Raw genomic sequence first — 221,366 nt, forward strand, 5'->3', positions numbered from 1 at the left:
AAAAGTTATATGCTATGTAGAATTTGTTGCTGTTTTTATATGGTTCTATACACTATACAGTATAGACACTCTATAGTGATGGATCCTAACTCCATGCCTATGGCTTTGACACTTCTTCCCCTCTGCACACACATGCTGAGCAGCAGCTTGTCTTCTCCTGCCCCATCTCTCAGCTGATGATGCCACACACATGCAACACCTGGTGTCTTCGACTGCTACGTTTTAAATTCCAATCCACCATTTTGGCTCAGCAGGAGAGCTGACTTTGTCACAGGCTCAAAGCCAACCTTGGACCAGATGGGTCAGGTCCTGCAGCCTACATGTCCCAAAACCCTGTTAACATAAATAGTGGCGCTGAGTGACAGCACGAGTGTGGCAAGCCATGGCTCGAGCCTCGCATGGATGTGTATATGCCATTGCCACGGCAACCACGAGAGAGCTGTTCTGAATTGAACAAAGCGGCGAGCGAGGACACTCCATGTGTGAAAAGCATTGTGAGGGTCTTATTCAAAGTGAGTGTTATTTTTTGTTTGAGAGGCGGGGGCGGGCTAGACAACCTTTAAAGCTCAATTATACCAATAACTAGCCTGTCTTTCATGGTGAAGTAGAAGTGAAGCAGCAATGTGATCATTCTGAGCAACTGTTATTCTTTGGGAAAGTCCTATTGAAGAGGATTATCAATCAGCTAACCATTAAGCCTTTAAAGAAATGAAATAATCTGAGCCGGGGACTCATTTGATGCAATTAAGGACCGGCTTATTTTAGGATCTCGTTCACATCTCTTCTTTCTTTTCTCAAGCTCAGAGTACATTTTATTTCGCCATGTGATCTGTCCAATCCTTGTGGTCCCATGTTGTATCATGTTGACTGGAATGTGTCAGATGAGAGAACATAGTGTATGATCTACTGTAGCAGTGACCACCATGGTGGATTATAGCATGTGAGTAGGACAGAGCTTCTGGTTGAGGACTTGTCTTTCATCGTGCACACACAGTCAGCCCACAGTCACTGCTTTGTCTTCTTGGTTTTTTTTTAATCCTTGCAAGTCAGTGTAACTGCCTATGAAGCACCAGATGTTGCCTATTTTTGGTGCATTCCTTTAGTAAAATTCACTGTACAGATGCATCTATATATAATGCTTTAAAACTGACCACTATCATGACTTGACCATTTGTAATTCTCTCACCACCCTCACAATATTGGACACAAAACCAGTATCATAAGCTCCTCAGCTGAACTCCTGGGACAATTAAAGCTCTGTTTGACTTATTATCACACAGAAATGTTCCCAAAGCTGCTTTTAAGGGAATAAAAGCTGTGTTTTCTTGAGTGCTCCTTAAGCTCCTTGTGCAGCATTGAGAGTGTATTTAGGGATGCATAATAGCGAAAGCAGCCATCTGCCCAAATCACCTCCTTAAGGGCAAAAGACACGTTCTAGAAATCATTTTTTGAACATGATGCATAATTATATATTTAAGACACATATGGTTTGCTTTCTTGGCTTGCTAGATTGCTCTCACACGATTGGTCTGCTTCTCTGCATATGTTTATAGAGTTAATCTCAGTCATCCTCCCCCAATGCAGGCAGATTTTTTTTGGAGGGGGGGAATCAGATTTGTCATGCCAATCATTCACAGCCCTGATTCCTCCTATAGAGATGTCCTCCTGAACAGCCTTTTATTAAGTCCCTCATTATCTAGCTCTCCTCATTCATGCATATTCATCATGCATTATGTTGATCCCTCAGGGATCTGTTTTGAAATAGTGCCGTCTTTTGAGACCAGGTCTTTCATGGTAAATTGGCAAAAAATTATTGGTTTACCTTGTATGAAATGATGATGCCTCAAGCAGGCATCTTGCCTTCTCTGCCCTTGATATTTAACCCATCCGTCTCTTCTATGTGTGCATATTCATTTCCAACTAAGAGTGATAAGATGAAATGTCTGATCAGAGGAATCATATGTCTTCCAGACACCAGTTGATGCTTTTATCTATCAAATCTTTTTTGATGAATTTGCATTAATTTGTCAGTGCAGAGGGTGTAACATTTTAATCAGGCATTCAAACCAAATTATCATTTTCAATAAACGCTTCATGCATGATTCCAGATTTTTAAAATTCATATCTGCATTATGCGCTTGATTATTGGCTCTCAAGGGACTTGTAAAGATCTGCTCTTTGCTCAGTGGTAATCAGTAATTTGTCTGTGGGAGATTTTGGTGCGAGATTAAGGTCCTCTTTGGCATAATTTCACCTCCTACCATGAATTTCTAGCTGTAGCCTTTTTTGGCTGTAATAATATCGCAATAAAAATCTCTGGATCATGTATTTAACATGCAATTAAAGGATGCTAAGAAAAGTGGACTCCTGGAATGCGTTAAAATTAGGATGTCTTTTATAGAATGGCCATTTCCTTCAGGTCATGAAGCCACTGTTGTCGACTGTACTGTAATTTTACCTCAGGTTTTCAGAAATTAGATGGTATAATATTTTAGAAACATGAAAGTGGTAACATTCTTAATTTTCTTTCATGACATTATTCTTATTCTTCTTACCAGTTTTCCCCTTTCCCTCATTATTTTTTAAACTGTATTTTACTAATTATTCTCAATCCTTGACTCTTTGTCCCTGGCTTTTATTGTGTTTTCAATGGGATTACTGTCAAATAAAGACAGATTGATGTGTGTGGGAAGACGCCTGATTCAACCTGTGTAGATTAAAGCTGATACAAAACAATTCATTACAACAGATGGGTGTGTGTCCTGTTTGCCTCTTGGTGAGCAAAACACCTGTTTGAGCAATAATCTAATCAATTTAAGTGGAAGCCCCATCTGTATAATTGAATAAATGGAGAGTCCATATGGCCTTTATTTAATGGGACTTTCTAGCTGAGTGTATCCCTGAAGTTCAGATACCATATAAAATATTATCGTTTGTATTAGATCTCTCTCTCTCTCTCTCTCTCTCTCTCTCTTTGCAAATTTTGTACCTATTTTGCAAATAGCTGATGGTTTACATGAACTCGTGATTGGGCATTGTATTAGGCATTTTAGGCAATAAATAATCAGCAGAGTTTTGTGACTCAAGTGTATAATTGAAATTTTTCACTGAGCATTCATGAGTGCCGATACAATGCAATTTATAGGAACAAGCGAGATGAGAGGGACAGATCAGAATAACCTATGTCACAGAAAATGCTTATCCCCCCCCACACACACACAAACACACACACACACATATGCACACACACAAAGCAGTCAACATACACATTTATAAATTCACGTCTGCCTTTTTTTTATTTATTTTATGCGCAGCCCACACACATGCTACCAAATCAGTCTGTACATTCTCCCTCACTCAAAGATCAACCCTTGTTCCTTATTTCCTCAAGGATGAGGGGGATGGAGACAGAAGTGTAAATTGCACTCGCACCATCCCCCTCAAAGTGCCGCAGCAGTGGTAGGAAAAATCCTGCCTGGCAAGTCCGTCTGCTCGGGGCTACTCACCAGATAGGCAATTTACAGATAAGGCTGAGACGTGGCGTTTCACGGCACCCTGCAGAAAGCATCACAGCACCTGTATCCTGCTAACTCAATAGCCTGGGCTCATTTACAGCATGGGTGGGGACTGAAAGTGACGTTAATGACATAATGACCCCTGATACTGCTCCTGGGCTTACATGTTTTTCCTGGACATGATGTGTATTGAGCCAGAAGGACGGGATGCAGTGGTATGTGGGGATTTGTGGAAGTTATTTGGGGGAAGGAGGGCGTAATAGTCGAATCCCTCTTTGAAGATATTATATACACACGTTTACTTGTAGGGTCTTTGGATCCTCTTTGAATGCACATAGGTTTTGGAAGCATGCAGTCAAGGTAAAATAAGTGTGAAAGAGTTGACAAACATATCTACACACTATATACTACCTAAACTATTTAAGGCATTCTTTCATGGCCTTATTTTTAACTGTCTGTGGTTCATTCATTCATTCATTCATTCATTCATCTTTAGTAACTGCTTTATCCTGGTCAGGGTCACGGTGGATCCGGAGCCAATCTTGTTAACACTGGGCACAAGGTGGGAGAATTCACCCCAGATAGGATGCCAGTCCATCGCAGGGCACATTGCACACACTCTTTCACACACTCTTTCACATCTAGAGGCAATTTAGCATAAGCAACCCATCTCCTCCACATGGACAGTAACCCAAGCATATAATCAAACCGGGGACCCTGGAGCTGTGAGTCTAATTTCTACCTAACATTTAAAAAGATTAACTCAATTAATGTTGAGTTACATTCAAATATTAAATAAAAAATATAGCTTTCTAATGTAGGTGTACAAAGTGAGAGAAAATGCTTTCTGTTGGTTTTAAATGATAGTGGGGGGGGGGGGGGGGGGGTCAACTCGGTGAGTGAATTATAATGAATAATCCTGATTTCAAAATCAAGCAAAAAATATTATGCTTATCATTATAGCCATTATTGTGCAGCCTCAATAGCGACTGACTACAAGGTCACCTCACCCAGTCGGACACTGATTAAGTCTGGCATTAGTCACACACACACACACACACACACACACACACACACACACACACACACACAAACACACCACACTTCTAAATGTTTGCCCTCCAGAATAGGCAGTAGTCTCTCTCTAACACACACACACACACACTTTATTCATTAATCTATCATGAATGCACCCACACACATTCCCATTCCTCCCATTAAGATATTAAACTGGAATCTTCCTCTGAACTGTGTCTGTGCTTTTCTCCATACACAGCAGATAGCAGGACCTCTCTTTTATAAAGGTTCAGGCCTCATGTTGTGTAGTTCCCTCACATCGGGGGCAGAATAATAATGCCCTTCTCTAGACAAATTGTGTGACAATCCCTTTAAGTCTCCTTTAGCCTACTGTTCCTGATTGGTCTCGCTGTAAAGTGTAAGTGCAGCCAGACAGCAATGCCTGTCAGTAAAGGGTGCTGTAGCTGATCAGAGATGAGCTTCTTGTTTTTGTTTCATAAGGAGTGAGGTCTTACACTTGGCTTATAGAAGCTGATTCCTTTCATACGTTCTTGAGAATGCACTTGAGCCAGCCAGCTTAATGAAGGACCTGTTTACAGTGTGCAAATGTGTTTTCTGTCGTCTGAAGCTCGTTAGGAAAGAATAGAACAAAACGTTCTCTTTGGCAGATTATATAGTGTCACAAAATGTGGATAGTCTTAGATTGTTCAAACATCTATGCCTACTTTTTATTTGGTTGCTTTTCAAACATCACTGCAGTCAAGAGGATGTTTTGTAAATGATGTTTTTTCAGAGTTGGTGTTTTAAGGACTATGAAAATGGTGTAATATCCACCCGTCCAGAAGAGGGCGCTTTTTAGTAAATCTAAACAATAATGTTTGACATTTATACATGCAATTGACGTACATTTTATTACACTGTCAATTTTTTTTTCTTTCAGGGTACAAATGTTTGTCACTTGTGTGATAGCCTCAAAGGGAAAATTTTTTGAATCCTCACTTTGAGGACTTCAGAGAATTTGGTGCACCTTTAAAACGTATTCAAGACACAATTTAACTATCAAGATCTGTTGTTTGAAGGTACATTTACTATATTTGTACCTTAGAGAAGGACAAGTACATGTGCAATACACTTTTTTTCAGACAATGTAAAAGTATTTTAGTTTAGGGAACTAAGACTTATTTTCCCCCAGCAGTGTTGACCCATTGTTCTTTACTAAGTTGTCTACAAGTTGATTCTGCATCACCTCTGACCTTCTGTCTGCTGATGTGGTCGTGACCCAGGCCTTTGTTCTCATGCAGATTAAAGAGAGACAGATGGAAGCTGTGGCTTAAACAGCATACCTTAGGCTACAAGCTAGAATGTCAGATAGTACACCTCCTCTCACAACTACTGTAGGCTATGTGGTTTTGTAGTACTGTATGTCAAATAGAGCGTTTTGGCTGTAAGAAACCTCACCCCTTTCTCGTAATGGTTCTACACCAATCCAAGTTCCAGTCCAGTTTCTCGTGTTGGATTGAAATGAATAATACAGTGATGTGGGATTCTGATATCTTCTTGTAAATCTTATTCTAAATGTAAATTTTGACTACTAGGAAGAAATTATGATAATACAATGTGCCAATTATGGCTTAATTGTAAGTCGGTGTGAATACAAGCGCTTGCCAAACAAATGAATTTAGTAGATACTTTTAAAAAATGAAAGGAATAAGAATAAGAATAAGAAGGATTAGTATAAAATAGATTTTCTGCAAACTTTTTGTTAGACTTATGTTCTGTTTATTTTTCTTAACAACAACAATAATAATATTTTCTTCTTATAGTTATTATTATTATTATTATTATTATTATTATTACTATTAATAATATTGTTGTTATTGTTATTATTATTATTGTTATTATTAGTAGTACTATTATTGTTGTTGTTATTGTTATTATTGTTATTATTATTATTGTTATTATTATTGCTGTTATTGTTATTATTATTGTTATTATTACTCTTCTTCTTCTTCTTCTTCTTCTTCTTCTTATTATTATTATTACTGTTCTTATTGTTGTTATTATTATTGTTGTTGTTATTATTATGATCATTCTGATTAAATCCGCCGCTGTGTGGCGAGGCTGGTCACGTGGTGTGTTACCTGTAGGTGATTAGTCAGTGATGGGAGTGGGGTGGGGCGCTGAGTGCAGGGAGCGAGTAGGATTTGTTAGTGACTCGTCACTGGGATCTCGGGACAAATAAACGCTTCTAGTTTTTCTTCCTCCTCCTTTACGCTTCCAGCCTTCTTTTTTTACTCAGCTGTTTCTTTATATAATCTGACAGCGCGCTTCGGATGTGTTTTGTGGTATTTATTCGAGCCGGTGGATAGCGACCGAGAGGTGTATATGGGACCGTTTGAATTGGTGTGCACTTCCAGCTGAACGGACGGAAGACCTGACCGGACGCACAGAGAAAGAGGAGTGGGATCTTTCTTGATGTGGCAGCCATCGGGATTTCAGCATTTCTATTGCTGTAAACTTGGGAAAACTTTGACTTTCTTTCTTTCCTTTTGTTTGTTTTTTTTTTGTGAGAGGAAATGAAGGGTTTAGGTGCCTGTGAACGCAGACGCTGAAATACTTGAAACTGGTACCAGCACGCGGAAACGCCACCAGGACGGAGAGTAAAAACAAATAAAATAAAGCAAAATGATGTTGCTTATTTAATAATAAATAAATAAAAAATTGTATACACATTATTTTTTTATACATCAGAGACGCGCTTTTTTTTTGCAAGTTACCAACACTTGCACTCGGCGTTATTCTTCTCTATAGGCGAAATATTACGCGTCGGTCTCAGTACAGAGCCGGCACAATGAGCTGCAGCTGAGACTGGTCTTCTTCAGACTTTTCTCCTGAACTTTAGTGGCTCTGATCTGCGGAACATGAAGCCGGACACCTGTCTGCTCGCTGCACTTCTGACCATGTGTTTACCTCTGCTCTCCTGGACAGCAGCTCTCACCAGCCATGAAGGTCAGTGCATTTCACTTCTCCTATACACTCACCTGCTCACCTGTACAAGCTTTGCTTAAAAACAAAACAGTTGGTTAGGTGCAAACTGGCTACTGTGGTAAATTGACATGCGCTCAGAGCCACTGTCATTCCTAAACCCAACGAGCTAAATTAATCAAACAAGAATAGCTCTTTATTATTATTATTATTATTATTATTATTATTATTATTATTTCTGGATGTTGTTTTACATGGAATATAGTCACTGAGTTTGGTTTTTGTTTAGTATTGCTGAGTAGGATGACGCATAATGAGAGCCGCACGCGCGACAGGTGACTCGCTTCAGGTAGTTTATTTGTTTTTACGCCTCACAATTATTCTGAAAGAACAGGACACGTTGCCAGTGGTTTCGTTTTCCCTCGCTGTAGTTTATTGATGTTCTTTTCTTGTTCCAGGCGCTCGTCTGTAGGCAAAAGAGTTTATTCCTCCTTTACATGTCGCTAAGAGGTGTGTGTTGGAGCACCACGAGACTTGAATTTCCTCAAGAAGCTCGTATGGCTTGACTTGAGTCTGTTGCTAGCAGCAGCACACACATCTACGCTGTATGGCCAAAAGTTTGTGGACACCTGAACGTCACTCCCATATGTTGGTCTTCCTTCAAACTGTTCCCTCAAAAGTTGGATGCATATAATTGTGTAGAATATATGCTGTAGCATTAAGAAATCCCAGTCGCTGGAACTAAGCAGCCCGAACCTGTTCCAGCATGGCAGCATGAATTTCACTGTGCTGTAAAGTATATGTGACACACATACATTCTTCTTCCAGAAAGAGTATTAGCGAGGTCAGGCACTGATGTCTGGTGAGGAGGTCTGGGGTGAAGTCGGCGTTTCAGTTCATCTAACACAAAGGCATGGTTCTCCAAGGTTAGAGTGGAAGAACTCGAGTGTCCTGCACAGAGTCCTGACCTCAACCCCATTAAACACCTTTTGTCTTGGATGAACTGAAACGCCGACTTCACCCTAGACCTCTTTACCCGACATCAGTGACCTTGCTAATAAAAGAATAACGTATGTTTGCCACGTATACATTACAGCACAGTGAAATTCCTTTCTTCGCGTAACCCAGCTTGTTAGGAAGTTGGTGTCCGAGCACAGCGTCAGCCATGATACGGCACTCCTGGAGCAGGGAGGGTTAAGGACCTTGCTCAAGGGCCCAACAATGGCAGCTTGGCGGTGCTGGGGCTTGAATCCCCGACCTTCTGATCAGTAACCCTGAGCCTTAACCAGCCAGCCATCACTGCCTTGTGGCTGAATGAGCACAAATCCCCACAGCCATGCTCCAGAATCTAGTGGAAATCCTTCCCAGAAGAGTTGGGGTTATTATAAAAGTGAAAGGGGCAAAATGTATAATGGGATGTTCAGCAAGCACATATGGTTGTGATTGGTCAGGTGTCCATATACTTTTGGCAATAGTGTATATTTATATTTACATATTGTGTAAGTGATTTGTAGCAGTGATTTTCTTATAGAGTGCAAGAAAAATGACCTTCAAGCCAAACAAGTAAACAGATAATAGAAGGCTGTTTGATGGTTGGTTTTAACTCATTAAGCAAAATAACATGGCAAAGCATCAAATGTTAACAACTTGACACATGCTGCCTTTTTGCATTAATAGGACACTAACATTTATTCATGGAATTTTTTGACGAATGAGCTCTTGCACTGGTTCAGAAGTTTCTCCCAAGTAATAAAGAGGTCTATTAAAGTTAGTGTGATAATCCCCCTTTTGTGTGGGACCTCGTCCTGGTTCTGCCTCGCATTTCCCACATTTAATTCTCTCCTGCTTCCCACGTCACTTCTGTGGCACTGCTGAACATCTTCCATCTTTCTATTTTTCTGTTACAATAGTTTCCCAAATGCCATCAGGTTGAAATTTTGTAATTATATCTTTCCGAAGAGCACAGTGTGGGATGGAGATCGAGAAGTCTTTAATCATGCCCATATGGCCAGATTCACCATGTGACTGTTTCCATGTTCCGCTTAAACACCCTGTGGGAGAGGTTGTTGTCGCAGGAGAGGCTTCACCCATCAACAGCGCAGTATGCTCCACAGTACCTGTTAAGTTGCATCTAAAGCACTGACTACCAAAACCACAACTTCTTTCTTTTTGAGACTCCAAATTGATGCAATAAATTGCAGCTTAATTTACACATTATGTTGTAAGCTTTTCATCTTTGACTATCAGTGTGGTGGTTGTTCACGTGAAATGGATCACATGGAAAATTCCACCTTATGACACTAGCCCTATTTCTTAACCTCTTCCTGTTGTTGTATTGGATTTACTATTCACTTGACTAGCTGTGTTTCTAATACCCTTCTCATGACACTGATTAGGAGCTCCAACATCATACGTGACCTTCTGAGGTTTTACAAACAAGGCTAGGTTAAACGGAAAAAATATGACGAGAGTGTTATGGGAATTTTCCACCAAAAGTGCATTTTGATGCTCCCCGTGCTGATGGAATAAGCAGTGGCTTTTTCCACACTCGTTACTGACTTTTCCTCATCCTCACGCTGGATGTTGGTCTAGTGTTTCTCCATCTCCGTCAGGCACACATGGTTGAGTAACAGGAGCTGGTATTCATTCTGTTCTTATTGGGCTTGTGCTATTTATTTTTCTCCTCTTAGTGCCTGACATTTTATGTGTGTCATATGTCTGTTACTCAAGTAGACATGTAGAGCCATGAACCATTGGGATATATTTGTATTTATTTAACACATTTATGTGCAATTTCTTTATGATCCAAATATACAATGGCAGTTGTGTGCAGCACATGTGTGAAGGAGTGTGTTTTTTGCCTCACATTAAGGACGTGCTCTTTCTCAGACAATGAAAAAGATGAAGTGCCGCCTTAGCCTACTCAGGATCATGACCTCTGCATTCTCCTCCAACGTCACTCCTACACTATAGGCGATTAAGTCTGGCGTGTCAGCACAAAAGCCCCGCAAAAAGAAATTTTAATCAGCATCTTTTACAATGAGCCCCTAGATTTCATGTTTGGAATGAAATGCCATAGCGAACGTAAGCAGAGCCTAGCCTGTTGTGTAAAACAAAGCAGATTCTCTGTGTGGAGTTTGTCATGAGGGTCAGGGTTTATTCATACTCCAACATTCTGCTGACTTTCCTTCCTTCTGAAGGTGCATTCTCACACACAGCGATTTTTATTTATTTATTTATTTATTTATTTATTTATCGCGGGAAGTCGCCAGTCGCAGTACTATGAAGTCGCCAGTAGGTGTTCCTACTACTGGTTGCCATAGTAACATGGGTGGCGCAACTAACATTCCATTTTTGTCAACAAACCAATTTTCTTGCAGCTAAAATGAGACATTCTGAAGGGAGAGCGATCTTATATAAAATTCACCAGTGTATGTATGCATCATATCCTAAGAGATGAAGGAGAAGCAGTGTGTGCTCTTTGCCATTGTGGCCATCTGTCTGCGCCAAAAGCGCAATCGGCAATTAACTTGGCTTAGTTTATGGCCCTGGTGCTTTTAAAGCAAAATAATAATAATGAAAACCACTCGCTTTTTGTTGCAATTAAGCAAAATCCCGGTGCAGCTCCTATCTCAGTATCACTTCACCCAAGATAGGAGCTACACCGGGATTTTACTCAATTGCAACAAAAAGTGAGTGTGTTTTCGTTATTATTTTATATATATTTTGCTTTAAATCCGTTAAGATCCTAAACTAATTGGCGACTGTGCTAATCGGTGCTTCTGTTAGTGAGCATGAGTAGCTATGAATCACATGCGCACTACTGTCTTCACTCCCATTGGCAGTCGCTGCACCAAGTCGCTCCAAATTTGCATAATGTTAAACTTTCTTAACTTTCAAAGTCGCTGGAAACGCCCACATCTAGTCGCCAATGGTTGCTGTTGCTCATGTCGCCGGAAGTCGCCAGCTCTCGTTGAAAAATGAATGGTCTCTGGTTGCTTTGGCGCTGTGAGTCGGGGTGTGTGTGTGTGTGTGTGTGTGTGTCTTGAGAAGTGCTTCTTCCTGCTGAATAAATGAATAGCTTTCTTGCTTGGCAGAGTTTATAGGTAAGACATTCCCCTGAAAATATAATATATTTTTTTCTGGATGTTAACATCCCCCCCCCCCCCCACATACACAGAGCACACGCCTCTTAATTGGATTTTGGAAATTGATTTCATTATCTGTTCTCAAGGTTATATTTATATTTGCAGTACCCGCCCCCCCAAAAAAACTGTTCTGTAAGCCAATTAAAAGTGGAAATCTGAAAGCTGTAACCTCCACACTGAGGAGGTCAAGAGGAGGGTCTCTCATACTGTAACTGAGGTCAGAGGCCACTCTGTATTCTGATTGATTTTCTGCCATGTTTCCTTTTACCTTAGTGTTATTGAACCATACGGTTGTTACAGTACCTTTGAAACAGCAAACCATATAAGGCTTTAGAGTTCTTATCTAACGTCTTATTAGCTCGAAAGGTTACACAGATCCGGGGTCAGCCTTAGCCATGTGTTTGAAGGAGCAAAGTGTCTTTGGAAGTCATTGTTTGCTGTCTGTCTATCGGCCTGATAGTGCAGTGGTGGTGTGATTTGTATAATGACTGAATACAAGTGAGTAGTCACGCTCTGTAAGTTTCGACAGAGGTGAATTGAATGGACGTACTCACTCGTTGCTCTTTCTGCATGTCCGATTCCTCATCTTTCACCCACTTGTGACGTACATGCTGAGTGATAAGCACATTCTTGTAGGTTGTCCGTCAACTCGTGATCTCCACTTTGTGGGTTAACCTTTGTAGAGCAAACATTTTAGAAGTCCAAAAGCCACAGCATGCTTGCCTTGACCTTTATTATTTATATGGCTTATATATAAAATTATTTTATACATTATTTATATGGCGTCATAACACATAATTTGATGATCAGTCTGGCATCTAATGTGGCATAACTGTCACCTAGACTTGTGCGGAGGATGTGTAATGCAATATTGAGATATTCAGATAACCTCCACACACACACACACACACACACACACACACACACACACACACATTCATTTACATATTTGGCTCTTAAGGACTGCCAGCTGTCTTCTGAAACCGATGAAGCAAGACGCCCAGAAACAGTAGCATCCTGACAGGGCCTAATGCGTATATATCACTAATATTGTTGTAGGACGTTTTACACCAAAACTTTGACTAAAAGAAAAGGAACATGAAGTAGAAAAAGTACCTACTTTGACCTAATTCAGAGTTAAAACTCCTCTTAAAACCACAGAATTGTCAGCTTAAACCGTATAATTTACAAAGTCTCAATATTTACTTTGTCTAAGGTTTGCTTTTGCTAACTAAGAACCAGTGGAACACTGGGATAATTTTAGGAGAAACTATAATTTCAGAGATGTTTTAGTCAAAATTGACAATTACAGAATAGGGCATACAGAGAGACATGTATGGTAGACACTCCACATGAATGGATAAAACAAACCCACAAAAAAACGTGTAATAAGAATGCATTTATTTAGCATTTTTTGTAGTGAATCTCCAGTGAGTTGTCCAACACAGGAAAATCTTCAGGACAGACAGTTTTATGGTTTGTCAGTAACATGACAAGCTGCATAAGTGATAACAGGAGCTAACTAACTTTGTGGCTGTTCCATGAACCGTATAGGATCGCGCAGATTTTAATTTGTGATTTGTTGTGGCCAAAAATTAGCTTTTTTTCAAAATTTGTGATGCAGTTTATGGAGTGTTTTGTGTTTGGGCTTTTCCCCCCCCAGAAAACTACTTGAATTGGCGAGATTGCAATCTTTTGCAGTGATGTTTGTTGGTAAATGAGACCTTTTAGCTGTACTCATGTCCAACACACCCGAATCGAAGAGGGCTTTCGCTGAATACGTGTTGTGATGACATCACATTACACGTCTTGGGCCAAAATCTGCAAGCTCCTCCAAATATTGCGGCGTTTGCTTGATTTTTGCCTTACTTTCGGTCATCGCAAAATCCTGGAGGGACTGATGACTATAAATGGATCAAATGTACGACTTGGTGTTCAGTAATAAATAAATAATTCACATCGTTTGCGAAACGGCTGTGTATAAGAAGAATAAAACGCTGAAATGATCGGTTTCAGTGTGATGACAGTTATTTACGTCAAGCTGTGTCACACCTGTGACCCTTCATTGATTTTATTATTTTTTTTCCTTCCCCTTTTACTTTACTCCCTTTTGTGTTGTGTTCCTTAATTAATGTATTTAATAACAAAAGAAAACCGTTACAAAATGATATGTTAATGTCCATCTGGTACAATGAGTAACATGTTATATAGTTATAGAAGCACTGACATGTGGCGATATGTAAGACACTCTGAAAAATATCATATTGTAATATTAGTGTAATTTCCCAGCCCCAGTAGTTAAGGAGTGTCTAGAGCTGTGTGTGCTCTTGTATGTGCTCTATACTACACCTGGAGAGGAAATGACTGGCTTCTCAGCAGAATGCTATAAACACATATGTACTGAATGTGTTCCATCTGACCGGGTGTATAACTGTCCTACGCTGAATCGGTCCCACGCTGAACTGAGTGATGATGCACTCTGTCCTTTTGCACATTTGTCTGGCAGGCTGCGAGGTAGGTGAATGTATTCGTATCGCAGTAATAAATATGCGCACATGCTGGAAATGTGGTTAGGGTGTTTGGTATATGTATATATCACACGTGCTTTGAGCTTTGTGTGTCACAGGATGTGTGAAAAATCCTCATTGTCTGGAGCTTAGTCTTGTGGTTTTGACCCTAAATCTCTCTTGTGCACACACACGCTGCATGTGTGGAATGATGCAGTGGTTATATTTCACAACCATTACCACCTGCTCTAATTGGTTGATTAGAGATGAATATTCCATCAGCCCACCAGCAGAGATGAACGAGTAATGACACTGTGAGACAATGGATAAGACTTCTAGAGCTGTTGACGCCTGCACAGTACTTCCGGGAGGTTATTGATTTTAGGCCTGACATGGCATAATTTAAAAATATGGTTCCAAGAAATTGTATTGATCTGCCAGAGACTCTTTTTGGGAAGGGTTCAGGATGTAGTGGTTTGTTGCACCTTGTTAAATTAGTGTTATTTGCTTTACTGTAGGTTGGGTTTTTGGCATTTACATTCTCTCAGCCCCCACCCCCACCCCCCAACCTCCCACCTTCTCTTTCTCTCTCTTGCTGAGATTTGGTGGTCGACTCCAAGCGTGGTAGTGCCGGCAAGAAAACCCAGTTTGAGCATCGCGATCTTAATGGCAGGATGCAGCCTTGAGAGAACAAAGGAAAGCTGTGGAGTTCTTTCTCTGTGCGTACACACAGAGAGAGAGAGAGAGAGAGAGAGAGAGAGAGGGGGAGAGAGAGAGAGAGAGAGAGAGAGAGAGAGAGAGAGAGAGAGAGAGAGAGAGAGCGCTACCCTGTTTAAATCAGAAAAGCCCTGACTAATGGATTTGTGTGTTTGTGTGGTGTGTGTTACGGTGGCGGAACGCAGAGGGTGTAAAATCCATCCCTTGTTAGGTCTGTTTTCTTTCTTTCATCCCACGTTTATTGGCCTCTAATTGGAGGCTGGGTTTGTAATTAAAATAAGATGGCTTGTGAAATACTGGGGAAGGATTTAGTAGTCAACCATGGTGAAACCTGCCAATCGTCCCTGCTCCCCCCCCTTTTTTTTGTTGGAGACAAAGGTGGCTCCTGGTGCATCTAGTAGATGTTTGCTAAAGCAAACAAAAGCCATAGGGGACATGGTTAAATTGATATTGTACATCCACACGTATGTAGAGAAGGAAGGTCCTCCACTCCTCCACACACTCATATGTGGTATGAGACTAACAGCCACAACTTCTGTCTGTCTGTATGTATAATTATTTTCAGGGGACCGTGCAACAGATGCTATTCCCCCTCTCTGTCACATCAAGCTGAAATCTGTAGTTGGCATTACAGCGCATGGGGGTAAAAAAAAAAACAGGCAAATGTATTATTCTTGATGTGTGTGCCATTTATCCCTTGTAGATTTATTTATTTATTTATTTTGAGCTGGTTCCAAGTAGGCCACTGCACGAGTACAGTATGTCAGGAAGCATTTTGTAGCTTGTATCTCTCCCTGGGTTTCGTTAGTGTCTGTGTGGCTGCTGCTTAGTAAACATGGCCTTGGAAAAGCATTATTATTCGATCCCATTATAAAGATTGAAGTGTTTTGCTCTGGCAAAGAGAAGAGCAGTTCTGAGCCGAGCTTGATGGAGAACGAGAGGACGTGTAAGCATACACAGGCTTTGATCTAGTGTTATGACTTTCTATTAACTAAAAGCTTTGTGACAGAAAGATAGAAGCAACCAGGAGGCATAGACATGGACAGAGGAGATGGATGGTTGAAGCAGAGTGGCAGATCAGAGAGCCACCAGGATTGGCTTTAGTTAAGTGAGATTCTAGGTTCTCCATTAACAGAATTATAACCGGCCACTGGTGTTTTCTTAGCTTAAACCTGCACACTTTACTTTTATGCAGTGGATGAATGATTTGATATCCGCCACTTTATCTAATGACATGTTCAGGAGGGGCGATTGGCAGCAGCATCAACGGAATGTACCATAGCAAATGGAATGTACCAAATTGTAGAATAACTTCTAATGGGGGCATATCCCCATCATTTATTTGTTAAAAATCTTTTATATTATAGTGATTCATGCGTCATGAATGAGAATGGTCAGATTGGAATTCATGTAGCTATTCATTAGGGATGCACCGAATGTTCGACAACTGAAATTATTTGCCGAAAATAGCAAAAAAAAGCACTTTCGGTGTTCGGCCGAATAAGTGAAAAGGCCGAATAAATTTGACCGAACAATGACGTGTTTGATGACGCGACCAAATAGCCTAGCAACCAGAGTGAGACACGCGAATGTCACGACCTCCACTTCCGGCAGCGCGCTCGGAGAGGTGAGGGGGCGCGCGCATGCACGAGCTACGTGTACGAGTGGTCAGCGAGCGCATGCTCTTCGGATGTTGACAACAATGACATTGTTTACTGTGGACACGTGTGTTTGTTTTGTTTCTGTTCCAGAGTATTCCGTCACGTCGCGAGACATAAGGGAGTAGAATACAGAAGCAGGTAAAGATGTATTTATTTAAGGGAAGGCAGACAACTCCAAATCGTAATCCAAAAAACGTAGTCAAGACAGGCAAAGGGTCGGACGATCGGCAAACCGGCATAAACGGAGCAAAGCAGGAATTGAAGTCGCGGTCACAGAAAACAGAGTCAAAACATAAAACACGAAACATGAACTAGTACTATGGACTGGGAGTGGAAAAACCAGCGGGGACTAAATGAACTAATCTATAGTTTAAACTAACTAAATCTATCACGGTACATAACATTAACAACGTATCTAACTATACTATATTGAGCGGTGTATATATCCCCAATATAATCAGCCATGTAGAACCTAATAGAACCATTTTTTTGCACTCTTGTCAATGCACTTTTTGATGCACTTTTTTGCTGTAGGCTACAGAGTGTTCCATTCTTTCAGCAGTCAGTTATAGACCTAACATCGGCTATTCAAGGGGGGCTCAAAGATGACCATATAAAAATATTTTTATTTTACTCATTTATTTATTTAAAGTTATATTGTGTCTTGTTGGTAGCCTGTGCCTGCTGGAATGAAAAAAAAAATGTTCAGTGTTAAATAAATATTTTGAAATTGTCGTTTTTGTAATTGATTTTTTTCTTTGAAAAGCAAGACAAAATAGTAAAAAGCACAGTTTGACTATTTAATTTATGCAATGGTGAAAAAAATGGCAAAATAAATGGAAAAAACGCGAAAAAACGTGTTCGGTATTCGGCCTTCGGCCAAGTTTTTCATTATATTCGGCTTCGGCCAAGAATTTTCATTTTGGTGCATCCCTACTATTCATGTAGCACTTTTCAGATATGTATCCGATCAAAGACCACGTATGAAAGTATCTCAGGTTTGATTTGATTTGAAAAGAACAAATTCTTTTGTGTAACGCTACTCAAAAAAAAGAGTCAGATTTGTGTCACTTCAGCCAGGTCATAAGGACATCGTCAAAGTTGTGTTTATGACCAGAATGGAAATCTTGTTTGTGCTTTGCTTATTTTTTTTTTTTCTTTTTGTTTCTTTTTTTTTTTTTTTTTTGCACATCCTGATCAGTTTAAAAAAATTGTTTGGCAATTACATTAACTTCTTATAAAACCATTGGTTATTTGCCTTTGGGTGCATTTTAAAACATCATTAGAAGGAATTGAGCCATCACTACTGACTCATTGACATGATTCACCAATCAAATTTCATGTGGACACACATCATTGGCCAACTTTGATTAATACTTACCTTACTGGAAAACACCTGTTAATGTTGGTCATTCAGAGTCTGTTTAATTATTGATGGAGATGACGTCACCGAGTCAATCTAAGATCTTACAAAAAAAAAATCCCTAAGGTAAGATCTTTTGTCTTTATTTGTAGTTTAGCCTGGTTTTGTTTACCACACACAATTTGCTGAACACACAGAACTGGTTTTGTTGATGACCTAGAAAGATGTTTTATTATTATTTTTTTTGGTCCCCTTACTTAACATGACACATCCTTGTTGTGCCTCACATCCAAACCTACACACAGTCATCATGCCTCTCTAAGACAGGAAACCCATTTAATACTTCCTTTAGCTCAGGAAGCTGAGCTAAGTGTGAGTAGTAGTTTAATCTTGGTGTATTACTGAACATGCCTGACCTGCTCACACACTGCAGTAATGTTCAGTAATGTCTGCCTGTAAGAATATTGATCAAGGAAAAGCTCACGTACTACCTGTGTTGGGTGATAACACAAGTTTCAATTGTTGTGCAAAAGGTTGATTACTGATTGATTTGAATGACTATTTGGAAACCTACCATTTCCTCAAAAATTGATGTCAAGTTCTGTGGAAAAATGTGGTGGTGCTGTATCATTTCTCTCACAGGAAGTCACACCTCCTGTGTTTTTAAAAAGAAAAACCTTGAATTTGAAAGTGGCGGCTGCTACCCTGCTGTGTTTGGTCTAATCCTTTCCATGGAAAAGACGAGCACTTTTTTGTGTGGGATTCGGTTCAGTGTAGCAGATGAATTGAAAGCCTTTATTCTTGTTTCGATTCACCCACTGCCATGTAAACTGAATACATATACAACGGGTGCACGGTGTGATCTGTGCTGGTCTACTGCCTGCGTGTAAAAAGATCACGTCGGCTGTTGCTTTTCTGCACTGTAGACGTGTAAGATGCACGCCAAGTTCATTTTGGTAGCCGAGCAGCAGTTCTTAGGAAAATGATGGTAGAAATCAGTTTATTCAAATATCCGTTTTGCACGAGCAGACTACAGCGTCAGTTAATCAGTTGTGATTTGAAGAATGGTAGTTTTGAGGCAAAACAAATTGTGGAGCTGTAAGCAGCTGTTGCTTCACACTAGCAAACTGGATCCCACATGCCAAGATTAAGACCTGAGATTGTGGTGGCAGGGTTGTAGCCTGGGACAGAAGATAGGAAGTGTTGGAGTGTATAAACTCCTTGCAGAGGATAGTGGAGTTTTAAAGGAAATATTTGTGTTACCTACCTCTTAAATTCTCAGATGGTGAATACAAACCTACATTCAACACTCTCACAACTACATACTTGTCCTGTTAGTTTTACTGTAGTCACTGAATAAGTTGTAGTAGTTATTAACTAATATGCTTTCAGATGAATAACTGAAGATAATCTAGTTGTTTAAAAGTTTAAACTACTATAGTATTGTCCAATAGAAGGTTCAAGAACAGATTATGGAGCGGATTTGGATTAGGACTTCAATTAGTAACTTTCCTGACAACAACCATCAAGGAAAAAATATCAAAAGAGGATGGATATCCATAAATTCCGAGAACACCAGAATAACCCACATTTTATATTATTTAATTAAAATAAGTATGTTGTAGTTTCCAATTTTGCTATTGTGTTAGTCCAGTATGTTACAATGGACATAGGCTATTTCTTTGAGCTTTTATTCATTGTCATTTGTAGGTCTTAGCGAATCAGTGTAATTGTACAGTACGTACTGGGTATTAACGTCACTAGGGCACGTGACACTCCTTGCATTACGGTTTCAATAAAATGAACAGTCATTAAAATCATTTGGCAAACACTTGTCCAAAGTGACTCTTCAGGCAGGGTACAGTCCAAGAATACAGCAGAGCAGTTATTGGGTTAATTAGTTACAGAGCAGTTATTGGGTTAAAGTCCTGAGATTTGAAAATCACTAGCTCAGAGTCTTAAAGGTCTAGTCAGCGATCTTGGTGTTGAAAATCCAAGCAATAACAGCCCCTCCTTTATACGACCTCTTCAAATAAACTAGGACTCCTCCTTGTTCTGATTGATTGGATGTTGGTGGTCCACATCATTTTTTTTTTTTTTTTTTTGTCCTGTGCACAAAGTCTTGGATATTACAGAGACTGGAGTAGCCTGTAAACATATTTTTTGTTGGTTGCCAAAACCATAACTTTTTTAACTTTAACCCCCAGTTATTAACAAATAACCATTTCCTTAACACACAAACCTAGTGTTCAAGAAAGAACTGTTAAGTAAAGCATGGTTCTTAGGTTTTATGAGACTTGAAGTGTTAAGTCACTAAATACCAGATATGTTTACATAAAAATCGCCCCGCAGTTGCTGAATTTGAGTTGTTCTTAATCCTAAGCCTTTTCCATAGACAATGTTTTGTGTCTCTGTCACACTCCCTCGTTAGTCTTCTGAGATCTTACTGTAATGCATAAACAGCTTTGTATCCAGAGGTACCAGGCGACGGTGCCTAGTGACAGTCAGCTGAGAATTCTGATTAAAGTATAAAATGTACCTCTATAACTAACCACTGGTGAGTTTGTATCAAGGATTCCGGTGTGTTTGTACGTATGAGACTGACATTTGTTGTCAATAAGGTGGGACAAATCAAAACACCAGTTCTGTTTTATTGCTCTTTTATACCTCAGTCTCATGAGCTTCTGTGACTTTGTCAAGGACACCACTGGACTCCAATCATGTAGTAGTTTTATATAAGGTGTGTGTGTGTGTATGTATATGCATTAAGTAAAGCCATGTGCTGATCTGCCTTTCTCTGCTGTTCCGTACAACACACATGCAAAACGATCTACCCTCTGGGATTTTCCCTGAGAGGGAGGGAGGGGGAGGGGGGAGAGAGTGAGAGAGGAAGAAGGAGGAAGGGAGAGAGGTACTGAACTAATGCTCAAGTCAATTATTGACTAAGATAACCTTTACAGCGTGTTACAGGATGTTGGTCCTGGCTCTGGTGAAGGCTGGCTTGTTTTTCTCACTGTCTGAAATAGGAAATACATCTACACTGTTTTAGAAATGCAGTTTCTTCTACTTGGTGTGAAAGTAGTACAAATTGTGCACATTAGTGACCTTACACACATTACAGGGACAAAAACGTACGAGTGTGTGCAAGTGTGTCCATTTGACACACAGCCAGCCTTGCCATTGTTTAATGGTGGGAACTGCCTTATCATTGCTGGATATCATTAAGCACTAGAAAACAAACACCAGCAGGTGTGAAAATAACTTTTCAGGCAAATAAATTTTCAGTTTTCACTGTTTGCATCCAATTTCTCTCATGGCTGATTCGATCAGTAATTCATGTAAAAGTGTGTGTGTGTTTGAGTGAGCATTGTGCTACTTTAAGGGAAGAAAGAAACACCCATGCAAAATGCACAATGTGATGTTATTACTTTTAACTGCAAGTTGCACTATGAATACTATTAAAAGAGCTGTCATGCATGCACACACCCCAACAAACAGTGATGAAGTCAAAACAACACACACACACACACACACACACACACACACACAATGCCAGCTGAGCTCAATGTCATTAATCTTGTGTACAGAGGCACAGCCTGCATTAGTACTTGAAGAGGCACACACACTCACACATTGACCTTCTTTTCTCATTCTGTTTCCTTTCACCCTCTGTCCTTTTTTGATTCCCCCCGCCCCTTCCCCATCCCCCCAATGCTCCAGAGTGCAGTATGGATAAATCAATTAATACCTTGGAAAATAATGTAGAAAATGAATACAAAAGAAACAGAAATAAAATATTGATAGTCCACTTTAGACAACATTAATATGTGTAATGATGTATTATTAACATATGCATTTCAGATTGTGTTATATAAATATTGTAATTCAAATATTATACTTTTTTTTCCTTCTGAATGTACTTTTATAATCCTGGAGTAAATCGAGGTTACTCCATTATTTACCCAAAAGTAGTGTGACCTTCCCATGGATAAGCATGACTGGGTGTAAGAGTGGGCCATCAGACTGTGAGTTACTGCATGCTCTAATGGCCAAGAGGTAGGCTAAGATGATGGGATTAGTTTTATTTATTTTTTTTTTCAAGAAGGTTCAAGAACAGATTACGGAGCGGATTTGGATTAGGACTTAAATTAGTAACTTTCCTGACGACAACAACAGTCAAGGGGAAAAAAAAAATCAAGAGAGGGTGGATATCCATAAATTCCGAGAACACCAGAATAACCCACATTTGATATTCTTTAATTAAAATAAGTATGTTGTAGTTTCCAATTTTGTTATTGTGTTAGTCCAGTATGTTACAATGGACATGGAGGGACACTTCTACAGTTATTTATATAATTGAATACAAAAGAAAGAAAATGAGTCCGTATCAATGAACTCTATAATTTTTTATTAACTAACTTTTAACCTGTCAATATACCTCTCCAGTTGTCTGATTGAGGTCTTGTATTATCAAATTCAGTGAGAATCATGATCGTAATGGAAAGTGATTGCATTTTGTCCTTCCTGTGTGCACCAAGTGCAGGGGACATTTTTCCGATGTCCATTAACAGCCCTGCTGCCCCTGGGTACAGGGACCCGTCCAATGTATAGACAGCATGGAGGGTAAACCCAGTTTTCTGTCTTGCCTGTATAATTGGATCTAACTGGGCCTAAGTGCCCTAACCCCCTCCCTGCTGCTCAGTTAATGGACCAGTCTGGAGGGGCAGTGAGAATGAGTGGCTGAGGAGAAGGTCATTGTGTGTGTGGCAGTAAGTGAAGGCTTCCTTTAACCATTTAGTGGGCCATGAAATACTACCAGATTACTGTATCCTTGGATGTGTGTAACTATTATAATGTAATGCTCAGCTGTCTCTTTGTGTATCTGTGCACTTATAAAGCACTTCTGTGTGAATGTGCTGAGCTGGTGGGTTTATATCGGAGATTGTATTCTGAACAGAGCATGCTGGTCTGACTTTTAAGCTGCAGATTGTTCATCTGAATTTGCAGGTGTCATGTAAGTGTGTTTACAGAAAGTCACTTCCAGTTACGAGAAACTTATCTGCACTATGTCGATGTGTACTTTCCACATCAAATCAATAGTGTCCTATATAAATTACACATACATACAGTGAGGGAAATAACTATTGGATGCATCAACATTTTTTTTCAGTAAATATTTCCAATGAGGCTATTCACATGAAATTTTCACCAGACATCAGTATTACCTCAAGAAATCCGCAAATATAACAAATTCATAACATTACAGTGTATAAATAAAGTTGTATAATAAAGTGGAATGACACAGGAAAAAAGTACTGAACATGCTCACTGAAATTTATTGAAAACTTGGTAGAGAAGCCTTTGTATGTAATGACGGCTTCAAGACGCTTCCTTTATGAAGAAATTAATCGGCCGCAATAATTAGTTGTGATTTTGGCGCATTCTTCTAAACATATTGTTTTTAAATCTTGTTCACTTGGATTCAAGTCAGGTCAGGTGATCGTATCCAATACTTATTTCCCCCTCTGTATATGTGTACAATATATATATATATATATATATATATATATATATATATATATATATATATATATATATATATATATATATATATATATATATATATATATATATATATATGTGTAATATTATATATCTATCTATCTAGTGAATCTAGATATCGCACACATCTTAAGGTGTTAATATTTTTTCAAAATTATGTTCATTTACTTTTATTTTCTCTATGCTTCTTTTCTTTTTGCTCTCATTTTCTCTCTTGCTCATACAAAGGCTTATGGTTGGCCTGCATTGCTTTGGTTATATAACGTGTTCACAATTGCACAAACCCACACATGAATCTGCTGGTGCATGGTTCCATGGACACGAGGGTTAGTCCTTAAAAATCTAAAAATGAAGGGGGGGGACACAGAGGTAATCACTAGTCCACACATGTACACATAAGACAAACACTTTGCTTATTCGTATGTTTGATTTGTGTATTATAGAAATGGTTCGTCAAGTTTGTCATGCTTATGCAGAAAGCTCTCGCTGCTGTAGGAGATGCTTTGTGTTTTTTTTTTCGTCACCACTCTGGGTTAAAGGCACAGAAAGTATACAGGTGAATCACAGAGGGCAAAAAATTTAACCTGTTCAGCCTGTTGGATTACTCTGTGTGTATGGTTTCATTTTCATTAGTCTGGTCTACAGCCAAATATTCAAACCTGATCTAGTTATGAGTTTGACCTAGAATTCACTCTGAAAACCACCTTTTGTTCAGCCCACACTGCTAATGGCACAACGTGTAGAAAAAGAGGAACTTGAATGCTTCATTTTTATCAAGAAAATCTGTAACCTTGCTAGGGATGTACCTGAATATGAATACATTATTCTGAATGAACAGCTGATATGTAAACGGATACAAGTACAGTTATGAATAAGAGGCGCACTAGAGATGAGTATCGGGACTGGGACCCTATAGAATGCAACTAAAATTCAAAAACTTAAATTCAGTCAAGCAGCAAGTTTTTATTTTCATGCAGTCAGATATAAACATATGTGATCAGATTTACTGCAACGAAAGAGACACTACCTTCATTATTGTAACATGAGTCATTGTATAATGCATTTAGGGTGCCTTCGTTCATCCTTAGTAACTGCTCGGTGTAGGTCAACATGGTTTAAATTAGGCCAATAGTTTGGCAATATTTTGGGAAATGGAACCTGTTAAATGTGTTAGAAAATATCACAAGCAGGATTAAATAAACCCGCCAATGCACATTTCCTGAGTGATGTAGCTGAGGTTGAGGAACTGTCAAAGCCAGTATTCACAAACCATGCTGACAGTGCAGGGATTTCTACCTCTGGGGGGGAGGGGGGTTTCTTCAAGTGTTTTCTAATGTATCTGGGGCAAGAGTGATAGGGTTTATCTTTAATAAAAAAAATAAAATAAAAATAAGAGATGAATATTTAATGCACTAAACAGTACTGATAGAGCTACAGATAGTAGCATTGTGTTACGTCCCTCATCAATACATCCAGTATCAGTGGAACCTGGGCAGAGGGGAGAGTTGGGCCAACTATAATTATAGCAAACAGCATACTGTATTTTTAATGCAATCACTTTGCTCTGTAGCTACAGGCTGCAAAATTAAACCATCTTCGTAGATTAAAGTTCATAGCATATACAAAGTGGGAGTGTGTGGATTTGGCTGAATGTGAGACACTCATGGGGGGGGGGGGGGTGCTTCAGTAACACCTTTTGGAGTGTGTGTGTGTGTGTGTGTGTGTGTGTGTGTGTGTGTGTGTGTGTGTGTGTGTGTGTTCATTCATACTCGCACCTTTCCAAACAACCACTATAATCTCAGCGGTTGGTTTCCTCTTCACCCTCTTTCCTGCTCTCTCAGCCCGTAAGTTCCAATAACAGCGTAGCATGTTAGTCTGTGTTTAGGAAGTCCAGCCATTGTGTTTGAGCTGCATCCAGGAAGGAAGAAGCCCCGCCCACTCACTTCCCATCCAGCTTCCTGTTGCATTGATGATGCCACAGGGCTACAGCTATGTGGGAAACACTGTGTGACCCTTTGACCTGGTTTGCCAGTGAGTGAAGCAGAGAGGCCTAAGCGTGAGGATGGTAGCTGATGAGAGCACAAGTTTAGATCGATAATCAGTGCACATCGGGAAGTACAGTAACTGATATGACAACTTGTGCATGTTTTAGAGATCCTTTGGGATGTCATATGGTCATGCATGGAGGTTCCTATTAGCTAAATGGATTCCATTATTTTGAATGTGGAGTGGCTTCATAGTGAGTGTGCTTTTAGTATGAGGATGTGAAACGCTTTTGGTGCTATACTGTGAGCTAATGGCTGACTAACTTATGTTTGCTAAAAAGCTCTAATGAGTGGTTGTGCATTGGAAAGACCTGACTATAGGCCTGAGGTGGGCCAGAGGATTGTGTCTGTGTATTTTTTCCTATGGGAATGCTACTCAATCAGGCTTACTGAAGCACATTTGCTGAAAGTGGTTTTTGTTCAGTCTAGTCAGCGAGTGTGTGTGTGTGTTGGTGAGAGAGAGAGGCAGTAGCTTGTGTCATAGCCGATTGGTAACTGGATGGAAAATGTGTATGTGCGTGAACTATAAGAATGAATTTTACTGTAAAAAATATTCATAATATTCAAATTGGGAACACAGTCCACATCCAGCTGGGTTTTTTCCCCATACTGTACCATAGTTATACAATAAGGTAAAATATGGAATCTAAGTGATGTTGCATAAGTACAGGTGTAAAAAAAAAAAAAAAAATCTTAATTCAAAAAGTAAAAAAAAAAAGTAATTTAATTCAAAAAGTGGAATTTTCATATTTTCTAGATTCTTTACACACAAAGTGAAATATTTCAAGCCTTTTTTGTTTTAATCTTGATGATTACGGCTTACAGTTCATGGAAATCAAAAATCCAGTATCTCAAAATATTAGAATTAAGAATTTATAATACAGAAATGTCTGTGTTATATGACCTTCAGAAAAGTATGTTAATTTACTTGGTCAGGGCTTTAATCCTTTTGCACAAATTACTGCATCAATGCGGCGTGGCATGGAGGCAATCAGCCTGTGGCACTGTTGAGGTGTTCTGGAAGCCCAGGTTGCTTTGATAGCGGCTTTCAGCTTGTCTGTATTGTTGGGTCTGGTGTCTCTCATTTTCCTCTTGAAAATCAGGTCAGGCAAGTTGGCTGGCCAATCAAGCACAGTAATACCACGGTCAGCAAACCAGTTACTAGTAGTTTTGGTGCTGTGGGCAGGTGCCAGGTACTGCTGTAAAAGGAAATCAGCATCTCCATAAAGCTTGTCAGCAGATGGAAGCATGAAGTGCTCTAAAATCTCCTGGTAGACGCTGCATTGACTCTCGACTTGAGAAAACTCAGTGGAACAACACCGGCAGATGACATGGCACCCCAAACCATCACTGACTGTGGAAACTTCACACTGGACTTCCAGCAACGTGGATTCTGTGCTAAGGAAATCTTTGCAGGTGTTTTGAGTTAATTCGCTGATTAGAACTCTTCTCAGATCGACATTTCTGTATTATAAATTCTTTATTCTAATATTTTGAGATACTGGATTCTTGATTTCCATGAGCTGTAAGCCGTAATTATCAAGATTAAAACAAAAAAGGCTTGAAATATTTCACTTTGTGTAATGAATCTATAATATATGAAAGTTCCACTTTTTGAATTAAATTACCGAAAGAAATTAACTTTTCCACAATATTAAAATTTTTAGAGATGTACCTGTAAGTATTTTTTCCCCCTCTGGCTGAAATGCTGAGGACATTTTATTGGGTATGTAGTGCATTATAGTATAGGTTTGACAGTGCCATCTGTATAGTGAGCATGTATACTGAATTGGAAACCAACTTGGATTTGGATTAACTCTCTAATGGAGCAGTTAAAAAAAACAAAAAAGAGGCAGCATAAAAATTAGTTATGTGGATGATGATTCCATGTTGCCTAGAGCAGACTAGATACTGCTAATGTTCACTCTGTGGCTGAGATACACTGCTGTGAAATGAACTGTCATCCTCTGTTTGTTTTTATCTGAAATTCATGAGACATTCGAAAACACTACAAATACATGAGAAATTTTAAAATACTTTCAAATAAATAAGTGTGTGTGTGTGTGTGTGTGTGTGTGTGTAAGTCTGAAAGCCATCCTCTCACTAGTAAGACTTTGTGTGTGGGCGACAAGAGGGCTTATGGGTAGTGTAGTCCAGGGGGATGTAACAGGGCCGTAGGAAGCTCTCCATCTGTCTTGACCACACAAGTGTTAATCCTTTGCATTTTTACAAGAAATCTGAGGTTGTTAAAGTTTCCAGAATGTTCACATCATTCCACCCACAACACTCTTCCAGAGATATTTGGCTCAGGAACAGAAATACACTCACGGGTCATGTGACAAAGGGCATTAAGTTGAAGGAAAGCTGTATTGATCGATGGGAAGGATTCCAGAAAACACTATTATCTCTCTCCTTCTTAGAGATGCACTTCTCTCTCTCTCTCTCTCTCTCTCTCTCTCTCTCTCTCTCTCTCTCTCTCTCTCTCTCTCTCTCTGTGTGTGTATACACTCAGACTCTGAATAACAATTCCCTATAAATAAAAGGATAGATGTTCTCAGTCTTGCTACACTATTATTGTTAGTAAGGTTATATTTCTGTTTAACCTGTTATCACAGCTAATGCTTCCTTATTGCCACTGAGGCTTGTTATTGGTGCTACTGCTAATCTAGCTAATTCGCTGCTAGCATTCGTGTTTCTAAATTATACCAACACTGACAGTCTTTACCTGCAGTAGTACTGCTTGTGTAGTTTGTCTTGTCAGACAGCTATTCTCCAACATGTCTCCAAATTTCTCCAGGCGTGATAGACGTGATAGTGTAATTTCACACTGTGTAACCAAGCACGATGAGTCTTGGCCAGTGCGCTCTAAATCTTTGTACAAGAGCGTCCTGGTTAGTGCACGGCAGAGTGGCGTAGAACAAAAATGTCACACCGGAGTCTTTGTTTTCCTCCTGTACTTTTTCAACATTTTCAAAAGAGCCTTTGTGTTGGTTAACTATAGCTTTTTGTGTCATAGTACAATTAATTATGAATTTCTCCTATGAGCTATACACAATAAAGTTAGTGAGTCGTGAAGTCGCTCAGCCGGTGCTCTTCTCTAAAACCTTCGTCATCACTGTCATCACCATATAAGCGTGAACATGACTCTGCAGGAAGAGTGCGGCCATCTGGAAACAGCCCCCCCCCCCCCCCCCCCCCCGCTCTCTCCTTTCTCCTTGTGACCATTCAATAATTTTATCACAGTCCTTTGCAGCTTTATAACATTAGGCGTTTATTGGAAGTGATGTTAAATTGAATTTCTCTCAGCCTCAGAATTAATCCCTCACCCTAACCAGACATCCCAAACTGAGAAGCGTCATAGAATTATAACTCCTATTTAATAAACAATACCAAACATGTTTTCAGAGAACAGACAATGCAATCTTTGGGCTTGTTATAAATTAGTGTTGCGTGTAAGTACAGTATGAGTGGTTGTGTTTCTGTGCAAATGAATTCATTTCGATTGCAAATTTCAAACAAACTGTCTACCATAAACTCTCCGTTTACATACACGTTTCATGAAATACTAACCAAAGTTACCATAGCAACGTAACACATGATACCCCTGTCGGAGAACAATAAGTAGGCATGATGCATCTGTGTGTCTGAGAGCAAAACACCGTCCGAATGCCCAACAAGTGCCACAAGACAACATTTGTGTCCCACGTCATTCAACTTTGAAATGTTAGTATGAACTTTTTCATCACATGACCAGTTTGTGCACCTAATGTGCAAATAAACATGGTCAAATGTTGAATGACTGCTGTTCTCCTATGTAACCGAATAATAAGTAGATTGTCACTACAGTGCTGTGAAAAAGTATTTGCCCCATCCTGATTGATTCTGTTTTTGTGTATCTCATAATACTTATTTCAGAAATTAAAAGAAAATCCAAGATAAAACAAAGGCAACCTGAGTAAACACAAAATGCAGTTTTTAAATGATAATTTTATACGTTGAAGGAAAAAGTTACCCAATACCAGCTGGGTCTGTGTGAAAATGTATTTGCCCCTGTAGTTACTAATTCCACAAATCTATAAACTGCAGCAGAACTGCAGGTCTACAACATGAAACTGTGCCGAGCGTGTGTAGTGGTTGAAAATGCTATTGGTAGATTAAAAGGAAGATGGTGTTGCCTTATGAAAAGAAATGACCGTGAAGTGAAACTGGTGAAATCTATGGTGCTGACATGCTGTGCTCCTACATAACCTTTGTGATAATCATGGAGAGGCGTATGAGAATGAATGGGCTTCACCTTCAGCAGCAGAGCCTGTTGTGGCACTGGCACAGGCTGTAGAGGAGGGCAAGGATGTACGTGAGGGTCTGATGCGTTACTTGAGTAGCTAAATATTCATTTAGTCTGTCCTGTCATGTATTGATCATGACTAAACTTTTGCACAATCTTTCAAAGTACAAATGTCTCCCTTGCATTTTTATCAACCAGGCTTTTATCATTTTGGTATTTATCATTTAGATTGATCATTTGGTATGTTACATGCTCATGAAATATGAAATCATTAAGAAAGTACACATGTTTGACTAGTGAAGTTTTTATTTATTTATTTTTTTATTGAACACAATGTACATAAGACATTTAAATACAAAGATTGAAATGTTAAAATGTAAACACGGCAAACTTTTAAGCAGAATGTGCAAATGTATGTAGTGCAAAAAAGTGTGCAAAACAAAAATCTATTTACATAAAGCATGTAAAAGGCAGGGGTCTGGTCCAGGGGCAGAGAGTCACACCACTCATCGCCTGCACAAGCTTGCCCATGATGCTGAGGAAGGGTTGATTGAATGCAGCCGTTTCTGCATTCTCCTCAGTCCTCACGGCCGCTTACAGCTACCTTGCTTGCCGGGCATCATCAATGGCCATTTTCAAATGGCGCTCCCTCTGTGCCCGGTTCAGCTCCTGCAGTTGAATGTTGGCAGCCTGCATCTCTCTTAGGACGGAAAGATGCTCCTGTTGGTGCAGGTCCGTTTGGGAGGTGGTTAACCCTCTTTTTTTTCTTTTTTTTTTTTTTTTTTCTTTTTTCCTTCTTCAAGCAGTCGTCTATTAGCACGTATAGCATGACAAATAATTAACCGCACTGGAAGCATTTGAAAAATTAAAAATAAAAACACCCAAAACTATATATACGGTACCATAACTAAGACTAACTATGTTAATACGTGAAATTCTGGAGGGACGTCGGACGGCGTGGCACGGTGATGTAATGATGTGTGCCGTTAATCTAATTATGTTCTAAAACATGTAAAACGGATACATGAGAGGAGTATTCTAAAAGCGACTCATGTAAACACCTTAATCACATTATTATCTTACTCAGAGTAAGGTGAATAATTAGATTACTGCTGTCCATGTAAACATAGGCAATGAATCTGAAACAAAGTTTGTACAGTTTGCTTGTAATGCATGAGTTACTGCCACACAAAGGAAACTAGAAACAACAACCCAAGAACATTACTGACCATCAACAATAGCACAACCGCTAGGTGTTGGCTACTAGCTCATTGTGCTGCATAAAGCAGTTGTTGTCGGCATGGTGATTTTACACAAGTGTAACAGTTAAATAGGCCTGGTTGTCAGAAGCAAGCTTTCCAGTAGCTGGTCAACTAAATAAAGTGACTCTTTCAAGCGGAATATAGAGTTATCGTAACAAAACGTACCATCCTCCATTGTGTACTCCAACAACGTCCAGGGTGCCCTCCCTCCCATTGCTCGCCAGTCTATTGCCATATATAGCGTCCGTTTGGTCGAACCACTTCCGATTTCTTCTGCTTGAACCACTCCTGCTGTTCTACAGGTCCTTTATAAATCTGTAGTCACCTTTAAGGGTTTTATTTATTTATTTATTTATTTATTTATTTATTTATTTATTTATTTAAAATATAAAAAGCTTTCCCTACACTGTTGGTAGGTCCGGTTGTAGCCATGTGCAGCCAACAGCTGAAACACTTCTCGACAGACTTTTTCATTTCGCGTCGTCCAATCCAGCTCTCCCCGGATCCTCTACTCGGCTACCAATGAGAGGAACATCTGTATCTCGTTTATTGAGCACGGCGTGGTTTTTGTGCATAGCCATTTCTTTTTACAATGTTTTCAAAAGTTGTGTGAACAATTGATACTGCTATCATTGTTGCTAACTGTAAAACTAGCAGGCTTGATGTCCGCTCTCACAACTCCAATGATGCTGGTAGTGACGATTCTCTTTGACCAATCAGTGATCTGCAGTGTTTTGACGTCACATTTGGTATCGGCTCGGCTTGCCTGGAACCTCGGCCGAGGCGGTACTAAAAAGGTACCAGGTACTATCCACAGTGGAAAACCCCTATAATGCGAGCAGAGTTGAGTCGACCTGTACCGTACCGTGCAGTGGAAAAGCGCCATTAGCATCCAAGACTTACGTAAATCAAAGGAGCCGTGTTCATGTAAGCTTGGCATAATAAAAAGGCTTTGTAAAATTATTATTCCAATAACAATTCCATGCTGGCTGGAGTCACTAAACAATACAGCCTGCTTTTTACAGATGGAGATCTAATCAGCAGAAACCATAGTGAGGGTTTCATCAAAGGTTTGCGTTTCATTTTGAAAGTGACATGAATGACGTTTTGTAATTAATTTAGAAAGCGAGTTCCTTAAAGCTTTGATAAAGGCTTAAATAGCCACAGCACAGTCAAAACATTAAGTCCACTTCTCGTCTCTCTCTCAAAATTCCTCTGACAATTTATTTTTATGTGGTTGTGTAGTTAATTTTCCATCTGCCCTCAGTTACATTCATGGCTCTTAACACTATAATAAAAAAAAAAAAAAAAACTGTCACTGAACTGCATCTCTATTTTTATTCGTTTAATTATTTTTTAAGCCAGAACTTTGGACTGGAGAGGAGTCCGGAAAGGATTAGAGCCACGTCTCTTACTACTCTCCCACAGCTTTAAAACTAGACACACACCTTTCATGTTGTGATAGCTGTGTGTGTGTGTGTGTGTGTGTGTGTGTGGTGTAATTAACGTGTACTTGTACGTGGTGTGAACACGAAGAAAGAAAAAGAAAGTGAAAGAAAAAGAAAGATGAAGATGGCATGTGTTTTCTTTTTTATACATATGCGCACGTACGTGCACAAAAGCCTATATTGAGTGCATTATATGCATAAACAATGCCATTTTGAAACCTCACTGCATTTTCCTAATCATAAAGTTAATTTTAATATCACTATTGACATGTCTGAAAATTGAAGTTGAAAATTGAACACAGGCACACACAATGACGTGTACATACAGAGCATTAACACGTGATTTTGCATTTTGTCTTTCTTGTAGTGTGACACACCCACACCTTAACATACAATGACATGAATAAGGTACAGTAATGGCTATGAAAGGAGCAGTACTTGACAAAGATGAGGAGTGCATGGACAATTACAGACAGACAGACACACGCGTGCGTGCGCACACGTGTGCGCACACATGCTCACAATTCCATCTGCACCCAGCTATTTTTTAACCATTATAAATTTACCGGAACCATTTCTCTACACTCTCCTTCACTGTGCATTATGAATTATTTATGTATGCTCATTGGAGAGTGTGTGTGTGTGTGTGTGAAGAGAGATGTCCTGGGCCAGTATCCAGTTGGCAGAGCCAGAGTACATGGCTCAGTCTGACATCCTTGTTTAATATTAGGTCATCAGTCCTGAGGGGAAATCTGCTCCTTGTCTTTGTGTGAGCACTTTTGGGAACATTTTAAAGGTGTGTATGTGTGTGTTTGGCTTGAGGGTTTGCGAAGAATCCTATATGACACTCCTACCAATCAGGCATGTTTGAAGCTGGTTACCGAGGAAGCTCACAAATTTCAGTATTTTCACTTTCACCCTGTCACAGCCCTGACATTTTTGCCATCTCTTTCCAGTGCTCTAAGTGGCTGCTCATTCTTTGAGGCTGCGTCCTGGCCTCTGCTGTGCTGTCAGCTCCAGACTCCTCTCCATCTGGCTACATGGGGAGAGAGAGCGCATGAGAGAGAGCGAGAGAGAGAGAGAACCCAAACACCCAGACACAGCACTGTCTTAACTTTCCACTTCATTTAGATCTAAATATTTTAATAAAGGAGGGCTCACACTTTGGCTTTTCATCTGTATATATCCTGCTCCTCAGTCTGTTGTCTTTCATACATTTATTTTGTCACTGTTTTGGACAAAAGGATACACATGTCTCTTTATGATGAAGAGAAGTTCAGACACAACACTAACCTCGTTCAGTGACCGTGTGTCTGGGTATCGTCTAGTGAAAGAGTGTGAAAAGAGGCTTTGTTCGGGGGGGGAGAGGGGGCAAGAGGGGGCACGACATAACCAGCCATCGTCTGTTCTAATGCGAAGACGATAAACGTTCTCGATGGCTGTCTTAAGGGTCGAAACATGACAGGAAAGACACAATTGCAATGTTCAGTAGTGGAATTTTGACAGTCTGAATCTCTTATTAGTCACATGCTGATGCTATAATCTGTCCTAATAACAGTTTAACAAAAGAAAATGGGTAACTGTCACAGTCACTAGGTTACAAAGGGGCTTGCACGTGTGTTAGAGGCTTCAGTTCATAGTGCTAAATCTAACATCTGGCGACTGACTAGTCTGACCTGATTTTTGTGTGTGTGGAGTGCGAGCAGGGGTAAAGCCTGTAAGCTGATATTGTGTAAGAATTGGCTAGTGTCTTTACCGTCCTCCAGTTCGCATTATCTCTTGTTTTGTGTCCTGGTTTACTGTATGTCATGAATGACTGTTGGTGCGTTTTGAACCCAAGAATAAGAACGTAAGAAATGAGAACTAAACGAACTGAGATGGATGCATTAGAAAGTAGAAATATAGAAGTGTGTGTGTGTTGGACTTGTGCGGTATTGATGTTTTGTTTTTTTCCCCTGTATGTGATTTTACCAGTTTAAAAAAATCATAACAATTTAATCGTCCAGAACCAATAGCATTAAAAAAACAAACAAACAAGAGTTTCAACCATAGTTAGGTTTAAGAAGAGAATGGGAGGTCGGAATAATATTATCAGCTAAGCAGTCGGGAACTGCTTGCTGGCAGCGGCGATCGCAAAACTAAGCTGCATGATTACTTTTTGTGTGTGTGTGTGTGTGTGTGTGTGTGTGTGTGTGTGTGTGTGTGTTCCTGTAGTAATGCACAGGAAAAAAGTTTTTAAAGAGGTCATAACACAAAGTGGTTTTTAATGTTTTCCTTCTGTTTGGGAGTGTAGTGTATCTGTTTATACATGTATAAGCTCTGCAAAATCCCCAATCTCATTCCCCCACCCAAAGAGATTTATTCTATCTAACAGATAACACTGCTACAGACCTGCCCGAAACGCCTCGTTCAGTCCAGATTTACTTCCGTAATTTCTCTACGTCACGGAGTGCACCATCAGCATAATCCTGCCCAAAGGCAGCCACGAAGATGGGAGGCGAGGCTTCAGTATATTCAATTGAGGCTTCAGTGAATTTAGTCGCCATGTAACGGAGATGCTGTGTGTTTCGTGTGAAAGGAAAACTTCTTTGTTTGGCCTTCCGAAAATGGAGCAAATTAGGAATCAGTGGCTACTGTTTATTTATAACGCCGTTCCTTGTGCACAGCGAAGTTTGCTTGTGCACAGCGTATTTTACAGAGGACCGCTTCCTGAACATGGGTGAGTACAAGGTAGGCTACACACAAAGGCTAGTCCTGAAAAATGGGGCGATTCCCACTTTGCTCGGACAATCTTGTGGTTCTGAATCAGAACCTATAAGTGTTTGATTATTTTATGAAATATCTGCTATTGACTGTCCAAATTCAGAGTTTTGTGTTGTGGCTCAGTTGTAGTCCTCTGCTAACATGTTAGCTAAAGTTTGCTAAGTTGCCTCAGTGGTTAATGTTTGTATGTTGGTGGTCTGACAGAGATTATTGTATCTGCTGTAGTGATTGTATCTGGAAACGGTTTATATCAATCACAAATCACAAGAATCCTAGCTTACCAAAGATATACTGCATTAGTACCTATATACACAACAACTGCGTAAAGCATAGTTAGTTTTACAATTTACATCGTATCTGAAAAGTAAGAGTTACAAAATAAAAACTTACCACTGTGAAATGTTCTGCTCAAGTTGTGTTTGCAAAGTTGCTTCCACTTGATCTGCATTTTCTGAATCTGACTCGGGCTCGAACCGATACGGTAAAATCGACAACATGTTCCTTAGGAACTTAGAATTGCTTTAGAAGCCTTGGAGGCTGAAGCTAACCCAAGGGGTGTTACATTTCCAACACGCACTTGAGGTTTTTGGCCAATCACAATGCAGTGGTTCAGCTGGCCAATCGGAGCACTCTGGCCTTTTCAGAAGGAGGGGCTTTGGAGAAACCAGAACGTTTTAGGCACAGGAATAATGTACATTATTTGACAAATAATGCATTTTTTGAACATTAAAGCATGTTAACCTTTTCTATTACACCCAATAAACAACATAACATTTTAAAAATGTTTAAAGGTCATGCTATGACCCCTTTAAATAAAAACAAATTTTTTTTCAATATAATCCTTACAAATCGGTTGTCAAATGTCCACATGGCTGACATTTTCTTTGTTGGTGCAGGAGAGCAGAGAGAATTTTTTTTTTTTTTTTTAAAGAACTTCACCATTAACATTGTTTCAAGTTTTAGAATTGACATTGTGTTGTAGACCTTTTTACTGTTTTTCTGTGAAATGTATTTTACTTTTCAGCTGTTTTTGACCATTTCTAACATCATCCCTAATAAATATAGTTAACTATATAATTATCTGATGTTGGCAAAGTTGAACATGCCTTAATAGCTTTTCTGTCACATTGATGAACTCAAAACATTGATCAATTTACCATGACAAAGTGATTGCTCGAGTGGCGTAAAGGGTGGCGCTTCAGGATGATGTGAATTAATATAGGAGAGTTTAAAACACCTGTACGGATCATTCCAGATTCATAAATCAATTGGTTCATTTCCTGGTTTTCATTGAAGTGAAAAGACTGCTCTTTTGGTGTATTATTGAGAGATCACTCATACCAGTGTACATCAGTATTAAATTAAAGGTGCTCTTATGCAAAATGCATGAAGGTTGGCAGGTGTGGTAATGTGATATAATCAGAGTAAACGTGTACAGGATAATATTTTGTAAAGATGATTAAATCTCTATCAGGCATGCCTAATGTACTGTGTGTAGTAGATGTTGTAAGAGTGGATGAGAGGAATAAAGAGCGAGATTAGGATGTCTTACAGAACATTAAATGCTTCCTTGTGTGTGTGTGTGTGTGTGTGTGTGTGCGTGCGTGCACACGCACCCATTTGGACTTTGCTTCTACAAAGAGTCCTGTGTCTTCCTGCTCCTCTAGGATGTTTTCATTCTTGAAGCCTTGTGATAAAACACCTGCACTTCATGTGATATATTTTATAAGCAACCCATGATCATCAGCCTGGCTTTTGTATTGTTTTAGTAGGAAGTTGCCAAGTGTATAGGCAAAAGGTTAAATATTCCTTTAAATATAGCCTTGTGTAGAACACTTAATATCATTCTGCACAAATCAGTAACCAGTAAAATGGTTTCATAAAGAAATCTGCGCAAGGCAGCTGTCAGCTCAAATAGCACAGAGTTCTGTATTTTTTCAGCCTATTGTTTATTTTCATAGCTCTGTATAATACTCTCTTCTCTTTTTTTTTATTTCTCTCTCAGGGACAATGAGCTCATGCCTCAGGAGCTGCATTTATCTGCACTTTTACTGTCTTTCTCACAACTCCATCCGTAAACCCTGCTGACCTCCAGTTTTTCTCTCACACACTCTCTCTCTCTCTCTCTCTCTCTCTCTCTCTCTCTCACACTCACTCACTCACTCACTCACTCCACACACACACACACATAGTATCTCGCTGTCAAGCGCTCTCTCTCTCTCACTCACACACACACACACACACACACAGTATCTCGCTGTCGCGCTCTCTCTCTCTCTCGCGCGCACACAGTATCTCGCTGTCGCGCGCCCTCCCTCCCTCTCTCTCTTTCTCTCTCTCTCTCTCTCTCTCTCTCTCTCACTCTCGTGCTCTCGTGCTCTCAGATAACAGAAACGTCCCCCTTCAAAATGTTTGTGTGGTAAAAATATTTAACCATTTTATTATTTTTGTTTTTGTGTTTTGTTTTTCAATTATGAACATCTACAGAACATGACTGAAGCCTGACAGTTTCTTTCAGGTGTCTCTGTTGGCAGTCTGATGGTTCTGCCTTTTCAGCAGTGTCTTTAAAGGCTGTGACAGGCCACGCCGGTGTCAGAAAGCTAGCACTGCCTGATAATTGCCTTCTGTTGCCTCAAGTCTTCTGCGAACATTTGCACTCCAGCACACCAGACTACAGCTGACAGCCCTTCTTGCATTCTGCGCTTCTTAAATGGAAATAACTTGCCAGTAGTCCGTATTTGTGATTTTAAAAAAGAAAAAAATTAAATCTTATTACCCAGTATTGTGGAAAAACATCATGTGCTTCAAATTGTGTATTAATTGCAGTAAATTGGACATCACTGTAGCACCTTAATAGCCAACAGTCACAGGGGTGGACAAATAATACATTTATTATCTAGCCAACCGGACAGCCAAAAATTTATAGTGTGCTTGTCCAGTCACATGATTCAGTTGCACTAAACGACTATAAAGTGGTAGCAAATGTAATGTATTAATCTTTAGCATGTTAAGTGCATTAATACAGACTAAGCAGAAACATACAAGACGTGGTGTGCTCTCTTTGCATCACATGTAAAAGATGTTCTTCGTGTCTGGCTAGTGGTTTTATTTCCTCTCAGTATGTTTAACCATAAGGGGTGTACATGTTGTGCTAAACAGCTGTTTTGCGCCGGACGGTTATTTATTTATTTATTTATTTATTTATTTCGATCCGTTGTTATTGCCACAAAGCTGCACGTTTCCGATTCTGAAAAGATCATGCCATCCATACATTCTCACTAGTAAAGAAGTAACTATAGTTACAGAATCGAGCAACATTGCATTTTAACATGCATACCAAAAGCAAACTCTTGATGTGTGAAAGTCAATAAAATGACACTTGTTTGTCATTTTCTGGGAGTTGAATCTATTTGTCTGCCAGGCAACTATGCGTTTAAAAAGAAAAAATACAACTGGTACCCTGTACATGAAAGCTGCTGTACTTAAGTGCCCAGGTTAGTGATTTGTCCACCTTAAGTCAGTTTGATGTGTTTCAGCCCTACAAGCACACAGCCTGGAATGCTATAGTTAAAGAGAATTATCACCCGATGACGGTTGCTTTTTTTTTTTTTTTTTTTTTAAAAGAAGTAACACTAGTCATATTAGCAAAGTTGTTTTTTTATGTAACAAAATGGCAGAGCAGAGTGCTTTCAGACTATTTTTTTAAAAAAAAACTGACCATGAAGTGAACATTTTAGCAAAGCTAGCATGCATGCAACACACATGTCAAAATAGTAGCACTAATGATCTTGATACTGATAGGTGACTCTTACACTATTGCAGTAAGTAGTAGTATGATTTGGGATTTAATTTTTGTTTGAATGCAAACGCCTGGTATGAATTCAGCTTTTTACAGAACATGGAGAGCAGAGGTGAAATCAGAGGTGGTGTTTATTTGACCTTGGTTTCCATCAGCTCTTATGGCAGAGATGGTTTATGACCACTGTTTTTAAGATGACAGTTGGCTCTTTCCTGCAGCACAAGCAGCATTTGGAAAAGATGCGGTGCTGGATTCACGTGTCTGAGGATGAACGAGTTAACCTTCACCCTCACTGGTTGGTAGATGTCGTATGATAGGCGAGAGCTGACTGGTGGGTGGGATTTGGCAGGTGACCAAATTAGGGAAGAAGTAGGGGGGGGGGCAAACAAACAAACAAAAAAGAGCTGCATCTACCAGCTTCTATTTAATCGTACACTACTTCCTGTGATGACAAAGGGTGACCTTTTTGTCATGTTAATTTCTTTTTTGCATGAATTTCTTTAGTATTTATCCTTCTCATGCTCTCTTGCCACTAAACTAGCAAAATAGAGGCCAGATTGTAAAAACGGTGCAGCTTAATGTAGTAAAAAGGTGGTCACGGGGTAGTTATTTGTGTATTTGATAGACACCTGTGATGTAGAGAGATAAAGCAACATGCATTGTGGTGTCATGGACATCCAATCTTATATCCTGTGATGATATTAGTGTTGGTTTCATTTCCTGTCTATAACTCAAACCGCAGCATGACAATAATAGCATATCTATACAAATCTCAATGGGTTGCTTTGTTAGATAAGCAAGTAAGCAATCGGTATATACTAACTAAAGTCCTGTCTTTTTGACACTGTTAACGTTTTGTATTTTTGCACCATGGTGCAAAACATTCTGGAAATTTTGTGTATCTGAGGGGGGAAAAATGAATTTCAGATTTTTTTGAGAAACTGGTGCACAACTTTTAAATGTAACCTGTGTGAAAATAGTATGAAAGCTTCCAAATCTTACCCCATTGTCATTGTCTTTTTTTTTTTTTTTTTCACTCTTGAGTGACACTCTCTGCTCTTCTTCTCACCATGCTCCTAACCCACAACACTTCTCCCCTCCAAGCTGCTAACTGTGCCGAATGACTGCCACAAAAAGATTGGCTGAGCATTTTCAGACCTGCGCTTGCAGGGGCAATGCGACAAAAGTTTTCCTGACACATCTTCGCATTTTTACAGTCCGGAACGAATAGCTAATCCCCTACTGATCCCAGCTGGTATTCCATAGCTTTTTGTATGGAGGCTTGTGAATGACTTGATGAAGGACAGGGACGAATGTCCTGGGAGGAAAGGCTTCCTGCCAGCAGAGGACACGTTTGGGGATAATGGATCCTCTCAGAGCTGTAGGGAAAGGGGGGGAACAAGAGACAGTGAGATGAGAGGCAGTGTGGAGTGGAGTGTGGATATGGGTGTCTGAGAGAAGCAGAGAGGAACTAGAGAGGGTGAGAGGACCGAAGTGCTGAAAGGAATGACAATCAGTAAGACAGATGGAATGAACTGACAGAGATTCTTTTCAGTGGTTGATGCATGGGTTTCTTGGATAGTATTGAACAGATGATCCATGAAATCTCTGGAAAATCATACATAATGGTTATCTTACTAGTCTCTGAAACACCTTCCTTGGAGTCATGACCCCAGATTGGGTCACTTGAGATGTAGTGGTCACAGGAGTTTTATTTATTTATTTATTTTTACCAACCATTATTCTGGACTTGTGTGCAGATGTTTCTTGCTGAGTATTTAAAAAATAAATTTCAACCAAAATTTTACTAGAGTAGGTTTTTTATGTAATACAGAGTTCCTCATAAGTTCATTTGCATTTGGTCACAACCAGTTTACTCCAGATGTATATGGTGTAGCTGATGCATTTTTCATTCTGGAAATTTTTATTTTGTACAACATTAATGATGTACTCCTCGTCCACTTTGATGGGAACACGTGTACACCTGCTCATTCATGCAATGGGCCAATCAACAGGAAGCAGCGCAATGCAGCTTCAGTTAATGTGAACGTGCTTTTCTGCTCATGACATCTGTATAGACTGGTTGAGGTACTGTGGCCTTACTGCCAGTATTTAGTGTATAGCATATGGACTTAATCTCATTATGTATCCTACTGCATCAGCAGAAGCTCTGCTGTCGGTTACAGCTTATGTGGCAATATACAGTAGTAATGCTTGTTTATGATACTCAGATTATCAGTATAGATATTTGCATGTTATTTACTAAACCAGTGAAAGAAAGCACAGAAATGAAATGAGCTTTAAGGTCACCAAAAAATATTGTGTACAATGCAGCACCAACCCCAGCTAAACCAACAAACTAAACTTTTGGTGCCATTTGCAAGCACCTGTTTTGTTTATTTATGTGAAGCAGGATTCAGGGACTTTTTGTGTGCATCAAATCAGTTCATCTAGGTTGGATGTAACAGCTTGGATGCGTTCAAACGTCAAATGCCACTTGACTTGGGAAGCTGCAGTGCAAAGTTGCAGGCTCTTACACACACACACTGTATGAAGCACTGCATCAATAAACGTGTGCCCGTGTGTGAGCTTTGTGTTGCCCCCATATGCAAAAGCATGATGTGTAAGAAAATTGCACAAGCTCACTTGGTGTGGTTACATGAAACTTCATTATATAATACACTAAACTACTGCAGTTTTTAGTCATCCGACAATAAATAGCACACTTCTACCACTCCACGTATATTTGTTTTCAAATTTAGTCAATTTCTGATGGTTTACTAGAGAATGGATTCATGACGTTTATAGTACGGTTTTCAGTTTGGTTTATGCCAAAATGTGCTAAGACTTAAAGTCCGTCATGCAGTATTGTGCGGCATCCAACAATAACATCAAAGATAAATAAAACGCCAGTAAAATGATAGGCAGTGTTCACAGGTTAGGATCACAGTCTAAACTAAATGGTGTAGTGTTAAGTGTGTTGTGCAGCTGCGAAATATAGTGTAAACAGAGTGACGCTAGTGGGATTTGCTGAAAGGATAGTGCAAATAAGCGTTATAGTATTACATGTGCGTGAGTGTAGGGTTCAGAGAGTAGTTACTTTCACAGATCTTTTAAAACCATATTTTATATGTAAAAGTCTGCTCGTTTGCACAGCTCTAAAACACACCCAAAAGCTTGTGTTGAAGGTTCAGTATGTGATGATCCACAGACAAGCTGTGGATGCGGGAATCGGGTTTTTCGAGGATGGAAGGGAACATTTTGCACAACACCCGAGGCGTGAGATTAGTTATGGTTTGGGAGAGTTTTATGGTTTGGAACAAAATTTAAATATGTTTTAGTGATCACATGCATATGGACATAAGAACTGAAGCACACAGACACGTGTCTGTGTTTTTAGTGGTTGAAGTGTAACTCTGTTGTCTCTTATTGAAGAGACGAGCCATGAAATCTCTGGAAAATAGTGTATAGTGTTACACTCCTTCACACAAATGTTTTCTTCTGTTGTAAAAGTCTTATAGTATTAAGAAGAATGACACTGTGTCTGTATCTTACAGAGCAATTCATGCGCCTGTATGTGAGATTGTCTGTTACTGTCGGTCAAGAGGATACATGTTAATCTCTCCTTCTCTCACTGTCATTGTTTCTCTTGATTCTCACTCTTATTTATTTTTTTTTGTTATTTTTATCCTTGACTCTTCTACCAATTTAAATATACATGGTGAAATATGGTAGCACAAATGGATTAATTGGTGTGGTAGCTGTTCAGTCTTACAAACCTCTCTGAGTCTCTGGAAATCTGAGAACATAAACCACACACAGACACAGGCCACAAATGTGCTGCAGATGTGACCGCTTTTTATTTGGTAATATTGAAGAAAAAAAAGGAGAAATTTTAAAACATGTGTTTGTATGTGTGCGTGACTTTTGTTATGTCTGTCTGACTCATCTTCTAGGTTATTTATAATGTGCAACCTTAAACCCCAGCATAAGGTGTGTGTGTGTGTGTGTGTGTGTGTGTGTGTGTGTGTGTGTGTGTGTGTGTCAAACCTGATCTGGAATGTTCCACCCGATAAAGGATGCCTATGTTATTAGTCTAAACTTTACCTTGAGCTTAATCTTCCATTTGAACTTTTTTATTTATTTATATTTTTTTACTGCTTTTAAATTCCACAGCCAAAGAAGACAAAATCTGATTTTGACCAAAATGGTACCTTTTTATACTTATGTTTTTTTAATTTCAGCTTTACGAAATCATAAATATATTTCACCAAACAATGTGAAAATGGTTTTTATCTACTGTCTACTTAGCACATTAGGTAATAAGCCAGTTTAGCAAGCTCAATGTTACTGTAAATACATTCAGATGTCTAAAACATTACTAGTGAAATATAATATTCTTACATGGTAAAATGTCGTGCGTTGATCAAATTGTTGGACAGAAGCCTAATTAATTCACTTTGTAATCAGGTACCAACTCTCTATGCTATAAATTTACTTCTGGTTGAGATGCATACAAAATAAAAACATATCAGTGCAGGAAAGTCTGTAAATTTCACAACTAAATATAGTACAAAATGTCATTCACAATGTGAAAGATTTTTTCAGACAGCATACATATATGAGGAGAAATATTCATCTTAGTAAAGTTCCTGGGTTCCCAGTTCAATCCTGAGCTTGAGTTACTGTCTACACAGGGTTTCTCATCTTCTCCCGGTGTCCACATGGGTTTCTTCTGGTTTCCTCTCACCTCACAAAAACATGCCGGTCGGTCGGTTGGATAATCTATTGCCCTAAGATCTGAATGAGTGTGTACATGTGTATCTGTGACTCTGACCTGGATAAAGTGGTTACCACTTATGAATGAAGTTTGTAAAGCAACTTTCATGAAGTTTCACTTGACTAATCTTCTTTTTTTCTCTCTCTCTCTTTCCTTTGCTCTCCTCATGCATTCGCCTTTCTGGACTCTAGATAACATGGGTAAGTGAAGAATCAATATTTTCTTTATTTGGACACTTTCAATCATGTTAATATGAAAGTGCAGGAAAAGCCAGTGAGTCAGTAAGTGGTCCTAAAAGCTCAGCTTATCAATACTCACTAAATCCATAAGGCACTTTCATAAGAACCACAGATAAAAATGACCACAACAAAAAAATGGCCCAAATGGCAGCTTGTTAGGTCAGTCCTACATAGAATTGATCTCAGTTTCCTCTCTTACACACTCCACTAAGAGGAAGTACTTGTTAAACAGGTTTCCCAGTGTACTGTTTCTTGGTGAAGGTCATGTGTAGACACCAATAAGGATATGGACTTATAATTTACTGTATATAATCTGCATAATTGACATGCCTCATTGATTTTTTTTTTTTTTTTTTTTTTTTTTTTTTCCCTGTGCGTGAGTGTGTGTATCTTACTCACTCTTCCCCAATCCATTTCCTCCTTCCTGCACTGTCGGTAGAAGATTGCTTTTCTGAGAGTTTAATATATACTGTAGTACTCATAAGCTTGTAGTCGGTCAGCTATGAGTCAGTGTCCGTGTCAGTGTGCTTTTCCCATCCATCTCTGATGCCTGCTTTTGATAAACAGGGTTAGAGGACATCGTGTTGATCATTAATGTGAACTCGATTTGGAGATAATGTGCAGTGTGTGATCGGAGAGGCTGAATGTAACGTATAACTGTTGATGATATCCGTATGCCAACCAGACCATCTGACTGCCAGAAGGCATTGAACGTAAGGGAGAGGACAGAAGGAAAGAAAGGTGGGGGAAGGGACAATATGATTGGGATTTGATCCTGAAAATGAATAATTGCCACACGAGAAGGTCCATCTGCTGTCGTGTGTGGCAGTGTGTGTGTGTGGCAGTGTGTGTGTGTGGGTTGGGGGGTTGGGGGGGGGTTCTTACTGTTCTTATCAGTAACGTCACCGGCTCTGATGAAGTGAGTGGAACAGATGCAGGTAAATAATTTACACTGATGGACAGAATGACTAGACACCACTCAGACAAGGTGTGCATTGTACGTCGCCCTCCCTGAATGACCTCATAAGTTGAGAGAATGTTGCTAATGTCTTCCACTATATGTGGGTGTGGTGTCTTCTATATCATCAGGTCAAACAATTTACCTCGGTTTGAATGGAAACATGTCTGTATTCTTCTCTGGACAACTCCATTTAGCAGGAAATAGAATTTTTGTTATTGAAATGTGCTTTCAAAGCAGAAAGTATCGTGATGGGTTTATATGGTAATATATCAGTAACTAAAACCCCTGTCTGTTTTTGAGGAAGGAAATCCCACCCAAAATATCCAGTTTTTCAGAGTTATTGTGGTTATAAATTTATCACTTCTTGAATTGCTATTACATTCCACATTTAGTCATTCAAATTTTCCCAGCAATCTTGAAATGCAGGTTTTGGAAGCGTCTGATAAAATGTTGTTATATCATATTATGACACATGTATGATATGATATGAACACAATAGAAAGAGGAAGAATGTCAGTCAAATAAAGAGCACAATCCCCCCAGGCTTATTAAAACTGGCTACAGTTATGAAACTTACAGTTACAGTCAACTCCAGAATTACTGGCACTATTTATACATCGGAGACAGGTCAGGACTGCAGGCAGGCCATGTGAGCACCCGCACTCTCTGCTTACACAACAATGCACTTGTAATCTGGGCAGAATGTGGTTTGGCGTTGTCCTGCTCTGGATGGCAGCAAATGTGTACAAATCTTTCTGCATTAATGGTACCCTCGCAGATGTGCAAGTTACCCATGCCATGGGCACTGACAAACCCCCATACCATGACAGATGCTGGCTTTTGGACCTGACACTGATAACAGCTTGTATGGTCCTTTTCCTTTTTGCTGCGGAGAACACAATGGCCTTCTTCTCCAAAAACTATTTGAAATGTTGATTCGGCGGACCACAAAACACGATTCCACTGTGCTACTGTCCATCTCGGTTGAAACGGAGCCCAGAGAATTCAGAGGTGCTTCTGGACAGTGTTGATGTATGGTTTCTGCTTTGCAAAGTAAAGCCTTAACTTGCATCTGTGCATACAGCGGCGATTGGTGTTGACTGAAAGGGTTACCAAAGTATTCCCGAGCCCATGTCAGGATATCCATTACAGACTCATGACGGTTTTTAAGATGGTGATGTCTGAGGGATCAGAGATCACACACATTCAGAAGTGGTTTTTGGCCTTGCCCTTTACGTACTGAGATTTGACTGGATTCCTTGAATCTTTTAATAATTTTGTGCAGTGTAGAAGGTGAAATGCCCAAAATCCTTCCGATTTGCACATATGAATGTGATGGTTAGGTGGCCACAAACCTTTGGTCATATAGTGTATATTTAAAATGCAAAGAAAATGGTCATTCTTTTAAAAAAAAAAAAAAAAAAAAAAAAAATCATATTGCAGACATGTAAGATACCTTTATCATTCATCACCATGGGGAAAATCAAAGTGCTTTAAACACAAGAGAGGTGTGTTGTAGTGAAAAAATACCAATAGGAACAATCAGGCCTACAATTAAAATCTAAAAACTTGAATGTACACAATACATGGTCATACTGTTCACACTTACTATTCAATTATTGTGTTGTGCTAGAATTAAAATTATAAGGCAGTAATGTGATCACATGACCATGTGTCCAGTTTAAGAAAGAAGAAACCTGCTACAAAGTCACTTGACCAGCAGTAATTCATAACAGTAGAGATGTGATCGTTTTATGAGACTATTTTATCGCAATATTATAGCAGAAATATGTTTTATGCTTTAGCTAAACACAATAGTGTGGCCATCAAAGAGTTTGTGGGTTTACGCTTCCTGTTACTGATATTGTCGTCACATGTTACTTGTCAGTGCTAAAAACCTCAGGCCAGCTGTCAGGTGTTTTTTTTTGTTTGTTTTTTTTGGTTTTGTTTTTGTTTGGTTTTTTCCCCTTCCCAGCAAAAGCTTTGACACTTGCCCAGAGCTCATTTTCTTCACACTTGGGTGGTGTGTTTCAGTGGAAACAAGATGCAAGCCTCAAGATCTGAGAGCTAGAGTCCGGAGTCTTGTGTTTATGGCCCAAATATTGATACATAATCCTATAATTATAGATTTTGAGCTCTGGATCTTTTATTTAGTATTGCTGCATTTCAGTCACATTTGCTTTGACGGTCGTCTGTTACAAGCCTTACAGCATCACTTAAGATCTGTTGGTTGCCTGTTGCACCATTTACCCAAAGGAGAACATCAAAAACTACAAGGAGAGCTTTTGCACATTCTTTTTTTTCTTTCTTTCTTTCTTTTTTCTTTTTTTGTTGCTCACGCTTCCACGTCGTCTTCCAAAAAGCGAAAGACATTCTCTCAATCTCAAAGCTGTCAAGTTGCATAAGTCAGGCACGATCGTAGTGCACCATTTTCGGCACTTTCATCAAAACATTGTAGGACCTGTCATGTCTGATCTGCGGAGACGAGCTGTGACCGAAATCTTTGGACAGCCCGTCACAAAAGATCCCTTACTATAACCATTCGACCTACAAACTCTGAAGAATACTGAAATGGAAGATGACATACACATCCACCTTGAGTGTCTTACAAGACTACTCCGATGCGCCGTTGCCTTTTGTTTGTTTGTTTGTTTGTTTGTTTGTTTTTGTTTTGTTTCAGTAAATCAAAGTTTCCTATAAACCTGCAGTGCTTGGTTATAAGAACATAAATGATTACCATCTGTGTCAAAGAAGCATGCAAAAACATAGCCCATGTTTAACATAGCCGATGCCAGTTTACACAGATGAACTTAACAAACAAGCATGTCCATTCTTATCAAATTACTGTTGATTAAACCTTCTCTACAGAACAAATGACCTACATTCACACTCATTTATTAAGCCTGCTGTCATTAAACTGTTTTAATCAGGTGCCATGTGGAGATCATCAGGCCTGCTGGGGATCTGTTTTGAGCCTGGCACAATTTAAACAGGAAAGGAGCGATGGTTTGATTATGCAAGGTTGTTTACAGATATGTACTTTTTGTACAGCAGATCTAGTGTTGTCTGTGAGATTAAAGAGCAACAACTGGGTCAGTTTTTAAATCTTGCCAGGAAGATTCTGAAATTATGAGCCCTCTTTTCATTCCTCTTCTTGCCAATGACCTAGTTACCATTTATCCCTATAGGATACACCCAGAGGCATTATGGGTATTATGCAAACAAGTGTTGATGTATATTTATCTTTTAGGTGTGTTTTAGTGCATGTGTTATAAGCTTCATACCTTCTTATATAATCTCTGTTGTCATCATTAGGAAACTCGAGCACCATAAGTTTCAGTTAAAAATTTAGAACAGCCTGAATTGTATATACAGTAGCATTCCTGCCTCACAGCTTCAGGGTTTGATCCTCAGCTCGGATTACAGTCCGTGTAGAGTTTTGTGTGTTCTTCCAGTGTCCGTGTGGGTTTCCTCCAGGTTCGCCGGTACGTAGGTGGACTGGCTATGTTAAATTGTTCCTATTTGTGAATGAGTGTGTGAATGTGTGTGTGCATAATTTCCAGCAATAGACTGGTGTTCCATCCAAGGTGTATTCCTGCCTCATGCCAAATGTTCTGGGATTGGCTCCGGATCCACGCAGATAAATCACTGACTGAATTATGTAGGGTTTATTACTTCAAGTTCAATTACTTTAAGCTATTGAGGTGGTGAGATGGTTAAGAAAGTTTTGTGTTTGAGCAGATTTTCGGATTTCAGCTTGGAGAATATCTGCTTTCCCTGTGTACAATATGTAATTTAAAAAATAATTTTTTTACAGGCAATAATTCTGTATAAAGACAGTTTATATACAACATAAATCAATAATGAAGAACAACATTTGAAATTTGACCTAGTCTTAAATTACCCATCATTGCATATATTATTTGATCACTGGTCAACAGCTTGTGAATTTTGTCTGGAGTAAGCATACACGCTTGCAACGGTGGTACGAGTTGTCTTAGAAGGCTAGCATTTCCTGCTGAGATGGGACAGATGAAAGCTGTAGGCTGAGCTCCTTGCCGTAATCCTCTTGGACGCAGGAGAATTTAGGGCAAGTGTGATTACTGAAGGCCCTCACACTTATCACATCCACAAACACACAGCACATCCTAAAAACAGCAGAAAGGTCAAGATGAGGAAAAGGAAATCCAGGCACATTGGAAGGGGAGTAGAAGCGGCCCTGCCTTTCCCCCCCAAAAGACCCTCCTTAATTTGTCTGCTGCTACGTGCTCTCTCTCTCTCTCTCTCTCTCTCTCTCTCTCTCACTCTCACTCACTCACTCACTCACTCACTCACTCTGCCTTCACCCATGCCCTCTCCATTGCTCCCACTGAGTTGTAAGCCAGCTAATCCAGGCTCCCTGGAGGAGACGCTAACTGCCCTGACTAGCAGCAAATACAAAGGGGGCTCACACAGTGTCAGAATGCTGTGCTTTTGAAGTGTCCGGAGCTGAGCCGAGACTACAAGGGGCTAGCGCAGGTTTAAGAGTGATTGGTGTAGTTTTAAGTGGTTTATAGGTGTAGTGATTGAAGGAATGCTAATGTGGTGTTTGAAATGTCTCTCTCACAGATGGTGGCAGATAACAGCAGGGGTTTAGGGACGGGAACAAGAGCTCTGTGTGTGTGTATATGAGAGCGAGAAAGAGAGGGAGAGAGAGAATTGGTGGTTAGATGATTGACTGTTTGAATCATTTGTCTCTTACAATGGCAGTGTAAGCAGACTGTGTCCTGATCTGCTTCGGAAAGACTATATTTAAGTAGAGTTCAATATTCTTCCTGCTCAAATGAATATTACCCGCAAGCTTCAAGTCGACCGCTTTCCAGCAGTCCAAGTTGTGTCTAAAGGCGTTTTCACACATGCGCTTTTTTATGGAGCAAAGAGCATTTGTAGGGGGACATCTTGTTTGGTTGGGTATGAAAGATATTTTTGAATATGGGTGTGGTCCAGGGAACTGATCTGTGGTCCACTTGAAAACAGTGGACGGATGTTCTTGAATTTGAGTGTGGACCCTACCATATGTGAAAGCAATCAGCTCCCGGAGCTGGTCAGCGGATAACACGGTTGCTTCGGAATATATCTTCTATTTCAAACTATGGTAGGAAACCACCTTTTATGGGGTGGTGGTGGTGGGGGGCCTGGTGGCTTAGTGATTAGCACATTCGCCTCGCACCTCTGGGGTTGGGGGTTTAAATCCTGCCTCCGCCCTGCTTGCATGTTCTCCTCATGCTTCTTTTGGGTACTCTGGTTTCCTCCCCAAGTCCAAAGACATGTGCTGTGGCCTGATTGGCGTTTCTAAATTATCGGTAGTGAGTGAACGCATGTGTGATTGTGTCCTCTATATGTGTAAATGTAAATGGCATTAAACTGCAACTTGAACTACAGTGTAAATATGGAATTATGTTTGTATATAAGCACGCAACTTCAATTGAGGAAATATTTTTGACCAGTATGAAGCATTAAATAAAGGCGAATGAAATAATAGTACAATAATAAACAATTAATATCGGTAATAATAATGAGCTATTATATAAAAAAATTGCTTGCGTAGAACTGACATATACAATTCTGATCCATGATGTCGAAGTAATTGTTATGGCTGAAAGCGAACCTGCTAAGATGATGCTCTCTACCACAAAAGTCCAGACTAAGTGTGAAGTGAAGTGTCAGTGCAAACTCTCTGGAGCTGCACTGACAGACTGACATGCAGTCCTCCAAAACCAGCCGGCTTACAGGTGAATGATGATTGACTGAGGCAGGCAGATGCGTCCGGTTGTGTACCCAGAGCGTTGTGATGAGATGTTATGACACTTCTTCCGTGGGTTTTGTCAGAGGAAATTTTGCCTCAAATCCATCTCAAGAGCAGTGTAAAAAAATAATATTTTCTGGTATGTTCTTCTGTAAGCTGAGGATATTTCACCATGTGTTTTTTTTTGTTTGTTTGTTTTGTTTTGTTATTAAAGTGTAGTCGATTAAAAAGCTTCTACGTAATAGCTTGTGACAGAAACTGATGAATAATGCTTTCTTAAATATCACTTTAGCCCTATTTATGATGTTAGTTCCTTATTCATAAAAAAAATGTCCCCTCTATGATGATCTCACATCCAGACAGCTGTAAATTGATAGAGCAATCTAACCATTTATTTTTTTCCCTGCATTTCATGTCTGTGACTCATACAATAATATAATCAAATTATATTTTTATCAGGGATGTATTTACACCAAAATACAATCATGACGATGTGGCATGGGAATATAAAGTGCAATGATTTATACCAGCTGTAGCTGTCACTGTAGCTGTCACTATGCTTATGCAAGCATCCATGCACGACGCCCTAGTGCAATCACAAATCATCCCATCAATCCACCATCTCGTCTCTAAGCCAAGATTAAATTTCTTATGCTGTTAAGCCAAAAGTCTTGCCCTGAAAGAGATCCCAGTCAGGAGTGTGAAGACTTTAACGGGTAGGCTGTAGTAGATAGTTTAATAACGTAATCTTTTTATGAGGAAAAAGTTATTTGCTTCTTTGCATGTCAAAATCTTTGGGTGTTCAAAGGTCAAGTGAATGTCTCATAGCTCAAGTTAAAACTAAAGAAAATCAGGACTTAAGTCCAATTCCAGCTTTGGAGTACTACATTACTGTATCACCAACACACCTGAGGTAGACAGAGACATGAAGCTTGAGATGAGGGTTGGAGAACATGCTTTGTGTGTGCACGTGATGTTCGCTCTGTCATGCTGTACTGTATTGTGCTCCTTATGATTGATGACGTGTGTGTGTGTGTGTGTGTGTGTGTGTGTGTACCAGAGAAGCAGGCAGAAAAGCAAAGGAAGATTGCTTTTATGTCGTATATTTCTCTTAGTTTTGGATTTACTCTTTAGGTTTATGGACTACCTCTAGTCCTATTGTGTCTTGATTTCCCTTTAACACACACACACACACACACACACACACACACACACACACACAGAGGACACAGCAGGATGGGAGATTGTATATCAGTTCCTCAAGTCTGTTAAGAGTAGTAGAAGTAAGTGTGTGTGTGTGTGTGCGTGTGTGTGGTGGTGGGGGGGGGGGGTGTAATTCAAAAGAAGTAAAGGGCTAACCCCTGTAGGAAACACCCTCATCTGCACAACAGAGATACAGGACTCCCTAATGAGATTGATATTGTTGTCCAGTTTGTGTTGCAACTGCATTGTCTAGCTGAGGTACTTTTGTGTCATGTTAGCTAGCCAAAGCCACTATTTAACCACTGTGCCACTCTGCTGCACTTATAAAGCCATCAGATGTGCAGTCAAGTGTTTCTTCTCCTCAGGGGGGTGTGTGTGTACGCACAGATGCTATACATCAGGCCTACTCATCCGAAGGCTCGCAGGCCAAATGTGGAATTTTACATAATAAATAAATATATAAAATGCCAAACATTCAGCATATTTAACTTAGGGCTTCAAAACATGTAACAAGCAAGCACATTTGTTCCAAAAGTGATCAACCGAGCCATTTGTGATTGTCCGTTATCTAACGCACCTAATGGGGAGTGCCATATTCTGTCTTTTTGCGTTACTCGGTATGAAATGGATGTAATTGTTTGTCACAGAGTTATTGAAATCTCTGACTGTAACACACAACACAATTTTACTACTCAAATTCATTTAAAGGCTTACACTGTCATTTAATCTTGTGTATGAGCCATCTTGGAATCTTGACCAGCTAGCCAAACAGGCCCTGATATTTTCTTACTGCACCGTTTTCTAACAAAACACGCCAAAATGAGTGATTTGTTCACTGTAAATAATTACATCTTAGCAAGTGCAAATATCTTGAATATGTAAAAGGAACGTGTTTCCTTTTATAAGATTATAATTAACCAAATATGAGGTTATTAAACCTTTTTCTAGACATGTTTTGCTTTATTTCAACCTTTCTAGAAATAAATACTAAAAAAAGCAAAATTATCTGCGAGTAGAAAAAGACTATTTCAAGCTTGAAATGAGTACAAATGTCTAGAAATAGGATTTTAATATTTTTACATTTGATTTGTTGTAATCTTGTAATAGGACATACTAGATAAATGTGAGTATATTCAAGATGATTTCACCAACTATATCTTTTTTTTTTTTTTTTTTTTTTTTTTTTTTTTTTTTTTTTTTGCAGCGTTTACTGTCGTCTTCGAATTTCAGGCCTACTCTGGAATTCTTGAATAAGATTATTGGACTAGGTTTAACTAAGTATAATGTAATCTATGTTTCTACAGACGACTGAAAACGACAGTATGTTTCTGAAATGATTCAAAAGCAAAAAAAAAGAGAAAAGAACAAAGAGAGGGCAATAAAGATAACACCTCTTGCCCTCCTGCCCCATGTGCTGTTTGCTCGGCTATCAACCTCAGAGTCTTGTCCTTTCTTGCTCCTTGCTCCTTGACCCCAAGAGATATATTTACAAACCCAGGCAAACAGACAGGTTAATTTGTAGCACCCACCACACCCTGTGATCGTAGACTGACCGGCTGGCTCAGAGAGTGATGGGTTTCCGTGTAAGTAGCTTGCTGTTTTTATAGCCTCCCTACAAGCCCTGCTGTCAGTACAGGTTATCACCGAAACAAAGAAGCATAGAAGCATATATACAGGATTAGCTGACAAGTCTAATTGTAGACTATTTTGTTCTCTCTTTATGCTTGTGTTCGGGTGGGATTGGAGCGATAAAGGTAGAATTGCAAAGGAAAGTTAAACGGAGTTGCATGATAACTGCTAATAGGTAATAGATCATTTGAGACTAACATAATACATACACTGTGAACAAAAAGGCTATTAGCTTTGTTATAAATCTCGGGATACTGCTCCATAGTCACATTAATTAAACACAATTCTTTAACAGTTTTTTAAGCTTTGTTTTCGCTAATCATGCGTTATGAATGCGCTGCCAGAGCTTTCGTTTACAGCGATTTACTCTCATTGGTTAGTGAGATTTGGATGGACAGCTCCCTGACCTGGTAGCAGAGACTTCAGTGTTATGAATGCTGGAGAGCCTCCTGGATATGGTTTACTGTATAGTTATAGTGTGTTCTATTTTGTAGTGGAAATTACTTACTTACTTAGTCAGTATATTCGTTCATAATTCATGTTTGAGGTTTGGGTAGTCTCTCATGACTGTTTTTTTTTTGAGATGGGCTCTCCGGAGCAGTGGCATCATCATCAATGCCATCATCCTCCTCCTCCTCAGCAGGACACTCGAGCTGTCCATCCAAATCTCACTAGCCTGTGAGACTAAATCACTGTCAAGCTCACCCACACGAGAGGTTTGTGCCAGACTGGCGAGCATAAATAAAAACTCTGGCAGCGCATTCATAAACACGATTAGTGAAAAGGAAGTGGTTTATTTGAAGACCATATTAAATTTTTGCCACAGAGTTCACTGTTTTCCGTTTCAGAGTGTTTTTCTTCTTTCTCATTGTATATTTTTGTTAGTTTCTTGACAAGTTATGTTCAATACTTTTGGCACAAATTTAACTTTAAAGAAAATAAGCATGCAGATGTATCTTCAGTAAGTCTAGCATACATTTATTAAGTGGTTTTTTTGCCCATAAAGCCAAAAGAAACTGCATTTATTAGCAGTTTTAACATGTTTGTGACGCAGAGATGGCCAGTGTACTGAGATTGATCTGTTGAGTTAAGTGTATGAAGGGGAGCTCTTGATTTAATGCACCAGGGGCAATAAAAATGATCTCTATCTAACTAACTTAGCTAAGCTCACTAGTAGTATAACAGTCCATTATATTTATTGTATATTCATTGTGAAAGTTTAATTGTGCTCACACTTAAAATATTATTAACCGTGCAGCCCTGGTTCAACAGAACGAAGGATGGAAGAATCTGAACTGTGATTCAAACTTTTACTTTCTGTTGAGAGGAGAGTAATGCTGACAGTAAGATGGAAAAGGATGTGATGGCAGCAGACGGTGAAGGGAAGAGGTGGCACAGTGGCCATCACACCCACTACCCATCTCTTGACATTCCTGCCTTGGATGATTGGGTTCAGTTTCTCTCTCTCCATGTCTGTATCTCTCTCTCTTTCTCTCTCTCACACACAATGTGAGCAGAGATGCATTACTTCTTAACACTCACCTGTTGAGAGTTTTTATTTCTGATCAACAGAAAGGCCGTGTAAGTTAATGACCCGTTAATGGAGACTGATGGATGTAACGATGTCTAAAATGCCTATGTGATGGTGCATTCAAACGCGTTCCTCATTGGTGGTGTCAGATTTTTGAAGCTTAAAAATGAAAATGTCTGCACCTCCATTTTTCATTTCAGAACAGTTTAAATGCTTCAGAGGTGGACATGCTGTAACGGAGTTCAATCTAACACTTCTGAAACCTGTCGTTTTAGTATAGTCCAAGAACCCCTTTCATTCTGTTCCTGCTGGAGAGGAATATGAATCCTACCATGCATCCTCTACAGAAGCCTCTTGATACTTTTATCAAGGTATAGAGCATGTCTGAGTGCTGTGCCCACGTGAGACGTCACATTTTTCTCCTCTGTTCCTTTGCCAGACTTTGATCTTGTTTTTCTTCTCGAATACCCTTGTTACTTTTCGCCATTGTTTCTTCGCTCGTGCTTTTTTCTATTCAGCTTTAGTCAGCGGCATCCCTCGTTTCCATGGTAACCCCAAGCCTATTGTGTGGAATACATTAGGGATGCTGCATCCAGTTTCTTATATTCCAGGGGAAAAAAAGGATTGTATCCATTCATACAGGCCTCAAGAGTTAATGCATTATTTATCTTCTTGGGTTGTGAGTAAAATGACAGCCAGTAACTGATCACCTTTCCACTAAACAATTATCTATGTGTGCATGTGCATGTGTTGTCTTGTGATGCTGATTAAATCAGGAAGTTCAACTGAATTGTGAGCAAGTAGTAGCAGCAAGTGGTTCTCAATGACACATGGTGAGAGATGTTTAATATTGCAGAGACATGAGTCACTGTACCTAAATAACTATTTGTTATGTAGATTATTTGCAGTAATTGTGCTGATGAGGAAATTGCTTTGATGTGTTAGATTGCAGTGTTGAGTAACGCCTGGGCTGAACAGGAAATAGTCCTTATATTTTGATTTCAAATCCAGTCGAAGTCATTAGTTTTCTTCCAAGTGATTTGCACAGCAACAGAGTGACTCTTTGCATATTTATGGATGTCGGTCAGGATTTTCTCCAGTGTTGATGATGAACATGGTTGTGTCATTTCATTTAATTCTACTGTTAAATTATATCACATTCAGAGCATCTTTATAGACCTCAGTAGTGCCTAGAATTGAATTGCTGACACCGTGATATAAAAGACTATGCTGATTAACCCAGTAACAAGCCGTGTTAATTATTCCCATACACTCTGTGATTGACCGGTTTTGGGTTTGGGGTGCATTATTCATAAATGTTGTACTCTTCCTCTTTCTAATATCAGCTCCCACAGTCCCTGCACTGTTGGAGTCAATCAGAAAGCATTTATACAGCACACTCAACTTGCTGTGGGGCTTTATGCAGCAGCAGGCATGTGGGGGTAGGGTGCATTTTGTACAGGGAGAGGGAGGAAGATGGCATCCGTATGAGATTCTGACATGATGGGAAGGAAGAAAAAGCAGCATACTGAGAAGAAGTCAGGCAAAATCAGAGAGATGATGATTACTTATTATAGGTTGTAGAGAAGTATGATAGAAGATGGCAGCACGAACCAAGTAGAGTGAAAAAGCTAAAATGCCACCGCTGTTTACAGCTGTCGCACCAAATATGTTTACGCTTCCCATTCTGTCTCTTTCACTCACTCTCTCTCTCTCTCTCTCTCTCTCTCTCTCTCGAGCTAGTTTTTCATTCATGATTAATGGAGTGCAACTGAATAAATGATTAATGAGCAGAGTGGAATAGGCTTTGGCTGCCTTTCCTTCCATGGCAGGCCAGCACTCAGGCTTGGCACTCCAGTGTCATCTCTCTGTTCTGCTGCCATCACGGACCCCTGCTCCGGAGTAAGCATGTGTGTGTTAGCTGGAAACTGTGAGAGTTTTGGTGCTATTTGTTACTTTGCACCACCTGCTGAGTATCTCCATGTTTTTAATAGGGCTAGAAAAATGGTGCTCTTCCTGCTTTTATATACACACTCGAACCATATTTATCTCTCTCCGTTACACCACAAGACCGATGGATTGACAGAAGGATGAAGTCATATTGTCATGTGACCTAGGTGGCAGATGGTGTAAGAACTTAACACCACATCGCCACGCATTCCTAGAGGGACAGAAACGCGTCTAGCACAAGGACATTTCTGAGGACCTTCACTCAGGGACAGGGTTAACGTCTGTCTCTGTCTTTCTGTCTGTGTCTGCCTCAAACTGGAATGTCAGTCAAGGATTGAGGGGTGGGAGAAGGGAAAATGGGTGAGAGTGTGGGTCCATTTGGCACACTTTCAGGGGACAGATGGAGGGAAGCAAAAAAGCAGAAGTCAAAACAATTTGGGAACGAAATTGTAGTGAAAGGATCTTTCAATGTGTCATTGCATTTTAATGCTAGGATTAATATCCAAAGTAGGATTTTATGGCACAGTTGAAATGGATCATTACTTTAATTTGGTTTGTGAAATCTCCCTCTCTCTCACACACACTCCCTCCACTCAATCAGAATAATGGTTATCTTTGTGCGTTTCTCTTTTCTCAAATAGAATTTGTACTAAGCCTGTGGCATACAAATGCACATTCCTTGGTAAATTGCTTGCATTTCTGTAAATGAGTCACATGTAATACATATTTAAAATACTTTTAAAGGAAAATCCCAGTGTGGTGTTTTTTTTTATTTTGTTTTATTTATTTTTTTTTTTTAAACCTATTCTCTGTATTATGCGTGTTTAACACATTGTAATTTTAACAATTTAAAACCTTATAATTAGGGCTGCAACTCACAATTATTCTCATAATCAAATTAATCGGCATAATTTTTTTTTATTGATGCACAGATGATTAAACTACTGTCCCAAATGAATAATAAAACTCTCACTTTCATTGCACCTTATGGTTTCTGTTACTCATTACATTTAGGGATATTGTTTTACTTATGTTTCCTTTGATTGTACCATTTTTATTTGACGTTACAGATCTTTCTTGCACTCCCACTGTTTAGCACAGTGTCTACATTGCGACTGAGTATCAAGGCAGCCTTGTTACAAATAGATCACACCTGTTATTAAAAAAAAAAGACAGAATTTACACGGCAAACGTGCAAATACACCATATAACAATAAACCCTTGCACAGCATTTTGGATATAAACATAAGTTTGTGCTTGTGCATCATTGTCGTGCTTCCATGCTACACAAACTCCGCTTTGTAAAGTTTGCAGGTTACAGTCTTCCTCATGGTATTTAATAGAAAAAGCACCCCTGCCTTAGAGGACTTGGAGGTTTCACACTTTTTCCCGCTGTCACTCGATGATTACACCTCCATCTGATGGTGACTGAGGTCATGTTGGGTACAAAACAGGGGTGTCCAATCTTATCCAGAAAGGGCCGGTGTGGGTGCAGGTTTTCATTCCAACAAGCAGAAGCCACACCTGAGTCTATTGAAAGCCAAGTTCAACTGATTAAACAGATGGAATCAGGTGTGTCTCCTGCTTGATTTTAATGAAAACCTTCACCCACACCGGCGCTTTCCGGATAAGATTGGACCCCCCTGGTATAAAAGGTAACATTAAAAAGGTTCACATAAACAGTAAACTGAAGAAAGTCATTGTCAGTGACTCTGGGTATTCTGCTAAAACTAGTGGTGTCACATTATGTGCGTTTGACGTCACGTGCCATCGCCTAGGAAGTGGATTATTCTTCTGTTTAGTAAAAAAAAAGTTAGTGTTCCATTTGAGACCATATCACCTTTCTAAAATTAATACGGTAGTGTGCATAGTGTAAGTGTATAGTACGTCATTTGGGACACAACTTTGGTGTGTATTCTCCGATGCGTGTTTTCGGAACACAAGTAATACAATGACCAAACAGACCAACTAATCAATAATGGGACTTATTGAAAACAATTTTCAAAATCGATTATTATTGATTTTATTGATTAGTTGTTGCAGCTTTACTTATAATACAAGTCTAAAGGTGGTTATTGAATTAAAATGTGCATTTATATAACATTGATTCAAACTGAGCTGTGGCTCAGGTGATAGAGTGGGTTGTCCACTAATCTTAGGGTTTGCAGTTTGATCCCTGGCCCATATGACTCCTGGCATGCTGGGGTATGCAAAGAAAAGAATTTCACTATGCTGTAATGTATATGTGACCTAATAAGACTCGTTATCGTTATGACTCCACATGCCGAAGTGTCCTTGGACAAGACGATGAACCCCTATGTGTGGGTGTGGGTGAGTGTGAAACAGAGTAAAGTGCTTTGTAGAACAACTAAAGTTAAAAAGTGCTATATACTTATTTAGACCATTTACCATTCACTTAAACAATATAGGTTTGAGACGAATATGAGGAAAAAATCCCTATTTGGATTGGATTAGTTTATCAGATGGATGTCTAACGCATTGTTTTACATGTCATCTCAGTGATAAAACTCTCGCATCCAGACAGCAATAAGATTACCACAGGAGGAGCGTGTTTCTAGCGGGTTATACTTTCTACAAACCTGGATGTTTGCATTACGTGCATAGATATTTTTATAGATATGTTTATAAAAAAAACTAATAGTTTCTGATCTTGTGCATTTGTATATATAAAGTAATACATTACACCTGTAACCGGCATTATAATGGCTCATTTAATCAGCCTGTAGGATATTGCATTTTTTAAATGATGATATTTTCCTTTTCTTCCAGAAAAGGCTTTCCCAGGTAGCATGTAGTAAAGGAGACTAAATATGGCAAGTAATTATTATTTTTTTACTATCTTTTTTTTCACAACACAAGGCGACATCTGCATAGAAAATCATGGACACGTCTGCGTGCACACTAAAATTATCAGGCGACCGCTGTTTGGCAGGGGGAAAAAAATAGGTAATTTGCCCTGTAATTTTCTCAGAGGATGATGGAGAGAAACACTGACATGGCTGATCTGGACAGAAATAAAATCGGAGTAGCACCTGTAAAATAGGAAACTATACCAGGACTCCATGTAAATTGAATCCAATGCAGATAAGGCTAAAATCTTAATTAAGCTGTTCTAGTATATTTTTATTCTCTACTGTACTCAGGCAAAACATTAAAATATGACTTACTTATGTATTTTAATGGTTTTTGGTGTATAAAGCAGAAGAATTGTGAGCATTTGTACAAACATGTTTGTTGATGCCTTAGAAACAGTCCTTAGACCCATATGTTGTTTATGCGTTGTTGATACACGTGCAGATGCTACAGGTTGACAAAAAATGCTGGAGTATTCCTTTAAACTGAAGCATCCCTTCCCCCCAACCCTCTCTTATTGTAGGCTTTGCTTTTTTTCTAGTATGGAGTCAGAGAGAGCTGTGTCTGTATAACCATTACTCGTCACTGGTGGCAAATATTGACATTGACATGTTGTCATATGCTTGTGTGTGTGCTAGAGTCACTAGTACTAAGTAGGGATATTTATGACTGAGCAAACTGAGCATATACTCGTACTGATAATAGCAGTAGGAGGATTGTATAACTGGCATTGCGTTCATATTAATCAAATTCATTTTATTACATCCTTGCTTAATGGGGTGTGTGTGTGTGGTGGTGAGTGAAGTACAATGGCAGACCTTGTAGACTGACAGACTGATGGATACACACACACACACACACACATACAGTAGAAGCAGTACACAGCTGTCCCTTTAACAAGTAGCATAGACACAGAGCTTTTTTTTATGCTAGAGGGAATGTTTGAGTGTGACTTCACTTTAAGTAGACTGTTGTGAGGAGAAAAACAATAGATGAAAAGAATGGATAGATTAAGGTAGGAACATTAAACAGAAACAGTATTTGCCTGTGTTAATCATAGTGTGAAAGGGTGAGCTGAACTCTCTTGTACACAAAGACTTATCGTTCCTGCAAGCCTGTGGGTTATAGGGTCAGTGCACACATGGCTGAGCCTCCGTCAGATCCTCCTCCTCGTGACCCCTAGTGAGATCAAGTGGACCTAGACAGGGAGAACACAGAGAACAATAACTAATCTGGAAGTATATTTCTGTATTAAACACACTGACCACACTTTGAAAGCGCAATGTTAAGTTTCCGTCTTGCTAAAACAAACCAGGCAAAAGAGGACTTTATAGTGAAATGAATTGTATATTTCTTTTCTCTATGTTTTCATAATGTTCAACCAACTAAGTATAAATGAGCATGATTTCACCTCATGCTCTCTGGTATCTTTATTCTTGCTGACTGTCTGATAAGTGTGATATTGTATTTGCTTTTTTGAGGTGGTGGGGGGGAGTAAAATGTTCAGCCTTGTGTACAGTGAGTAATTTCCCTTAAGACCACAGTGTGTTTGCAGATATTTAAAGATATTTGCAGGCTGTAAATTGTGGTGTTGACTTTCAGTAATTTCTCTAAATAACCATATGGACCTCCATCATAGTTTTAAGATGCAACCTCCTTAATATAAAAAACAGGACATTTTAATAACCATGTACAAACAGTTCCACATGACCATTAGGAAAACCCAGCCAGCTTGTGGGCAAAACACATCCGATAAACATTTCTAATTGTATGATACTTTTAACGTGTTTTAATCACATATGCCGGTTACATATGTTAGGCTACGTCCACATTAAGCCAGAAAAAAAACCTGAAAGAGCATTTTTTTTTTTCTCTATGTTTTGGTCTTTCGTCTACACTGAGATGGTGTTTTTGTCCAGCAAAAACAGAGGTGGTTTTTTTTTTGTTGTTTGTTTGTTTGTTTTTTAAACGCTCTACCAAGTGGATAAATATTTAGTCATGTGACCCATTCAACTCAACTTTATAGTCTCGGGATACCAAACAACTCCACCTCTTCATCTGTATGTAAAAAAATTAAAAATAAAACTGTGCTTTTGCTCAACATTGCAGCATCAATTCAAAGAGACAGAGTATGTTTTTACACGTGCGCAGTATAGGGATGTAAAGTGTAGACGGAGAGCGTTTTAAAAAGAAAATGCAATTTTCAGATCTATCCGGATTAATGTGGACATAGCCATAGTAGATCCTCTGGCTTTGGACAGCTTCCCCAGTTATCCCCTTTTGAGAGACAGAGCTCACACTTCACTCTGGAAATTATCATAAAGTCATCTCTTTATGAAATAGAAAGAAATATCCTAAGAATCTCTCCCTCCCACATATTTTTTTTTTTTTTTTTTGAGAAAGTCTGCATACAATAACAGAAAAGTGGGAAGTGATTAGCATACATATTAGACAAAATGCACTAGTGCATTTATTTTTCTTTAATGTAATAAATTTTAGGCCATCAGAGAAATCTTTGCTTCACAAAGTCTGAAAACATTTGAGGGTCAAGTCACTGTTGCAGATCTTTCTAAATTGAAGTGTTGTGTGTGTTTTTAATGGAAATACGCAGATTAGTAGAGTTGTTTCATTAGGCTGGCCTGAAGCAACTCCACTACAGTGCAGCTCCAATTTAAACACAGTTAATTATTCACAGTATCAACACTTTCTCTAATGTATTCACAATATAAACACTTCTACGGATGCAGTACGTCTCAACAGAATTACTAATCACTAGCTAAATGAGTGTAACTATTGTTGTCATTGTGTATGTAGTCAGTGGGTGTGTATGTCATTGTTGTTGGTAGGGTATTAGTCGGTATGGTTGAAGACAATCATATACGGTCATGTGGAAAAAATAAGTACACCCCATGGAAATATTTTGACATCTTTGGACAAGAAAACATTTGATCCTCTTTGAAACAGTGCCTATTAAAAAAGTTGATGCACTCAATCAAATGACATAAAATTGACTTTTTTTTTTTTTTTTTTTTTTTTTAAACTAATTTTCACAATTTAAATTAACAAAAAAAACAGATCAGTCACATGGAACAAGTAAGTACACAAGTAAATCCATAAAATTAGAATCAGGTGTTCAAGATTGGGTGACAGTGATTAGAAGCTGCTTAGGGAGTGCAGGTGGACCCTGTCTTATTTATACCCCTCTCATATCTAGTGTCTGGTGTAACCTTTGTTATTGAGGTATTGCGTGTCATCATGCTAAAAATCTAAAGAGTTCTGTAAGGCCTTCAGAAAAAAGGCTGTGGATGCCTATGAGTCTGGCAAGGGATTTAAAAAGAAATAAATCATTCCACTGTAAGGAAAATAATCTATAAATGGCACAGATTTCAAATGACTGCCAATTTGTCCAGGACTGGCCATCCCAGCAAATTCAGCCCAAGAGCAGACCATCTGATGCAAGAAGTCGTCTCCAAGAACCCCAAAATTTCGATACAGGATCTGCTAGTAAGTTTTGCAACTGTTGGTGTCAAAGTGCATGCGTCTACAATCAGAAAGAGATTACCCAAATTTGATCTGCATGCGAGCCAGGAAAAAGCCTTTGCAAGACTACAGTTTGTCAATAAGCATATAGGCATGTCCAGGCCTTTTGGAATAAGGTGCTATGGACAGACAAATCAAAGATAGAGTTGTTTGGTCACAGTAACAGCAGACATGTTTGGTGCAGACCAAAGACAGCTTTTCAGGAGAAGCACCTCATACCGACTGTGAAGCATGGTGGTGGAAATGTTATGGTTTGGTGTTGCTTCGCTTCCTCAGGGACTGGACAGCTTGCATTCATTGATTCAACTATGAATTCTACATCATATCAAAGAGTGCTTGAAGATAAAGCTTCTTGGCCATCTGTCCAACAGTTGAAGCTGAACCGAACGTGGACCTGTCACCAGGATAAATCCACCAAGGAATGGCTCAAAAAGAAGAAATGGAGGGTTATGGAATGGCCTAGTCAAAGCCTGGATTTGAGTCTCATTGAAATGTTGTGTGGGGATTTGAAATGAGCAACTGGAAGAAAATTGCATGAAGAGTGGTCAAAAATTCTAGCAAGCTTGGTGGACAGTTTTATACAAAATGCCTACAAGAAGTTATTTCTGCTAAAGGGGCAATACTAGCTTCTGAGGGTGTACTTATTTTTCCACAGAAGAATATCACATCTTTTGATATTTCTGTTGAATAAATGACTGAAAATGATAATTTTTCTTGTGGTTTTGTTCAGGTAACCTATAACATTTGCTTTTCCAAATCTGTCTAATAGCCAGCAATTTCCATGGGGTGTACTTATTTTTTTCACATGACTATACAATATAATAAACTGGGTTTAGGTTTTGATCAGTTCATTATAGATTGGCATGAAATTTTCTTTTTTCTCTTTGCCATTCTTCCATCTCTTCTTCCCCCTCTCTCTCTCTCTCTCTCTCTCTCTCTCTTTTTTCTCTCTCAGTGGCGAGCTCCATGGTGACCCTGTTGAAAATCGACGACGTGGCTAACGTCAGCGCATTCCTATTGGACCGGGTGTCTGGGATACTCTACCTGGGGGCACGAGATACGATTGTTGCTGTGGATACTGCCAACAAATTACCAACAAAGTCTCGCAAGGTAAATTTAATTTTGCCTCTTGGATTTTATGAACATTAGGGATGAGACTAAAAGAGAAACTGAGAAACTGTCTACCAGGCAAACAACACTGCAAAATAGGCAAAGATAATTTTCAGAGTACCAAATGGTGTGTTCTTTTGTTGTTGTTTTTGGTTTTTTTTTTTTGGTTTTTTTTTTGTTGTTTTTTATATTATAGGATAATTGAAGGTGATTGAAATGATCTATTGTTATTCTGGGTGGTGATGAGCAGTTGCAAAAATTATTTTATTCTCAATAAAGAGCATCACATTATACTTGGTTGTGCTTCCAAATAGTCATCAGGGCAAGAATACTGTGAAAAGGAGATTACTAATCTGATGAAGGCAAATTGTTTTTCATTAAACCCCCCCGATGCTAGCTTCAACCAATGACCTCATCTCGTCTTTCTGGTCCATTTCACTAACCAAATTACCCCCCACCTCCATCAACCACCCCTAATTTCCCCCATTTGTGTGTGTATTAGTGTGTGTGTGTGTGTGTGTGTGTGTGTGTGTGTGTGTGTGTGTGTGTGTGTGTGTGTGTGTTGCTTTAGTAAAGTCTGGTATCACTGTGGCTGTGCTGGTTGCTTGGTGGTAGCATGACTTGCTCTGATATCAGGTTCCATTAAATATCATATGACAGATTTAACAGTGTCATTATAAGGAAGTCACCTCAAAGGCTGCTTCACTGTTTTATGTCTTGCAGGTAAGCCTGTAGGTAAGAGTTTGTCTTCCAGATAAACACTCAAGATGAAGAGTAGCTTGAGTCTGGGAAGTGATGTAATCGGTCAGAGCTGCTTTGCAATGCAAATGTTCTTTTCTTTTTTTTGTTTTATTTACAACATCCAATGGGATTAAGATCAAATTATCTGGTTCTCATGTATGTACACATAGTGCAAACAGCTTCGGGTGCTCTCTGGTCAATCTCTAATGATGTTTTAAATCATAGTTGATGGACAATATCACAGACTGATATCATGTATAGATTACTATTTTACTCTTGAGTAATTTAGATTTTTAACTCTGGGTTTAGGAGTCCGCCTGCATGCATGTGATGGATAAATTAATAATGTGACATGCGCAGCCTGCTCCTGTGTAATTACCTCTAATGGCCAAATGAGTATTTGCATATTCATGTATGGCACCGTCTTTTTTTGTTGCAACATGGGACGGTTCTCCCGTACCAGACAATAAGCCTACGTTTAAAAGCACTAAATTCCCCTCTTCTTCCGATCTCTTTCCATCAATAGATTGTATGGAAAGTTCCAGAAGAGAAGAGCAAATCTTGTGTGACGAAAGGAAAGACAGAGGTGAGTTCATGTCCGTAGGTCTTTTTGTGTGTCAGTACTCGTAAGTCACTTAGGAGACTCACTAGCGAGTCAGATGAAGTGTGGTTACTTAAGTGTGTGAATACTCAATTGTGCATCTGCCATATCATGTTTCATACAAACTGTAATTCCACTATAAATAAATAAATAAATGTATCCCCACTACATTAAAATAGATAGTTTACCTGCTGTATGTAAGAAAGCATAATTAATAGGCTTGAGATTATTCCTCGCTCTGTGTCTTTCTGGGAAGTTTCACATGGGGCCAGCGTGTGTGTGAGCGAGTTAATTAGGCCACTTAGTGGCTGCCGTCTTACCCACCATGCTGTTCCATGGTGATGTTGGGGGGCTGCGGCTGACTGACAGTTGGGAAGAGGCTCAGAGGGTGGCGATCAAAGGGTGAGATAAAGCAAACAAAAGGCATATAAGGCACAGAAAGAAGAGAGGGAGAGAGAGCGCAGTGGTGGGAGAGCCAGACTGAGCCTGTGCACATGCTGTTCATTTGAATTACACACGCACACTTCATTCAAATCACATTGAAATCAGGACCTGCCCCATCCTGATTGGTTTCTCATTTAAAACATTCCTAGTAGTTCATTCTTGTACTATACCACTATCATTCATACGCACAGTGATTCGTCTTCTTTCCTACTTGCATCTTCTCCTTTGCAATAAAAATCAATGAAAACCTGTCTCGGGATAGTGAGAATAAACAGCCTCTGCCAGGGCCAGTGGGTTTAAGAATTGTCAAGGATTTGGCTTTTCTGCTTATTCATGAGTACACACAGCGATAGTGACGTTCTGCTTTGCTTTTAAGAGTGCAAACATGGTGTAAAGGTGAACTATGCCAGAAATAGATAGGCATTGGATGAATAAACATGTTTTAGACAATAAGTATCTTTACAGTGCAGAATAGCTCCGTTCTGTAATGGTAATGCTCACAAAGTTTTTATGAACATAATGTGTATTAAATTATATCTCACCTGTTTTTGTTAGATCTGGCTTTATTAATGCCTTAGGCCACCGATGGTGATGAACAATAGTATTATTGCTTTTTTACTTACAATGTGTTATGTACTACAATATGTATAAGACGATGCACAGATAATGTGTTCTGTGCAATGATAATGCACCTTGTGTAATCACATTTTTTGTTTATATGTATAATTATTAGTTCTTTATAAACCGTAATATATTTTACTCCCTGGTGTCGGACTGTTACTCAGTGTGTGCTCTGCTGTCTCCATCAGGCCGACTGCAATAACTACATCCGTCTGCTGGAGTTCCTGGGAGATGGACGTATTTATGCCTGTGGCACATATGCCTTCGACCCCCAGTGTGCCTTTGTGGTAAGTGCGAGTGTGCTAGTTTGTTTGCGGGTGTGTTTGTCTCTCCACAACTAAATTGGCTTGGCATGCTCCCACACCCTTTCAAACGTCACATGATGGACATCACCCTGCATGACAAACACACAAAGGCTCATGCAGTCAAAGACACATTGATATGACAGAAATACAAATGCATTAACAGACATGCTCATGAGTCTCTCCACCATTAGAGATATTAAAGTGTAGTGGCAGATGGACTGACGAGTTGATCAACATTCTTCTTGTGTATGACTATTGCCTACTGACTCTTTTTTTTTTTTTTTTTTTTTTTTTTTTTTCTTTCACACTCTCCAGTTTTTATATATGGTTCGCCTGTAAGTTTGGATGTCAAGATTTTTGTTTAAAAAACAAAACATTGATTATTTTTTGTTATTTCTCATTCAGAATATCTCAAACTTCACTTTGGAAAAATTAGAGGATGGCAAGGAGAAGATGGAGACTGGAAAAGGGAAATGCCCTTTTGAGCCCAGCCAGCACTATACTGCAGTCATGGCAGGTATGAAACACGCATAGACACGTGTAAGATGATGGCTAGAGGTGAGCGGTATACCAGTATAAAAGCAAATAGCATATTGTGGGTAGGAACATACAAAACCAAAAACAGCTCTGTCCACAACCTTTAATAAAAATGCACCACCCAAATAAAACACATTACATACAGTACTATGATAAAGACAGATTATTACTTTACAGTGTGACTGGATCGCCATTTCTTTGCCCTTTCTGAACTCCCATCGTATATTTTAATGAACTTTTTTGGTACACTGCGATACCTTATTGTTTGAATCGTAGAAAATATTATATCCTCAAATCGGCAACCCCTACTGGTAGTTTTGTTCGCCTTATTCTTACATCCTTCCACTCAGATTCGTTTTCTTCACTCTCAGGGGGAATCTTGTACACTGCTACTACAAGTAACTTCCTGGGCACTCTCTTTGACATCTCCAGAGTAACGGGCATTGACCAAGAGCGGATCCGGACTGAACGGTCCATCAACTGGCTCAGCGGTGAGACACGCAACACGCATACATGCATTTAACATAAATACTTTCTGTTTTCGCACAGGTTAGCTTGGGTTAAAGCTTCACATTGGGAAACGTAATTTGGAGGTTTGATGATGAGCACCAATACTGTAGGGCTCATCGCTAAAGAGGCCTTTTGCTATTATGGCCTTGAGCAACCTGTCAGCTACAGCACTTGCCTCCAGCTTGGCAAAAAAGCAGGAAAAGTGCAAAGTGTGCTGAACATCCCTGTGGATAAATAAACACAAAGACCATACATGTAATTTGTAACATGGGCTGAATGTTGTTTTCTGCTTATTTTCATTCAACCTATGAAAAACTACTTATGACCCAGAGTACACTACTACCCTGTATTTTCACATTAGAAAAGTATTACTGTAAGATAATGATTAACTCCAATTCCCAAAATGCATCATGTGTTCTATTCATTATACATGCACAATGATGCGGTGAGGCAGTCATGAAAAATACAACAGCTTAAAGTGGTAGAATTAAAAAGACCTTTGAACATGGCAAGGTGCATTTACATTAGTACCAGTACAGAACAATGCAGCTGTGAGCAAGTTTTTTTTGCTGTTGTTGTTGTTGTTTGTTTTGCAAAAATATACATTTTAATGGTCTGTTAAATCTTCTTTTCTTAGATACATCATATATTCTGAGCACAGATTGTTGATGAAAGATGATTATCTATAGAATGTACACTATTATTATTATTATTATTATTATTATTATTATTATTATTATTAAACAAATGATTTAGACTTTCATTTCAGTTTTCATTTTATTTATTTCTTTTTTCCATTTAAGGGTGCACCCAAAATGCCAATGCACCACAAGCAGAATTTGATGTACAGTACTGCCTGTACCTATTCCAAATCAAGCCTTTCTTTCAGTTAATTGAATAACCAATGCTTATTTGAAAGCCTAGTGCACAACTTGGTCTACTGACTGAAATTTTTCTGGCTTCAGACATTTGTAGGACCTGTAATTACTGAAAAGAAAGCTTCCCCCCCCCCCCCCAAGTTCACAATAATTGACTATAGTGACGCACCCAGTGATACCAGCATAGCACCCAGTGATACCAGCTCTGGATCCACTGACCAAGATAGAACAGTTACTGAAGATGAATGAACTTTACAATTGCTGTTTAACTTACTACCATGACTGTTCTGAAACTCAGTCGTTTCCCCTGAATGCAGATCCGGAGTTTGTCAGCTCAGCCTTTATCCAGGAGGATGAAAAGAACAACCCAACAGGCGAAGATGACAAGATCTACTTCTTCTTTACTGAAGTGGCCAAAGAATATGACCTCTACACCAAGGTCAAGGTGCCCAGGGTGGCTCGAGTATGTAAGGTAGGAGCTAGACTTTGTTGTGTTTTTTTTTTTGTTTGTTTGTTTTTTTTAAAAATCATTAAGATTTCTTTTGTTCAGAGTTTTTATGCACTGATTCAACTTCTCCTTACTTTGTGGTTAGTCGTGTGCACATTCTAACATTTTCTCTTTCTCTCAGTCTGATATCGGTGGCATGAAGACCTTACAAAGACGCTGGACAACGTTCCTTAAGGCTCAGTTGGTGTGTGAGGATCGAGGGAGTGGTCAGCGCTTTAACGTTCTGACCGATGTGTTTACCAAACAGCACCAGCCAGGAGACCCCAGCAGTACACACTTCTACGGTATCTTCACCTCGCAGTGGTGAGTGCGGTTCACATCAGATCCCATCCCATTTAGTTTAAGATGGACCATAGGTACTGGAATTACAGTCCATTATCATACTCATACATCCACAATGCAGTTATACCATTGTGTTATTAATTAATTTATTTATTTGAAAAAATAATGTCACACAGCATAACTCTTGTCTGATATTGATTACATTATACCTCCTTGTTTTATTTTTTATTGTAATTGACCACTTTGTGGTCGGAGCGCTGTACTTTTTATACTGTGTTGTTGTTATTTGTAATGTTAGCAGTAGTAGCTGACCCTGTGTTGCTGCTGTTGCTATTATTATTATAGTAGTAGTAGTAGTAGTAGTAGTAGTAGAACTACCTTATGGCACATTTTAACTGGCACCTCCCCACTTTCTTGCACAATAGCGAAGTTCCTTGTTTACAACCTAAACCCCCCCCAAATATTTCCGTTAGATTTTTTTTTTGTTTCACACTGTGCTGTTTTAACGTAGTTATGATTATCTGTAAATGTTTTTTCTTTTTTCCACTACTGTAATGCTGCAATCTAATCGAGGATACAACTGTGTGCATGTGTGTGAGTGTAGGGAGAGGGAGGAAATGTCTGCAGTGTGTGTGTACAGTCTGGAGGACATCACTAAGGTGATGGATGGACCTTTTAAAGAGCTGAAGAAGAGTTGTGAGACCTGGATGAACCCCGAGCCAGTGCCGACACCCAGACCAGGCCAGGTACACATCCACAGTCATACTATACAAATGAACATTACTATATAATCTAAATAATTCTCTGGTCTTTGTTTTTCTGAGTATTTTACATTATACTGATACCCAGAGTGTACAAAATACTTCCCTCATTTACATCCTCTAATACATGTGGTGGTGTTGTTTTATTAAAGAACATTTTTCTCATTCTCTCTCACTTTCTGGCCACAGTGTCTGAACAGCGCTCTAAAAGCAGAGGGCTTCGATTCGTCCCTGAAGCTGCCTGATAAAGTGCTGACATTCATGCGAGATCACCCTCTCATGGAGAACAGTGTAGTGTCAGCACCCCTACTGGTCAGGAGTGGAGTTACATACACCAAACTGGCTGTAACTCTGACCCCCGTCTCCAACGGCAACAGCAAGCTTAATGCTACTGTTCTGCATCTTGGGACAGGTGAAAAATTAAATGATGAAGCAAGAAAGTGTGTGACAGTGTGTGTGTGTGTGTGTGTGTGCCCTGCAATGCTCTTTGTTACATTACATATATTATACTTTTGCTTTGTATAGATCATGGAGAGCTTCACAGAATTGCAGTAGTGGGACCGAATGCAACTCTTCTGCAAGAACTCCCTCTTTTTCCAGCCTCGGAGCCCATCAACAATATCCTTCTATACAAGGTAAACAAACACAAGCACATATAACAGAGACACAAGGCGGGATAGAAAGAGAGCCTCAAGACAAAGACTGCTGTTTCCAGAGAGTTAATAAACATACATGAAGACTATTGAACATGTCCAAGTATTAGATATGACATCGAGTGTAGCGTACTTGAACACATTTCCTAATACCGTAAACAATGTGACTTGTCTTCAGTCTTATTTTGAAGATAACTATGGTGGTCCTGGTCAGAATTACTGTGTCTCTGAACCCCCAAGAGCCACTTTATTTCTGTCTGACTCCTGGTTTTCATGTGAATGTAGCACAAACATGTATACAGAGACAGGACACGCTGTGATGCTCTATCCTCCTTCTCAGGATGCTGCTCTGGTCAGTTCTCCTCATTCTCTGGTGAAGTTGCCTACAGAAGGCTGCTCCCTCTACCCTACCTGTGAAGTGTGTGCACGTGCACGTCCACTTGGCTGTGTGTGGAGACAAAAAGAGGCTGCCTGTAGCCTGGCTGTCACAGAGTGAGTCGCGCACACAGACACACACACACGCGCGCACACTCACATGTACTGCACATTTCCTTCAGCACCTAATGCCTTTATAATTGTGCTTACAGACCTGGTGAAGTCCTAAATCCTGATTATTTGATCAGTCACTGTGGAAGGAGTGAAGGTAATACTATATTATTTTTGTTACTCAGGGCACCTGATTTGGTTGTTTGATTTTTAAAACCCCATAAAATTTATTTATTTATATTTATAATGGGGGCAGTGGTGGCTTGATGGTTAAGGCTCTGGATACTGATCAGAAGGTCGGGGGTTCAAGCCCCAGCACTGCCAATCTAACACTGTTGGGCCCTCGAGCAAGGTCCTTAACCCTCTCTGCTCCAGAGGCTATCAAGGCTGACCCTTCACTCTGACCCCAACTTCCTAACATGCTGGGATATGCGAAGAAAAAAAGAATTTCACTGTGGTGTAATGTATATGTGACCAATAAAAACTATATATAATTAAAAATAATGCTACCTCAGATTGATGCTTTTTAAAATAGTTTAATTTTTATGTTTTGGACTTTACCCTTATCTTTCAAATATGATGAACCTAAATTACTCCTGATTTAGAAATATACTGAACTACCATTTCAGAAGTCAATTACAATACTTGATGTTCTTACCATTTTTACAGCCACATTAAAGTATTGTTTTGTGTTTAAGCTGAATCTAATTATTGCCTCCCAACACCCCCACCCCCTTCTCTCAATACAGATCGTTGCTCTAATGAGATGAAAGACCTACATGTGACAGAGGGACTACATGTGTTGCTGCCCTGTGTTCAGGTCTCACCTCGTCCCTGCCACTGGCAGCATCCACCCCAAAGACATACTCGACGCCACCTCTCTGACCTGGAGGTACGGGTCACTTTGGAAAGCAATGGCACTTATATGTGTTTCTGTGAGGAAGCCGGGCGAGAGCAGCCAGCCTGTCCCAGGGCTGCATACAGACTCCTCCTACAGGGGCCGAGTACGAGTTCGAGCATCATGCAAGCATCTAGCCGTCAGTTCATGGCCGGGTACGTTATATTTTTCATCGCTGGCTTTGCAGTTTGTGGCTTGCTTGTGTGTCTGTTACACCGATATCGCAAGAGAGGAGGAGGTGGTCATTCTTCATCAACCTCAGAAAAGGGGCGCGACCTGTTGCCCTCTTCAGACACGCCCCAATCACCCAGCAGCACCAGTCTCTTCTCTGAGGCGGTTCCCTTTACAGAGAAAAGGAACGGGACGCTGAATGGGCATGGAGGTCAGATGTCTGACCGGAAGTGTGGTTATATTTATACTAATTCAAGTGGACTCAATGTACAGGATACGTCAGTGAACCTGGTGGAAGGATTTCCTGGCCGAGAGAGTGCGGGGCCAGAAGGAGAGGAGGAGGGACTAAGGGACGGACTCTTTGAACTAGTGGATGGAATGGGAGGACTGGAGGAAGAACTTGCTAAGCTGCATGTGCTGCGAGGAGCACCATTAGCACAGTGTGAAGAGAGCTCCATCTGAGAACACTTAAACAAAGAACTTACGGCTACAGTATAAAACCGTATGCATAAACAAACGTACATCCTTGAGACTACCTGTAAGTTTGTGTGGTAGCTTGTAGCAAATCTGGGAGAGCAAACATTTAAGGAAGTTTGTGAAGACAAATGTGTTGGCCTATGAGACAAACACGCATAAACACACCCATTAAGAAGCACGGTGCGTGTTCATGATCGTGTGTGTTACTGGCCAGACAGATAGAAGCAAGCTTTTGTAACTGCTCTCACCACTGTGTCCAGCCTTTGCCAACACAATCACACACTCCATGTACTGATTGTGGCATGTGTGCATGTTTAACCTCTTTCTGAGCTGTTTTTAGCCCAGAACTGAACAATCCAAATCCGTCTTGGACTCTCACAAAGTGAGAAGTCAGACCAAACCATATTTGACTACTAAACACCAAAAGATCCATCAGCTTTAAGCAAAGTTTCTTGAAAGATCTCACACACTCATTGTTCACTAGTAACTCTTTACAGTCAGCAGAGATTTCCAGTGATGGGATGGACAACAGAACCACATATGCCCACTACACGCATGAGGAAAACTAAGGTGTTGAAGGACCACTGTGCTGAAAGCAGGGGTATTACGTATACAGTATGGTCATATAAGAGTGACAAGAGAAATCTCACAGCCTATAAAATAAGTTTTAAGTTATATATCTTAATTTATAACTAAAATAAAGTCTTACTAGACTACTTATGACATTCAGCGAGAGAAAAAAAAACTTACTGCAGTATGTTTTGTAACTTCCTTATAGAAGTCATCTTCTAGGTTGAAACTGTAATCACCAAAGTAAAGCAGGGAAAATATCCAGAAGAAATGTTCTTGTCCAAACACAGTGAGGCAAGAGGTTATGGTCCTACAGAGAAATTAAATCTACACTTCTAATTTGACTGGTTTGTTCATTAGTCATAATGATGTCCATAACAAATATTGTACATGTTTGTGAATATCCCATAAATAATTCATTGTTTATTTTGTAGTGACCATTTAATCCTTTCCACCATTGTAACAGTCTTTAATTGTTGTCTGTTTTAAGTATGTCACTGCCATTTGTCTTCCTGTGATTCCTCTCTTTAGTTTTGTTGTTGTTGTTGTTAACGTGACAGTTTTGTGTAATGGAAATGTAGCACTCAGGATTCTATGTACAGCCTTCTGATCTTAAACACACAGTCTACTGTCAGCATTTGGTAGCATGATAGTCATAGGTACATATTTATCATTTAAAAAAATAACTATTTCCATACCACAATTTACTATGTCTCAAAATTAATGTTATATATTGATTTATTATTCCTGAGTCTTATATTTCCTGTTTTTGCTTACGAATTAAACAATGTTAATGTACAGATGTTATATTCTAAGGTTTTATTTTTATAATTTATATAATAAAGATAAATGTAAATTTGTTTTGAAAAGAGATGTTTGTGTGAGCATGACTGTATGAAAGAATTGTTTTGTTTTTTAAAAAAATAAAATAACCCTGATGGAGAGAGTGTCCACTTTATCAAACCATTAAACAATGTACATAATAAGGAATAAATTATTATAGTAATTCTCTGTATTTTCTCACAAACAGTTCTTCAGATCTGTTGTCAGAGGTACACAGAAAAAAACAACAACATTCTAACACATCAAAATGACCATGGTGTTTAAAAATCACATGATTTTCTAGTTGTTGACATTTGACTTCTTGGAAGCAGTATTGGAGGTTTGGTCAAAGTGCTTAGGTGCTTGATATGTGGAGTCGCTGGTGATGCCAATTTTCATTGAGAGTCCAGTTGTTCAAAGATTAGGAATATTATTGCTAATAAATATGTATATAAATATCTATATTATATTCATGTGTGTAATTTGTTCTAAACGTTTATGTATCAATCAATCAAAGTTAAGGAACATCTCATAGCAGTTTATCTAGGCAGGAAACGAGCAAGGCCTATATCAAGCTTGCTATCAATTGGGTGTATAAATGCCATTGTAGAAACATTTGATCTGACTTTTGTACTAACGCCAAAGCAGTCCTTCATCAGCCCTCATCTTTTTTAGCCAAAAAAGTCGGTTTAATGATGGCTCGATAATCAAGACCCGGCATTATGTGATGGTAAGAAAAGGAAATTTGCTTGTGTATAAGAGTGTATTTAAAGATTGCATGCTTCGCAGAAACCTAACACAGGTGAAACAACACTGTGTTGGCACACAACTTTTGATTTCTTTACATGAACAGCATATTTTCAAGGTATTATATATTTTGGACCGAGTGGACGGCGAGCCAACCAATCACAGTGAAGCTGTGTGTGATCCAGTAATTAACACTGCGTGAAGTTTTGTGAAAAGGTTTGGGATTTCACGTCATGTTTGAAGGCCTGAATCACTTAAATTAGCTACATTAGCTAGCGGACTGGATTTGATAAGAAGGTATGAACATGTAAGACTTGATTATGCTTTTTCTTTAAAAAAAAAAAAAAAAAAAAAAAAACACCACACACACTACGAATTTAAATACTCGGACTGACTGCTACTATACCCGCATTGTAAGGAAGTTAATGTTAGTGACTGATTAATATTGTATACAAGCATTTTTGTGTATTCTAATACCCGTTTCTGAAAATAAAGATACCAAGCATGCATGCAGTTAAAAAAAAAGCCATTACAAACACGCAAAGTAAGTGGAGGCCTATTAACGGGTATATTTAGTTTGTTTAGGCTCATTGTTTAGAGAGGCTAAAATCAGTCGTCACAGGGATCTGCTGCTAAAATAAAACTAGTTAGGTTAGAAATCTTTATTAATGCCCTTGAGGGGAGAGTCATTTGCCACTCGTATATATCACAAACAATTAAACATTACAACACAGTCAGTCCAAACAATAATTACAGTTTCATAAAATAAAATAAAAACCTCACTGCAGCAGGAATAAAAGACCCAAGTCGCTCTGTAGACCACTGAGGCCATAACTAATCTCTCACTAAATTAACTTTTAAGTCCACTAAAAATACTATCTATTGGATGACCTTCCTAAATCTAAATCATTTTTAATTTTGCCCTTGTTCTCTTTTCCACCGTGAACTCAAGTGAATCTGGAGTAAAATCAATAACCTGATCATCTTATTCATCCTATTTTTGTTATCCACAGTAATAATACCTCCCCAACAAAGCACTGCATAAAACAAAACACTGGCCAGGATTCCCTGGTAAAAGAAAAAAGAAGCTTCCCATTAATAATAAAACAAAACAAAACTTAACTTTCTTGGGGAAAAAATCATCTTGATTGAGCCTTCTTGAACATTACTTCTCTGTTCTTTATCAGAGCACTCTCTCGCCATCTACTAGTCGAAGTGTAAAATAGATTAACTATAATCACATATTCACTTGATGGGTAATAATGATGTGTAATTAATTAGCCCTTATGAGCTGAAGGGGGTGAGCAGTGGCAGCATCAGCAAAGAAATATAATTTTATCGGCACGTCAGGATGTTCACATGTCAAGTTAAAGCAATGTTAGGGTTTAGTTTTGTACTTGTATGCTCACTCATATGGCCTAAAGAACTGAGTTACATATCGAATACCGCCACAAGACGTGTTTAATAAAACAGGGTTAAATAGAGAATTTAACTCCTCACATTTCAAATGGATGCGTCACTGCAACCTGCAGTACCACATTTGGCCACCGAGAGGCGACTTATTATTTATTATTTTAATCCGAAACGACAGTTTTGTCTTCTGTTAAATATTTACTTTTGACTCTAGTTTTATCCATTTTAAAACACGTTTTAAATACATTGCGTTTATTTAGAAATTGCCTTCATTTTCTTTTATAGTACAGACGAGGTTGTATCCGTCTGATTGGTCAGTTTCTGAACTCATTAGCAATTCCTCCTCCTCTTTTTGTACGGCATACACTTCAAAACCGTTCATTTAATCTGTGTGCTTTTCTGTTGCAGTTGCTTGAGGGTTTCTTGAGTTATTACATTCTAACAATGCGGTTTATATATTTTATTAACTATTTAGTGAATAAAGTAGTATTTGCAGTTATCGTGTGTTGTGTAGTGAAGGATGTCCCTCCTCGTGGTTTATCAGTTCAGGTATCGCTTCTCGGCCTTTTGGCTAAGATCAAGTGTAGTATCTGTTCTTATCAGTTTAATATCTGATACGTCCCCTACCCGGGGACCATATATTAAATTGATTTTTGGAGCAGGGAGATGGAATAGGGGCTTGCTCCGTCCACTCCACGCATCGACCCGGTATTGCAGTACTTCCGGGAACGGTGCACCCCCTTGATACTGTCAAAGAAAGATTATAACTGTGTATTTGTTTGTTTGTAGTGTTAATTACTTATATGGAAGGGGATGCCAAACTTATACGTAGTTTGTTTGTGGAGTTTATGCATTTAAGATGTTTATGATCTCACTGAATTCACAGTTCACGCTGAATTCATAGTTCACTACAGGAAGGGATTTTTAATTGTTCATACAGGACCAGCGTGGATTTGTACAAGTCTGTATTTTTACATATATCTTAATTTCTCTGCTATGAAAACCAAACTCGCTACTCCGACTTTTGGCTGCAGTTTTAAACCAAACTTTAAAACAAACCGCACAGTAAAGTCATTTATTTTCTGTTTTAAAAAATCGTAGAAAGACAGCTGTCTTTATTGGAAGCCTGACTTATAGCGTGCCAAAATCATGTTTAAAGGCTAAATTATTGTATTTTTAAGTGAATTAAAACACGCATTGTAGTTCTACAACGAAAAGAATTATTTCTTGCGCTTGATTAACTTAATTTATCCAACGGCTCAAATTTGTCGTAATATTAATATAAACTACTAATGTATCAATTTATTATTCATAATCTATTAACCACATCAATCATAATTTGTGGCAGACGGAACTATCAACCCGGAACTATATATCCGGTCTCTAATTGCCGGTCGGACAGAAACTTCTGCTTTCATGCGAGTTTTTTTTCAGCTCTCTTTGTTCATAGATTGTGATGATATAATCACTTGTATAAAGCTACTTTTCTACCTCAATTCCTTATTTATTTGGTAATTAAATGAATGGAAGTGGGATTTCTTGTAGAGACGTCGTTTTATTTTGGCTGTAACTCGCTGCCTGACCTGCACACCGAGGGGGCGGGGCTAATTGTAGCGAGGCTTTCAAACAACCTTCATAAAATTGTTGAAAAAATATTTTTGCTGACTCCCATTGCTTATCGTGTAGCAATACGCTGCTTCTCCTGGACTGACAGTTGTGATTTTAGTGTACATTCTACAACTACAAAAGCCGTTTTCTGGACAGTGTAGGCCTCCTTTACATATTCAGAAGCAGTGCATCATGGGAAGTATTATACTGTTTTGTTGCTAAGAAAATAGACGACCACACGACTTTAAGTGTAATAAAACATAATAATTTTTTCAGTCCTTTTAGGCTGTAGTGTTTTACACTTGGATGTTTGTTTAATATTTAGTGCTATATTTTTCACCATGATGGTAAACGGTGTGTGCTGTGGTGCAGTCGGTAGCCGATGGAAGTACAAGTCATACTTACCTGGCAGGGGAGATACAATGATCAAGAAGGTGGTTCACCCAGGGCGAGGCTCAGCCATTGCACTCCGGTTGTGCTGACCCCTGCGAATTCTCCAAATGTGGGAATCTCGACTGCATAATTTGTGGTAGTGGGGGACTGCGTTCGCGCTCTCCCCTCATTTTCACTGTAGTAAAGTCAGAATTTTTATTTATGCCAAAATGATTGTATTATTGGATCACTCCGTGAAAAGTATCATTCAATAGTCATTCAAATGCTTATAAATCTTTAGCAATAAAATGTAACTTTGCCGTGAATATGTTTAAATATCATGATTAATGTAAGGTGTTACACCTTGAGATATACATAAGATAATTTCATAAACTCTTTATAAATTCTCCCCATTAATTAGTGTCGGAAACTGTGACATTCCATACCTAGAGATATACATAAGATACCTTGAGATATACATAAGATAATTTCATAAACTCTTTATAAATTCTCCCCATTAATTAGTGTCGGAAACTGTGACATTCCATACCTAATAAAATATATTATTTTTTATAAGAAGCTACTTAATAGTTATCCGTGGGAGTGGCTGTTCAGGGTCACAGCCCGTTTTGGGTGCGAGGTCTTTTTAAAAGTTGTTTCCCAGTGTTTGTGTGTGCATGGGTTACCTTCAAACTGGTTTAATAAAAACAAGGTTTCCATTAGTAACAACAATATTTCTTTGTCAGTCAGTCAAGCACAATTAATTTATGGTATTTAAAACAACAACAACAACCCAAAAAAAAAACAAAAAAAAACAGGAAAATGACCAGAATTTTAGTTAAAAGATAAAATCAACATTTTAAGTTTGTAGTGTCCTGTTTTGTGTATGTTACACAAGTTTATTTATAAATCACAAATGTTGCCTGTGTTCATTGATTGAGGAGGAAAAATCAGAAGAAAAAAGTGACAAAATTTTTTCGAAATAAAAATCTGTTCTTATCAGTTTAATATCTGGTATGTCCCCTACCCGAGGACCATATATTAAATTGATTTTTTTTTTTTTTGACGTTAAGGATGCTCTCCTTGTGTTATTTCCGGAAGTGGTAGGTTTAGTCATGTCGATATTTAATTATATAATCGCTTGTATTTTCTCATTTGTAAGTCGCTTTGGATAAAAGTGTCTGCTAAATGAATAAATGTAAAAGTAATGTATATGTGTAGAGATGCATCTCTTCTCTTGCACAGTAAAGTCCCTAGTGTTGAATTAACACCCAGAGTGTTTATATGAGTCCAATGGACTTATATAAACCCTGTAGGGTGTGAATTCAACACTGTGGGTGTTAAATCAACACTGGGGATTTTGCTGTGTGGATCAACTCAAACTGTCAATTGAGTGCTCAAGTCAGAAGTTGTCCCAAATGACATAATATACACTTACACTTACACTATGCACTATACACTCTGCCATTAGTGTATGAATTTTAGAAGGGTATTATCGTCTCTAATGGCACACTTTTGGTATAGTACTAACCGGAAGTATATGCTGTTTCCCGGTCGAGGGCAAATTACGTCAAACACGCGATGGCGCTAGCATTAGCGAAATAGCCAAACAGATAACAAAGATGAATTGCTACATTTTACTGTTTATGTTAATGGTTCATTTTATGCCCAATAAGACCTCAGTCACCGTCAGGCGAATTTTGCTTGCACAATTTAAAATCAACATAGTAAGTTGTGGCTGCTGGCAATGTAAACATCTTTTTTTTTCGTTCAGCATCTGAGCCTGATATAGCCCCTCCCTTTCCGCCACGTAAGGAAAGCTGCGACTGTTGAGTACACTGAAATAGAAATACACTGGAATGGTCAATCATAGCGGAACTAGTGATAACGAGGCGAGATCGCGGGCCGCCATCTTGCTCAGTGCTACATGGAGTCCATAGTTACTGGCAGCATGGCGTCAGATCACATGCACCCAAGGAAAAAGCCCAAACTGAACCAAGGGGCACAGTGTTTTGCCATGGATTTTAGGTGATTAATACAATAGCTAAAGGTAGTCTGTAAAGTCACTTGGAAGGTTGTATCACAAGGTAGTGCCTGAGAAATGTGTGGGATTTTTGTCTGAATGTTTTGAATATATTGCTTATTAACCAACCCTGATGGCTTGTATTACATACGTTAGTCTGTTTGCTGAGGTCCCTGAAGTATATACAGACATTCTGTAATCATTTTTTCCCTCCATTTTCAAATGTTATACATTGTCATGCAAACTTTTTTATTACAAATCACATCAGTAAAGGATAATTTAATAATATGCACATTAATAACAGTATGTATAAATACTGATTTATATTTATGCATATATCAATAATATTTATTATATGTACATATTAATTGAATGGTCAAGAGACTGATTAGAATGAATGGGAATAAAATTCTGCAGATTCTGCACTTGATGAGTTTTTTTGTCAAATAATGGCAATTTTTCAACTGACAAATTCAAAATTTGTCCATAGTCATAACAGTCAGATATACAGTTTAAATATATTTTAAAAATGAAAATGTATAATTGGATACTGAAATGAATTGTGTGTTTGTTCATAATCATGTCTTTGTTCCTCTTGACTTTAGTAAAAGCCATATAGATGCTAAGATTGAAACGGCAGCAAGTACATTGCATGCAGGCTGTGTTTGATCTGGGAAGAGCTGTTAGAGATCATAACACTACATGTAGGGGCCTATCATTGTATGCCTATGAAGGTGAGCCTTGCCACAGATTTGTAATTATGGCATTTATGTTCAGAGTCAACTAATCATTTTCAATAAGTATGGTGATTGATGGTACATGCGGCATTATTCCGCTTGCATAGCCTGTCGAAAATGTGTCACTTCCATATGTAAACAATGTACACAGCTGTCTCCATGAAACACTGAGCAAGATGGCGGCCAGGAAACCCGCGTGGCGACCCCTACGGCCATTCCAGTGTATTTCTATTTCAGTGGTTGAGTACATGAAGTGTCCATCATTCCACACTTCGTTTTTTTCGGTTGAATGAGTGCATCATCCGGGAACTTAAAGTGCACTTTGTTTTTTGGGGGGGTTCAATGTGAACACACTAATCACATTATTTATAAAACAAGTGTAGAACAGTGCATAATTGTGCGATTTGGGACGCAGAAAGTCTACAAGAAAAAGAAACTACTTACGGGGTAGCGTAGCTCTCATTACATATTCAGGAGTAGTGCATCATGGGAGATTTCATTCTGTAGTTTTATTGTGAAATAAACGAGCACATCGTTAAGAAACGCACTATTGATTATCAGCAGTGTGTAGATTGTGTTGTGTAGATGTGGATATGTGTGTGTGTAATGAGTGAGGAAATGTCACTCACCATGATGGTAAAGGGTGTGTGTGGTTGTAGCGGCGCTCTGCAGTCCGTGTAAAACTCATACTTACCTGGCAGGGGAGATACCATGATCAAGAAGGTGGTTCACCCAGGGCGAGGCTCAGCCATTGCACTCCGGTTGTGCTGACCTCTGCGAATTCCCCAAATGTGGGAATCTCGACTGCATAATTTGTGGTAGTGGGGGACTGCGTTCGCGCTCTCCCCTGACTTAAACATTCAAAAATAAAGTACGGGTTATTTACTAGAGGTGTATATGAAGATGTTCTTGTTGGAATGTAATGGTTTTCATTTCAGTAATATTGTTGGTGCTATGTTTTTTTTTTTTTTTTAGTACAACTAAGTGATTTAAACTATTTTTGTCCTAAGAATCAACGTTGTTTTAAATTTGTACACATTAATTTGGTCTTGGTTTACAATATATATTTTTTCCATACACTTACAGTGGTAATCAGAATTATTTCACAGCACTGCTGAAGTCTCATATCCTAATAAGCAAATAAAAATGTGTTATTTAAAAAAAGAGAAGCTTTTCAATCCTTAAAATTAAGTTTTCTGTAAGAAGACATTCATTTAACATTTAGGGGGAAAAGTCTTCAATGTCAGTGCAATTATAATAGAGATGTCGCGGTATGAAAATTTCATATCAGTATTGTCATGGTATTGTTCAAATGTGCTGAAAAGGTAGAAAAAGTACTGATACGCACAGAAATCATTTAAGCTGGTTTTGTATTTGACTATAAAGTGATGGATGGTTGTCACTAGGCTTGATGCAATAGTCGGCATTCCTGGTGCTACACAGATTACATCACTTGCCCACTGCCACACGGCCCCCACAATTGTTTTACCTTTTTACAGTAATAAAAATCATTTAGTTCAGTTAGAGAACTGATGCTGCAATTAAAAACTGAACACGTCTGCACAATTCAGAATGAGCCGAATGAGCACAGATCAACACATGGCGATAGTGAGGTGAGGGGCTCAAATGTAAAAATAATAAAATTCAATTAGAAGCGATTTTTAAAAGCGAAGGCAAAAGAGGAAAAAGTGCCAACAAACCGCCAAAGCCCCCTTTCACAGCAACTTTCTTCTGACAATCTCTGCAGACAGGGTTACCATCTTCTATTAAGTTTCCCTTGGCATTTTTGTAAAATCCAATATATGACCACACTTCAGATTTGCATCAGACTCATGCTGGGAGAATGTGGGCAGCATTTACAGAGAGTTTTATAAATCACAATAATTGCACACTGTTTTAGTGATAATTAAATGTGACACGGTACTACTAACCGTCGGGGAATTTATCGTGGTTTATCATGAAATCCGTAACCATTTCATCCCTACTTTGTAATGTTTTGTTTAACCTTTAGAGAGAAAAACTGTCACAGTTTTTCACACCATAGATTATACATCACATTATAATTCAGACATGCAACTTAATACTCTGTCTTTATAAATTAAAATCAGGGGAGAGCTCAAACAGTCTTCAGATCTGAGTCTAAAGTCACATCAAAGACACATTTCAATGACGTCCCTGCCCACAGTCACATCAGAGACATCATCATCATCCACAGGCCTGTGTAAGTCTCTGTCCAGGCACAAGGACTCCCAGTCCACAGTCACGAGTCAAGCTTTTTCTGCACTATCAACTCAGAGTGCCTTCCCGGTGAGAAATATACACATTATATGTTAACTTCTCAAACATAACTGATAGTTGTTGGAGTGAGACATATTTGACTAATTTTACTGTGTCGACATGTTTCAGGCTGAGCTGGACGTAAGTGGGAAAATACCAACGGCATCCCATCAGCCGATCTCTCCTGGGTAAAGGACGATAGAGAGAGGTCTCTTCACCCCCATTCATTTGTACCATGATATCAGTAGTGCATTGAGGAGGAGGCGGGTCATGAAATCGGACAGGATCTGGTTTCACCCTCCAGAACCTCCAGGCTTTGTTAGTGGTACTAACAAATTCTTTCGGAGCCGCGTCTTTGTCTGGCATCCTATGGGAGTCTGGAGATTCTCTTGAAGTGTCCTTGTTGTGACAAATGGAAAGGATGTTCACCTCTCCAAATCAGAATACCACACTAGGGTACTGTCCATCCATCCATCTTCTATACCGCTTATCCTTTTCAGGGTCACGGGGAACCTGGAGCCTATCCCGGGGAGCATCAGGCAGGCAGGGCACACAATCACACACACACACACACATTCATACTCTACGGATACTTTAGACATGCCAATCAACCTACCATGCATGTCTTTGGACTGGGGGAGGAAACTGGAGTACGGGGAGAACATGCAAACTCCGCACACACAGGGCTATGGGAATCGAACCCCTGACCCTGGTGGTGTGAGGCAAACGTGCTAACCACTAAGCCACTGTGTGACTAGGGTACTGTATGTTTATGATCAAATAAAATCATGCCCTGCTGATTAAAGCAATAGTTTTTTTTGTTTGTTTTTGTTTTTTCAGAAATTTAAATCTGTCATCATTCATTCACCCTCATGATATTCCAAATCTGTATGACTTTCTGTCTTCTGCAGAACACAAAATTTGTTTTTCCTCATACAGTCATAGTCAACGGGGTCCAAAAAAGAGCTTGAATGTTTTAAACCCCACTGACTTTCACTATATTGACAAAAACATTCTTCCAAATATCTTCTTTTGTGTTCAGGAGAAGAAAGAAAGTCATACAGGTTTGGAACGACATGAGGGTGAGTGAATGATGACAGAAATTACATTTTTGGGTGAACTATCCCTTTAACTGTGAACAGCATACTACAGGTGCATCTAAAAAAAAAATAGAATATTGTGGAAAAGTTCATGTAATTTAATTTAAAAAGTGGAACTTTCATATAGTCTAGATTTGTTACACATAAAGTGAAATATTTCAAGCCTTTTTTTGTTTTGTTTTAATCTGGATGATTACGGCTTACAGCTCATGGAAATCAAAAATCCAGTATCTCAAAATATTAGAATAAACAATTTATAATACAGAGCGATTTACAAAAAAAGGCGATCACTACTCTTGGACCTCCCAGCCAGCTCCATCAAACCCCTTCAAATGATTCAGAATGCAGCAGCACGTCTCGTCTTCAACCAGCCCAAAAGTACCCATGTCACACCCCTCTTAATCTCCCTCCACTGGCTTCCTGTAGCTGTCTGTATCAAATTCAAGGCTTTGATGCTCACGTACAAGACCTTGTCTGGAACACCACCCTCCTACCTCAACACTCCTGAAGGTTTACATTCCCTCACACAATCTGTGATCGGTTAACAACCGACGCCTGGTAGTGCCTACTCAGCGTGGCTCAAGATCTCTTTCCAGAACCTTCACACTAACTGTCCCTCAGTGGTGGAATGAACTTCCAACCTCAATCCAGACTGCAGAATCTGTGACTATCTTCAAAAAACAGTTAAAGACCCACCTCTTCCGTGAACACCTAACTAACCCCTAAAATGCCAACCCCACATTATTTATAATGTGTGTGTATATATATATATATATATATATATATATATATATATATATATATATATATATATATATAACATTATTCTGGCTCTTACACCTCTACTCTGCTACTCTGCACACTTTGCTTCTCTAGAACTCAATTATAAATCTTCCATGGTAGCACTACTTGTATTGTTCTCTGCTTGATCTATCGCTTTGCTTGTATTTCCTCATTTGTAAGCCGCGTTGGATATAAGCGTCTGCTAAATGAATGAATGTAAATGTAAATATTTTAGTTTGTTTAAGCTCATTGTTTAGGGATGCTAAAATCAGTCATTAGAGGGATCTGCTGCTAAAAATGAAACTATTGATCAGAGCACTCTCTCGCCATCTACTGGTCGAATTGTAAAATGGATTAACTATAATCACATATTCACTTGATGGGTAATAATGACGTGTAATTAATTAGCTCTTATGAGAAACATAAGGTAATCGGCACGTCAGGATGTTCACGTCAAGTTAAAGCAATGTTAGGGTTTAGTTTTGTACCTGTATGTTCACTCATATAAAGAACTGAGTTACATTCCGAATACCGCCACAAGACCTGTTTCATAAAACAGGGGTAAATGGAGCAGAGTTTCCCAACCTTTTTTCAGTCACGGCACTCTTTGAAATTTTTCAAACTTTTGTGGCACCCTACACAAACACTAATGCTAGACAGCGTTAGCTACATGAGGATGAAGTTGATGGTCCAGAAGAATCTTGAGCTTTTCTTTTAAGAAATCTGTCCATATCCTTTTGCACTACACACGCATCGTCACGCGTTAATTATTAGGATAAAACACACGCATATGTTACGCATACTGCTGTTGACGTGCTGCTGACAAGTCAGCGAGGGAGGTCGTGGGGGAGGGAATTATTCTTTTAAATATATAAATTATTATTATTATTATTATTATTATTATTATTATTATTATTATTATTATGCGTGTGTCCGTCTTATTATTTCTGTCTGTGTTATTTCAGACATCAGATATTTATCATATATAATAAGAGTTTTATTCACATTTTGGCATTTTAGAAATGTTTGAAGAATTTTTACACGGCAGCCCTGCTCTCATCAGGCGGCACCCCATGGTGCTGTGGCCCCCCTGGTTGGGAAACACTGAAATCGAAATGAGGTGTTTGTGCTCTCCTCACATTTCAAATGGATGTCACTGCAACCTGCAGTACCACATTTGGCCACCGAGAGGTGACTTATTATTTATTATTTTAATCCGAAACGACAGTTTCATCTTCTATTAAATGTTTAGTGTTGACTGTAGACTGTAGTTATCAATTTTAAAACACGTTTAAATACATTGCGTTTATTTAGAAATTGCCTTCATTTTCTTTTATAGTGCAGACGAGATTGTATCCTTCTGATTGGTCAGTTTCTGAACTCATTAGCAATTCCTCCTCCTCTTTTTGTACGGCACACACTTCAAAACCGTTCATTTAATCTGTGTGCTTTTCTGATGCAGTTCTTGAGGGTTTGTTGAGTTATTACATGATAACAATGCGGTTTATATATTTTATTAACTATTTAGTGAATAAAGTAGTATTTGCAGTTATCGTGTGTTGTGTAGTGAAGGATGTCCCTCCTCGTGGTTTATCAGTTCAGGTATCGCTTCTCGGCCTTTTGGCTAAGATCAAGTGTAGTATCTGTTCTTATCAGTTTAATATCTGATACGTTCCCTACCCGGGGACCATATATTAAATTGATTTTTGGAGCAGGGAGATGGAATAGGGGCTTGCTCCGTCCACTCCACGCATCGACCCAGTATTGCAGTACTTCCGGGAACGGTGCACCCCCTTGATACTGTCAAAGAAAGATTCTAACTGTATGTTTGTTTGTTTGTAGTATTAATTACTTATATGGAAGTGGGTGCCAAACTTACACTGGAAGTGACGGGCCTTGGCCGTGGCTGGAGAGCAGTGTGATGGGCGCCCTAGGTAGGGACTCACACCCGATCTTGAAAAAGAGAGGACACTTGAGTGGTGTTTTATTTGTTTGTTTTATATGTAGACATGTATTTGCATTTTTTATTAATTAATTTATTTATCTATATATATTTAAAACTGAAATTATTTTATGGACACTTTTATTCATAGTTTTTTTATACACACACAATTTTTTTTTTCTTTAAACAATTTTAAAATAAGAAATTTGTGTTTTATCTAAGTTTATTTATTAATCACAAATGTTTTTGAAATGAGAGGGGAAAAAAACTGTGTACACTGTGAATGTGAAAAAAAGAAAAAAGTGACAATAAAATTTTTTCGAAAGAAAAAATCTGTACTTATCAGTTTAATATCTGATACGTCCCCTATACGGGGACCATATATTAAATTGATTTTTGGAGCAGGGAGATGGAATAGGGGCTTGCTCCGTCCACTCCACGCATCGACCCGGTATTGCAGTACTTCCGCGAACGGTGCACCCCTTTTGTACAGTGAAGAAAAGGCCATAGAGGAAACCTTCTAGTATCAACTGCTTTATATCCATATCTGTGTAGCGTGAACTTCAATAAAACCGCCTTTTTAACATTAACAGCAGTTTATAGTATTTGCTTTTTACACTTACTGCCAATAGAAATAGCTACTAAAACTGCTTCAAGAAGAATATATTTTTTAAAAAGTAAATAAGGAGGCAAGGCGAGCGCGAGTCATTCAAATCCTTAAATGACGGTTAAGGGTGCAGCGCGAGCTGTCCTTGTGTTATTTCCGGAAGTGGTCGGTTTTTATTTCATGTCGATATTTAATGTATTGGTGAGAAAACCTAGTGAAGGATCAGACGCTCTGCCCTGTATAGAAACGCATCTCTTCTCCTGGATCGACTCAAACTGTCAACTGAGTGCTCAAGTCAGACTAAAAGAAGAAAGAAACTACTTCCGGGGTAGCGTAGCTCTCATTACATATTCAGGAGTAGTGCATCATGGGAGATTTCTTTCTGTAGATTTATTGTGAAATAAACGAGCACATCGTTAAGAAACGCACTATTGATTATAGCAGTGTGTAGATTGTATTGTGTAGGTGCTTGTGTGTGTGTGTGTAATGAGCGAGGAAATGTCACTCACCATGATGGTAAAGGGTGTGTGTGGTTGTAGCGGCGCTCTGCAGGCCGTGTAAAACTCATACTTACCTGGCAGGGGAGATACCATGATCAAGAAGGTGGTTCACCCAGGGCGAGGCTCAGCCATTGCACTCCGGTTGTGCTGACCCCTGCGAATTCCCCAAATGTGGGAATCTCGACTGCATAATTTGTGGTAGTGGGGGACTGCGTTCGCGCTCTCCCCTGATTTTGCTGTTCAAAGATAGAGTACAATATAATACGGTTCAGTTCTTGCATAAGTTTTTGTAGTAATTTTATTGGATTTTAATTTTGGTGACATAGTTTTGGATTTTAGCATAATAATTTAGGTTCTGCCCATAATATTACTTTTTGGCTACTTACAGTATTGTTCAGAATTATTCCACAGTGCTGCTAAATTCTTATATCGTAATAAACAAATAAAAACGTGTTATTAAGAAAAGAGAAACTTAAAATCCTTAAAATGAAGTTTTCTGTAAGAAGACACTACACAATATAGACAGCTGCATGATTATAGGCCTACCTCTGGTTCTCTCTTGCCAGTTGTGACTCACATGAGCAACAATTTTATTTCTTTTATTAAAACAAATCCAAACATTGAACATATTTTTAAGCTCTAAAAGAAGCTCTAAATAAATGTATTTTAGATCATATGTAAAAGTAAAGAGAAAAGTAATGTGACCTTGAAGTATTCCAAAAATAATCAGATTACATTACTTTCATATTGTGATACTTGGATTGCGTTACGTTAAGTAATTTGTAACCGTAACGGAATATATTTTTAAAGTAACCCATCCAACCCTGGCTGTGGTATAAATAGGTGTAAACTGCTGAATGCAATTCCATTATATGATACAGTTGTGCTGAGTTACAGCAGATACAAAACTCAGCTAGCTAGTGATCTATGATTGCATTGAGGGTGGTATAAGCATGAGAAAGCTTAAAGAGGGATAGAAAGCTTTGGGACCTTTTGTGTTTGAGCACAATGTACAGATGAGGGTGTAAGAGAGCTGGACAGGCTAAAAGACTAAAATGCTTATGCAACTGTCTTTTTAGGTAGAGATGAATTCCTACTGATATTATCCAAGAGCAGTCAGATAGTATTGTGAGCAATGTAGGAAACTGTTAGCCAGAGTGAAAAAAGAATATATATATATGAATGTAACTATATATCATGAAACTATTTGATAGTTGTTATAGAGAAGATGGCAGTAACAAGGTATAGATATTAAAACATTAAATAAAGCAGAAAATACGTAGTTATTTGTTGCTAAATTACTGCTTTATAGAACTTACATGGACACTTTAACAGATATGTATTAATGAATTTGTTAGATTAATGTCTGATTGTTTATAATGTTTTATAAGATGAAGGTAATGAGAGTGGTCATCCTCTGCGGGTAGGTACACAGCAAGGTTGAAATGACAGCTGCAAGTCTGACAAAAAGACAGATATGGTACAGAGTGAGGACAGAATGCCTATGAGTAGCAATCTACACTGGAAATATGTGAATGTTTTTTACATTTATTCATTGCAAACAGCTGAAAGTGTGTCAATTTTGACAATAAACCTGATTTGCAATGGGGGTTCAATAATTTTGATTGCAACTGTACATGCTTCTGTCACCATTACTGAATCATGCTTCTGAAATAAGGCTGACAACTGTGATCATTCAGGAAACAGTGAACCATTCTGTCATGCAGCATTCTTAATTTTATTACTAGGGTTGCTACTACCACCAATTTCGCCAGACGTAGAAAATCTGCATATGCCTATGTGTGGCCACTTGTAGTGGCCTCTCTTTAACTCCCTCTCTCCTTCTGTCAAGCATGTTCGTAAACATGGAATTAGCTTCCAATGTTATGCTGATGATAAACAGTTGTATGTTTCAGCAAAGCCAGATGACTTCATAAAGTTGAGGAATGTGTAAAAGACATTAGATGGTGGATGATTACTAACTTCCTTTTACTTAATTCTGACAAGACAGAAGTACTTCTACTAGGACCACATGTAGCTAGAAGTAAGCTTTCTGATTACACAGTAACTCTGGATGGCCTTTCTGTTTCATCATGTGCAGCAGTAAAATTTGATGCTCATGTAGATAATATTACTAGAATAGCCTTCTTTCATCTCAGAAATATTGCTAAGATAAGAAATATAATCTCACTACATGATGCATTTAGGAGCACAGTCAAAAATGTATGAGTACAGTTGAAGTTAATCATTTTTTTAGACATGGTAACATAAATGTGTCACAATATAACGCACAAGTAGGCATGAAAAAACTTGAGCTTGTCAATTATGACAGAATTTTGGAACATAGTGTGAGCCTTGACAAATTAATTTACCTTCTGATAAACTAAATTGAATATTTTGAGTTAATTTTACAGGCTGTAAGCAAAAAACAACAACCAGTTGTTCCACCTTGTAAACAAATACAAAAAAACTCAATATTCAATCTTTGAAGTCTGCTCCTCTTAAATATATTTAAAGATACACTATTGGGCTGGAGCAAATTCTTGAACTGCTCTGCATATATTGTGCATATATCTGAATAATCTCATATAGGATGTGATTGGGTGAGTTCATTTATCTGACAGATGCAAAGCGCTTTAGTTTAATGGTGTTCATTACTGATGCTCCGATCAGGATTTTTACAGCTGATACTGATTTCTTGTCATGTTGATCGACCGATACCGATCCAGATACCAATCTTTTTTTTAAGCTTTAATCAGGAGGTCTGTCATAAACAGTTAAATGTAAGCTCTCTGCTCATGGTCACTGTTAATTGAATTAAAATAATATCATTGAGAAATACTGTTGGTTAATTGAGAAATAAACAAGCATAAAATATTTATTTTTAAATATCTTAAACAATAAAGAGTCCTAATTCAAAGTAGACTAACACAAGCATGATCCATATTAGGAAAAAGAAGGCGAATAGCCTTCTAAGGAAATAGCTTACTAAGCTTAATGTCAAATTTATATTAAATGCAACCCATAGTAATTAAACCTTATTTCATCTTATTTTATTTATATTTTATGAATTTATTATATTAATTTTTATATTAAATTTATATTAAATTAAATATTTATAACTAAGCACATTTTCTTTCTTTACATTTTATTAGTTTTTTTATTTGTTTGTTTATCAGTTGTTCCTTTTAGATGGGTTCCCACAGTACAATGTTCCCATGTCTGCTGATAATATTGCGTTTTTAGGGGGATTAAATCAAAATATGAAAACTGGAGTTTACTTTTTAGTGATATCTGGCAACAGTGAGTTTAAATAAAGTGAATGTGCTGTCTATTAGAGTTGGTGAAGAGAGAGCAGCAGCAGTATGTTTACAGACTGAACAGTTTCTACTCTTGATTATGATTGGTGAGGAATGATTTAATAAAGAATTTTGAATTACACCCACCTTGTAGAGTTAGCATTATTATTAATTTACTCGCTGTGGCTACACGAGCATGTCACAGTTGCAGGTTTGGGTCATTTTGCGGGATCAATAAAATATGGCAGTTTGTGAGATTGGGAAGTTGAGAGAAGCAAATGATGTACAGTGTTACTCTTGTCATCATAATAGCTTCTCTGCAGTATTTACACACTTGTTCGGTTGATTGAGGTGATGAAAAGCATTGCGAAAGTAACTGTTGCGCGGTGTAGATGCATTTTGGAGTTGTAGTTTTTATTCTGATTGTATTATACGACTCCGAACACGTCACTCGCACCGTTGCAACTAATATATTTTTTCACAGTCGCAAAAAGTACTTTTCAGTCGCACATGCGAGTGATATGGTCGCACCGTAGAACCCTGTGGATGTTCCAGTAGGAGCATAAACAAACTCCAGTTAGTCCAGAATGCAGCTGCAAGTGTCCTTACTAGAACCAGAAAGTATGACCACATCACCTCGATCTTATCCACACTGCATTGGCTACCAGTAAAATTTCGCATTGATTATAAAATACCACTACCAACCTATAAAGCACTGAATGATCTCGTGCCACAGTATCTAAGTGAACTTTTGGTCCTCTATGATCTGCCCTGCCTACTTAGATCAAAAGGTACAGGTTATTTGTTGGTACCTCGAATACTGAAGGCTATAGCAGGGGGAAGAGCTTTCTTTTACAAAGCCCCACAGTTATGGAACAACCTTCCAATTAGTGTTTGGGACTCAGACACAGTCTCTGTGTTTAAGTCTACGCTGAAAACATATTTGTTTACTCAATCTTACCATGAATAGACTTTCTTTATGCAAAGTACACAGTTCTATCCATCAAGGGATAGTAAGCATATCTAATAATCTCTCCCTCTCTCCTCGTGTCGAGCCACACATGATTTTATGGAGATGCCAGTGATCCTGACCCTTTCTGCTCTCCAGACCTGCCTGATCCATCCTGATGCCCTACCTCTGGATGGAGCTCTCATTAACTGGCGGCTACAGCCTGGAGATTGCTTAGGATGGTACCACTTGAAGTACCATGGAAATGGTTTTGGACTTCAATTCCACATGGACATTCTCGCTGTGGTTGCTGGGACTACGGTTTCTACTATGGTCTTGGGACTGCAATTACCACATGCAGTTTTGCACTCAGGTCTCCTTTGGTGAACACTGGATTAGTTCAACAAAACAGACTTCATATAAAAACCATAATGAACTTTCTTTTCACTCCCTTCTGAGTCTGGTTCCTCTCAAGGTTTCTTCCTCATATCATCTTAGGGAGTTGTTCCTTGCCACCGGCTTGCTCAATAGGGATAAATTCACACACTTAAAATCGGTAATCTGTGTTTATATGTTCCTTTAAAGCTGCTTTCAGACAATGTCCATTGTTAAAAGCACTATAGAAATAAAACTGAATTGAACTGAATAGTTCCTTGACTGCCTTAATTAAGGCTACTCTGTCTTTCAGCAAAAAAGCTTGTATAGTATGTGAGTCCAATTTCATGCCAAGGAACTGCACAGACACTCTGTGCTGGAGTCAAATGGTTCTTCTTGTAATCGACTTTCCTTGCAGATAGTAAATAAGGAGCTCTTGTCACTAGCTGCTGAGACTATCCATTTATTAAATAGCCATCTAAGCAGGAAAGTACGCACGAACATGGACACTGTAAGGACTCTAGGGCATGGTCGTCAAAGTGGGGTCTTTGATTTGATTTTTTTTCCCTTTCACTCTGTCAGTGCCATTACAACTCTTTCGAAGTTGTTATATTTATTATTGAGCTCCTATAGTTATTGGTCAGTTGAACTGAATGGGTTTAATCTAAACCTGAATAACTTTAAAAACAAGTACACCTTTAAATACTGTCAAATTGGACTCGATGTATTGTCAGAAATAATTTCAGGAATAAAAACATCTGGCTGTAATAAAATGCCTAAATATTACTGTACACATTTAAGTAGCATTATGAGCCTAATATATAAATGGTTGGCTTATGTTTGGAGAAATTGTATGAAACATGTTTTACAGTTAAGGGGTAGCTGTAAAATGCAAAAGAGAGAGGAGAACTGCTCTAGGGTGACTCGCACACACTTCATAGGTGTTAGTGTTACTCCCTCTCCCTTGTGGTTTAGCTGCCTCAGTTGCTCACCCATTCTTACACACTATCTTATGTACTTCTCTAGTTTCAGTTACATCAAACCTTTACACAAGTCGCTTTAACAAAGCGGTTTAAAAAAAAAACTTCATGATAATTCTCCTCTGCTTCTCCATGCATTCTCAGTAAACTCATTCAGTCAGCGAGAACTCAAACTCTCACGTGACAGAAACTCTTCATTTATGTGCTAGGCGGCTTCCAGATATGCGTGCGCACCAGACCCACGTGCACCACGTACATATAATAGTAAGAATACCTTTACAAAGAATGACTACAATGTTGTCGGCTATCTGTTTTTGTCTTAAGAACGCTTGAGCCTAATCGGGTGAGTAGTCGAAGCACTCCATCTCTATCTGCTTTTAATATGAAAGGTTTGATCATTCCGAGGTTCCCGGCTCGCCAAAATATAGGGAGTGTACTGTTTTGAGGATCTGTTCAGCATCTACATGCTAGCCTTATGCAAGTCTTTAGCTTCTAGTTTACGGTAACTGCTCGGTGAAAGCTTTCCTTTTGACTAGAATGCAACAGCAAGACAACAACAGTCTCTCACAGTTTAGATAAGTCTAAATCCGCGGCACTGTTTATTGACAGACCGGCTGAAGAACCGTCACATTCTCGCTGTCAAAATAAGAGTATCCGTGTTGTACAGAAGCTCGTCTGAATAAATAAATAAACAAAAATTGACCAGTGTAGAACAAGACTTGCATTCTTATGCTCACTTTAACAGCTAAAAGCTAAAGGTAAATTTTCTACAGTCTTTTCTAGCTTTAGAAAATGTTGTTGCGGTTCAATAACAACAACTTTTCAGGGTACAGCAACCATTACCTCTCTCTCTCTTTTTGTCCCCCTGCCGGTACCCGTATTTCGCCTAAACTATTGGTCAACAGCTGTCTGTATACGGATTTAATAAAACAAACAAAACATTAACACTGTGAAACCGTTTTGTCCTACTTTGGTTATCGGCCACAAACACGGAGCACAAGCGCACTGTGATAAGATGTTGTGGTGTTGCAGTCTGGCTCTGTCTTGTCTTACAGAGAGCTCGTTTACATCTACAGAGCAACAAGGTAACATTGTTTATAACCTTTTACAATCTCAGATTAATCTTCTACCACCTGGCATTCAGACAGTGAGCTGCAATAGTTAAAGGCGCAATAGCCAACATTTTTTATTTGTTACTAGTAAATAATATGTGGAAAATGATGTAGAAATGATTGAAAGAAAAAAAAAGTTTAAGGCACTGTCTCAGAACAAGTGTATTGTTCTGAGACATATTGCCACTTCATGTAGCCACGTGATGACAGTGATGGTGATGTCCCAATCCAGCTGCATAGCATAACCATAAATCAGCCTTGGCCACATAAGACCACTTCTCAGGCAATATATGGAGCAGACTGATGGATTATGTCGGCCTGAAATTGAAATGTTGTGTTGGCTGCATTTGAGCTGTTTTTATTCTAGATCCTAAATGATATTATGCTATCAATATCATACCTCCCCCTTTTGAAAGGACTTGTCTCAGCAGTGCATGACCAAAGGCCTAAACTGATTGATTATTTAAAGAGGTCATGAGTGGGGTTAGTGGAACAAAGGTCATGCGAAGAATTTTGATTAATTTGTTAAAAGGTTCTTTCCATGTGCACAAAGCAGGTTTCATGTAGTTACTTTGTGCATGGGCATTAGAATTTAGCCAGTGACTTTCATATGGCAATAACACACCTTCCCAAATAAATAAATGAGTGAATGATATACAGATATATTTTATTTCAATCTAGGTTTGTAAGCATATGAGCAAATATGTAAAATATCTGTAGGTATTTTACTGTGGAAATAATTTCATTCTCTCTATTTCCCTTCAGCATTCCACAGTAGTGATGGCTATGCAGCAGGAGAAAAAACACCAGCCAGTTGGGGATGTGGAAGCTCCAGATGGAGGTTGGGGCTGGGCGGTGGTGGTTGCACTCTTCATGGCTTCAGCCCTAGTTTTTGGGCTCATCCGCAGTCTGGGGGTTTTCTTTGTGGAGTTTGTGCAGTACTTTGGGGAGAGTGCTCAGGCTGTTTCCTGGATAACCTCCATAGGAGTGGCCATGCAGCAATTACTGAGTGAGTGACACTACTGTACATGTGCAAGTGCAAACCTGGGCCTCTTTTATCCTGCTGTATATGAACAGAATGATTTGTATATAACTGCTAATAATAATTGGCTTTTACACAGGAAATGTGGTCTTCATGAATATGAAGTTGGAAAATTCTCGTATCATACTCATGCTCCTGAGTGTGTGTAAATCTACATATAAGAAAATTAACTAATGTAAACCTTGAGTTCAAATCATATTGAACTCAAATCATATAATTTGAATGGATTACTGCACTTTTTCTATATGGACTATACTGTCGAGTTTAAATTGCTTAATTTTTTATTATGTTTACAGCATTACAGCTTATCCAGAGCAACATATAGAAGTGTTTTAGAGTCTCTATTAAAAACACATCCTCATGCTAGTTCGCTAGGTTAGGGACTAGGAATACCATTCGAGGTAAATTTCTGAAAACCTGTCATTTTATATTATTAGCATTAATTAAAGAATCTGAAAAATAAAGGTGGTGAGCCAACACAAACCCATACATTAAGAGAAATAAAACTAATCATTTAATTATAACAAAAGAAATGTTGCTGTTTAAATTGAGGATGAGTTGGTCTGTCTGCGCATAGCCGTAAGCTGTAAACAAATGCCTCAGCTAATGGAGGATTTAGTGCTCACTTATTATTATAAATATTATACTATATTATGAAATATTTTATCAGCATAGGAATTAGTAAAAAAAAAAAAAATCCACTTCTGCCTTTCAGCCTGTACCATCATTGTTCATTTTGATCCAAAATAACTTCGACTTCTGCTTTTCAGTCTTTAACCTCATTGTGCATTTCAAGTTAAAATACATTCCCCTTCTGGTGTTCAAACTTTACCGTCATTGTTCATTTGGTGCTTCTAGTTGTCTGTGCACTGTGTGGGTGATCAACATACGCATGAGTACAAAGAAAATCAGTGTTTTTGAAACTTTTGTAAATCTGGGGGAAGTTTTTAGTTCAGTTTCAGTTAGTGTGGCTGACAAAAAACACATAATTTTATGAGGCCCAGTTTTTGTCAAGGTGAATAGGACCTGTATAGCTATATTTATAGGATATATTAATATACACATTATAGTCAGTGGTCTTTGCTATATAAGCTTAATTATACATGTATATGTGTAGGTCCTATAGGCACAGCTGCTTGTAATGCATACGGGGCTCGTCGTGTTGTAATGATCGGAGGTGTTCTTTCTGGACTGGGATTCATGCTGGCTTCTCAGGCTACAACACTCACACACCTCTACCTGACCATGGGACTCATTTCAGGTAACTACTATTTTACATTCTGCTCAGTTATATATGTGTGTTTTCTGTGCACAGAAAAGTATCTACTGCATAATACAATTAACCCTCTCTCTTTAGGGTCAGGCTGGGCTCTAGTGTTCACCCCTACAATAGCCTCTGTGATGGAGTATTTCAGCACTCGGCGTGCTCTAGCTATGGGCCTTGGCTTCACGGGTGTGGGTTTATCCTCCTTTGTGTTCTCTCCACTTTTCCAATACCTGGTAGACTTCTACGGGTGGCGCGGGGCACTCCTGATTCTTGGCGGTCTCAGCTTCAACATTGTGGGCAGCGGTGCCCTTATTCGACCACTCAGACCCATTAAAGTTGTGGAAATGGTACTTATTTATATTCCTATTTGGAGATTATCTTTCTGTAAATGTTCATCACTACAATCATGGCCATGTGGTAGAGACTTTTGTTGAAAGTTAAGGTGATTCTTTTGGAAAACTGGGTCCAAGTTAAGGCCTTGGGCACGATTATTGCCACGTCTCATTCTTCAGTGCACACATGCAAATACGAGGCTTATTAATGAATCTTGTACAAATATAATCTGTCCATATATAATCTCTATATACAGTAAAACACAACCCATTACATTATATAACTTTCGCCACCCCAAGCTAGGCAGTGCAATTATTATTCCAGAGTGTTTTACACATGGTTTAAATAATAAAAATGAGGTAAGCAGTGCCATTCTGTTGTTTTTGAAATCCATCATTCTCTCCCTCTCTTCTCCTTCTCAGAGTAAAAGCAACAGCGTGTCTGATAACTGCAGGTCTTTCTTTTCCCGTTCCTGTGAGTATTTTGAGCTGTCGCTGCTCTTGCATCGAGGCTTCATCATCTACAGCTTGGCTGTCACATGCTTCAACGCCGGGTACTTTATTCCGTATGTCCACCTTGTGGCCCACAGCCGCCTTGTGGGCTTCAGCGAATTCCAGGCTGCATTTGTCATTTCCAGCACGGGTGTGACAGACATTTTGGGGCGTGTGGTATCCGGCTGGGCCTCGGATTTGAGGCATTTGCGCTCGCTCCACCTACTGACCATATGGACGGCTTTAGTGGGTCTGTTCCTCCTACTGCTGCCCCTCTGCTCACTACAAGGGCACTACTCTGGTCTGCTGACAGTCAGCCTGGCATATGGCTTCTGTGCCGGTGCTATGACCCCACTGGTGTTTTCTGTGGTGCCAGAGATTGTGGGCATGGATCGCATGGTCGGTGCGCTAGGACTCCTGCAGCTTATTGAGAGCGTAGGAGGCCTACTTGGAGCGCCACTGTCAGGTAAGCAGCCATTCTTTTATGCCTAGACTGGTCACTGTATGAACTAGTTATTGAAACTTTGTGCTGCTTTAATTGGTGATATTTGTTGTGCAACATTGCCAGTAGCATTAGTTTCTTCACAGTTCTGCAGGCCTGAAGAACTATAGCTTTGATGTGGTGACAGGCTTAGCTAGTGTAGTGTCTGTAATAATAGATCCAACCATCACAACTTTGCTCAAATGTAGATAGTAATAATCACATTTAATGCCTATTTGGCAGACTAACTGAGGCATGACATGATTCTGCATACACCCTCGCCTAAATCAGATTCCTCTGGAAGGTTTGTGAAATGGCGTCTGAACTGCTTTAACAGCTTTTCTATTCAATCAAACACAGTTGTGTTCTGTTGTTAGGACTTGTGTTTAAATCCAAGTGATGCCACGTATATACATGGCTGGCAATCAGCGAAAAAGCAAAAGGTCTGTGGTCTTATTGGGTGGGGTGTATGGCTTAAATCTTCTTTCTCTGTGAATACAGACTGAAAGCCAATCAAGTGCTTATGTTAAGCTGGTTATAAATGTTATGTATCGTGCTAGTGATACAATGGAGACCTGTGCTGGCTGAGAATTGGCAACAATGAACACTTTTGTGGAAAAAAAATAATATTTAAAGAAATAATAATCTAGAATCATCTCTGTATGATGACCCAGTAATGTTACCACATACAATTTAGAGGGAATTTATTGCAATTTAAGACATCTTAAACTATAAACTATATTTATTATTATAGCACTGTAGCTATGTGTAAACACAGTATCATTTTACCTTAAATAGGGATGAGTGTGATTACTGCAATGTTATGATGTTTGTTGTAGTTATTTCTCTCTGTGTATTTCTGCTCCCCTCTTAGGCTGGTTGAAGGACCTCACAGGTTCTTATGTATTTTCCTTTGTGGTAGCCAGTGTCTTTCTCTTCTTGGGTACCATAATAACAATGACTCTTCCCTATTTCTGTACCTGTACCAACCCCCCGCCCCTATCACCAAAGAAGAAGACTAAAAATGAGTCCACTGAAGCTGATCCACTTAAACAGGTTTTACCTGTGGACTCCATAGAGAATATACAAAACCCGGATAGGATTCCAGAAACACTCCCGTCTCAGAACCACCTAACAGAAACAAGTCTGGAAGTGAAAGACGCACCTCTCAGTGCAAACTGGACAGGAAGTGAGGCTACTTGCTGATTGGCTGGAGGAGCAGTATGGGCTCCCCATAGGAATCATATTGACCAATTATTCTTTTTACTGTGAAAGAACTCATTGTTGGACAGCGTTTACAGAGAAACTGTCAATAGCAGGTAAATCTAAACCTGACAAAGAACCATCATTAAAAAAAATTGTATACCACCTCAAGATCAAGCCAGAAAACTGTGCCAGTTTTAGACACAAATTCATCTTTGTTAGAATCTTTATATGTTAATTGTTATTGTTTACACCTAAACCAACACTGTATACTCCTATGCAGCTTTGCTTTATTCTTTCATACCAATCAAATATAGGAAATTGCCAGGAACTACAGGAATCCGCAATGATCACACAAACCACATTAAAAGTGTACCAGATCACATTTTTGCTGACATTTTATTGATTTGCTGGCAGATTATTGGACGTGTTGCTGAACATATCTCACTATATATCATGTTGCGCCAACATCAGAAACAGTTCCACATTTAACGCACAGTATGCACTGTGTTGCAAATAGGAAAAGACTGCTGAAATCCTACACCACTGGTTCCCCTAAGCAGTCCACACATCAGCTGAGCAGTGTCGGCTGCATGGGGTCCTCTGCGTGTGTAGTAATTGTGATCACTGAGCTACACCATGCACTTCATCTATTGAAGTGTTCTAGGTTCTAGTTTTTTTAATGTCAGTATGAATTTGAAGAAGAACTTGAAGCATTGCAGATTTCATGAGTTTACTGAACCAGCAGCAAGAAGACAAATATTTTTACATACTATAATTGTTTAATTAATTCTGAATGTCATGTTCAGTACTCACAGGAATTCTAGCTGAATGTCACAGCATTCAAATGCTGCATTTTTGGTCAGAATTGTAGGCATGTAGACATGCTGTGAAGATGACCTTTACCCTGGCATTAGCAGAGGCACGTTCAAGGGACACAAGTTTAGTGCTGTGTAATGAGTAACCTACTTTTATTATTATACTTTTAAAACTCTTAGTCAATAACATGCCTTTTATAGCCCACATATTATACTGTTTTTTTTTTTTAAATTAGGATTTTTAGGTGTCTTTTGGCCATATGGTGGTCTAAATTTGTTTGCATAAGATGTAGGTATTATGGTGTGGTGGATTATGGTTTAAGCTTTTTGACATCTTCCAGTTGGCTTGGTTAGAAAGCAAATTTAACACAGAAGTCTCATGGCCTTTTAAGGACATTTAAACTGTGGCATTGTAAAAATGTTCAAACCTTTTTTTCTTTTCTTTTTTTTTTTTTAATTCTACTAGGAGTATTCTAAAAAAAAAAATAATTAAATGCTAAAATGCAAAATAAATGTTTGAGGTTTAAATGTAAGTTATGTTTAACTTTAGCAATTTCTTTTAATTATGTGTTCATATTTTGACCATGTAAAGCAAAGCTGAGAGTTTTTACCAGTGAGACATTCCGTTGTACCACTGATATTGCTTATAGAAGAACAGATGTAGCTCTTGCTAGTTTGTTATCTTATTCACAGGTCTACAGGTGGACTCATGAGCAATTTGGTTAGATACTTGAGTCAAACTTGTACATATTTTAGCCAGCCATGCTTGTTACTGTTATTTTACATCAGTGGATGAACAAAATTAGTTACTTATTTAACGTTATTTCAGCTTCTCTGAGGTCACTGCAACAAATCTGTTGAAATCATCAAATTAAACATTATGTGTGCTGAATGACCAAACCATTTTTCAGCAGTTAATCTCCAAGGCCCTGCACATTGTATTTTGCTATCTTATGTCTTACTATTCATTGTAATTCATGTAATGCTCATGATTAAAAACAGACATAGGGTTATTATATGGTGTATAGGGATTATTTAATTGGATATTAGCAGCCTGATTTGACATTCCCTGTCACAAAACAGGAAGTAGATCAGAGTCTACTTCTCGTGTGCATTCTAAGACATTTTTGTAGCCGTGTGTGAGCCACTGAATTATTCTGAAAGCTGTGTCAATGTCTTTGAGCTCTTAAAAATAAACATATGAGCCTTAATCTACTGTAGCCATTAGCTCCTCTACTGCAAAACACCAGGTATACAAGATCAGTAAAGTAAACAGGGCTGAATCTGGTACACATACTGCAAACCTCCGAAACTGGGAACCTTCAAAAAATGAAACCTTGGAATTTATTTCATAAGCATCCCTAATGATTGCTGATACAATATGCATACTTGCATATTAACCCTAACCCAGGAGCATTTTTAATTAGCTGTAAATCCTTATTTGATAAATTATTCCATACATTATCATTTGACGTGAAGTTGTTTTATTCCTTTTATAATAGATCATGTTTGTTTGTGTGTGTGTGCGCACGCAAACACTACTAGCTAATGAATTACTTGCTGTTGTCTTTTTAAACTATTTTCTTGAACAAACCTCAGGGTGCATGGAATTCAGTTGATGTTTAAAATAGCTGAGTTGTTTTGTCCCTGTCTGATGACATCATGTGCCTCTGCTTTTGATCATGACTACATCTACTTGATTACATTTGATTGTGGTTTTAGTTCAGGTCTGTTTTTGTTTAAGACGTGTACAATTACATTTGAATTAATAAATTAAATTTTAATACACAAAATCCAATATTTTATATTGTTAAAATTTATTCCAGAATAGCTTAATATACCCTTGATTAAATAAAAAGCTTGATAAGCTTTTTTTTTTTTTTTTTTTGCAATTGTATTGTTTAAAGAGGATATCACTCATATTACTCTGACGATGCTTAGGTGTAACAATTAACTACATATCATTGAGGATCAGTCATTTAGGACCTGTTAGTTGCAGGTTGTTGTCTACAACATGATGTCTGCATAGTAATCACTTCTGGTACATCTCTGAGCTAAAAGAAGACACATAAGCAAGCAAGTTTATTTTTTCTACTGTTTCACTGGGAAGATCATGTATGAATCTTTTGTTTCCCTAAACAAGACATGCATAGATGACACAATGCTTATGTAACAAAAAATAAATTGAGAAAAGTAATTTTGGAATTTTGGTCATGAACAGAAAATTAAAAACACTTGCAGGGAATTTACAATTAATCTATGACTAATGCACAGTTTGGAGAAGAAGCTGTGTTTCCCGAGAAGGTGGAATTAAAACAAACTGTTCGGACTGAAATATAATCCAATCTATGAAATTGAGGGATATGAGATCTCTCTCAAAACATACAATAGAAATGTGCTGTATTACTTTCATTAAAAAAAAACAAAAAAAAACACCATGAATATGAATTGAAACCATGATCAGAATAATTTGATGAGACTACCAAGAGTTGACTGGCTTCACTCAGAGTCCTTTTACACAGTCCTGATACCAGTGTGGTTAAAGAGAACACTGGCAAACACAGAGCAAAGCTAAACCTACAGCAGCGCAGTGGCATAGCAACATTGCTAATCTGAAATGACCTAATGGCCTAATGAGGTTCAGGCTCAAAGGTCAAGCGTGATAACATTCCATAGCTTACAGAGTTCATAAATGATTTCTCTTTGTGTGTCACAGCCAGGTGATGACCAGGCAAAAAAGCAAGACACACACAAGAAATAACACTAAATCTTCCAGCCCATGTCTGTATACTGAATATAGCGAGAAAAACAGGTACAGTCTTGCACCTGGTGGTGGTTATGGGGTTTTAATATCAGCACTGCGCCGTTTCAGCTTCTCGGGGTTGTTGGAAGCCATTTGGGAGAAATCCCTAAAGATATCATGATAGGTCTCATCACCTGCAGAGAGAGAGGAGAGAAGGAATGGGGGGATTGGAGTGAAAAGAAACAGAATGGGTTGAATTAATGAGCATAAACATTTCCACATTTTCATACATCAAATTTATAATGAACATTTGCAACACATTTTTCTAACGTCAGGTTAAATACAGACTCCAGTTCTACTGATGCTCTGACCTGAACAGATTTAAATTTCCTCAACTTTCCAACAAACCTGATCCAAGTCAAAGGGCTTGGTAAAGAGTTTAGTCAGGTGTGTTGGGTGGAGAGAAGATTTCAAAATCTGCTGGCAGAGTGTCCCCAGGACTGAAATTATAGTTCCGTCAATACAACAATACACTAGTGTGCACTGCTTTCTTCCACATTGCATCCAGCTCACTGTGTGCTATACATCATGCACACTTGATACTCCCCACCTCCTTGTAAAACACTTCGCTAATACACATTATACAGCAGAATTGATCTCTACATTATTAATCAAGTATTCAGTTACCGATTGTTATGTCAGTACGTTAAAGGCACAAAAATGAACATGACTGTAAAAACGTGCACACACACACATATAGACACAATTGCAGGCACAAACATATAGACACACACAAACACATTCAACAAGCCCTTTAATACAACAGATGTTGTATTAAATGTTAGCGTAAAAAAAAAAGCATGTCTAAAGTAAATCCAGGGATTTGCATTGCAACATGAGCACCTTTAATTTCCTTTTCCTTCTCTCCCAAAGTTGTGGAACTGTGGAGAAAGTGTATTTGTTTGTGTGCGGACAGGTTTCTTAAAGCTTGATGTCATCACACACAACTCGGCGACAGACGTTTATAAAGAATCGGCTGGGTTATTTTGAGGATGTCAGTCCTTGTGTCAGTATCAGGTATTAGCCAATATACAGAGGTATAATATTAGCATCACATCAGTGTATTATTAGTTCAGTATTTACACATGAGCAGGAAAGGAGGAAAAGGAAGTAAAGGCACAAAAGCTTGCAGGATTGATTACCTGTGACACGCAGTGCAGACGACACACACTGCAAGCAGTGGAAACTTGGCCGTCCATCCCAGGACAAAGACAAACACACGCACAGTTACAGCGAGACACACATTTACACAGAGAGACACTGACATAGAGACAAGCTGCCATTATGAAGCTTCTAGACAAACAAAAGAGGTCGGCAAAACTGCAAATTTTTACCACAGTGAGTGCTTAACAAGTGTTTGCTAATAGGACAGCCCTCAATAGTTCAGCATTTTTTTCTATTGCTTTTCACCAAAAGTGCATTAGAAGCATGAAACAACAGCTTATAACTATGTGACATCCCATTCCTGACATGATGTGAACATCATGTAAACTTTTATGTAAGATTTAATGAAATATACATAATGTACATAACTACATACACTGACTATGTACAATTATACAGGGTGATAAATTATACATATTAAACGCTACATTATTACACAAGAACAAAAGGTTTGCTGTAGCTTTCTAGCTGGTGGAAGGATAATCTACAATATAGTAATACTTTATGGCACGCTCTGGTGTTCTCGACTCATAGTAAAACAGTGTTGAATTGGTAAAGGGCGCTTTGTTGAAGGGTTTCTGTTTATATCGATACGGCAAAAAGATTTTATCAGGATACTTTAAGATATTTTAAAACTGTTTTTAGGTTAGCAAATTAGCAATGCCACAAAAAAACTAAATGTGAAGGTTTCAGTTATATATTAAAATTGTTAGATCCTTGAACAAATTATTTAATAAGAAATACTGAACAGATGGATTTTAAAAGAGCAGGGATGTCTAATGCCCCCTGCTGGGTGTAAAGGGAACTGTGTTTGTAATAAAACCGCTTATGAGACTTTTCCTTCACCCCACCCAGCACCAAACATTCTGCTGAAATTACATACGTCTTGTGCCACTTTTTTTTGTGGGGGAAAACAGGAAGAGTTTATCAGCTCAGCTCTGGGTGGGTGTGGGGCTGATATCTGGGCCAGAGAAATATTATATGATAGAATTCCATCATACAGAATTGGCCAAATAGAATAAGTCAGAGTTCAAAAAGTACACGATACCCACACTACTTTTAGAAAAATATACTGTATCATAATTTATCACAGTGTTTATTTATTGTCATATCATCCAACCTTTTGCACATACCCACTGAAGAACCACAGAACTTCATTCAGCATGGCAAATTATTCTCATGCCTATATACTATTGACAAAATGGGCCACCTATTCGTTCTGCCCTCCCAGACCCCACCCACTAAGATGGTTTTTAAAGGCCTGAAAGCTTTTCTTGGTCTGACCAATTAGATCCCCAGACCCGCCTCCCCCAGCAACACCCAGCCCCTCAGAGTGACCTGATTGGGCGAAGCCTCCATCCATCTCCCGCATCTCCTTGTTCATCTTGGCTATTCGGAGGCTGTGAGGAAAAGGAAAGAGATAATCAGTCATCGTTTCTATCCGTTAATGCTCCAAACTCAAGTATGAATTTATGTTGCAAAGGTTAAGTTGGGGGAATTTAACAGAGGAAGTGGGTGTTTAATAGCTAGACCTTTTTTTTTTTTACAAGATGAAAGCATTATAATTAGAATCAAATTTCTGAAATGTTTTTTTGTCTCATACCCCTCCCCTCTTGACTTACAGTGTAACAATATCAGCGTTTGCACTCTCTACAGCTATGGTGATCGGGTCTTTTTGGCTGATGTCCTTTTTGTTGTAGTCTGCTCCTCTCTTCAAAAACAAACACACCAGCCTGGCACAACACACACATACACACACAGCTAAGTATGAGGAACTGCATTGTTGCAATTAAATAAAAAATATTTTGGGTTACATTGGAGTTAGGTAACCCAAATGTTTTAGAGCGTGTGTATGCGAGTGTGTACCCTGTATGTCCCAGTATAGTAGCATGGTGTAAGGGTCCTCTTCCATTCGAGTCGGCCTGGTTAACATTTGCCCCGTTCTGTAGCAAGAACTCACACGCTGCCAAAGAATTCTGCAGAGACAAGGATACCTCAATGCCCTTAATGCCTTACAACCTATATAACCTGACGTGCGTACACAAAAATGTGTGTATGTTAACAGCCTACACCAAACCATGCACTTTCACACTGGGCAAATGTCAGTGCTACTTCCTGTTACACCACATTTACACAGCCCACATTATGCTCGTTTGGCTCTGCTCATGATGCTGACACCACAAACTGCACAAATACAGACTCTCACACAATCTTATAAACACCTGCTCCCACGTACATGCACACTTACCACGGTCGCAGCCTGTATGAGTGGTGTTTTGCTCTCCTCGGCCACGTTAATCCAGTTAACATCAGCTCCGTGAGCTAGAGCATCGGCCATAACGGGGAAATGCTGAAGTGCTGCAGAACGGTAGAGCAGCGCGCCAGGGTGAAGACCACTCAAGTCCTCCTCTTCTTCCTCATCTACAGATACACACTCACAGTAAGAGGGAGTGATAAAGCATTTGGAATATCATTATGCAAATGTTATGCAACAATTGTGTGCATGTACATCATCAAGCATATATATATATACACACACACACACACACACACACACACATATATATATATATATATATATATGTATGTGTGTGTGTATGTATGTGTATGTATGTATGAAAGGATCTTTTTCTTGAAATATGCTTCACGATTTTAAAATAGTGATGCCTAAAGCAAACATCAAGGGAATCCACATTGTTTTAACAAACTACCCAAAGCTAAGCTTACTTATAAAGCCTCTTCCAAAAATACTCCATCAAGTCCCAAAGCAAATGACGTAATAACTACACTGTTTCTGCTGCCTCTCAAAACCATGGTATTGGGTTGTACAGTTAATATAGGATGGATTTTTATATGATGGATGTTCTCCCCAGTACAAATAACTGAAACGTACATGGGAGACCAAATCCTCTACTAACACCACATTGAGTATTTTAGCACACATTATCTTTCTGTACAAATGCAAATGTTTGATGTCATTTAAATAAGTTGCTATTTTTACTGTTTGTGTGTGTAGGTAAAATACACAGCTAAAGTATATGATCGCTTTTTTAAAAAAAAATAATAATAATTTAAAAAAGCATTATTGGTTTATTTGACTTCAGTCATGTTCCTATACAAGTTTATGTAGTTAGTAAGCCAGATCACAGGAACAAATTTAAAATGTCACCTTCTCATAGTGAAGCATGACCTTCTACTGTTGATTTATATTCACAAAACTTTCAAACAGGTATATAGTTACTTAAATGTTACTCTGATAAACCCACCAAGCATTTAAACATCTGCATTTTAAAGCATACAATGAAACACAAATGTTACTCAGTGACATCTCACTTGCTTTAGTTAAATCTACAGGAAAGTTTGGGATGTTTTCCTTTCTATTGCATTTTGGTTGAAAGTCCTTGTCGAAACTGCTTTAGTGAACTCACAAACGTCATCCAAGCCCCAAATAATTTAGCTTTTTTTTTCTTGTGTGTTCAGTATGATTTTATCTGATTGTCAGAAACAGTTAAACAGGGCTAATGTGTTTCATCTTGGTCAATTGAGTATGAAATATGAACATGTCAGAAACACATGAACCGTGTTTTTAATTGATAAAAGGCTTAGTGTACAAATTTTTCTGGAACTTACTATTTCTGTGGAAAAAGTAGAACAAATTTTCCAGCTAGCAAATAGTGCATAGTTTGCATGAAACCGCATAAATTCTTGCGAGAGCCCATATTCCAGAATTGAAAAGTTTGAGAAGAATTTAAATGAGAAGGAAAAAAAATCTTCAATATTTAGAGAGCCGTATGTGGTCATACTCATCACATGTCTAATAAATGCTACATGATCTACAGGGGTATTTTAAATCTTTATAAACATAATTAAAAAAAAAAAAGTAAAAAAAAAACAAACAAACAAACAAAAAAACAACAACAACAAAAAAAAATACAAAACACAGTTGCCATCTTGGACATGACTTGAACTCAATTTGTCCAGGTCTTGGTCTCACTTTACATACAGAGCAATGATGAATTAATAAATAAAAAACACAACAAATACAGAACAGTGTGTGTGTGTGTGTGTGTGTGTGTGTGTGTGTGTGTGTGTGTGTGAGTGAGAGAGAGACCTTTGTGAGAGCCAGTACTGTTCATGATTTCAGTCGGGGTCAGGCCTGCAGAAGACATCACATTAAATTGGTTCACTTAGCTTGAGTATTTATCTCAGGGCAACACAAACAGATTTACAGATCACACATTTTCCCTTCCAAGCCTCACAAGGATTATACTGTAATTTAACCAGTTTTTGTTTGTTTTGGAAATAAGCTGGGATGCAGACAGTAAACAGCCAATAGTAGTCTCTTTATCTCTCAGCAATATTTTCTATACAACACAGTGTATTTATGTTCACATGTGAAGTGTGTGTGTAACCTGTGGTCCGTGCTAGGGTGGCTCTGTTGGGTTTGGGTTTGAGGGGAGGACGTTGGCTTAGTTTGTCTTGTGTTGTTGCTCGCTGACGGCGTGCACTGGAGCGACGCAGTGGCGTTCCACGCCCTGTTTCAGGAAGCTTGTGGATGAATTTTTTCTCCACATATTTTGAACGTATCCACGACTCTTTATCCTGCCTGAGGAAACGATAGAACAATGCAAGCTTACAGTCTGTAACACAACACATGATCACTATAACTGACATTCATCCTCGACATCTTCACGGTTCATGCTTATGTATGTGGCTCACAACACAGCAAGTTTTAATTAAACTCATGCTCAAAATTCATGCAGTTTATTTATTCATATGCATGTCAGAAACAGTATGCATCACTGTTACCTGCCATTCGTCTCTGATGTGCATGCAGGGGAAGAAACCATAAAGACATTAAAAGTTTTATTTTGTTTTGTTTTTTTGTAGAGGTCCTCACTGCAGCCTATAGCGTGAAGATGTACTTAGATCCACTACGTTCTGGATGTTGTAACACGCATGCGCCGACGGCAGAGACCGTTCAATTCATCTAAGGTTAGTGTTAGTGTTAGGGTTACAACATCCAGTATGCAGTGGATCTAATCCAATATGTCATCAAGCTACAGGCTGCAGTGAGGACACACTCCTGTGGTGTGATAGTAATGCATGTCTCGTAATGTCAGTGAGGAGACAGCAGAGGGCAGTGTAACAGTCCATACATAAAAAGCATAAAATCTTGGTGAGGTCTTAAATTTACCTTTACTCAACTGACAGACACTTTTATCCAAAGTGACTGAGTTGAGCAGATGAAGGTTAAGGGCCTTGCTCAGTGGTAGCTTGGTAGTGCTGGGATTTGAGCTCACAACATTCTGATTTGTAGCACAAAGCCTTAAACACTGAGCCACCACTAGCTTGGCCTGGTACCCAATCCACATTTACCAAATATGTACCCAATCTGTGTACCAAAAAGACATACAGGTGGAGCTGGACAACTCCCCAATTTCAAATGCATCATGATTCCTCACTCGTGTCTTCAGATATTCACCATTTAAACTGCTTTTCTAACACACTGTAAAGAATAGCAGTATTCAGTAACACTCTCATCAAGTACTATGGAAAACCTGGAAAGTTCTGTTTAATAGCATGCTTAATGTCTTGTCAATCAGCATGTAATTGTTAACTCAGACCTTAAAGATCTCTCCTCCAGAGAATGCCTCCTACTTTCACAGGTACCATAATGAAATGGCAAAGATACTCAAGCAGGGAACAGATAGCACGGATTCAGACGATTAAAAGTATATGCCTAAAACCAATATGGTTTTTTACTGAGCAGATGTTTGTGTGTGGCTGATGAAGGGGAGTGTAAAACAGGATACACCGAGTACCTGGGACTGGAAGGGTGTGGCTTCTTTATCGTAATCTCATCAATGCGTGCCTCGTAGATCCGGTTAATGGCAGCATTTCCCAACTCGCACATCAACTACACAGAGAAAGAAAGAGGGACAAGGAAGAGAGTGAGTGTAGAAAGATCTGCAAAGGTGTGAATAATCCAAGTCACACCTCAAACACTGACATGAAGCTGTGAAATGTTCAGAGAAAACCATGAAAGGGAAAGCGACAGTGGTCTGTGTGTGTTTTACTTTTATGAGTTCAGGCTCCCATGAGTCCAGAGTCAGCGAGCGTACTTTAGAGAAATGGACACCCAGACTCCTACAGAGACAGAAAATGGGATGGGATGTGCATCAGTATAAATAAACACATATTGTAAATACAGTTTTTTGAATGCATTTCTGCTGTGGCTGAGCAAAACTACAAAGACGACTGATGTATTTGCGACTTAAAATGTAACTTGTTCTTGCGTTGTGCACATTTTTAACCGCATAATGGATGTGGTCAGAGATTTTATTGAAAGGTAAATGATGCTAGCTGTTTTGAAACCCAAACAAATACAGTCGCCCTATTCAGTTTCAGATTAGAACACCTGAATACTAGTGCAAGAGGCAGAACTTCCTGAACTGACAGGCAAGATGATTGCTAGGCAAGTAGAGACAACTCCTTCTCCTGGTTGTTTGTGGTACATAACATTTATTTATTTATTTATTTTTTAGCCTATTTACAGCATCTGGGGCATCCAAGAGGCAAGAGTTTTTCAATTAACAGGTATGTTATTGACAGCTGACAGAGTAACAGAATGTGAGGTAAACAAAATATATTTTTTTAAAGCATCCTAACTTCAAAATCACTGACCCCACCTTTGAGGCCGGCTTAAGCTTTGTGTGTTGCTTGAATGGTGGCAAAAGGGGTGCACCATCTTTGAGGACTAAAAAGTAGTTTTCACACGCAGCTGCACAACATAACTCAACAACCATGATTACACCATTTTGACTGCATCTACTGCACCAGTAAGGCTGTCGTGTTAGTAAAGCTGTGTTTGTGGTGATTAGCTATTTTTGCACTGCCACTAAATTGGTTTGTGATGCAGCATTTTTTGACTATTCACTGTAAAATCATTTATAAAATAATTTGTGGTTTGTTTCATTGCAGTTTACATGACTACAGATGTCTATATTATACTATATACTATAGTAAGGTACAGTTAGTGTTCCAAACTGTAAAAATATTATACATTTTTGGCTCTATATTTCACCCCTAGAGCATGAACATTTTACAGCAGTATCTTGTCCTTTTGAAATGTGTGATTTGAGCGTGTGTGTGTTTGTTACCTGTGTATTCCAGAGCAGGTGATACAGAGTGTTATGCCTAGGTTGATGGAGGCCCAGTCTGGTCCTGGTTCTCCACAATCACAGCACTGGCTGTTCCCGGGTATAGCCTGCACCTCCTCCAGGGCTTTACACTCCTTCTGCTCTCCAACACTAAGATTCACACTGCCTGCTGACACGGAGCTGCAGCGCTCCCTCTGTCACAAACATACACATACTCAATAATCATCCTACATGTACATACTGACATAGGCCCTTATTCATCACTGTCGCATAGAAATAAAAGCAGATCCGAGTCTATAAATGTATAACTGGCATGAGATATGCCCCTAAATTATACAGGTGTTGTGACAGTGAACCAATAAACAGGAAAGCATCAAGCTATCCAGCTCAGAAGAAAGAAGCAAAGGGGGGGATATTTTGCTGAAGTTGACCTAGAGGTACTTATTCCCAAGGATATTACAAATAAAGATAGTTATGGAAATGTGTTTCTTGTAAAGCTGTCAAATGCCAAAATAATAAACAACTGTCTAACCTTGCCTGCAGAACATTACGTGAAGGTAGGTCTTTATTCATTTGTGAATTCCAGAGTTCAGAGCAGACTAGCAAGATGAAATTGCATCTGCCATGTTTTAGTGTTTATATGAAAGCACTGCAATGTGATTCATTTGTTCAAGACATTGCATCCACGTCAGCTGGTCCCTGTTGTATGCAACTGATCCTATTATTGAAATAATAAAAAAAAAATACTAATGATTGTATAAAGATCCATGTCTGAGCCTCTGATTCCCATTCTCATTGTAAAGATTTGACCACATATATTAAAAAGTGTGACAAATAAGGGCCATCGAGTGTGTAGTTAATATTAAGAACAGTATAATTTTGTAAAATATTAGTCAGTGTAATCTTCTAAATGTTTTTTTTTTTTTTTTGTTAAAAATCAGCTCGGCACCGTTATAACCAGCGGTATGTGTAGTTTATTCTGTATACTTGAAGTGGCAGAGAACATTAAAAAAACGAAAATTACAACGGGATGAAACTTTGGAAATTGAACGAACAATTAGAGTACTATTTCATGTTCTATTTTTCATTTAAACATACATTTCTGCCATACTGCCCATTTCATGGTTAAACTCATTGCTTTTGGTACTTCATTTACAAGTTAGTCTACCTTTAAAGGTTTATATATTATCTGTCATCACCAAATTGGAAGCAAATGCTAACAGATATGATTATTCTGTAATTAAAATAATATGCACAGAAGCCTAGGAAATGTCCCTGATTTTTAATGTTGTTAATAACACTTAGTCCAATACTTAGCTGCTTGTTAGAGGGCTAACATGTGTTCTACTAAACTTACATGACTAGTTGAAGCAAGCTTGAGTATTACCACAGTCACAAACTGGGCAATAGAGGGCTCTTAAATGATGCAACAGAAATGTTTCACGCTATTGTCCAGAAATCGCAAGTTCGAATCCTGACTTTTCCGTGCTCTGTGGGCGAGAGGGATGGCATTACTTTCTCTCGCCTCTAAATCAAAAAAGTGACTCTAGCCAATTGTGGGCATTTACAAGCTCTTCTATGCAGAAGAAGACAGACTGTGCTTTCCTCTGAGTGTTACACTGCCCTGTGACGTAGCATGAGTTAGCTTTCATCCTCCCTGTTTGCTAACTGTCGTATGATGGGGAGACCTGACTGGTGGCTGGGAATATTGGAAATATTGTATAAATGAGAGTTCAAATGAAATATTTTTAATGTGGACATGCAGTAGTCTTGTCTGACAACTGCTGATACATTTTCCCCCACAGGCCTTAAAGTGCTTTTGTTTCTGTCACTTAAGCAAGTGCTCATTCAATATGACAAATAGACCTGAGGAGCTCCAAATGCTTGTGTTTGTGTGACGTACAGGGCTGCATGTGTCCTCTCTCCTCTCCTGAAATGCTGATGCAATGCTGTTCTGCACAGCACTCATCCAGCCTTGCTGCTGTCGCTCTGAATCTGCCTGCAATAGACAGCTCCTACACACGCACACATAATAAACGTAAATGTAGGCTCATTACATGCAGAGAGCATGATAAAATGTAGTTACAGGCACTATATATGTACAGATACACTTCTATACGAACACTTGACCATCTCACACCAAAACTGAAACCACAGCAAACATGCTCTTCAAACACACTCACTTGGAGGGTGAGACGACCTCAAAGCAGAACCTTCTCTCCTGTTCAGCACAGGGTTTCACTGTGCACAGGCGCAAATCTTCCACCACCACAGTGGGCTGCTCCTAAACACAGAAACAGAAACCCCACATTTGTGGGTGTCAAGCCAAGTTAGACAGACCTCTGCTGTTATTCCATACTCGTACACATACACAGGGGTGAAAGAAAAATGAAAAGAGATTTTCTATATAAATGTAGTTTGTTTTGTGTGTTGTGAAAATGTGATACCTACTTTAAATTTCTTTTGGTAGACCAGTTGGTTTTTTTGAATGGAAAACCAGCGTCTACAAAAATTACGCAGAGTGAGATGGCAAGCACTCATGAAACACATTCCAATACAACCGTATTTGGGAATATAAGAACAGTTTGCGTACAGTGTTATTGCAGTCTGAAAATTTTAAAGCCCTCTGCTACCTGTGAAATGTTAATAATAACTACTATTAGACATGTCGGTGATGGCTAGCTAAATGAAGATAAGAGAAAAGAGGAATGCAGAGATGTGTGTTGCACCTGCTCCATGTTTTGAAGGCATTGCTGGCTCGCTTGTACAGGTAGCCCTCCATTGCAATTCCACTGGATGCATCTGGACTGAAGTCTAAGATTGATTCATCATAGGACTCATCCTGATAAATAAATAAAGCACAAATATGTTACAGTGATATTTGATACACATTACTTGAATAATGGACAGGGTTTGTTTGGTGTGCGTTTCTGTGTGACTACCTTTTTCTTGATGTCACCGTGTCTCTGCTCCATGTCCCTCTTATCTCTTGCAGAGTTTAAAACTAGTTGTGTGCACTAAGAGAGAGAGAGAGAGAGAGAGAGAGAGAGAGAGAGAGACTCATTTCATCCATATATAAAGTACTATTAATTTAGAAATCAGTTTTGTTTACAGCAAAAGTGCTATATTACAGCTAATTATATTCAACTGCAATTCAAAAGAATTTGGCATGCAGTACTTCCACAAGCAGGAAGTGCTGACATTTGGTTTCCTGTCCAGGTCAACAGGTTTGTAAGGCTTACTGCTCATTTATTTTTGTGAACTCTCTATTAGAAGTTTAACCCACTTTTGATATTCTACAAATTTCATGAGATCCAGTTTTCAGAGTTATTAACTCAGTGATCAGATTTTATTTGGACATTTTTTCCCCCCAATCCAGAGAGCAAGGATGAACATTTCTAGTGAAACATGTAAAATAGTATCTCAAGAATAGTCTTCCATTTTCCAGGATATTATCAACCATTCTATACAATTATTTTTGTTCTTTTCTGTTCTGTCTCACAAGGGGAACGTCTTATAAAATTGACATGCTGTCAATTGCTTCAACGCTGCTCGTCAATTAAAACCTCATTTTCTACCATGTTACAACAGGCTATGTGTAAAAAATGAAGCACTGTAATATAGTCCTCACACGCAGTCTGTCACCATTTCCTGTGTAGGCAGGAAGTTTTGTAGCAGGTTTTGTGGCTTTTACAGGCCAGTACAAGGTGACTGTGCTTCCTGTCTCAAACGACTCACTTGTCAGATAACTACCTCTGCAGAAAACACTTCAGTAGAGAAGAATTTTGTCAAGTTGAGTGCTTGTATCTAATGCGTTTATCTTGATTTAGGGCTAGCTAATATGGAGTTAACACATGACATGTCCAATACCATGTTTCATAATAATCTATGATATCTATTTGTAATAATTGTTTGCAAGTAAATAGAAAACATGTAACTTAAATTAAGCAACATCCATGAAAGTGAGGCACATGACAGTACTGTGAGATATTTTCACAGTTCCACTAAGTACTGATATATATGGATACACGAGTGGTTAGAAGTTTGAGGTGTCCTGTTTCCTGTTGCTGCTCGAAGTCTTCTCTCATAATTGTTTCTGTCCATCCTTGTGCCATATCAGAAAAGGAAAAACCTCTCTCTTGTCATGATAAAATTACATGTTTGTACAGAAATTATAGATTAATACATAATCTATATGTAGGTCAACCATCTTTTGCCAATCTCTGCTTCTGACCTCATTGTTGAGTTGATTACAGTACTCCTCCAGTTCTGTGAGGGACTGGTGACCCTGCTGGAAGAATTTAGCCTGGGTTTCCATCAGTGAGAGCATCTGTTTCACACACACACACACATTAAGGTCTAAAGAATTAGGTTATTTCTCTGGCTAGATTCAGTTCCTTTTGTATTTAGGAGACATTACATCAGTAATTACTAAATGAAGAAACATACCGCCATCAGTATATCACTCTTCTTTTTGGACTCGATAACATTAATCTAATTTGGAAAGACAGAGAGAGAAGGAAAAATACAGAAGGAAAGAGGGGGAAACAAAGAGTAGTGAGACAGAGTCATCATACAAGGAAAATTATCCACTAAAGACAATCGTGGTTTTAGCATATACCTAACATGTACAGTATTAGGTATATGGGTGTACAGTAACTTATCCCAGTTTTTCTTACACAACTGCACCTACAGTAGGGAGTCTTCCTATTATTTAATTATTTGGATATCCATATGTTAAATGTGCAGATATTTGGTTAGCTGCTAGGAGAGGGGAAATATGGTGTCATCAATGATCATTTTCCACTGCAATTAAACATGTTTGTGTGTTTCTCAAACATATTACAGAAACAGCTAGCTTTACTGAATGTCTGCTCAATATTCCAGACTCTGGCTGTAGTAGTCCTGCTGTAGTAGTGCATGCACTCATATGTTGTTTAAAGTTCAGGAAAGTGCTAACTATCAGAGTTTAAAAGCCTACAACCACTTTGAGTTGTGGTGTCTACTGTATATGATCACATTGGCAATGCAGACATTTCCATGTTAGTCTGTATTTACTAAACGAGTGAATAAAAACACACAATGCTCCATGCAAGCAATAAAAAGAGATGCTGAGCAGTTGCGCTCTGTATGGAGTGCTGTTTCTGGCCTAAAATGGGGTTTATCTGTCAACATTAGGAAGTTGTACAGGAAGTTATTTCAAATCTTATGAAAATTATGCACACATCTATAGTGACATTGTGTGTAATTGGTCAGAGTTCCTATGCCTGTGGATGAATCACAAATGCTGCTCCAGTGAGTACTGTATATAGTGCACTACGTAGATACCTAAATGCCATTATGTTATACCTTAATGAATAGGAAGTGTTGTGTGAGGCTTTAAAAAAAAAAAAAAAAGATCCCTGTGAGTTCAAGATGACACATTTTCACATGGCTCTTGTGTTGGCTAGGAAAATGTTGCCTAAATATTGGCACCAAGAAAAAAAAAACATGATTGTTGGGAAATAAATAAAAAGAAACCTAAAACATTAAAGTTTAAAATAAAGAAAGGATAACGATTTTCTTCACCTCAGAAGGCAACACAGTTTTCACCTTTCATGGCTTGTGAATATCTGGATAAGTGTGTACCTGCAGTACATAGTCCAGAGTCCCTGATCTGAAGGCTTTACGGGCATGAATTAGGGCCTGACTGGCCTCCTCAACCTCATGTGGCTTTCCCCGTGGGGCTTGAGCATTCCTCCCCAAAGCCGCTTCCAGAGTCTCACTGCTGCGCTCAAATTCCTTACGTGTATCTTTAAAGCGTTTCACATCCCTGAAACAGACAGACGGTTTTATGTACCTGTGTAATGTACAAAAGCGATTCATGTTACTGACCAAAGCAAGTCTGATCCCACTGAGCATAGACCTGACTGGATATGTTCTCAGAGAATGACTAGTGCGATAGGATCAAAATGAACATTGTAAGTTGTGCTCTTGTGCATAAAGTTAAGTTTTCCATCTTATATTTACGGCATTTTGCAGACGCCCTTGTCCAGAGTGACTTACATTTATCTAATTTATACAACTGAGCAGTTGAGGGTTAGTGGCAGTTTGGCAGTGCTTGCATTTGAACTCATGACCTTCCAATCAGTGGTCCAACATCTTAACCACTGAGCTACCACTTCCAGGGCACAGTACAGCAAATTTATAGATAGATGTAGTTTGAGACTGATGCATATGGTCTTTTTGGCATATGCACCAGATTCTATTAAATCAAACAGAACAAACATTTGCGTAAGATCAGCTTCGCAGTTAGCAACATCTCTTTATTGTGGGGGTTGGAGCGACGGTTCTGCCAAATCAGCATGACTCATGAACACTCTTCAGTATGCAATATCTACAGTATATCACTCATACACTATATTTTAACAAAGATTTTCAGATCCACTCTCATATTATCTACAATTCAGCATTACCAAAGCAAACCCCTTAGTGACTTAAAACTTCCAGGTTACTTACTCTTTCACAAAACTCTGCAGCTTCAGTTTCACTGACTTCTGTGTGTTTTCAATGAGCTCCTGGCAGAAGAGTGGATGAGACAGAGGGACAGAACAGGGTGAGTGAATATGGAGACACATCCTAAGAAAGGATGAGCATATTTGTTAGTTACCATGAGCAACGGTGAAAAGGAGTAATGTGTGTGTCTGGCATTACCTCCTGAGCCATGAGGATGATGGACAGCTTCTTGGAGAACTTTTCCAGACAGTTCTGCAGGGTTTACCACAAGCAGACAACAACCCAGTTAAAGAGACCTAAACTCTAACTGACAACAGTTTGATTATAAAATGCTCCATAAAATAGAACACACAAAGAGAACAAGGAGCATCCTGTTTTCATAGTTACTCTCCTCTGTGGTATGCTATATGCAAAACCATACTGACCAAACATATGGTCATAGTCACATTGTTGAAGTTCCTTTTCTTGCTAATGATGACGAGTGATCACATCCTGATATGTTATTGTGGGCTACACTGCGTGGTTAAATTTGAACGAGCCTTTCCATGATGTCCAGGTCGCTGTGGAATTTGTGAGGCTCAAACACTAATTGGTTGCACATGCCATGCGCACAAAAAAAAAAAAAAAATGCGGCAAATTCCCAGCTAAGACTGAATTTATATCATATATATATATATATATAAATATTTAAACCTTCAGCACAAAGGAAGGGCTAATTTTTCAGCCATGGCTCTCTTTCTCTGCATGAACACTCTTACCTGGATTTCCAGGCTAATCCTGACCAGATCACTCACCCCCATGGTTGTGTCTTCAGAGAGATAGTATCCAAGTTCCCTGAGTCCACTTACAAAGCTCTTACTGCTCTGGCAATATGTTCGGCCTGCTTCCAGCATGGCGTTACACTGCTTCACCAACTGCACACAGCCAAATATAAACCCGGTTACATTTTCTGGTCATATGTTTTCAGTTAACCACAATGAAATCTGATTGTTGTATCCCATGTACAGTGCATCTAGAAAGTATTCAACCCCCGCCCCCCACGATTACTTCTCTTTTTTGCTGTTTTGCGACATGAAATTTTTACATATATGAATGTGTTTTTCCCCCTGCTCCCTAACCCTCTACAGAAATAAAATTAAATAAAGCATTTAAATTAGTGCTATGCCATACCGTATAGTCCACAATATACAATGCTGTGAAAAAGTACTTCTGTTTTTGTGTACATCTCGTACTAATTTGTTTCAGAAATTAAAACAAAATCTAAGATAAAACAAAGGCAATCTGAGTAAACACAAAATACAGTTTTTAAACGATAATGTTATTTATTGACGCAAAAAAAAAGTTATCCATACCCACTGGGCCTGTGTGAAAATGTATTTGCCCCTGTAGTTACTAATTCCCCAAATCTATAACTCTGTATACATAATGGGTTTCAGCTGGACTAGACACAACCAGGCCTGATTACTGCAAACTCTCTTCAATCAAATCAACACTTAAATAGAACTTTTTCACCAGCACGAAGTTGGTTAAAAATTCTTACCCAGTAACACATTATGCCAAAACTGAAAGAAATTCCAGACATGATGAGGAGGAAGACAATTAAAATAGATCAGTCTGGGAAGGCTTACAAAGGCTCTGGGACTCCAAACAACCAGAGTGAGAGGTGAAAACCACTGCTAACCAGAAGAACGTTAAGGCTCATCTGAATTTTGGCAAAACACACCTTAATGATCCTCAAACCTTTTGGGAGAATGTTCTGTGGACTGATGAGTCGAAAGTGGAACTGTTTGGAAGACAGGGGTACCGTTACGTTGGGCGTAAACCAAACACAGAATGCCACAAAAAGAACATCATACCTATGGACAAGCATGGTGGTGGCAGTGTGATAGTGTGGGAATGCTTTGAGGGAAACATGAATTCTGCTCTCTACCAGAAAATCATAAAGGAGACTGTACGGTCTTCAGTCTGTAAGTTGAAACTCAAGCACAACTGGATTATGCAGGAAGACATCGATCCAAAGCATAGGAGTAAATCCTAGTCCTAGAAGTAAGTTAAAGACTGATATCCAGTTATCGGAAGTGTTTGATTGCATTTATTGCTACTAAAGGGTGCACAACCAGATTGTAATTTTAACGGGACAATTGGGGGGGGGGGGGGCAATTAGTTTTTCAAATTGATGATAGGTGTTGGATAATGTTTCTTGCTTCAATGAAAAAAAAAGTAAAAATAAAAACTGTATTGTGTGTTTACTCAGGTTGCCTTTGTTTTATGTTGTATTTTGTTTGAAGACCTAAAACAATTTAGTATGAGATCTACACAAAAACAGAAGAAATCTGGAATACTTTTTCACAGCACTGTACTGGTACAATTCCACCCCATTATAAGCACTTGTCATCCCGCAATATTAATGATATATTTGATGACGTGTTTACACGCCGCATCATGGGTATCTTACATGTAGAACGAGAACAAGCATGGCAGGAAGCAGAGATCTAACCCTAGACAAGGACGGAGAATTAATCCCCAAAAAGGCGCTTCCTCCGTAATATGGACGTGTTTCGGATACAACGTGTCCATTTGTTTTTTCTGGGTATTGGATTATGAATCCTGCAAGTATTGGTTTGCACTTTCACTGGAATTTTAATTTGTGAATAAAATTCATATTCTATTTTTTAGCCGGCTTGATTGGTACAGTTTAGTATTTGATGATGGTCAGGATTAAGTTTGACTTTTTTGGGATCAGTGTTTGTACGGTTCTCAAGACTGCATGCCTGATGTAATCTTTTTGGCCACAAGTTACTACTTGGTTACTGTTTTCATATTGTCATTTATATTGTTATCACAAAAAAATACCATGAAATATTGTGGTCTAGTTTTAAGTCTGTATCGCCCATCCCTAATTAAATGTCATTAGAATTATTTGGGGGGAAAAAAAAGCTAAAAACTGCTTAAATGTTAATTATACAACAGCTTGTTCTGGTCCACTAATTTGATTGGACAAACGGCATTCCAATAGTGCTGATATTTAGTATAACACTACTGGTACATTTCACTGCTTGCATCACTCTACTTCTATGTGTTTGCTACATAAAATTATATTTTAGCAATAGTTCTTTACACTGAAACCATTATTACACTTGGTACAGGCTATCAGTCAGTCTGTGTGTTGGCATGGCAACACACAATGTTTAATCCAACTTTGGCTTCTTCGAGAACTATTTATGTTGACTGAGCAAAAATAAACTAAATATTTGGCCATGCTGTGTCTGAAATGTCAGTTACTTGACATTATTACTTTCTTGTTTATAGAACTGTTGTACAAAAGCAATATCACACAGTGCTGTTGTACTGAATATCAGCATAGCAGTATTCCTCTTGCTGATAAGCATCCCTCGGATATGATGCTACCACCAATGTGCTTGATCGTAGGAATGGTTACCTGGGGGTTGGGCTGTATTTGGTTTGTGCCAAACATTGCACCTTGGTTTTAGACCAAATGGCTCAACTTTAGTCTCATCAGACCACAGAATCTTTTTCCAAAATCTCTCAGATTTTCTAACAGTGTTTTTCTCAGCTCTGTAACCCAACAGTGTTGTCACTACTTGTCCTAGTTTACATTGCTAAAAGATTATTTTAAAATAATTCTGAGGAGAGTCACTTTAAAATGAGCAGAAAGATATCCCATTCTAATATACCTAAATTTGATGTTGCAATACAGCAAAAAGAGAACTAATCACTCGGGCGTGAATACATTCTGGAGGCACTGTATGTAAATTAATATAAAAATCATCATTACATTTTTAATTGATTTAGCAAAAAGATCAAAGATAAAAATGGTATGCTTCATTTTTAATTTATTTATAGTATCCATCTCAGCAGTCATGGACCACATGTGTTATGATGTAATGTCTTGGGAGGGATTTTGTTTGTTGAAAGTGGCTTGGAAACAGATGCCTTTACAGTTGCATAAAACTTGGCTAAAAGACATCTTAGCCCCCCTGAAGTGTTGAGCGATCCATTTTAAATGCATCTTAGGGCATTTACAATTGATCTAAATTGATAATCACTATCCAAGTATAATCCTGATACTCAAGAAACTTAAAAAACAATCAGTTCTAAATAGGGTCATTGACAGAGGAGCTTACATGCACAAACTCTGACAAACAGATGCATGGGCTCACCGACACATCTTAAACAATATCCACTATCTGATATCAGACGTACAAAATCAACAATACTCTTATATTTCAAACATGGAAGCCAGTATATCCTTACTGAGAACTTTCACCAGAATCTTGATGGGGAATTGGATGAGGGTTGGTTAAAAGCCACTGAATTAGTAATTCCTCTTTCAGTTCATGTAAACACTGTTTGAATACTATCTCTCTTCACTAAACTCTGCCAATGGGAGCTGTTGGAGAGGAGCGAGGGGAAGAATCACACTTCTCTTAAAAAGAGCAATTTGACAATGGGAACACGTTTGCAGATGAATGTTGTTCTTTTATTTAAAAAAAAAAAAAATTATGCTGATCATTCCTATTTCACAGAGTCACTCTGACTTGCTCTGTGTTTCCACCTCACCTTTTCGAGACGTGTCTCCAGTTCATTCACATCCCCCTCCACTGCCTCAATGGCTGCCCTGATAACAGAAAACCACAGTAAGCATACAGCTACAGTTCTTTCTCCTCTCTCTAATCTCTCTCACACTCTCACACTCACACACATTTAGGCAATTCATCACCTTTCCAAACAAAACTGGTAAATCAAGGATAGCTACCACTGTGTTTGTTTCCATGTTTAACTTGCACATGCATGTGTGTGTTTGAGAGAGAAAGAGAGAGAGAGAGAGAGAGAGAAAGACAGTATCTTCTGTCATCTAACTTGCACATGTGTTTTTTGCGCATACACACAATGTTCAGACCCTGTGGCTTCCGTTAGCACTTTCATGCAGACACACAAACAAAACAGCAGAACAAGGGTGAAGAAAAAGTACCATGTTATTAGCTTTGCAATGTACGGACCTATAGGTTTTTAGACAGAAAAGAGAAGGGAATAGGAGTCAAGAAACATTTGAGATGATGGCCCTGACTGCACAATACCAACATCATAATTATTAACTATGCCATGTTTAATTGAATTAGCTTCTTGTTTTTGCATACACCAATGTGCTCAAGAGGGACTTGATGTTTCCTTAGAGATCCACCCCTGAAACACACTTCCTGTCTCATGTTTATCATGTTGGTATCGCTTCACTTCCTGTCTCTCCCATCCCCCACACTGGCATCACCTAGCAACGGGAGGCAGCACTTTATAGTGAAATGGGCCTCGATTTTGTTTGAGGCTTTTCGTAATCACTGTCCTAATCATTTCATTTTCCTATCTGAAGTGGCTGTGACAGTTTGTATGTTTACTGTAAATGTCTAAGTGGTTGTTTGGCATGAAACAAAGAATGCAAGACACTCATATCATAAGAGATAGCACTACAGTAGAATGCAGAGAGAGATATGGAAAGAAACATGGAAAAAGAGAGAGAGCGCGAGAGAGAGCGAGAGAGAGAGATTTCTGTATTTCTGCCTGGCTGTGGCCTAACCTAGTTCTGTATTTCTGCCTGGCTGTGGCCTAGTCTAGTTCTGCAACCCACTCCACCCCTTCTGTGACTGTTTCTAACTGCTAAATGCATCCTCGGGACTGTACACTCACAGTTTCCGCTGTGTAAGTCCACCAGCCAAAAAGGAAAAAGTGAGGCGAGGATGGAGGGGCAGAAAACAACAAGATCTACTGTCTTGTATGTCCTGTAGATAATGATTAAAGCAAACAATATAGAATAGATGATGGGATAATGTCACCATCTCTTTTGTGCAATACAGCCACACCCAATACATCAACTACAACCTAGTATTAGATCTTTCTAAAGTCATTCTCTCTTTGGCTCGGATGAACCTATAATTTGACTAAGCAGGGATGAGAACATTTAGCCTCAGTTTTGCTCCCTACACTTAAGAAAATATGCTCTCAGAAATGGAATGCCTGGCCAAACGTTTAGTTATTTTTATTTTTATTTTTAATGCTGTGCATCCTTCTCCTAAAATAAAATAAGACTATTTAAACCGTTAAGCAGGGAGCAGAGACAAGATACTCTTTCTTGTCATCAGTGCTGGCTCAACTCTTGTCCTCTTGTCCTTGCCCTTCATCCCATTCATTCTGGGACATCTGGATAACTTCATGTTTGAGTTTCACTCTACTGTAATCTCAATTTGATCACAAACAAATTTGATCCCCAGCACTTTTCAGCAAGTTTTGCAGTCCAAAGTTAAAATGTCTTACAAGATAAGGTATCTAACAAGTAGGAATATCTACACTAAAGATTAACCAAGAACCAGAAGGACAGGAAGTTTTGTTAAACAGATTAAACATGCTTTAATGGCTTACCTGAACCTGGGGGAGTCCTTTAAGCACTCTTCGAAATCCATCTTGACAGTCATTTTATCAGGGGAACCATGTAATTTACAAATATATATATATTATGAGTCCTTCTTGTGTCATGAGCTGTACAAGCCTGAGCTGGAGCGGTCCCTTTTTCCTTTGTTTTTGTTTGTCGTGAAGTCTCACTCCAAGCAGTCCTATTAAACTGTGTCCAAAAATGTTGCTCTCATTATGAGCTCTCCGAATTAATCACACTGTGGTATTTACAGGCTTGTTTGGAGAATATAACGCAATCCCAGATGACTCTGATGTGGAAAGGTCATATTTATAAAACACTTATTTTTGTACTTGACCTTGCTATCCATATGTCCGAAATAAGAAAACGCGACATATATACATTCAGAAAACACCACTTTTACAATATCTAAATATATATATAAATAGAAATAAATAAACGCCAAGTACAAGTCGTCAGGGCAGTTTTCGTTTTCCTATCCAGCGCGCGTGATCTTTCGCTCCATTGAGCGCTGAAGTTCCGTCTATTTAAGTAGATTAATTGCACGCATGAACATTTAACGCGTTGATCTTTTGAGGATCTCGGGTAATTAAAGAAAATAATGATAGTGATGGCTCCTCAGAGAATAATTAAGGTCTTCACGGCAGACACTGTTTCTCTCTCTCTCTCTCTCTCTCTCCCTCGCTCGCTCGCTCTGTCTCGAGCCTCGGTCGTTGGTCCGCCCCCCACCACGCGCTCCGCTTCCGGGTTTCACGCGCTGTGCTGCTCCTGCAAGCTGACGAAGTACCGGACATCATGACTCTGAACTTCACAAACTGGAAGAAATCGGACAAGTATAGCCAAACTGGCTGCAAGCTTCTGAATACCATGATTTAAACCCCTTGATATACCTATAAAGCTATAACCTTATAAACCTATAACCCCTTGCTGTCTAAGCCTATGTGTCCTTTATAATTGATCATCTTGATAATCATCATTAGGCCTATTCGTATTATATTATTTCAACTGTGACAAAGAGAAACTCCCAGATGCTGAGTCATTCATTCCAACGGTGACCACACACCATGCTGATGATCAACCACGCACATTCCATCTCAGAGGATCAGTAGCCTATGTGAGGCAGGGGATGCCTGTCCGTTACAGGGCACTACACACACTTTGTCTTAACCAATCCTTGTAGGCATGTTTTTTTTGGGAGGTGGGAGGAAACAGGAAGACCTGGAGCAAACCAGTGGGAGAACATGCATGCTCTATGCCAACAGTAACCCAAGCGCAGGATTGAACCTAGGTCCATGGAGCTGTGAGGCAGCAACGATACCTGCTGTGCCACTGTGTCATGGTGATGATGATGATCCACCACCCAAATATGTAATCCTATGGTATACCCGTAGACGGGTTTGACTATTGTGTATAACAGTGATCACCAACCGTTTTCCCTGAGATCTACCTTCCTGCAGGTTTTTATGTCCAACCAAAATCCAACTCACCTGTTTTAGCTGATCAAGAAGGTTTTAAGGCAATGTTTAGATGGTCCTGTGGGCATGATTATGGTTGGAGCTAAAGTCTTCAGGAAGGTAGCTCTCCAGGAACAGGGCTGGTGACCACTCATGTATAGCAACAAATTAGTTTTTACAGTAATTAACAAAGTTCACCTGTATGGTAGGTTACCTGATGAAAGAGCCAGTGAGTATGAACAGAAGGTAGGTGTATCTAATAAACCTAGTAAGCAGGCTTTATATACCGTGTGGATGGATCCCTATTCAGAAGCAATATCAATTCAATTCAAAATACTTTATTGGCAACATAGATAAGAAAGGAGAAGAAAAATAAATTAATAATAACAATAGTAATAAAACTAGAATCAAAATAGTAATAATACAAAAATAAGTAAATAAAAATATATATATAAATAAACATTAAAAATAAAGTAACAGTATGCAAGGTGCCAGGTTACTATCCATTATAATTGCTTTGGCATAGTCTACAGTTGGCTTTATTCCCTTGAACTGTTGAGGCAAGTTGGTTAAGATCTCCATGTGCAGTGTAGACCTACTGGTTAAACCGGTTGCGCTCCACCTGACACCACACACAGAGAATCACCTGAGATCACAGAGGAGCTACAGTCACCCCCCTCCCCCCAAAATACTACACTCATTTCTCATTCTCATACTTCAATAATAAAAATAATAAAATAAAACATAAAAAACCAATAACTACCCATTGTGGATAGGCATAACAACAAAAAAGAATATAAGCACAAATTTACCTTATATGCTCAATACAAAGCAAGTGCTAAGATTTTTTTTAAATAAAAAAAAAAAATTATAAACATGAATAACAATACAAAAATAACAATGCAGTATATAGCCTACTGTAATTTAAACACTGTGCTGTACCTGCATTCGTTTCAAGTAATATGTACTTTTTGAATTCTACCTTCCTGGCATTCCTTGCTGCAAAATCATTAATAATGACGTCATATGAGATTTGACCAGCAATGTCATGGTTAATGGAAATCACAGCCAGACTGCTGAGGCGCTCCTGTCATATGGTTGAGCTCCCAATGGTTTTTGTCGCTTCATTTTGCATCTCAATTAACAATCTTGATTATTACTGCAGGAAATACGTCAGCAGCATTACCATAAAAATTATGCCGATCATTATCGTCCATAATGCCATAAAAAACTAATTCACTGACACACACTTTACAGTCACACAGACACACCAACGGTGATGACTGATAAGTATGATGTACTTTTTAATTTTATTAAAAAATCAATAAATAAAACCCCCACCAGTGATGAGTGTCATGCTGCAGACTTGCACACTCTGCCGCTTATTTACATCGGCACCAGGGGGCGCCAACAAACCAATTTGACCAAACGAACTTTTCTGAGGTAATAAAAGACAGGAGGAGCGTTAAATGTGGCTTGGTACTGTTAATCGGATTCGGTGAGGCGGCGCCCCAAATATGCTGACGCCCTGGGCGGCCCTGTGTGTTAGTGATGGGAAGTTTGGATCATTTTACTGACTTCAAGTCATGTAGTTCATTTCGTTCATTTCAGCAGAATATAATTAAAATGTTACATGTTAAATGTTAAATTCCCCAACACATCTACGCAAATGTTGATCACATTTGGAATAAAAAATAAACTATAAGCTAATGCAACCAAGGCCAAATTATAAGAAACAGAAAAGATTAATTAATAGCTTAGCTGGGTCTTCAGGCTATGCAGCCTGTTAGTTCACCTCACCTCCCAGTCCGAGTCGTTTTGTCACGTTTGTCACATTTATCACGTCTGTTCCCCGGAAACAGAAATGATTAGTTCACCTCTCCAGTCATCAGATTCGAGTCGTTCGTTCATAGTTCACCCAATAGGCTGAATGCAGTCTGTACTGGGGCTGTGACGTGATGAACGAACAACTCAAACCCGAAGACTCGAGACATGAACTAATCATTTCTGTTTCCTTTACTGAACCTATGGGGATGTTGCTGCGCATGCGCGGCCAAAAATGAACGAGTCACTCTCTGAGACAACTCGCTGTTCCCGAGTCATATTAAAGATTCGTTCAAAATGAACGAATCGTTCATGAACGACACATCACTACTGTGTGTACAAATGTAAAATACAGAATACACATGACCACATTTTATGTGGTTCTCTTTCTATTATTTGCTGTATATAGAGAAATACAGACTATAACAAATACCGTATGTCGTATGTACGATTTGAAACGGTTATAATCGAATTGTGACGGTAAAAACGCAATCAAATCGCGCCATCTGGTGGCCATTGGACAGTTTCACAGCTTTCTTAGCTACATGACAAGCAGAACAAGCAGATTTACTCTTGATTGTTAGCATAGTGTCATAGATGCACTAAATGTATTCAAATGTGTTTGATTCTTATATATATATATATATATATATATATATATATATATATATACACACCAGCAATGTGGATGGCAGAGGTACAACAACAACAACAACAATAACAAAAAGATTTTCACTCCCTGGTCTATTATATCGCGGTTGTTTTTTTGCAGCTACTGCATCCTGTTGCTGTTCATTTGTTCCTGAGTATCTGTACGCTTCATGTATCGCTGTTTTGTGCACTCCGAGCCCAGATTTCTGTCACCGCTCCAGCAAAGCGTCGTGTTTTCGTGGAAGGACGGGCGGGTTCTCATGAGCTTTAACCATGTAACACGGTGGTCATGAATGCGTGGCAAACGCAAGGAGGAAAAAAAATATATATATATATAGGCTATCTCAGGACAGGTTTTAAGCGGAAAGCAAACACGGATTTTTAAAGCGCGCTCTGGACTATTGATTATGGGTAGCAATGGAAAACTAAATATGCACTAGGCTAGTAAAATACAAATACATAAAAAAAAATAAAAAATAAAAAAATCAAGTGGACAACTCGGTGACTGCGCATCTGAAATATGCATGTGGAGATCCCTGAGATAAACCGTCTGAAGATTATGCAGTCGCAGAGCGGCTTTCATGAGGCGGACGTGAGAAACGCAGCGGAGTAAATCGAAGGAGGAACTGAGTGCAGTGTAACGGAGCGCCACTTCACGTCTCCGTGCTGCAGACTCGACATCCCTGACAGGCGGTCTCGCGGTCTCGCTCTCTCTCTCTGGGCACCCAACACACGAGCATGTCGAACCGAAAACACCGGGACAACCAGGAGATTTGCGCCCGCAAGGTTCGGGAGCTCGCGCAAACCGGGCCCAACAAACACTGCTTCGAGTGCGGCCAGCCTGGTGTAACTTACACCGATATCACGGTGGGCTGCTTCGTCTGCACATCATGTTCCGGAATGCTGTAAGTACCCTAACATTTATGCACAACCTCCTGATGTTATCTCATCTCTAAGATTACTGTTATAACGACGCACAGGCCTGTGAGTCTGACTGTAGGAGGATTATGCGTGTTAACTTCAGTCCTAAATCAGTGCTTAAGCCTGATCAAACCTGATGTAGTAGGCGACGTGCTGTAGGGACTATGATCATAGATAAGGCAAGCCCCCTCTCACCCTGCCTCACAGCAGGCTACCAGAGACTCGGAGGATGATTTTCAGTGTTTACGTCTTCATTCAAGCGGTAATTACTACTTTGTCATTTTTCAGGCGTGCCCCCTCATCGCGCCTGTGCAACGTTTCATTTCGTCACGGTTTCAGGTTTTACATCATTAAGCCTTTTTTCCCCTGCATGTCAGCAAGCCCGCTTAATGCAGCACAAGATTAGACACGCAGATTTCACATTTCACTTTCTCATATTGTCATGTAAACTATTCCACAAAAAAACATTCATCGCACCATGGTCTGTTTTCACGGTTATGTTTTTTTTTTTTTTTTTGGGTACCAGATTTTGTTATTTTATTCAAACATTTTCGTTCCTTCATCTTCACGGTTGCATTTTCTGAAATGAAATGCTATCCTTCACATCCCACATATCCCATCCCTCACATCCCACCAAACTGTAGACAAATAAATAAATGCGTCGTCACTTTTCTCCTTTTTAATGCGCCTTCTTCTGTTCCCAGCTAGTCTATCAATTCAATCCAAGCGGTTTTATCTCTCTTATCTCTTCCAGGAGGGGGCTCAACCCGCCCCACAGGGTCAAGTCCATTTCCATGACAACCTTTTCCCAACAGGAAGTAGAATTTTTGCAAAACCATGGCAACGAGGTAAGTGGCGGGCACTCCAGCGCGCAGACGACGCGTTGTAAATTGGGTGGGCGTGGTCATATAATAGACACGCCCTCAATGTTTTAGTGAATACCGTAAGACGAATCATATTAAATCTAAAGGCTGAGTGGTAGCCTAAATAGTAAATCTCTTCTTGAGAAAAGGTGCTGATATTCTTTATTATTTTGAAATGTTTTTAACAGATCAAGAGATCAGTGTTGTGTCTAATTGTTTAGATGTCATGTGGCAAGAAGGCCATTTTAAAAAAAACATCTTATTCGTTCCTTGGTGCAAAATGAATGACCACATAACATACATTACTGGTCAAAATTTGGTCTAAATACCTACAACGGAATAATGTCTGCATGAATCGCATAGGAGTACCTAATAGACCTCTCAAAATCCCTGTTTGGACAAAATGACTCATTTTATGATGTCTGTAATAATATTTGAAAAAAAATTTTTTACACAATCTCCCTGTGATAAAACTCTCTGGTCCAGGCACATTAAATTAACACACCAGGACCAAGTTGTCACAGGGTTGTTTTCCCTACAAACCCAGATTTTTGTGTCATAAACACATGTCTCATGTATGCATGCGTAGTTTGAATAAGAGATTATTAATGGATAATATATGTTTATATTTATTTATTTATTTAACAGCATCTAACATTAGATGATTTACTATCTGACATCTTCATTGTTTGTTTGTGTGTGTGTGTTAAGAACAGTAGGTTAAAAACAGTGGTCTGTAATATTCTCAGGTGAAGATGGAGAAAAACTCTTGACATTGCTGATCTGGGTGGAAATAAAAGTCTCTGTGTAACACCTGCAAATGTTAGAATTATGTAAGAGTACCCACATAAATTCAATCCAGTCTGAATAGGACTAAAGATATGATTGGAAGTACGAGTTAGGGTGGCAGTTGGTTGGAAAGGATTATGTATCCCTGCTGGGGTTAATCCTACAAATGAAAATGCACAGTGGATTTATCTGGAAAATGATTGTGTTCTTTGATTTGATTCAAAGTTCTTTGGCCTTTTACATAAATTTGCACATTGAGCTCTGCTCTAATGGTGCACAACATTCTCTGGTCTCACTATGAAACTGTTCATACATTATGCATGAGAAAAAAATCCACACTACTAGAATATGTTGTATAAATTACATGCAGGGTGCACATAGTTTGTGACCAGTAGGCCATAGTAGTGAGTGTAAAAGAGTTTCTGTCATCATGCTGAGCAGTTAGACTGGACTTTTGGGATGACATAAAGTGTATTTGAGGAATGTGGCAGTTACTTGCTCTGTGTGTGTGGTCAGGAGGGTGCGAGCTCTAGGTCACGTGAAGCTAAACCGGCCTGTTTAGTGCTTAAATATTGAGTAGGGATACAAGGGTAGACATGGAGTATTTGTAATGGCCCTCATATTGTAGTGTGAGCAGAACGCTCACATTACGTGCACTTGCACCCGTTTACTGATACACACATACACACACCTCATGTAATACCACTAAAAGCCTCTCACTCTTTACCGCATTAGTCCCTTGTGAATGATTTATTGGTGAGAGCTCTTTTTGTTATAATACTTCTGAAATGCAGGTCTCAAATCTCTGAGTCATTCCATCTCCTCCTCCTGCATAAAAGGCTGGTGATTGTAGCAGATATGTATGATAGATATGATTAAAAAGGACAAGTTAATGATTGTACGACTATGATGTTACTATTGGATAAATCATAGTGGATGTGTGTATGTATAAAACCTAATATTTAGAAGGAAGTGTTTTATTTACTGTTCCCTTTACTATACTCCATGATTATATGAGCTGAATGGGAATCTAAAGACTCACTATTCTGCTTTGTGGGAATGCAGGTTGGGAAAAGGATGTGGCTCTGTACATTCGACCCAAAGACTGATGGCTCTTTTGACCCACGTGACTCACAAAAGTTTAAAGAATTTCTTCAAGATAAGTATGAGAGGAAGAAATGGTGAGTCTGGTCAAGTTTTTTATGTTAAAGTTGTATTATGTCTTCAGTTTCAACTATGAGTGAGTTCTTTGTAATCTGGATGTCCTTATGGAGCATATCTTAATTTTCTAGGCATTTCTCTAAGAGTAAAGGCAGGAGGGATGTAGAGCCTGCATGGAGTACAGGGGTTCAAGCTCCTGCTCAGACTCCTTCTGGAAACCCACTGAACCCTGCAGCCCGGACTTCACGTGCACTGGTGAGAGAGATAGATGGAGAGAGAACTGGAGATAATCATAGAGATGGAAGGAAAAACAATAAGAAACTGAAATAAGAAAATACAATACTGTGCAAAAGTCATAGGCACAGGTAAAGTAATTTGACTAGGCCCTAAAAAATAACTAAATAATATATAATACTATACTAAATAAAAAATACTAGAAATTCTTTTCTGTCTCTGGGTAATACCAGACTGCCACCATCATGTTTCTATTTGAAAAGTGGTTACTTAAAAGGACACTCCATACAACTGCTTGTGTTAGGCTTAGTGATTAGCATGTTTGCCTCGCACTTCCAAGGTTGGGGGTTCGAGTCCCGCCTCTGCCCTGCGTGCACAGAGTTTGCATGGTCTCCCCGTGCTTCGGGGGTTTCTACCTGGTACTCCGGTTTCCTCCCCATTCCAAAAACATGCGTTGTAGGCTGATTGGCATTTCCAAACTTGTCTGTAGCATGTGATTGGGTGTGTGAATGTGCATCCAATTGTGCCCTGCGATGGGTTGACACCTCGTCCAGGGTGTCCCCCTGCCCTGAGTCCCCTGGGATAGGCTCCAGGCTCCCCGCGAACCTGTGTAGGGTAAGCGGTATAGAAAATGGATGGATGGATGGATGGATAAAGATTATGGTGTATATTTGGGTTGGGGGCAGAAGGGGGAATGGGGGGAATGGGGGGCAGTGCTCACAAGATAATATTATGTTCAGGGAAGCAGTATAGCTATCTAGCTACTGCTAATAAGCAATGACTTTGCTGTGTAGGTAAATTATTGAGATGGAGTGAATGGATTACTCAAGTGACAGAAATGACTCAACAGTCGAGGATTTTTTTTAGTTACTGTTACACAGTGACATCCAACCATATATGTTCAATTCAGAATATACAGAAGAAGAAATGCACCAGAAAAGCAGAGAGCTTTCAGAATTACACTGAGCCAAATAACTGAAGTTATCAACAACACAAGTAGCTACCATAATGTTAGCTAGTAATGCTACATGATTATGTACCTTTGTGTTAGCAACCTTACTATCCATCTTAATAGGAGTTAGACAGGTCAAGACTAGAATTTCCTAGCAGACATAAACTAGTTCTCCTACATCAGTTGGGCTCCTTTCGTTCCGGGCATGGAGCTTCTCTGCTTTCCATTTTGTATTAAATACAGACAGAATCGCCATTTTCTTTAGCATATTCTTCAGAGGAAGACCTAGTAACTATGCATTCAAATGCCTTTTATAGTCTTCCGGTTTGAAGTGTTGGCTGCACACTCAGAAATATCCATCATTGTTCAGTGGTGTAGAGACCGCGTTAATGTTTGTAAACAAAAAGAGTTTTCTATCCTGTTTAGAAAGAGTTGTGATTTGTGTATCAAATGAAATACTTGATTAAAATCTGACTATTCAGCTTGACTTTATATAAATTTAATCCACTTATTATTATGGATTAGCACTAAAAGACAATGAGTGTTATGCAGATAAACTAACACTTTCAAATGATGTAACTCTAGAAGATTCTTATAGCTTGGTGTCGTGTCAGTGGCTAATGATGCTAAGTGGTGGTCTAGCATGCAATGACCAGACATACACTATATGACCAAAAGTATGTGAACACCTGACCAATCACACCCATATGTGCTTATTGAAAATCCCATTATGTTATAATAACCTCCACTCTTCTGGGAAGGCTTTGCACTAGATTTTGAGAGCATGGCTGTGGGGATTTTTGATCATTCAGCTACAAGAACATCAGTGAGGTCAGGCACTGATGTTGGGTGAGGAGGCCTGGGGTGTAGTCAGTGTTCCAATTCATCCCAAATGTGTTCAGTGGGGTTGAGGTCAGGGCTCTGTGCAGGCCACTCAATTTCTTCCACTTATTGCATGCTGGGTATTGTAGCGTTCAGGTGAAGACAGGAAAACGGCATAAAATCATGAATTCTGATCTACCATGGACAAAGCGATACAGTCCCATGCAACAAAAAACTACATAACATGATAAATCCATCCATCCATCCATTTTCCATACCGCTTAAGCCTGAAGCCTATCCCAGGAGACTCAAGGCACAAAACGGGGGACACCCAGGACGTGGGAGTGCCAACCCATTGAAGGGCACAATCACATACACTCACACATCCATTCACAAACTACAGTTTAGAGGTGCCAATCAGCCTACAATGCATGTCTTTGGACTGTGGAGGAAACTGCAGAAGCACGGGGAGAACATGCAAACTCTGCGCATACAGGGCAGAGGTGAGAATCGAACCCCCAACCCTGGTAAAAAACATTTCACGTTTAATTTTTTGGAATGTTACCAAAGATAATAATATTGGATAAAATGTATATAAAAAATTAGGGTGGCTATAAAAAATTGATAGTGCAGTACTTCGTCTACTCCTATAGTGGGGAAAATTATGTATAATGGGCAAAAAACAACAAAGTATGTTTCTATTATTGTACAAATTTGAAAGTAAGCTCTGTGTGTGTGTGTGTGTGTGTGTGTGTGTGTGTTTGGCAGTCCCAGGCTCAGTTGCCATCATGGGATAGAGTTCCAGCTGTGTCTCCAGCTGATGTTCGTACAGAGGTTTTCACAGCTCGACCCACTCGATCTCAGAGCTTCAGAGACCACACTATTAAAGGCACTGTTCATGCACTCTCGTCTCCTCTCCTTTCATCTCTTCTCATATACTCTCCCTCCACTCCTCCTTTCCACTCCCCTTGTCACATCCTCCCATGTCTCATCACCTCACATTTCTTTTACTCTCCTCTTTCCTCTGTTCTCCTCGTCTTTTCTCTTCTTTCCTCTTTTCTCTTGTGCTCTGTTCTTCTCTAGGCTCTTCTCACCCCTGTTCTCTCTATCTCGTTATGTCGTGTTTGTGTCTCTTTGTTCTACAAACACTACTCACTGTGGTGATTCATTCTATATCATTTATCAACTGACAGCTTCCCCTCTGCTCTCTCAGATTCCTTGTTAAGTGGGATGGAGAGGCAAAGACCAGGAACAATTTCTCCAGGAATGGGACCGCAGAGTCGCCTTCCCTCTTTCCCTGCCCTTCCACGCCCTTCAGGTGCACACCTCTATGCAGACCCAGACACAAATACACAAAGCCATGCACATACATCCAGAATTTTAAGTATACTATTTCTAAGTTTTGTTTATTTCAACCTTTCAGCAAGTAGCACTTTCAAAAACAGCTTCACACTAGGTAAGCTGCTGAGCTTTGATTGCATGTCTGCATGTGCATGCACTTCTATGACAGTTATCTGTCTACTGACCTCTAATATGGAACTGATAGGGCGAGTAGAGTAATCACAGGAAGAACTCTGTATTATTTATATGTTGTGTTTCCTGCATGTTCGCACAGTTTATTTTAAAAAGCATGGTTATTTTAAAAAGCATGGTTTTCGTTCTTCAGTCAGAGGTTCTTCTAGACTGTCACACTGAGTTACACGTATGTGTTGAAATGTACCACGTTCATCTCAGACAGACAGAAACAGTGTGTGAAGTGTTAGTGATATGTGACTCAAAATCTAAATGCCAATGGTGGCCGAGTCAGCTATGGAATGCTGTTGAGTCTGGCTTTGCACAGCTTCCACTCTCGGACTTCAAAGCACGTCCTCGCAGCACCAACAGGTCAAGGACAGACTCTGTTCTCTGACAAAAAAATAGAAAAAAGGCTTTACAGCTTGGATATATTTAGGATGTGGCCCTTACTGGCACATTCTGTAGGTCACTGACGTATTCACACCTCGTATGTTGAAGGAGGAAAATGCTCCAAACGATGCTGGTCTGAACTGTATAGATTTGAAGGAATTTTATTATTAATATCCCTCATGCTGCTACATTTGTCTTAGGCTGGCACATAGGCTGGTTATGGTGCTCTTACCCTCAAGTATAAGACCTGTGGCTGTAAAGATGGCACTACGTTATATACAATTAGTCTGACTTTTATTACTGAAGCCTTAGGGCTCTATTTGTATGCAGGTGTAACTCACTTTGATGCTGGTGTATTGCTTTTTTAGTTGGGTATCAGCCAATTTTTTCTCCTGTTCTTGCTCGATTGCTATATTTATGGTCGGAAATGAATCCTAGTTGACACGTTATTATGCAAAAAATCTCATAAATTTAACAGAATCAATAAACTATTAACAGAATGAATTAAATACCAGACTCACCAAATTTACTGCTGTAACAGAGAAGAGCAAATGACTGATATAAATGCTATACCCGAGAGTGCAAACACACTCAGTTTTGAAAGAAAATGAAAGAAGCTGTTTAGATTTGATATCACAGGAGTGTGCCTAACCATGACGCTTGATATAGTAGTAATTCTAACCCAACTATTTTTTCATAGTTACCAAACGGCTATACCATGAAAATATGCACCAGTGAGGTGATCCTGTTTTTCCGCTTGCATTATTATGATGGAAATTTGGTTCATTGACATACAACATTTCACTAAATAAGGAGCTAGCAGTTAAATCGGGTGTATTGAAACAGGGACAGTACGTCACTGTGTAGTCAGGACTTGATCTGAGATCCGCTGCTGTGACTGTTATAGGTCGCACGGTATCCTCAGGAGGAGGAGCACCATTTAGGACTGTCCCTAAATCTCTAAGTTTGGACTTTGGAGGTCTTGGTTCTACCCCTAGTGCACTAAGCCATCAGGCTCCACCACTTGTCTCTCAGGACAGGTATGCTGCCGTGTCTCAACTCGACAAGGCCTTTTCTGACACGCCTACCACAGGTAAAGTTGTCCCATGCGCGTATGCTTCTTTGTGTGTATTTTTCTGAGATAAATAAATTCTAAGATAATCGTGGGGTTTTTTTTCTCCAAATGTGCATTGTGTTGCTTATATGATGATTCAGAAATAAGTGAAAGAGAGATGAAATTGTTAATGAAAGTTTTAGGGGAATATCAGGCCTCGCTAACTGTTCTACAGAACACAGGAAAGAGTTTACATTAGAGCATGCAGTTCACGATGGATTCTTCAAATGCTGTAGCAAGAGCTTTAGAAGACAGGATTTTGTAACAATATAGTGATATACTTAAATGCCATATATTAGGATTATATTACATTGAAAACACATCAGAAATAACCTTTAAGGATGAGCGTTGATGCTGATCGCTGCAAGGGGTTTGTAAAATACTTTACTTCTCCTCAAACGGTCTTGAGATACATTTCAGTGTGCTGTTTTAATGTTCAAGCGGAGGTGGAGTGGCGAGGCGAAGCTTGCAGGGAGGATTTTTGAGACAGGACTATATGATGACTCAACACTGATGTGTCTTTTTAGTTGCATCCACAGCTCCTTCTAGTGGCCCTCCGCAATACAGCACCTTGTTTGGCAACAGACTCTCTTCTAGTTCCACACCTGCAAGGTACATAATTACTGGGCTGAATTACTTATTACTCAATTATTAAACCGTTAAACAAAGCATCTCCTTTTTGTTTTGTGTTGGTACAATGGAGTTTGGTTTTTGCCTTTGAATCTGATCATACGTTATTCTTTTCAAGCTCTCCAGGTGTGCCAGAGGTTACATCAGCCTCTCAGACATTTGCAAGTGAGTTAATTATTTAGCAGTGTGTGTATTTATCCCTCGTTTAAACTTTTTGATCTCATGGTCGCTTCTCTGACTAAAGCTGTTTATACATTGTTGCTGATTTTTGTTGGACAGTCTCCTCTAGGTTTGGTTGTGCCATATTTTTTTTTCTTCCATATTTAAATAATGGATTTAATGGTGCTTTGCATACTCTAGAAAAGTATCCAAACCCCGCTTGATACTTTTCTAGGATAGCAGAGCACCATTAAATCCATATTTGTTTAGCCCCAGACTTGTTTTGATAGTGCCTTGGTCTTCATGATGCTGTTTGTTTAGGTATGTGCTCTAGGAGTATTCCAGGAATGGGTGCGTTTATATAATTTTATATAATTGCACACAGATCGACTCCATTCAACTAATTATGAGATTTCTGATGGTAAATGGTTGCACCAGAACTAATATCTGCTTTTTCAGCAATTGGGGTGAATGATTTGTATTTGTAAATAAATTTGCATAATATAATGTTTCCCCACACACACGGGGGTGGGGGGGGGGGGGTGATTAATTATGCAAATATACGCATATACTTACGCAAAATGTGTGGGTGCATGTGTATGTACAGCAGTGTTGGGTAAATTACTCAAAAAAAGTAATCCACTACAGATGACTTACTACTTTAGAATCTGATTACATTACTGATTACTGCATGTAAAAAGTAATCAGATTACTAATTACTTTATTTTAAAGTTACTTTCAAAACTTACACTATACTTATACACTACAAAAAAGTTGGATTTATCATAAAACCTGCCTCGGGTGTTGTCACTGTTTGTAGAACTACCAGACCGATAAAATATCAAACTTTTCTAACTAAGCTAGTTTGTTGTCGCTAGCCAAGAGGAGGCACAACTAAGTTAACTCTAACAACTATGTTAGAGTGCCATGCAAAGTACATTATCTTTCCTTATGCTCTGCTCATATCATGTTCACATAAACTGGAACTCATATAGACATTTACACACCCTGTTTTCCTACTCAGCATGAAAGGATGTTACTGTTTCAGTTTCAACCCCTTTACTGGTTAAAAAAATAAATAAAATCGGCGTATATCCATTTTTCCTCACACTGTGCGCTAGCGTTTGGCAGAATTGAGAGACTGTCAGTCAATAAGACACGAGTGTTTCCACATATTTTCCTGTAAATCCTATCTGATTGGCCTCGCCTCTGTTCACTGAAGATTTACAACGTTACAAATTTCAACACTGTGGTCTACATTTACTGACGTTCAGTTACATAGTGACAAACCAGTCCAAGTGGAGAATTATTCATGGTTAAAGAAAAAATCTTCGGGGCTACAGCCCTGAATGCCCAGGCCAGGTTACGCGCCTGGCAGCCGCGCAAAACATGGTTTATTTTAAAAATGCATTTTACTTAATATTGTTCTCTTAACAATAAATTTGTACTTCAAGTAAAGTAATTTTATTGACCTCAGTAACTGTAATCAAATTACATAAATTTAAAATGTAAGGCGTTATCAGAAAAAGTAATTAGAATACAGTAACGCGTTATACCCAACTCTGGAGTACAGTGTATATATATATTTTAGTTGCACATTCTGCTACAAGCTCTTTGAAACATGTATATACAGTCATGTGAAAAAATAAGTACACCCCATGGAAATTGTTGTTTGTTTGTTTTTTGACATATTAGGATAAGCAAACATTTGATCCTCTTTGAAACAGTGCCTATTAATAAAGTTGATACACTCTATCTAATGACACATAAAATGTACATTTTGTAGTAATTTTCACAATTTAAATGAACAAAAAACAGATCAGTCACATGGAAAAACTAAGTACACCCCTACATTTATCACATTTAACATTTATCATTTACATTCAAATCAATAAAATTTTAACCAGGTGTTCAAGTTTGGGTGTCAGTGATTAGAACCTGCTTAGGGAGTGCAGGTGGAACATGTCTTATTTATACCCCTCTTATATCTAGTGTCTGGTGTTCCCTTTGTTATTGAGGTGTTTGGTGTCATCATGCCAAGATCTAAAGAGTTCTGTAAGGCCTTCAGAAAAAAGGCTGTGGATGCCTGTGAGTCTGGCAAGGGATTTAAAAAGATCTACAAATTATTTGAAATACATCATTCCACTGTAAGGAAAATAATCTACTAATGGCACAGATTTCAAATGACTGCCAATTTGTCCAGGACTGGCCGTCCCAGCAAATTCAGCCCAAGAGCAGACCATCTGATGCAAATAGAAGTCTCCAAGAACCCCATTTTCATTACAGGATCTGCTAGTAAGTTTTGCAACTGTTGGTGTCAAAGTGCATGCTTCTACAATCTGAAAGAAATTACACAAATTTGACCTGCATGGGAGGCGAGCCAGGAAAAAGCCTTTGCAAGACCACAGTTGGATTAATGTCATTGCCATTTGGATTAATGTGCTCTGGACAGATGAATCAAAGATAGAGTTGTTTGGCCACAGTAACAGCAGACATGATTGGTGCAGACCAAAGACAGCTTTTCAGGAGAAGCACCTCATACAAACTGTGAAGCACGGTGGTGGAAATGTAATGGTTTGGTGTTGCTTTGCTGCCTCAGGGACTGGACAGTTTGCATTCAATGATTCAACTATGAATTCTACATCATATCAAAGAGTGCTTGAAGGTAATGCGAGGCCATCTGTCCGAAAGTTGAAGTTGAACTGAAAGTGGACCTTTCATCAGGATAATAATCCTAAGCACAATAGCAAATCCACCAAGGAATGGCTCAAAAAGAAGAAATAGAGGGTTATGGGAATGGCCTAGTCAAAGCCGGATTTGAATCCCATTGAAATGTTGTGGGGGGATTTGAAACAGGGAGTACATACAGGAAAACCCTCAAAAATCTTGCAACTGAAAGAATATTACATATGGAAGTGTGGTGAAAAATTCCAGCAAGCCTGGTGGAAAATTATGCAAAATGCTTACAAGAAATTATTTCTGCTAAAGAGGGCAATACTAGCTTCTGAGGCTTCTGAGGTGTACTTACTGTTTCCACAGAAGAATATCGCATCTATTGATATTTCTGTTGAATAAATGATCGAAAAAGATAATTTTCCTTGTGGTTTTGTTCAAGTATATCAACTTTATTAATAGGCACTGTTTCAAAGATGATCAAATATTTCAAAATAGCCAACAATTTTCATGGGGTGCATTTTTTCCCCACATGACTGTATAATTAATCTCATCTATACTGATATAATTTATATAAATTGCTTTGAGATGTAGAGTTATTTTAGAGTCCGTTGTACTTCTGCGTAATCTTAAAATCTAGTACAGTTTTTAAGTGTAATCATTTTGCCCTTTAGAACCTTAGCTCCATTTTATGTAAACAGATTATGTAATTAGACCCAATTAGAGCTAATTCAAAAGTCACACACAGCATCTTAATTAAAGCATCTCTCTTTCTTTTCCTTTCCACAGATTTCCCAAACCCCTTCTGTTCTACAGCCAGCAGTTCACAGCCTGCTTTATCCCCTAGTAACCCCTTCAACAGCACGGCCACAGGTGAGCCTCATCTCAGTTTTGCACTGAGACTGGTGATTAAATGTGTGACCTAATCTCTCTCTCTCTCTCACACACACACACACGCACGCACGCACACACACACACGCACGCACACACAGACGCACGCACACACACACACACACACACACACACACACACACACACACACACAGGGTGCTTCACAGGACTACTTCTTTAATCCCAGATTAAGAGAAATTATTGGATGGTAGTAATCATTTTTAATCCAAAAATTATTTTTGCCTCAAGCTTAACCTGTATCCTTCCGTAACACAAGAACATCTAAGTGATTGATTTTTGAATAAACAGCTAAATGGAACACCAAGTACAAAATATTGCACACGTCAAACATACTGTGATTTTTTAGCCTTAATTTGGATAACCTTAGAGAGTTCCTTGCCTTTGTTAATAATGGTTTGGAATGGTTTTCTGGTTTAGTGCAGGCTGAAGGTTCATATTACAATGAAATAAACTTCTTAAATTCATGTGCATATGATGATACCTTTCGTAAGGAACCTGAGAGACACAATATGACTACAGATCAACTACCACTCAGTATAGACCAAGCCATAAGGAATTGGAAAAAAAAAGCAAAAAAAAAAAAAGAATTAGCATGCTATGAAACCTGATTTATCGGCAACCCCAGTATGCAGGCAGTCAGTGGTCTGAGTCCCTGCACAGGAATGTAAAAATGATATGTGGCAGCGGTGCTGTGGCAGGTCGCCAAGCCAGTGGTCAAGAAATACTCAGTGGTAAAATATGACAGCTGTTTTGTCTGACGACAGGGCTGTTTTTCTTGCCGTCACCATCTACTTTTATGATTGTAGCTCTTGTCTTCAACTCTTAGATTCACAAATTGAAACAGGGTCCTTACTGAACTTCAGGTAGAAAAGATCATGTTATAGACAGGATTTCTCCTGATTTGCTTATAATACAAACCAGTGGAACAAAAGAAACCCTTAGAATAGAGAATACAAATAACTTCTAAGTAATTTAAGAGGCAATCGCAAATAGCATTATGTTTAAATCAGATAAAAAAGTATGTTCAATGAAACGTTCCCTGCCATAATGGTGTAGCAGTGCACATCTTTATTACACAGTAAGATCATAGTAATTATGAGTACATTGGATTTTAATGTAACAAAGGGGCTTGCAGGATGACCTGGATCAACCAGTAGAGTACAAACATGGTGACTGCAGTACTTTGTTTAAATACTTTGTTGTAAAGTTTTCTCCTTTTTAACAGGTGACAGCAGTACGCTTGTGTCACCGTCTCCTTCAGCTGCCTTCCCTCACTCAGCCACCTTTCCTGCTCCCACCTCCCAGAATGCTTTTCCTCATGACCCAGCTAATAATCAGGAGACAAATGGTGAGCTCAGACATTTCTTCTCCTGACCATCAATCATGAGCTAAATGGTCGATCTGGTCTTAAATGAGCCTGTGTCTAATGCATTTCCTCTTGTCAATACACAGTAATGTATTTTCCAGATGGCTATATCAATGATGTACTGTATGCGTTACCTTTTTTTTTTTTTTTTTTGCAGTAGACTAATTGTAAAATATGTGTTTATAAGTATTTCAACAATACATGTGCTGATCAAGCATTTAAAGTTGTATGCTCCATATTAGTGGGGTTTTTTCAATAGGTGTGTTTCTCCACACTACTTAATAGCTACTTATAAAGTGAAAAGGCTTATAAAATATAAATAAAAGTAATTTTAGTACAGACCGAGGTATTTAAGATTAGGATCATAGTAAAGGAAACAGTCTAGTATACCAGTAGGTGTCTCTGAAGTGCCGAGATATATATATATATATATATATATATATATATATATATATATATATATATATATATATATATATATATAAATGTCAAATGAAAATAACTAGTGCTTTAATGAAACTTAATCAATGAGTGTGTGCTAATGTTAGTAATCTATAAACAGAAATTTAATCTAATGGTTTCAATTTCAATATAATTTTGCTGATAACAGTAGAACTACTTTCACACTTCAACAACTTGAACATGGATATGCATCATTTAATACATCTACAAATATGCAGGTCAGCCACACCCATATTCATTCTACTTCAATCAGGTTGTGGACATGTGCATGGGCAAAATGAAAGCACGCTAAATGATTGGTGCTTTGCTTAAATGATATAATCTTGAAATATTATATAGTATGTACAATTTCCTTCTTCATTATTAGTTCAGTTCTTTAGTTCATTATTAATGGCAAATACATCTCCGGTGTTGTGTTGGGTCTTGGATGTGATTTGTAAATTCATCAACTGCAGGTTTCTCGTCTTTCCCTGCACTGGAGTCTACCTCCAAAGTCCAGCGGTCGATGTCCGTCAACCCGTTTACTGTGAGTAGACTTCTGCAATCTGCTGCTGTTTAGTAATGTATCAATGTGTTTTCCATTCTGCTCCTTTCTGGTCCATAACTTTAATTAGACACATTTAAATTGGTTAGCGAACATGCATAACTTAGTATAGACTTTCAGTAGGTGGATTTAATATGCAGCTCAGTGATTAACTGATGTAATATCAGTTATTTATAACATGTGTAATGACTATATTGGTATCTAAAATTAGGCCAAATGTATTCTGTGAGTGACTCGAGTGTGTGGTGAAAGTGTCTGTGGTGTATGTGTGTTAATGAGCACATCTGTGCGTAGTTCACTACTGTTCTCTCCATGTGTTCTCTCAGGGGACGGTTTACCCCACCAGAGGAACGTCACTGAACCCTTTTATCTGATCACATCGTCCCTTTGACGAGAGTGAGAGAGAGGGGGATTGTGGGTATATGTGGAAGAGAGACAGAAAGCATGATGCCATTTCCATGCCTTGAGGAAACTTCCTCCATCAGATAAGAGAGGAAAACACACAAGGACTGCCCATTTTCCTGAGTTTAAGTTAATGTCTGTGTGTATTAAAGAATGGATCCCTTTTGTTTGAGTCTGTGTTCGTATTTGTATGCGTGAATGTCTTATTTGTGTGCACCATTTTGCACTACACACTACAAATCAAAGTTCTTTGTGAGCATGTGTTCTTTGTGTTCTTTTTTTTAATGTTTGTGTGTGGGTGTGTTCATGTCATACATGTTTAATCAAATAAGTTATCTAATGGTGCCAGATAGCAAGTGGCAATATCAGAAACACACACACACACACGCACACACACACAGATGATTTTAACCTCCTGCCCTGTACTCTTGATAAATCATTGCTAGCTTTTAGCCTGCACTGGCTTGCATTTTAGCAAAGACACCCAAGTATCAAGTTGTAGTAATTAAACACAGAAAAATGGCAGCACGCAACTTGAGCTTCAAATATTATGATATTATTAATACGAAGTGTGCAAATTTTATTTAGCTCTCATTTGGCAACTCTCCAAATGCATGTTAATAGGAGAAACCGACTTAATCATTTGTTTGTATATGTATGTGAGGCATACATGTCTGTACGTCATCAGCCTGCATGCGCTTCATGAGCAAGACGCTGCCTGAATGTACTGCAATTTTGGTGATTTCACACAAAGTGTTATTTGCATTACTCATCTTTATGGACCAAATAATGTCAAGCTTCATGTACAATTTTTTTCTTTCTTTTCCAATATTTTTGCATTGGTTCATTTAGAATGTCTTTGTAACAGGAAGTATCCGTATGCATAAAGAAACTATTAATTTGTTCGTGTCAACGTCTATCTAATTGTATAAGTTACATTATGGAAATCAAGCCTCAGTTTGAATTTTGCTGCTTCAGGATTTCATGCAATATATCTATTTATAAGATTTGCATTTATATTTTTATCTGTTTGGGGGGGGGGGGACATCACTGCGTTATGAATGTAATTGCACTTCTTTAGAGCTTTAAAGTGGAAATTAAAAAAAGAGAAAGGTATCACTGTAAACCTTGCATGTGGCCTAAATTATTATTCCAGCATGACTGCAGTTCTATCAAAATAGATATGTCTGTATGGAGTTTAATCTCCAGCAGAGGTCGCAGTGTAGCGTTCATAAGCAAAGCGACTGAAGGAAACGTGTTCAAATGGGTCGTAAGCAACACTTCACTTTTGTTATGCAGATAGTTTATTCTGAGATATACAGGCTTCAAACGCCTTGCCTATAGACGGTCGTTTAGACCCTCGTGTCAGTACAGTAGAAGTGAAAGTTTTCAGTAGTGCAAAGGTTTGTGCAAACTGATAACGGTTATCACTAAAACACTTAAGTTTACTTAAAAGGTAATGTTTTCTGCCAAAGAAATCTGATTCTGGTTGGCAACCTCGTCTCGTGAAGCTCCCCTCCTCTTTGGTGCCTACACACGCGTACACATGCACACACTCGCGCGCGCGCTCTTTAACTAAGGGGACGGGCGATGAGTGACAGGCCGCGCAGTAGCAGCAGAGGCGATGTAGACTATCCTACTGTACACACTAATGCGATTTAGCCACTCAGTCCTGGATAAACAGCGAGACAGACTTTCTCACAGCTTTACACACTTTGATGAGCCGTTTGACTGATGACATTGCCCCCCCTCTCCTGATACAAGAGGACACACTGTATGGAAGCAGCCGCATGACCGAGTCTCTTGCCGTCGCGTGCACGACGAGCCGACTTTTCCGTGGAGGGACAGGAGAGCAAAAAAAAAAACCCTCGCCGCGAGCTAGTTGTGAATGAATGAAGCCAGTGCAGGACTGACAGAGCGCAATGGAGAGCGAGGCTCCGAGCTGCGAGGACGTGCGGAAGAGCGGATACCTCCGCAAGCAGAAGTCCATGCACCGGCGCTACTTCGTGCTGCGCGCGGCCTCGGAGCGTGGTCCGGCCCGCCTGGAGTACTACGAGAGCGAGAAGAAGTTCCGCAGCGGGAAAGCAGCGGCGCCCAAGCGGGCCCTCGCGCTCGAGACGTGCTTCAACATCAACAAGCGCGCCGACGCCAAGCACAAGCACATGATCGTGCTGTACACCCGCGCCGAGAGCTTCGCCGTGGCCGCAGAGAGCGAGGCGGACCAGGACGAGTGGTACCACGCACTGCTCGAGCTGCACTGCAAGAGTGAGTCCACACACACACACACACACAGAGAGAGAGAGAGCGAGAGAGAGCGAGAGAGAGAGATTTCGTCCTATCCTAACCATCACTAAAACAACTAACCGTGCTCAGCAGTAGGTCAACACTGTACGCCGTGGTCCGATATTAAACTATTAATCTACTCTGCGGTTTGGAACACAGCCCCCAGTGTGCTCACACGACTGTAAATGAGGTGATAACGTGGCAGGTTGTTGGGGCCAGTTTGAACACTGTTTATTTATTTACAGTCTGCACTGCATTTTCGAGTCTGACTTCAGTAGCCTGCACTGTTTTCTTTTGGAGCACTTCTTCTTTACATTGATCAAGCACGTGCTTTATAACCCGAGCTGCAGTGAGTCAGTGCACAGTGAACTCTTCCCTACAGAACTTTTATTACAGCCTCATTCACTCTCACTGAGCAGATTTACAGTACATTAAATATATTAACGGGAATTTCTCTCCCGTGAATTGTGGTTGTGCACAAAGCAGTGTGGACCAGGACTAACCCAAATGGAAAGCAATAACATCGTGAGTTTTATGGGTCCTATTTAAACCAGACCCGTCTGTGTCACAGTTCAGTCTCAGTGCTCACTGGGCTTTTACTGGCTTTACATGTGTGCATCTACTGAGTTCTCTGACACCTCGGGCTGGAGTTGAAAGTGTCGTTGCGGGACAAACGGATTATCTTTGGAGAAATAAGTGCAAAAGTAATCGCGAGCCGGACGTTAGAGTCTTTCTGTTGTCTTATCCGCGCCTCCACACCGAGTCCCAGGTTTATCTAGCAGCTTCAGTGAAAGCTTCTTCACGCATTTAACCACGTGTTCGGTTTCAAGACAGAAAAACAAGACATTTTCTGTTGGTGGTTTTTTAAATTGTTTATTTATTTATTTATTTATTTATTTTGTTAATAGACGCAATCCTCAAATATTTGAGAAAACATTTGCACTTTTCTACACTCCAGAAAAAGGTCCCAAACGGTATCTTTGCACGTCATTGAGGTGGAAGCCTTTAGGGACATTTTCTCCTTGAATAGTGAATGCAGAAATCGTTTAAAGCTTATTTATAATACATAGATCATAAGGACCTTAATTGTACCCTAAGTTTTAAAGGTACACTGCAAACACTTTCCCAGATGAAAAATACACAGAACAAATACAAAACAAAAAATGACATCCCCTTGAGGGACCCACATGTTTACCGTTTTTCTTTCTTTCTTTTGGAAAATGTATTAGCTTAGGCAGCATGGGTTGTGTGTATTTTTTCTGCCGTTGTCTGTACTGTCCTGCTGTGGCAAAACAACAACAACAAGAACAATAATAATAATAATGCCAGGGAAAAAAGCATTGAGACACTTTCAAATTGCTTTATGTGTGTAGAGGTGAGGTGTAAAGAGCCATGCAATTGTATAAGATTGCCAGAATAATTCTTTTTTTTCGACCCTGAGTAGAAAAGATTAGCCTACTTCTTCAGGTTCTTGTTCCCCTACTCCGAGTGTCCTGTATAAAATACCCAACAATCCACATGCCAACTGACTGAACGGGTTGGCAGAACTGTAATCAGCCTTGTAAAACACAGGATCTAAAGCTAGTATAAACAGAAGTGAGAAGGTCCTCATGACTCGTCCATAAGCAAGGCGTTTCACCTGCCTGCCCCTTGGCCTTAAGAGATAACACAAATGAAACGCATGACATAGCATTGGCAAATAAAAAACACAGGTCAAGGTGCTGCTACCTGGCATGTGTTATATAACAAAGAGCTGATGGCCAGGTCTGATCTAATCTGTGTTGTGAGTTCTAGGAGCTCTGCCTGCAGTGCTGCACTGTCTGTGGACTTTGTAGGATTTAATGGATCCGCACTGAAAGCATGAGTATTTCCTAAAGGAATAAAAGGAGAAAAAGAGAAATAGAGAAGTAACAGGAGGCTGTTTGTGGTTTAGTGTGAAAGAAGGGAGATCCTGCAGTTGTTAGTCATAAACTATGATGACTGTGGGCAGTCAACAAAATCCAGGAGTCCACTGATCTGTTTCTCAAATGTTTTGACATCTGTCTAACAATGCAAAGGTAATTTTGCCTTTAATTCCTTTAACAATTGCTTAGTCGTGGGTGAATTAGTGATAACGATGACCTAATATATCCATCCATCCATCCATCCACCTATCCATCCAACGATTTTAAATACCACTTATCCTATACAGGGTCGTTGGGGAGCCTGGAGCCTATCCCAGGGTTGGTGCTATGGGGTGCCTACCCATAGCAGGGCACAGTTGCACACATTCACACACACTTGGAAAATGCCAATCATTCTACAATGCATGTCTTTGGACTGGGGGAAGAAGAAACCTCCGAAGCATGGGGAGAACATGCAAACTTTGCACACACAGGGCGGAGGTGGGAATCGAACCCTCAACCCTGGAGGTGCAAGGCAAACGTGTTAACCACTAAGTTACTGTGCACCCCTTGACTTAATATAGTAATGAATAATTTTTATGCTGATTCAGTTACTGGCAAATTTACAAGAAGACCACAATACTTATTTATTTAATTCAGCTTGGTTTCAGAAATGGAAAACCAGCACTGGGCTTTTTCCTTTAGAAACCACAGTTTATGGGGTAACCAGAGCCTTGGGTATGTTCTGTACTGGTACTAGAGAAAGTATATGCACCCCATGTCCCCAGAGAGGCAACAGTGAATTATGGGTAGGGGGTGAGGAGATATTTGGGACAAATATTTTCCCATTGACGAAGTTTCTGAAACGCAGGCGCTTTGCCTATTACTTCAGTAACCACAGTTTGAATATGCAAACCACACTGGGTCACTTGAGGGTTTCAACTGTGGAAAGGTTTAGAGAAGAGCGGAATGGTCTGGACCAGCATGTTTGAACAATGCTGAACAATCTACTTTAGATCCCGGACCAAATGCTGCCACACACGCAATGATACACACACACCCACACACACACACAGACACACAAACTCACACTCACACTCCCACAGAGCAGAAGGCTCACCTGTGCATAAGGAGGGCATACAGCACAGAGTAGATGTTCCAGTGCTCTCTATTTGTTCAGCTGTGATGAGATTTAATGTTCTTCACACCGCTTGATTTGTCCACACACTTAAACTGCAGACTGAGACAGCATGTTCTGGTGTGCTGGTATTCTGGGTATCTTTCCGTTAATGGTTAGAAATCATTTTGGGATATTCCATATAGTTTGAAATAGGTTAAATAAACAGTGAGTTGAGTTAAATGTAGTGTCAAGGATGAGAAGTTAGTGATGAAAGGTGATATTATGTGGATCATGCCTGTGCTGTCTTCTCATGTATCTGCAAGTCAGGTGCAGAAAATTGCCAAATGACAGCTAGGCGCCAGAGAGATCACACATTACCACCACATTGCCACCACCATCCCATGGTATGTGTGTGTGAGAGACTCCAGTGAAGGGCTGCTGTTTAATGGTTATACTCTTAGATCTTGCTCATGTCTTTAATGTGGTGGTAATTACTATCACTGTGAGTTTCTCTGTGCGTGTACACACACACACACACACATTGAGCTGAAGGTGAGACAAACCTGTGCTATGTTAACTACTCGCTTGTGTCTGCTACAAGGCTATTTTGTATAGTTTGACCCTCAACCACATTACACTAGTGCACACCATGTCCTCGTACAACTTTTTCTGTACAACTAAAACACAGCCAGTTCCCACTGGATGACCTTATGCTGGCTCTCTGTCCAGTACTAAGCCTTAAATCAGTAGGTTTTTGCAGGCTTTAGATAAAGAGTCTGCTGTTAAGTTTAGTACTACTATATACTTTGTAGTGTGTGTGTATGTGTATGTATATATATATATATATATATATATATATATATATATATATATATATATATATATATATATATATATACACAAAGATAGTTCTGCATTTTATGCCTGGATTTTATGCCTTCTTTTAAATGAATAATAATGAATTCCACAATTCTGAAAGAAATGCAAATAAAAACTTTATTTTCAACAAATTGTTTTACAGTAACTGGTCTCATAAACAGAAAACACATTACTCAAATTAACATTAACACATGAACTAAATTCTGAAGATTAAATTAAGATTTCTTAAATTATTGAATGTTATTAATTCATATTAACATTGACTGAATTCTAAAAAACCTCGTGTTATTCTCACATTCACTCACCACAAACAAAAGCATTTCTACTTCATCACTGACATCAAACTGGTCATATATAATATCAACTTTTTTATATATAAACATTAACTGGATATGAAATACATCTTCCAACGGTGTACTGGCGCTTTAATTCAGCGCGAGCAGCTCCAGTAGCGTGGCAAAAAAAAATAAAAAAAATAATTAGACTCGATGCCGAAACTCCCGCTTCACTGCTTCAGCGTCCGGTGTAAAATTTGAGCAGTGCAGAGCTTACAGAGCTTACAAACTGCAGTTTTGTCATCATTCCATACAAGAGACATCTTCTTTACACACAGCACGAAATTGATGTATTTTCCCGCCCTCTTTTGATTGACAGAATATAATCGGCCCTGATCATCGGATGTTTCTAAACTATACATCGGTGCATCTCTTTATTTATATATATTTATATATATATATATATTTGTGTGTGTGTGTGTGTTTTAAATTATATCCCCAGTTGTGTACTTACACTGAATTAGACATAGTTGCATTAACACGCACCGCCATTCACAAACAGGGCCACGCTCATGTTAGTTCGTGCGCACACTCTCACACACCCGTGCACGTATACACATCCTAAAGCTGAGATCATTACCTCATTTCGTCTCTGCCAGAAAACTACAAAGACTTTTATTTTTCAACTGGTCTGTACAAGCCAGTGAGGAAAGAAAGGTCAATGGGTTCATTTGATCGTAAACCATAAGATATTTCTTGCTTGCCAGCTCTGTCCAGGAAGACCATTTTGAGGTTAAAAACAAATGAATAGCTACTGTTTTAAGGGAGGCAGCAGTCAGCCTTTCATTGACTGGGCACTTAAGGGCTGTGCATTGCTGGGAAATGATGCCCATGCTTACCAGACAGAGCTCAGCGATTAAATACTTTTGACATGTTTTATTACTTAGCACAAACAGCCTGTTCTCAAGAGAATGCCCAGCACTGTGTTTTAAAACATACAGTGTGCAAAACAGTGCCGAGCATCCAGATGATCTGTTTGCAGGAGAGAGTAATTGTGCAAATTACGCTTAAGTGCCAACCATATGGAGTGCAATGCACACGCACAGGCACAGAGACATGCAAATGAAATTTTACTATAACTGTTTTCAAAAACAACCTAGATTTTGAACCCATTGTAGTTGAAACGCTTGATCCATGTGGATGGAGTTTTTAAAACTTCTCCTAGCACATTATGTTACTAACCTGCAGGCAGACATATTTATCCAGGGTGTAAAAAAGTATGCTTTTGGTCAGCGCTATATACATGACAATCATTGTTAATGACCGGAATGGTTTGTTCTAAAGCCTCATTGTTTAAATTCATAATGTCCCTATATTCAAATCTCCCAAAGCGCTAACAGCATATTAAAAGGATGAGCATCATTTGAGAGTTTAACCTTTAGACATTCTTTAAACATTGACTATTGACCATGAAACACACACACACAGACACACCAATTTTGTCTTGTATCTTTAATTTGAAGCATTATGACAAACACACAGTTTTCAAGTGTGAGATACCGAGTCTATCATGAGCTCAGTTTTGTGGAGCTTCATGTTTACTCCACTAACCACTCACAGATAGCATAGAGAATGCTTGCTCTCTGTTGGCACTGTCGGTCTAGTGCAGCGGTTCTTACCATGTTTGTGAGTGTGACCCACTTTTAAGAATGACTTTGTTTTACGACCCCCCTGCTACCGCTTTCTGCCCCCCCAGGGTCGCGACCCCCAGGTTAACAACAGCTGGTCTAGTGGAATTACAGTGTTGATGCTATGGGTGGGTCACAGGGGGGCAAGGCCAGTGAATTAAATTTATATACAACATTATCTATGCATATCTCTATCTATCTATCTATCTATCTATCTATCTGTCTATCTATCTATCTATCTATCATTTCCAATATATGTTAACTGAATGGGGAATTTTTTTTGTTGATGGGTTTGAAAATATTAATTAAGCTATTATTAATGTATAATAGGCTTCTACATACAAACAGCAGCAAATCAAAAGTAGCCTCGGCATTATTAGCCATTATAAGTTAGTTAGAGTAAGAAGAAGAAGAACAATAAGAATAATAAGGATGGACCCCAATGAAGCAAAAATTACTTGTGCTATCTGGGTATCTCTCTGTTGTCAATCACAGTGACACTTGCCAATCGCAGGCATGTGTGAGCTCATGCATGTGGCAGAGGGTAGATTTCCTCCTAGTGTGCTACACTAGCAACAGTTCCAAAAGATGTGGTTACTCAGATGTTAAATGTTAAATGCCAGATTGTCCCATATGTCCTGATGCCAAACCCTGCAGGTAGATTTGCATCTAGAGCAGGGTGTGGCAACACTAATAACTGTCTCAGGGAATGAACTGTGCATCCTGTATAATTTTCCAGTTAAAGTGCCAATAGAGGGGCTTTGTGTGGGTGTCTGTGTGAGCAAATTGGCTTTACTCTGCCAGATCTCACTGGCGAACAACAAATTCTCTGCTTCTTTCTCTCACGATTTCTGCTGTCATTACACTTGACATAAAGTGTCACCATGCTGTCACATGACAAGAAGTTCCTGTTTATTCTAACCGGCCAGCATTAGGGATAATACTGGATGTGTGTGTGTGTGTGTGGGTGTGTGGGTGTGCGTGTGCAGAGAAAAAATGTGTGAAATGAGCCTCAGAGGTTGTGCGTATGTGTCCATTTGGAAGAGGGAGGTGGGTGTGTGAGACAGACGGGGACACTTGGCGGCTAAGGAGAAGCTTAGAGCTTCCAGGGTTTTAAATGGAAGACACACTCCTCCTTTCTCTCATTCAGTCGCTCGCTCTCTGCTCTCTCAATCTCTCTGAGTCACACACAGCTGTTTTTCTCTCTTTGCCGTTGACTGACACCTCATCCTTAAAAAGAAGCTGAAATGCCCAGAAGTGGACTTGTTCCGCCATACAGTGTTTTATTCTTGTCTTAATCGATACCTCACATAAACCTCTCTCCTTCAAACATTAAGGGAACCAGCGTACACTGGTGGTGTGTCATCTGTATCGACTTTAAGGCTTTTATTCAGGAATCATTTATTTTGTCTGCGGCAGTTTTTTTGAAGACTATTGCCCCGTGGTCTTCGCTCTTTGAAAACAGCTGTTATGTAACTGTGTTTCTCTGCTCTCACTCCTCCGCTCCCTGAGTCTTTCTGCCTTCCTATGGTGGTGTATGTTAAAGATTTTTGCAGCCCTCAGCTGCTTCCCACAAATAAACCTGCTGTATCAAAAGACATTCGGTTCATCCTCAGAGGTCCACGTCTATTTTAGTTTTTGATACTTTGATAGGTTTAACAATCAATAAAAATGCCCTCATTTCAAATTGATATGCAGCATTTTATTTATTTTCTGCACAGATAGGTTGATGATGCATACAGACCTGGTGCTGAATGACCAGACTTATGAATGGTGTTGGCCTGAAAATCAAACTGTGACTAAATAAAAACATTGTAGTGTGTATAATTCAAGCAAAATAACACACAAAAAAGCACATTTTGTTTACTGTGGGGCACATTTGTTTAACCGTGAGGCTATGAGTGGCTTTGCAATCATGTATTTTCTTCCGTTAAACTACAGATCTAAAATTTAAAGTAAGCCTGCACACCAAGTATTTTGTCTTTAAGTTAGTTAGTTAAAGCTAGCTGTTCTGGAACTCAGCATTCAAACAAATACAGCATTTTCAGTGTACGCTCCAAAGCCACAGCCCTAAAACAATTTAGGGGTGTAACTAAATACAAATACATTGTTTGGATTGAGCAGATAATACACCATAAACTAATATGAATGCATTACTTGGATTTAACAGATAAAGCATTCTATATAGGGGGACACAATGGCTTAGTGGTTAGCCTCGTTTGTCTCGCACCTCCGGGGTTGGGAGTTCGATTTTTGCCGAGTATGCATGTTCTCCCCATGCTTCGGGGGTTTCCTCCAGGTTTTCTCCTCCAGTCCAAAGACGTGTTGTAGACTGATTGGCATTTTCCAAAATTGTCCGTAGTGTGTGAGTTTCTCCAGGGTGTCCCCCGCCCTGTGCCCTGAGCTCCCTGGGATAGATTTCAGCCTCCAAGCGGTACATAAAATGGATAGATGAAAGCATCCTATAAGAACATGAATACAGATATGAACAACAGGCAGAGTATTCAGGTTTCAGACTAGGTCTGTACATCAGGATCCCATAGGACAGAAAAAAAATGCTTCGTGAAGTTAATGTGGAGCTTTAAAGAATAGCTTGTTGAAGCTTGCAGGGAGGGTGGCAAAATTCCTACATCACTACATCACAAAAAACTCACAAAGCCCAAAATGTTTAAAGATAGGAAAAAGTAGGCGCATTTTTCTTACTTTTCTTAGTAATTTTGTGGGAAGCAATTTAACAGTGGTGCACATTTGGGATTTTCAGTATATATCTGAATACGCTGAAATAATATGCTGAACCTGGCAACCCTGTTTGTGGAATAAATATCAATACGTTATCATGATATTAATGGGAGATGCACATTTGGTTTGAGACTTACCTAAATTCTGCTTTACTGAGTTCCAAAATAAATCCATATTTATTCCATATTTCCTTTCAAACAAAAGAAATATGCTTTCCTATATAGAGCCATGCTTCGCTCTTCAAAAAATAATGATTTAATTTACTTAAAAATATCGTGAAATGTGTAAATTCATTGTGCATGTGCATTTTTTTGTCCTTCTTAAATGACCGTCCTTCATTGTTATTTAAAAAAAAACTTCTCAGAAAAGGGAAGATTTTCTTCTCTAAAAACTAAATTAATTTGATACAGTATTATTAGATAGCTAATGTTATCAACTGTAGCCTAAATAACAGTTTCTTCTTTTGGGTAAGACATGACTGCTTTGAAACATTTAGCTTGCTTACTCAGTTATGTTTGATAGAAGATATAAAGCTTACCAGAAAGTTCCACAGGGCGTCTGGTCCAGGAGTTGAATAAAGTTTTATTCTTCAAAATGCTATTTGTTGTTAAAATTTGTACATGAAAAACACTTTTTTCAGCAGTCCTGTTTTTTTTCACTGTTTACCAGGGTTTTCAAGGCATAGTGATCAGGTTTAAAAAACAAAACAAAAAACAATATAGACCATGCCCAATTCCTGTTTAAATCCAAATATGAAAACAGATATGAATATTTTGTGTACTATACAGATACATATAATGGCATTGCATTATACACCTAATGCACATGTATTGTTTAGGTTAAATTGCCTGAATGCTAGTGTAAGAGGAAGATTTTCTGAATCGACACACAGAATGAGTGACAGGGAAATGGAGAAGCGTCTTTTTCCTGGTTTGTTGGTCCACATCATTTGTTTTTTCCTCCAGGTTTTTGTGTGTGTGTTTTTCTGTGTACTTTTTTCTGCCATAATATGTATAGAATTTTCCCCAATATAACAAAACCTGTTCCACATTAAAAATCACATTAGTTTTTAGATAAACTTTAGTTTAACTGAAATTTGGTTCTTGGTATAAGTACAAAAACATTCTATTTTAAAACATTACTTTTCCAACAAAAAATTAAATGTTGCTGAAAAATGTTTGTATGTTAGTGAAGAAAACAACATATTATGTAACAGACCACTTTTCAGATAAAAAAAAACAAAACATAATGAAGGCTGCTGGGTTTTGCATGCAAAATGAGACGCAAGCGAGACAGATTCTCCAAAATACTTAAAAAAAACTTTCATTATAACCTTTCATTCCTAATTTCATTATAAAACTGCACGAACTGTATCTGAGACTTTTTTAAATTGTAAAGCAAAGGGTTGTCACACAAAATATTGACTTTGTTTAGTGTAATGGTATTTACTTCTCTTTAGTTTTTTAAAAATGTATAATTATTTAATTCTTTTTTGAAGATTATTTTTTAATTAATGTACCATTGTTATTATGATAAAAACCAAACATTAGTGCACTGCTGTTTTTCTGTTTAGTTTAGGAGAGAGAGAGAGAGAGAGAGAGTATAGAATGCTAGCATGACATGTTGAGATAGTCTAGCCTGAGAGATAATAAAATGTTTAATCTGATCTAGTTGTAGAGGTAGATTTTCCATGAATATCTAAAGGCAACGCAATGGTAGAAATAAAAGATGGAAATAAACCGGCATGAAACACAGCTGTGTTTGTGTGCATATGTGAGCTTCTTTAACCTTTTTAAGCCTTAAGTGATGCCTTACAGCAACGCTAATTATATCTTTATAGTAAACAAACCAGATCTTTGTTATAGTAAGGTTGACAAAATGATATTTTTTTTTTATTGTATTGTTCAAGACATACACAAACAAACCCACATATCATTATTGATACTCATAATTCATCCTTTGAGGTAGCACAGTTTATGAAAAATAGCTATTTGTGTGTGAACATACGTATTAGCAAGATTTATGGTTGGTATTTAACTAAGACTTCATCATAGGTCTACTCTATGAACTGAATCCTCAAATGAGTCACTGTTCTTTTTGTAGTTACTCTGAAGGAGTTTTTTTTCTTAGAGTTCCAAAATATGGCCCTATTTTATTATTATTATACGAATGCAAAAATAAGACATATGAGTGTGTCCTTACATAAATATCCCCAACCTTGCGTAACCTGCTGCTGAACAGTGTAACTGTAGAAAAGGGACAATGTTAGAACTAATACATTATCAGGTTTAGGTGTGTTACTGTGATGTCCACTCAGATCAGCTCCTCATACTTCCTTTACAAACCAAGTGTGAGTTCCAGGATGTTTCATGATGATCTATACGATTTCATTTCATTGATAGATTTTAGTGGTAGTAAGAACTGACAGACTGACATGACTTACAAGAAATGTGTCTCACATTTCATTCACATGTGTGAGCACTCTGGGGCATAGCTTTACGAGTGGCTAATTAATCCCTGTTTTTATAATGACAAAATTTTGCATGCCTGTTTTTAATTTTACGAACTGTCTGATTCACATTTAGTATTAAAAGCTGAGATGTTTGTTCTAATTTATTACATAGTCTGTTATACGTAGCTAGTAGTTAGCTGAGGCAGCCTATTTGTTTTGATGTGACAGTGATATTAATAGTGTACATCAACAAGAGATGTAGGAATACATTATTACTATGAATACATTATTTGGAATGAACAGATAATGTTTATACAGATAAAATGCAGATGTGAATAGTTGTGCACTATGTGCTGTTTTGTGTGTTTTTCTTTTTTTTTTAATGCTGTGTCTGGTTGAGACTAGAGGTGTGCTTCGGGATTGAGATCCCATGGGACACAGCAAAAAATAAAAGTTGGGAAAGCAGAAGGTTTTTACTTTCATGTGAGGGTGATTGTGTGGTCAGATATGAAGCTTGTGGGACAAATGAAAACCACATTCATTAACATGAATAAAGCATTACGCAATGCATTTACTGCATTCCTTCATTCATAACTACCTTGTCACAGTTGCAATTGTTTAAATTAGATTATTAGTTTAAAAAAATATATTTTGGTTTATATATATATATATATATATATATATATATATATATATATATATATATATATAAACTCGGTTGATGTAGCTAAGGTTGAGGAACTATCAGAGCCAGAATTAATAGAGACGCAGGGTTTACGAGGGCATATTGGTAGGGTTCATATTTAATTAAAAACAAACAAATAAACAAACAAAAATTCTAGTTTAGGCCACATCCACATTGAGTTGAAAGATATGCCTATGTACATTTGGAGCATTAATAGATACAGGTGCATTTCCTTACCCAAGTGGCTGTATATACAAAAGGTTTTTTTTTTTAAAAAAAAACCATGCCATATTTTGCTATGAATGCTATGAATTTTAAATGTCACACACCTGTTGCGCTCCACCCACGTCAGCCCTGTTATGTTTATTTCTGACCACCAGAAGACGAGTGAAAAAAGGAAAAATTGCCTTACTCCTAAATACCAGCATGCAATTAGAGCCCTAAATTTGATGAATTATGGTGAACTGTGATATTTTTAAATATTACATCTAGGCCAACTGTTCCTGGACTGTCCCGGTGGTCTAACATGGCTGTAGTGGTGTTCTGTACCGTATGAACTTGCGGCACATTACGTTCTTAGATCAAAGGTGCCAAATGGGAGCATCGCCAGCTTCAAGTGGTGTGCTTTTGCTGAAGGATGTGAAGTAAGCACTCATTAGGTAAACACGGCACACTCTGTTAAAGAGCTCCTTCAGAATAACACAGAAGAATAGTGTGTTTGTGTGAGGTCCGCGCTTTCACTGCTATGGTTAAACTTGGATCTATACATTATTTACCAAAACCTTTTCTGTCTCTCTTAGTTTATGTCTCTGTCTCTCTTCTCTTTTTCTGCTTCACTCTCAAGAAACTCGTCCATCCCTCAGAGCAGTTTCAGCCCTCTTAATGTCACTTTCTGTCCTTTTAAAAACTTTTTTTTTAAACAATTGCTTGTTTTTCGAAGAAGAAAAGAGTAATGAAGAGAGAGAGTTTCATAAGGACTGCTATTAAGTCATGTGAAGCTTTCTTTCGGTGACTCAACTAATGTTGGCTGCAGGCATAATCCAAGTTCACCCAAACTACACACACACACACACACACACACACACACACACTAGATATTACTGTACTTGTGAGGTCTTACATTGACTTCATTGATGACCCATCTGTAACCACATAAAACACAGGAAAAAGGAAAAAGACAAGAAAGGTTGGGCACTTAATATTTTTGGAAAAGAAGCAGGAAATAGAAAACACCTTGCAGGTTTTCTGTTTTTATTCACGTAACTGAAATGTTCTGGCAACAGAGGCGGAAGGGTGAGTCAGAGCAGAGTGCAGGGTGTCCTTGCAAGTGCGTGCCTCAGTACACTTTTCTCCATATGGTTGTGATTGTCTTACTGGAGACAGTGCGAGGAAACACACACACACACACACACATACACACAAACACACTCACACAAATATATTCAACAGTGTGTCACTTTTCTTCAAAATGTTTTCATAGACTGAAATTAACATAATGAACATTCAGCCGTACACACACACACACACACACACAGGTGCACACTAACACACGTGCACGCACACACACACACACAGGTGCACACTAACACACTCACACACACACACACACACACAGGAACACACTAACACACACATACATACACACACACACACACACACACACACACACATACACAGCCAGACACAAACACACGCACACACACGTACACACACATACACACAAATACATGCACACTCACACAAATATATTCAACAGTGTGTCACTTTTCTTCAAAATGTTTTGATAGACTAAAATTAACATATTGAACATTCAGCGGTACACACACACACACACACACATATGCACGCACACACACACACACACACACACAAACACACACACAAACACACACACAGGCGCACACTAACACACACACATACACAGACAGACACAAACACACACACACATGCACACACACATACACACACACACACACACACACACATACAACACAAACACTTTTTATGGTCTATTTAAAACCTGGCATTTTCAGTTTATCTCTAAATCACAGACAAAAAAAAATCCAGTGTGAATTTAATAAAGTTAAAGTGAGACCGAAAACTCATCTCATTTACAGTATATTATTATGACATGCTACAGACTCAACTTTTTTTCAGTACTGACCTGAACTGAAGATTTTTGGCTGAAACTAATACCAAAATTCATGGAAATATGGACTGAAAACCAAAAGTTCTGAATTTTAAAATTCATTACGGATATTTTTTTTTGTACTGTTGAACAAATTATAATACTTTTTGGTTTTAAGCATTTTATATTTTTAAAAAATAATTTAAAAGCGTGTATTCAATGACACTTACTTATCATGTCAGTTATGTTACTACAGGGTAATAAAAATGCTTTATTATTGCTAAAAATATTAAACTATGATATACGGTCTGCATATTAACCGGGATTTAATGCTTTCAGTTGGAATATCAAACTACTATTTCAGTCTGAATTTTCAGCATTTTTGTCCAAGTCTTTGGTATAAATTATATTTAATAGAGAAGGTTACGTTTTTATTATGATTGTGCTTTGATGAGCACAAAAACTTCTTCAACCATTTCTTTCTCACTTAATAAACCACCCTTGTTTTTTCCTGCATTTAGTGGTTTGCACTATTGAGGATATTCTGCAATGTAAAAAGTGTATTAAACTGGGTTAAATGACAAGGTAGTTGCTGTAAACAACACAGTATTGCATGTTTGCTGCTTATGCAGACAGCAAATGAAAACAAAATGCAAATCGTCTCAGATTGCATGTTGAAATTGAATAACTGTATACCAATATTATAATGAAACCTTGACACTTTTTTCTGCAGCATTATAGTATTTTGTTTGCTGTCGTTCTTGAAACATACCCTGAGGTCTAGCTTTTCCATGCAGGTGGTAATCAGAATATTTATGCTTACATGCAGGCATTTGATTTTTGGACACGGAAATGTACCTTTTGGTGAAAGTAGTCAAGACATGCTTGTATGTGTGTGTGTGTGTGTGTAAGGAACAGCTTGTTTTTCATAAAGCAGGTTTATCAGTGTGCCTTGCTTACATAACTGTAAGTGAAATACACAACTAATGCTGGCTCTTTTCCCTTCAAATAAATTTGCATGTGAGGTGCGCTAGAAGGTCTTATTTGGCAAGTTCTAAAGAGCCCCCAGTGTTAACTGTATTTACTGATTGTTTATGGCATACTGGGTATCTAAATGTGAGGTGATTAACTTGCTTGGCTACCAGGACCAACAGTGGATTATGATTGTCTCTGACTAGCTGTATAATTTATCAAGATCAAGTCTGTAGATGTGTTACCTGTAGCTCATGTCCTCAGATAACCTACTTTTTTCTGACCTTTGTCCTTTTTTGTGAATTCTTTCTATTACACAAGTAGCTGTGAAAAAAAACAACGAAAAATACTCTTGTATTAATTCATTTATCGACATTTTATGTCATGTCACATTTAGGATAAGATCTTTTTTTATTGCATTGAAGATTTTGGTATTTACTGCATGTGTAACTCCAATATATACTATATGTATATTGTATATCAGCTGACTTTGTAAATTGGTGTGATCTTTATTTAAACTATGCTGTTTCTGTGTAGCTCATTACATAAATAGCCTCTCTTCTCTTACCATACACACTTACTTTATCAAACTTACTTACCAATGATTTGGACATACTAGTTTGAATATATATTTTCATTGTTTTGAAGAGATTTGGTAAAGGCTAATGGTTGAAATTTATATCTGAATCAACATTTATTTTTAATAAGTAGTTTTTTTTCTTCTTCAATCAAGTAGTAAGTGAGTTTTGCGTTCTAAATTGTTTCCTTACACTAGTAGTGTTTATATAGAACTTTGGAGAAGCAGTCAGCAAGTAAATAGCCTATTTGGGAAAAACCTTCTGGATGAAGCTCCCTCATGAACCTGGTTGAAAAGTTGCCAAGATTGTGCAAAGCTTCATCAGGAATACTGTTAAGGATTTGAAATATCAAATAGTTTTAATTGGTTTATTTTCTTTGGTCCCTGCACAATTCTATATGCTATTTCATAGTTCTGATGTCTTCATTATTAGTCTAAACTGGTAGAAAATAGTCAAATGAAGAACACCCTTGTTTGAGTAAACACATGAAGCGTATATTTATAACCTTATAATATTTATAAGCGTATATTTATAACCTGTGTTTTCCTTCTGTCTTTTGTAGGTAAAGCACTGTGCGATGGTAATTCTGGAGATTATGGTGTACCATCCCCTGGGCCTGCGTTTAAGGAGGTCTGGCAAGTTAAAGTTTGGCCAAAAGGTCTTGGGCAAGCTAAAAACCTAGTGGGTATATACCGACTCTGCCTAACAGAGAAGACAGTCAACTTTGTCAAGCTCAACTCAGATGCAGCAGCTGTAGTATTACAGCTAATGAATGTGAGACGTTGTGGCCACTCTGAAAATTTCTTCTTTGTGGAGGTTGGCAGATCGGCAGTGACTGGCCCTGGAGAGTTCTGGATGCAGGTAGAGGATTCAGTTGTGGCACAGAACATGCATGAGACACTACTTGAAGCCATGAAGGCCCTAAGTGAGGAGTTTCGCCAGCGCAGTAAGTCACAGTCTACTACAGCAGGTGGAGGGGGTGGTGCAACTGCATCTAATCCAATCAGTGTTCCATCTCGTCGTCACCACCCAAATCCCCCACCTAGCCAAGTGGGATTCATCAGACGACCTCGCACAGAGCCACCAGGAGCTACTGGAGGAGGTGGCACCAGCAACAATGCTTCCCCTACACCTCGACATGGGTTTGCCAGAGCCTGTAACTCCAGTGATGGAGCAAAAGTAGAGGAGGGCATGAATGCAGGGACAAAGGGTGTTAATTCCAGTTCAAGTCCCACCACAAATGGGTCCTGTTCTAACACGCCAATTCTCAGGTCTACATCTGTACGTGCTCCCACACCAGTCAAGTCACAGCATGCTCTGTTGAGGTCCATCTCAACTCCAGCCCCTTCACAAGCTCAGAACCTCTCCCCCTACCCAGGCAATGGATCTGAATTTGGGGCCACAGGTTCTGGGAACACTGCAGCTGGCGGGGATGGAAATGGAAGCACTTACAATCGAACGCCTCTCCGCCAGGCCTCGGTTTCTGGTTCACTCAGTGACTATGGTTCTTCAGATGAATATGGTTCCAGCCCAGGTGAGCATTCTTTGTTGACTTCAAACATTCAGGCAGGGTCTGTAGGTAGCTCATGTGGGGATGAAGCCTCCAACTATATCCTTATGGCACAGAAAGGGGCATCCAATTCATTTCCAACTGACAACTCTCTGCCTCCGACTAGAAGGGTGTTGCGACGCTCTTCGGATCGTGAATGTGACACTGAACGCAGGATGACCAGTAAAAGGGCGTCTCTGCCACCCATGGCTCTAGAGAGGCTTGGCACTTACCGCAGAGGAGGAGATGTAGAGATTGAGGAAGACAACTATGCTATAATGTCTCGAAGTACCAGCCGTGAGTCTTTCAGCTCACGCCAGGATTCAGAATCAACTGTTAGTGGAACCAGATATCTGGATGTAGCTGCAGAGTCCAAAGCTGAAGCAGGAAGCTGTGGATCAGATGGATTGACTATTGGTAAGGTAGGGGGTGACAATGGATACATGTCCATGTTGCCAGGGGTAACGGCTCCTCCAGTGTCCCTCTCTCACTCGCTATCTGTAGCAGTGTCAGACTCTAAACCTGCAGATGACTACATGTCTATGACTCCCAACAATAGTATCTCACTTCCTCAGCAAATCCATCTTCCTACTTCTACCACAGATGGCTATATGATGATGTCGCCAAATAGCAGCTGTTCCCCAGATCAGCGTGTGTTTTCAGGAGCCTCGGTTGGCAGGAACAGTGCAGACAGTAGGCCTGGCAGCGATTATATGAACATGTCACCTATCAGTGTGCGTGCCAACAGCACTCCATCTCCTCAAGAATCTCTTAAAGTATCTGCAAAGCATCCTCAACAACCTCCTCCCAAAATGGTATATTCTTACTATTCCCTACCCCGTTCTTATAAACACAGCAGCCCTAAACACTTTGAGGATGGTTCAGGAAGAGGAAAGTGCTTAGGCAGTGAATATGGAAATGGTGGAGGTCAAGGTCTTGGCAGTTGTAGGGGTACATCTCATTATCAAGAACCTGGAGTTGGAAGGCACTTGTCTTTTTCCTCCTCATCGTACTCATCCAGCTCAGCTAGCAATGAAAGTCTGGGGGAGTGTGAAGAAAAGCTCACCCAGGTGAGAAGGACAGCTGCAGGGGCTAAAGTAAAGGATAGTGGGGCTCTGCAGCAGAGATTGGGGTCTGGGTCAGCTAAACATGCACAGGGCCAGAGGAATCGTCCTCTTAGTTTGTTTGTGGATGTCTCTAAAGCCAATACCTTACCAAGGGTCCGTGAGACACCAGCCCCACCTGAGCCTAAAAGTCCTGGTGAGTATGTCAGTATAGAGTTCAAGGGTGAGAGAAGCATCAGAGAAGTCAGAGAAGTAGTTACAGTACCTAGGCAGAGTAGTTCCATTCATGCCAGCTCACAACGCCCCTTGCCTAGGCCCTCTTCCTGTGTTGCTGGGTTCTTACCTCATCCCTGCAGCACCTCTTCTGCTGTCCCTCCATCTGTTGCTTCAGAATATGTCAACATGGAGCTAGGAGCCTCCCCTTCACAATCATCCTTCTCCCTCACTCCTCTTGGTTTCCCTTCTTTTCCCACTCCTCCAATGCCACCTACATCAGCACCCAAAGCCTGGGGTGAGCAAAGCTCAACACCACAAAATGAAGAAGAGGCTGAGGTGGAAATGGTACATAGTGGACATCGACCTCTTTCAGCATCTCAGTCACTTGACTCTCCTATAGCATGTGCAGACTACACAGAAATGGTCTTTGGATTGAGCTCAGACACGACCACCATCTCGACAACACCTAAAGAATCAATGCTGGACAGACAAGAAGCCATTGGTCCCACACTAAGCCTGGGTCTTAATTTAGATTTTCCAATGTCCAAAGCCCCAAATCCAGATCATGGTGCTAAGGTAATAAGGGCAGACCCTCAAGCTCGCCGGCGCCACTGTTCTGAAACGTTCCTGGCACCTTCTTCATTGTCCTCATGCCCCATAAGTTCCTCCTCTTCCATGTGCATGATCAGTGAGCACACCCAAGCCATAGCACGGCGACTTGGTTTGGATGGCATTTTGAGTGGCAGTGGAAACTTGCTAGATAGCCCAAATCAGCATGCTAACCATGGATTAACTAACATAAATACTACCCAGACCTCATCTACAGAGCCAGGGCTCAACTACATAGACCTAGACTTGGCTACAAGAGAGAGCTCACATCTTGTTGTTGATGTTCAGACTACTGGCCAAACAGCAGCTCGGCTCTTTTCATCTGTTTTGGGTAGTGGAGCATCTGGAGGTCCTGGAGGAACAGGAGGTCTGAGCAGCAACGCTTCAAATCTCAACACATATGCTAGTATTGACTTCTACAAGTCAGAGGAGCTACGTTCACACCAAGGCAGCAACAGCAGCAAAGACAGTACAGGTAAGAGCAATTCTGTACTCAGTCATTTCTCTTCAAATTAGTCAGAAGGATAATAAGACATAATGTGACAAGTGATGAACTTATTTTCAAAAACAACAAACAGAAATAAATTGGCATAAATTTAAGAAAACACATTTCGCAGGAAGTCAGAAGGGAGTATCTGTTTGAATGAAACAAAAAGAGCAAAGGAGTAAAAATAACAAGAAAAGAATTTTCCTCAGTCTACTTAGCAAGTAGCACTCAAATAATAATGTCATTACTGCTGTGATTCTGACACACAACATGAGCCTGGCCAAGAAGTAATTAAGAAAAATTGAATCGTACAGTTTTGTCAGGATCAGTTTAATTCCCTTTGCTTCCTATCGTGTGCTTTTTCAGTAGTTTTAGCTTGAGATAGTAGATTGAAAACATCTGAATTTGTGGGGCAATTGTGTAGTTGTACATTTTATTCATGTCCACCTTCTGCTACAGAGTGCAGTTACCATCTGTCTCCTTGGCTTTACTCTGAGAACAATACAGATTAGTAAGCCATGTAAAGTTCACTATAATAAATCTGAAATGAAATTAATTTGAATCATGGAAGACTTGATTGTCTTCAATCAGGTCATTTGTGGAAGTTTTTAGATGCGTTTAAGTTTTGAGTATATGCTGCTGTTTAGCATTTTCTGTCATTACTGTCTTTTTTTTGCAGTGTCACTTCATCATATTTACAGTACTTTATATGAACAGCTCAGATGTGCTTCACTGAAATGCTTCTCATGACATTTTGTGTGTGCAGCATGAGGTGTAACATATCCCACACTACTACTGAGCTAAAATTAGCTTATACTGAATAAGATTGGGGTTGGGGTTAGAGAAAGTAGTTCTAGATCATTATAAATAGTGTAGCTTCTTCCCAGAGTGTTAGAAAAGCAACTGTGATGGCTCCTTCTGCAGCAGGGAGCAAGTGTGTGAGCTTTTCATGTTAAGTTGGCAATGTGATTGGTGCTGGGGGATGTAGTGTACTTGCTGTGAATGTTGAAACAGAGCCAATCTAGCATTGACACAGTACTTGCTCAACCTCTAGTCTCCTTTTATTTTCTTTTGTGCATGGCATCTCTTGCAGACTTGCTGTAGTGTGTGCATGTACATATATATGTATGTATAAACAGTATGTATGTTTGTGTGTGCAGGTTGCTCCTGTGTTATCTGTATAAAAATAGTTTTTTGGGCTTGAATGAAGAATTGGATGAGAGCCGTGCTCAGTTTAGGAATGGAAGACAGAGAGACACAGAGACAATGATGCAGAGAGGGGGTGAGAAAGAAAGATGGCACCAAAAAAGAGCTCAAGTGGATGAGAGCTGGAGGGAGATAGACAGTGTGTGAGACATGCAGATGGTGAAGGAGAGAGAACTTGGGCCAAATTTGGGTGTTATTGGAGCTGCATACATTTGTGCCTTTACTCTTTACTATGAGGATAATAATGATCAGAGTTGTGGGGATTTTCCCAGCCGAGACTCCAGACTGGGTCTTCGTGGCGACATCTAATATGAGACAGATGGGGAGGTAGAGAGAAAAGGGGAAGGAGGAGTAGAGAATAGTGAAGTGAGAACAAGAGGAACAGCAAAATAAAGTGAGTAAGAGAGATTGGGAGAGATCTAAAGAGGGATGCCAGTGAAATAACTCTGTCTGGGCTTTGGAGGTTGATGTGCGTAGGTGTTTGCTTTCTTTCACTCTGTCAGAGTGTGGGTGTGTAATACAACTGTTCCCAATGTAGTCTCTGTGCTTCTGTAATTATCTTTTGTTCTCACTTTCTCTCTCTCACCGTTACTTTCTCCCCTCACATTCCTGAACGTCTCTAAATTGAACCGTGCAAAATGAAATGCAAGATGTATATATATATATATATATATATATATATATATATATATATATATATATATATATATATATATATATATAAATAACACTGCTCATATTTATCGTCAGGAGATTCCAAGTTCGAATCCCAATAATGCCACAGCCATCCATGGCCAGAGGTTGGATAGCACTTTCAGGGTGTGTTACGCTGCGCTCTGATGGAGCATGAGCGGTGGGTAGGAACTGGTCAGGACTAAATTAGGAGGAAAAAATTATAGTGTGCTAATGGTACCTAGTGTTGAAACAAGGGTGTTTTGTGTTAACTAAATATAAATACCTTTTGCATTTCTAGGTAATAGTGCCATAAAATAAGGTACTGAATAAATAAAGCTAGTGGTTAGTGTTATACTGCTGGTCTGTCACTGGAATAGCTGAATATAAATTGCTAAATCACTAAGTAACTTGGTAATGTCCTATTTTCATTCTATAAATTGAATGATGATATAAAATAAGATGAACCAAGGGACTACCATTTTAGTAGGTAAACATTACCTATATAAGCTAGTTAGCTGGCTTGCTCCACACCATGAGCTGGATGATGTCCTCATAGTTACATTAACATTACATTTATGGCATTTGCAGACGCTCGTATCCAAAGCGACTTTGGATCACATTTTATACAACTGAGCAGTTGAGGGTTACGGGCCATGCTCAAGGGCCCAGCAGTGGCAGGTTGGTAGTGCTGGGATTAGAACTCACAACCTTCCGATCAGGAGTCCAGTGTCTTAACAACAGAGCTACCACTGCCCACAATAGTTAATACTGTGAGGGTGACATCGGGGGATAAACTCAGCAGGGGTGCTGCCTCAGTCACCACTCACTTCACTGCATACTCATACTTTATTAGACTGTAATACTTGCAGTGACATCCATATTGGACAGCAGATTATTTCTGTATAATATGATGTGAGCCTTTTTCCAGCTCATTTGCATGAATGAGTTTTGGCTATAGTTGAGAAGGAGATTCTCTACACTATTACTTGAAAATAATATGAAAATGGGTTTATATGAAAATACGAACGCATAAATTATATTGTCTTGCCACAGGGAGTCAGTAATGAAAATGTCTGTTCTTAATATACAGAAAACATCACGGTATGCTAGAATGGTATGTTCACTCTAAATTGGGATATGTTAGCAAGCAAATCTGGTACACACACACACACGCGCGCGTGCGCAAACACATGCACACACACAGACAGAGTGGGAGAGTGTAAAGTTCTGGCTGGTCTCCACCCTAATACAGCATACACACGTGGCAGCAGCAGTGCTGTGGTGCTGCCACGTGTGTCTTCTCAGTGTGTCCAGGACTGCTGTGGTTAGCTGCGGGCACCAAGGGGGGTTGATGCCACCATAGAGATGGAGAATGAGACAGGCAGACAGACAGATTGACAGATGTGCTACAGATGTAGAAGTGCGGTCTGAACCCAAACCATGTCAGGATGGGTGAGGCAAGGTGAAGGTTATACAATGCGCGCACACACACACACACACACACACACACACACACACCACACACACACACACACACACACACACACACACACACAAAACACACACAGTGCATTTAGTTATTTTGGTATATTGGTTTTGAAATGAAGCAGTGAGGTTAAAGTGCAGAAAGTGCCAGCTTTAATTTGATGTTATTTGTATCTTTATTGGGTGAGTATTATAGGAATGTCTGCCAAACAACTGTCCACTTAGTTATGGGTTGTACCTTATGTGTGCACAAATGTACCCATACATACATACATACACACATTTGGTTTTCAGAAGATGACCTTCACACTGGTGTAGCTGTTTCATGCTGTTTTAACAACTCTCACCAATCTGGCTGTTTACATTTCCATGTCTGCAACTCACTCATACAGATGAACAGAAACGCAATCTCTATTCACTGGGTTCTGTACTTTTACTGATTTGGTTTCTACATCATTTACAACAAAAGTTTTAGATGCTTCGCTTGGGGTTTGATTCAGTTCTAGTCCCATCATCTCCTAATAATCATCATTTCAGCCATTCTGAAAGGATTTCAAACTAATTAGGAGCAGCGTTAGCTCATTGGTTAAAGGCTTTCCGTTGCTGATCAAGAGTTCAAACCCCAGCACTGTCAAGTTACCACTGTTGGGCCCTTGAGCAAGGCCCTTAACCCTCAACTGCTCAGTTGTTTAAATGAGATAAATGTAAGTCGCTATGGATAAGGGCATCTGCCAAATGCCATAAATGTAATTTGAAATCCATAAAAGTCTAGGTAGATGACACAATATCATTTTCTTTTCTGATATCAATAATGACGTTATATATATATATATATATATATATATATATATATATATATATATATATATATATATATATATATATATATATATATATCTTTTATTTTCATTTTAATTTTTTAAAGTACCAAGCTTTAAAATTTCCTGTAATTTTAAATTGACACAATGGCCATCTAAAATGACAGATATTGGCATGGTCTAATGCACTGACCGGCCATGTAATGGATGTTATTGCAACGTAAACATTTATATAATTAAAAAAAAAAAAGTATATCATTGTAATTACTTTTACACACCAAACAGTCCTAACGTAGGTAAATTTAATGTAAAATAATAAAAATAAAATAAATAAATAAAAAATCTAGCTACTCTGGTGCTGGTGTTATGGTAACTTAAGAGGCTACTGTTTTTATTTTGTGTGCTACTTTATGTTGCTTTATATTGTGTTCATTCAGCTGTTTCTTTTTAGTAACACTTACTTTTCCAGCCTTTTGTTGTCCCCGTCCCAACTTTTTTGAGATGTGTTGCTGCCATCAAATTCAAAATGACCTTATCTTTTACTAAAATCGTTCATTTCCTCAGTTTAAACATTTGATATGTTTTCTATGTTCTATTGTGAATAACATATGGGTTTATGAGATTTACAAATCATTGCATTCTGTTTTTATTTACATTTATTTACATTTTACACAGACTTGGGATTGTAATTTTAAAAAAAGGTTTGTCTGTGAAATTCATTGAATATTACCAGTAAGTATTTCCAGTAACACTCAGTGCTTCTTAGAAACTATAGTACTTCCTGGAGTCATTGAATTAATTTTGATTAACAAACAAACCATTAAAAATGTGAACACAGTACACATTGTGAACTTTATAGAACCACTCTACATTAGCTTTAATCATCAGTGCTATGAAATATAATGACAATTTGTCCAGTTATAAAAAATATTCCTAGTTGAATTATGTTGTATCGCTGACAATCTCCACTGAGTAGATTTTTCATCAAAGCCATCGTGAGTCATTTTCCAGTTGTACCCTGCCAGTCCTGAAGGAACCAAAACCAGTCTGTACTAGCACAGAACTAGATGGTCCGAGAGCAAGGAGGGGTGATGAGAGGAAGGGATGATGGAGATGGAATGAGAGAGAGAGAGAGAGAGAGAGAGAGAAAGAGAGAGAGGGGATTACATTTGACTATTTATGTGTCCCTGAGGCAGACTAATTTATGCATGGTCTTGCGTCCTGTGGCCTTGTGGTAGAGAAGCTTTGGGTCATTCAGTACACCACCCTGCCTGCAGCACATTGAGTTCATTCACTTAGTTACAGATCACTGTGTTTATATTAATTATGGTTAAATCTAGGAACTGATTCAAGATTTTAAAAACCCTCCACCTTTGCCAAAACTAAAAGCCTGCCTTGAGGAACTTCAAAGGCTCTTCTAGTTGTCAGCACCCACTCAAGTGTATGAAAGATAGATATTTAATAAATATCTAATAAATAAATAAAAAGTTTCTTTGTGTTCTGAATGAAACCGTACTGTGAAGTTTGAGAAAGTTGAGGCAGTATGTATCCCAATGAGGACGGACTGACCAAAGGTGTCCATGGATGTCCCATTATTTAGCCGGTCTAGTTATAGAAAAAATGCATTTGTCCACTTTAATTCAGCCCTGCTCTGCCTTGATCCCTCCCTTAAAAATATGTCTTCTTTTGGGTCACGATAATTTTGACTTCTTGCATTAAATCCCAATATATCACACAATCCTCTGGCAAAAACACACCTTTGTGCTCACAGAGGTAATACACCTCTCCAAATGACATCCTGTGCTTGATGATGGAAAGTCAAAGCTTTGCAAGTTGTTATTGCATGTCCTTGAAGGATATTCTATATATGTTCAGAGCCATGATGGAGAGACACAAAAAGTGTTTTGTTCACGCTGAGAGTGTGTGTGTGTGTGTGTGTGTGTGTGTGTGTGAAGGAAAGCCAAAAACTAAGTCCTGGTGTAGCATGAACCCACCAACTATGGGACAGAATGTGAAAAGTTAAAATATATACTCACGGAGCACTTTATTTGGAACACTATATTAATACTGGGTAGGACCTCCCTTTGGTCTCAAAACAACCTTAATTCTTCTTGCCATGGATTCAACAAGATAGTCAGTAGCCTTTAGAAGATGGGTAAATTGTGGCCATGAAGGGATGCACATGGTCAGCAACAATACTCTAATAGGCTGTGGCGTTCAAGCAATGATTGGTTGGTATTCACGGGCCCAAAGAGTGCCAAGAATACATTCCGCACACCATTACACCACCTCCACCAGCCTGGACTGTTGAAACAAGGCAGGTTGAGTCCATAGATTCTTGTTGTTAGCACCAAATTCTAAGATCCATCAGACCAGGCTATGTTTTTCCAGTCTTCAACTGTCCAGTTTTGATGAGCCTGTGCCCACTGCAGACTCAGCTTTCTGTTCTTGGCTGACAGAAGTGAAACCTGATGTTTCCTTCACATCCGCCTCAAAGCTCAATGTGTTGTGCATTCTGAGATGCTTTTCTGCTCACCACAATAGTGCAGAGCAGTTGTGTGAGTTACAGTAGCATTACTGTTAGATCAACACAGTCTGCCCATTCTCTGTTGCCCTATCTCATCAACAAGGCGTTTCCGGCCACAGAACTGCTACTTACTGGATGTTTTTCTTTATTGTACCAATCTGAGTAAGCTCTAGAGACTGTTGTGTGTGAAAATCCCAGGAGATCAGTGGTTATAGAAGTACTCAAACCAGCCCGTCTGGCACCAACAATCATGCCACCGCCAAAATCTCTGAGATCACATTTTTCCCCATTCTGATTGTTGATGTGAACGTTACCCGAAGTTGCTGGTTTGTATCTGCATGATTTTATGCACTACAATGCCGCCACACAATTAGCAGATTAGATAATTGCATGAATGAGTAGGTGTACAGGTGTTCCTAATAAAGTGTTTGGTGAGTGTTTTATGTTTCACTAGAGAAAGAATGGAGAAAAAGCAGTAGTGGATGGCTTATTGCTGAGAATCGCTCCTTACTTGCCCTTAGGTATAACAATCAACCAAATAGGGAACAGTCTGAAATTTTATGTTAAAATATTTAAAAAGAATATCTAATATTAAGCCTCAACTGGATAGTGTCTCTGTAAATTAAACTCACTGCACATCTGCACTTTCTGCATATTTGGGCTTAGTATCGGGCTCTATTGGACCAGTGGCAGTTATAGCCAGTTATAGCAAATCAGACTACAACGCAACCCCTGAAGCATGAAGAGAACATGCAAACTCAGGGCACACACACAAAGGGCAGAGGCAGGAATCGATCCCCCAACCCTAGAGGTGCGAGGCAAATGGTCTAACCACTAAGCAACCGTGCCCCCCCCCACTAAAAACATAATCAAGACGCAATTAATTTTGACACTCAGGCACAAAAAGACAAGGAAATATATTCACTTGCACGTTGACTTATACTTTCCTGCTCAGCTAGTCAGTGTTTTCCTGATGCACAGCACCATAGATACGCACAGCATGCTTTTGGAAGTATGCATGTCTGTCTGCATGTCTGCACGTGCGTTCCTTAAATCCCCTCTCTGAGTCACAACAGGTATGTAAACATGCTTTAATGCATAAACACAGACACATAAATACATTAATTTCTGCTTATTTTCACTTAGTTTTACACCTTTAATTATATTAGTTTTATAAAAGGCCATGCCTTCTTCACTGGGACTGACAGACACAGAGGCCTATAGACTGGTCTACTAATTTGGTTGGTCAAACAGCATACCAAGAGTGCTGATATTTAGTATAACAGAACTGATACTGAACTGAACTGATATTTTCATTGATGGAGCAAAAATAAAACAAATATATTTCGCGACATTCAGTCTGAAATGTCAGTTACTTGATATAAATTTCTTATTTATAGAAAATTGAATAATAGAATAGAACTGTTGTATAAAAGCGATATCACATTATGAAATCTGATGAATTCTTCATATAATGAAGAGAAAAGTTTTAGAGAAGACTAATTCTACTCTACGTAGCAATACATACTAGAATTCCATTAATGCTATATATGCTATATATATATATATATATATATATATATATGGCAACCTGAGTAAACACAAAATACAGTTTTTAAATGATAATGTTATTTATTGAAGCAAAAAGTTATCCAATGCCAACTGGGTCTGTGTGAAAATGTATTTGCCCCCATTGTTACTAATACCTCAAATCTATGAAACTGCATTCATAATGGGGTTCAGCTGGACTAGACACAGCCAGGCCTGATTATTGCAAACTCTGTTCAATCAAATCAACATTTAATTAGAACTTTTTCAACAGCGTGAAGTTGGTTAAAAGGTCTTACCCAGTAACAAACTATGCTAAAATTGAAAGAAATTCCAGAAATGATGAGGAAGAACATGATTGAAATACATCAGTCTGGGAAGAATTACAGAGCTATTTCAAAGGCTCTGGGACTCCAAAGAAGCACAGTGAGAGGCTATTATCTCCATAGCCATTATCCCCATTAGAGCCATTATCTCCAAAGCTAAACCACTGCTAACCCAGAAGAACATTAAGTCTCATCTGAATTTTGCCAAAACACACCTTGATGATCCTCAAACCTTTTGGGAGAATGTTCTGTGGATTGGTGAGATTGATTTGGTTTACATCTGGCGTAAACCAAACACAGAATTCCACAAAAAGAACATCATACCTACGGAAAAGCATGGTGGTGGAAGTGTGATGGTGTGGGGATGCTTTGCTGCTTTCAGCGCCTGGACAACTTGCAATAATCGAGGAAAACATGAATTCTGCTCTCTACCAGAAAATCCTAAAGGAGAATGTCTGGTCTTCAGTCCATAAATTGAAACTCAAGTGCAACTGGATTATGCAGCAAGACAATGATCCAAAGCACAGGAGTAAGTCCTAGTCCTAGAAGTAAGTGAAAGACTGATCTCCAGTTATCTGAAGTGTTTGGTTACAGTTATCGCTGGTAAAGGTGGCACGACCAGATTTTAATTTTAAGGGGGAAATTAATTGTTTACATGGGTAATAGGTGTTGGATATTTTTTGCTTCAATAAAAAAAATATATAAATAGAAACTATATTGTGTTTATTCAGGTTGCCTTAGTTTTATGTTGTATTTTGTTTGAAGATCTAAAAATATTTAATATGAGATATACACAAAAACAGAAGAAATAGGGATGGGCAAATACTTTTTCACAGCACTGTATCTAGAATGGCCTTCATTGAGATTACATTGTGGCCATTTCTCAATATGCGTTCTTATGCGATTTTGTGTCTTTGTGAACTCACGCATGTCAATTCTCGCAAAGATCTGTGTCCTCTTGCGTTCTGTGTCCTCTTGTCCTTCTGAGTTCGTTCTTTCAAGGTAGCCTGGTAAGACCAGTCTTCACAAGAACGTAAGTTTGTTCTTTGCGTTCTTAGAATTGAGAAACAGCCTCTGACTGAGGAGAGAGAGAGAGAGAGAGAGAGAGAGAGAGAGAGAGAGAGAGAGAGAATGAAGGAAAGAAAAAAAAAGAAAGGAAGTTATTAGAAAAAGAGGAAGAATGCTCCAGAGCAATTTGCAGATAGCCGTCTTTGCATAAGCAGGCAAATCTTATTACTATTATTATACATTTTCCTCTCAGGTATTCTCACACACTGTTGCATTTTGGAAAGCAAATACAGATTGTTCTCTCTGTCTGCTCCATGTGGCACTGATCCAGTCAGCCATATTTACTTTAGCCAAAATTAATCCTTTTTGAACGACGTCCAACAGCTCAGTTGTTCAACAGAAGCTGAGTTCACACTCACACATTCGGACTCACTGGCCACTGTTGTAACGATAAGAATAGACCTGCAAGCAGAGATGGTACTCTGCCCTGTGACTGAACAGGAATATTTAAGCAAATATTGAGAAATGTATTTGATAAATGGCAAAGATGAGACAGAGAGAGAGGGAGAGAGAGAATGGGAGAGAGAGCAATTACAAGAATGAACACTTGAAGTGGACTTTGATTTCTACTTGTGTTTACGTCAAAGGAAGTGGGATATGCTTGGTTGCCGTAGCAGTGCTGATGAGTACAACTTTCCTCCACCTCACTTGCATTTATTCACTCTCTTTTCTGTTCCTTTCTTTCTGCACGGTCTTTTTTCCCCAGCAGCTCACACCATTCAGTTCTTCCTTGCTGCTGCTTGGTTTATCTCAAGTTTATCACCTTGCCTCATCATCTTGTTGTCCACAGATTGTTTGTCCTCTCACACACTCAGTCTCACTCTATCAGGGAAAAGAACAACAGCATGTGACCTGCTACTCACTGTGCTTCATGGTTCATGGACTGTCTAAGCAACTGCTGCTTTTGTTATGGTGTTGTCACGGTCGCTTCCACTGTGTGCTGAAGTTGGTGCGGGTTTAACTGAAACGGTCTTGTAAGCAAGTGTGTTTGTGGCAGAGCCTGTATGTGTGTGTGGTTGTGTAGCAGCTGTAGTAGTCAACCTGATAGGACTCATTCCAGGGGTTGGTGGGGGAAAATAGTGAGTTATGTGCAAGGACAGGTTAAGGGTAAAAGCAGATGCATCCTTCTGATATGAACTTAAAATGCTTTAGTGTGTTTGAGGCCAGACATGCGGAAAGGCTGTCTGTGTGTATTGTAACCATACATATACACATTAGAGGCGTAGATAGCTGATGACATCACTGTGTACAGAGCAATGTAAAGCCATATGGCCACCATGCTGTAAAATTAAATGATTGTCTATATGATGTTTAAGTGATGTAAACATGTTCTAAAAGTATGCAGCATTCCCTGCAGAAGTGACAGAACAATTTAGGTGTAAATATTAATTTACAAATGGGCTTAATTAGATGATTTTATACGTTATAAGAGTTACCTTATATTTATAGCTTATGAATTAGCTTGTGTGCCAAGCATTATTCAAAGAATCATTAGTTATTTTAGCCAGCCAAGTTTCTCTGCATATTTTAGCTAGCTGAAAGATCAGTTAAGTAATTAAAGCAACACAGTCATATTGTTGTAGCCAAATTTATTCAATTCAATTTAATTTTATTTGTATAGTGCTTTTAACAATGAACATTGTCTCGAAGCAGCTTTACAGAAACATATAAACACAGGATACAGATTTTAAGTGTGTGAATTTACCCCTATTGAGCAAGCCGGTGGCGACGGTGCCGAGGAAAAACTCCCTAAGATGATATGAGGAAGAAACCTTGAGAGGAACCAGACTCAGAAGGGAACCCATCCTCATCTGGGTAACAATGGAGAGTGTGAAAGTAAAAGAAAGTTCATTATGGTTTTTATATGAAGTCTGTTTTGTTGAACTAATCCAATGTTCACCAAAGGAGACTTGAGTGCAAAATTGTGTGTGGTAATTGCAGTCCTAAAGCCATAGCAGCAACCATAATCCCAGCAACCACAGCAAGAACGTCCTTGTGGAACTGAGGTCCAAAACCATTTCCATGGTACTTCAAGCGGTACCATCCTCAGTAATTGCCAGGCTGTCGCCTCCAGTTGATGAGAGTTTATGTGTATAATAATCCACAGTTTACATGAATTGTTTGTTTTTTGTTTTTTTTAAATCCCTACATCTTCTATGTAGATCTCAATTGTTGGGGGGAAAAAAAAGACCTTTAATCAGTCTCCCCAGGATTTCATGATTTTGCGATCACAGAAATGAGCGCAAAATCAAGCAAATTCTGCAATATTCAGAGGAGCTTGCCATTTTTCAAAATTACCGCAGATTTGGGCCAAGACACTTCATGTGACATCATTACAACGTGCATTCAGCATAAAGGCCTCTTCGATTCACATGCATCGAACATGAATACAGCTAAAAGGTCTCATTTACCAACAAACATCACTGTGCCGTAGCAAAAACAAGTATTTTTGGCCACAACAATCACAAATATCCTGTACGGACTGATTAATTCTGTTACTATCATAAAAGACCTTGCAAAAATTGTGAAAATGAATCTACAGGGGACCTTTTGTTTCTAGGGGTATATACAACCTGAGTCATGCCTTTAGTAATGTCCCATCTAGATCAGTGATATTCAAGTATAATTTGAGATAAATTACATGCTTAAAATACAAAGCAGCTAAGTGAATGGCAACAACAGTTACCTTTTAAGGTCTGACCATTTTTGATTAGTTCACAGCTATAGATCAGACACATCGGTTGGAAGTAGTCATGCTTTATATTTACAGTGCAGCTTCACATTACCACTTTAGATTTGCGCCATTCACTCGTAACAGACGAGCCATTTGTTTTGGGCTTGGAGTGCAGAATAACTGCATACATTCAGTTTTTGTTGTCAACTTTTTTTATCAGTCATGTCATCAGTTCATTGACAAGATCAGAGAAGGTAAATCGTAATAAAAAAAACAGCTGCCTTTATAAATCGATGTGATTGGTCACAACGGAGGATCTGCTACAGTCATGATGTTTCATGTTTAACTACACTGAGCTATGGACAGTTTTTTCATATGTTACAATCTGCAGAAATACATATCTGGGTCTGTATCCGAACCTTGGCTCACCAGTTGAAGGGCCCTGATTTAGACTGTATATCTTGTAATTGGAGTGACTGTACTCTTTTATAGGTCAAGTGTCATGGGTTCAGTGTAATGGAAAGATCAGAAATTTTGGGGCAATATTTGGTCTGACACTAGTGTAAATGAATGTACACATAAGACCAAAATAAACAGTCACACATAAAGACTAAAACAAACCAGAAAACCTCTGGTTGCTGTCAGGGGAGAACAGTGAAGTTAGATACAGTGTATGGTTAGGGGTTGTGTTCAGTGTTTGGAGTAGGCGTAGCAACATTCTGCATACCAGTACGAATGGAAATGGGGATATACCTCACAAATGTAGTTATACCTGTGTGTGTGTGTGTGTGTGTGTGTTTATCTTTTTGCTGCCTCTTTTTCCTCTGTCAAATGGCCTAAAGCCCAACTGGCACTGTTTGTAGTTGGTGAGTCAGCAGTCATATTTTAGCTGCAGAACATTGTGTGTGTGTGTGTGTGTGTGAATTCTCTCTCTCTATTAGTGAGTATATCCTGCAGGATCAGTCCAATCAGGCAGCCAATAAGAGCTCGCAAACAGACCCACTCTTCCACAGTTCTACATTTTAACATTGAATAACTGTTTAAAAAAAATTGTTCCAACTATAAAACCTTGCTCCAACTACTGGATGGAAAGACTACATGTACTACATGTACTAAATGTACATTTGGCCTGGTCCAGGCCCAGTTTTTCCATGAAAATCCTGTCCCTGTTTATACATCACACCCCCTTTTGCAAGTCTTGATGTTGCTTAAGTTCTCTGGTTCTGTTTCTGAAGAGTTACTCAAGTCTAGTCAGGTCTCATGTCACTCCTCTGGAGCCAGTACTCTCTCCACAGATCACTCTTCTGTAAATCAAGTCCCCCCTACACACACACACACACACACACACACACACACACACAGTAATGATTTTCAGTTGCACATTCACCACATAAACAGATGGCTATATATAGCACTGGGTATCACATCAAGTTTTCAGGATACACTTGATACACTTTTTGGAAATCCCAGTCCTGCCTCCACATGCTGTCACTCCTCCATTCACTGTACTCATTTTACACACTCACTTTACTTTAGTCATTTCTTATGTTCATATGAAAAATGATATGAATTTTTTTGTCGAGATTGTCGAGGTAAAACCAACATCAAAGAGTACAAAAGCGTGTTTGTTTTCCAAAGCTAACAAATCACTTGATCCACCCTAGTTATACATCACCGTTTAGTGCTTTCATGTGCTTATCAGAAGTTCCTTTTTTTTTCTATGTAAATCTACAATACTTCAATACTACTATGAATTCAGAGAAACTAAGGATAGTTTTTACAGCTGATGGGAGAGGTTTTCTTTCGTGGCTCAATATTTCGGTGCTCTTTTAGACAGTATGAAGCAGCATTGACAGTGTTTGAGATTTAACTTTGAGTCCCAGCTGTCATGGCAAACCCAATTCACCATCTTCCCATTGTCTCTTTTAAGCTGATAGGACACTAGACTCTGGACAGTAATACAGATTTAATCAAGCAATTACTGTCTGGGGAATTTTGATGATGAACAATATCATCATTATGGAAATTCACTTACAGTGTACTCTGATTGTCATTGATGCTTACCGTCATTCATTAATCTCCAGTAACGGCTTTATCCAGAGCAAGGCCTCATGCGCACACGCATTCACACCTAGGTGCAATTTAGGGGCCGTTTACACAACAACGTTTTCAACTAAAATCTTTTTTTGCGTTTTGGCTGTTCGTTTACACGACAATGGGCCTGAAAGCGCAAACTTTTAAAACAGGTTTAAAAGTGCAAACACGTCTCCGTGTAAACGTACAAAAACGAGAATTTGTGAAAAAATGCACGAGACATTCAAAACTACAATGTTGGACTACAGGACAGTGTTTGTGCTGCTCATGATTTTGAGTTTATTGACGCTTCTCCAGCAAAGTGTAGATTTACTGCATCACTACTACAACCAGCGGAGACGCATTTGTTACATACAATTATTATGTTACAACTCTGTTACAATTATCTACATATATCCACATCTACACAGACGAACCTTATAATTATCTTTGGAATTGTCTGTTTTGGAGTATATCTGTATCCTTTTGTTGCTAATAAAATATAGAAAGCAGACTGAATGCCAGTGTCTCACTATTTGCACTATTTCGGGGGGGTTTTCAGTATTTAATACTGAGCGAGTTTTGTTAACAGAATTCTGACCTGGAGCACAAGAAAAGCTAAAAGATGGGGTTGAAGACAGAAAAATCCATTTCCACAATGAAAAAAACTTTATGCACAGTTCATGTACATTAAATTATATTACATTAGGGACGTCTCAGCATTTATTAACCAAGAAAAATAAGCCGAATCTATGCTTGATAATCGTGAGTTTTCACAATTCCTTATGACAATGAATAAAATTAACTATCGAGATTCTAAGTAACTGGAGACAGAACTTTTTTTGTACTCCACGTAGATCATAAACCATTGAAATCATTTGAGAAATGTAAACATTATTGTGGTTTTTCTGCATACAAAGCACAATAATGTTTACATTATGTTTATATTTCTGTTTTTACTTGTATTTGTTTATAGGGCAGTCTTACCCGGATCAATATTGCGGACACGCTGACATGAATGCTTATGAGCGCAGGCGCGTACTGTTTCTTTACAAAGTGACATCGCCAACTACTGGCCTGGCATGCATAATACAGCGTTTTTAGTCTCTTTCGCGGATCCATGTGAACGGAGATCTTTTGACAACATTGTCGTCTGTACACAAAATTTTTCAAAAATGCAAAGGAAACACTTCTCCGTTTTTAGTACATCGTTGTCAGGTAAACGTATCCTTAGAGTAGTCAGTCCAACTACCGGCATGTTTTTTTGGGAGGTCAGAGGAAACCAGAGAAGTCCGAGGAATCCCACACAGGCATGGGGAGAACATGCAAAAAAGCACACCGACAGTAACCCGAGCTCAGGATGAAACCAGGGACCCTGGAGCTGTGAAGCGCCAACACTACCCTCTGCACCACTGTGCTTCCCCAAACTTTACATTATGATCTTTGTCTTATACTAATATAATTACATCCTCAACTAACTTCTTATAAGAAATAATGATTCATTAAGACAACTCTATCAATTGGCTCATGATCAGTTATAATCAATAATGGCTGCAATTATATTGTAAACATAGCTCCTATTTCATCTATTCATGCCTTCTAACATTATGGCATCGCGTAACTGAACCGATCACCGTATAGACTGGATTATAAATACAGTGATGGCATGTGTGCAAGCAGGACGAAATGTGTAAAATAGCAGTACATGATCCCAACAGTTTATCCACAACATGATTTCAAATAAACATTTTGAAGAAAGCTTTAAGGGATATACTGTATGTACAGTGTGCTATATACAATCTGCATATTATAATACTGAGGTATATATTTATATATAACTCAATTATATAATTATAACTCTATTATATAAGTATCGTTAATTAACTGTTCATGTCCACCTAATGGTGCCCCATCTTTATGATTGCATGAACCAAACAAAAATGAGGATGACCGAATAAGGGACTGGCTAAATAAAGTAGAAAACTCCTATAGAAAGCCGAGCTCTTCGAAAATATATGAACGTGAAAAAGAAAGATACTCAAAATATCATCCCAGATAATAATTAGGATTTCTGACATTATCGATTATTGACTTAACACTATAGGAGCTCCTCAGCACAGCTGGAAATGAATAATCACAGCCATCCATATGCTATCAGCGCTTATTTTTCATCTGTTCACAGGCCATGAGAAAAGGCCTTTTATGCTGATCAAGGACATGTGGCTCCTGAGGCTGTCACTGTGAGGCTATCACACATTCACACGCACACACACACACACACACACATTTACACTTTCTGTGTAGAGAGTGTCTCAGGGCCTCAAAGCTGATTATATCCACTAATCAGCCACTTCTCACATGGGTAAGCGTTTGTACCATGTGTGTATGCATGACTGCATACATGTAGGTACAATAATTGTTGAGGAAAAACATTTGCACAAAGTGCAGCACTGAGAAACTTCACCCAGTCTGAAACATTTACATGCACATCAATCATTTCTAACCTCACCAGGCAGCCTTGAGCTACTTTGAGTGTTCTGTTCATAGAATACTGTGTATGTGTAAGTGACTTAAGCGAATACCCCTAGGCAGTACTGGTTACAGCTTGGTTGACACAAGACCAACTGGCAACAGGATGAATTGCATAACACACCCCTACATTTATTTAAGCAGATAACACTTTTCACAAGTTGCATTGATGCCATAGAGACACTTATACTAAGAATTAGTTTGCATTAATTGGCAAAAGGAACGATTGTTTAATTGATCAATTAAGAAATTGATGGCTAAATAAATAAAGCTAATACCTACACTGGCCCAGGAAGTTGCAGCTGAACAGCATTCATGAAGCAAGCATCATAATATTTATCATAACTGTTTTTCCATACTGTAGTTTATGGTTTTCTTTAAATACCCGAGAAGCAGTAATTCATGACTATTGGGTTTCTTTGTATGATGTACAAAGGTTCAGACTTCATAAGTGTTCTACTATCTGGACTTTCAAGTTAATCCACTGTGCTTCTGAACAGCTGAAAAATTTCCCTATGTTTTGCCTTAACCGGTGTCATCTGTTATGACTCGCTACCGTTTAGGTCAGTTTGGGTGGATAAATTATTAATAAAATAGAGGAACAGAAAAATGTAGCAACATATAAAAATGTCAGTTTCTATCATTTGGTTATCAGCAAGTAAACAGTTACTAATCTGATATACATTCCTGCACCATTGTGCTTCATCAGCTATGCAGTTTCCTTGCACACTGACCTGACATAATTTTGACGTATCTCAAGACCTCTTACTTAAGCTATTTTCACTGAAGTGTTCATTTACTAGCAATATTATGCTACAACAAACAGTAAAATCCCATCTACACTGTGTTCCACAAAAGCTTCATTCAGTTTTTCATAGTTAGCACACTGCAGTTGGATTGCTTTGATTATTCTGCCAAAATCTTAATATGCTCAAGATCTGACATTTTTCACTGAAAATATTAGCATGCGACATTGTGCAGAGTAAAACGGGGCTAACAAACCCAGAGAGTCAAAACACAAAAGATTTTCTGTTAATGAATTGCTATCATCTAATTGAGATTTGCTTTGCTAACTTTGTTGAATACCTTGCTAACTAGCTACTAAGATGTCAGCCATGTAATTTACTTAGCAAGGTTTGGACTCTATGGTTTGAATTTCCTGGGTAGGAAACTATATTTAACTTCATATTGTATTAACAATGTACTGGCTAGCAAGCATTACCCACTTTTAGCTTGCTTTGCTAGCCAGAAAAAAGGCCAACATGCGTTCCACAAATTTAGCTCTCTTGTAATGTTGTGTTCTCTTGTGATGTTGCCATGCTATTGCTTCAAGCTGCCATGTTGGTGTATTTTGTTTGTTTTATAAAAACGGTGTGTTATCGATCTCTGGGTTGGCATATGAATTTTCTACTAATTACACAGAAAAAATTACACAGGTATCCTATGTAAATGACTAAGCAGTACTTGTAGATAACACAATATTTTGAGACATTACAGTTATAAGGGTCTACATGATTACATGGTTTTAAGATTTAAGTTTCATTCAGACATGTAGAGCCAATTTATTTTCATACTTTTAAACAGTATTATGGTATATAATTTCACAAATACAGCATATTCAGACATTTTCTGACATGCAACAGTATTTTTATGTTAAAAAGTAGTTAAAAATTAAAGTAATCAATAAAATATTGGTGTAAATATGTGTATAATTCAATGACCCACTTAGTAGTTTGTGGACACTACTGGTTGTTGTTTTAATTGTCCTGCACCAGCAGTTTTTATGAATGTCCTATATTTTAGCACTTTTTTTTGGCTAAAAACGAGCAAGGCGCTCTAAATAAAATGATTTCATTTCAGTTTTTTACTTTTCTTATTAGAAATGGCAGAGATCTGGATCACTCTGATTAAGCACTTGCAACACACACTGTGTATTTGTCTCACAATACAGTCATGTGAAAAAATAAGTACACCCCATGAAAATTGTTGGCTATTTTGACATGTTTGGACAAGCAAACATTTGATCATCTTTGAAACAGTGCCTATTAATAAAGTTGATATACTTGAACAAAACCACAAGGAAAATGAGCTTTTTCAATCATTTATTCAACGGAAATATCAATAGATGCGATATTCTTCTGTGGAAAAAGTAAGTACACCCTTGGTCTCAGAAGCTAGTATTGCCCCTTTAGCAGAAATAACTTCTTGTAGGCATTTTGCATAATTGTCCACCAGGTTTGCTGGAATGTTTCACCACTCTTCCATGCAATATTCTTTCAGCTGCAAGATGTTTGAGGGTTTTCCTGCATGTACTGCCCGTTTCAAATCCCCCCACAACATTTCAATGGGATTCAAATCCAGGCTTTGACTAGGCCATTCCATAACCCTCCATTTCTTCTTTTTGAGACATTCCTTGGTGGATTTGCTAGTGTGCTTAGGATTATTATCCTGTTGAAAGGTCCACTTTCGGTTCAGCTTCAACTGTCGGACAAATGGCCTCACAATTGTCTTCAAGCACTCTTTGATATGATGCAGAATTCATAGCTGAATCAATGTCTGCACCAAACATGTCTGCTATCACTGTGGTCAAACAGCTCCATTTTTCATTCGTCTGTTCAGAGCACATTATTCCAAAAGGCCTGGTCTTTGCCTATGTGCTTATTGGCAAACTGTAGTCTTGCAAAGGCTTTTTCCTGGCTCGCCTCCCATACAGGTCAAATTTGTGTAATCTCTTTCTGATTGTAGAAGCATGCACTTTGACACCAACAGTTGCAAGACTTACTAGCATATCCTTTTAAATCCCTTGCCAGACTCATAGGCATCCACAACCTTTTTTCTGAGGGCCTTACAGAACTCTTTAGATCTTGGCATGATGACACCACACACCTCAATAACAAAGGGAACACCAGACACTAGATATGAGAGGGGTATAAATAAGACAGGTTCCACCTGCACTCCCTAAGTAGGTTCTAATCACTGACACCCAATCTTGAATACAGATTCTAATTTTATGGATTTGAAGGTGTGATAAATGTAGGGGCGCACTTTTTCCATGTGACATTTGATAGAGTGTAACACCTTTATTAATAGACACTGTTTCAAAGAGGATCAAATGTTTGCTTGTCCAAATATGTCAAAAAACCCAACAATTTCCATGGGGTGTACTTATTTTTTCAAATGCCTCTGTAACAATTAACAATGTCTGTGTAGCAAGTCCAGTTGTTCAAAGACCTTTGGTAGTGTAAAGGCACTGAAACCTTCTCTAATCCCAGAAAGGCTTACAGTAGATATATCATAATAAGGATAGCATTTCATCATATCACCAACATCTACAAATGACTCAGTGAAGTATAACAGCCTAATAGCTATGGGTGTGCAGGGTTTTCAGCAACTGAGTGAAAAGGTTTTTCTGTAGGCGGCAACTCAAGTAGTGTACACTTGATTACCCAGCAAATGATCAGCCGTACTAGGTGTACTAGAGGGTGAAAAACACCGAACTCTGCAGATAAGTGAAAGTCTAATTGGACAAAGAGGACTAGGTAGAAAGGGACTTCAGGCCACTTGCTAGTGATCAGAGGTATGCATTTACACATTGTACCACCTGTCTGCTTTTCCACATCATGCAGTAACCAGACCAAAGCGTACTGACCTCATTTAGTGTCTTTGAAAAGTGTTGCGCTACCTTGGCATTGATCTTACACGGCTCTGGAACTGTACTATAGAGCAATGAACACCATGCTTCCAAAGGATATTCGTTCAGTTGGTGTATTGATGACGGTGGTGAAGATCATGGTCTATTCATTCAGTGAGCCCTCGTGACCTGTATATATTTGCAGTGGTCTTCACTCAAAGGGAACAAGTATAATCCCCCCACAGCATTCTGCTACCTTCTCCTCTTACATGCAATTAATTTACATTTACATGTATGGCATTTGGCAGACACCCTTATCCAGAGCCAGTAGTGCACACCCAAACACACACACACACACATACACTAACTAGAGTGAGATACCAAAAGCTAATCATGGAAAGGAGGACAGAGAGAGCAGCAGGGATTTGATGATGTAATTCACAGATTATTGGCATTTCATTGTAGTCTGTGTGCATGTGCATTTGTGTGGCTGTGTGAGAGTGCATAGTGAATACTAGTGATGGCAATTCCAGCTTTTTTCAGTCAGTCAGATCATTTGGCTCGGCTCAACAATAGCAGCCGATCCTTTCAAAGTTTGTGATCATTTCACCAGTGACTGTTGTTCTTTGCCTAAGTATCGTTGAAACTGTTTCTCAAAATCCTACCTTACCTTCTAATTCACAAATTTGTGTGGCTTTGCTTTGGATTTTTATATAAAATCTATTTAACTAATTGTTCAGCCAGAAAGGCACTACAAATGTGCATTGACAAATACAGAAAACATGCCCGAATTAATGTTGTCTGCTGTGTCTGTGCTTCGTTAAAGAGATTCATTTCCATTCATCATAACTCATTCTGATCTTCCCAATGGTTCTCAAAGTGACCCCCAGGGATCGGGGTTGTATTGCCTCTGTTTTGTGATTTAAAAAAAAAACAACAAAAAAAAAAACAACTTTTGTTATAGTAATTACAACCCACCATCATAAAATCTGCTATATTTATTATTGAGTTCTCATAGGTATTAACCTGTTTGACTGGTCAATTGAATTTGGTGGATTTAATCCAAACCTCAGTAACTCAAAAACAAGAGGACCTGTAATTAATGTCAAAACTTCAGGAATAGAAAGTTGTATGGCTCCAACAAATATCCAGGATAATAAGTGATGTTTCAATACTTGTATTAAGTTCATAAAATAAATTTGTACTGAGCGGCTGTGGAATTTATTTTACAGTTAAAGTAAAACCCCTGCTCTACATGCGGTACACCTTCAACACACAGCAGTGCAGCAGGTCCTCCCTTCCACGCTGCCTAAACACACAGCTGAGATACAAACACACATCTCACCATTCACACTATCAAATAGAAAAGAAGTCTCCACCGAAGCATTTTGATTCAATTATACTGCGAGAGTAATTGCAATGGGTAGAGCTATAAGTAAAAAGAAAAACAGCTCAAAATATTCACCAAAAAGGGTTAGCTAAAAGTCGCTTACAAATGACCGATCACTAGTGTGTACACAGCTTGATTCCAAAAAGCCCTTATTCAGCATTTCTTTATCATGTAGTTGACCAATAGTGGCTACTCTTTGGGCTCAGATCTTGCAAAATATCACAAGTACCGTTAAGCAACAGTGCTCTTTTCTTCCCAAATCGAACGAGCGCCCAGCTGTACACATCTGCTGACTTCAGCACTATGACACACACTGAATGACACAAAGCGTCCTGGAGCTACAGCAGTGTCACAGCACTGAGGCTTTATGTTGACGAGCTGTGCATCAACTGCTGTCACACACTGCTGCTGCCTCTACTGCACTGTCCATATAAAATAATGCATATTGTTGCCAAAGCATTTCTATGATGAAGTGATTTTCTTATAAGTTTTTTATTTTTATTTTTAAATAACCGGTTTAGAGCATCTACAGCTGTAGTAGTAATAGCTACAGTGACTGGACATGAATATACATTGATACCACAGCCATGTAAGCAGAATTGAGATATTGACTATGAAAAAGAATTGCTTTATGCACTATATTATACATCAGAAGTCTTGCTGCTATAATGTTAGGAACAGATGAAAAATATGTTTTTGAAAAATACAGTTTAAATAAATTGAAAGTATAGTATCATTTCCTTGTGTAAATAACCATCTCATTTCAATACTATAGAAACGCGCTTAAATGCTAGACATGTTATCCACAGGAAGCTGGTACTTTTTTTTCTTGCTGTAGTAGAGCAGCAGGCTACAGCAACAGGAAGAGCAAGTCAAAACCAAGTGCAAAATATCACAGATTGATTTCCAGTGGCTCTTCCAGTGAAGGGGCTTTTTATCCCAATCAGTTTAGCAGACTGTGAGTCTGGCACAGAGAGATCTCAGTGAAGTGTGCTCATTAGACCATGCCCTGAGAGTTATTGTTTGAGCTGGATTTTATCATATAGGTTTTCTTCTTGTATGTCTTGTTTGTTTCATTGGAACTTGGCTAAATGTTTAAACTCTCATCCATACAAACCTTTTAATGGTTTAAACTAGATGCATGTTTTTAATCCCACTCTAGCCCACATCTTAAGGAATTCTAAACAGTTGTGCTCCCACACAATGTCCAATTCCACCAAGTTTATCCATTTTCCATAGCGCTTATTCTACACAGGGTCACAGGCAGCCTGGAGCCTATCCTGGGTACATGGTAGGGGACACCGTGGATGGGATGCCAACCCATCGCAGGGCACAATTACACACACACTACAGACAATTTAGAGATGCCAATCAGCCTACAGCTGTCTTTGTACTGGGGGAGGAAGCCGGAGTGCCCAGAGGAAACTCTTGAAGCATGGGGAGAGAGCATACAGGCCCCACGCACACACAGTGGGGGGTGGGAAACAAACCCCCAATCCCGGAGGTGCGAGGCAAGTGTGCTAACCGTTAATGTGCCCCCTCCACTCAGTCTATTGTTTTTGTTTTTACCTGCCCAAAAATATTTTTTATGAATTTAGTTGGTTCTATTTCCATTCTATTTCTATTACAAATATATCATTTAAAGTTGTTTGCCCTCTTCTGCAAACATAAGCTGACAGACACCCATGATTGCCTAGCGTCACTGTGATTGGCAGGGGAGTGAGTGTTTGCCATCTCAAAGAGAGGAGCTTTCTTGGAATCCTGGCCACAGATGACTGAGGCAAAAAAAAAAATCTTTGCCTTACTGTCTGGAGATCGCAAGTTTGAATTGCAATCATTATTGCATTATTGCATATCATTACTTTTTTTGTTGGGCCCGATACACACTTCTAGCTTGCTCTATGTTTTCTGGGATTTTAAATATATCTTTTATCTATGTATCATTGATCATGTATGGAGCGATGTGTGCATGTATGTATGAGTGTATGTGTTAAGGGTTAGCTAGATAGACTTCTTAACCACTTCCCTTTACTCTGGTTGGCTCTTTCTTCACCATTTACTTGACCCCAAACTAGGACAATATTACTGAGCATTCAGACACACACACACACACACAGACTACATTTCATCAGACTACATATCAATGTAGAAAGCATATGCATGTTTGTCACGCTGTTCAAACTTGATCCTGTCTTTTTGTGTCAGTGTAGCTTCTGCTATGAAATAAAAGGGATGAATACCTGTGTAAGCATGCATACACAGTGTCTCTCACATATGCCAGAATAAACACAAAAAGACATACATCATATATTGACAGCCTCTGAGGGAAAGGGAGTGTCGCTGAAATACTATCAGCAGAGCAGCAAAGCCACTCTTACACACACATTTTTATACAGTTGCAATCAAATGATTCAACCCCCAGTGCAGATCAGCTTTATTGTCAAAATGTATGCAAATTGAATCATTTTGAGACTGGAGAAGTCATTATAAGTTGCATTTGCAGTTGAATTTGGAGAAACCACTTGAAGCATTCGTTGTGTTGAACTATTTCAATTGCTTTTATTTGATTTTTTCATTGCAAACAGCTGAATGTCTGTCAATTTTGACAATAAACCTGATTTGCAGTGGGGGTTTGATGATTATGATTGCACCTGTACAGGGTCGTGGGGGAGCCTGGAGCCTATCCCAGGGAACTTGGGGCACAATCACACACACATTCACACACTACAGCTAATTTTGAAATGCCAGTCAGCCTACAGTGCATGTCTTTGGACTGGGGGAGGAAACCGGAGTACCCGTAGGAGAACAGGCTCAGTGTACACAGGTCGGAGGTGAGATTCGAACTCCCAAGAGGTGTGAGGCAAACATGCTAAACACTAAGCCACCGCTTATCCTTCAGGGTTGCGAGGAACCTGGAGCCTGTCTCAGGGAGCATCGGGCAGAAGGCTACACCCTGGACAGGATGCCAGTCCATCGCAGGGCATAATCAGATATTGTGTGTGTGTATACATAACTAGTAAAATGTCCCAGAGCAGACAGACACACACAGCACATACACACACTTTCAGAAATAGCAAGAGGAAGGAATTAACCACTGTACAGACAGAAAGAGAGGTGGCTTCAGAGGCACTGTTATATTGATCAGTGCTCAGCTGGAGAAACACACAAGGAAATGAGAGAGATTTCTCATTTCTCACAGCTCTTAAGAAAGGAATCCATCCTCCTGTCAAATAAAAACAATACAAACACTGCTGCAACTCTGTGGATGTGGATGTGGAATCTTCAACTGTCCAGTTTCAGAGAGCCTTTGCCCGCTGTAGCCTCAGATTCCTGTTCTTGGCTGACGAAGGTGGAACCTGATCTGGTCTTCTGCTGTTGTAGCTCATCCACCTCCAGGAACAACATGTTGCGTATTCTGAAATACGTTTCTGCTAACCAATCTTATTTATCTACTCTTATTTGAGTTATCGTAGACGTCCTGTTAGCTAACAAATATAAGACACATTTAAGGCCCGTTTCAGCCCATTTATAGACATTTGACTGTTTTCAAGTTTGAAATATTATTGCTATATTAGCAGAAAATGTAGCTTCTTTCTGTATTTATTTAATAATACAAAATTTAATGAGATATATTGGATGCAATTGGCTGTATTCAAGGTATTTTCACTTGAAGTGCGTACGTGTTGCAGTACATATGTGTGTGCCAGTTTCCTCTGTCTTCTTGTGATTGTGAGAGTCACTAAGTTGTTGTGTTTTGGATAGCACAGCTTGTTCTGGTCCGACTAAATATAGCATCGCAAGAGAAGGAACAGAGGTGGGGCTGGGAAGAGGGGTCTTTTTAACATTTAGACCAGAGGACAAGGCAGAACAGAACATCAGATAGGCTTTTGCCCTCTTTGTGGTCAGGGATATTGGTAGTTGTTCACCAATTAGTGCTGTGGTCTACGTCAGTCATTTGAGTAAGCATGTTGCCAATAACCTACTTCCATACTGTGTGCAAAAACTGCTGTTTCCCCAGTTCATGGCTCCATTTGTGGTGTCAGTATGAACACAGAGGAACTTACAGATGCAGGCTCTTGCTGCTTTATTTTTTTAGAAAATGTCCTGCAGCTCTCAGTGTGTGAGTTTGACCTGATGCTGAAGGTCTAGGTTGAGGTTCACAGAAGCTCAGTGAGGAAAGTTGTTTATTGATTTTTTGATTTAATGGAAGTAGAGGCAGGTATTGGGGCAAGGTGACTTAGTGGTTAGCACATTTGCCTTGTGCAAATCCAGGGTGGAGGCTTCGATTCCCATGGTTGGGGGTTTGAGTCCTACCTCTATCCTGTTTGCACAGAGTTTGCGTGTTCTCTCCGTTCCTCTGGATATTCTGGTTTCCTTCCCAGTCCAAAGACATGTGTTGTAGGCTGATTGGCATTTCCAAATTGTCCGTAGTGTGTGAGTGGTGTGTGATTGTGTCCTGCAAGGGGTTGGCACCTTGTCCCGCCTTGTGCCCCGAATCCCCTGTGATAGGCTCCCAGGCTCCCTGCAACCCTGTGTTGGATAAGTGGTATGGAATATGGGTGGATGGAGACAGGTATTGACATGTCTCTGTCAATGGTTATCTGCTAACTACTATGCTATATGCATGTGATCATGTAAGGCAGTGTTAATGTTCACTCAGGAAGTTCATACCACTTTCTATTTTGATGGGCTTGTCTAGCGTGATTCTTGTTACTTAACTAAGTGTCCTTAAACAATCTGAAAAAAAAATCTGAAAATACATTTTAGAAATGTCTTAAATTCTCATTTTCATGTCTGAGATTTTAGGCCATTTGGGCTCTTTTTTTCTCTAATGTTATTGAATCTTGATAAACATGAGACAGGGCTGATGGTTAAACTGATAGCTACGTACTATTGAGCTAGCATACACAAAGACATGCTGATGTATAGAAATGCACCTGTTTTACTGGAAAGCAGTAAATACTGGTTTAGTGGTATTCCCACCCAACAACTCCAAAACTAACTGAATACTGTGTTGTAAAACTTGTAACTCTGTATGTTTTTTTAGTGGAGTTGATGAAGAGTGCTGTTATAATATTTATTGGTATAGTGCCATTGCAAATTAAGTCTTAAATTACAAGTGGCATTTGAAAAAGTAGCATTTTGTACTGAAGTAATGAATTTAGCTCCAGGATGTGTGCATACACCCTGGATGTCATTGTTGCTGTTTTGCATTAGTAACCAACTAGTGAAATTGGTCTGAGCCTATTGCTTATGCTTCTTTTCTCAGATCATATTTAAGATAAACATCATTATCAATGCATTCATATTACAAACAGAGGGACGTTTCCAACCTTATTTCGATATCACATAATGTTCTACACAAATTAGCCGACTGTGTTCCCTGCCGTCTGGGTTTGTTTGTCCGTTTTAAAATCACTCACACACAGTAATCAGAGAAAGTGACAGGATATTAGTCACTGGAAAAAATGGAGCAGTGGAGTGATAAAGTCCACGCTGTTCTTTGTTTATCGAGGTCTGATTGTCATGGATTTGGGTTCGACTATGTTTTCAGTCATTGTCGATTTTTAATATTCCTAAGATGACGTCTGTGTGCTTCTTGTCCAAGATCACATGCACTCACAGACATATAAACATGGTCACGTTTTTTCTGCTCGCCTTCAGGTATATGTGTCTTCAAATGTAATATTCCTCGTATTGCTGCCACTGGAACAGAACGCAAACATAAACTATGTTAATGTGCGTCATCTTGGCTATTTGCTGTTAGCTTAATGTATACTTGACCCTCTTTTGTTCAGGTTAAAGAAGCTACTAGAAAATGTTGACTCATTCTATTGATTTTTATAATACAGTTCTGCTCTTATTAAAGCTAATTATGTTGTGTAGGGGAAAGCATGGCTCTTGTGCGTGACACAAAATCTTTACTTTTGCTGATGTTTAACAAGACCAACTGGTCATATTGCATTTTAGAAGTATAATCTTAAGTCATAAAAAGATACAATCTTATTTCATTTGGTGATTAATTGCTTGCAAGTGAACCTCAATGAAAGATGCTTTGAATTAAAGAGAAATTCAGAAAAAAAAAATTGTTAAAAACGTAACTAATATAAAATTTACACTTCAGAACTTAGCGTTCTTCTTTCTGGTGCTAAATCTAACCAAAACCTTTCTTCTCTTTTTCAGAATGTTGAAGTATTGTCCTGGTCCTCTGGAATACTGAGGAATGAAGTCCCAGAGTTTTCCTGCTCACACAGTGTGTGACAATTTGACTCTTGGAAAACAAACAGGCAGAGAGATGTGTGTGTGTGTGTGCGTGTGCATGTGTGTGCGTGTGCGCCTGTGCACAAGGTCCAGCCGCCTCTTTGGCACTTCGGAAAAAGACTGATAAACAGAGATTTCATCTCTGTTTTTAGTTTGACTTATTGCAGCAATCAGTACGAGTGAGTGCCAAAAGAACTCTCCTTGCTGCCCAGATTGGTTTTGTAACAAATAAAAACCGCAACCAATCAGAAGACAGAATGAAAAACGCCTGCCGAGCGAGAGCCAATGAGGTCCGGCAATCGAGCGCGTGAACAGTTTGGCAAAAGGATTCAGTCAAACAACGGAACTTGAGGATCACGATTCTTGAATTATGAAGAAAAAAAAAGTGCCTATTGTTTTGATTGTGGTTATTTGAAAGAAGACTTTCAGATGGATTTTGACTGAAGAACTGCTGGGAAGGCAAAATCACCAAGAAAAAGATGTGATACTACAGTGTGAATAGTTCAGATGATGGTGATGCTGTATGAGTCTTTGCTGTGATGTTTAGTTCATTAGTATAGCAGCTTTACCATAAGCTTCAGTACTCAGTCTCACTACTGACTGTCTCTGTCGATTCCTTCTCACAACACTGTCTATATATTTCACCTCTCACTGTTTTCCTGATTCTTCTCTTTTTGCTTCGTTCGTTGACGTTGTTTCATTTTTTCTGTGTCTCTTTTTAACTCTTGTCTTCTTTTTATGTGATTTAAATGTCCCAACTATGCAGTAGTACTTTAGTGCCTATCTGTAGCTCTGCACCTCTCCTGCGTTCTCGCTCAGCCCGTGCTCCTACGGTAGCATGTAACCCAGTGCGCTATTTTTATCTGTACATTTTAGGTGGGGTGTTTCTCCGTGATGGTGCCTGCTGTTACTTACCTCATGCAAACATGCTAGCTGATCCAGTCCATGGTGGACTGTACAAATTATGTTTCAAAAAGGAATGTGAAAAACGTTATCCATTTCAAGAGTTCTGTGGATGATTGCCCTTTTTCACTGATTTTTCACAGACCTTTGCTGGTTTTCTTACAATGGTTTAAAATAAGGCTCAGCGACATGACATCAGTGTTAAACGGAACATCTGTGTGTAGCATGAAACACCAGTCTACATTGGTTGATATGATCAAAGGCAAACAGTGCCAAAGTTATAATATAAGGAACTCTTATAGCTTATAGTTCTATAATGTCATGGTTAATTTTGGAATGCTTTTCTATTTTCGTTTTCTGGCATTATTATCACTTTAATTCCTCTTTTAATGATGGTTAGCTACCTTCTAAAGATCATTTTCAGTTTCAGTATATTTATGCATAGGGAGAAGGCTGTTGGTGCACAATGGCCTGCCTCTAAAAAGACTTTTTATAGGTGTAGCTGGAATCTGATCCTGAACATCACAAGCAAAATATGCCTAATAAAGCATGCCGGTGTGCAGACTTAATACAAAGAAGTACGTTGTTTTCTAAAAATTTATACCAGCAGATTTCCATATTCCTGCCTATTTGTTGAGATGTCTTACAGAGACAAAATGTGAATGCCAAAATGTTAGAGATGTCCTGAACTGATAGTGAGTATCCGTTCCCTTCTTGTAGCCAGGGACCCCTTTAACTGTAAAAATAAATTTCACGGACTATCTCAGCACCAATTTATTTTTATGAACATAATCCAACTATTCGAATATAAGACAAATTTAAATGTGTACAGCAATATTCTGCCTGTTATTTGCAGCCCTGGAGCTTTTTTTATTTTTATTTTTGAATGTTCCAGCAAACGTTCCACAGAACACATTAGGTCCAAGTTGACTTTATTTATAGGGTGACATATTTTTGAGTTATTAAGGTTTGGATTAAAGCCATTTTATTCAGTTCACCAGTCAAATAGACTAATACCATAAAAACTCAATAATAAATATAATAACTGATGATGATGGATTGTGTTTTCCACCGCTGAATTAAAAATTAAAAAACAAACCCCCGGATATGCTTCCCAGATCACATTTTGAGAACCACCGATTTAAAACATGCTGTTATGATGCCTCTGATGTTTCTCATAACTGAGAACAGAGAGGCCCAGTTACTAAACCGGTAGCAATATCGGATGAGTATGAAATATAGTTGACCTAATCTGACAGCTCTTATAATCGGTATTTGATAGCAAATTGAAAAAGTGTGATTGGCACATACAGAAAAATTGTTAAACTGAAGTCTTTCAGTGAGGCCAGGTATGGGACAACAAACATCCTCTCTCTATCTATCTCTCTGATTTCGAAGCAAAATCATAAGAGGATATACATTATTGTATATTTTGAGTGACACAGTTGATGGTTTTGCTGTATCATAGTGTAAAATATATTTTGTATTTCTGAGCATTTCCATGTTTTTTTTCCTCTTTGCTGCTGGTTCTACTAGTTTTTTGGGGTTGGGGGTTAGATTTTACCACCAGGGTTAATGTTGATATTATGTGCTAGAATTTTGTTTCCTGTGAATTTGAGGCACTCATGTCTCATGTCATATTGCAGTGTGAGCTGCCCATTTGTGTTACTTGTGTGTTCTTGATTCTTTGTTCAAGAAATTATAAAAAAAAAAAAAAAAAAAATTGTATATCACGGAAGTGCTCATAGTGGAGATTTATTATGGTCCACACACTGCCATTTTGAAACCAGTGCTATTAAAAGAGGTGTACACTTAACACACTTGGAAACAGACACATTTAAACAGTCATTTTAAAGATGTCAATAATAAGAATAATAATAATTGTTGTTTTCTACAACAAATGCATTAATTGGAGTTGGGTTTAGAGCTGGTCAATATGATGATATCATATCGATGTTATAATTTTTATGTTATGCCATTTTTAGAGTTTTTACCATAGTTCCGTTTAATTATTGAATGTGATTGGTCAGAAGGTATTGAATACTTTTTTATATATATAACAGCAGCTCAGAGAATAGTTACGGCTGCAAGGCAAATCACAGGTTACCAATTTTTATAGTAACAGCTATTGTGCCCTCCACTAATATTGGCACCCTTGGTAAATATGAACAAAGTAGGCTGTGAAAAATTGTTTAACCTTTTGATATTTTGTTAAAACAAAGTCACAAAAATACTCTGCACTCATTGATGTCAAACAATTGCAAACACAACACAGGTTTATCCAAAAAAATTGTTAAATATAGGTGTTCCACAATTATTGGCACCCCTAGGAATTCATATGAGAAAAATATATCTGAAGTATATTCCCATTTATATTTTACATTTTTTAGTACACCTGGGTGACTAGGAAAAGGAAATTCTTCAACCATGACTTCCTGTTTCACAGGGGTATAAATATGGGGTAACACATAGGCCACTCATAGTCATTAATTCTTATTCATTCATAACAATGGGTAAGACCAAGGAATATAGCTGTGATGTGTGATAAAAGGTTGTTGAGCTTCACAAAATGGGAAGCAGCTATAAGAAAATAGCACAAACATTGAAAATGCCCATTTCCACCATCAAGGCAATAATTAAGAAGTTCCAGTCAACTGGAAATGTTATGAATCAACCTGGAATTGGACGTGCGTCTATATTGTCTCAACGCACTGTGAAAAGGATGGTTCGAGTGGCCAAAAATTTCCAAGGATCACAGCTGGAGAATTGCAGAAGTTAGTTGCGTCTTGGGGTCAGAAAATCTCCAAAACCACAATCCAAAGTCACCTATATCACAAGTGGACACTACTGGAACTTCAAATGGGATCAGGTTCTATGGTCAGATGAAACCAAAATAGAGCTTTTTGGCAATAAACACCAGAGGTGGTTTTGGTGCACACAGAGAGGTAGCCTATGAATATATGAAAAGATTAAACAATAAAGACAATTTTTCACAGCCTTCTTTGCTCATATTTTCGAAGGTTGCCAATATTAGTGGAGGGCACTGTAATTCACAAACACTTGCATGGTAGATGCTCCACATAATCTAAGATTAATAATAAACACTCTAAAGCAGTGGTCACCAACCCTCTTCTTTTGAGATCTACCTTCCTGCATGTTTAATCTCCATCCAAAAAATCTAACGCACCTGTTTTAGTTGATCAAGAACTTCTTAAGGCAATGATTAAAGAGAGCACCATTATGGTTGGAGCTAAAGTCTTCAGAAAGGTAGGTCTCCAGGAACCGAGTTGGTAAGCGCTCCTCTAAAACATGTTATTACTTAAGAAAGAAAGATGTATACTTGTGGATTTCATGAATCTTTTTAACTTCAGGAAAAAGTGAGGGAACGACATGCTTCTAGTTGCTATAACAGAATACCTGTCCACAAAGACACTCCACCACATTGCATGTAACTAAAAATTGATCAAAAGTTCTTTATTAAATAAAAAATTGTACTGCAGTAATATAAGAGGAATAAAATACTTTGGGGTATGCTTTGCATTAAGCCACATCACACCACTAAAATATTTTTATTCATATACTTTGTTTTATTCATTATTTTTTTAAAAACTGACCATCTCCACAGTTATTCGTAGTAACAAGAACTCGACTTGGTGAGTGTTTAAATGTTTGTAAGCTTTTCAACTGCTTATTTTTTTCTATTGTTAGAGAAAATAAAGGTACTCTATTTGTATAGACATAGCAGAAACTGCAGTTTGTCATAGATCTTTGTAAATACAGCGTGAGTAGTATGCCAGTAGCTAAATATTATCATTCATTTACCATATCACCCACCACTCTTTGGGATGGAACTGAACTGAAATTAAGAAGTAAAGTAAAAACTTTGACAGCTACATTTATAGAAACAGCAACAGAGGACTGTCAGTGCATGTGTTAGATTATAGTAAAGTATTGTACAGTGCATATAGATTGTATATTGCACATCTCCTGTTTGCTTTTTTTTTAAGCAGCGGAAAATATAACCTAAGCTGTTAGCGTTTTAATGAAAAGATTTTGTGGGATTCTACTTTAAAATGTTTATCATATATCACAATTTCTCTCACTCTGTGTTTGTCCTTTACCTATCTCATTTTCTCTCTGTATAAATATGATGAGAAATGCATCTACAGCCATAACCCAAAGCATTCGTTATGTGCTCTGTGTGTGTGTGTGTGTGTGTGTGTGTGTGTGTGTGAGAGAGAGAGAGAGAGAGAGAGAGAGAGAGAGAGAGAGAGAGAGCGGGAGAGAAAGAGAGAGAACGGAGTGTGCCAGATGGCATTCTTCGGCAGAGATAAATCCGTATTATGTCCACGGTTGTAACAGTATCTCAGGTGAGCTGCACACTGAATGACATGCAGTTGTCATGCAGTTGTCACCTGGACCTGTATTTACACTGATCACCTTCTTCCTAACCTTGTGTTTCCAAAGCAGTGCATGTTTTCTCTCTGAGAATGTAAGGTCTAGAAAACACTGTTAGGTCTAACTTCCCACCAGCAGAGTAAATAGCTTTTGGTAAAATTAGAAGAACATGTATATAAAAACCATCAATTTCAAGTCAACCATTCATTCCACAAAAACAGCACCTTGTATCACAACACACAACATTACAGCAGCAGAAAACGGAGAATAAAACCAGCTGACCCAGGTCTATTTTTACTCGGCCACCTAGGAGGACAGAAGCATGGATCTGAAGGGATTCTGTCTGACCTGATTAAACATACCAGCATCTCTCGTTCCGGTTTCTCCACGTCAAGGTGCCTTACAGATCCTGAGGCTTCTGGATGGTACATAGTTCATTCTGTCTCAGTCTAGAAGGAAGCTATTTTTGCAAGCTCATGTAGGACCAGCACCTTTTATTGGGAACAATAATAGTCTCACATCCAGTGAACATGAAAGAACTTGAAGGGAACGTTTTGTACAATATAAGGATTAACAGCTAATAATGTTTTCAAATGTTTCCTGACTCACAGTGTAGGAAGGCAGAACAGCAAACATCACAATGAATACTCAAAGGGAATACACCAGAGTGTAGTCCTGTAGGTAATCAATTACACAATTAAAATAAAATCCTTCAAATGATTTGCTCATGTTATCAAGTAGAAGTTGCGCAAGTATAGAAGTGCACACATATAAGTATAAAAGTCAAAGTACATGAAAATATCTCACCTCACTCACCACTGACAATTAGTGTGCATTCTACCTGATAAAACCAAGGAACACGGAGAAAAATTTACTTAATATTAATCAGCAGCTCAAATGTTACTTAATAATAGCTCTGATGATACAAACTAGCGTGTGTGCTAATAGTGAGCTGATACAAACTGGCTAGATATACAAAACATAACTATTAAATATTTGTGGCAATAGATATTAGCTCACTTAGAGCTTCAAAAAAGACAAATATATAGAATTGTTTTTAGGTTTGTAGTACAGTTTTTGAAAATTGGTAGCTTTTTTCTATCTCAGTTCCTTCCTGTGACACTGTGCCTGCATACATGTGCACATACAGCCAATTGTGCAAGGACTTTAGAAACTGAAAGAAATAATAGTTAAAACAGCTATTAGAGCTTCGATCTGCTGAAAGTGCTCTGATATAAAACGTCACTTTCTGACTTCAAAATATATGTAGATGAAAATTTAAATGATAGATTAACCATTTATTTGAAATTGTTGTGAGTATAAAGTATAGTATTGTTTATCTTGAAAGATAGTGAGTAAAAGTCAAAAGCAAGAAAAAAGACATGAACCCATACCATCCATCCATCCATCTTCTATACCGTTTATCCTACAGGGTGACAGGGAACCTGGAGCCTATCCCAGGGGGCATGTGGCACAAGGCGGGGGACAGTCTGGATGGGGTGCCAATCAAACACAGGGCACACTCACACACACATTCACACACCCACTCATACACTACAGACACTTTGGCCATACCAATCAGCCTACCATGCATGCGGGGGAGGAAACCAGAGTACCAGGAGGAAACCCCCACAGCACATGCAAACACTGGACACACAGGACCGTGGCGAGACTCAAACCCCCAACCCTGGAGGTGTAAAGCGAACATGCTAATCACTAAGCCACCATGTGCCCAACCATACCATAAAGTTATTATAAAGTTAGTGTAAATTTAAAAGATACGTTATAAAAGTAATTAGTGTTCATATGTTTTTTAACAAATAAATGTATATTATTCTTCTGTTTCTATCTCTAGCCATTACTTTTCTACTTTTCAGCAGTTTCTATATGAATATTATGCAGTATTCCAAACAACAAACACATAACTGGTTACACAAGCATCAGTTTTCATCTGGAAACAGTAAACCTATTTTATTTTATTCTTGGGAGTTAGAGTCTGTTTGGAACAAAACAATAATAATAATTAAAAAAACACACTTTGCGTATTGATTCCAGTGCTTACAAAATCAATTTGTTCCATCCTTAGTTCTTAGCTGTCTATATACCCTTACTATAGTTTCTGCTGTTTATCTTATCCTCTGACATAAAGGGCAGGGTGGCAGGGTGAAAAACCAATGCAGGCCTCAAACATGCTGCAGATGTACAATTACCATTAACGTTCATTTTTAAAGTTTAGTGCCGTTGTTATCCATCATAAAAAAAAAATATATATAGCCATCATTTCCAGCCACACAACAGCACACTCTTAGGACTAGCTGTACTTCAGGAAATCTTCCTGCTTTATTGCTTCCGTATTGGCTTAGGCAGACAGGAAGGTTACTGTGCATTTGCCTGCCTGTGTATGTGCGTGAGCTGGAAAGAACCCAGAACATAGATGTATTGTGGGGGAAATAAGTATTGAACATGTCAATATTTTTTTCAGTAAATATATTTCCAATGATGCTATTCACATGAAATTTTCACCAGACATCAGTATTAACTCAAGAAATACGCAAATATAAAGAATTCACAACATTAAAGTCCATAAATGAAGTTATGTATAATAAACAGGAATGACACAGGAAAAAAGTATTGACACGTTCAATACTTCCTCCTCCACTGTATCTGTATTTAAGAGAAGTCTAATTCAGCTTCATTTATATATATATATATATATATATATATATATATATATATATATATATATATATATATATATATATATATATATGTGTGTGTGTGTGTGTGTGTGTGTGTGTGTATAGCTAGCTTGGTGGCTTGCTTTTTCTACAGAGACTTTGTGTCTCTTTCTACCAAATTCTACCTACTTTTCAATTTTACACAAACCATAAAGTAGATTGAGCAGACACTGGCCAATAAAGAATAGCAGCCACAGTGTGCTGGATGATTTAACCATAATCTTGTTCTAATGCATTTCAACACCTGGTCTTTAGTGCACTTAGCTAATTTCCCCGTCTTTACGGAAGGAGATGCATAGAAAGGTTTTTATATCATGCGGGTTCCCTGCTGAAAAATCCAGCTTTGTCTGATCGCCAACTAGCTGCCAAAGCACAGGCCAAGCTGGACAAACTGATAGACCATGTTGCCAGGTGGTAAGTTTCCACCTTTCCTTATTGCTTGACAATATTACTCCGTAAAATAACAAAAACATATATAGCTAATTTGTCTGGACTTTTCTTTTCAGCAATGTGAAGGATGGTAAATTAGCTTTTAAAGGGTCACACAGAAAATGAATGTGGATAGAGTCATTTCAGGTTTTGCAGGTAGGGCTGGTTGGAGAGAGAGAGAGAGAGAGAGAGAGACATACATACATACATACATACATACATGGTGGTGGGAAGGGGGTAAACGCAGCTTGCAGCTTTGGGGCCTCGAGGAGGTGTTTTTTTTTTTTTTTTCTTTTCCTAGAGCTGCCTGAGAACCCACAGGCACATGGTGCAGAATGGGGTGTGTGTCTCTGTGTGTGTGTGAAAGAATGAGAGAGCACGAGAATACGAACGAATAGAAGGAGGGGTGGGAAAACGACAGCATAGACATGTTCTTACACACATTTAAGGAAAATTCGCCACGAGCCACATTTCAATCACCAAAGGCATGTTTTCGCGTCGGACTGCACAAAATCGCACCATTCAGACTTTTTCAAAATGTTACGTCACCATCCTCTAACTCTGCAGACCCATGCGCTTTTCATGAGGGACCCAAAACTTAAGTAGATGGAATGTTCCACTTTCCAGGCATTTATGGGGGAGGGGCAGTAATCCAGTGTACAATGTATGTAGTCATGATTGACAGAAACACCCCCAAACACATTTTCCCCTTCTCCTCGGCCTCACGCTGGGCCACAGGAACAGTTGAGGACTGGGTGTAGAAAAGGGGATTTCTGGAGAGGTTCTCCCTTTGGAAGAGAAGAGTATAAGGGTCACACAGGCGAATAGGAGAGGGGCAGCTTTCATTAAAGTCTGACGGATAGTCTTTTCTACTTCTATTAATGATAAACACACTTTGTTGTTTGATCAACTGAAATATTTTTCGATTGGTTCATGAGCTTGTAAAAACGTTGTAGGCATTTTATTAGCAATATATTATGTATATTATTTACATGCAAATGACTTGTTCATTGGTGAGTGAACTGTAAAATATATATATATATAAATACATTTCCAAACACTGAATATTACGCAGGTCTTAATTCGTTAATTTTGATTTGTTAATATATGTGTGCTTTTTTTATACGGTAGGCTACTGACGAAAAACAAAAATGAACCCAAAGACCTCCGGGAGAATTTCTTCCCTGAACAGTACACACACACCATCTAGTGGCTCTATCACAAATACTGGATTCAGCTCATTAAAAAAAAAAAAAAAAAAAAAAAGCAGTAAAGATCTGTTCATATTTTCCTGTGTACATCCTGCTATTAAAATATTCAGCATAATGTTATCAGGTCAAAAGTATGAACATGATAATTAAACACGCAGGAGTGTGATCAAGTGTGTGTGCTCTCTGTTCATACACACACTGCTTTTTAAAAAAAAACTGGATAAGAACCCGATTTCAAATCTTAAAAAAGAATCAGAACACCAACATTTGTTCTTTAAAAAAAAAATTCCTTTCAAGTAGTTAATATCAATTAAGCAATCCAGAAAGCCTACTGCATCTAATAAACAAAAATGACTGTAGGCTATATAAAAATTACTGACATAATGTAGCACCAAAAATCAACTTAGTTGCTGTGAATCCTTTTGCAATGAACAGCAATTACTAGGGATGCACCGAATGTTCGGCAACCGAAATTATTCGGCCGAAAATAGAAAAAAAAAGGGGCAAACACGTATTTACTTAAGGGCAGGCAGACAAATCCAAATCGTAATCCAAAAAACGTAGTCAAGACAGGCAAAGGGACTAAACTAATCTATAGTTTAAACTAACTAAATCTATCCACATAAAATATTTTTATTTTACTAATTTATTTATTTAAAGTTATATTGTGCCTTGTTGGTAGCCTATGCCTTATAAATAAATAAATGAGTAAAATAAAAATATTCTGATGTGGTCATCTTTGAGCCCCCCTTGAATAGCCTATGTTAGGTCTATAACTGACTGCTGAAAGAATGGAACACTCTGTAGCCTACAACAAAAAAGTGCATTAAAAAGTGCATTGACAAGAGTGCAAAAAAATGTTTCTATTCAGTTCGATACGGCTGATTATATTGGGGATATATACCGATATATACCGCTCGTGTCCCTGTACACCTCGCAGAGTATTATAGTAGATATAGTATAGTTAGATACGTTGTTAATGTTACGTTCCTTGACAGATTTAGTTAGTTTAAACTATAGATTAGTTAATTTAGTCCCTTTGCCTGTCTTGACTACGTTTTTTGGATTACGATTTGGATTTGTCTGCCTGCCCTTAAGTAAATACGTCTTTACCTGCTTCCGTACTCTACTCCCTTACGTCTCGCGACGTGACAGAATACTCCGGAACAGAAACAAAAAAAAGTAAACATCCGAAGAGCTCGTGCGTCGTGCACGTAGCTCGCGCGTGCGTCGTGCACGTAGCTCGCGCGTGCGTCGTGCACGTAGCTCGCGCGTGCGTCGTGCACGTAGCTCGCGCGTGCGTCGTGCACGTACCTGGCGCATGCGCGCGCCCCTCATCAACGTCGTGACATTCGCACGTCTCACTCTGGTTGCTAGGCTATTTGGTCGCGTCATCAAACACGCCATTGTTCGGTCAAATTTATTCGGCATTTTCACTTATGTATTTCGGTTACCGAACATTCGGTGCATCCCTAATTAGAAGAGGTCTTAGAACCTTAACAGAGAACAAAACTATTCATGGTCCCATGTTTCAATGCCCATTTAATCAGAAAGTGAAGCCTTTGAGGGATTATGAACTTTTTTCCACACACACACGCAACACAATTCTGAAAAAGTTGGGACAGTATGGAAAATGGTCATAAAAACAAAGAGGAGTGAATTGTAAATGTTCTTTGACTCAGGGGCGTAGCCATCATTTCAAATGGGGGTGGGGGGGGGGGGGGGGTGTAGAATGTGAGGGGTATTCTTTTGTTTCTGACCTTTGTATAATTGATAGGTTTTATGTCTTCTTGCTCTTAATTGGCTTAATATGCAATTTAAGATACTGTACTTGCATGTTACATTGTATATTTCACTGTATTATTTAAATATTGCATATTGTGTGTTTAGTGTACATTGTATTGAATATACATAGCACACAGTATATAATATATTATTTTATATTCACACACTAATTTATTCTCTATTCTACAGTCCACAGTACAGAAAAGAAATGTCACTCAAATCACACTGCTGCAAAGAGACTGAAATTGATCTAAACTAACAAACGTGTCACTAAGTAAGTAGACCTTATATTAGTACAATACCATGTATTCTATATCAACAGTAAAATAAATCATTATATAACATGCAACACTGCCTGATCCAGACATACTGTATGCATTCCATGCAAATCCGAATTCAACATTAACAATTCACCATCTTATTCTAATATGAAGGACTCAGAGAACACATCTGTAATAAAAATAAAACACGTTACAAAAGAGTTTAAAAACTGCGGGTAGGCTAATATTACCAGCAAATCTCGCTAATTATTCATCAGTGGAAATAGGCAGCCTTTAAAAAGAATTATGTAGCAAATTATTCATCATTGTGAAACATGAATAGGCCTACCACATGCCAAAAGAATTTACACTGCTCGACTTAGAGCTCATCGAGACCTCTGATCACTCAGCGCGGGTAGGAGCCTGGGCAGGACACGTGACATGTGTGACCAATTGTCATGGCAACGTCAGGTCACGTAAAGACTTATAGGCACGTACATGTAGTCTATAGAAATCAAAGATACGCAAATTGCCCATGGCTAGTGAAAAAGTGCGGGGGACGAATTTGAGTTTTATTCAAAGTCCGGGGCACGCCTCCCGCGTCCCCTACGGATTCCACGCCCCTACTTTGACTTGTATTTAAACAAAAAACGTATAAAGACAAGGTATTTTATGTTTTACCTAATCAGTTGCATAGTTTTTTTGAAGGTAAACATTTATTTTGAAATTGATGCATGCAACACTTTCCAAAAAAAGTTGGGACAGGGGAAATGTAGGACTAATAGCGATGTGACAAGTTGAAATAAGAAGGTGATGTGAAACAGGTGAGACAATCGTCTAATCATAGTATATAAGGAGCCTCCAAAAATAGGCCTAGTCCTTAAAGAGCAAGGATGGGTCGAGGCTCGCCAATCTGGCAACAGATGCGTCAGTGACTAATCCAACACTTTGAGAACAACATTCCCCACAGAGAAATCAGTAGGATTTTGGGCATTTCACCTTCTACACGTGCACAATATAATTAAAAGATTCAATGAATCCAGTCAAATCTCTGTGCGTAAAGGGCAAGACTCGGAAATCACTTTTGAATGCGCGTGATCTCCGATCCCTCAGACGTCACTGTCTTAAAAACCGTCATGAGTCTGTAATGGAGATCCTGACATGAGCTCGGGATTACTTTGGTAAAGCTTTCAGTCAACACCATTTGCGAACACCCAAGTTAAGGCTTTACTATGCAAAGCAGAAGCCATATATCAACACTGTCCAGAAGCACCTCTGACTTCTCTGGGCTCGGTCTCATCTGAGATGGACAGTAGCACAGTGGAATCGTGTTTTGTGGTCCGACGAGTCAACATTTCAAATATTTTTTGGACAAAACAGCCGTCGTGTTCTCCGAGCCAAAGAAGAAAAGGACCATCCAAGCTGTTATCAGCGTCAGGTCCAAAAGCCAGCGTCTGTCATGGTATGGGGGTGTGTCAGCGCCCATGGCATGGGTAACTTGCACATCTGTGAGGGCATCATTAATGCAGAAAGATATGTACATATTTTGGAGTAACATATGCTGTCATGCAAAGCAGGACAACGCCAAACCAGATTCTGCCCAGATTACAAGCGCATGGTTGTGTAAGCAGAGAGTGCGGGTGCTAGCATGGCCTGCCTGCAGTCCTGACCTGTCTCCGATTGAGAATGTATGAGGTATTATGAAGCGCAAGATAATGCAACGAAGGCCACATACAGTTGTGCAGCTGAAGAAATGCATAATGGACTAACGGGGGAAAATTCTGCTTGCTAAACTTAACCAATTGGTGTCTTCAGTTCCTAAACGCTTAATAAGTGTTATTAAAAGAATAGGTGATGTTATACAGTGGTAAACAGTCGAATGTCCCAGCTTTTTGGAGTGTGTAGCAGTCATCAGATTTTAAATGAGTGTATATATACAAAAAATTATATTTTTATTTTTAATATATAATTTAATAATATATATATAATAATATTATATATAATATTTTTTTTTCTAAAGATGTGTTTTCAACAGGCATGCAACTATACCCTTACCTATGGGTTTAGTATGTATAAATGTATAAATAAATAAATAAATTTGGAAATAAATACATGCAAACATACATACAATTATTTATTTATTTATTTATTTATTTAGTATTTCTGCAGGTTTGGTCCTCCATACTTATATACCCTTTTGTACAGACCCTTATTTATATAGTTAGGCACTACGCTTATAAAGTTTACAGGCTTATAATTAATTTTTATTACATACTCAGCTTGGATATTGTTTGTCCTTCCTGCTTAGAGGAAATTCCCTGGGGTTTTTTCATGGTCTGAACTGAACCCTTAGCATTAGATGAATAGTTGCCTAGTCTCTTTACTGAAAAGATGTTGCTCTCTTTGAGTCCCTTGGCACATATGTTAATATTCTCAATAGGTTTAAAGAGAACTGCAGACACAAGTGAGGTCAGATTTAGTAAGGAGTTGATACTTGTACCCCTTATTGTACAACTTTCCTAATTTATTTTTGTGATAGAGAAATGTGCTATGGTTAAATCAGTCAGTCTGTGAGCTAGTGCAGCATTACCAGTAACATGGCCCTTGTATTGGTCCTGAAATAATGGTATTGAATCCTTTGTGTGGCTGCTGTCATTTATATATTGTCTACGGTGTATATAGTCAGTCCTAACATGCACACTGCTAACGTGGTTAGAGCTTGTTTAAGGGCTAATACTTCTTGAGACTGAGTAAAAGTAAACAGAATTTAATGCATATTTATTTGGGGAAATCCTGAAGACATGGGAGAATGTAAATACACTGAAGGGCTTTTCATTCCAAATGGAAAAATCAGTGCTATTTGTAGACACAAATTTAGCAGCAGAGCTTTCTGAATAGGTGACATCAGTCCTGACAGCTTAAGACTGGTACCAGCTGCATGAATAAACGTAAAGGGAATTATGTTCCACTGTAGGATTTTTTCCCTTTCTTTATGCACATTATGCTCCTGGCTGATAATACTTGGGTAAATCTTACGTTTAAAAACTCTTTACATCATATGGGTCCATATGCTTCACTCTGCTGTTTTGAAGAATATACTGAGCTAGTTGAAACTATTCAATGAATTCTCATTCTTTGTAAGATTAATTTTAAAGCACTTAATGCTGACATACAGTTCAAGAATTAAGATTAGCATTAATTAAAAGCTCCTCTGGCACTGGCAACATAATTATTTATAGAATATCTTTTAAAAAGCTCACTGATTGATGTTCGATTTTTTAAAAAATCCATTAGCAGAGAAGCAAACATTACAAAATGATGTTTGTTAAGATTTCACTGATACCGGCATCAGAATTAAATTCTTGGACCCAAGCTGCTGTTACTCTTTTAGTACCCAGCTCAGGAAAACATCACACAAACACAGAGTTCAGTGAAAGCTATTTAGTTGAATATTGATATAAGCAGAGTATATATACTGAAAGAAGGAAGAGTTAGATCATTGCTTGACTTAACTAGGAACAGAGAACTTATTATATCAGAACAAGGACTGGGACTTCTGTGTTCTCAGATAAGATGTACAGGTATGAGGTACTCAGATAAGAGGTTCATCAGAGAGGGAGCAAACAGAGAGAATAGATAGAGCATGTGATGTGGAACTTATCAGTGTTACTAAATGTTCTTTGCTTAAATCAATTTGACAGTTTCATGGCAAGTGTATTTAAAACCAAAGATCTTGAGTCTGTTTCAAAACAGTACATTGACATACAGTGCTGTGAAACAGTATTTTCCACCATCCTGATTTCTTCTGTTTCGTGTATAACTCATACTTTAAAACAAAAATCTAAATTAAAACAAAATCTGGAGATAAAACAAAGGCAATCTGAGTAAACACAAAATACAATTTTTAAATGATAATGTTTATTGTAGTAAAAAAGTTATCCAATACCAACTGGACCTGTGTGAAAATGCATTTGCCCCCATAGAAATTGCCCAATTCTATGAAACTGTATTCATAATGGCGTTCAGCTGGAGTAGACACAACCAGGCCTGATTACCTCAAACTCTGTTCAATCAAATCAACACTTAAATAGAACTTTTTCAACAGCATGAAGTTGGTTAAAAGGTCTTGCCCAGTAACACGCTATGCCAAAACTGAAAGAAATTTCAGAAATTATGAAGAAGAAGGTGATTAAAATACATCAGTCTGGGAAGGGTTACAAAGCTATTTCAAAGGCTCTGGGACTCCAAAGAACCAGAATGATAGCCATTATCTCCAAATGGAAAAACTCAGCACAGTAGTGAACCTTCCCAGAAGTGGCCGACCTTCCATAATTCCTCCAAGAGCACAGCAACTACTCATCCAGCAAGTCACAAAAGACCCAACAACAAGACCCACAACATCAAAGCATCTACAGGCCTCTCTTGCATCAATAAAGATCACTGTTCATGATGCCACTATCAGAAAGACACTGGGCAAAAATGACAAGAGTGGAAGTGGTGAGGTGAAAACCACTGCTAACCCAGAAGAACATTAACTCTCGTCTGAATTTTGCCAAAACACACCTTGATGATCCTCAAATCTTTTGGGAGAATGTTCTGTGGATTGATGAGTCGAAAGTAGAACTGTTTGGAAGACAGGGGTCCCGGTACATCTGGCGTAAACCAAACACTGAATTCCACAAAAAGAACATCATACCTATGGTCAAGCATGGTGGTGGTAGTGTGATGGTGTGGGGATGCTTTGCTGCTTCAGGGCCTGGGCAACTTGTAATAACTGAGGGAAACATGAAGTGTGCTCTCTACCAGAAAATCCTAAAGGAGAATGTTCGGTCTTCAGTCCATAAGTTTAAACTCATGTGCAACTGGATTATGCAGCAAGACAATGAGCCAAAGCATAGGAGTAGGTCGTAGTCCTAGAAGTAAGTGAAAGACTGATCTCCAGTTATCGGAAGCGTTTGGTTGCAGTTATTGCTGCTAAAGGTGGCGCAACCAGATTAGAATTTTAAGTGGGCAATTAGTTTTTCACATTGGTGACAGGTGTTTGATAACTTTTATTGCTTAAATTAAAAATAAATAAATAAAAACAGTGTTATGTGTTTACTCGGGTTGTCTTAATTTTATGTTGTATTTCGTTTTAAGATCTATTTAGTATGAGATATACACAAAAACAGAAGAAATGAGGATGGGGCAAATACTTTTTCACAGCACTGTATGCTACTTTTTAATCAGCATGATCTCAGTTAGCTGCTAATAAAATTCTACAAATAAGGGACAGAGCTTCTCATGTTAACTTTAGATTTTCAGTTGGCTTTGGTCTAGGACCAGATCATATAAGCCTTCTAGACTTAACTGTATTCAGATGAAATACTGTATAACCCTTTTTTTTTTTCTTTTTTTTTTTTTTTTTTAGATGTGTGGATGAATCGAATGGCTACTACTTCAGCATCACTAATGTGACTGTGGGTTGATTCATTCAAGTTTAAGCTGCCTTTTAAATACAATGGATATAAAATGTCTACATACCCTTGTTAAAATGGTAGATTTTTGTGAAGTAAAAGAATGACACTAAGGTAAATCATGTCAGATCTTTTCTCACCTTCAATGTGCAAAGTATACAAATAAAGTGAAAAACAATCAGCAGCTTTTATAGGGGAATAAAAGACAAATAAAAAACTTATAGTAACCTAGTTACATAAGTGTGCACACCCCTGAACTAATATTTTGTTGAATCACCTTTTGATTGTATTACACCACTCAGTCTTTCTGGGTAAGAGTCTATGGCACATCTTGACTTGGCAATATTTTTCCACTTTTTCTTGTACAAACATTCTACATTTGTCAAATTGTAAGGGCATCTCCTGTGCACAGCCTGCATCGGTCACCCCACAGATTTTTAGCTGGATTCAGGTCTGGGCTATGGCTGGGTCATTCAAAAACTTTGATCTTTTTTTGGTTATGCTATTTCTTTGTTGATTTGGATGTACACTTTGGGTGTTATGCTGAAAGGTTAAATTCATTTTCATTTTCAAACACCTGAAGGTTTTGCACTAAAATCAACTGGTATTTGTAACTATTCATGATTCCATCCACCTTGATGAAAGCCCCAGTTCTGGCTGAAGAAAAGCAGCCCTAAAGCTTGATGCTGCCACCATCATGCTTCATCATGGGTAAGGTGTTCTTTTGGGGATGTAGGGTTTTTTGTGCCAGATATACCTTTTGGAATTATGGAATTATTATACCTTTTGGAATTGTTCTCATCAGATTTTAACACATTTTGCCACATGGTTTGGGGTGATTTAATTTTGGCTTGGATGTTGTTTTTTTTGTGAGAAAGGGCTTCTAGCCCAGACATGTGAAGAATATGAGAAATTAGACTTATCAGATATTCCTGCAGCTACTTTAATGTTGCTTTTGGCAGCCACCCTGGTAAGATTTTGTCTTGTCCTTTTATAAATTTTGGAGGGACCTCCTGTTCTTGGTAATGTCACTTCTCCATTTTCTCCACTTGTTTATGATGGCCTTCACGGTGTTCCCTGGTACACCTAATACTTTGGAAATTTGGAATTTGTAACTTTTTATTTTTCCCTAAAATTTTTCTGATTGTTTTCTTAATTTTATATGTTGTGATTTCACATTGAGGGTGGAAGAAGTTCTGACATGATTTATCTGGTTTCATTTTTTTTTTTCATCACAAAAACCTGCCATTTTAACAGGGGTGTGTAGACTTTTTACAGTGGTGCTTGAAAGTTTGTGAACCTTTTTAGAATTTCCTATACTGCATAAATATGATCTAAAAAAAAAATCATCAGATTTTCATACAAGTCCCAAAAGCAGACAAAGAGAATTCAATTAAACAAATGAGACAAGAATATTATACTATTTATATTTATTTAGGAAAATGATCCAATATTATAATTCACCTTCAAATTAATTGCTAATCCTAAAGGTTCATATACTTTTGCCACTCACAGATATGTAATATTGGATCATTTTCCTCAATAAATAAATGACCAAATGTAATATTTTTGTCTCTTTTGTTTAATTGGGTTCTCTTGATGCTTTAAGTTATATTTATGCAGATATATAGAGAATTGTAAAAGTTTCACAAACTTTCAAGCACCACTGTATATCCACTGTATATCCACTGTACCTATACCACTCAAACTTTAATGTAACCTGACCAACAATGTATTTTTCATATAAAATGGGGAAAAAATTAGTAAAATGTATCTTCAAGTATATCGTCAATATACATATCTTCAATGTATATTACCTGTGATTAATTTTAACTGTGACACAAACATGGCAAGCTGTTCTTTCCCACAACAATCTAAATGCAATTTTTTTAAGTGGTTGAGAATTTTTTTTTATTAAAAATACAAGAAAACATCTTTAAAAAAAAAATAAAAATAGAAAACTTATTATAATACCATAATATATACAGATGACTATATACATTAGGAGCATACAGCCAATTCACAAGTTAACACTAATTAGAATTAATGTTTTGTTATAAGTTACTTGACATTTGAGTCAGACGGCAAGACAAAAACACACCTGCAGTCCTATATACATATAGCTATAACAGATACCTGCTTTTCACAGTATGAACACATTTAATACATAAAACATTCAACACGAGGCAGTTCAAGTCAAGTCAAAAATGTGATGCTCCCTGCTACCAACACTTTGCTTTATTTACATCTGCTTTTGGCTGTTTCCCTTCTCTCATTGAACCTTGCTGGGGAAAGAGTCCAGGATTTTCAGGTGGCTCTGAAAGGAATGATCCATGCACCAACACTTCACTGGTCTGCATCCGACAGGTCACGTTCATCAGTCCAGGTTCTTTATATCATGTAGCAATGCATCAGGGCCAGATCCCTCATATCAGAGTCAGTAATACAGCCTGGGGAAACACACACATACACACAATGAGTGCTTGTTTAGTCTGAAGTTCTTAGGAAGTTCTCAAGTTCAAGTTCAAGTGGCTTTATTGTCATTTCAATCATATACAGTGAAACGAAACAACGTTCCTCCAGGACTATGGTGCTACATAAAACAACACACTAACCACATGAGAGACACAGAACTAATGCAATGAATTCGGAGTTATGATAATTTAAGACATTGGTTCTCAACCCTGGTCCTGGAAAACTTGAAGTGGGTGTGTTAGAACAGGGAAAACATTACAATGTGCAGAACAGGGCGAAGGGTTGGGAACCTGTGTGTTAAGATTAGGTTCAAGGTCCTACCACTACGTCACGCCTATGAAACTCAACGCAATCAGGAATGTAACGTGAAACTCAGTTCACTATGAGGAAAGAGGTGATTGGATCAAACTCCACTCACCTCGCCGACTCGGTCCTTTCATTTTCTTGTACAGACGAATGATTGACCTCCACAGTCGTCCTCTTTGCGTCCTGGGTAAATGATCTTCTTTAGACTGGCCGGTTGTGTCAGTCCTGGACTCTTCGTCATCCTCCCCGTCGCTCGCGCTGTCCTCGAGGACACCTTCCGCCTTCAGTCGATTCAAAATGTCCTCGTGCACTGGGAGGTTGTCTCTCAGTTTCTCCTCGTTCAGAGGAGTGGTGTGTCGGCAGAAGGCGCAGATTATCTGAGGTCCGGATTGAGGGTCTTCGCTTCGGCACGCAGTGAGCGTCAATAAGCAGCTTTCACAAAAGCTGTGTTTACAGTCCAGCTGTCGGGGACAGCGACGGCCAGTGTCGAAAAGCCGGTAACATATCCCGCACTCGAGCTCGGACAGCATCGCGTCGTCTGATTGAACTAACGGAGAAACCGAGGGATTGGACAAATCTGAAGGGGGAATGCCGCCGGAGTGGAGTTTTATAGGCGGCTCCAAACAAAAGCAACGTGCATGTGTGGGTGGAAACACTGTACAACGTCTGAGAAAGGAAAAAAAAGTACACTAGCAACCCCAGCATAAACATTGCTAAACACGGTGACGTCACAGATCCCGGGGTTTCGATGCCTTGTAATGAAGCACGTTAGAAATGGACGAAATCTTTGACTAGTCTAATAAATAAAAAAGCTACTTTGTCCGGATGTATCCGGTTCTGTAGCATTTCTGGAGTCCAGATTGGCCAAACAGAATCCAAATTTACCAGATTAAAATTGAGATTTAAAATAAAAATTAATGGAATATTCACACTTATTTGAGTCCTTGCCACCTTGGATAAGGAGAACCTTCACCTCTAAATGGGCGTGTAGGCTACAGTGCTGTGAAAAAGTATTTGCCCCCATCCTGATTTCTTCTGGATTTGTGTATATCTCATATTAAATAGTTTTAGATGTTCAAACGAAATACAACATAAAACTAAGGCAACCTGAGTAAACACACAATACAGTTTTTATTTATTTATTTATTTATTTATTTATTTTTGAAGCAAAGAAATTATCCAACACTTATCACCAATGTGGAAAAACTAATTCCCCCCTTAAAATCTGGTTGTGCCACCTTTAGCAGCAATAACTGCAACTAAACGCTTCCCATAACTGGAGATCAGTCTTTCAATTTCTTCTAGGACTAGGATTTACTCCTGTGCTTTGGATCATTGTCTTGCTGCATAATCCAGCTGCACTTGAGTTTCAATATACGGATTGTAGACTGGACATTCTCCTTTAGGATTTTCTGGTAGACAGCACCCTTCATGTTTCCCTCAATTAAAGTTGCCCAGGCCCTGAAGCAGCAAAGCATCCCCACACCATCACACTACCACCACCATGCTTGACCGTAGATATGATGTTCTTTCTGTGGGATTATGTGTTTGGTTTACACCAGATGTAACGGGACCCCTGACTTCCAAACAGTTCCATTTTCGACTCATCAATCCACAGAACATTCTCCCAAAAGGATTATCAAGATGATCATCAAGATCACTGAGGATCATCAAGGTGTGGATGCCATTTTTGCCCAGTGTCTTTCTGATAGTGGAATCATGAACAGTGACCTTTATTGATGCAAGAGAGGCCTGTAGTTCCTTTGATGTTGTCCTTGGATGTTTTGGGACTTCCTGGATGAGTTGTTGCTATACTCTTGGAGGAATTTTGGAAGGTCGGCCACTTCTGGGAAGGCTCACTACTGTGCCGAGTTTTTCCATTTGGAGATAATGGCTCTCACTCTGGTTGTTTGGCGTCCCAGAGCCTTTGAAATAGCTTTGTAACCCTTTCCAGGGTTTGTTAACCCTTTCTATTTCAATCACTTTCTTCCTCATCATTTTCTTTCAATTTTGGCATAGTGTGTTACTGAGTAAGACCTTTTAACTAACTTCATGCTGTTGAAAAAGTTCTATTTAAGTGTTGATTTAATTGAACAGGGTTTGCATTAATCAAGCCTGGTTGTATCTAGTCCAGCTGAACCCCATTATGAATTCAGTTTCATAGATTTGGGGAATTAGTAACTATGGGGGCAAATACATTTTTACACAGGCCCAGATGGTATTGGATAACGTTTTTGCTTCAATAAATAACATTATTATTTAAAAACTGTATTTTGTGTATACTCAGATTGCCTTTGTTTTTATCTTAGATTTTGTTTTAATTTCTAAAACAATTTAGTATGAGTATGAAGAAATCAGAATGGGGCAAATACTTTTTCACAGCACTGTATAGTCTACATCTTCAGCTTTTTAAAAATAACATCTTGTCTCACTAGAGGCTTTTGAACACGTCTGGGTACTTTTTGGTCAAAATAAACTCAGTGATCATTATCAATACTATACTATCAATATATACCAGATAATGATAATGAGTCTTTATTGGTCACATATGAATTACAGCTCCATGAAATTCTTTTCTTCTTTGCATATCCAAGCATGTTAGGAGGTTGGGGTCAGAGCGCAGGGTCAGCCGTGATACGGCACCCCTTACGGGCCTTGCTCAAGGCCCAACAGCTTGGCAGTGCTGTGGCTTGACCCCAACCTTCCGATCAGTAAACCAGAGCCTTGACCATCAAGCCACCACTGCCTCTGGATGAGTAATGACCCAGGGTCATCATCTGACATCCATCCAGTGCAACCTCGATGAGGTCATATCTCTACAGTTGTATTTAGTCATAAAAAGGATTGCCAAACAAGCACGTTGTATGTTTAGTTGTATTTAGGCCAAACCTGAACCAGATTCCAAATGCCATAGTTTAACATGTGGGTGCTTATACTTGGGCTCAGCTGCCTGTTACATACCTAAACTCAGCTTTATTTGGCTCAGAAATATCTGCTATCCATGTGGACACTCTACAATTTTATTGCTTTATTCACCGACAGATTCAGCTGTGAATTTAACTATGTGTGTATGTGTATTAGATCACACAATACAGCTAGTTAAATCATAGATGTGCATTAAAAAGAAATATCAATGAAATGCTCCAACAACAGTGCTATGATGTCTTGTGCCTTCACTGATTCCAGATCAAGTATCCTTTGTATATTCCCTTTATAATTAATCACAATCACAGTTCTTTTTTTTATTACAGGAATTTGTTCATGGCAGGAATATGATACTGCTATTGTTTACTTGCTTCTTACTGTAAATCATCAGGAAATGGATTGCTGCTTACACATGTCCTAACACTTCAAATAAAAACCCTGTAGCAAAATAATATCTCTTTACCCCATGCTGACTTCCCCAAATTTATCTGCATTTGTCTTCCCCTCCCACACATGTGGGAATGACTTCAACAGTCATTTCTGGATCTAACTGGCTGGGCTTTTACAGTCCTTTTGGCACTCCAGACAGCCTTTGTCTGAAATATGTATGACCTCATTCTTCAGGAAGCAAAAGTGAAAAAAAAATAGTCTATTGATATAAAGTGTGCATTCAGGGCTTTTTAAAGACACAGAGCTTCTCTGCATTCATTTATATTAAAATTGAGAATATTTTAATGTATCACAAAAGATTGTTAAAATTTTTTTTTTTTGCTGCTAAATATATACTACCGAATTCCAGATAGTTTTCAATGACTTGTAAAATACTGCAAGCCACAATCTGTTAATGTGTTGAACATGTTAGTACTGGTTCTTAGAAGTGGAAGCACTTGAGATCTAAAGTACCTGCTTTAACTTGGTCAGCTCTCACTCCTGATCTGCAAAAAAAGAGAGAAAAAGGCAAAAACTGAAAGAAATTAATCAACTGAACTTGAGTAATCAAGGGCCGAAAGTGCAATATTCACCCACATTATTCCCATCACAGTAACATGGACTATGAGCACTTGGCAGCTGAAATGCCAACCAACCTTGTGGAACGCATACATGAATTCATTAACTGTTGTTATAATGATTACCCAAACACATCTCCTTTTCCTGTTTGAGCAATGCTTTTTTAAAATATAGAATTTCCTGGATAAAGCAAAATAAAATATATATATGGGGCGTATGAATAGATTCCATGTAGAACAGAAATTGAAATCACACTCATGTCAAATAATGATACGGTATATTAACCAGAGGAGATGAAATGAGGCATCAAAAATCATCACTGCTCCCGCTCCTAGAAACCAAACTATCTCTAGGTAATAAATGTCAGGGAAACTCACCCCCTTGGTAGGGCACAAGGCATGGGATCAAGGGAATTAAAGAGAAGGAGAGAGAGTGTGAGCTAAACATATTCCAAAACATACATGTGCTCATAAAAGCATGAGACTTGACAGAGGTGATACTGAAGGCCGTGTATATCTTTTCTTTTATGCTGACGTGTAAAAATGGAAGTGCTGTTCAAATGCAAGAAGAGACAAAAGGCTTCACTGGAGAAGTAGGACCAGTAATTCTTTGAAAAGGTAAATTTAGTCTCTTTCTCAAAATAAAATGTGATCACCTGGCATTAGTTCTTCTTATCAACTGATGTACTTATATTTAATTTGTTATTTATAATTCCACAAAGTACCCCTGCTATCTCTTCTCTCTGCCTCTTCCTGAACACGTTTACTGTAACTATTATTCCTAAAAACAATTGTAGCAGAAGCTGTCCTACTGTCAATTTATATATTTGTGTTCTAATAACAAGAGGGAAAATACATGTTTTTATAGATTTTAAACAAATTTGTTGACTGGAATAGTGTATAGATTCACACCTGGGAAACTGCTGTTAAATACAATCGCAAGCTTTACCAGATGCGCTGACTCTATAGGGACATGTACTGCCAGGTAGCTCTCCCTTTGAGCAATGGTTGCTTTGGCAGTGCCAGTGTGAATTGAGGTTTAGGATTATCAGTCTAAAACAGAAACAGACAACATGCAACAACTAACAGTACTCCAGAGATTTAATCTATGGTTGTGTAATGTTTTCAGTCAGTACCTGTCCTAATATAGCCATATATCTATTTACAGTGAGCAGTCATCTTCTCAACACACACGTACTACTTACTAAGACGCACACAATTTCTACTTTTTCCACAGAATAGCTTTCATTATAGACTGCAGTGTCAGGTATTTTCAACAGCAGGAAATAAGGGAAGGATAGCTTGTGGTTAGAATTATGAAATTCATTGTAATCTTGTTAGATCCAGTCAGCACAAGCCATTGCCAATTCTCATGAGGAAACTGTTTCCAAAATGCTTGTTTTGCATGTTTAAATAAATTTCTGGAAACCGTGTAATAGTTTGAATTTAGTCCACATTTAATGATTTATTTTTCCTTGAGAATATAAAGCCATGCATTTTGAACTTTTCACAACTATGAGGATTTTTTTTTACTCAATTATACGAGTAAATGACTTTTCATATTAAACTAGTAACAAGCCTATTCTTTATGGATCAATCTAAAAGACAGGGTCCCTTTCAGGCTCCCAGATTGCACAAAAGAGCTCATTCTCAGAAGGCCCATCTACAGTCTACGTCCATGTCAGTGGCCCCAGTTCCAGTTACAACATCTGCCAAGGAGGAAATCTCTGCCAGTGGGGACTCCCCAGAGGTGGAATGCCCCGTGTGCTACCAAGAATATGATCAAGAGTGCAAGCTCCCACGTATGCTGGAATGCCTCCATGTCTTCTGCACGGAATGTCTTCATAATATCCAACTGTCCCCTCTCCACCCACCTGATCCCAACAGCCCTCCTTCCATCTCCTGTCCCTTGTGCCGCCACACCACCCCACTAGAAGGTGGCGATGCACACTCCCTCCCATGCAACTCCCGTATCCTTGCCCAGCTACCTTCTGTAGCTTTTCGCCTGCCTGTGTCAGTCTCCACCCGGCTGACTACTGTCACTCAGAGGGTGATCCTATCTCTGGAGTCACGGGATGCTCGGTTTATTATTTTACCCACAGTCAGCCTACGGGTGGAGCAAATGGCTGAGGGTTCAAGCACACCTGAGTCCATAGCAACTACAGTGGAGGGGTTGAGGAGGAGAAAGAACCTGATGTGTATCCAGTTGTTGGTTATAATATTCTGGATGCTTTTTGTCCTGGCCTGCGTGGTTGGCGTACTGTTTGGCCCTAATTTGTTCCGCAACTGAAAGACAGAAAAAAAAAAAACCATTGTATAAAAGAATTCATCTATCATATGTAATTTAATG

General features: G+C 38.8%; 7 protein-coding genes, 1 long non-coding RNA gene, 5 other non-coding genes and 1 pseudogene across 21 annotated transcripts in view; 11 read left to right on the forward strand and 3 right to left on the reverse strand.

Moving 5' to 3' along the window:
• Positions 1-6,587: 6,587 nt before the first annotated feature.
• sema4f (sema domain, immunoglobulin domain (Ig), transmembrane domain (TM) and short cytoplasmic domain, (semaphorin) 4F) lies at positions 6,588-75,066 on the forward strand. Its single transcript, XM_053629275.1, has 14 exons — positions 6,588-7,541; positions 64,525-64,679; positions 65,947-66,006; positions 67,275-67,373; positions 67,797-67,908; positions 68,300-68,419; positions 69,634-69,788; positions 69,946-70,127; positions 70,711-70,852; positions 71,057-71,279; positions 71,393-71,502; positions 71,861-72,012; positions 72,108-72,163; positions 72,756-75,066. The coding sequence occupies exons 1-14, from the start codon at positions 7,454-7,456 to the stop codon at positions 73,535-73,537; spliced, it is 2,436 nt and encodes an 811-aa protein (XP_053485250.1). The 5' UTR covers positions 6,588-7,453; the 3' UTR covers positions 73,538-75,066.
• A 2,589-nt stretch (positions 75,067-77,655) lies between these two features.
• On the forward strand, positions 77,656-77,846 carry LOC128610852 (U2 spliceosomal RNA). The gene has a single exon (XR_008386455.1). It is a non-coding gene; the product is annotated as a U2 spliceosomal RNA (small nuclear RNA).
• Positions 77,847-79,109: 1,263 nt separating this feature from the next.
• LOC128610849 (U1 spliceosomal RNA) lies at positions 79,110-79,273 on the forward strand. Its single transcript, XR_008386452.1, has one exon. It is a non-coding gene; the product is annotated as a U1 spliceosomal RNA (small nuclear RNA).
• Positions 79,274-82,530: 3,257 nt separating this feature from the next.
• On the forward strand, positions 82,531-82,694 carry LOC128610848 (U1 spliceosomal RNA). The gene has a single exon (XR_008386451.1). It is a non-coding gene; the product is annotated as a U1 spliceosomal RNA (small nuclear RNA).
• A 4,914-nt stretch (positions 82,695-87,608) lies between these two features.
• LOC128610854 (U2 spliceosomal RNA) lies at positions 87,609-87,799 on the forward strand. Its single transcript, XR_008386457.1, has one exon. It is a non-coding gene; the product is annotated as a U2 spliceosomal RNA (small nuclear RNA).
• Positions 87,800-87,920: 121 nt separating this feature from the next.
• slc16a13 (solute carrier family 16 member 13) lies at positions 87,921-103,298 on the forward strand. 4 transcript variants are annotated; one of them, XM_053629279.1, is made up of 6 exons: positions 87,921-87,938; positions 96,534-96,777; positions 97,928-98,071; positions 98,168-98,424; positions 98,833-99,367; positions 100,257-103,298. In XM_053629279.1, the coding sequence occupies exons 2-6, from the start codon at positions 96,549-96,551 to the stop codon at positions 100,586-100,588; spliced, it is 1,497 nt and encodes a 498-aa protein (XP_053485254.1). In that variant the 5' UTR covers positions 87,921-87,938; positions 96,534-96,548; the 3' UTR covers positions 100,589-103,298. The 4 variants fall into 4 exon arrangements, with proteins under 4 accessions (XP_053485254.1, XP_053485255.1, XP_053485252.1 ...); XM_053629280.1 differs by lacking the exon at positions 87,921-87,938 and adding an exon at positions 94,551-95,741 and having other exon boundaries at positions 100,394-100,536; XM_053629277.1 differs by lacking the exon at positions 87,921-87,938 and adding an exon at positions 94,555-95,741.
• On the forward strand, positions 88,260-88,431 carry LOC128610856 (uncharacterized; annotated as a pseudogene).
• On the forward strand, positions 89,120-89,283 carry LOC128610845 (U1 spliceosomal RNA). The gene has a single exon (XR_008386448.1). It is a non-coding gene; the product is annotated as a U1 spliceosomal RNA (small nuclear RNA).
• A 160-nt stretch (positions 103,299-103,458) lies between the features above and the next one.
• Positions 103,459-126,194, reverse strand: acap1 (ArfGAP with coiled-coil, ankyrin repeat and PH domains 1). The gene is made up of 23 exons (XM_053629276.1): positions 125,458-126,194; positions 123,610-123,667; positions 119,823-119,942; positions 119,227-119,280; positions 119,032-119,090; positions 118,162-118,345; positions 116,983-117,027; positions 116,768-116,863; positions 115,476-115,550; positions 115,263-115,375; positions 114,985-115,036; positions 114,717-114,817; positions 114,437-114,548; positions 112,534-112,727; positions 111,451-111,520; positions 111,196-111,290; positions 109,783-109,976; positions 109,482-109,526; positions 107,619-107,791; positions 107,237-107,346; positions 106,993-107,103; positions 106,709-106,770; positions 103,459-104,340 (listed from the first exon to the last, which is right to left on the reverse strand). Exons 1-23 carry the CDS (start codon positions 125,508-125,510, stop codon positions 104,240-104,242), a joined length of 2,277 nt encoding a protein of 758 aa, XP_053485251.1. The 5' UTR covers positions 125,511-126,194; the 3' UTR covers positions 103,459-104,239.
• A 3,282-nt stretch (positions 126,195-129,476) lies between these two features.
• On the forward strand, positions 129,477-146,214 carry agfg2 (ArfGAP with FG repeats 2). Of its 5 annotated transcripts, XM_053629284.1 has the most exons (14): positions 129,480-130,301; positions 131,072-131,165; positions 133,035-133,150; positions 133,262-133,385; positions 135,907-136,027; positions 136,352-136,456; positions 136,562-136,594; positions 137,951-138,136; positions 138,685-138,769; positions 138,906-138,952; positions 142,409-142,492; positions 143,757-143,879; positions 144,815-144,885; positions 145,230-146,214. In XM_053629284.1, the coding sequence occupies exons 1-14, from the start codon at positions 130,135-130,137 to the stop codon at positions 145,275-145,277; spliced, it is 1,404 nt and encodes a 467-aa protein (XP_053485259.1). In that variant the 5' UTR covers positions 129,480-130,134; the 3' UTR covers positions 145,278-146,214. The 5 variants fall into 5 exon arrangements, with proteins under 5 accessions (XP_053485257.1, XP_053485258.1, XP_053485260.1 ...); XM_053629282.1 differs by lacking the exons at positions 144,815-144,885; positions 145,230-146,214 and adding an exon at positions 144,508-144,807 and having other exon boundaries at positions 129,477-130,301; XM_053629283.1 differs by lacking the exons at positions 136,562-136,594; positions 144,815-144,885; positions 145,230-146,214 and adding an exon at positions 144,508-144,807 and having other exon boundaries at positions 129,477-130,301.
• Positions 146,215-146,346: 132 nt separating this feature from the next.
• Positions 146,347-195,715, forward strand: si:ch73-335l21.1 (insulin receptor substrate 1-B). The gene is made up of 3 exons (XM_053629281.1): positions 146,347-147,570; positions 163,550-166,900; positions 195,046-195,715. Exons 1-3 carry the CDS (start codon positions 147,228-147,230, stop codon positions 195,051-195,053), a joined length of 3,702 nt encoding a protein of 1,233 aa, XP_053485256.1. The 5' UTR covers positions 146,347-147,227; the 3' UTR covers positions 195,054-195,715.
• A 4,087-nt stretch (positions 195,716-199,802) lies between these two features.
• LOC128610165 (uncharacterized) lies at positions 199,803-202,827 on the reverse strand. Its single transcript, XR_008386320.1, has 5 exons — positions 201,819-202,827; positions 201,497-201,598; positions 201,232-201,265; positions 201,034-201,099; positions 199,803-200,915 (listed from the first exon to the last, which is right to left on the reverse strand). It is a non-coding gene; the product is annotated as an uncharacterized LOC128610165 (long non-coding RNA).
• Positions 202,828-214,197: 11,370 nt separating this feature from the next.
• Positions 214,198-215,677, reverse strand: si:ch73-335l21.4 (E3 ubiquitin-protein ligase-like). The gene is made up of 2 exons (XM_053629289.1): positions 215,197-215,677; positions 214,198-214,753 (listed from the first exon to the last, which is right to left on the reverse strand). Exons 1-2 carry the CDS (start codon positions 215,612-215,614, stop codon positions 214,695-214,697), a joined length of 477 nt encoding a protein of 158 aa, XP_053485264.1. The 5' UTR covers positions 215,615-215,677; the 3' UTR covers positions 214,198-214,694.
• A 3,111-nt stretch (positions 215,678-218,788) lies between these two features.
• si:ch73-335l21.2 (RING finger domain-containing protein) overlaps positions 218,789-221,366 on the forward strand; it is a 4,184-nt gene continuing 1,606 nt past the window's right edge. Inside the window, exons 1-2 of one of the 2 annotated variants that reach the window (XM_053629288.1) lie at positions 218,789-219,634; positions 220,622-221,366. The exon at positions 220,622-221,366 is cut by the window's right edge and continues 1,606 nt beyond it. In XM_053629288.1, coding sequence (XP_053485263.1) covers positions 220,695-221,306 — 612 coding nt within the window. In that variant the 5' untranslated portion in view covers positions 218,789-219,634; positions 220,622-220,694 and the 3' untranslated portion in view covers positions 221,307-221,366. The remainder of the gene's footprint in view (positions 219,635-220,621) is intronic. The other variant, XM_053629287.1, reaches the window with a different exon arrangement.

Source organism: Ictalurus furcatus, chromosome 7 (assembly GCF_023375685.1).
Source record: "Ictalurus furcatus strain D&B chromosome 7, Billie_1.0, whole genome shotgun sequence".
Classification (NCBI taxonomy): domain Eukaryota; kingdom Metazoa; phylum Chordata; class Actinopteri; order Siluriformes; family Ictaluridae; genus Ictalurus; species Ictalurus furcatus.

Bases quoted from the DNA above. Each gene is read 5' to 3' on its own strand.
- sema4f (XM_053629275.1), top strand. From the start codon at position 7,454: ATGAAGCCGGACACCTGTCTGCTCGCTGCACTTCTGACCATGTGTTTA. The intron at 7,542-64,524 runs GTCAGTGCATTT...TTTCTCTCTCAG, and splicing joins AGCTCTCACCAGCCATGAAG to TGGCGAGCTCCATGGTGACC. The intron at 70,853-71,056 runs GTACACATCCAC...TTCTGGCCACAG, and splicing joins CGACACCCAGACCAGGCCAG to TGTCTGAACAGCGCTCTAAA.
- slc16a13 (XM_053629279.1), top strand. From the start codon at position 96,549: ATGGCTATGCAGCAGGAGAAAAAACACCAGCCAGTTGGGGATGTGGAA. The intron at 98,072-98,167 runs GTAACTACTATT...CTCTCTCTTTAG, and splicing joins GACCATGGGACTCATTTCAG to GGTCAGGCTGGGCTCTAGTG. The intron at 98,425-98,832 runs GTACTTATTTAT...TCTCCTTCTCAG, and splicing joins CCATTAAAGTTGTGGAAATG to AGTAAAAGCAACAGCGTGTC.
- acap1 (XM_053629276.1), bottom strand. From the start codon at position 125,510: ATGACTGTCAAGATGGATTTCGAAGAGTGCTTAAAGGACTCCCCCAGG. The intron at 119,091-119,226 runs GTAATGCCAGAC...CTCTTCTGCCAG, and splicing joins TCATCCTCATGGCTCAGGAG to GAGCTCATTGAAAACACACA. The intron at 109,977-111,195 runs GTACTCGGTGTA...TCGTTTCCTCAG, and splicing joins CCACACCCTTCCAGTCCCAG to GCAGGATAAAGAGTCGTGGA.
- agfg2 (XM_053629282.1), top strand. From the start codon at position 130,135: ATGTCGAACCGAAAACACCGGGACAACCAGGAGATTTGCGCCCGCAAG. The intron at 133,151-133,261 runs GTGAGTCTGGTC...TTAATTTTCTAG, and splicing joins AAGTATGAGAGGAAGAAATG to GCATTTCTCTAAGAGTAAAG. The intron at 136,457-136,561 runs GTGCACACCTCT...TCAACCTTTCAG, and splicing joins TGCCCTTCCACGCCCTTCAG to CAAGTAGCACTTTCAAAAAC.
- si:ch73-335l21.1 (XM_053629281.1), top strand. From the start codon at position 147,228: ATGGAGAGCGAGGCTCCGAGCTGCGAGGACGTGCGGAAGAGCGGATAC. The intron at 147,571-163,549 runs GTGAGTCCACAC...TGTCTTTTGTAG, and splicing joins GCTCGAGCTGCACTGCAAGA to GTAAAGCACTGTGCGATGGT.
- si:ch73-335l21.4 (XM_053629289.1), bottom strand. From the start codon at position 215,614: ATGCTGTCCGAGCTCGAGTGCGGGATATGTTACCGGCTTTTCGACACT. The intron at 214,754-215,196 runs GTGAGTGGAGTT...GTGTTTCCCCAG, and splicing joins GAAAGGACCGAGTCGGCGAG to GCTGTATTACTGACTCTGAT.